General features: G+C 40.1%; 1 protein-coding gene across 2 annotated transcripts; it reads left to right on the top strand.

Moving 5' to 3' along the window:
- The first annotated feature begins 66,898 nt into the window (after positions 1-66,898).
- LOC126095738 (protein ABHD18) lies at positions 66,899-249,744 on the top strand. Of its 2 annotated transcripts, XM_049910506.1 has the most exons (10): positions 66,900-67,595; positions 67,674-67,758; positions 115,102-115,284; positions 115,362-115,474; positions 115,553-115,691; positions 139,357-139,446; positions 163,957-164,058; positions 172,174-172,708; positions 208,816-209,074; positions 248,885-249,744. In XM_049910506.1, the coding sequence occupies exons 1-10, from the start codon at positions 67,501-67,503 to the stop codon at positions 248,934-248,936; spliced, it is 1,653 nt and encodes a 550-aa protein (XP_049766463.1). In that variant the 5' UTR covers positions 66,900-67,500; the 3' UTR covers positions 248,937-249,744. The 2 variants fall into 2 exon arrangements, with proteins under 2 accessions (XP_049766464.1, XP_049766463.1); XM_049910507.1 differs by lacking the exon at positions 139,357-139,446 and having other exon boundaries at positions 66,899-67,595.
- Positions 249,745-288,358: the final 38,614 nt, after the last annotated feature.

The raw sequence follows: 288,358 nt of genomic DNA, 5'->3' as shown, positions 1-288,358 counted from the left end.
TCTCCTAGTTTTTGTTACTTCTCTGTTGTTTATAGTTTCTTCTCATTGTGAGTTTTTCACGAATAAATATTACTTCGTTAACTCATTATACCGGACGGCTATGCAATTATTTGTTGTAGGCAAGTCGCCTACATAATTGGTGACCTCCGATTAAGGAACTTTAAATCTTTCGTTAGCTACGTCGAACATTAACTGCAAAAGCATTGAAAGACGACGGCAAACGATACGGTTCGATAACGGAAGAAATTCATGGCTTCAGAATGAGATAGAAACTTTACAGTTGCATATTTCGAAAGATATGAACTTCAAGGATATACCGGACCAAAGAAATGACATTGGTTCAACAACCATGGCACACACCATCAAGGCAACATCATCGGAAACTGTGACTACTGCAGCACAACCACAGCAAGTAACAGCAATGGAACTACCCGCTGGTTTCAACGCTTCACCAACTCAACGGTTGTAATTACGAGCGCCCCCATTCATGCCTTCTTAGCCACACACATGGTTCGCGGTGATGGAAAATATATTTCTACAACAAAGAATATTCAGTGATCACGAGAAGTTCACCTTGGTGATAAGTAATTTGGACCATCAGACCTCGGCTTTGATATCTGACATTATAGTGAACCCGCCTACAAAAGGAGCATACTGTAGACTGAAAGAAGAATTAATTTCGCGGTGTGTGAAGTCAGTCGACATCAGAGTCAAACAAGTACTGTACCAAGAGAAACGGGGAGATAGGACCCAATCAGAAAACTGGCGTCATTTACGCAGCCTAGTTCGACAGTTTCTGATAGACTGTTACTCCACGTATGGCAACAACAACTACCAACGCAAGTAAGATCTACACTAGCTATATACGACGAAAGATCAGTTGACAAACTGCTGCTCGCTGCAGACAGAATCTGCGAGACGCACGAGCCTACTGCATCAGTCGCAATGACGTCGACAGATACCACGTACGATAACTACCATTACCAGCAAGATCGATAGATACCACGTACGATAACTACCATTACCAGCATGATCGACAGATACCACGTACGATAACTACCATTACCAGCAAGACCAAACTGACTATATAACAGTAAACTGTGCCGCGGCCGCAAGGCGACAAACAACAAAAAGTTCAAACGAAATTAGAGATTTAAAAACTGCAATAGAGGATTTGCGAACGCAGCTACGCACGCTACAGCGACCACAAGTTAGCTTTAAGCGCAAGGGAGACCGGGCTGGGCGTGAAACACGAAGTCAACAAGAGGACGAGCGTAAGGTGTGTTGGTACAATAAACGTTTTGGGAGAGATGCTACAAGATGTACATCACCGTGCGCCTACCCAGACAACCAAGGTATGTACAGAAACAGTGCAGTGTTTTCATGTCAGCGACAGCAATCGTCAATACATATGCCTCCTGCTTCGAAAAGATTGTATGTATCAGACGTACTTACGCGTACAAGGTTTTTGGTGGTTACCGGGTCAGACATTAGTTCGCTTCCTGTCAGCCACGCGCTACACAACGAATAAGACATACAGCCACGTCTGAAGGCAGTGAATAACTCGGTGAGTAACATGTCCGGATGTAAAGTGTGCAAGATTGATGTGGGTTTTTCCAAACAGTTTACCTGGTCCTTTGTGGTAGCTGGTGTATCAGAACCTATTTTGGGCGCTGATTTTCTGGCACATTTCGAGTTGGTGGTCGACTTACAAGGATAACGTTTGTTAAATGTGACAGACAACAGTGCAATATCAAGCACTAAAGGGCATACAACTTGTAAGAAGCTACAGGCGATTGGCAACTCTGTAGCCGAAGAGCTACATGACGAAGAGAAGAATCGGAGATGTTCCGACAGACAGACAAAAGAAGTTAAACATAGTACGGTTCACTATATTCGTACCACGCCAGGACAACCAGTTTCATGACGAGCACGTAGAATCACGCCAGGACAACCAGTTTCATGACGAGCACGTAGAATCGCACCAGAGAGATTGACAGAAACAAAGGCGATATTCGAGGAAATGTTACAGTCGGGAATAATTCGCCGGTCAGACAGTCCGTGGTCTTCACCCCTACACTTAGTACCTAAGAAAGATGGATCATGGAGACCGTGTGGGGATTAACGAGCATTAAACTCAAGAACCATTCCAGATAGATACCCAGTACCTAATATACAGGACTTCACATGTGCTTTGGCCGGCGCGAAAATTTTTAGCGTCCTCGATTGCAATAAAGCATACAACCAGATACCGGTGGCTCCAAGAGATGTTCAAAAGACAGCAGTGATGACACCATTTGGATTATTCGAGTTTTTATTTATGACTTTTGGCCTTAAGAACGCAGCACAGACATGGCAGCGTTTTATCGACGAAGTAATAAAGGGATTAACCTTTTGCTTTGCTTATCTTGATGACGTCTTGGTTTTCTCTCCGGATAGTCAAACACATGAACAGCATCTGTGTCAACTTCGCAAGCGTCTATCTGACTACGGAGTCGTTTCAAACGAAAATAAATGCGTGATGCACAAGAACCAAGACACTTTCCTCGGCCATACTGTGTCATCAGAAGGTATATTGCCTCTGCCAGAGAAGATCGCGGCGATACAGGCCCTTCCGAAACCGACAAACTACCAAGAGCTACGACGATACATGTTGTTATTGTTGTTGTGGTCTTCAGTCCTGAGACTGGTTTGATGCAGCTCTCCATGCTACTCTATCCTGTGGAAGCTTCTTCATCTCCCAGTACCTACTGCGACCTACATCTTTTTGAATCTGCTTAGTGTATTCATCTCTTGGTCTCCCTCTATGATTTTTACCCTCCACGCTGCCATCCAATACTAAATTGGTGATCCCTCGATGTCTCAGAACATGTCCTACCAACCGATCCCTTCTTCTAGTCAAGTTGCGCCACAAGCTCCTCTTCTCCCCAATTCTATTCAATACCTCCTCATTAGTTATGTGATCTACCCATCTAATCTTCAGCATTCTTCTGTAGCACCACATTTCGAAAGCTTCTATTCTCTTCTTGTCTAAGCTATTTATCGTCCACGTTTCACTTCCATACATTGCTACACTCCATACAAATACTTTCAGAAATGACTTCCTGACATTTAAATCTATACTCGATGTTAACAAATTTTTCTTCTTCAGAAACGCTTTCCTTGCCATTGCCAGTCTACATTGTATATCCTCTCTACTTCGACCATCATCAGTTATTTTGCTCCCCAAATAGCAAAACTCCTTTACTACTTTAAGTGTCTCATTTCCTAATCTAATTCCCACAGCATCACCCGATTTAATTCGACTACATTCCATTATCCTCTTTTTGCTTTTGTTGATGTTCATCTTATACCCTCCTTTCAAGACACTGTCCATTCCGCTCAATTGCTCTTCCAAGTCCTTAGCTGTCTCTGACAGAATTACAATGTCATCGGCAAACCTCAAAGTTTTTATTTCTTCTCCATGGATTTTAATTCCAACTCCGAATTTTTCTTTTGTTTCCTTTACTGCTTGCTCAATATACAGATTGAATAACATCGGGGATAGGCTACAACCCTGTCTCACACCCTTCCCAACCACTGCTTCCCTTTCATGCCCCTCAACTCTTATAACTGCCATCTGGTTTCTGTACAAATTGTAAATAGCCTTTCGCTCTCTGTATTTTACCCTTGCCACCTTTAGAATTTGAAAGAGAGTATTCCAATCAACATTGTCAAAAGCTTTCTCTAAGTCTACAAATGCTAGAAACGTAGGTTTGCCTTTCCTTAATCTATCTTCTAAGATAAGTCGTAGGGTCAGTATTGCCTCACGTGTTCCAACATATCTACGGAATCCAAACTGATCTTCCCCGAGGTCGGCTTCTATCAGTTTTTCCATTCGTCTGTAAAGAATTCGCGTTAGTATTTTGCAGCTGTGACTTATTAAACTGATAGTTCGGTAATTTTCACATCTGTCAACACCTGCTTTCTTTGGGATTGGGATTATTATATTCTTTTTGAAGTCTGAGGGTATTTCGGCTGTTTCACACATCTTGCTCACCAGATGGTAGAGTTTTGTCAGGACTGGCTCTCCCAAGGCCGTCAGTAGTTCTAATGGAATGTTGTCTATTCCCGGGGCCTTGTTTCGACTCAGGTCTTGCAGTGCTCTGTCAAACTCTTCACGCAGTATTGTATCTCCCATTTCATCTTTATCTACATCTTCTTCCATTTCCATAATATTGTCCTCAAGTACATCGCCCTTGTATAGACCCTCTATATACTCCTTCCACCTTTCTGCTTTCCCTTCTTTGCTTAGAACTGGGTTTCCATCTGAGCCCTTGATATTCATGCAAGTGGTTCTCTTATCTCCAAAGGTCTCTTTAATTTTCCTGTAGGCAGTATCTATCTTACCCCTAGTGGCGTAAGCCTCTACATCCTTACATTTGTCCTCTAGCCATCCCTGCTTAGCCATTTTGCACTTCCTGTCGATATCATTTTTGAGACGTTTGTATTCCTTTTTGCCTGCTTCATTTACTGCATTTTTATACTTTCTCCTTTCATCAATTAAATTCAATATTTCTTCTGTTACCCAAGGGTTTCTACTAGCCCTCGTCTTTTTACCTACTTGATCCTCTGCTGCCTTCACTATTTCATCCCTCAAAGCTACCCATTCTTCTTCTACTGTATTTCTTTCCCCCATTCCTGTCAATTGTTCCCTTATGCTCTCCCTGAAACTCTGTACAATCTCTGGTTCTTTCAGTTTATCCAGGTCCCATCTCCTTAAATTCCCACCTTTTTGCAGTTTCTTCAGTTTTAATCTACATTTCATAACCCATAGATTGTGGTCAGAGTCCACATCTGCCCCTGGAAATGTCTTACAATTTAAAACCTGGATCCTAAATCTCTGTCTTACCATTATAAAATCTATCTGATACCTTTTAGTATCTCCAGGGTTCTTCCATGTATACAACCTTCTTTCATGATTCTTAAACCAAGTATTAGCTATGATTAAGTTATGCTCTGTGCAAAATTCTACCAGGCGGCTTCCTCTTTCATTTCTTAGCCCCAATCCATATTCACCTACTATGTTTCCTTCTCTCCCTTTTCCCACTGTCGAATTCCAATCACCCATGACAATTAAATTTTCGTCTCCCACCACTACCTGAATAATTTATTTTATCTCATCATACATTTCATCGATTTCTTCGTCATCTGCAGAGCTAGTTGGCATATAAACTTGTACTACTGTAGTAGGCGTGGGCTTCGTGTCTATCTTGGCCACAATAATGCGTTCACTATGCTGTTTGTAGTAGCTTACCCGTACACCTATTTTTTTATTCATTATTAAACCTACTCCTGCACACCCCTATTTGATTTTGTATTTATAACCCTGTATTCACCTGACCAGAAGTCTTGTTCCTCCTGCCACCGAACTTCAGTAATTCCCACTATATCTAACTTTAACCTATCCATTTCCCTTTTTAAATTTTCTAACCTAGCTGCCCGATTAAGGGATCTGACATTCCACGCTCCGATCCGTAGATCGCCAGTTTTCTTTCACCTGATAACAACGTCCTCTTGAGTAGTCTCCGCCCGGAGATCCGAATGGGGGACTATTTTACCTCCGGAATTTTACCCAAGAGGAAGCCATCATCATTTAATCATACAGTAAAGCTGCATGCCCTCGGGAAAAATTACGGCTGTAGTTTCCCCTTGCTTTCAGCCGTTCGCAGTACCAGAACAGCAAGGCCATTTTGGCTAGTGTTGCAAGGCCAGATCAGTCAATCATCCAGACTGTTGCCCCTGCAACTACTGGAAAGGCTGCTGCCCCTCTTCAGGAACTACACGTTTGTCTGGCCTCTCAACAGATACCCCCCCCCCCCCCCCCCCGTTGTGGTTGCACCTACGGTACGGCTATCTGTATCGTTGAGGCACGCAAGCCTCCCCACGGCAAGGTCCATGACGATACATGGGAGTAATAAATTTTTATAGACGTCATCTGCCAGCAACGGCTACGGTGCAAGCACCACTCAATGATGCACTCAAGGGACGCGACGCCAAAGGTCGAATAATTAAGTGGACACAAGAAATGGACAAAGCATTTAATGATCTTCAAGCAAGCCTCAGCAAAGCAGTGTTGCTCGCTCACCCAGTTCACTACGCATAGCTAGCTATTGTTGTAGACGCGAGCCAGTCAGCAATAGGGGCGGCGCTGCACCAGCGTGTAGAAGGGCAATGGCAACCACTACGGTTTTTCTCTAAAAAGTTACAGGCTGCACAACAGAAGTGGAGCGCGTATGACAGAGAATTGTTCGCGATCTACGAAGCAATTCGATACTTCCGCCAACAAATAGAGGCTAGACCAGTGACTGTGTTTACAGACCACAAACCCATAACATCGGCTTTTAAAAACACCAGTGATAAGTGCTCACCAAGACAGTTCCGTTATATTGAGTTCATAAGTCAGTTCACGGCAGATATACGCCATTTAAGAGGCGCAGAAAATTTAGTGGCTGACTATTTTTCACGTATTTGCGGGATTTCAGAAATTGTAGACTATGATAAACTTGCAGTGGAACAGACCAAGGATGCAGAGCTACGACAGCTGTTAAACGACCCGTCTACAGGTCTGAAGTTCGAGTAAATCCAAGCTGAAGATGTGGTGCGACTTTTCTCAAGGCAGACCAAGACCATTCATTTAAGAAATATTGCGCAAGACGGCATTCGACAGTGTCCACACACTATCGCACCCAGGAGCCAATGCTACAATCAAGCTGCTGACAGACCGCTATGTGTGGCCTTCTATGAAAAGAGACGCGCGCCTTTGGGTACGTTCCTGCATTCCTTGTCAACAAAGTAAAGTAGGACGACATGTGCGTGCTGATATTGGAGATTTTCAAGGTACCTCTGCCAGATTCGCACACGTTCACGTGGACCTGGTTGGACCTCTCCCACAGTCAGAGGGTTACAGCTATTTGTTTACGGCCATAGATAGGTGCACAAGATGGGCAGAAGCAACTCCAATAGTCGATATTTCAGCCGAAACTACTGCGAAGACGTTTCTGTGTACGTGGGTTGCCCGTTTTGGATGCCCCCTTCATGTCACAACTGACCAAGGACGTCGGTTCGAATCTACGTTGTTCCTCGAGCTATCCAAAATGTGCGGTTTCCAACGCCACCATACGACTACCTATCACCCTGCCAGTAATGGTATGGTCGAACGATGGCACAGAACACTCAAAGCAGCATTGATGTGTCATCAAGAGAGATGGACGGAAGCATTACCATTAGTGTTGTTAGGCCTGCGGACAACTCACAAACCCGATATTGGTGCATCAGTTGCCGAGATGGTTTACAGCGAGCCGCTACGGATTCCTGCAGATTATTTAGTACCAACCTCACTACTTGGATCAGAGGGCCTCACAAACTGGGTGCAGCAGCTAAAACGTCACTGCACAAATATACGTTGCCCGCCACCTTTTCGCCATGGAAACCGTAAGGTGTTTGTACACAGAGACTTATACGATTGCTCTCACGTAATGTTGCGAACAGACTCAGTCAAATCGCCTTTACAGCCACCATATACGGGCCCATTTCAGGTGCTGAGTAGAAATAAGCATACCGTGGACATAATGTACAATGGTGTTCCGACAAAGGTATTGATTGAACGTGTCAAGCCAGCATGGATTTTACCCTCTCCGACCTCTGACACCACGCCTGTGCATCAACACATGATGGACGCAGAGCATACCGAAACACCACTCAGTACATCGTCTGAGACAGGTGAATCACCACCACAAACAACAACGTCACCGCCCCCGAGACACCCGACGCCCACCAGAGCTGGACGTCGAATAAAATTCAAGTATCAAGACATCCCTGGGGCTCCGCACTTTATGGGAGGGGTGGGGGGGAGGGAGGGAGGGTTGTGTGGCAGTGATATTTTTCATGTCTGGTGCAAAGTGATATCAAAAGTGCGCGAGAGTTTTTTTTTCTGGTCATGTGTTGTTTTTTATCTTTGCCGTAAGACTATAGAGTCTCCTAGTTTTTGTTACTTCTCTGTTGTTTTTTTAGTTTCTTCTCATTGTGAGTTTTTGCGAATAAATATTTTTTCGTTAACACATTATACCGAACGCCTATGCAATTATTTGTTGTAGGCAAGTCGCCTACAACTCTCTGGCCAATTCTGACTTCATTGGTCAAAGCCGACGGATTGTATCCCCTGCTTCACTGGACCCGCCGTTCGCGCTTCGCGGTAGAAAGTTATCAAAAGCGTTGCCATATGTCAGGGATTTGATTTAGTTGACTCGGTTGTAAGAGCTTCTTGATAGTGAAGGTTAAATTTATTAAAACTTTATGCATGATTCGACAATTTTTCACGTATGTCGGTGTATATGACGCCATATCTGGGTCTAGTGCAGCAGGGGATACAACCCGTCGGCTTTGAACAATGACGTCATTCCTTAGTCATAGATAGTAATGTCTTCACTTCGAGGCATAGATAATAAAGCAGTTCTGTGTTCTAATAAGCGCTATCATTAAAATAATTGAATGTGAATCTAAAAGCGATAGCTTGATATTAGATACAGATGCTTCAGTAGCTGATAAATGTTTTTTGGCTTTAAAAAAAAAAATCTCACGAGATAGAATAAACTGATCCTAAGATACAGATGCTTCAGTAGCTGATAAGTGTTTTTTGGCTTTTTAAAAAAAATCTCACGAGATAGAATAAAGTGATCCTACTTTATTAAGCAATCAATAAAAAAACAAAACTAAAACATAACAGCTTTTGCTGTTATGTTTCAGTTTGGTTTTTTTACTGATTGCTTAATAAAGTAGGATCACTTTATTCTATCTCGTGAGATTTTTTTTTTAAAAAAGCCAAAAAACACTTATCAGCTACTGAAGGGATCTACAACACTAAGAAGGATCGCTTCTCGGCTTTTGACAAGATATTGCTTAATAAAGTAGGATCAGTTTATTCTATCTCGTGAGATTTTTTTAAAGCCAAAAAAAACTATTGCTTAATAAAGTAGATCAGTTTATTCTATCTCGTGAGATTTTTAAAAAAAAAAGCCAAAAAACACTTACTAGCTACTGAAGTGAGCTACAACACTAAGAAGAATCGCTTCTCGGCTTTTGACAAGATCAATGTTTATCTCTCTCAACATTCTCCTCAGCTCTTTCATCTTTCTAATACATGGTCTCTGGCGACTTGTGACGTCATTGTTCAAAGCCGACGGGTTGTATCCCCTGCTGCACTAGACCCCCATATCTCATGAACTATATGTCGTACAATGATATACTGTGTAGGTACACTGAGCAGCATAAGTGGATACTATCAGCGAAATATGTGGCGAATAGAGTTAGTAGCAAAGAAGTAATAAACATACGTCAAGCATGCTGCGGCAGTTTTTCACGTATCTGTTTATTACATCATATCTCCTGTTCTAAGTTTCAGGTAATGATACGATTTTGTAGGTACATTCAGCAGCATATGTAGATACTGCCTCCATAATGTGTTGAGAATAGAGTGAGTAGCAAAGAAGCAACAAATTTAACCGTTATGCACAGTGCTGCAGCTTTTCATGCATCTCATTGTTTATGACGTCATACCCCTGAATTATGATAGGTGGATGGTTCTTACCCCCACAGCGATTGGTGTCTGACAGTAAGAGATACATGTGTACCAAGTTTAGTTGAAATCGATCCAATGGTGTAGGACGAGATGTGGAACATATAATACCCACACGTACACACATACATACATTTTTATAGCATGAAAGGATCGCGTGTTTCCTGTTGCATTCTGCTGCTAGAGGCGTAGCGGGTTTGCTATTTTGATGTACCCTCTTGAAAATGCTGACCATGGAATATTTGGTGTTCGTCCTCTTTCTGTGTAACTCATTTCTCAATTCAAATTTTGCTTTGGAAAACAGCGCACACTTGCGATGATGAGTAGCAAAGCCCGATAATAACCACTCAGTGTGCTAGAGAAGGTTGCTGCCTATCGCCAGTCTCATTCGTCCTGTACTCACACATTTGGTAAAACTATGGAAAGCAATATCTCCAGGACATATTCATATTCAGATCTAAAGTATAAAGCTTTTAATACCTTACTTTTCCCTGGTAACGAGGTTGTTGGCGCCTGCTTTGAAGATATATGTTTTGACTACGTTGTGTAACAGATATACTTCTACCTTTGTACTCTACAAAACACTGTGAAGAACATGACAGAGGGTGATTTGAACGCACCATACCACACATCATTTGTTTCCTCCTATTCCTTTCGCGCGTGGAGTATGGGAAAAAAGACTGCTCAAATGTCTATTTGCGTGCTACAGTTAGGCTACTCTTGTCTTTGCGATTCCTACGGGAACTATACGTAAAGGGCTGTAGTATACTCCTAGAATCTTGCTGGTTCATGAAACTTAGTAAGTGCCCTTCGTGGGATGGCTGGCGGCTGTCTTCGAGTGGCAGACACTACACGTTTTTCATTTCTGCCAAGCCCACCCGTGAGTCAAACAAACTTGAATGCATATACGTTTAATCTGCCTTATGTATTACCTACGACTAAGCCTATATGGTGCTTTAGTTTAATATCCCCATAAGCTGCAACACCCAGGTTCCTGCATGAACTGACTGACTCCGCATGCAGCTCATTCACATCGTTGTCATAGAATATCACTTCTCTGCATTTCGTGAGGCGCCCAATTTTAAAATTCTGAATATTTAAAACGCAAGTTGCCAATCTTTGCACAACTATGAAATATTATTTAGATATAACTAATATTTGTTCAGCTTTTTAGGCTTCTGTGCCCCAGTCGGTAAATGGTAACCCCTATAGGACCACTTTGAAGTCCATCTGAGTATTGGGACAGGGCCGGCACCATTCCAAAATACCGAATGTATCCGGCACGTGTTGCCTCTCTAGTCGTTATTACTGTAGCGGGTTGTGACATAGAGAGAGTCTATTCCAAAGCATCGTTAGTAGACAACAACAAGGTCGCACGCAGTGTATCCGGCAAGTGTTGACTCTCTAGTCGTTATTACCGGCGCGGGGTTGTGACATAGAGAGAGAAACCCTTTCTGGAACTCGAACCCTGCTCCTCCTGGGTGGAAAGGCCAAGTGCTCCCACCTAACACAATTAAACCACCAGACACACATGGAATTGATGGGAAATTAAAAATGCCGGAGCCCTTTCTGGGACTCGAACCCTGGTGCTCCTGGACGGAATGCTCAAGTGCACCCCCAACACATGAAACCTGTCTAGATGCGGGAGAGGAAGGTTAGGTTAGTGTACTTTATTTATTTTGGTCGATAAACTGACGCAAAGATCGATCCTAATTGCATAATTAATCACAAAGATAGGTCCTAATTACACAACTATATGCAAAGCACTACAGAAGGACGGCATAAAATCGCAATACGCCACGAAAACTGACGATACCATCCAACTGGTGTTATCCTGCCAAGAAAAAAATTCGCAGAACCACTCGAAACCAGCGACAGAAACATCGAAACTCTACCCTACACCTACAAGCTGCCAGAGTCGATATTAGCTAACTTTGAGACGGGTGTATTTCCTGCTTTTCATGTATGCGTGTTTCTACTGCATTACAGAGAAGTTATTATCAGAGTTTTTTTTTCTTTGTATACGTCTACGGCATTGCATGTTTCGAATTCTTTAAGTTCAATGGGCTCCATGTACAATTAATCTTAAATAGAGTGATGGTAGAACTGCTGTCTGGACGCTTCCATATGAGGTCTACTTTTTTCGTATTTGGTCTTCGTGGTACTTATGCGCAGTTAATGTTAGCTGCAGTAGAGTCGTTTGGTAGTTACCTTGAAATGAGGGTCTCTAAATTTTGTGTTTACAGTTCCTAGGAAAGAACACCGTCCTCCAAGGACTTCTGTTTGAGTTCTGAAAGCAGCTCCATGGCACTTACAGGTAACAAATCTAGAAGCCATTCGCCGAAATTCTTCAACATGACCTGGAACGGATCAATCCCACCAGTGAAGTAAGCAGGACGATAGTAATACTTCACCTGAAAGTTACTGGTTTATTATTCCTACTCATCAGCATTAACTTGCATTTTCCCGCATTTAAGGCTAGCGACCATTCATCACACCAAATGGAAATTTTGTCTAAATCGTCTTGTGTCCTCCTACAGTCACTCAGCTTTGATGACTTATTGTAGACCGCTGCATCGTCGGCAGACTACTGACCCGCCAAATCATTTAAGTATAAAGAGAACAGCAGCTATCCACTTGCACTGGGCTGCATATTGGATATAGCCACTCTCGTATCTCTGAGCCTGTTACATATGCTCGTGCCTTCGTTAACGGGCTGCGATGGGAGATCGTGTCATATACCTTCCTGAAATCTAGAATATGTAATCCACCTGTTACCTTCCTTTATAGTTCTAGATATATCATGTGAAATAAAGGCATGCCGAGTTTTGAACGAATGATGCTTTCTAAAATCAGGCTGATTCATCAACATAAACAGCTTAGCCTCAAGAATGTTTATTATATTCGAACTGAGAATACGTACAATGATTCGGGAGCAGTCCGAAGTTAGGGATATTGGTCTGTAATTTTGCGGTCTGTTCCTTCATCTTTCTTGTATACTGGAGTGACCCGCGCTTTCTTTCTTTCCTTTATACCATTCGTTTCGATCTTCGTGTTGGACGAGAAAGAAAGAGAGAGAGAGAGAGAGAGAGAGAGAGAGAGAGAGAGAGAAAGAGAGAGAGAGGCGGGGTGATGGACCAATTCCCTGGAGTACTCCTTCTAAAATCTAACAGGAATGCCATCCGGACCAGATGATTTGTCTGTTTTTCAAATATTGACGGTGCTTCCTTATGTCAGTTACACATCTTCCATACGGGGGTCCGTCCGAAGGTCAATAGACTGCATGCTTGTACGGTTTTCATGCTTGAACGATGTCTTAAACGTGAAATTTTAAACTTAGGTTTGGCTTTTGCTATCTTCAAATGCCGCACCAGACTGGTCAACAAGGAACTGACTGAAATCCTTAGACTCGCTTACCGATTTTACACACGGCCTGAAAGTTCTCGGCTCCCTGCCAAATCTTTTGCTAAGTTGTGACGGTGGCAGTTACGTGCTTCACGCATTAATATTTCGGCAGCCGGCTAATGGCTTACGAGGCCTCGATTCAATCTATTAAACGTGCTTGATTCGATTATTCTATTCCCTACAGCTTACAGCCATGAAATATCGGTCAAATTATACATCATCTTCGTTTTCCATTAATGTCGATGGTACTTCATTCCTAAATATACGGCTTACAAGTAGTATTGTTTAGTGCTCGTCGCAGTTATGAGTACCGGTAACTACAAGCGAGGTTCATTACAAAAGCGATTCATTACAAAAGCGATACTGTCTGACTCGAAATAGCCAGGTACCTATGACAGGGTATGCTAATACACAGAAAATTCGGTGCATAACTGATTCTTTGTCTATGTGATGCACAAAACTAATTTCATTTTGTTTTGATGTTATTTATTTATTTATTGATTTTAGTTTCAGAAGCTATCCCCGATAGCCCCGCATCGCCGTCACCACTACCATCACTGCCAAGATGGTACTTACTTCCGGAGGAGGGGTATGGAAAAGATGATAATGATGACGATGATGATGATGTAATATTTCTCTGTGAAATAATAAATATCGAGTAAAAACACTACATATTTTGCGATAACGAATTCGATCAGAATAACGGCGTAATGACTCCCTTAGAATACTCAGCAGTTGCTAGAGCGTTTGAGGGGCGAATCTCTTTCACCAGAATTGAGAATCCATGCGGGAGGTATCGCGATCCTGTAAGGTTTTTGGAGGCGTGCCTCCCCGTCTTGGAGACCGAGCTCCTCAAACTCTTAGAAGATTCGGAATTTAACGCCATTAAATGCAGTGCGGTATTATGCAGTGAACTGAGTCATCCCCCTAAACATCAAGGTGACGCGGAGACGGCTACTCTGCATTATACACTCCTGGAAATTGAAATAAGAACACCGTGAATTCATTGTCCCAGGAAGGGGAAACTTTATTGACACATTCCTGGGGTCAGATACATCACATGATCACACTGACAGAACCACAGGCACATAGACACAGGCAACAGAGCATGCACAATGTCGGCACTAGTACAGTGTATATCCACCTTTCGCAGCAATGCAGGCTGCTATTCTCCCATGGAGACGATCGTAGAGATGCTGGATGTAGTCCTGTGGAATGGCTTGCCATGCCATTTCCACCTGGCGCCTCAGTTGGACCAGCGTTCGTGCTGGACGTGCAGACCGCGTGAGACGACGCTTCATCCAGTCCCAAACATGCTCAATGGGGGACAGATCCGGAGATCTTGCTGGCCAGGGTAGTTGACTTACACCTTCTAGAGCACGTTGGGTGGCACGGGATACATGCGGACGTGCATTGTCCTGTTGGAACAGCAAGTTCCCTTGCCGGTCTAGGAATGGTAGAACGATGGGTTTCGATGACGGTTTGGATGTACCGTGCACTATTCAGTGTCCCCTCGACGATCACCAGTGGTGTACGGCCAGTGTAGGATATCGCTCCCCACACCATGATGCCGGGTGTTGGCCCTGTGTGCCTCGGTCGTATGCAGTCCTGATTGTGGCGCTCACCTGCACGGCGCCAAACACGCATACGACCATCATTGGCACCAAGGCAGAAGCGACTCTCATCGCTGAAGACGACACGTCTCCATTCGTCCCTCCATTCACGCCTGTCGCGACACCACTGGATGCGGGCTGCACGATGTTGGGGCGTGAGCGGAAGACGGCCTAACGGTGTGCGGGACCGTAGCCCAGCTTCATGGAGACGGTTGCGAATGGTCCTCGCCGATACCCCAGGAGCAACAGTGTCCCTAATTTGCTGGGAAGTGGCGGTGCGGTCCCCTACGGCACTGCGTAGGATCCTACGGTCTTGGCGTGCATCCGTGTGTCGCTGCGGTCCGGTCCCAGGTCGACGGGCACGTGCACCTTCCGCCGGCCACTGGCGACAACATCGATGTACTGTGGAGACCTCACGCCCCACGTGTTGAGCAATTCGGCGGTACGTCCACCCGGCCTCCCGCATGCCCACTATACGCCCTCGCTCAAAGTCCGTCAACTGCCCATACGGTTCACGTCCACGCTGTCGCGGCATGCTACCAGTGTTAAAGACTGCGATGGAGCTCCGTATGCCACGGCAAACTGGCTGACACTGACGGCGGCGGTGCACAAATGCTGCGCAGCTAGCGCCATTCGACGGCCAACACCGCGGTTCCTGGTGTGTCCGCTGTGCCGTGCGTGTGATCATTGCTTGTACAGCCCTCTCGCAGTGTCCGGAGCAAGTATGGTGGGTCTGACACACCGGTGTCAATGTGTTCTTTTTTCCATTTCCAGGAGTGTATATGGGGTGAAAATGGTGTTATTTCTCGGAGCACATCGATTGCTGAGTTGTACCGAGAATCCACCTTGAGCGCTATTATGGCCCGATTTTCCGAGATGGAAGTACGTGGATCCGCTAAAGCGCTCAGCAGTATACCACAACTCGACATCCATATACATGTCTATGATCCAATGAATGGAGGGTCCAGTTATATTAAACTCCCTATAGATATTGAGAAAAAGCAGGCGTGCATTAATGTTCAAAATAACTATGATAATGCGTGTTTTGCATGGTCAGTCCTGGCTTGCGAGAGAAATTACAATTACAAACATCATCCCGAGCGTCCCAGCAGTTACAAAGTCAAAGATATTAAGAGACAGTACAACTTTGATGGAATAGAGTTCCCTTTAAGAATCCAGGACATACCTAAGTTTTAAGCTCAGAATACCGCAATATCGGTCCACGTTTGTGGCCTGGAGAAGAAAAGCAAGTCAGATGAGCAGAACAAGCATACAGTAGTAGGCCCCCTCCATTTCTCAAAATTTGCATGTGAGCGAGGGTTGCATGTCAACATGCTGCTCTTCTCCGAACGTGATAATTATCACTACGTCTGGATCAAAGACATGTCCCGACTCATTTCCTCCCAGTTAAGTAAAAATGAACATAAACAACATATTTGTATAAGGTGTTGGAATTATTTTTCATCTCAAGAGTTATTAGCGACACATCTATTAGATTGTGCATGCAAGGACCCGGTACGTGTTGTTATGCCCACTGAGGAAAATAACTTCATTAAATTTAAAAATACTCACCACCAGCAGCGTTGTCCTTTTGTTGTGTACGCCGATTTTGATGCTTGCTGGCTCCTATTACTCGTTGTGAAGGGAACCCCTTAGCCTCACACACAACCTTCACACAAAAACACGTACCTTATGCGGCTGCGTTCCAAGTTGTATGCGCATATGATTGTAAACTTAATAGCTATCAGTCTTATGTAGGGGGCGATCCGGCGGTTTGGCTTCTCACTGAGCTTGGAAAACTTTCATGGCAAGTTCACAAGCTCTACAGCATCAATATTCCCATGACCAAATCAAAGGAAAATGATTACTTGTATGAAAAGGCTGTTAATTGTCATATTTGCGGGCTGGCCTTAGATAGAAAAGCTGAGACTCCTCGTAGAGACCATTGTCATCTTACGGGTAAGTTCCGCGGTGCAGCCCACAAAGCATGCAACTTGAAGAAACAATCCACAGTGACGCGATAATAGAGGACAAACATTATCCGCCACAGGAACGTAGGTGGAATCAGGGTAATAATAACTGGAAACCAACCAATAAAAATGGAAGGGATCAACCAGTGCAGAACTGGAGAGCGAGTGAAGACCGCAATCCAGAACCTACACAAATAATCAAAATACGTCCGGCGAACCCTGGCCGTACGCAAATTGCGCAAAACAGACAAGAATGACTAGGGCGGCACACTCGGCAGCGGAAGAACGCGGCCGGGAACAAAGTAGTGTATAATTAGATTAGATTTTTGTGATTTGTTGGCGATGTTTATTTGTATTAGTATAGGCAGTGTTTTATTTGTGTTTTGTGATTATTTGTTTTATGTTGTGTATATTTATTTTCCTATTTTCATGTGATTGTCTTATTTTGGTATGGATTGTGTGTATATTATATGTTTGATGTTAAATTTTGTTGTATGGGGACCACTGGGTCGCTTAGTATAGAAAATTTGCTTCAGCTGTGACACAAACAATATTTAGAAGTATTAGATTAATTATAGAAGGGGTTATCTTATGTAGATAACTTCCTATACAAAATTTTATGGCAAGGCTATTGGACAGGAGAGCTTTCAGGATAAAATCTGGCTCTGTGGTGGATGGATTTGGGGTGTGTTGAGCGTGTTGTGATGTGGTAGGTGGATATTGCGTCCCACCGAATGTGTTGCGTTTCTTGAGACGAGTGCAGGGTATGACGTCCGATGCGGTAGTGTTCAGGACCCACCCGTTGCGTTATCGGCGTATGGCGATTGTGGGTGTTTCGGGTGATAATTATGAGGTGGTCTGTCCGACGCAGTAGTGTTCGAGACGCACCTGTTATCTCAATTGTGTTGATAGTGTGGGTACGGTGATCAAAACGACTATCCGGTGGCCAGTCAATCGAAATTAGGCGATAGGGACGCATCAAACATGGATAATTCGTAATCGGTGCGATGAGGATGTTGTGTGAAAAGACGAGTTTTGAGCCGTCATAGAAAGACGTAAATCAGGTGGCTGGTCGCACGCAATAGCGTGATCGACAGAGCTTATTGATGATTTGGGCCGTAGGAGTGTTGTAGAGACGTATTAGCGACGCTAGCCGAGTCTGGGCTTAACTATTTGAGATAAGCAGAGACGCTAAAACAACACGCCAGTCAGTTTAAAGGATGATAATGAAGGCCACCACAAAAGATAGATGCTCTCAAGTCCAGCCATGAACCTTGACCACTATCACTGATTTTTACTTGTTGTAACGTGTAAAACTAACTCTTGTTTTGTTCAACAGATAAGCATGACGTTGAATTGAGCCTGCCGTTACAGACAGAAGCAGACTAGGAGCGGAAGACCAATGCCATAATCAGTCAAACTAGCGTCGTCTTCAGAATTAGACTAACTGTTCTAAAACATATTAATCTTTAACACCATCAGTGGTTGAATTCGTTGTGTGGTGAGCAGATCGAGCGTCTTCATCACACAAGTTGCTGAGTGGGACGGAGAGCACGTAAGAATGGCGTCATCAGCTGAGCTGTATGGGAGCCAAACGAAATCAAATTGAATGATGGATGAGTCTGCGAAACGTAATCCGAGTGGCCCTATACTTTCGGTTCCTCTGAGAAGGTAAATATGCGGTTAATTTCTTCCTTGATTACAACACCGAACAGTTGGTGAAGAGAGTCTTATTGCACTCCAAGTAATAGTATTACAGGGAGGGAGATATTGCTGCTGTCATGGAGATCAGCCAGTGGCATCAAAGTTATAGTGTAAATTGAGGATATATGGATAGGTACGAGGCTGGACATTACTGAAATAGACTGAACAAGGGTGTGCGATAGACTGATGTAAAAATCGAGGCTGTTGGCAGTTTAAGTACAATACATTCTATCTCTGTATTGGCATCTTTGGCCGCAACAGTGACAGTGTATCATTTACTCACTGTGGATGCTACGATGAATTTAGCAACTGTAGAGGCAACACACTGCGTATTTCTAAAGCATCAAACACACATGCACCTCTGTGGTATACTCTGTTGTAAGGGACTCGTCTTGTAGAAGATGGTGGATACTAGGAGAGAGTTTATATACGAGGATTGTAAATTTAACAGTGGAAACTATTTATTCACAGCTCGTACAAAATAAATATGTCTTTCAAAGTTTTATTGACCTTCAAAGTAGTCTCCAGCATAGTGTATAACCCTTGCCAGTGATGCTCTTAGCAGTGTCACATGTGTCGACAGTTCGAGTGGCGCGGTCTGTTAATCGATGAGTTGCAGCAGTCGTCAAGCAAATGCCGTGAAGTGTTTCCTTCAGTCGGAAATCGAGTTGAACTCACGAGGACTTACGTCAGGGGACCGCAGTAGGTGGTACAGCACTCAGCAGTCCCATCAGTCAAACAAATCAGTAACAGTTTGCACTCTACGTGCTTGAGCATTGTTCTGCAAAATGATGGTCAGGTCCCGCAGAAAGTGTCATCACTCCTGTCTCTAAGCTGCTCGTAGGTTGTGTTCCAAAATATGTAGTGCTTTTACTCGATATTTATTATTTCACAGAGAAATATTACATCATCATCATCGTCATCATTATCATCTTTTCCATACCCCTCCTCCGGAAGTAAGTACCATCTTGGCAGTGATGGTAGTGGTGACGGCGATGCGGGGCTATCGGGGATAGCTTCTGAAACTAAAATCAATAAATAAATAAATAACATCAAAACAAAATGAAATTAGTTTTGTGCATCACATAGACAAAGAATCAGTTATGCACCGAATTTTCTGTGTATTAGCATACCCTGTCATAGGTACCTGGCTATTTCGAGTCAGACAGTATAGCTTTTGTAATGAATCGCTTTTGTAATGAACCTCGCTTGTAGTTACCGGTACTCATAACTGCGACGAGCACTAAACAATACTACTTGTAAGCCGTATATTTAGGAATGAAGTACCATCGACATTAATGGAAAACGAAGATGATGTATAATTTGACCGATATTTCATGGCTGTAAGCTGTAGGGAATAGAATAATCGAATCAAGCACGTTTAATAGATTGAATCGAGGCCTCGTAAGCCATTAGCCGGCTGCCGAAATATTAATGCGTGAAGCACGTAACTGCCACCGTCACAACTTAGCAAAAGATTTGGCAGGGAGCCGAGAACTTTCAGGCCGTGTGTAAAATCGGTAAGCGAGTCTAAGGATTTCAGTCAGTTCCTTGTTGACCAGTCTGGTGCGGCATTTGAAGATAGCAAAAGCCAAACCTAAGTTTAAAATTTCACGTTTAAGACATCGTTCAAGCATGAAAACCGTACAAACATGCAGTCTCTTGACCTTCGGACGGACCCCCGTATGGAAGATGTGTAACTGACATAAGGAAGCACCGTCAATATTTGAAAAACAGACAAATCATCTGGTCCGGATGGCATTCCTGTTAGATTTTAGAAGGAGTACTCCAGGGAATTGGTCCATCACCCCGCCTCTCTCTCTCTTTCTCTCTCTCTCTCTCTCTCTCTCTCTCTCTCTCTCTTTCTTTCTCGTCCAACACGAAGATCGAAACGAATGGTATAAAGGAAAGAAAGAAAGCGCGGGTCACTCCAGTATACAAGAAAGATGAAGGAACAGACCGCAAAATTACAGACCAATATCCCTAACTTCGGACTGCTCCCGAATCATTGTACGTATTCTCAGTTCGAATATAATAAACATTCTTGAGGCTAAGCTGTTTATGTTGATGAATCAGCCTGATTTTAGAAAGCATCATTCGTTCAAAACTCGGCATGCCTTTATTTCACATGATATATCTAGAACTATAAAGGAAGGTAACAGGTGGATTACATATTCTAGATTTCAGGAAGGTATATGACACGATCTCCCATCGCAGCCCGTTAACGAAGGCACGAGCATATGTAACAGGCTCAGAGATACGAGAGTGGCTATATCCAATATGCAGCCCAGTGCAAGTGGATAGCTGCTGTTCTCTTTATACTTAAATGATTTGGCGGGTCAGTAGTCTGCCGACGATGCAGCGGTCTACAATAAGTCATCAAAGCTGAGTGACTGTAGGAGGACACAAGACGATTTAGACAAAATTTCCATTTGGTGTGATGAATGGTCGCTAGCCTTAAATGCGGGAAAATGCAAGTTAATGCTGATGAGTAGGAATAATAAACCAGTAACTTTCAGGTGAAGTATTACTATCGTCCTGCTTACTTCACTGGTGGGATTGATCCGTTCCAGGTCATGTTGAAGAATTTCGGCGAATGGCTTCTAGATTTGTTACCTGTAAGTGCCATGGAGCTGCTTTCAGAACTCAAACAGAAGTCCTTGGAGGACGGTGTTCTTTCCTAGGAACTGTAAACACAAAATTTAGAGACCCTCATTTCAAGGTAACTACCAAACGACTCTACTGCAGCTAACATTAATTGCGCATAAGTACCACGAAGACCAAATACGAAAAAAGTAGACCTCATATGGAAGCGTCCAGACAGAAGTTCTACCATCACTCTATTTAAGATTAATTATACATGGAGCCCATTGAACTTAAAGAATTCGAAACATGCAATGCCGTAGACGTATACAAAGAAAAAAAAACTCTGATAATAAACTTCTCTGTAATGCAGTAGAAACACGCATACATGAAAAGCAGGAAATACACCCGTCTCAAAGTTAGCTAATATCGACTCTGGCAGCTTGTAGGTGTAGGGTAGAGTTTCGATGTTTCTGTCGCTGGTTTCGAGTGGTTCTGCGAATTTTTTTCTTGGCAGGATAACACCAGTTGGATGGTATCGTCAGTTTTCGTGGCGTATTGCGATTTTATGCCGTCCTTCTGTAGTGCTTTGCATATAGTTGTGTAATTAGGACCTATCTTTGTGATTAATTATGCAATTAGGATCGATCTTTGCGTCAGTTTATCGACCAAAATAAATAAAGTACACTAACCTAACCTTCCTCTCCCGCATCTAGACAGGTTTCATGTGTTGGGGGTGCACTTGAGCATTCCATCCAGGAGCACCAGGGTTCGAGTCCCAGAAAGGGCTCCGGCATTTTTAATTTCCCATCAATTCCATGTGTGTCTGGTGGTTTAATTGTGTTAGGTGGGAGCACTTGGCCTTTCCACCCAGGAGGAGCAGGGTTCGAGTTCCAGAAAGGGTTTCTCTCTCTATGTCACAACCCCGCGCCGGTAATAACGACTAGAGAGTCAACACTTGCCGGATACACTGCGTGCGACCTTGTTGTTGTCTACTAACGATGCTTTGGAATAGACTCTCTCTATGTCACAACCCGCTACGGTAATAACGACTAGAGAGGCAACACGTGCCGTATATTTTCGGTATTTTGGAATGGTGCCGGCCCTGTCCCAATACTCATCTGTTGGTCTATCCGACTGTTAATACCTTTTTCTAAGGGACGGATAGAAGCAGAAGGGCAGTCTGAAAAGTTCTAGGCCTTAAAATGAAAACGTCAATTTACCCTTTCAAATAAGTTTTATTTTTCAACATAATCACCTCCATTATCAACAAATTTCATCCAGCAGCTTTCGGATGTCATTATCCCCTCTCAGTAGTGTTCCTCCGAAACTGCTGCAAAGTACCCATTTACAGCTGTAATGGCTTCTTGACTGGACGAAAAACACTGGTCAGCGAGGAAATTCTTCCATTTCGAGAACAGATGGAAGTCCGAGGGAGACAAATCCACGGAATAGTGTGAATGTTCCAGCACCTCATAGTGCAAATTCCTCAATTTCCCATCACCAAAGCTCTTTTGTGGAAGATGGTTTTTTTTTCTTCTATACTCCGAGTCTGTTTTCACGGACGGTTACTTCCAGTTTCGTTAGAAGTTGTTAGTGTGTTTTCCATTTATGGTTTTACCTTTTTCAGGATAGTAGACCAATAAAATTCTTTTCGTATCCCAAACACTGAGGCAGTAACCTTTCCCGCCGATGGCACCATCTTTGCCTTCTTTGGAAGTGAATAACAGGCTTCTGTCCACTGCGAAGACTGCAGTTCGGATTCGGCTTTGTAGAGGTGAATTCATGTTCATCCACTGTCACGTATCGAAGGAAAAATTCACTTCCGTTTTTCTTAACACGCACCAACCATTTTCCGGAAAGTATTGTGCAAATGCGCTTTCCATCAGCAGTGAGAATATGCGGCACCCATGTTGCGCAAAACTTCCTCATGTCAAATTCCTGATTCAAGATGCGACCAACGCGTTCCTTCGATACCGCTAGAGCATTAGCAATTTCACGCGCCTTTATACGCCGATCTTCCAAAATCATATCATGCACTTTGTCCATGATTTCCCGGTGTGCTTGCACTCTTTGGATTCTTTGACGCTTTCATGGCCATATATAAACTCGGCCGCCCATTTCTTAACAGTGGAAATTGAATGTGAAGAGCTGTTATACACAGTTACAAGCCGCAAATGAACTTCAGCCGGTGTTAAACATTCTTTTGTGAAGAATTTAATCACTTTAAGGTATTCGATTTTTTCCCTTTTCAGCACTACTTCTTCGAAAGACTGCCTACAGTCTAGAATGATGTAATTTTACGTGGCATGTACTAACACCTCTACCAAAGGGAAGGGGGAAAAATCATTTGACTATACTCCATTCACCGAAACAAGAGACGTACTGTAAACACGGCAAGGCGCGTGACCACAGCGCTGCCGTCAAGGGGTGTACAAGGCAGGGGCGTCACAAATGAAAAAATGAAAGTCCGGTTTTTGATAATTTGGCACCTGAACGTGATAAAGTGATCCAAGAACTACCTCCTGACACCTTTTTTTCATTACATTAAAATTTATTGTCACTTAAAAAGAGAAATATTTAAGCTTTCAGGAAAAGTTGTTTTTCGCGTTACGCTATATTTATCACGCCGTAACTCCTAAACTGTGTGTCGCACAGCAAAATGATTTTATAATTGCCTTCAGTACTATATGTTGATGACGTCTGCAAATTTTCTACCCAATAGAGTCAGTAATAGTGAAGTAATAAATCAAAATCTCACGTCTGATGCAGAACTTTTACCAAATCATCATCCGAAATAAAGTAAGCGACCAACTTTTCCCCTTTAAATTTTTTTGTGGGGGTGTACACGAGAAAAGTTTCAGAAAGGTTTGAATTTAATTTTGTAGTTTGTTCGAATGCGATGAGTGCAACCGTTTGTCCTTTATGAGGGATGCATTGTGCGGTTCGCAGGCGCGGCGCTCAGTCAGTGTGGCTGTCTCAGTTGCAGGTGTGAGCTCGTTAGCGGGTGTTGTACAACGGAGATTTCATGATATCTTAAGTTAATCTGTAAAGACGCTTGAAAGACTATTTGTTGATTATTAGAGTAAGTATATGTGTTCGTAGTTACGCTGAGCATTCACTGTTTATGTGCGCATCCAATAGCATCGCATGGTTTCTTATTTTATATATTCACTTATTTCATTAGCATCACATACGGCTGTCCTCATTATGTCAGCCACAGATTCAGCGAGCGAGGTCGACGTGTCAGTTCTGAGTCCACCATAGAAGCGAGCACAGAAGAAATCACTAAGTTCTTCTGAGAAGCACATGGTGCTTAATGTGTATAAAACGGAACTGTTACATCCAGAGCAGTCGATGAGTGACATTCTTTCGAAAACAGCTGCAGCTACAGGTGTTGGACGTTGTTCAGTGTATCGTGTGATAAGTGAGTACAAGGCCACACACTTTAGTCTCCCAAGAAAGGATTATTACGACAGAAACTTTCTGAAAGTGTTGATGACTTAGAAATGCGATACGAAGGAAAGTACAGGAATTTTTTTTCGTAACGAATTGCCAACAATTGACAAAGTGCTTACAGTCGTGAACGAAGATGCAGATCTGGCCAATTTTCGGAGAACTACATTTTATAAGTTATTGAGAGAAATGAATTTCATATATGTCCGGCGTGCGCGCGATAGCATGCTAATAGACAGGGATGACATCTTTTTATGGAGGCGGCGTTATCTTCGAACCATTAAACGGTTGAGAGATGAAGGCAGACCCATTTACTATTTGGACGAGACGTCGGTGAACGCAGGACATACCCGAAGTTACGTCTGGGTAGATGACACTATAAATTCCTCAAAACGAACGTTTCTGTCCGGGTTATCCACCGGAAGCAAGGGCCCATCAGGTAAAGGGAAACGTCTGATTATCGCACACATTGGCAGCAAAGCAGGGTTCGTTGAAGGATGTTTGTGGACTTTCGAATCCAAGAAAAGTGGAGATTATCATGAGGAGATGTGCGCCGAAACCTTCGAGAAGTGGTTTCAAGATGTTCTTCCTCGGCTTCATGAAAATGCAGTTATTGTTCTTGATAACGCGCCGTACCATTCTCAGAGAAAAGAAAAAGTTCCCAATGCGAATTCCAATAAGCACGAAATATCAGAGTGGCTAAAATTTAAAAACGTTGATTTCGATGACGGTATGTCGAAGAAAGAACTTTAAGATATAGTTAAAAATCACAGAACAGCGCACAACGAATACGCAATAGATGTAATGGCGAAGAATGCAGGGAAAACTGTTCTCAGAATTCCTCCGTACCACTGTAAATTAAACGCCATCGAGTTAGTGTGGGTCAGAATCAAAGGCTACGTTGCAGCGAAAAACAAAACATACAAAATGCCGGAAGTACTGCTAGAAGAAGCAGTAAGAACAGTGACTGCAGAGGATTGGAACAAGTGCATCCTCCACGTCGTAGAAAAAGTGGAAACTCAAATGTGGAAATTAGACTGCATTATAGAGGAGAGAAAGGAGCGGTTTGTTATAAACCTCAATGAAAACAGTTCAGGTTCGACAGTATGAACCTTGTTTCGTCCTTTATCATTATTATTATTACTGGTATTATTGTTAAAATTAACAATTCATGATGTTTGAATGGAGCGTTTTGTTAGCAACCTGAATGAAAGAAATCTGCTTCGACAGAATGAACTCAGTTTAACATTATTTTAACATTATTGTTAAATTTATTTCGTACATTGTTGCCCAGGTTTCTCACGGTCCGCTGTGACAGCTCGGCAGCCAGCCGAACGCCGCCAGCTGCAAAACGTGCGCCAAGGATTTTCCACACCCCTACGTATCACGTGAACACCGAATGCTTTCTCTGGAAACGAGCGTAGTCGCCCACGTGACATTGTTTATGTTTCGTCCCAGCTCTCGGTGAATAGACTTTAGTGCTGCAATCTCTGGACGAGGCCGAGAACTTCTCAGACAGCCCTCGTATCAACTTGAAATCCACGTCATATACTAAGGTCAAAGATCCCTTGGCAGTGTGAAAGATGTAAGTTTCTAAGTCAATGCAGTCAAAAGATTCATTCATGTCACATATTTCGATACTCGTAAAAATTTAAGCTTCAACTCAACGTAACAAAAAGATACAACCTCATATGTCACATTTTTGATACTCGCAAATTCACTCCTCAAAACCTATAGATGAGCTATCTACATACATGTCGGGCCTGGTGGCCTAGAGGTAAAACTTGTGCCTGGAAACCGAGAGGTCCCTGGATAGAAAAAAAATGGTTCAAATAGCTCTGAGTACTATGGGACTTAACATCTTAGGTCATCAGTCCCCTAGAACTTAGAACTACTTAAAACCAACTAACCTAAGGACATCACACACATCCATGCCCGAGGCAGGATTCGAACCTGCGACTGTAGCAGTCCCGCGGTTCCGGACTGCAGTGCCTAGAACCGCACGGCCACCGCGGCCGGCCCCTGGATAGAATCTCAGTTGGTCCAAGTGTATTTCTGTCTTCGTTTCAACCTAGCTTTCACGTGTCAGTGATGTGAGGAATCTCCAGAAACAACACACGGTTCGCATACTAAACTAAAAACTAAAGTCCACCCCAGCCATCTGATTGTACACTATCGCATCAGTCCTCCTGCTACACTGGACTCAGACAACAAGCAAAATTTCGATATTTGCTAAACTTCCTCGTGTCATGCTTTTAATGACTAGCAGTGTACTTTATAATCTCTCGATTTAACCGTGACGTCTCCAATAGATGACAATCGTTTCAAGACGCCCGGATAGACACTTGCTTTTAAGAGGGGATACAATAAGGGATTAAATTTAAAGCAGGCTGCAAACTTCAATTGTGAAGACTGATACAGGTTCTCACCTTGTTGAACGCCAGCAAGCGGCGCCCAGTGGGCTGACACTCTGAGAGACTACCCCATTAAACATGGGAGTGAACGCAGCGGCCGAAGGCACGAACGCACTGGATTTCCTTGGCTGCCACCGGCCTCCGCGGGAGCAAAATATTACCTCACCACATTGGCGTTTCAGTCAGTAAAGAAAGGTATCGTGACTGTGGTTTCCGCAGATTTTTCTAAGCAACAGTACGTAACTACCAGTGTGGTACATCGGAATACACACGGCCCATTTTTTCCCTGTCCTTAATCAGCCGAACTCATTCGTATCTAATAACCTTGTCGTCGTCGGAACATGAAACACTATTCGGTGATGAGAGATGAGTCAACATTGTAACAATATCTTTTACACAAACAATATCTTTTACACAAACAATCTCCAACAAACTTTACATATTCACATACACCTTTACCTTTAACCCAAATGAATACAGACTCATTAACAGATATTTTTCTCTTACTACGAGTATACAAAGACAATGCTGAGGTAGACATATAAGCTATTTGCCAAAGTCTTTATTTGCAAGTTCTGCCATATGGTAGGTACGATAGTCAATAATGTCTCTATCAACAAAACTTTCAAGTCCTGGAACAGTAGGTACTCCTGTACCTCCACGTACAATGGCTACAGTGAGCCAACCATTACCATGTGAAAATGTATCATTAATGTCAATACTAAAATTAAGTCTGCAACCACAGAAAACACAAGGTCCATCGACAAGAGCAGTAGCAGCAACACTCTTAATCGTAAAATGCGTTTTAGACAGGTACGTGCCGAGTAAAACTGTGAGGGACGGGAAAAACCCACCGTGGTACAACAACAAAGTTAGGAAACTACTGCGAAAGCAAAGAGAGCTTCACTCCAAGTGTAAACGCAGCCAAAACCTCTCAGACAAACAGAAGCTAAACGATGTCAAAGTTAGCGTAAGGAGGGCTATGCGTGAAGCGTTCGGTGAATTCGAAAGTAAAATTCTATGTACCGACTTGACAGAAAATCCTAGGAAGTTCTGGTCTTACGTTAAATCAGTAAGTGGCTCGAAACAGCATATCCAGACACTCCGGGATGATGATGGCATTGAAACAGAGGATGACACGCGTAAAGCTGAAATACTAAACACCTTTTTACAAAGCTGTTTCACAGAGGAAGACCGCACTGCAGTTCCTTCTCTAAATCCTCGCACAAACGAAAAAATGGCTAACATCGAAATAAGTGTCCAAGGAATAGAAAAGCAACTGGAATCACTCAACAGAGGAAAGTCCACTGGACCTGACGGGATACCAATTCGATTCTACACAGAGTACGCGAAAGAACTTGCCCCCCTTCTAACAGCCGTGTACCGCAAGTCTCTAGAGGAACGGAAGGTTCCAAATGACTGGAAAAGAGCACAGGTAGTCCCAGTCTTCAAGAAGGGTCGTCGAGCAAATGCGCAAAACTATAGACCTATATCTCTGACGTCGATCAGTTGTAGAATTTTAGAACATGTTTTTTGCTCAAGTATCATGTCGTTTTTGGAAACCCAGAATCTACTATGTAGGAATCAACATGGATAACGGAAACAGCGATCGTGTGAGACCCAACTCGCTTTATTTGTTCATGAGACCCAGAAAATATTAGATACAGGCTCCCAGGTAGATGCTATTTTCCTTGACTTCCGGAAGGCGTTCGATACAGTTCCGCACTGTCGCCTGATAAACAAAGTAAGAGCCTACGGAATACAGACCAGCTGTGTGGCTGGATTGAAGAGTTTTTAGCAGACAGAACACAGCATGTTGTTATCAATGGAGAGACGTCTACAGACGTTAAAGTAACTTCTGGCGTGCCACAGGGGAGTGTTATGGGACCATTGCTTTTCACAGTATATATAAATGACCTAGTAGATAGTGTCAGAAGTTCCATGCGGCTTTTCGCGGATGATGATGCTGTAGTATACAGAGAAGTTGCAGCATTAGAAAATTGTAGCGAAATGCAGGAAGATCTGCAGCAGATAGGCACTTGGTGCAGGGAGTGGCAACTGACCCTTAACATAGACAAATGTAATGTATTGCGAATACATAGAAAGAAGGATCCATTATTGTATGATTATATGATAGCGGAACAAACACTGATAGCAGTTACTTCTGTAAAATATCTGGGAGTATGCATGCGGAATGATTTGAAGTGGAGCGATCATATAAAATTAATTGTTGGTAAGGCGGGTACCAGGTTGAGATTCATTGGGAGAGTCCTTAGAAAATGTAGTCCATCAACAGAGGAGGTGGCTTACAAAACACTCGTTCGACCTATACTTGAGTATTGCGCATCAGTGTGGGATCCGTACCAGATCGGGTTGACGGAGGAGATAGAGAAGATCCAAAGAAGAGCGGCGCGTTTCGTCACAGGGTTATTTGGTAACCGTGATAGCGTTACGGAGATGTTTAACAAACTCAAGTGGCAGACTCTGCAAGAGAGGCGCTCTGCATCGCGGTGTAGCTTGGTCGCCAGGTTTCGAGAGGGTGCGTTTCTGGATGAGGTATCGAATATATTGCTTCCCCCTACTTATACCTCCCGAGGAGATCACGAATGTAAAATTAGAGAGATTACAGCGCGCACGGAGGCTTTCAGACAGTCGTTCTTCCCGCGAACCATACGCGACTGGAACAGGAAAGGGAGGTAATGACAGTGGCACGTAAAGTGCCCTCCGCCACACACCGTTGGGTGGCTTGCGGAGTATAAATGTAGATGTAGATATAGACTTCTTTGGTAGTATAAGTATTGTAAAAAATTGTAAATTTGTGGTAAGGTCTTATGGGACCAGACTGCTTAGGTCATCGGTCCCAAAGCTTACACACTACTTAATGTAACTTAAACTATGGACAATATATACACACACACACACACACACACACACACCCATGTCCGAGGGAGGATCCGAACCTCCGACGGGGGAAGCCGCGTGGACCGCGACAAGACGCCCAAGACCGCGCGGCTACCCCGCGCGGCCATAAGTATGGTAAGTTTGGGACAAACCGAATGATGTTGCGGTATGTTAAGCGGAATTGTTTTGTAATTGGTAAGATAAAGTCTTAATCTCCATCGTAAATCTTTTTAGTCCATAGTTTCCCTAAAGTAGTTCAAGCAGAAGCCCAGATGTTTCCATCTATATTAGCATAACAGAGATCATATCCCATTATTGACCTGAAACTTCATGAGAGATTAAAAATGGGTGCTAGACCAGTACTCGAAATTGAGACCTTCCCCTATCGCGTCAGGTGTTCTACCGCCTCAGGGATCCAAGCGCGACTGACGGCCCAGACGCACAGCTTCACTTTCACAAGCACCTCATCTCCTACCTTCCAAACTGAAGTGGAACTGTGAGGGTGGATTGTGAGTCATGCTTGGATAGTTCAGTCTCCGGACGGTGACCAGCCTTCAGGGAGTGTCAACGGCAGTACTCGTGTAGCGCATTATTAAGAGAGATCGACTACAGGCCACGTATTCCGCACTACACGCTCACTCTAATTCCATATAATCCTCCGAGCCAGCCGACCAGGTCATCGCCATGGCAGGGCTGTATATCAACGGAAATCGTGAGTCAGTCTCCGAAGCGGGGATGACGACGTCCTACAGTTACCTTCGTCGCAGCTGGACTATAAACCAACGACTGCTGCCTGACGGCTTAACCGTCTGGCCGCCAACACTCTTCCGCCATTCCCGCGGCACTGACTGGCCGCCGTGTCATCCTCACTTCATAGGCATCATCACTGGATGCGGATATGGAGGGGCACACTGCTCTCCCTGCCGTATGCCAGTTTGTCTCACAAGGGCTGAGTGCACCCCGCTTGCCAGCAGCGCTCATTAGACCAGATGGTCACCCATCCAAGGGCTAGCCCAGCGCGACAGCGCTTAACTTCGATGATCTGACGGGAACCGGTGTTACCACTTCGTTAAGGCCGTTAGCACATGGTTCCCACTATGTTAAAATGTAGGTCCCCTTTCCCCGTATGGGTAATTCGCGTAGATTAGGGACATACAAGTCGCCGTTGTGGCGTATGATTTCACCACATCATGGATTCACACGACTTTGTACGGAGCCCTTTATGAAGGTAAAAAAAGAAAGTAAATGGCGCTATAGACTTACGGTGTACGTTATTTTGAAGCCAGATTCGGCGGGGCTGCCGCCATCTGAAATAGCCCGAAACGTTAGCGTACTACTGTTTACGATGGTTTCTCGTTCATTATTTCTGTCTTGTGCACGGAAGAGCTGTATACTCGCAACGTACTAAAGTAACATAGTCCACTGAAGGCAACTTCGAACGTTTTGCTGTTCTTATGCGTATTTACTCTAGTAATATGACCCGTACCAGGAGTAAATCTAATGATTATGTCTAACTAGAAGTCTGTAAATACATGTGTATACGAATTAGCTTATTTTAAATTGGTCTAAACTTGTAATTACTTTGACATGTCCTATATCATTGTAAAAAGAGATCTGCGAATGAATAAAGCTAGTACTATTATTTGGTCTCGTTAATGTAACTCGTCTTCTTGTGAATGCATTTTGCAAAACCAGGAAGAGGAGGACGTGATGTGAAAAGGATGTTTTCGTAGTCCATTCAATTCACTTTTACTGTATTTGTATCGATAACAAATGACGCTGGAACTCCAAAATCAATGCCTCTTTGCTTACAGGTACTGCTTCTTCTTCGTCATATTATCAGTTTCAGATCGTATGGACAACATTTTTAATGTTCACATTGGCAAAAATCTTAACTACGTGTTCTTTGTTAGCCCATAAATGTGTGCATTATGGTAAGGAGCAAGGGGTGCTACCGTATCTTGTCCATGTCACAAAGCGAAATATTATTGAAATGTCAAAGAAACAGAATTGTCTATTGATATACCTCCATGCAGAATAGAGTTCTTGTTTTATTAGATTAGTTCCACTGCAGTTCACATATGTTCTGACTTTGAAATCTTACCTATGATGAGTGTGACCAATAATAGCAATTTACAGGGTAAAAAAGGATAACATTTTTTAAACACGTTCCAGTTTTGTGCAGTACTACAAATGTGATTAAGGGAGTGATCTCAAACGCTTAGGCCCTGTAAAGTGGATATTTTACTTCAACATGTATGAAACTCATTTTTTTAGTAATGGTAGCCTAATCTGTGTAACATATAGGGCTATCCTTTCAACAGTAGCCTATTTGCTTCTTTTCACGGAATATTTTTCGCCAGCAGCTCTGTCAGTTTTTAAGGAATAACCAAACATACCACAACTGGATTGTGTGTCTACTTTGATCATCTGCTTCATTTTACATTTACATTTCATTTTGAGATTTTAGAAGTATATAATCTGTAGCAGCCCTTCTGATAAGCCAACAGTTAGTTAATCCAGGTTCCATGTATCATTTGCACGATAAATCGTAATGTCACGGAGCGAGTTATTTTTTATTAACATAATATTTTCTTTGAAATATGCCTCAATGCTGATAATTATTACATTTCTTTTTCTTTTAAAATCGAAAGCATACAGATGATAGTCTGCAGTTCCTGCCCATCACCATTTACACATTACAATAATAGATAGTCTTCTGTGGAATGCGGGAAGTCCTCAAAGAGAAACTTTTCAGTATAGTTTCAAATTTTACTTTGCTGTCTGTCAGACATTTTATATCAATGGATAAGTGATTCAAATATTTTGGTTGCAACATGCTGAACCCATGTTAGTGCTACAGACAACTTTATAATATGGCGTAATGAATATATTTCTTTTTACTTCTGGTACGGTAACTATGTACATTATTGTTCCTGTTGAAGTGAGGGGATAACTATGCTGTGAAGCGGATAGATTGCTACTGCTAATGACTAGCAATTAGACCTGGACAATAGGATTTCCGCTGGCACCAGTGACTTTTAGGACGTTGTAGCAGCAATGCAGAACGTAGTGAGCCAAGCGTTTCGGCGCACTACGTTTCTGGAGAGCCGTGGAATGTTAGCATGAGCAGAGACGAGCATCGCGCGCTTTCTTTGTGACGGGTCTGATGCGTGCCGGTCGCTTAAGACCTGTGAGCCGACGGCCAGCCTGTAATAGCAGATTCCGCTGCACTTGGGTGCTCCCCCACTGTTATTTAATCATTGTACGCTGTTTAAGAAAAAGTAAATCTGTGGCTTGGTTCTAAAAGAGTCAATGTCAATATCTGTCAAAACTGGTTTTATTGGTGTACGCCATATAGTTTCACATGCTCTGCATAATGTTAAAACGGCCAATGTCTAGGCCACATAGGATGAGAGATACTGGGGTTTTAAGTTGTAAGCCCCAAAGTGTTTTATCAAGTTACAATCGGCATAAAAGGGCCAATCTTGACATTGGCCTTTTTTGATGACAGATGGTTTCAACATTGAAACAGTGCTGTGACATTGGACTTAAATCTGGCGGGAAAACACAATAATAAGAGTTGTTCGTTTAACAATTCCCCTTACCATTCAGCACATTGTTAGAGAGGAGTCTAGACAGTTTTGGTGGACACAAACATGTTTCACAGAGGCGATAAGGAAGAGCTTGAGGAACAAAATGCATCTAAAATATCACTGCTTAAGTCATCACTTTGCCTTGAAGATAAGTTTACTAAAATAAACTGGTATCAGGAGCATTTATCCCTAATTTGTCCAACACAAGACCATAAATTGACTGGTATCTCTATTTAGTGCCAATCTAATATATTATCAACTGCTTTTTAAATTTATTTAATTTTTCTTTTCTTTAAGGTCATCCCAGTGCCTGTACAGAAGGAAATGCATGTTCGTCATTATTGGCAGTCGTGATTTCAAGTTCTGGTGAAGCTGTATTTGAAGATTCTGATGAATATATTCCAAGTGGTGGCGAAAGTAGTGATGAAAGCAATGATAGAGAGAATATAGCTGTACGAAAGACAGTTAAGAAATCTTCAAGGATTGAAGGAATTGATCTAATTCAACAGCACCCTGGCAATGAAATAATAAAGTTCAGTGGAAAGGGTAGGAAGAAATGTGGTCCACAGGGTTCATCCAGCAAAAGAAAGCGAAACGAAAAATTATGGAAGAAAACTTGGAGGAAAGAATTTAAAACTGCTGGAAAGGAATATGTAATGTCGAAAAAAAAGTTATACCTGCTAAAGTTATGAAATCATCGTGCAAGTGCAGTAAAAATTGCGGAGGAAAAGTAAATGACGATGAGAGAGAAAAAATGCTTGTAGAATAGTACAAATTGTCCCCAGAAGCTCAAAATCAGTTCATAGCTAATCATGTGTCTGAGGAAAAGAAACATGTGGAGCATTTAAGGAACAAACCTGAAGGAACTGCAACCAGGCGAAAATATTCCGGGAAGTACTTTCTTTATAGTCCTTCTTTAAAGACTAAGATAGAAGTATGTCAGGATATGTTCCTTAGTACATTTTCTTTAACACAAAAGAAGGTAAGAATAATTATGGAGAAAAGACGGGGCTATGAAGGAGAGGTGTGTTCTGAAGATGGACGTGGTAAACATTCTGATCATCCGAAAGTTCTATCTGACGACATTGATTTAATATAGGAACACATTAACATGTTTCCTTCCAACGAAAGCCACTATTCTTGATCTCATTCTTCTAAAAAATATTTATCTCCAGACTTGAGTATTTCAGCAATGTACGCCCTCTATCAAGAATTTTGCCAAACCAAAGGTATAAAGTCGAGAAGTGAAGCGTGTTACTGAAGAGTTTTTGTGAGCTGTTTCAATCTTAGCTTCCACAAAACGAGGACTGACACTTGCACAAAATGTGACAAATACGTCATGCTGCTCAAGAATTGTACTGATGATGCTGAACGTTGTAAGGTTGAAGTGGAACGACAGCAACCCTTGGATTTAGCCCAGACTGTTTACGGCCAGAAAGATAGTGATAAAAAGAAAGCTGAGCAGAATTACAGTGTAGTAACTCTGGCCTCTGATTTGCAAAAATGTCTTCCCACTCCTTTTCTACGCTGTGGTGTGGCATTTTACGAAAGACAACTTTGGACCTTCGACTTGAACATCTATGTAAAGAGACATAAAGAATGTTCTGCAGTATGTTACATTTGGAATGAAACAGTGGCAGGAAGAGGTGGCCAGGAATTAGCTTCTTGCCTATGTGATTATTTGATGAAACTGGCCGACGGAATTGTTGAGGTACACAGTGATTCGTGTACCGGACAAAACAGAAATATTTTTATTGTCATCGTGTTTCTGAGAGTAGTGGAAGAATTCATGATTCAGGGAATACGTTTGGAAATCAACCCCAAGTTTCTTGAAGTTGGACATACTCACTTCGAAGCTGACTCAGTTCAAGCAGCCATTGAGAAGACAAAGAAAACAACAATTACTGAAGTGCAACTGCCAATACGCATGGTTCCCCAAAAGCCATCCATAACTGCAATAGAGCTGGAACAAAAGAACTTCTACAACTTTAATGACCTGATGAGAAGTCATTATCTGCACAAGAAATTAACACAGAAGGGAATCCTATTGTTTGGAACAAGATAAAATGGATGAAGTATCACTCAGGTATACCAGGAATTGTCCCCTACAAACACAGTTACTCCTCAGAAGAACCATTCAAGATGATAGATGTGAACAGAAATAAAACTCGATGCTTGTCTATGCCAAAACTTGCACCTATTTCTGATGCCACCATACCCATTTCAGAAAAGAAATTAAAGGACTTAAGGGATCTCCTTCTGTACATCAATGTAAGCAGTCATCCATTCTACAAGCAGTTCATCAATCACCTGAGAGCCAATACACAATCAGATGAAAGAGATAAACAGATATCTTACGAAGGGGAGGATGAAAACGAGTGATATATTTTTCTCTCCCCTTTTACGGTATCAACCACAGTGTATGCAAATTATTTGTATGATATTAAGAATTGTGAATAAAGTTTCCCCTTATGATTATGAGACCAAACAGTGTTTCCATGATTTACAGTGATAAAATGTGATTTTTGGAACATGTAACAGTTGCTATCAGTTATTAAATTCTAGAGGAATGAATAAAGTGATTTAATTAATGAGTACAAGGACATATTTATCTTAAAATTACCTGTTCCTGGTTATTCAGTGTACCTGACCCTTATGTCCAACGGGCCAATGTCAAATAATTTAAGAGAGTTCATGATTTTAAAAAGGGCCAATGTCCTCTTAAATCTTTTAATTTTGAAGTTGAAAATTCTAGAATTTTCTTATTTAAAAATAAGCTTTAGTTAAGATGATTTACTATAATGATAGTAACAAATAGCTCAAAATATACTGTTAATAGTTGTCAGAAAATGACTGACAATATTCAGAAGCTTATAACTTAAAACTAAGATTCTTGACAGTGGTTCTTTTAGAACCAAGCTACAGAAATATGAACTATGTGTCCATTTTGAGAGGAATGAGTGTCCTACTAGTAGCCCATAAGAGTACATGTGCAGCTTTTGTGTGTCATGTACAACAATACCTTTGAAGCTAACAAATGACATTGGTGGACACTAATATGGGGTTTGTCCACCCTACGCCTTCAAGATGGCTTGAACTCTGTAGCAGATACATTAAATGAGATGTCCAGATGTCTGTGGAGGAATGACTGTCCATTCTTCCTCAAGAGCCGAAATCAGGGAAGCTATTGAAGTTGTACTCTGGGTTCTGGAGTCAAGTCGACTTCTAAGTCATTCCAAAGGTGTTTCATAGAGTTCAGGTAGGGTCTCTCGGCAGCCCATTTCATTTCAGGAACGTTATTGTCCACAAACCATTGCCTAAAACATGCCACTTTATGACACAGTGCTTTTTCATGCTTTCACAAGCAGTACATAATGCTTCCTTCACCACTTAGCGTTATCTTAAGGGCAATAAGAGGAAAACACCCTACCCACAAAAAACACACCCATACCATAAAACCACCTCCTCCAAACTTTATTAGTGGCCCTACATATAATGGCAAGTAATGTTTTCCATCATTCGCCAAACGCAGATCCTTCCATTGGATTGCCAGGGGGTATAGCATGACTCACTACTCTTTATCACTCGTTTCCAATCTTTACACCAACTCGTGTCTCTTAGCACTGACTGCAGAAATGTGTAGCTTGTGAGGGACTGCTGGACCATTTATCCCATCTTTTTAACTCCCTGTGGACAATCATTGCCAGCTGGACTGTTGCTAGCACTTTAGAACTCACGAGTGGTTCCTTCTTTTGATTTCATGTGATTTTGTACATCGACCCTCCACAATGCTTTACGGTCCCTGTCTGTCAGTTCATGAGGATTGCCTGATCTTGATTTAGCTGTGGTTGTTCACATGTCTGCTTCACAATCATGTCAGAAACAGCCGACTTATTAGATGGTCATGGTGCGATATTTTGAGAGTATTAGTAGACGTACAGCTGTATTTAAGATACCTAAAGCCAGCAATTTATGTATGTTTTAGCGTATATAAGGACTGGCTTTGATAGTTAGCATTATGTGTTGACGGAATTTCTTTCCTGGGTTAACATCTGAAGACAGAGTAACAAGTGATGCTGCAGACACTTTGTAGATTCTCTCTCGCTAAATTGGAGAATGTGAATCACCGATGGATGCTAGGAAACCTAATACTGCAAGCAATAAGGGCACAAATTAAAAATGGAAAATGTGGAGGAAGTATGGAAAAACATGCAACATATGGAAAAATATGGAAAAATCCGGATACGAAAATCGGAATACAGGATAGCTGTACTTATACATAGGGAATAATCGCAATTTGCGGCATAAGTGCTAGATATATAAGAGAGGGATGACACCACACATACGCTTAGAAAAAAAGCGTTATACAGAGAAGGTAATCGCAGTTTGTGGGAGCATCTGTAGGACTTCAGTGTAACCACAACATATATTTGAGCGGTGACGCCAAATATGAGTACTTTAATAATGGGAAGACGGAACATTCTACAGATGAAACTGCTACATGTAGATCATAGACCATACTGCACCAGCAAATGGCATCTTGGAAAAAATTTAGCAGAAAAGCAATGGAACACTGTTTAGAAGATAACCATATGTAATGACGCATAGCTGTGATACGGTCCAGCACCAAGAGAGATGTTCCAATGCTTCTCAGAATAGCACAGGGTGCATTGTTCCTCGCACAACATGAAAGATGCTTCTACCAGTGCTTAACCGACCAGCGTGACTGATACAACGCCCCGAAGTGGGCACACATAGCTACAAACCCTTGCAAGTGCATCTAACAACATTCTCAATCTCATACTGATGTCACATGACTATGTAAAAAATAAGAGCCAAGTCGACCTCGCTGAAATTGTATAGTGTACTAGAAATAGTTAACGCTCGCTTTCTTGATGTCTCAGCTTGGATGCACGGAAATTCTTGCCCTAACAGAACCTGTTTATGAAAACAGCGTGGAGTAACGCTGAATGCAGTCTTCCTCGCAGACTTAATGTCGTACCCAGTCCACGTGTTACCCTTCCTACTTTCAACACACACAAACGTTCCCTCTGCTATGTAGAGGCTCCTATACCCCAGCACAAAGCATGTGAATGAATCGATCATTATGATTGGCTCTTGCCGAATTTATCCGCCGAATTACTGTTGTCGCCAGTACCAAAGCACCATCCGCCTTTTATCCTTTGGCAGACGAGACTTTCAGCGGTTATTTTACACAGGTCACTAAACTGCATTGACAGTTAAACCTGCGAAGTCATTTACAGATCATCAAATACACTCCTGGAAATGGAAAAAAGAACACATTGACACCGGTGTGTCAGACCCACCATACTTGCTCCGGACACTGCGAGAGGGCTGTACAAGCAATGATCACGCGCACGGCACAGCGGACACACCAGGAACCGCGGTGTTGGCCGTCGAATGGCGCTAGCTGCGCAGCATTTGTGCACCGCCGCCGTCAGTGTCAGCCAGTTTGGCGTGGCATACGGAGCTCCATCGCAGTCTTTAACACTGGTAGCATGCCGCGACAGCGTGGACGTGAACCGTATGTGCAGTTGACGGACTTTGAGCGAGGGCGTAATGTGGGCATGCGGGAGGCCGGGTGGACGTACCGCCGAATTGCTCAACACGTGGGGCGTGAGGTCTCCACAGTACATCGATGTTGTCGCCAGTGGTCGGCGGAAGGTGCACGTGCCCGTCGACCTGGGACCGGACCGCAGCGACGCACGGATGCACCCCAAGACCGAAGGATCCTACGCAGTGCCGTAGGGGACCGCACCGCCACTTCCCAGCAAATTAGGGACACTGTTGCTCCTAGGGTATCGGCGAGGACCATTCGCAACCGTCTCCATGAAGCTGGGCTACGGTCCCGCTCACCGTTAGGCCGTCTTCCGCTCACGCCCCAACATCGTGCAGCCCGCCTCCAGTGGTGTCGCGACAGGCGTGAATGGAGGGACGAATGGAGACGTGTCGTCTTCAGCGATGAGAGTCGCTTCTGCCTTGGTGCCAATGATGGTCGTATGCGTGTTTGGCGCCGTGCAGGTGAGCGCCACAATCAGGACTGCATACGACCGAGGCACACAGGGCCAACACCCGGCATCATGGTGTGGGGAGCGATCTCCTACACTGGCCGTACACCACTGGTGATCGTCGAGGGGACACTGAATAGTGCACGGTACATCCAAACCGTCATCGAACCCATCGTTCTACCATTCCTAGACCGGCAAGGGAACTTGCTGTTCCAACAGGACAATGCACGTCCGCATGTATCCCGTGCCACCTAACGTGCTCTAGAAGGTGTAAGTCAACTACCCTGGCCAGCAAGATCTCCGGATCTGTCCCCCATTGAGCATGTTTGGGACTGGATGAAGCGTCGTCTCACGCTGTCTGCACGTCCAGCACGAACGCTGGTCCAACTGAGGCGCCAGGTGGAAATGGCATGGCAAGCCGTTCCACAGGACTACATCCAGCATCTCTACGATCGTCTCCATGGGAGAATGGCAGCCTGCATTGCTGCGAAAGGTGGATATACACTGTACTAGTGCCGACATTGTTCATGCTCTGTTTCCTGTGTCTATGTGCCTGTGGTTCTGTCAGTGTGATCATGTGATGTATCTGACCCCAGGAATGTGTCAATAAAGTTTCCCCTTCCCGGGACAATGAATTCACGGTGTTCTTATTTCAATTTCCAGGAGTGTACATACGAGACTCACAAGAATATTGCAAGCCAGGAAGATATTTACCAGTGTAACTACAATTAAATATAATATTATATATATATATATATATAATTAAAAAATTTAAAAAATTAAATATAATAAAAAAATATAATAAAACTAGTCTGACACTGATTGATGTACAGGTAATGTCTCCTCTTGAAGACTTCTGGAATGAATCTCAGTATCTACAGCACACATAATTTTACACGTAAAAAATCTATCTCATACCCTCGCGGTTATGATGTGCTGAATTATACGTCCCTCATGATAGAACACACACTCATCGTTTCTAGTCATGCCACAACATAACCCATAGTAACTTATCAGTGCAATATATACACATTTACACAATGTAAGGCACAGTAACTTTACAATACAACATATACACATTTTACACAAACAGTGCAGTCATCTTTTATATCTATACAGCAAGCAAAAAAATTATGATTGCCTATACTCACACTGGCTATATGTCACGATGCTCCTCAGTCCTAGGGAATCACCGTCAGCCTCTTCTTTCTTTCTGCAGACGTGACATTTAGCGGCAATAAACTATTTTACACTGATCACCATATTGCACCAACAACTAAACCTCGTAAAGTGCCATACATATCGTCAAATACGGAAAGACTCTTAGTTGCACTGCTCTCCCACTGAGGACAGGGGATTGAATATTAGAGCGTGAAACTGATCTCAAACCCAGCAATATATCACCGCATACTGTGTCCAAGCAGTAAACATACAATTCATATCCTTCGCCATACAAAATCATCCCTTTTACATCAGAGCACCCTCAGCGGACCAAAGTCGCTCTCAGAACTGTTCTACAAATTCGGGATCGTTTCCCCTCAGCACAAACGCGTTACTGTTTCTGCTCTGAACCTGCTTCATGCTTGTGCTTTTTCTAAGCACATCTCCAGACTCGGGGATTACAAGGACACACAAATTTTCGCATGGTGCGCCATAATATTATATCATTTTGGCGGTACTTCTCGATATCAAGCACCATGCAGCATCCTGTCGATCGATAGCGCAACATAATTCCGAAGATGTACACTGGAAAGTATTTCTCTACAAACCCCAAACTTTAGCGAGGTGCAGAGTGCTGTAAAGCACTGAGTAACTAGAAGCAAATAGAGGAAACTCATATTTCCACTCTCGAATACCGATCTCGGTGATGTAACAGATTCCAAATCACGCCTATAATTTACAAGCCAACTAAGGTCTTTCCCATTTCTAGAGAACAGGCAAGCATGTCTTCCACATGCTAGATTCACACACCACAATCGACCTTCTCTCAAGTAAATAAAGGCTCAAAATGTGAAAAAGCAGTCAACCAAAAAATTCACATGGGAGGGAATAACGGTCCAGTGCAAACGCATCTCCATACACAATCTTCTCAAATTTCCGCTTGATCACAGAAGGTGCCCAACACATACTAGGTATTAGTTCACTATTCGGTCGTCTAGAGGACGGCAAAGTTAACTCAGACACATTCCTACACTCCAAAAGGTCTCAGCATTCGGACGGCTGATGCCATTAATGGGAAACATGAATCATTCCCACCACAGGCCATGTATATACGTAATCATTCTAGAAAACCGGTCCCATATACGTTTTATCCCTGTACTTACAACTAAATGTTACGCTTGCACTCTCAATTGAACAGAATTCGACAATGAGCGAAGGCTGAAGGCTGAAGGCTGTGGCTCTGCAAATGGAAATATCTGTACCTTCCTTATGACTAGACATAGTCGTCTCCTTTACACATGTCAGAACACAAACACATACATTATAAGCCTGATGCTCAAATGCGAACATATCACGCACCCCCACTACTACTAAGTATAATACTTGACCAATAAATGATTCCACACGATGCAAAATAATACTGACTGAAAATCAAAGATAGGTGGGCATTTCTCTTGGGTTTTTCTTGTGAGTGCTACCACTGTGTGTTAGAAAGAGAGACGTAATCGGCCAGATGTTAATAAAACTCGATCGCAAGAACTACTGTATGTTACCATCACAAATGGTCTTGGTTCTACAGCTGCACACAAGTATCCATGTTAAAAGCTATACCTGCTTTACAGATTGAGGTACGACATTACCTCTGAATGAGGTAGCTTTTTTCCAGGCAAATACCGTGACGGTGATCATAGGAATGTGTATTATCAGACCAACACACAGCCCATGATGCAACCTCGTGATAAAATTCGGCTAAAGAATGTGGTATGTAAGCGGTATTTGCGACTCCCTAACATCACCCCAGCTAGATAATTCTATAGTATTTGTAGTGCATTCTGTCTCGATGCCATATCAGAGGTTCCGCAATATATCCACTGAGTTCGAGGGAATGACTGATTGAGAAGGAACACAAACAGTAGTAGTAGATGATGTGCTGATTGAGGTCATGAGAAAATGTACACTAGCTTATCAGATCTCTAGTGTTACACTATCCACTAGAAATGATGTCCATGATTTGGAATCAGGTCTTTCCATTCAAGCACATACATGTGTTGGATCCTATTGACAATTCCTTTAATGATTACAACCACTACTCAGTCATATTTTTGGCACTCTCATATCTCGCAATGAGTCACCTTTCTCGAACCAGACTGCTACAGTAAAATTACAACCTAGGTTTTGTCAGTCCCTACACATCTTGCAACTGATCCCATTTCTACAGCTTTACACATGTGATCATTCCATTTTAAGTCGGAACTGAGCAGAAGTCTACATCTACATCTACATCTACATGATTACTCTGCAATTCACATTTAAGTGCTTGGCAGAGGGTTCATCGAACCACAATCATACTATCTCCCTACCATTCCACTCCCGAACAGTGCGCGGGAAAAACGAACACCTAAATCTTTCTGTTCGAGCTCTGATTTCTCTTGTTTTATTTTGATGATCATTCCTACCTATGTAGGTTGGGCTCAACAAAATATTTTCGCATTCGGAAGAGAAAGTTGGTGACTCAAATTTCGTAAATAGATCTCGCCGCGACGAAAAACGTCTTTGCTATAATGACTTCCATCCCAACTCGCGTATCATATCTGCCACACTCTCTCCCCTATTACGTGATAATACAAAACGAACTGCCCTTTTTTGCACCCTTTCGATGTCCTCTGTCAATCCCACCTGGTAAGGATCCCAAACCACGCAGCAATATCCTAACAGAGGCCGAACGTGTGTAGTGTAAGCTGTCTCTTTAGTGGACTTGTTGCATCTTCTAAGTGTCCTGCCAATGAAACGCAACCTTTGGCTCGCCTTCCCCACAATATTTTCTATGTGGTCTTTCCAACCGAAGTTGTTCGTAATTTTAACACCCAGGTACTTAGTTGAATTGACAGCCTTGAGAATTGTACTATTTATCGAGTAATCGAATTCCAACGGATTTCTTTTGGAACTCATGTGGATCACCTCACACTTTTCGTTATTTAGCGTCAACCGCCACCTGCCACACCATACAGCAATCTTTTCTAAATCGCTTTGCAACTGATATTGGTCTTCGGATGACCTTACTAGACGGTAAATTACAGCATCATCTGCGAACAACCTAAGAGAACTGCTCAGATTGTCACCCAGGTCATTTATATAGATCAGGAACAGCAGAGGTCCCAGGACGCTTCCCTGGGGAACAACTGATATCACTTCAGTTTTTCTCGATGATTTGCCGTCTATTACTACGAACTGCGACCTTCCTGACAGGAAATCACGAATCCAGTCGCACAATTGAGACGATACCCCGTAGGCCCACAGCTTGATTAGAAGTCGCTTGTGAGGAATGGTGTCAAAAGCTTTCCAGAAATCTAGAAATACGGAATCAACTTGAGATCCCCTGTCGATAGCGGCCATTACTTCGTGTGAATAAAGAGATAGCTGCTTTGCACAAGAACGATGTTTTCTGAAACCATGCTCATTACATATCAATAGATCGTTCCCTTCGAGGTGATTCATAATGTTTGAATACATTGTATGCTACAGTCAGAGAAAATCATATCCACCACCTCCTGCAGCCCGTGTAGAAACAGAGTGATCTGAGTTAGTGCGACAGTAGCATATTTTGACCATTCGGCGGAAATGAGCATGATGTGGTGCATCCCCAGACTACTGTACACACAAGTACTACAGATCCGTGTCCATTCAACTCAATCAGCCCAACATGCTATCATCGTTATTCTCTACCCCCCCCCCCCCCCCCAACAGAGAAAAATTACAAACTATATAAGCTCTACTATCTTTATCCGATATAACAGTCACCTAGTCACCGATGCTGGAGCAATGACACAAAAGATTTTGCAATGCTCCCCAGAATAGCACAGTGTGCAGCCATCCAAGCAATCCTAACAGTATACCGTGTCCCTCACCGAATTTACACCTCAAATTGCTGCTGCTACTGCCTCCTGTGTGGCACAATCCTATTAAATATACAGACACTGCAGAGGCCACTTTAAAGTTTGATCACCAATACTTTAGACGAATGATCATATCCCACAGATTATACTAAATCACATGAGACGCTCCCTCTGGTCCTGTTTAGTTGTTTGAAACACTGTTTTCTTACACGTTTATGTACATTGCCAAACATTTCGTTTTTTCTGCCACGACTTCAAGGCCTGTTCCAGTTTCTAAACTGACATTAAGAAGTTCTGATCCACGGCCTTTCACAGGAAACTAGACGTTGCATGGTGTAAATCTTGTTCTTACAGCGAATAGCATAACACGCCACACATCGGCTGATTTTAAATAAAAGACAGTTACAACATAAGCAAACTGGAAGAGTTTTATGGCGTTGGCATAGGTTTCCAAACTACAGTTCAAAGGTGATTCACGAGCTCTACATTTAGACTCTTCTCTCACACTGACAGAATAGCTGATGGCTCTATTTCCCTTTCGACTGATTCCTCATATTGCACTCATGTAGGCAATCAGTGTTTCGGTGCTATACACCCCAGAAGGTGCTGTCCATCACCATCCAGCAAAACTCTTTTCCCAACTAAAAGAACCGATATCAGTCAATCATTATGTTGTAACCAACAGCGTGCCATTGCACAGATAGGATGGAAAAGACACCATCGATGTACTCTAATAATAAGCATCACAGCTGATAGCGTGAACACTTTTAGCAATTTTACAGTAACTTCAATACTGGCCAATGATGTGACACCAAGGTTCCCTCAATTTCAGTATCATAGCTAAACTATCTCTTCTCCACTTTGCGAGTATAATTGCGAACGTGGATAGATGGCTGTGCAGTTCGTCCAATCAGTGTTAATTCTCGAACATATAAATCATCAAAGTATACCAGACAGTGCTCCACATATTTCTAACACCTCGAGCATAGTGCTTAATTTACGATCTATCTCTCTGCATATGGGAGTCACAGAAAATTCTCGCTGTCTTAGGGTAAAATTAGAGAGTAAAGACCCTCCTCACAATGTCATTGACCAACCCGCCATGCTGCAACCGACCGGAAGAAGACCGCTACACTCCACGTCTCGTGAATGAATGGAGCTTTCCGAGTCCTCATCCATCTCGAGATGTGTCCATGTCTAGGAGCTTAGCACTCTTTATCAATGTATAGTAACAGATTTCAAAGTGCTGTGATGTAATAGCAGACAGTTAAGAAGAACAAGTAACAAATGATTTTTATGCGCAATAGAGCTCCAGACAGATGGAGTTCGACGCATTTTTACGTAAATCAACCAAGCTATCAACTCTAAAGTATTGTTCTAGAGTCTAGGATCGGTACCTGGAAGGTATTGGTAAGAGAGAACATAAACACACTCACTCCTAAGGCTACAACGTTTTGTACTTAAAAAGGACTATAATGTTAGATCGCTTGCATTTCCGACCTATCAGTCGTATGGAATGTAGCGCTGCTAATACTCCAATGTAAGAAATATATATCAAGCTCCGGACATACATCCTTCTTCCTGGTTTCTCTGCGATAAACTATGTTATCGAACCGTAAAACGAAAAAACTACTTTGCTAAAAGACTTACTGTGCGTGATACGAGCAAAATATAGCTTTCTGGAAACGTATCCACTGTTCACATCCGATCATGGTTCAGAAATCATATGATGCCTGCATCAGGCCTATATAAAATGATCGTTATTAGCAAGGGATACCTCCTACAAGGAAACAGATAAAAGCATAGCAGCAGCGTCTGACATGAAAAAATTACAAGTCATTCCATCACGCCGTGCAGTTCTAGGCTCTGCAGTCTGGAACCGCGAGACCGCTACAGTCGCAGGTTCGAATCCTGCCTCGGGCATGGATGTGTGTGATGTCCTTAGGTTAGTTAGGTTTAACTAGTTCTAAGTTCTAGGGGACTAATGACCTCAGAAGTTGAGTCCCATAGTGCTCAGAGCCATTTGAACCATTCCATCACTAAACCTGTAAACAGCACATCTGTTGGGCAAATGTCTACGTGGGGATTGCAGCGCCTCACAAGCACCTATCACTAACTTAGTTATGACGCTGAAGTGCGAGGCGGAATGGGGAGGGGGCTGGGGGGTGGAGTACATTGCATAAATCAAAGTTCGTTTAGAGGAATGTGTCAAGTTTCATCACATATGAGATGAAAGTCCTCTGATGACCGACAGGTTAACGGTTAACGATTGTCTGGTACCGCGCACTATGGAATTTGAATCTGCGCCAGACATCATGGACATCGAAGACCCCTAGAGCTCTGCACCATCGCGCCTCCTGGCCCACATTAGTGATAATTTACTATTAATAATTGAGTCTGTTATTTCAAATCAGTTCTGAAGAACAGATAAAATGTACCTGTAACAAATAGTTGTAAAAACGCTACACTAGTTGGTTTTTATGGTACATTTTGAACTCCTAATGCCACATCAAATAATAAAAAACTGTATTGAGATAGAGAAACAAATGAAATTTCCATTTTCATTATAGTTTAAAAAGGCAAGAAAAATTTATTCATACAACTAAACCTAGTAAATACATTATAGCAGATCAAATTTTAAATAGAGTTATTATTTATAGTGATTTTAAATTGTGTATGGAAATAAAAGATAGTATCAGAAATGTGTTACGACTTAAAAATCATATTACTTTTGTTAATGAAAAAATTATTGCTAATAATATTCCAAAAATTATACCATTCGAATTAATTTATATTAGTTTTAACTTAGCTGGTGGAAAGCCTGTAAAAGATAATTACTGTTTCCATTGTGAAACTAATATTAGTTCTTCATTTAAGAATAATGTTAAATTTGGTGCACAGACAATTTTTGAACTACATTAACCTTATCTATTCCAGTTCATGACATAATTCAGAATTTAGAAATAAATATTCCTGATAAAAATTATAATTTCATTGATATCAATGGTCCAATTGTAACAGATACCTTAGAAATTAGTTACTAAATTTTTATTAAATGAACAACAGAAAGCTATCAGTATTATTCTTTACCTGTGAATGAGAAAAGTAAATTTTTTTAAATATACTCATAAATATGTAGAAATTAACATTCGTATTGCTGATAGTTGGCTACAACCAAATCATTATAAGAATTTTAAAACTGCTACAGCTAGTGGAACAGATTATCCAACATATGATGGAAAACCTAATAAAAATTAATAGATAACTATATGTTAAGTTATCTTATTCTCTCACCATCCAGAATTGATATAATATTTCGTCTAGAATCGCACATAAATTTTTCTCTGCATCTGTTTTAACACGTTTAACTTCATCTCTTGCTGCTAAAATGTGTATGGTAGGACATATACTTAATAATGGTAAAATAAGAAGCAAAAAGTGAAGTATATATCCACAGGAGGTATTTGATTATTTTTAAAGAAGTAATGTGGGAAGGAGATCTTACTGTAATTTTTACTTGGAGCTTCAGTTCAAATGATGTTATTTTTCGATGGCCTGATTATAATTAGTCAATAAAATTGCAGCAAAATAGCTATATACAGTTACTTTGCTTGACATTTTACATTTATATTTTACATTTTTGGATATTCATTTATAGATTTCACTCTTTTACTACACAGTTCTATGTGATATCGTTCACATGCTTCGTTACCCAGTTCATGCACACATGTAGTGGTTGGGTCATGATAATTTTTGATTTTGCAAATTAGATGATGAAAGCCGCTAGTAGCTAATCTAGTTATGACATGTTGCAGTTCGAAGTTTGGTACTGTTCATGAGCAGTTCATCATTGCTTCGTTGCCATAGAAATCTGGTCATATTTTTTCTCGTTTATCTGCCATGATCTCCAGTTGATTTCTGGAAGCCTTGGCATGTGGCATCATATACCGAAGTTTGATGTCTTCAATTAGGAATGTCTCTCTCGCTAGCAGGTACACTATTCTAGATCTTGTTGTCTTCAAGAGACCTAGAACTCTTTTTAGATAAGTCAATTTTACCTTTTCTAGTATTTCTAGTTTTTTTCTGTCAAGTGGTCCCATACGACCTCTATCCCATAGGCCAGGATTGGCAAGATTTTTGCATTGAATAATTTCATGGCCATTTCTAGACTAAGTAGGTGGATGTTTTTGATGTCTTGTATTGGTATTATTGCTTGTGCTGCACGTTCTGTTGTATGTTTTGTGAAGCAGTTGGCTCTCAGTTGCAATGTCACCCCTAGGTATTTAAAGTGTGATGAGATTTTTATTTTTTTCCTCTGATGTTGATTTCCGCTTTCTTGGGTGATTTGCCTCCTTTTCTGAAAATCACCATTCCGGTGTTTGTTACGTTTATGTGTACTTTGTGTTCACTGTACCATATATCTATTTTCTCAATGATTTCCTGCAGCTTTTGTATATCTGTTGATCCTATGGCTATGTCGTCGTCATATGCATATATCTGTACAACTTTATTTTCTCCAATTCGCAGTACTTCGTCAGCGGCAAGAACGTACAACAAAGGGCTCATTGGATCACCCTGTAAGTCTCTGTTCGATTGCAAAATGAGGTTCAAAAAAGAGAGGTTCTCTGATATTATGATTAAGTTGTAATGGAGGAGTGACTTGATTATTCATGCCCATCAACTATCTTCTTCCATTGTGTTTTCCAGTTTTCGGACCATGAGATCTCTTTCCAGTAGGTCAAAGGCTTTGGTAAAGTCTATGAACACTGTGAAGAACATTTGTCTCTTTTGTATCGCTTTGTCAATGTTATTTACAAAAAGTCTGACTGCCCTAAGTGTTGATCTTCCAGATTTGAAGCCCATTTGTGGTTCTGGTAGGTGAATTTCCACACAGGCTTTGATTTCTTGTGTAATTTTCTTTGAAAACTCTTTTTATTTTCTAGGGCTATGCCTGTGTACTTGTTTGTGTCTATTAGGTCTCCTCTACATTTGTAGAGAACTTTTATTATCGAGTGTGTCCATTGGGCTGGAATTCTTCCAAGTTCCAGGCATTTGTTGAATAGTTTGATCCAAATGTCTTGGAGACTGTCTTTCACATCTTGTATATGTTCATTATATATATATTATCGGTTCCTGCTGCTTTCTTGTTCTTCAGTGTTTTTATTATTTCTTTTGCATCTTATTCATTTAGAGATTCCCATACGTTTGATATTGATTCTCTTTCCTTGGGAGTATTTGGATTCCTCGTTTGCTCAGTATCATAGTGAAGTGGTCTTCCCACTCCTTCATGTCTATATTTGGTGTATGAGCCAGTCTTCTGGGTCATGCTGCTATGTATGAGTCTTTCGCTGCTTCATCCACTTCTCTTTTTGCCTCTCTTTCTGTGTATTCTTTTTTCTTCTCTTCTAGTAGTTTTTTGTAGATTTTCCTCTCTTCTGCATATAGTTCACATGTGTCTTCGTCATGCTGGTTTCTTAACCTGTGGAGTGTTCTTAGAACAGTGTTCCTTTTGGTATAGTATTCAGCACCGAACCACCTTTTTGCTGTCCTTGTTTTTGGGTTTGTTTGTATCACTGAATTTTGTAGGATGTCTTCTATATTGTCTGCTGCTGTTTCAAGGTCTCATTCCTCTCTTAAACTTTCTATTTGTGTTATATGTTCTTGTTGGTTTGTTATTTTTTTCTTTATCTATTTTTCTTTGTGTAATTAGGTGGGTCTTTCTTGCTGGTGGAGAGGTGACGTTATCCATTTTTATCTTCATAGGAATGTACTTTCATGTAGGAGTGATGGAGCCATACCATACTGGTTAAATGTTTCCTTTTACTTCTACTCTTGTAAATGTGATATCAATTGTGCTTTTCCCATTGTGGCTTATATATGGAGGTATTTGTATATTGTCCAGTAAGGTGAAACCATCTTCTTCTATGGTTACAATGACTAGACTTGTTTTATAGTTCTCTGTGTCTATTCTGCAGTTGAGATCGGTTTCAATAATGATTGGTTTGCTGTTGCATTGTTTGCTGAGAGTGACTATTTTGTCAATTATTTCTACCGCATTTGTGTGCGGTTGGAAATAGGCTACAATTATATTTATGTTTGATGCTTCTACTAGCATACTATTTTGTTGTTTTATGATTTTTTTGGTGGGGGTCATCCTGGGTTTCAGTAGGATAGATATTCCTCCCATGAATCGTCCTCTTTCTCCCTTCTTTGCCATTAGGTGAAAACTGTATAAATCTTTATGTTGCCAGTTGTCTATCACAAAGGTTTCTGTTAGATCCGAGTTTTGCAGAATGTCTGTTGGTATTAGATTAAGAGCATTTTTTATTCCCTCTGTATTCCAAAAGTCTGTTTTGTTTTTTGTTCTTCTGGCTTTCTCTTAGTTTAGTTGAGCTCTGCTCCCTCTTCCATTGATCTTCTTGGGAAACGAAATTGACATACTTTTATGTTTTCAGGAAAGAATTCTGGTTCTTACGTGATTTGTAGCTCTTCAAATTGAATGCCTACTTTGAAAGCTTTTTTGTTGCCTAGTGTGAGCAATTCTTTACATTCTAGTTGTCCCAGTATTCCGTTCTTGTTGAGGTGTTTCAATACTGTATCAGTTGTCGTGGTTCTCTTTAAGTTAACAATATATAGCCATGCTGTTGTTTCTGCTGCTTGCATTTCCTCATCTTTTTTACGGTGTCATCTCCTGTACCAGCTCCTCCCTACCAAAGCACACCAAGATGGTTCCTCTATTCATTCACCTGATTTCAGGTTTTATTATGTTGCTCATTTGCACTGATTTGGACTTGTGGCTGATTTTGTTTTTGGAACAGCGAATTTCAGTATATTGTCGTTCCCCCGGGGTTCAACTATGTTGTTATACTTAGTTTGTATGTTGTTTCCATCAGTTTTTGTTTTCTCTGGTTCAAAGTGACTTTCCTTTTCCAGAGTTTTCTTTATTTGCTCCTGTATTAATATCCCTGGTTAGTTTTTTAGGAAATCGGTTATCTCCTCCATTTGATGCCTCAGTTCTCCCATCTCCATCTAAGCTCTTGATATTCATGCAAGTAATTCTCTTTTCTCCAAAGGTCTCTTTAATTTTCCTGTAGGCAGTATCTATCTTACCCCTAGTGATATATGTCTCTACATCCTTACATTTGTCCTCTAGTCATCCCCGCTCAGCCACATTGCACTTCCTGTTGATCTCATTTTTCAGACGTTTGTATTCCTTTTTGCCTATTTCATTTACTGCATTTTTTGTATTTTCTGCTTTCATCAATTAAATTCAATATCTCTTCTGTTACCCAAGGATGTCTATTAGCCCACGTCTTTTTACCTACTTGATCCTCTGCTGTCTTCACTATTTCATTTCTCAAAGGTACCCGTTCTTCTTCTACTGTATTTCTTTCCCCCATTCTTGTCAATCTATCCTTTATGCTCTCCCTGAAACTCTCTACAAGCACTGGTTCTGTCAGTTTATCCAGGTCCAATCTCCTTAAATTCCCACCTTTTTGCAGTTTCTTCAGTTTTAATCTACAGTTCATAACCAATTGGTTGTGGTCAGAGTCCGCATCTGCCCCTGGAAATGTCTTACAATTTAAAACCTGGTACCTAAATCTCTTCCTTATCATTATATAATCTATCTGAAACCTTCCAGTACAACCAGGCTTCTTCCATGTATACAACATTCTTTCATGATACTTGAACCAAGTGTTAGCTATGATTAAGTTATGCTCTGTGAAAAATTCTACCAGGTGGCGTCCTCTTTCATTCTTTACCTCCATTCCATATTAATTTACTGCGTTTCCTTCTCCCCTTTTCCTACTATCAAATTCCAGTCACCCATGACTATTAAATTTTCGTCTCCCTTCACTATCTGAATAATTTCTTTTATCTTTAAGCAAAGAAGGGAAAGCAGAAAGGTGGAAGGAGTATATAGAGGGTCTATACAAGGGTGATGTACTTCAGGACATTATTATGGAAACTGAAGACGATGTTGATGAAGATGAAATGGGAGATATGACACTACGTGAAGAGTCTGACAGAGCACTGAAACACCTAAGCCAAAACAAGGCCCAGGAGTAGGCAACATTCCGTTATAACTACTGATAGCCTTGGGAGAGCCATACCTGACAAAATTCTACCATCTGGTGCTAAAGGTGTATGAGGCAGGCGAAATACCCTTAGACTTCAAGAAGAGTATAATAATTTCAGTCTCAAAGAAAGCAGGCGTTGACAGATGTGAAAATTACCTAACTATCAGTTTAATAAGCCATGGATGCAAAATACTAACACGAATTCTTTACAGACGAATGGAAAATCTGGTAGAAGCTGACCTCAGGGAAGATTAGTTTTGATTCTGTAGAAATGTTGGAACACATGAGCCAATACTGACCCTATGACTTATCTTAGAAAATAGATTAAGGAAAGGCAAACCTACGTTTCTAGCATTTGTAGACTTAGAGAAAGCTTTTGACAATGTTCATTGGAATACTCTCTTTCAAATTATGAAGGTGGCAGCGAGCAAAAGACTATTTACAATTTGTACAGAAACCAGGTGGCAGTTATAAGAGTCAAAGGGCATGAAAGGGTGCAGTGGTTGGGAAGGGAGTGAGACAGGGTTGTAGCCTATCCCTGATGTTATTCAATCTGTATATTGAGCAAGTAGTAAGGGAAACAAAAGAAAAATTCGGAGTATGAATTAAAATCCATGGAGAAGAAATAAAAACTTCGAAGTTCGCCGATGACATTGTAATTCGGTCAGAGACAGCTAAGGACCCAGAAGAGAGCTGACCCGAATGGAAAGTGTATTGAAAGGAGGATATAAGATGAACATCAACAACAGCGAAATGAGGATAATGGAATGTAGTCGAATTTAACTGGGTGATGCTGGGGGAATTAGATTAGGTAATGAGACACTTAAAGTAGTAAATGAGTTTTGCTATTTGGGGAGCAAAATAACTAATGATGGTCGAAGTAGAGAGGATATAAAATGTAGACTGGCAATGGCAAGGAAAGTGTTTCTGAAGAAGAGAAATTTGTTAACATCGAGTATAGATTTAAGAATCAGGATCGTTTCTGAAAGTATTTGTGTGGAGTGTAGCCATGTATGGAAGTGAAATGTGGACGATAAATAGTTTAGACAAAAAGAGAATAGAAGCTTTCGAAATGCGGAGCTACAGAAGAATGCTGAAGATTAGATGGGTAGACCATATAACTAATGAGGAGGTATTGAATATAATTGGGTAGAGGAGAAATTTGTGGCACAACTTGACTAGAAGAAGGGACCGGTTGGTAGGACATATTCTGAGGCATCAAGGGATCGCCAATTTAGTATTGGATGGCAGCGTGGAGGGTAAAGATCGAAGAGGGAGACCAAGAGCTGAATACACTAAACAGATTCAGAAGGATGTAGGTTGCAGTAGATACTGGTAGATGAAGAAGCTTGCACAGGATAGAGAAACATGGACAGCTGCATTAAACCAGTCTCTCAACTGAAGACCACCACAACAACTCCCATCTGTGTGTTACTTTCGTCTTTTTTTGCTTTTTCCAGAGAGCTACAGACTCCGAAGATGTGTCCGTTGAAGTTCTTCTCAGATATTGTAGATGTCGCTAGGTGTCCAGCAGTCCACTGCCGGCTAAGTGCTGTTTCCTGCGTTTCTCCAATAGATGTCGCTATTTGTCCGGCAGTGGAACTGTCTTCTTTCTGGCTCATCTCTTCTTGTTGGATATTCCTAACCTCTCTCGTAGGATTCCTATCATCCTCCTTCTTTGCTTTTGTTTCGTTTTTCAAAGATTCTAAGCATTTTCTTATTTCACTCACCGACTCTAGTAATTTATTCTTCATTTCCTGCTTCATATATCCTCCTTCTTCTGCCACTTTTCCAATCGTAATAAGAGTGTTCTCAATACATTGCACTGCATTGTCCGCCATCTTCCTCCACTGATTATAAGGCTACTGTTGTCTAAATAAAAAATACATCATCAAAATAAGTTAAAATTGTAGTCATAAATATTGAAATTGAGAGACAGTTGTTAAATATGAACCTAATTATGAGTTTGAACAACGAAAAATTATGTGTATATCTTAAAATACTGATTTCTTTTTATGAATTACAGACTACTAAGGTAGCAGGATTAAGTGGTTAGAAAAATTTTGTGATATACCTCACAAGTTCTTTTAACTCAGTAGAGTTTGATCTGCCTTATTTTATTTTTGTTGTTTTTCAAACTATTGATCCATCATTAAATGACCATGAAAACTACATATATTACATTTGAAAAATGGAAGAAATGAAGTGTTTCAACAAGATGTGTGGCATGCAGAGCCATCAGGTATTACTTGATAGCTTATGATTCATTTCATGATATTAAACGAGTTACACAGTTAAAAAGAGATGTTGAAATAAATCTATATAATTTCATAATAAATTATCCTAAATATAACATAAACATGACATGTAGGAAAAATATTGTGGTGACACCAAAAACGACACTGAACGTATGTGCTACTTTTAATGTTAAAGTATCCCTAATTCACCCAAGCACATAATTATATAAGGAAAAAAAGAATTTATCACATGACGCACAACATAGAATATTAGCTGAAAACTTTTACATTTTTCTTAATTTCTTACATTAAAATTAACATCTTTTTAAAATTTTTATTATATTCTTTAACTTTATCATCAAAGAATGAATTTTTATCCTTTTATCTTTAACTGAAGAAAACTGAAGACTATTACAAGCCATGTTTGGCATCACCATACTGTACAATTATGTTTAGACTTTTCATTGTTACTTTTGAATCCCTTTATAACAAAAATTTTCAATCAGGATTTCTTTAATTTTCATAATGAATGAATTTACATTTTTATATTAAATACTTTTTCTGTATTTCGATAATGAATAAATTTAAATCTTTCTAATTAATGAGTTTTCTATATAAATGAAGTCTCTAGTTAAAGAAACTCAACAATCTAAATAATAAATAATTCTCAAAGAAAATTAAAAGAGCTAGATCTATATGTTCTACTCATCATTATGGGATGTGCATACCTAATTACAAAATCCACAAATTATGTAGTATGGAGAAATAATTGTATGGATCTGTGGACTTAATTAAAAATTACCTTGCCAAACAAAAATTTGAATCTAATAAGTGGATAGAATTTTCAGTTTTGTGAAGATGAGTTACAAAGGACAAAAACAACAAGGTAACTATAGTGAATATCGTGATGGAAATGTGATTAAAACAAATGAAAAACGCGTAATATTTTGAAAACCTAAGCTGACCATTTTTTGTTGTGATATTTTGATATACTGGGAAAAACGTGTTTTTCATCATAATTTTGATTATCTTCCGTTATTTGCAGCTGAAATATGATGATTATATTTAATTCTGTGAAAAGTGAGCCAGGACATAAAAAACTACATCTGTTAGCTTCCATTTAGTGCAACTCTGACCTCTAATAGGTATGTTGTTCTGGCAGTTTTACATTAACAGTAATACACAGGTTTATGTATAGGATTACTGGCGTAGAAATGGCTGATATGCAACTCATATATGGGTTCACTGAATGCTGTTGTTCAACAGCAGAATGATACTACACGTAGCTGCTCCTGCAGTGACAGCAAATGTCTGCAGTTTGTTATATTACACTTTGTTGTGCATTGTATGTTCTACATTTTGGTTATTGTATATTACAAGGTTCTTCTCTGTTGTAAAGATATATTCATAGAAACAAAGGTGATAGCCGTAATAAACTGATGGTGACTCCTGTGTGTAAAAAGCGTAAAAGAATGAACCCCCACTCTTGAAGACCAGTATGCTTACCATCAACCTGCTAAACAGTACTTAAATATATTCTAAGTTTCAATGTAACAAATTTCCTTCAGATAGAAAAGCACAAGGCCTATCGATATTCCTAGTTTTCTAGAAAGTCTTTGATACAGCCCTACTGCAGACAGTTAACACTTGAGTGGGTGCACCGGTTTACAAATGTGCCAACCACAAATAACATTGTTTTGTAACGTTTCATTGTCAATTTACAATTACAAGTCCACTTCTATTCCTTCATTATTGCTTCAGCTTGCATGGTGATTAGCTGTGCCGTTGTACATCCAAGTGAACAGCAGCTATATAAAATTATAAACAGTCAGAAAAGTAAGAAAAAATTTACGATCCATGCAAGAAAATATCCCAGATTCCAAACTATCTATGACTATTACATTAATGAGTCACTGTTGGAATCGGCCAACTCATACAAATATGTTGATGTAACACTTTTTAGGGATATGAAATGGATTAATCACATCGGCTCAGTTATGGATAAAGCAGATGGTAGACTTTGCTATACTGGTAGAATACTGAGGAAATGCAATCACTGTAGAAAGCAGGTGGCTCACAAATCACTCATGTGACATTTCTAGACTACTGCTGAAATGTGTGGCCAGGTATCAAATAGGACTAACAGGGAATATTGAACACATACAGAGAAGGGCAGCACAAATAGTTACAGATTTGTTTAACCAATGTGAGAGTGTCACAGGTATACTGAAGCCAGTGAGCTAACAGACTCTGGAAGACAGACGTAAATTACCCAGACAAAGTTTGTTAACAAGTCTTCAAGAACCGGCATTAAAAGATGACTCTAGGAACATACTATAGCCCCCTATGTTTTATTCACATAGGGATCGTGAATATAGGATTAGAATAATTACTGCAAGGACAGAGGCATTCAGACAATCATTCTTTCCATGCTTCATATATGAATGGAAAGCGAGGGAACCCCTAATAACTGATAAAATGGGATGTACCCTCTGACATGAACTTCACAGTGGTTTGCAGAGTATAAGTGTAGAGGCATATGTAGATGTAGCATCACAACCCTCCAATTGGGCAGTTACCTGCGAGATAATTAGTAATCGAATAAGTACTTGGCAGGGATCTAATGCAACTGTGCTGTTTAATTCTCCGAGTGGGATCATTACTGTATGGTAACACTTGAACATGGCAACAGTTATACAATGAATGTTTATTTTTTAATTAAACAGTGCTGTAACTCATTTGGCATAAGTTTATTTCACCGTTGTTTATTTGAACTAAGATTAAACTGATTTTGCTCATACATGTTTACCTTGGTAACGTAAAGACAGCTATTCTTTACATGTGTAGAAAGTTATGAAAATCAGCGAACCTGCTCAAGACTTAGTGAAGGGCATGCATATGGATTAGCGTCCCAGATGTGCGAGTTGCTCAAAGACTTCTTAGTAATAAATCCCAGTCTGTAACCCTCAACAGCAAGTGTTCATCAGATATAAGGTTATCATCAGCAGTGTTCCAGGTCAGTGTGATAGGACCTCTCTTATTCTCTATACACCTGAATGATCTGACAGGCAGGATCAGCAACAATCTGTGACTGCTTGGTGAAGATGAAGTAGTGTACAGGAAAATGTCGTTATTGAGCGACCATAAGAAGATACAATATGACTTAGACAAAATTTCTAATTGGTGTGTCGAATGTCAGCTTGATGTAACTAAGAAGTATTTCAGTTAATGAAGATGATTAGGAAACACAGTCCCACAGTATTTGAATACCGCATTAGCATTATCCTTCTTAGCATGATCACATTGGTTAAATATCTAGGCATAATTTAGCAAAACAAATTAATGAAATGGTAATAGGGAAGATAAATGTTTGACATAGGTTTACTGGGAGAATTTAGGAAAGTGTAGTTAATTTATAAAGCAGACCATGTACAGAACACTAGTGTGCATCATTCTAAAATACTGCACAGGTGTTTGTGGTCCCCGCAAGATCAGATTAAAGGAAGACATCAAAACAATTCATAGGCGAACCACTAGATTTGTTACATCAGTGTTAAAGAGTTGCTTTGTGAACTCAAGTGAGAATCACTTGAAACAGAAAGATATCTTTTTATGAGATTTGTGGCCAAGATAGACACGAAGCCCACGCCTACTGCAGTAGTACAAGTTTATATGCCAACTAGCTTTGCATATGGTGAAAAATTGATGAAATGTTTGATGAGATAAAAGAAATTATTCAGGTAGTGAAGGGAGACGAAAATTTAATAGTCATGGGTGACTGGAATTCGAGAATAGGAAAAGGGAGAGAAGGAAACATAATATGTGAATATGGATTGGGGCTAAGAAATGAAAGAGGAAGCTGTCTGGTAGAATTTTGCACAGAGCATAAATTAATCATAGCTAACACTTGGTTCAAGAATCATAAAAGAAGGTTGTATACATAGAAGAATCCTGGAGATACTAGAAGGTATCAGATAGATTATATAATGGTAAGACAGAGATTTAGGAACCATGTTTTAAATTGTAAGACATTTCCAGGGGCAGATGTGGACTCTGACCACAATCTATTGGTTATGAGTTGTATATTAAAACTGAAGAAACTGCAAAAAGGTGGGAATTTAAGGAGATGGGACCTGCATAAACTGACAGAACCAGAAGTTGTACAGAGTTTCAGGGAGATTATAAGGGAACAATTGACAGGAATGGGGGAAAGAAATACAGTAGAAGAAGAATGGGTAGCTCTGACGGATGAAGCAGTGAAAGCAGCAGAGGATCAAGTAGGTAAAAAGACAAGGGCTAGTAGATATCCTTGGGTAACAGAAGAAATTTAATTGATGAAAGGAGAAAATATAAAAATGCAGTAAATGAAGCAGGCAAAAGGGAATACAAACAACTCAAAAATGAGACCGACAGGAAGTGCAAAATGGCTAAGCAGGTATGGCTAGAGGACAAGTTTAAGAATGTAGAGGCTTATCTCACTTGGGGTAAGATTGATACTGCCTACAGGAAAATTAAAGAGACCTTTGGAGAAAAGGGAAAGCAGAAAGATGGAAGGAGTATATAGAGGGTCTATACAGGGGCGATGTACTTGAGGACAATATTATGGAAATGGAAGAGTATGTAGATGAATATGAAATGGGAGATACAATACTGCGTGAAGAGTTTCACAGAGCACTGAAAGACCTGAGTCGAAACAAGGCCCCGGGAGTAGACAACATTCCATCAAAACTACTGACGGCCTTGGGAGAGCCAGTCCTAATAAAACTCTACCATCTAGTGAGCAAAATGTATGAGACAGGCGAAATACCCTCAGACTTCAAGAAGAATATAATAATTCCAATCCCAAAGAAAGCAGGTGTTGACAGATGTAAAAAAATGCCGAACTATCAAGTTATTAAGTCACAGCTGCAAAATACTAATGAGAATTCTTACAGATGAATGGAAAAACTGGTAGAAGCCGATCTCGGCGAAGATTTAGTTTGGATTCCGTAGAAATGTTGGAACATTTGAGGCAATACTGACCCTACGAAAGATTTAGGAAAGGCAAACCTACGTTTCTTGCATTTGTAGACTTGGAGAAAGCATTTGATAATATTGACTGGAATACTCTCTTTCAAATTCTAAAGGTGGCAGGGGTAAAATACGGTGAGCGAAAGGCTATTTACAACTTGTACAGAAACCAAATAGCAGTTATAAGAGGGGCATGAAAGAGAAGTAGTGGTTGGGAAGGGAGTGAGACAGGGCTGTAGCTTCTCCCTGATGTTATTCAATCTGTATATTGAGCAAGCAGTAAAGTAAACAAAAGAAAAATTCGGAGTAAGTGTTAAAAGCCATGTAGAAGAAATAAAAACTTTGAGGTTCGCCGATGACATTGTAATTCTGTCAGAGACAGCAAAGGACCTGAAAGAGCAGTTGAACGGAATGGACAGTGTCTTGAAAGGAGGATATAAGATGAACATCGACAAAAGCAAAAAGGGGATAATGGAATGTAGTCGAATTAAGTCGTTTGATGCTGAGGGAATTAGATTAGAAAATGAGACACTTAGAGTAGTAAAGGAGTTTTGCTATTTTGGGAGCAAAATAACTGTTGATGGTCGAAGTAGAGAGGATATAAAATGTAGACTGGCAATGGCAAGGAAAGCGTTTCTGAAGAAGAGAAATTTGTTAACATCGAGTATAGATTTAAGTGTCAGGAAGTCGTTGCTGAAAGTATTTGTATGTAGTTTAGCCATGTATGGAAGTGAAACATGGACGATAAATAGTTCGGACAAGGAGAGAATAGAAGCTTCCGAAATGTGGTGCTACAGAAGAATGCTGAAGATTAGATGGGTAGATGGTATCGATTAGAATTGGGGAGAAGAGAGGTTTGTGCCACAACTTGACAAGAAGAAGGGACCAGTTGGTAGGACATGTTCTGAGGCATCAGGGGATCACAAATTTAGCATTGGAGGGCAGTGTGGAGGGTAAAAATCGTAGATGGAGACCAAGAGATGAATACACTAAGCAGATTCAGAAAGATGTAGCTTACAGTGAGTACTGGGAGATGGAAGAAGCTTGCACAGTATAGAGTAGCATGGAGAGCTGCATCAAACCAGTCTCAGGACTGAAGACCACAACAACAACAACAATATTTAACTCCTGTCGCAGTTATAATGCTATAACTTGATTTATAACATTAATATATGCCCATAGGATTTCGGTTGTTGTAATTCTGAAAACTGTGCAACTACATAGAATTTGTTTCATACTTTGTGAGCTATAGCTCACAGTGACGCTACAGAATGCCACAACCTGTGGCATCACTTTAATGCATGTGTGAATCTGGTTTTAAGGTATAGATTTTAAAGCTCTGGGCGTATTTTTCTTGCTTTGGCCTGTAATCTGTAATACCTTGTTTTAAAATATGGAATCCTTTTTTTTATCAGTCTGTATTTTAAGAACAACATGGCTCCAGTATACTCTCCTGAGGTCTACAACACGTTTGTGTCATCCAGTGGTGATTTACTAATCCTTTTAGAAAAAGTTGAGGATTTATGAATTTATTCTCAAAGTTCTCAGTGGAGATTGGTAATTGACGGTGATATAAATGCTGATCATCATGTAACAAAAATATGCACAATGTAAATGAATTTAAAAATCTGTTAAGACAATTTAATTTTAGTTATGCAAATGTAAACCTAGAAGAGAGACTTCTTGTGCTGACAATATACTTACAAATGTTAGTAGAGATTTAATGTATTCAGATGTAGCTGTTTTTTGTTTCTCAGATAATGATTCAGTTTGTGTAGAAGTAAGCAGCCTTAATATGAAATCCAAAGAGCTCAAAGAATCTAAAGTGGCTATCACAATTACAATAACACAAGAAAAAATTTCTCATTTTATGGTTTCAGTCTTAACTTATGATTGAAAAGATTTGTTTAACAATAATAATTATTGTTCTGCTAATGTAGTCTTTGGTAGATGTTTGTGCCTTCCTAAGAATTTTTTGGCATCAACTTTCCAAAGTACAAATGTAAAGTCAATCTCAACACATGTAACATAAATAATCATCGGAATAAGAATGCAAAGCCAATATAAAAAACAGATTGTTAAAGTACATGGATTTTTTACATTACGCAAAACAGATATGACTTAGCATGTGACTAAGTTAAGACACTTAAGAGCCGGAAAGGATTATAAACGTGCAGCAATAAGGCTAAGAAACAAAATAGCTTGTTTAGTATAGCATCATCCAAAAATAAATACAGGAGATCGTGGTGTGTAATAAACACAGTGGACAAAAACAAATAAAAAGAGGCTCTAGTAGTACCAGCATTTAAATTTAATAACTTTTGTGTATGGTCTGTTAATGAAATTTGTGAAAATGTTGTTAGGCTTCATGAAACTATACCTGACCTCATAAAATATCATAATGTAAACTATGTAGAGAAAGATAAATTTTTTCTCAGAGGTAACACCAGATGTATTGTAAATAATTTTTGGTCTCCCAATGATGTAGATATATACGATCTTTCTAGTAATGTTTTAAAAAAGATAAATGTTGTATAGTGTTTCCTCCTGCTTAATGTAGGTATAAATAAATTTTTAAGTGAAGGGGTATTTCCAGAGGTGTTAAAATTAGAGTTGTGATCATTTATAAGAAGGGAGAGTAAAACTGTCCCTCTAGTTGACAAGTATCCCTGACAAAAGTTTTCTCTAAAGTTTTAGTCTCTGTCATCTATTACAAGTCAGTGATTATTTGTAATTTAATTACATTCTTCCTGCTGCACAGTTTGTGTTTCGAAAGGTCAAACCTATCGTTCATCCTACTGACTCTGTGATTAAAAAGGTGTTTATTGCTTATGAGGAGAAAAATTTTGCTGAGATTGCTTTTTGCCCTTCAATTGTGTAGAGCATGATTTTCCTCTCAACATTATGGAATCATTAACAGCAGACTTGGTAACATTTTTGAATAACTTCTTAATCAAGGTAAACAAATTGTGTGTATTAAAAGAAGAGACTGCAGATAGCTGAATTAAGCGTGGTGTGCCACAAATTTCAATTTTGGGAACTTGTTGTTTATGATGATGGTAAATGATTTGCTATTTTATATAAATACTCATTCCATTCTCTGTACTGGTGAGACCATTTCTTTTCAATGACTGTTCAAATTTGATAGTCTTCAAACTATGACTAAAGATACCTTATTGCAAGCTTCACTCCCGTTTTGAGTAAATGAATTTTTGCTCAATGACAGTGAAACTCAACAAACAGTATTTAGTTTAAGAGATTTGTCAGCAGAAGACTGTTTAGGTAGTGTTAAGTTTTTAGATATTGTCACTGGTAGTAACTATCTTAGGATTCACACAGTAAATATGATAGTGCAACATTGTCTAGAGTGGTATACTTGGTAAGAAATTTAATAAATCACGTATCTTTGTCTTATGTAAGGTCAGCCAATTTTGCTTTTTTTTCATAGTACTATATTCTATGGGCTTTTATTTTGGGGCAATAGTACACAAGTCCAGGACATTTTGATACCTCGATACACAGTTATTGGACTGTTAGAAACTCTGAAAAACTTCCCACTGAAGATCTTTGATTACTGTACTAAAAAGGTTAACTACCAGCAATAAACTAGTACATTTACAGTGTTTTCTTATATACAGAGAATAACTCATAAGAATATCAGTTTAGACAGGCTTTACACCCCTGTGGTACTAGAAATAATAGGTATATTGACACGCACACTGTAGACTATCAAAATCAATGAAAATGTTCAACAAAGTGCCTCTAGAATAAGTGGAAGCTCCATTCGACTTATTTAAGCACAGATGTACAGTTGGTCATCCATTAATTCTTTTTACGCAGTTAAAGAGTTCTATGAATGTGTAAATGTGACAGCATAGTGGTAATTGTGTGGAGAGTGTACCTTAATTTCTTTAACACTGTTAATGTGAGAATCCTTGTTCAAATTGTTTTAGCTGAATATTTTACTTTAGTGCAAATTTATTGCCGTTTTAGCTTTCATGAGTTAATCTTTTTTGTGTACTTACTGTATATTTAAATACATTTGTAAGCTGACATTGTGTAACAGATGACTGACATTGTGCATTCCCCTTCACCTGCTTCATTTGGTGCATTTTTCAGTTTTCTCCTTTCGTTAGCTAAATTCAAAACCTCCTGTGATATCCAAGGAGTTCCACAAGGCATTGTGTTTTTACCTATTTGATTCTCTGCTGCCTTCACTATTTTATCTCTCAAAGCTACCTATTCGTTTCCTACAGTATTCCTTTCCCTTGCTGTAGTCAATCGTTGCCTAATGTCCCCTTTGAAACTCACAACAGCATCTGGATCTTTCATCTTACCCATATCCCATCTCCTTAATTTCTACGTTTTTCAGTTTTAATCTATAGTTAATAACGAATAAATTATAGACAGAGTCCACATCTGTCCCTGAAAATCTTTTACAGTTTAAAATCTTGCAAAAATCTCTGTCTGAGCATTATATAATCAGTCTAAAACCTTTCAGCGTCTCCAGGTTTATTCCACATACACAACCTGCTTTCATGATTCTTAAAATCAATGTTAAGGTCAGTTCACATCATCTGTCATGGCACTGCCACATGAAGGTGTATTCACACTGTCTGTCATGATGCAGAATGTCAAGTCAATTCAAGTCACGTGATCTCAATTTGCATGGCTTTCCTCAGCTGCCTTTTTTTTTTCTTTTTCTTTTCATGATAACTGCGATCTTCGCCAGGTGATTTTCATGTGTTTTTAAACATTAAGTGCCTACACACAATGCAGTAGTTATAGACTTGGATGCTGGAGTCCACATTTGTAAGACAATGACATTTATTACACTCAAATAGTTTGCAACTTGTAGAGACAGCTTTGAAGAAGTAAGACAAAAGCAAAACAACACAGAAAAGTGTGCTTCAAAATATGTGGTACAGGAGAGGAATGGCACACATTATACAAAGAGCTTGAGGAAGAGGAATCTGCATTTTATACCTATTTTAGAAAGTCTAAGCTCCGATTTTTTAAAATTTATGACGTCAAATTGCACCCAGAGTTAATAAAAGAAACATGGTGTCATGGAAAACTGGTCTGTTTAATGTTTAGTCGGCAGTCCTGTGCAACTTTTTCTCCAGTAGTCATATCTCTCTCAATAACTTTCCTTTTAAGATTTACCGGTTTTCTTTCACATCGTGCATTTGGCTTTTAATAGTTTAAGTGCCTTATTTGTAGTGAGGTTTGCTAGTGAAACCACATAAATATTGGCCACTGACGCAAAATGTTTCACACATGATGCAGAGAGCTGCTCACCACTATATAACCCTGCAACAAGCACGTATCACGTATTTAAACATACAAGTATAATACATTACTTGCTGTATACTTCACAAAACAGCATTCTGCCGCTGTTGCAGGGTCTGCATGTTTCAGTCCATTTCTTTACGAAACACTACATACCTAACAGTGTACACATTCCATTTACTGCTCAATCTGAATCTACCCACAGTGCTTTTTTCTCTTCAAGTTGTAACGATATTGCAGTCCATTTCATTGTAACATATTAAATACCGTGTCGACATGTATAAAAATCCACTTTATAAATGTGGTTGGTTGGTTGATTGATTTGGAGGAGGGACCCAAACAGCGAGGTCATCGGTCCCATCAGATTAGGGAAGAATGGGGAAGGAAGTCAGCCAAGCCTTTTCAAAGGAACCATCCCAGCATTTGCCACAAAGCGATTTAGGGAAATCAGGATAGCTGGCCGGAGGTTTGAACCTTCATCCTCCCAAATATTAGTTCAGTGTGCTAGCTACTGCTCCACCTCACTCTGCTCGTAAGTGTAGTACATGGCAAGAAATTTAGCAAGCCCTTATTATGAAATTTAGACTGCTGTCTCACTGCATCAATTAATCTTTCATCAATTCCTATAAAATTACAAATAATGAAACGAAACAGTGTATAACAAGTGACTAAAAGTAACGAATAACAACTGATATCAACCACGCAAACCACTACGAAACGAAATATGCAGATGTGTGCATGGCGGTGCATCGGGAGGAAATGAGCTTCAGGGTCACGTGATCAACAATGGGAAGATTAGGTCAGTCACAAATATACATGTATGTCGGTGAGGTCAGCCTTCAAAATTTTCTTCCCGATAAACCTTGACAGTGGCGTGCTGTGATGTGACATGACGAGACAGCCGGTGTGGATACCGCCATTTGAAATGCATCGCAGAATGTTTTGATGTTACGTGACGTGATATGATGGCCAGCTGAATTGTCCTTAAGTTACGCTCTGTGCAAAGTTCTACCAGACGCCTTCCTCTTTCATTTCTTTCCCCAATCAACATTCACCTACTATTTTTCCTTCTCTTCCTTTGCCTGCTATCGAATTCCAGCTTCTCATCACAATTAAATGTTGGTCTCCCTTAACTATCTGAATAATATATTTTTGTATCATTATACGTTTTTTCAGTCCCTTCTTCATCTCATGTATAATTCGTATTGTCGAACGTTGGAATATTTTATTTCTTGTTATTACTAAATGTAGTACATTATTAATCATCTCTAATTATGGCTCTGCCTGACTATACCTGTCTTCATAACCACATCCGTATTTGCAATAACATCGTGTGACATAATCCATAGTAGCGCTATGTCAACTTATTGCCCATCATAACGTACCTGCCGTTCATCAAATGATTTATGTGCTGAAAAAGTACAATATTACAAATGTCAACAAATTGAAAAAATTTATTCCAGCAAAAGAAAAAAAAAAAAGAAACTCACCCTAACAGAATGACTAGTCGGATTATTCATGGGGCAACCATGAGTAGTTAATCCGAATTCGTGAAGGCAAGCTAATCAAAATCGAGTCTAATTTTTGGAATACACCTCTTTTTTTAAAAGGAAATCACATCTTATATCTACGTTGGCGAATCTCCGAAGCCTGAAATCACATTGTCTTTTAACGCATGTACATATAAATATGAAAGGGAACCTTATATATCGCACTACTAGTAGAATGAGTAATAGCGAAGTTTAAACGAATCTCCTACCGTAGTTTATTGGTGTTTCCATAACGGAAGAATTTCATGGCTAAGAAAGGAAAATTCAGTTCATGTAGAGTGAGATGCTACATTTCCTTTTTGTAAAAACATATATATCACTTTACTTATAAAGATATTCATTAAAAGGAATGTGTAAGGTAGACGCCAAACGTGATTGCTCATAATCTGAAGACGTCTTCAGTTTCATTCCAAAGTAGGGAGTTCTTTGAAAAATTACAGCTGCTCAGAACTGTGTGGAGTTCTACTCATTTGCCACGTAAAGAATGATAATATAGCTGTAATTAAATTAGCGGAAAGATCCAGGAAGTCAGTGTTCCAAAATGATTGATTAACGATAGTACCCGCCAGCGCTCTTCTTGGGAAAGAAAAAGAGCTTTAAGTAGAATGAATGGACATTCGTTGACAGTGAGTGGAGAAAGATGTTCGATTTGCGACAAGTTACTGAAGCATAAATGGGAGATTCACTGAAAGATGTGTGGCTGATACACAGGAAAATACTTGGCTGCATTAAAATAGACGACTGATATGTCGCGTGAAGGTACTTTCTTATATTGCTGGAAAGTAGAATTGACAAAAAAGTAAAACCTCTTCGTGTTGACGAGAAAGTGTTAGAGCCGGATGTGCCTCGGGTGTGAACAACAGGCTTAGCGTCTGCTCGAATTGCATGTTTGTAGTTCAGTGCAGTAGCATCTGTTCTGTTATCATAAAGTTAAATGCGATTGTAACATGACATATTGCTGCGATCGGTGCAGGTAACTACGTGTTGTAAATATGTCTGCTAGCAGTCGTTTGGATCGTGTTTACCGAAATATTTTACAGACAAAATTTTTTACGAAAGGTTGGGGGAATACAGAAAATCTGAAAAGGTAAAAACAAGGAAAGTATGTTGTTACCCTTAGATTTTGTTGCGCCTGACAGATATCAAAACTTTTGTTTCGTTCCAGGTTGTTTGAATTTAGAAAAGTGGTTTCAAGGCGAGAATCTTGTTTTAACTTGGTACCCTCGGATTATCCCGTATCTGTGTTCAAAGTAAGTAACGACGTTCCTCAGTGGTTCGTGAATTACAGTTACACTTGCAAAACATGTGCCTTAAAGTAGGCATGCAGTTCTCTGACTTGCAATAGGGATTTTTTTTTTAATGTGCATTGTTGTTTGCTAATGATTGAGACTGTAATGTATACTGAAGCAAAAGGGGGAAAAAAAATTCTCTGCAGAACGGCAGAGGGACTTGCGGTTAATATGAAACTTAGGTTGTGTAACAGGTAATTTTGTGGCGGCCTAAGGAAGTAATGACGAATTTGTAGCCTTTGTTATTTTGTACTAGCACTGCACATTTTTTTGCGAAATGCATCTACAAAATTACAAAGGCCACGAATTAGTCATTACTTCCTTAGGCTGGCATAAAATTGTCTTGTGCACCTCCTAAGTGGTTGCATTGTCTTTCTAAGTCGAAAATATTGGTATACAAAAGATGTAAACACTTCTGCTGCAAACTACTGTATGTGGACTTTAACATAACATGTATGTTAATGTAAATATTTCCTGGCTCATATTGTATTCTTATGTGCGCCAAAAAATGCCATAATAAGAGTGTTATATACAGTTGCTTCATGCATGTTTCATTTTGCACCAACTACCAGTAGTCAAATTCTGCAACACATTATGTTATGAGAAAAATAGTGTGTGAAGTTTCAAAGTCACTGTCAAATCCCCACCATGACCATCTTGAATATCCCTAGGCCTATACCATAGTACAATTAGGTAGAAATAGCCTTCGGTCACCAAGTAGCAAAAACCACGTAAATGCTTCACCTTATGAAGCACTCGTGTGGAAGTCTCCAGTTTCCATCAGAAGAAACTGTTCACTACATAACGCAGACAGTAAAGAGAAACTTGTGGATGTTTAATGTTATTTTATAGAACAGACCTATTGAAATCTTTGAATACAGTAGTTCAGTCACAATTACGTATATATAATTAGTGATCCAGCACACACACACACACACACACACACACACACACACACACACACACACACACACACACACACACACACACAGTTGACTGAATGAATAAAATGAGGCCTTTCAGCATTTAATTTACATATTTGTTCAGTGCCACAAATGCATGCTTGTAATTCAGAAGTTAAAATGTATATTCAGTAAGTAGGAGAAAACAATGAAAATAGGCCAACTGGTAAATTTCTCTACTATGCTGATTTTTCTCCAGCACTGCACTTGGGTAGCTGACAAAGACTGATCTTTGAACGTATTTATGCGCAATTATATTTTCATTACAAAATGGAGCCTTTATAGACCTCTAGAAAGTATATTAATAAAGTGTGCTTTAATAGCATCTTACCCAAGTAAAGCTTAAAAAACATGAATCCATAAGCTTTACATTTTTACATTAAATGATTTTCTGTAAGATATCTATTTATTATTAACTATATTTCAGCATGTTATATCCCATTGTTACATTTACCTATGGATGGAAATATCACATTAAATTTTACTGTATTCCATTATGTTACTGACAATAATTCATATCAGGGCACCTATTAAACACTCCTGGAATTCTTGAGCTTTACTTGAATCCATGTACCCACTGTCTTCTGAACTTCCTTTTTGGACACTGACTAGGCACTTTGGGAGATTTTATTAGAGGAAGTGTGGTTAATATATTTGTAACTATTCTGAACTTTAGGCAGATTAGTATATGGCCCATCGTCTGCTACATGTTGTGGTGATGTATGTGGACAGCCGTAATTAACACTTAATGGGGTTTACTATTACATGAACTAGACTACTATATACACATTGGCTAGGGACAGTCACAGAGCTTGATTTGTAAAAAGAGAGGCCCTGGTACTGTGACTTTCTGGGGGTTGGGGCAACAGGGTGCTTTTCTGACATTTAGATATCTTAAAGTACTATTTTAACACTTTTTTTCCATAAGAGGTACTGGTACAGCATCATGTCGCGTACCATCACAAATGGAGTACTGAGCAGTCATAATATTAAGTTCTTTGAAAAACTGTCTTCATGACTTTAATTTAAAATTCGAGAACTGTTCCAGATACCCTTTTCCTGAAAAAAATTTTAGACCATGAAATTACAGCTTAGAAGCATTCTGACGTTAGTTGGCAATTGAAGAAGGCATGTAGACCTATACTTGCTGTCCTTAAACTTAGCATGTGTTTATGTACATACTTTGCAAACCATTTTACAATCTGTGGGACAGAGTGCTTCTTATCATTCCCTCCCTTTACCTTTCCATTAGCAAAAAATGTGTGAAAAGACACAAGGTTAATGAGCCTCCATATGAGCTCCAGTTTCTCTTACATTTTCGTTGTTGTCATTTCACAAGACATAAGTGAGAGGAAGGAGTAATGGCCTATATTTCATGATTCTCTCCTGTAATATCTATCACAGTAATTTTTTTTTGAGCATGTGTGTAACTGACTAAAGGAACCTGTGACTGAATGCACTATTCTGTGTTTGATCTTACCTATTTCGTGTATTAATCCAGCCTAGCAAGCATTCCAGGCTGATGAGCGGTACTCCAGAATCTGTCAAACAGATGTTTTGTTTGCCACATCTTCCATGGATGAATTAAGTTTTATGACTGTGTAATATGTGCTTTTCCTACAGCTAATTTTATGTGAATATTGCATTTCAGGTTCTGTGGACCATTACACATACTTAATTTACAGTTATTGTTAAATTCATTGATAATCACTAATACTTTTACATCCATTAATTTCATCACATTAACAACATGTTGAGTTCTATCTACTAAAAAGTCCTGAATCATCCCAAATGTCATACAGTAGTTGGAAGCAGGTACTGCAGAAAAGTTCAGGTACCTTATGAAAGTCAAGGAACACATCTGACCCCTTTAGATCTTGTGAACAAGCAATTTGAGTCGAAGTTCACAATATCTCTGTTTGTTGAATGCATGTTGATTTCTGTAGAGTAGCCTTTTGTTCACCAATAAAGTCACAATATACTAGTACAAAATGTTTTCATTAATTCTGCAACAGATTCATGCCAGCAATGTATACTCCTAATTATGTACATCTGACAACCTGTTTTTGAAAATAGGATTGCCTTAGCTGCTCGATATTCTTCGTTGTTCTAATGACATCCAAAATATTGCTGCTAATAGAGCAGCAAATTATTTAACATAATCCATTTAGAATCTTACAGGGGGTCACCCATCCGCTGTGACATGTGATGTAACTATGTTGTGTCGTGTGACATCATAGAGGCATGTTGTTTGTGAAATGGATTGCGTTTGCAAAGGGCATGTTAGAGGATATGGCAGTGCAATCTAGTGGTTGATGTTTCTTTTTCTAATTCATTTGTGAATGATTTTAGTGTGGCATTGGTTTTTTCCTGTGTAGTACACACTGTTTTTGGAGGTGGTAGAATTGATATTTTCAGTAATCCTATTATCTCACTGGATCCGGTCGCAGCAGAGCAATTTTAGTTGATTTTCTATCCTATAGTGACTTACCTCAGTGTATGCCATTTCAGCTTTTCTGTATGACTGAACTTTATTATCATCACATGCAGTGAAACAGTTTTGGAAGACCGAATTCAGTACAGCAGTTGTCTCGGTCGCCATCCGCTTCATTGTGAGGAGTGATGGGACAACCGTCTGGTTTCGTTCCATCAGTTTTTTCAGTAGAATGAAACTATTATTTATGGCCACATCAGCTATACATCTGTGTCTCACTCACTGTCTAGGTTCGAGATGTATCACTTAATGAGAGACAGCCGACTGATTGTTATGTCTATTATGAATGTTTTCACTCAGCCTCTGAGCTTGAGTGATTTCATTCATGTATCCACCCCTTCCAGAAACCTGTACGTGGTACTGCTACCAGCAGCCTACTGCTGCTGCCAGGAGCACAGCTGACTTATGGAGTTGGCCCAGCTGCGAGTGCGTGCAGTGACCAGTGGTACTGGTAATGTGCCGCCATTTCACTCTGACTGCGCTCCTGATGAGAGCAGGAGGCTAACGTATAGGGTGCAGGACACATGCATTTTCAGGGGGCTACATTTAAATGGTTCTTTGAGTGATGGACATGATCACACCTTTCAGTAAACAGGATGCAAACAGTTGCTGAAATTCTGTGTCAGCTTTCTGAAGTGGCCATTGAACTATGGTGGGTCTGCCTGTCCCTCAGAACCGTGCTCGGCACTTACATTTTTAAAATGTAATGTACTATGCTTTCAAATTCTATCCATTTATGTGCAACATTTTTGTCCTCAGAGGTGATTGTTTGAGGTTGACTGCCCAGATACTCTGCAGATTGTTTGCTGTTGTACTTGCTAAACGAAACCATTTCTACCTTCCTTAACATTCCTTGTTGCCTCTGTAGTCATTAATGCTATAGCTGGTCTGTGGTCATGGACTCTCAGCTCATTAAGTGGTTTGAAAGTTTTGAGTCTGTTAGTTACTAGGAGGTCAAGGACATGAGTTGGTTCTGTAACTGGATGAAGTATTTTTCCATAAAAATCTTCGGAATGATATTGCATGAATCCCTATATCTGGCATCAGTTTTAACCAGACGACTCTCATTCTAAGGGTGCCAAATTAAAGCCACTACTTATTACAATAGCACGGTCAGGGAATTTATCTGCAACATTCTCCAAATTTTCTCAGAAATGCTTTGGAACACAGTACAGCAGCAATTCCATGTTCCATTGATTTCACAAGCAATTGGTACATTTTCAGAGGTATATGGACCAGATGACAACACAGAAGTCACGCAGTTCACATAAATTACGTGTTCACTGAGCACTTTATAATGTTGTCTAGTTCCAGTTGATCAATCTGCTTTAGTGTAAGGGAATCCATGTGAGTTTACTATAATGCTCCTCAAACCACTGTAATATCCATGGAGCTATTTTCCAACTGTGTAAATAATTGAAGGCAGTCTGTTTATTGCCATATGCATTTTGCTGCTTTTATTTGTGAAGCATTTTCAGTGGCCAGTAATACATGTTTCTTTTTATACATATAATAAATCTATTATGTGGTAGTTACAGTATGTTACTATGTTTCATTTTGTTGTGTTTTAGCCCATGTGTGTCGTACTGGAGATGTGGTCATGAGTCTCCATGCTCCAGTTGGCCAATTTCTGATGTTCTTTCACCCACATTTGATTCAACACATTGCATACATCACGTGTGTTTTTGATGTGTAGTGTTGCCAACTGTCGTGTTTAACACGTGTGTGTGAGAGCAGGGGGGGGGGGGGGGAAGAAGATTCATTAATTATTTATTATGGTTATATTCTGGATCAAACACATACTCACAGCTTAACAAAAATATCACACAGAAGAACCCAAAAGCACCAACAGTCAAAAGCCAACCCAAGGTCCACAAACCCCCTATTCTGTTGAGAACTGTTAATTTCATGAACAAACCATCGTACCACATGGAAACAAATAGACAAAATCATAATGCCACATTGTGAAATGAAGATGAGCAGAACAGTGAAAAACACAAGTAAAAGACTTACACAACCCACAAACAGGATCACTCGTCTCCTTTGACAGAGAGAACATGTACACCTCAGCACTCACTGCAAACACAATTAAAACAAATTGAAGAAAACTTACTGACATACAACAAACTACCTGAAGACAATATTAATGAAATAACTAAAACCGTCTAAGCAATCACAGCCCAAAATTACTTCCAGTTTGAAAAGGAATTTTACTTACAAGCAGGTGGTCTTCCAGTGGGATCACCAATATCAGGAACATTGACAAACATATTCATCAACCACAAAAAAACACATCGATACAGTTATCATAAAGGAAGGCATTGTTTACTGGTACGGGTATGTGGATGACATAATCTATATGGTAGATGAACCAATGGAGAAAATTGTGATAAACTTCGTACAGAGGTAAACAATACACACAAAAACATTCAGTTCACCATGGAAAAAGAAATGCGAAAGGAAATACATTTCTCGGATATGACAATAAAGAGAAACAACAATAAATACACATTTGACATCTTCAGAAAGTCAACACCCACAAACACAATTATATACACTTCATCCAACTCCAATCACCAAAGAAAACTATGAGAAAGAATTACAAACAATACCTGTCCTTTTTTCCCCCTAAGGTAAGTCTTTCCGCTCCCAGGATTGGAATGACTCCCTACCCTCTCCCTTAAAACCCACACCCTTTCGTCTTTCCCTTTCCTTCCCTCTTTCTTGACGAAGCAACCGTTTGTTGCGATAGCTTGAATTTTGTGTGTATGTTTGTGTTCGTTTGTGTGTCTATCGACCTGCCAGTGCTTTTGTTTGGTAAGTCTCATCATCTTTCTTTTTAGATATATTTTTCCCACGTGGAATGTTTCCCTCTATTATATATATATATATATATATATATATATATATATATATATATATATCTAAAAACAAAGATGATGTGACTTACCAAATGAAAGTGCTGGCAGGTCGACAGACACACAAACGAACACAAACATACACACAAAATTCAAGCTTTCGCAACAAACTGTTGCCTCATCAGGAAAGAGGGAAGGAGAGGGAAAGACGAAAGGATGTGGGTTTTAAGGGAGAGGGTAAGGAGTCATTCCAGTCCCGGGAGCGGAAAGACTTACCTTAGGGGGAAAAAAGGACTGGTATACACTCGCACACACACACATATCCATCCACACATATACAGACACAAGCAGACATCTTTAAATATGTCTGCTTGTGTCTGTATATGTGTGGATGGATATGTGTGTGTGTGCGAGTGTATACCAGTCCTTTTTTCCCCCTAAGGTAAGTCTTTCCGCTCCCGGGACTGGAATGACTCCTTACCCTCTCCCTTAAAACCCACATCCTTTCGTCTTTCCCTCTCCTTCCCTCTTTCCTGATGAGGCAACAGTTTGTTGCGAAAGCTTGAATTTTGTGTGTATGTTTGTGTTCGTTTGTGTGTCTGTCGACCTGCCAGCACTTTCATTTGGTAAGTCACATCATCTTTGTTTTTAGATATATTTTTCCTTCGTGGAATGTTTCCTTCTATTATAACCATATATATATATATATATATATATAAAATAGAGGGAAACATTCCACGTGGGAAAAATATATTTAAAAAGAAAGATGATGAGACTTACCAAACAAAAGCGCTGGCAGGTCGATAGACACACAAACAAACACAAACATACACACAAAATCTAGCTTTCGCAACCAACGGTTGCCTCGTCAGGAAAGAGGGAAGGAGAAGGAAAGACAAAAGCTTCCTGACGAGGCAACCGTTGGTTGCGAAAGCTAGATTTTGTGTGTATGTTTGTGTTTGTTTGTGTGTCTATCGACCTGCCAGCGCTTTTGTTTGGTAAGTCTCATCATCTTTCTTTTTAAATATATATATATATATATATATATATATATATATATATATATATATATATATATATATATATATATATATATATATATATAAAACAAAGATGATGTGACTTACCAAATGAAAGTGCTGGCAGGTCGACAGACACACAAACATACACACAAAATTCAAGCTTTCGCAACAAACTATTGCCTCATCAGGAAAGAGGGAAGGAGAGGGAAAGACGAAAGGATGTGGGTTTTAAGGGAGAGGGTAAGGGGTCATTCCAGTCCCGGGAGCGGAAAGACTTACCTTAGGGGGAAAAAGGGACGGGTATACACTCGCGCACACACACACGTCCATCCACACATATACAGACACAAGCAGACATATTTAAAGACAAAGAGTTTGGGCAGAGATGTCAGTCGAGGCAGAAGTGCAGAGGCAAAGATGTTGTTGAATGCCTCTGCACTTCTGCCTCGACTGACATCTCTGTCCAAACTCTTTGTCTTTAAATATGTCTGCTTGTGTCTGTATATGTGTGGATGGATGTGTGTGTGTGTGTGTGTGTGTGTGTGTGTGTGTGTGTGTGTGTGTGTGTGTGTGTGTGCGCGCGCGCGCGCGAGTGTATACCCATCCCTTTTTCCCCCTAAGGTAAGTCTTTCCGCTCCCGGGACTGGAATGACCCCTTACCCTCTCCCTTAAAACCCACATCCTTTCATCTTTCCCTCTCCTTCCCTCTTTCCTGATGAGGCAACAGTTTGTTGCGAAAGCTTGAATTTTGTGTGTATGTTTGTGTTCGTTTGTGTGTCTGTCGACCTGCCAGCACTTTCATTTGGTAAGTCACATCATCTTTGTTTTTAGGTATATTTTTCCTACGTGGAATGTTTCCTTCTATTATATGGGGGGGGGGGGGGGGCGGGGGCGCGCATGCGCGAGTGTATATCTGTCCCTTTTCCCCTAAGGTAAGTCTTTTCGCTCCCGGGATTGGAATGACTCCTTGCCCTCTCCCTTAAAACCCACATCCTTTCACCTTTCCCTCTCCTTCCCTCTTTCCTCATGAAGCAACCATAGGTTGTGAAAGCTTGAATTTTGTGTGTGTGTTTGTGTTTGTTATTGTCTCTGTCAATGTACCAACGCTTTTGTTTGGTAAGTGACATCATCTTTGTATGTGTGTGTGTATATATATAGATAACACAAACAAATATCCATTAAACACACACACACACACACACACACACACACACACACACACACACACACACACACACACCCCTGCGGGTCCGGGGATTAGACTAGGCCCGAGGTATTCCTGCCTGTCGTAAGAGGCGACTAAAAGGAATCCATCCCCCTCACGGGGGTAGTTAGCGCCTGCGTCCGGAGACGGACGGTTCCACGACCTATAATTGTGGTCTTTTTGGTTTTTCACTTCTCGTTTCTTCCTTCCTTTTGTTGGTTCCTTTCTTTGCTCTTCTCCACCTCACTGTCTTCCTTACTCTTTCCCTTGACTTCTCCTTGCCTTCTCCTTGCCTTCTCATTGCCGCCTTCTCCTTGCCTTCTTCTCCTTGCCTTCTCCTCCTTGCCTTCTCCTCCTTGCCTTCTCCTCCTTGCCTTCTTCTCCTTGCCTTCTCCTCCTTGCCTTCTCATTGCCTTCTCATTGCCTTCTTCTCCTTGCCTTCTCTGGTCTCCGCCTCGGCGTTTGAGACAGTCTGTCCTCTTTCTCCCTCTCTCTCTTCTTTTTCCTCTTCTTCCTTCCTCCCTGTGCATGCCTGAAGGCCGACCCACGCGTTCGCACGCGTAGCCGGTGACGGGGTAACGCGTAAGTCCCCGCCCTGGGTAGACATGTAAGGCACGCGCATACCCCCTGGTAAAGGCCAGGCCCGGGGAGGGGTGATTGCCTGAGCTGATACCTTCTGACCATGCCGATTGGTCCCTCCGTCTGTTTCTCGGGAGGTGTGACCTGAGGTGTAAACATTCACCTAAGGCGGGAGTGCCCTCTGAGAGGGTCCCCACAAGGAAGGAGCACGCCATCGGAGACGCTGGCAATCATGGGGGATTCCTCCGCAATGGATTTCACTCCATCTCTCTCGACTTCTGCCCAAAAACGGAAACGTGACCAGCCACCAGTGACAAAAGTACTGCCGCCTGCCCCACAGTTCCTCGTCGTTTCTCGATCTGAGGACGGAAAGAATTTTTCCTCTGTCAACCCTTTCGTTATCCAGAAGGGCGTAGATGCCATAGCCGGATCTGTCAAGTCTTGTACCAGGTTGCGTAACGGTACCTTATTACTAGAAACTGAGAGCGCCTTTCAGGCACAAAAACTGCTTCGGGCCACACTCCTGTACACGTTCCCTGTCCGGGTGGAGGCCCACCGAACTTTGAATTCGTCTCGTGTGTAGTCTATACTAGCTCCCTAGACGGATTGACTGACGAGGAGATTCAATCTTTCCTCGCTGAGCAGGGCGTGACGGCTGTCCATAGGGTCATGAAAAAGGTCAACAATGACCTTGTACCGACCCGGACACTTTTCTTGACCTTTGATAGTGTTAAGCTGCCATCGCGCATCAAGGCGGGCTACGAGGTTATTTCTGTTCGCCCCTATGTCCCGACACCTACGCACTGCTACCAGTGTCAGCGTTTCAATCACACTCGACAGTCTTGTTCCAATGCGGCTAAATGTGTCACTTGTGGCAGGGATGCCCATGAGGGTGACTGTCCACCTCCGTCTCCTCGTTGTGTGAACTGTCAGGGTGACCATGCCGCATCCTCCCGCGACTGTCCTGTCTATAAGGAAGAACGCTGTATCCAAGAAATTCGGGTCAAAGAAAAAGTGTCCACCTCGGCTGCTCGCAAGCTATTGGCTAGTAGGAAGCCCACGCTGCTCCCAGCGGGGAAATACAGTACTGTCCTCGCCTCTCCTCGGACTACCAGGGAGGTAGCAACCCAGACATGCGATCTGACCTTCAGCACCATGGTCGTCCGTTCGGCCAGTGCTAAGATCGCGCGGTCGACGTCTCCTCTTCCTCCCATCACCCCACAGACACCAGCCCCTTCATCAGCTTCTGCTAAGACGAAGACCCCGAAGTCAGATGCACGGGCCTTCAAGAAGGAACCATCCCGTGCAGACTTCCTACGTACCTCGACCTCCCAGCCTTCGACCGGTACTTCCACCAAACGTCCTTCCAAGAAGGCTCATAGGAAGCACAGTTCTCCTTCTCCGCCACGGCGCATTTCTTCTCCTGCGCCACCCAGCGGTTGCCGCCCCAGGCCGTCATCCGTTTCGCCTGGCCGCACCGCTGGTAGCCGTACATCTGGCCGTTCACCGGCGGAGGAAGCTCCCCCTCCCGGCCATCCTCCCGAGATGGCCGATGAACCTATAGACCCAATGGACGATGACTGTCCGCCTACTGATAGCGGCGGCAGTGCTCGCTCGAAGCCAGGCCCTCAGCGGCCTTCGAGGTGACCCCTTCTCTCATCTTCCTTTTCTTACGATGGCACTTATTCACTGGAATATTCGCAGCATTCGCTCCAACCGAGAGGACTTGAAGTTGCTGCTCCGCTTGCATCGTCCGCTCGTCGTAGCCCTCCAAGAAACGAAGCTACGCCCATGCGATCAAATTGCCTTGGCACACTACACCTCTGTGCGTTTTGACCTACCCCCTGTGGTAGGTATCCCAGCTCATGGAGGGGTTATGTTGCTGGTCCGGGATGATATTTACTACGATCCCATCACGTTGCACACCGGCCTGCAGGCAGTTGCCATCCGCAGTGCTCTCCCCACTTTTACGTTTTCCTTTTGTACCGTTTACGCTCCATCATCATCTGCCGTTACCAGGGCAGACATGATGCAACTTGTTGCTCAGCTACCTGCACCATTTTTGTTAACTGGAGACTTCAATGCCCACCATCCCCTTTGGGGCTCTCCAGCATCCTGCCCGAGGGGCTCCTTGTTAGCAGACCTTTTCAACCAGCTCAATCTTGTCTGCCTCAACACTGGCGCCCCTACTTTTCTTTCGGACACATCTCACACCTATTCCCATTTAGACCTCTCTATATGTACTCCCCAACTTGCACGCCGGTTTGAGTGGTATGCACTTTCTGATACATATTCGAGCGACCACTTCCCGTGTGTTATCCATCTCCTGCAGCATACCCCCTCTCCGTGCTCCTCTAGTTGGACCATCTCCATGGCAGACTGGGGGCTCTTCTCTTCAAGGGCAACCTTTCAGGATCAAACCTTCACAAGCTGCGATCGTCAGGTCGCACACCTCATGGAAGTCATTCTCGCTGCTGCTGAATATTCCATCCCTCACCCTACTTCTTCTCCACGTCGCGTACCGGTTCCCTGGTGGACCGCAGCATGTAGAGACGCTCTACGTGCTCGTCGACGTGCTTTACGCACATTTAAACGCCACCCTACAGTGGCGAATTGTATAAATTATAAACGATTACGTGCTCAGTGTCGTCGTATTATCAAAGAAAGCAAGAAAGCCAGCTGGGCTGCTTTCACAAGCACCTTCAACAGTTTTACTCCTTCTGTTGTTTGGGGTAGCCTGCGCCGGCTATCTGGCACTAAGGTCCACTCACCAGTTTCTGGCTTGAAGGTCGCGAATGACGTCCTTGTGGCCCCTGAGGCTGTCTCCAATGCCTTTGGCCGCTTTTTCGCAGAGGTTTCGAGCTCCGCTCATTACCACCCTGCCTTCCTCCCCCGCAAACAGGCAGAGGAGGCTAGGCCACCTAACTTCCGCTCCTCGAATTGTGAAAGTTATAATGCCCCATTCACCATGCGGGAACTCGAAAACGCACTTGGCCGATCATGGTCCTCTGCTCCAGGGCCTGATTCTATTCATATTCAGATGCTGAAGAACCTTTCTCCTGCGGGTAAAGGTTTTCTTCTTTGTACATACAATTGCATCTGGATTGAGGGACATGTTCCCGCATGCTGGCGCGAGTCTATTGTTGTCCTGATTCCTAAGCCGGGGAAGGACAAGCACTTGCCTTCCAGTTATCGACCTATCTCGCTTACCAGCTGTGTCTGTAAAGTGATGGAGCGAATGGTTAACTCTCGATTGGTTTGGCTGCTCGAGTCTCGACGCCTACTTACCAATGTACAATGTGGATTTCGTAGGCGCCGCTCTTCTGTTGACCATCTGGTTACCTTGTCGACTTTCATTATGAATAACTTCTTGCGGAAGCGCCCGACCGCGGCTGTGTTCTTTGATTTGGAGAAGGCTTACGACACCTGTTGGAGGGCGGGCATTCTCCGCACCATGCATACATGGGGCCTTCGTGGTCGCCTCCCTCTTTTTATTCGTTCCTTTTTAATGGATCGACAGTTCAGGGTACGTGTGGGTTCTGTCCTGTCCGACACCTTTCGCCAGGAGAATGGGGTGCCACAGGGCTCAGTTTTGAGCGTCGCTCTCTTCGCCATCGCGATCAATCCAATAATGGATTGCCTCCCAGCTGATGTATCAGGCTCCCTTTTCGTGGACGATTTTATCATCTATTGCAGCGCGCAGTGTACACGTGTCCTGGAGCGCTGTCTTCAGCGTTCTCTTGACCGTCTTTACTCCTGGAGTGTTGCCAATGGCTTCCGTTTTTCTGCCGAGAAGACGGTCTGTATTAACTTCTGGCGCTGCAAAGAGTTTCTCCCACCGTCCTTACGACTCGGTCCCGTTGCTCTCCCAATCGTGGAGACAACCAAATTTTTAGGCCTTACATTTGACAGGAAACTTAGCTGGTCTCCACATGTGTCATATTTGGCCGCCCGTTGTACCCGTTCTTTAAATGTCCTCCGTGTTCTCAGTGGTATGTCATGGGGAGCGGATCGAACCGTCCTACTTCGTCTATATCGGTCGATCGTCCGCTCCAAGCTGGATTATGGGAGCTTCGTATACTCCTCTGCACGGCCATCCATCTTACGCCGCCTCAACTCCATACAACATCGGGGTTTACGACTTGCGATCGGAGCATTTTATACTAGTCCCGTAGAGAGTCTTCATGCTGACGCTGGCGAATTGCCACTCACCTACCGGCGCGATATACTGCTTTGTCGGTATGCCTGTGGGCTACTGTCAATGCCCGACCATTCGTCTTATCGTTCCTTTTTTGACGACTCTCTCGACCGTCAATACGGGTTGTATGTCTCTGCCCTGCTACCCCCTGGAGTTCGCTTTCGTCGCCTCCTTCAACACCTTAATTTTTCACTCCCTGCAACCTTTTGAGTGGGCGAGAGCCACACGCCACCTTGGCTCCAGGCTCAGGTCCGCGTTCACCTTGACCTCAGCTCGCTCCCAAAAGAGGTTACCCCCGGTTCGGTCTACCACTCCCGTTTTTTGGAACTTCGTTCGAAGTTCATCAACATGACTTTCATTTATACAGATGGCTCTAAGACCAATGACGGGGTCGGGTGTTCCTTTATTGTCGGGGCACAAAGTTTCAAATACCGGCTCCATGGCCATTGTTCGGTCTTCACAGCTGAGCTCTTTGCCCTCTACCAGGCTGTTCTTTACATCTGCCGCCACCGACATTCTGCTTATGTCATCTGCTCCGACTCCCTGAGCGCCATCCAGAGCCTCAGTGATCCGTACCCGGTTCACCCTTTCGTACACCGTATCCAATGCTCTCTTCAGCAGCTGGTGGACGTCGGTTCTCCGGTTAGCTTTATGTGGGTTCCTGGCCATGTCGGTATCCCTGGGAACGAAGCTGCAGATGCCGCGGCCAAGGCTGCGGTCCTCCAGCCTCGGACAGCTTCTTGTTGTGTCCCTTCGTCCGATTTTAGCAGGGTCATTTGTCGGCGCATTTTATCGCTGTGGCATGCCGATTGGGCTGCACTTACAGACAACAAGCTTCGGGCTTTAAAACCTCTTCCCGTGGCTTGGACGTCCTCCTCACGCCCTTCTCGGCGGGAGGAGGTAGTTTTGGCCCGGTTAAGAATTGGACACTGCCGGTTCAGCCATCGCCATCTGCTGACGGCTGCGCCGGCGCCGTTCTGCCCATGTGGGCACTTGCTGACGGTTCGACACATTTTAATGTCCTGTCAAGATTTTAACACACTGCGTCTAGATCTTAACCTGCCAAGTACTTTCGATGCCATTTTAGCGGATGACCCACGAGCAGCTGCTCGTGTTCTTCGTTTTATCAATTTGACAAACCTCTCTAAGGACATTTGATGATGCTGTTTTTTAATCCTATGCCTGTCAGTCTGTCTTTTATCGTGTTTTCCCTTTTAGTTGTTGTTTTAAACTTGTGCCTCGCGGTGCATTCTTAGAGTAGTCAGGGCGCTAATGACCATTGAAGTTGTGCGCCCTAAAAACCACAAAAAAAAAAAAAACATGCACGCACACGATAAACGAAAATGTCAAACCACACACACAAAACAAACTAAGGATGAATTATGAACGCTCAGCGACAGTTGACAATACAACTTGCAGGTGATGTATGCAATGTGTTGAATCAAATGTGGGTGGAAGAATGTCGGAAATTGGCCAACTGGAGCATGGAGACTCATGAACATATCTCCAGGACCATGCACATGGGCTAACAGTGCTGGAAATCATAAGTAATACTGAAAGACATTGTTGTATCACAAAATTTATGCTACAAAAGTAGATTCCAGCCTAAAAAACAGGAAAAACATGTAAGAATGTAACATAGCAACATATTGCAACCACCGCATAATAAGTTTATTATATGTATAAAAAGAAGCATGTATTACTGGCCACTGAAGATGCTTCACAAATAAAAGAAACAAAATGTGTATGGCAATAAACAAACTGTCTTAAATCATTTGCTTGGACGGAAAATACCTCCACGAATTTTGAACCAACTAAGGAACGGTGGAAAATAGAAAAAATGACTGTACTATCATTCTGGCCTTGACATGGACAGTTATCTTGCTGGAAGATGCCACTGCTGCTGGGGAAGTTGTCAAGCACAAAGCAATCCAGGTGTTGTACAATAATTTTCATGTAGTTCATAGCTGTCATGGTGCCTTCAATTACTATCACAAATATAATGGAAACCCAGGTGAATGTCCCCGATACCATGCTACTGCCACCACCAACTTGTGCCATCCAATGCGTGGTGCATATTTAGAGCATTCACCAGAATGAACTCCCGTGTCCAATCAAAAATGGTCTATAGGCGTCTCGTTTACTCATCTGCATCTATACAATCCCCCATTGAGGTATACGTTTGGCCTCTGGAGCTTTCTACAGTAGCCCAGTTATGAATCTCTATGTAGATGCTGCCAAATTACATCTTTCATAATGATGTGATGTTCTCATCAGCAGATATGCATGCTGTCTCCTCCATGTCCTCCATGTCCAACCATCCATCCCATGCATCCTTTTTTTATGACTCTTGTGAACACCAATATGGGATTAGTGCAACTTCTTTGTTGCCTCCCAGAGTTTGCTTTTGTATACTGCTTTGGAGTCTCAACCTTACATTACTTGCCGTGTTCCCGATGGGTGAGAGACTTTCACCACCTTGGCTTTGCGCAGAAAACTCCATTCATGTTGGCCTTAGTTCGCTTCCCAAGGACATTACTCTAGATTTGACCTACCGCTGTAAGTTTCTCAAACTTTGCATTCAACTTCGAGACAGCACCTTCATCTACGGTAATGGCTGCAAGACCAACTGTGGTGTCAGTTGCGCCCTTGTCATTGGCAACAAACATTTTAGATACCATCTTCTGGACCAGAGCTCGTGGTTTTTTTTTTTTTTTTTTTTTTTTTTTTTTTTTTTTTTTTTTTTTTTTTAATGCAGAGCTTTTTGCCCTCCATCAAGCCACCCAGTACATCCGATAACACACTTCTTGATTGTGTATTATGTTCAGATTCACTTAGTGCCCTTCAGAGCCTCTGTGTGCCATGCACATACCACCCCTTAGTACAAAAAAATCTAAGTATGCCTCCACTTGCTCTCTGATGTAGCCACTGTGATGTCCATGTTGGTCCCTGGTCACATCAGAGCATCAGGAAATGAAGCTGCCAAGGCTGCAGTTCAATTACCTAGGACTTTGAGCTGTTCTGTCGCTTCAGATGATCTCTGTGTTGCTGCACCTAGTAAAATTGTCACTCCAGCATAAATATATGGGAACAAACTTGAGGAAATTAAACACTTCCCAACAGCTTGGACAACTTCCTCTTGCCCCTCTCATCGTGAGGAGATACTTTCAGCTGGGCTGTGTATTGGGTACTGTCATTTCATTCACAGTCATTTGTTAAGTGGTGAACCCGTAGCATTCTGTACTTACTGCAACCAACCATTGACAGTATGCCATTTTCTGATCCAGTCCCATTTTTAGAACTGTTTATATTAATGTACGTTTGCCATTTGAAGTATCAGATATTTTAGCAGATACAGCACAAACTGTAGATCTTATTTTACTTTTTATTCATCGTAGTAATATGCAATAGGATATTTGTCAACCATTTGAGCAACCTCCTCAGAGGGGACGTGATCATTGCAATTCCTCTGCTCCAGTCGATTATGCTGATTATATTATCAACTTCAAATTGATTCAGTAATTGACCATTTTAAGCTATGACATGGGCACTTATGACCTCAGCTGTCTTGCACCCTAAAGAAACATCAGTCAATTAAACAAACTGACCAAAATGATGGGCTATCCAGACACAACTGTAAAGCTGGTGTAACATGAGGTGTGATTCATCTGATCAGATGACACATTTGCATTGATCCTCAGTCCAGTCTCAATGGTCCTGTCAATATTGGGTTAACATAGGAACCCGTGTGGGTTGCCTGCTGTGGAGCCCCATGTTCAACACTGTGTCCTGGACAGTGTGCTCCAAAACACTTGTGGCTGCACCAGCATTCTTCTCTGTCATTAGATCTGCCACAAACCGCCACCAATCCTGCTTGACAATGCAGCAATCCTCCAGCCTCTACGTAATGTAGTGAGATGTGGACATCAAATATCTTGCCAACTGCTCATGGTTTCACCATCCTTCAGTCACTTTCCACAGATGCTTACAGCAGTAACCGACCAGCTTTGTTGTTCCAAAGACAACTCATTCCCAGGTGCTGGGCCATAGTGATCTAGCCTTTGTCAAAGTCACTTATGTAATTGGATTTCCCCATTTAAGTGCTGTATCATCATTAGAATGTTTCCACTGTTGCTTCTGTTAACTACATTCCTTACCACATCGCGTGCACATAAAGCCACCAAGCCGCATTCAATCTCGTAGAGGGCAGTGGTTATAATTTTTTGGCTCATCAGTGTATGCCTGCTTTGATTTACAGGCCTGAGCTGCAACTGTATTTAAATAGTGACAGAGTGTTTCTTGACATTAAAAAAGGGATATAACAATGATTCTCTTAAAATGTAAAAAAAAGTTATTGCTGTAAAATTTGATTCATTCTTAGCTATGATAATAGTTCTTTTAAAATATAAGAAGTTGTTGTAAAATGTTATTGACTGTTGGCTAATTTCTAAGAGTGGATACATTATTCGTTTTGTAGCCTCTATGCTGAGGGTTTGATACATATTGATTGTGAACATGTTGGAAAAAATAATCGTGCGAATATTATTTTTTCTCCTTAGTTGAAGTTGGAGTTATGTAACTTATTATCCTACACTAAATGTGATTATATTAAATCTCATATACAGAATAAAAATATAAAAAAATTGAATGAACTTTGATGGGCATTGATTCACAGAAAAGAATATGGTTATCGATTTTCGGATTAGATATTTTAGAATAAGAAATATGTGCAGTGGGTGTCATCATGAATGTCTGTAATTTGGTTCAGTTGTGGAGAAGAAATTGCAGAACATAAAGTGATAATGACTGAAAAAATTGTAAATCAGTTTTTAGAATAACTAAAAACACAAGATTTTTGCCCAGCAGAATCTTGGAAATGTAATGAATTACAGTTCATATATGATATATGAGCTTATGATATTGCTTTTTCCCAATTCTAAATATAGTTGGGAAAAATAGTTGTGTTTTATGTGATACATATAATCACTTTGTTTGAGAGTAGATGCATTAAGTTATATTCGTGCAGGTGATCCCAACTGTTAACATTAAACATGGAAAAAAATGGTCTTCTTGCCCAACAAAGACGATTGTAGCCACACTTGTCACCAAAGGCGTTTGGAAATGATTTACATTTGTCTTTTACAAATTACACTGAAACTGTAGATACATCCTCTTGTAAGACAATGAACTAATTCTAGTAGGTACACCACGCAGACACTAGATGACAGTTGTGAACACTGTGTATAGTGAAAGGACGGCACTTGTTTGTTGTTAAATAGAAAAAGCTATGAACAAGATGGAAGTTGACTATCATGGACAAAGATGAACCATATGGTTTTTGTGGAAGGAAGTAGTGAAAAACAACAAATATTTGTAAATATTTAATGGTGGCATGTGGTCAAGAAGTACCTGCTAAGAGACGGTTTACAACTGGATTGCTGAGTTTGCTAGTAGAAGGGAAACTGCAAGTAAGAGTGTAAATTGTCTTCAAAAAACCGCAGTCTGCAGGAACATTGCGGTTATGTCAACAGCAGGTTATACCGTGACACCCTTACGTGATTTAGATGTAGGATTCAGCAAAGGCAACAGAGACATTTGTGAAAGGAACGCCCTTTAGCACGATAGGGCATGGCCCAATACCAGCAATTCCACAACTACAAAGTCAACATCGCTGGGATTCATTGCTGTGCTACACCTACCATATTCACTGAGTGTCACTCCAACAGAAACATGTGAAGGATGTGCTATCAGGTAAGGGTATCAGCAGCAACAAAGAATTGCAGGCAGCTGTCCACCAGTGGGTGCATAATACCCCAAAACAGTGGTTCTGTGATGCAATAATGAAGTTGCAAGAAAGGTGGCAGCAGTATGTCGTCATTGGGAGTGTATTGAGAGATCCCATGTACATTGACACTTGCTCATTAATAAATAAGGTACAAAAAGCTGCTGTTGTAAATCATTTCCGAATGCCCCTCATAATAAGAAATATCATTTACTTAGTAATAATGTATTGATTACCCTTCAATTCACATTTATGAAATGGGTAACATTTCTGTTTCAGTTGCAAGGAGAATTCAAAAAGTAAGTTACACTTGTCGCCCAAAATATATGACAACTGTGGAGCAACAGTGGTTCATGCGCAGAACACATTTAATATCCTGACCTTCAAGAGGGAAACCAGTGTTCTCAGAATAAGGATTCTATTACAGAATGGAGACAAGAGCTGAGCATCAGTTGGAAACATCCCACGTAACTGAAGTATGAGACACTGTATGATGCATGTGGCCAAAATCCCTTTCACATTCAGATGAATAACGAAGCATTGGTTGTAAATGCACCTTTAGATGAAATAAGGGGGATACACCCTGAGCTTGTGTTAGAAATTGACAGATTTGCACAATACATAGAGAACTTTATTATTGTATTTCTATTTGAGAGTTATGACAAGAGATACAATTAATGTGCAGATTCTTATTGCTAGACAAGTTGTCTTGAATGGCAAGTTATTGGCAGATTTAGAAGCAACTTGGTGTGCCCCAGGAGGGAAGTGTTGAGTCCCCTGCTGTTCATTTTGTATATTAATGACCTTGCAGTCAATGTTAATAGCAACAATAGATTGTATGCAGTTATCTATAATGAAGTATTGTCTGAAAGAAGCTGCATAAATATTCAATCAGATCTTCATAAAATTTCAAAGTTGTGCAAAATTGGCAACTTGCTTTCAATTTTCAGAAATGTAAAATTGTGCACTTTACTAAACAAGATGATGTAGTTCCCTAGGACTATAATATTAGTGAGTCCCAGTTGGAATCATTTAACTCATACAACTACCTGGGTGTAAAACTTTGTAGTGATATGAAATGGAATGATCTTGTAGGCTCAGTTGTGGGCAGACTTCAGTTTATTGGTAGAATAGTGGAGAAATGTAATCAGTGTACAAAGTAGATTGTTTACAAATAACTCTTGCAACCCATCCTAGAATATTGCTCAAGAGTGTGGGATCCATATCATTTAGGACTTACAGGATATTGAGTGTGTACAGAGAAGTGCAGCACGAATGGTCACAGATTTTTTTGACCCATGGGAGAGTGCCACAGAGATGCTGAAGAAACTTAATTGACATAAACTATTCCAAGAACCCTTACACAGTTTCATAGCGATTGTGAGGACAAGATTCAATTAATTACAGCACACAAGGAGATATGTACACAATTATTCTTCCTTCTGATGATACGTGAACGGGATGGAAAAAAAACATAATACTTGATAAAATGGGATGTACCCTGTGCTAAGCACTTCACTGTGGGTTACAGTGTGTAGATGTTGATGTTGTTTTTGGGCAGAGCTTTGAAAACCAGGTGTTGGTTATAAGTTGAGAAGATTCATTGTTCAACTTCGATATTGCGAAACGTCTTTTGACAGGCAAAATGCATTATAGGTGCAACATAACGTTTTTCCACAGAGCTCTCACTGATATATGCAGCAGCATGTGGCACTTTAACAGTGCAAGTATGCACCTGTCAGTGCAGTAATGTTCCTGAGGTTGATAATTTACCTTCAGATGCAAATGATGCTCCTCCAGTGGCCTTGCATTTGGAGTGGATTCATGTTGTCAAGCACTTAAAAGACTGCAATATATGAGGAGTAAATTTATTGCAAAAAACAATGTTTTAGTGACAATATATTTTGTTGTACTGCTGTAATCAATAAAATTTTTGCGTTGGAATAATCAAGTGTAACTTACTTTTTGAGCCCATTTCCTCTCACCTGTGTTCTACTCCTCCACCTTCTAGGTTGTAATCTACTTTATTGATACAGCGATACTGAATGTTTGTGTAGCTGTATCTGTATTTAGAAAAGTTATTTTAATTTTAGTATGACAGATAATTAAATGCATACTTGCAAATTAAAAATATTGTAAGTAACATTATTTAAGACTGGTGTTGCCTTACTGATTGCCAATACAAGAACTCCTAGTGCCAGCTGACGACATGTCCATCTGTATTACAAAAGTGGATGTATGTTCCACATCTCCTAAACCACTGGATTAAGTTCAACCAACCTTTGTAAACATATCATTTGCTCTCTGGAAAGAAGCACTGTGGGAGCAAGATCCACTACCTCATAGAGGGGTGAAGGTTAAAAAGGAGACTATTTTCATCCAGTATTTGAAAATGACAGCAGACAGCATTTAGTTAGTTGCAACTAACTTTACACCTAGTTTTAAACTTCTACAACACTTTTTCTTGCTGTCACTCCTCCTTCCCCCCTACCCCTTTCCTCTTCCCCCCCCCCCCCCTCCCGCAGACAGAAAGAAACAAAGTTTCAAGCAAAGTCAAACGATAGAATGTCCAAGAGGGAATAAAAACAATATAGAAAGTATAGGTTGCTTCTCGTCATATACAGGGGACAGTGAGTCACATAGTCGCAATGAAAAGAATGCTGTTCCGCTTGCAGACTATGTCCTTTATCAGAAGTAGAAAACAAACACACAGGCATGACTTGCACAGATATCACCACTGTCATCTGCAGGTGCTAAGGCTCAACTAAATTGGCCTTAGGGCCCAGAGAAGACTGTGGCAGAGTGTGTGTGTGTGTGTGTGTGTGTGTGTTTTTTGTGCTTCTGATGAAGGATTTAGTCGAAAAGCTGAATATTTCTAGTGCTTTTTTTCATTGTGCGTGTCTGCTTCATAACACCTCTGAACATTTCTAGCATTCTTTTTCATTATGTCTGTCTGTGACATAACACCTACTCTAGCAGTCTATCCTTTCCTTAATGTTAAAGTTTAAAGAGAAGTGAAGATTAAAATAAACCTTCAGTTTGAGGAAAGAGAGAATCAATTCTGGCACACTGCATCAGTACAAACAGCTATTGATTGAAAAATTTTCAACAATCATCAAAAATGTCGTTTCTACCCAATTATATCTGTCATTGTGATATAGCAGCTATCTTTATCGCATCACAGTATTCAAGGGGTGAGAAGTAAAATTAATGAACTGTCATACTTTTCTTCATCAATGAATTAGTCATTAGTTGATATAATCTACTTCTCCGAGTATCTGAACTTCGTGATCACTGGTGCAGGGGTATTAAGTGTAACATGATTTAAGTTGGCATCTAACTTCTGTAGAACAGAAATGAAGACTGGATCAGTTGCCATATTCATCAGGAATTGTCATAAATTTAAGAACAGTCATTCGTAAATTTTGTTTAGAACAGCATATGGAAGCATGTGTTACAGAAGTAGAATTTCATAATAAATTCTTTATAGTACTCAGTGTATGCTGTGCATCTGCAGGTAATTTTAGTCTGCTGAAAAATGGCCTCCGTACTTTGTTGGCCTGTTTAACAGTAAAAAAATTAAAAAACTACAGAAAATAGTGGTTGCTGGAGATCTTAATGTAGATTTTCTTAAAAAAAATCTTCCAGTAAGAATTTATTATATTTAATAACATTATCATTCAACTATTTCCTACTTTAAGGTTCCCAGCCAAGATAGCTAATGTCTCAAAGTCATTCATAGTGTTACATTACAAAACCTCTAGTCAATGTCTTCTATGATTGTGACATGCAGTTCCTTTCGTTAAATGTTAATACCAATCAGGATATAAAAGTTACTAAACCTGAGTACATGAGGATAATCAATAAGCCAAAAATGATTATTTTAGGAAACTTCTGAAACACATGAGATGAGATGAGATGGTGGACTGGAGTGATGTATACAGTCTTCATGGTATGAATGAAAAATATGATTCTAAGTTGTTATCACATTTGAAAGCTTTTTCCTCCCAAAAAGTAACCCAAATGTACAAAGATTGTGCAAGGAGCAAAGGTATCTTGTAAAACAAAAAGGAAACTGTATCTGTCTGTCAGAAGCAGCTCTGATGCTGATTCTGTCTCTCATTACAAGACATAATGCAAAGTGTTAAAGACAGTAATGAGGACAGTAAGGCAAATGCATTATGAGGAAAAGATTATCACATCAGATAACAAAATAAAGACAATGTGGGGTGTGGTGAAAGAGGAGACTGGTAGAACCACGTGTGAAGAGTGGTACACAGCATTAAGAATAAATGATACACGGTGAAGTATGTGTGCAGGGTTGCAAAACTTTTTAATAAGCATTTCATAAATGTTACTGAATAGATGGGATTGTCAGGTTCAGTAGATGCTGCCATGGAATGTATCAGACTAGCAATTAACAAATAAATCAGTAATATGAATATGACCCTCAGTGCACCAGTAAAAGTAATGTACACTATAAAATTTTTAAAATCTAAACAAAATATGAACAAAGCTGATTGAAGAGTGTGCTTGTGAGTTTGGTAACATATTAAGTTATATGTATAACCAGTTATTTACCAGTGGAACATTTCCCAAATGGTTGAAATATGCAGAAGTTAAGCCTTTGTCTGAGACAGAAGATACAGTTATACTGTCAAATTTCAATTTTGCCAGCATTCTCAGAAATTTTGCTAAAGGTAATACAAAATCGGCTTCTTAACAATCTGACTGCAAATAATATAACGTCAAAGTCACGTTTCAGATTTGTAAAGGGAACCGATGTTGAAAAGGCTGTTTACTCTTACCTTGAAAATGTAGTTAACTCTTAAGACGATAAATTACAACCTACTATTATATTTCGTAATCTCTCAAAGGCAATTTACTGTGTAAATCCCAATATCTTTTAAGTAAATTGGAATATTACAGTTTAACAGGAAGTGCGGAAAACTGGATTGGATTGGATTGATTTGGGGGAAGAGACCGAACAGCGAAGTCATCGGTCTCGTCGGATTAGGGAAGGAAGTCGGCCGTGCCCTGTGAAAAGAACCATCCCGGCATTTGCCTAAAGCGATTTAGGGAAATCACAGAAAACCTAAATTAGGATGGCCGGACGCGGGATTGAACCGTCGCCCTCCCAAATGCGAGTCCAGTGTGCTAACTACTGCGCCACCTCGCTCGGTCAGAAAACTGGTTCAAATTGTATCTCACTGGCAGGAGGTGAAGGGTGTCACTAGGGAAGAGTCCTGTATTAATCTATCAGATATCATCCAACTGGAAACTAATTACATGTGTGCCCCAGGAGGCTCCATCTTAGGGCCCTTGCTTTTTCTTGTATATACCAGTGACATTTCACCAGGAATGTTACCAGAAGCCAAATTGGTTTCGTTTGCAGATGATACAAACATTGCAAGAAATACCAAAACAAATATAGTTTTAGAAAAATCGGCTAATGAAATTTTCAAGGACACTAATAAATGGCTTCTATCCAATTCTTTGTCATTAAACTTTGAAACAGCACAGCATATGCTGTTCGAAACTTCTAAGAAGTTGCCTTTCGCTTTATATGCCTGAAATATGAGGAGAAGCAGATAGAAGAGGCTCACAATGTTAAATTCTTCGGATTACAGCTTGGTAATTAATTCAATTAGGAGGAGCATACTACAGAATTTCTGAAGCTCCTAAAAACATTTTCATTTACAGCGTGGTGGTTTTGGTGACATAAAAATAAAAGTTATCACACTTTACGTACTTTTAATCCATAGTGTCATATGGGACCTTTTTGGGGTAGCTCATCAAGCCAAGCTAGAGTTTGCAAGTCCAAAAAAAGTGTAATTCAAACTATTTGTGGTGTTAATGCAAGAACATCCTGCACAAGCCTGTTCATGGAGCTGGGGTTACTAACTACTGCTTCCCAACAGATTTAGTCCTTAATGAAATTGATCATAAAATTATTGAAAAACAGTTTGGATTGCAGCCGATGTTAACTTCTAACCGGTTTTGGCCTCTTAATTACGGGCCATCATCAGAGTCTGCACCCTCTGGATGACGACGATGGCACCTGATGTGCTGCGGAGGCCTTCAGTCCCTGTAACGGTAGTCACCACAGCGGGTCAGGCGCCATCGCCGTCATCCAGATGGTGCAAACCCTGATGATGGATCATAGTTAAAAGGCCAAAACCAGTCAGAAGTTAACATTGGCTGCAGTCAAGACAGTTTTTAAGTAATGTTGTATAAAATTCGGAAATTTGATCATAAATAATATCTCTCTTTTCTAAAGTAACAGCTTACTTCATGGAATCAGTACTAGAAATAAGAATAATCTTCAGAAAGATTATAAAGGTCACTTTGGTCCAGAAAGGCGTCCATTAGTCAGGAATACACATTTTTAGTGATTTGTCAGCAGCTGTAAAAAATTTAACAGCTACTAAAGTTCATTTATGATGAGCCTAAAGGATTTATTGGCGGCAGACTCCTAGTCTACTTATGAATTTGTTAGTAGAACCGACTGATGTGTATATACTAAAATAATATCAAATAATGAGTTTACTTAAAAATCTGACTTGTACATCTTCAGTGCAATAATGTGATCAAAGTAAATAAATGTTTTAAAATCTTTAACATGGCTGAAGGCAGCAATAGTAGAATGCAGTCTATGTGAGGAAGAGCTGAAAAACAGCTAAATCAGTTGCAATAGTAAAAAGATTTATTAAAACATGTTGACGTAGGTTTTGATACCTGTAAAAAGTCACACTTTTTTTAAAGATAGCAAAACCTATGTCAAGAGGTTTTAACAAACCATTTTACTCTTACAACTGATTTGCTGTTGTTCACTTCTTCCTTAAGAAGACTGCATTCTACAGTAGTTCCAACCGTGTTAAAGATTTTAAAGTTTATGCCTGTCCAAAGTTCACAGGATGTCGCCAAAAAAATGGAAATTTCTTTTAAAATTCCCAAACAGCTATCAGTCATTGATTCGTCTGAAGAAGACGTTTTCAAATACCTCAGAACCTAGGTTAAAGGGTTTAAATAAATCTTTTTACTATTGCAACTGATTTGGCTGTTTTTCACTTCTTCCTCACAAAGATTAAATAAATGCTGTAACATATTTTGCTCTTTGATGTTGATGGCTACAATATCCTGAGAATTATTATATGGATTTCAGTGTATTACACATTTATGTGTTTTGTTCTTACCTAATAAATGATGAGATATTCAAGTTTTTTCTTTTACTTATTCCACATCCATGAGAACCATTTCACTTGGGATCTGTGGAAGATACATCAGTATATTTTCTTTATCTGTGTAAATATGTATTGTTTTCTTGCTTTCTTTCATGTCCTACATTCTTGAGAACCTCCTCACTATGGATCTATGGTATGAAAAGTACATTTAACCTAATGTTGTTGAAGCTTCACTCTTAAAACTCAGGGAGTGTGCTCCCTGCCGCCGTTGGATAAGCAGCTGCAGCAGCAACTCGTATACTCCTAGCTCACTCATTTGTTACATAGTTTAATTCTTAATTTCTTTGCGTGTTTTTGGTACTTGCATTGTTTAATTCATAAATTTCTGGCGTATTATAGTATGTGACAGTTGTAGCATCGCGTTTTAGTACCCAAATAGTGTAAAATCGCGTAGTCTCCTTCCGCCGCTGAGCAGTGTGTCAGCAATGCGCAAGTAGCAGCATTACTGCATTTACTAGGCAATCTTGTATTTTAATAACCATTTAAATTTTGTGTCGATTTGTTTGCGCTCTCTGTAGATTAGTTCAGATGTTCCTTGCACAACAGTTTTTAGCATATATAGGGACTGCAACTGGTGTGTTCGGATGCAGGCTGAGTTGGCATCCCTTCGCTCCCACCTTCAGGCAGTGTTGGCTTCGGTCACACAGCTTGAGGCTGTTGCCAATGGGCATCACTGTGGGGGTCCGGATGGGGTTTGTCGGAGACGGCCAGCTCGTCCCACGCATCCCCCGATCGGACTACGACTGTGGTTGCTCGGGATACTGCCCGCATTGAGGCTGATCCCTCACCTGTGGTAGAGTGAGAGGTCGTCTCAAGGTGTGGCAGGGGGCGAAAGACATTCCGGAGGGCTGAACGGAAGGCCTCTCCAGTTTGTCTGACGACCAGTTTCAGGCTCTGTCTCAGGCTGATACTGATCTTCGGCCTGACATGGCTGCTTGTCCTGTTCCAGAGGTTGCCCCTCAGTCTGCAAGATCCGGGCGGTCGCAGAGGGTGGGCTTACTGGTAGTTGGGAGCTCCAACGTCAGGCGCGTAATGGGGCCCCTTAGGGATATGGCAGCAAGAGAGGGAAAGAAATCCAATGTGCACTCCATGTGCATACCGGGGGGAGTCATTCCAGATGTGGAAAGGGTCCTTCCGGGTGCCATGAAGGGTACAGGGTGCACCCATCTGCAGGTGGTCGCTCATGTCGGCACCAATGATGTGTGTCGCTATGGATCGGAGGAAATCCTCTCTGGCTTCCGGCAGCTATCTGATTTGGTGAAGACTGCCAGTCTCGCTAGCGGGATGAAAGCAGAGCTCACCATCTGCAGCATCGTCGACAGGACTGACTGCGGACCTTTGGTACAGAGCCGAGTGGAGGTTCTGAATCAGAGGCTGAGACGGTTCTGCGACCGTGTGGGCTGCAGATTCCTTGACTTGCGCCATAGGGTGGTGGGGTTTCGGGTTCCGCTGGATAGGTCAGGAGTCCACTACACGCAACAAGCAGCTACACGGGTAGCAAGGGTTGTGTGGCGTGGGCTGGGCGGTTTTTTAGGTTAGATGGCCTTGGGCAAGTACAGAAAGGGCAACAGCCTCAACGGGTGCGGGGCAAAGTCAGGACATGCGGGGACCAAGCAGCAATCGGTATTGTAATTGTAAACTGTCGAAGCTGCATTGGTAAAGTACTGGAACTTCAAGCGCTGATAGAAAGCACCGAAGCTGAAATCGTTATAGGTACAGAAAGCTGGTTGAAGCCAGAGATAAATTCTGCCAAAATTTTTACAAAGGTACAGACGGTGTTTAGCAAGGATAGATTGCATGCAACCCGTGGTGGAGTATTCGTCGCTGTTAGTAGTAGTTTATCCTGTAGTGAAGTAGAAGTGGATAGTTCCTGTGAATTATTATGGGTGGAGGTTACACTCAACAGCCGAGCTAGGTTAATAATTGGCTCCTTTTACCGACCTCCCGTCTCAGCAGCATTAGTGGCAGAACAACTGAGAGAAAATTTGGAATACATTTCACATAAATTTTCTCAGCATGTTATAGTCTTAGGTGGAGATTTCAATTTACCAGATATAGACTGGGACACTCAGATGTTTAGGACGGGTGGTAGGGACAGAGCATCGAGTGACATTATACTGAGTGCACTATCCGAAAATTACCTCGAACAATTAAACAGAGAACCGACTCGTGGAGATAACATCTTGGACCTACTGATAACAAACAGACCCGAACTTTTCGACTCTGTACGTGTAGAACAGGGAATCAGTGATCATAAGGCCATTGCAGCATCCCTGAATATGGAAGTAAATAGGAATATAAAAAAAGGGAGGAAGCTTTATCCGTTTAGCAGGAGTAATAGAAGGCAGATTTCAGACTACCTAACAGATCAAAACGAAAATTTCTGTTCTGACACTGACAATGTTGAGTGTTTATGCAAAAAGTTCAAGGCAATCGTAAAATGCGTTTTAGACAGGTACGTGCCGAGTAAAACTGTGAGGGACGGGAAAAACCCACGTGGTACAACAACAAAGTTAGGAAACTACTACGAAAGCAAAGAGAGCTTCACTGCAACTTTAAACGCAGCCAAAACCTCTCAGACAAACAGAAGCTAAACGATGTCAAAGTTAGCAAAAGGAGGGCTATGCGTGAAGCGTTCAGTGAATTCGAAAGTAAAATTCTATGTACCGACTTGACAGGAAATCCTAGGAAGTTCTGGTCTTACGTTAAATCAGTAAGTGGATCGAAACAGCATATCCAGACACTTCGGGATGATGAAGGCATTGAAACAGAGGATGACACGCGTAAAGCTGAAATACTAAACACCTTTTTCCAAAGCTGTTTCACAGAGGAAGACCGCACTGCAGTTCCTTCTCTAAATCCTCGCACAAACGAAAAAATGGCTAACATCAAAATAAGTGTCCAAGGAATAGAAAAGCAACTGGAATCACTCAACAGAGGAAAGTCCACTGGACCTGACGGGATACCAATTCGATTCTACACAGAGTACGCGAAAGAACTTGCCCCCCTTCTAACAGCCGTGTACCGCAAGTCTCTAGAGGAACGGAAGGTTCCAAATGATTGGAAAAGAGCACAGGTAGTCCCAGTCTTCAAGAAGGGTCGTCGAGCAGATGCACAAAACTATAGACCTATATCTCTGATGTCGATCTGTTGTAGAATTTTAGAACATGTTTTTTGCTCAAGTATCATGTCGTTTTTGGAAACCCAGAATCTACTATGTAGGAATCAACATGGATTCCGGAAACAGCAATCGTGTGAGACCCAACTCGCTTTGTTTGTTCATGAGACCCAGAAAATATTAGATACAGGCTCCCAGGTAGATGCTATTTTCCTTGACTTCCGGAAGGCGTTCGATACAGTTCCGCACTGTCGCCTGATAAACACAGTAAGAGCCTATGGAATATCAGACCAGCTGTGTGGCTGGATTAAAGAGTTTTTAGCAAACAGAACACAGCATGTTGTTATCAATGGAGAGACGTCTACAGACGTTAAAGTAACCTCTGGCGTGCCACAGGGGAGTGTTATGGGACCATTGCTTTCCACAATATATATAAATGACCTAGTAGATAGTCTCGGAAATTCCATGCGACTTTTCGCGGATGATGCTGTAATATACAGAGAATTGTAGCGAAATGCAGGAAGCTCTGCAGCGGATAGTCACTTGGTGCAGAGAGTGGCAACTGACCCTTAACATAGACAAATGTAATGTATTGCTAATACATAGAAAGAAGGGTCCATTATTGTATGATTATATGATAGCAGAACAAACACTGGTAGCAATTACTTCTGTAAAATATCTGGGAGTATGCGTGCGGAACGATTTGAAGTGGAATGATCATATAAAATTAATTGTTGGTAAGGCGGGTACCAGGTTGAGATTCATTGGGAGAGTCCTTAGAAAATGTAGTCCATCAACAAAGGAGGTGGCTTACAAAACACTCGTTCGACCTATACTTGAGTATTGCGCATCAGTGTGGGATCCGTACCAGATCGGGTTGACGGAGGAGATAGAGAAGATCCAAAGAAGAGCGGCGCGTTTCGCCACAGGGTTATTTGGTAACCGTGATAGCGTTACGGAGATGTTTAACAAACTCAAAGTGGCAGACTCTGCAAGAGAGGCGCTCTGCATCGCGGTGTAGCTTGGTCGCCAGGTTTCGGAGGGTGCGTTTCTGGATGAGGTATCGAATATATTGCTTCCCCCTACTTATACCTCCCGAGGAGATCACGAATGTAAAATTAGAGAGATTAGAGCGCACACGGAGGCTTTCAGACAGTCGTTCTTCCCGCGAACCATATGCGACTGGAACAGGAAAGGGAGGTAATGACAGTGGCACGTAAAGTGCCCTCCGCCACACACCGTTGGGTGGCTTGCGGAGTATAAATGTAGATGTAGATGTAGATGTTTGGGTGCAACTGTAGAACATGTTGTCTTGGAATATGATTCAGCTAGTTATCGTTTGGAGTTATTTATAAGGAATTGTGGAATATAAAGGAAAAAGCTGTACTTTAAAACTGTTACTGTAAAATTGACTGCCATTGTAGTAACAAGGGCTGTTCAAAAAGTAAGGTGACTTTTCAAATTGCGGGGGTAATGTACATTTGATTATCGAACTTTTTTTTTTCCTTATGTTGGTACACTTGTCCCAAACATATCTTCACAGTTTCAAGTGTACAGCATATGTCATTTGTTTACGACAGGTAGAAAGGATACACGTGTTTTAGTGTGCTCGTCGATTTTTTTTTTTTTTTAATTATAAAAAATGGCATAAGGAATTTGCATCAAATTTTGTGTGAAAAATGGAATCAAGTGCTCTAAAACACTTGAAATGTTGACAATGGCATACAGTGAGTCTGCTCAAAGTAAAAAAAAAAAGTTTAAAAGTGGTACAAGCTCTTCCAAGATGGCCGAGAAGATGCCAATGATGAACTTCGCTCTGGATGCTACAGCACAACAACCACAGGTGATAACGTGGAAGCTGTGAAGAAAATTGGTTTGGAAAATCATCAAATTGCTGTAAGAGAAGTTGCTGAGAATGTTGGCATATTGGTCAGCTCATGTCATACAATTTTTCAGATGTTTTGGGTATTAGATGTGTGTCAGCGAAGTCTGTTCCAAAACTTCTGTCTTGATCAGAAGCACCATCACATGAGCATCACTCAGGAACTCTTGAACGACGTCAATGATGATCCAGATTTGCTCAAAAGGGTCATAACTGGTGACGAAACATGGGATTATGGTTATGACGTCGAAACCAAAACCCAATCGTCCCAATGGAAGCATCCCCAAGAGCCAAGACCAAAAAAGCATGCCTAGTTCAATCAAATGTCAAAATTTTGCTTACTTTTTTTTTTTAATTACTGTGACCTGGTGCATCATGAATTTTTGTCTCAAGGTTGTACGATCAATAACGAGTATTACCTTGATGTTATGTGCCGTTTGCAAGAAGCAATACGCAAAAAATGTCCGGTATTACGGAAATACAATTCATGGCTTTTGCATCACGACAGTGCACCTGCTCATTCGTTGTTGCGTGGGAGACATTTTTTTGGCCAAAAACAACACAACAATCGTGCCTCAGCCACCATATTCACCGGATCGGGCCCCCTGCGACTTTTTCGTGTTCCCAAAACTGAAGAGACCTATGAAAGGATAAAGATTTTCAATCATTTAGGAAATGAAAACTGCATCGCTGGAAGTACTCAAAGCTGTACCAAAAAGTGCTTGTGACAAGTGCTTTGAGGATTGGAGGAAGTGTTGGCATGAGTGTATTTTATCTGAAGGGGACAACGTGAATATTGATGAATAAATAAATATTTTTTCATAAAAATATGAAGCCACCCTACTTTTTGAAAACACCTCGTGTATCCCTAGAGGATTTGTCAGTATTCAGTGACAAACACAGAAGTCCTGTAAAAATGGGCTCTGAAATGCATACCTTAAGAACTATGAGCACTTCTCAATCTTTGATACTGTGAAACAAATCACCACTACTGCAATCTCTTTGCTTTCCATATTTTCAGAGGAGAGAAAAGTTGTCCAGTAAACATGTGCTCTAAAATGCGCACCTTAAGAGCTGCTTGGTCAGTAAAAGAGATAAGTTTCGCAATAGTGAAGGTGAACAAATGCTCATAGCTCTTAAGGTATGCACTGTAGAGCCCATGTTTACTGGGCATTTTTCCTTGTTTTAGTCGATATTACCATCTCTCAAAATGTGGAAAGGAAAGAGGTTGCAAAGGTTGTTTCAAAGTACTGAAGGTGAAGTAGTGCTCATAGCTCCTAAGGTATGCTGTTTAAAACCCATGCGTACTAGACTTAGAAAATCATTACACAGAACAAGGAAGCAAAAGTGAAATGGTTACAGAAAAAATGTGAAGAATTCAAAAAGGGCATTATTGTCAAAAGGATTGATTCAGTATATAGGAAAATTAAAATAACAATCAGAAAATTTAAAACCGAAGTTGTCTATGTTAAGAGTGCTAAAAATATGCTAATGTCTTATGCAAAGGAGAGATAGGTATATGGAGATAGGACACTGAAGGTCTCTAGAAGGGGAAGGAATTGTTCATGAACATGGTAGGAGAAGAAATTGGTTTCAGTTTGGATCCAGTATTAGTCAGTTCAGTAGAATTTTGGAAGACTTGCAGTGAAACAAGGCAGATGGATAAACAATGTTCCTTTGGAGTTTCTGAAATGATTGACAGCAGTGACAGCCAAATGATTGCTCAAATTAGTATTAAGAATCTACAAGAATTGAGTTGTACTATTGGACTTAGAAAGAATATCATTTATACAATCTTGAAGATAATGAGGAGTAGATAAATGCAATAATTGCTGCACAATAAGCTTTACAGCTCATGCATATGAGTTGCTGACCATAATAGGCAGAAGAATGGAAAAGAAAATTGTGGATCTGTTAAGTGAATCAGTTTGGCTTTAGGAAAGATAATGATGTTTTACTTGATAATGGATGCAAGAAAAATCAAAACACAAGAATTTGTCAACCTAGATAAAGCATTCCACACACAAGGAGGTGCAATATGTTTGAAATCCTCATAAAACTAGATGTATGCTATAGGGAAGGACAGGTAATATACAAGATGCGCAAGAACAAAGAGGGGAAAAAGAAGGATGGCAGACCAAGAGAGAGGTGCTCAGATTAAAATGGACATAATGAAGGGATGCACTTTTTCTTTTCTGCTGCCCAAACTGTATGAAGGAAATAACAAAAAGTTGGATTAAAATTCAGCGTGAAAGGATGGTAACGAAAGATTTTATGATGACATTAATATCCTCTCTGAAAATGAGAAAGTGTTACAGGATCCATTGAATGGACTGAACAGGTTACTGAACACAGAAATGGACAGAAGTAATGGGAAATATCAGTTATGAGGTTAGTGACAAACTTAGCATCAAAACTGAAGACCATAGAGTGCATGAAGTGAAGGAATTCTGCTTCCTTGTAAAGAAAATAACACAAGATGTATGAAGTGAGGAGGCCACAACACATGAATTAGCACAGATGAAAAAATACGACATTATCTGCGAGACAAAAATCTGAGAACGTACATTTTGAACAAAACATCTTGTAGAAGTGAATCACGGACTGCAGGTGAACCAAAACGAAGAGAATCAAAGTATTGGAGATGTGCTGTTGCAGAATGTTGAAAACTGAGTGGATGAATAAGATAAGAAATCAAGAGTTTTTTTAATACAAAATTGATGATGAAAGGAATATTTGGGAAACATTGACTTGCAGAAGGGTCAGATGATAGGATATGTGTTAAGATAACAAGGAATAACTTTCATGGTACTGATGGAAGACATAGAGGACAAACATTGTAATGGAATACAGAGATTAGAATATATACAACAAATAATTGGAAATATAGGGTGTAAGTGCTACTGTGAGGTGAAGGTATTGGCACAGAAGAGAAAGTAATGATCAGCCACATCAAGCCAGCCAGAAGACTGGCTAAAATCCCCTGATCACCACCAATGGGGAAAAAAATACACATCTCTGGCATTTGCCACAATTTAACTTATGTGCTCAGCAGCCTCATGTTTCTCAGTATTATATTGTGTGATTGATTCCAAGGATCATTAAGTGATGGTGTACTTAATCATATTTGGGCCTTTTTGGATAAAACTGATTATCATTTAACGTGTTGGAGATCAGCAGCCAGTCTTGACTCCAGTGGTTAACCATCTGTACATCTTTCTACTTTTCACAGCTGTTTCCTGATGAAACCACCTTCTGTGCAGGATTGTCACCCAATAACAGTCATATTTAGGTATCATTGTTACCTTTCAATTCTGTTATTATTGCAGTAAATAATAACTGTCATACCTTACATGGAAGACAGCAGATGCCAATAAGAATACTGTAGCTAAGCCAGTGAAAGCACGGGAATGGTATTGTTAATGATTGTCAGAAATAATGCCCTCCAACTGTTATTCAGTGGAAAAGACATGTTAAATATAATTGCGTAGACTTCCACAGCCAGAGTCAGTTGACATAAAAGTTTTCTGGGTGTGGTAACGCGTCATAATGTATAAAACTCTCCAGCAGTAGTTTTATACATTATGACGTGGTACCACACCCAGAAAACTTTTATGTCGACAGACATGTTAAACTTCAAGTTATCACTTCTAACAGAATCGGTAACATTTTTACTATTTGAGATAAGTGGGAGCATCAAATCTACGGCAATCAGCTCCATCCAGCTTAAAAAAATGGTAGTGTACTGGAAGCGAAGGTGGTCCAACTTCCAAGGATTCAATTCATACATTTATTCATTTCGGAAATAGCATTTGGTGAGAGAAGGCACAATGTGCATGGCTTTGAATTACATCAGTGATGGGATCTGAGTGTCTTGACTGCTGGCACCATGAAAGGCAGCTGCGAGATGATCCCAGCTACCACAGACAGTTTGGTGATTGGACAAGTCACTCAGTTGTGATGGCAGTGCTCGATGATTCTGTCAGGATGGACTGTGCTCTGGCGTAGCTCCAGGGGCAGTGAGGTGGTGATGTTTGGTAGGTGGTATTTCTGGCATTGTCGGCACTTCAGCTCTTTACACTAACTCCAAGGATTATGCAGTATTCAACACACTGTCAAGAGTAGCGTCATGTAAACTGAGAGTGATAGGCACAGCCATCTAACACAAAGGCATTTTGTACCAGGTTAGCCTGTATGATGATGATAGTGTATCATTTAGCTCACCCAAAGCTAATGTAGACATGCCATCAGTATTGACTTAGGCTTTATAATGTGCTGGGTGTCCAGGTGATTGGTGAACTGGGAAAGAAAAAGAAAAATACACAATTGCTTGGACACAATATGTACATGCCAGTCATTGTAGGGGAAAGCATGTTGATGGGTTCCTCAAGAGTGAAAATTGAGGGCTCATGCTTGCAGGCAGTACCTGATAAAGACTGAACGCCCATCCTTTTAAATAGCAGGCATGACCTGCTGTGAGTTATGAAGGTGTGAGGCATACTACTTTACTGCTGTCAAATATTGAAAAACGGATAAGTGCTGGTTAAGCTGGTGATGAAGTCTGAGATCGTACATTGCAGCAGATTTTTCCATGCTTTAATATTTTGATGCAATAGCAGCTCTTGCTACTACTGTTTCTAGAATGGAAACCACAAGGGTGAAACTCATATAGAGACTGCCAGTAACATGATCTTGGTTTGCTGCCAGGCCACTTGGAGTGTTGCGGGCTTACCAAATCTATCATCTCGATTTCTTATTGGGTGATTTTAGTCTTTAATATTTGTTTTGATTTAATTTGAAACAGATGATGTTTTCACAACATTGTGTTCCTTATTAAAACCTTTGTATGTGTATTGCACTCTTATGAATTGCGCGATAAATTGCTCATATTGTGCTTGATTTTTGCTCGCATTGGTAATATTGGGTGGAGTAAATGATTCCAAATTTGGTTTTGAGACAGAAGATGGTTTCATCACATAGTGTTCTGGGAATATTTGTTCCTGCCTATGAATCCATGTGAACTGCTCTATTTAAATCTGTTGTAAGCATATTTCATCCGTTTTTCATACTTTCTCACATTTAATGGAGAACTCTTTGTTAACAGCTTTTGACAGAATTGGTATTCAACTTTTGAAATCTTGCCACAGATTGAGTATGTACTTATGCTTTGAAAGGTGTTGCTCCTTGTATGCATTTTAGTCTTAGTATGTTGCTATTGTGCCAAGTACTATAATGAAGCAAAAATATTCTACATCAAAGTGCATATTTGTATGTGATATAGTGTGAACATGCTTCTACCATACTGAATGATACGACATTTAGTAAGCTTTAGTAGATCCAGTGATGAAAATGTGAGTGTGTATACTACATGCTTTTAAATTTTCATTGGAGGGGGAGGATGATTGTTGTACATTGCTTTCTGCTAAAATGTAGTACCTGTTAACAATGTGTGAACACATTTGCGTGGCTACTGTTGCGTCTTTAGCACTTGCAAAGAAGAATGCCTTAGTCACTAAGACTACAAAGCATACTCAGCTGCAAGAAGCAACACCATTCAGAGCAGAAATACAAATTCATTTTGTGACAAGATGTCATAAAGATGAATACCAGTTGTGTCAAAAGCTGCTAACATGGAGTTCTTCAGTAAATGGGAGTAGCTTCAAGAAAGGGTGCAAATGTCCACAGAACACTATGTGACTTCTGTTTTATGTGAAGCAAAAACAAATATGAAATCATTTACTCCACCCAGTATTATGTATGCATACAAAAATAAAGTAGAATACAAGCAACATATTCATAATGCAATTCAAAGTGTGCATTCCAAACAAGAAGTTGTAGTGAGGAACACAATGTGATGGAAGCAGCTTCTGTGTCATGTCGTGTCCATATGATGTTTAGGTTTTGACATGTGCTGAGGCACAGTTATTTTACACTTGATTGTGGCTATATGGTCAAAATTGCAATATTTTGTTTTATAAGTAAATAATTATACATTTAAAAAGCAATCACAACACCATTTACAAAATTTTACACGACTTACCCAGCTACGAGTATTTACTCTTAATTATCAAGTGAGATTTCTCAAAAATATTACTTTGCATGGTCACCTAAAACACTTCATTTTTAAGGTGTGCACCTTATACTTAATGTCTGAGCCTCATAGTCTAGAAGCAAATGAAAAAGATTGTTATCTAAATTGTGTATTTCGAATTAAAAGTACAGATTTTCGTTCCATATTTTCTCATATTCAGAGTTCACTGCCAGGCCAGTTGGAACACCGCTGTCGTTCTCTGTTTCTGTGTTTTAACATGAGCCTTGCACTTCTGATATTTCAGTGTTCTGTGATGGCAACATCTTTTGCTCATGCTACTTTTTGAGCAGCACTGTTTGTTTTTTAAACTGGCATTGCTACTGCAGTGTCTCTAAAATTTGCAGTGTGAACAGTTCCACTAGGTCACCAAGCATCTCACTGTCCGTCGACTGTAGGAACTAACAGGCTAATCTATGCTATGTTTGACAATTCTCATACCCAATTTTGTCTGTCCCCCACTTACCTACATTGGACACAAAACTTGTCCTACAACAAAAACTACTGCATTTGCTGATAATTGTTAGTTTTAAAGGACACAAACACTGATGCTCTTGGTTGGAACAATTACAATCTACGTAGTGTTCCTCAATCGCTATGAGTTAACTTGGCTGTCAAAGTTTAAAGTCCTGTGAAGTTACAAAAGGTGAGTTGCTGGCAGTGAGAAGAGACAGAGTTCCATCTGGAAACCTCGGCTTCTATTTTTGTTTACTTCTGATAGGCTTCGGATGTGTCATAGGACTCCTCCATCAGAACTGCCTGAAAATTTCCACAGTAATTAGTCGTAAAGAGTTCAAACAACTTGCGTAGCTGCCGCAGGATGTTTCTTGTGACACAATCTCATATTTAACACCACCTGACATAGTTGCTGATTACACTTCCGTGGCAGGCAGAGAAACAAGACATATGTGGGCTCTTCTTCTGTAAGCCCATATTTTGTTTACAGGGTAACACTCCAAAACTGTATTAAAGGCTTTTCAGAAGTAGAGAAAAAAACATCAACTGTAGGCACATGTTCCATACTCTATATTTTTAAAGAGAGTATCATAGTCCAGCTATCTTTCTTGATTGTGCATTTATATTCTTTGAATGATTCTTACCTAGTTGTCCTTACATTGGTTTTTACTTTATTCATTTTTTTTTTTTTTTTTTTTTTGGGTTCAATAAAACTTTAGCTTTGTTTGAATGTGAAGCTCACTTTACATTTCTGGCACCATCCTAACATTATCATTGAATCATTGTGCCACAGTACCACACACAGCAGAAACTAATCTAGTATGTACTTTAGAACATTGTATGTAGTTTCCACACCCTCCAGATTTTGCTTTCAGTGTTTACCACCAGTTTCTTGATAATCAGCTACTTTACAACTTATTTTCCTCCTTCCTTAACAATTCTTCCAAAATCAGTAATTGTTGATGGTTTAGCAGCCTTCTGGTCACGACTTATTTCCATTTGTTCACTTAACTCAAAACTTCGAACATGTTTGTTATGAGGAGATGTAGGATGTCATCATTGCAAGTTTTTTTTCTCAACATACCACTCAAGGTGATACGTGAGGATCATGTTTTATACAATATCCCACACGTATCTTGGTGGTACATTGAAGCTGATTCCTGTTACTGCAGTGTAGTTGAGAAATTTGAATTTTGCAGACTCTTGGAAGTGTTCAGCCACTTTGGTATTCTCTGAAGATGGTTACCTTTTATGCCTGTCTTCACCAAATTATCTTTCATTCTGAACTGGTATTTATTTCACTGCTCAATACTTTTTTTTTTCCTTTTTTTCAGCAATAAATACACCAGCACTATTGCCATTCCGTTATTTTTCCAGTGTTTATTCCATTAAGAATTAAAGATTTTGCTATTTCTTATTTCTTTCTTTGATCAAATATCCATTCCAAGAACTATGAGGCCATTCCTAATGTTAACAAATGAGTGTAATTGCAGATTTTCACTCAGAATTTTCCTCCAGTCAACTAAAATCAGGTTTACATTTTCTTTTTCTCATCTGCAAAGACATAAATTTCCCGCTGTAATGAATGACTTTGTTACACGAGGTTTATCTTATATAAAGCCCTCCACGTGTGAACGTCACACATACTCCTATTGCCTGGATAGCAGCTTCTTGTGTATACTGTGTGCTTAACCAGTATTTTATAACGTGAAAGTGAACATAAGATCTTATCAGTACAGTAATGGGCTAAAGGATAGCAAATGTACTATTCTGCGTGGTAAGCCAGTTTCATAGTGTGCATAAAACAGTTTAAGAAGCATGTAATAATTCATAAACTTATCCAAATACAGAAACAGACAAAATAGAGAAAGGAAATTTCCAGTAATTATGCTGCATTGGCATCTAGAAACACACATCTAAATGGAAGTGGGGTAACATAAAATGAAAGTAGCCCAAATCTGAGCAGGGTTGGAGGAATCAAAATGAAAGTAATGAACATCTGCTTTTCAATAAGTGTATCTCCACCCCACCCCACCCCCCTACCTCTGCGTAATACATCTTCTAGTTTCTCCTGTTTCTGCATCTTCACTTTTAAACATTTGTAATAGCCAGCTTCAAATTAGTCTTGATTTGTTGATTTATTACTCTTCTGTTATTTGATTTGATTAACTGCCACTCTTTTCAGATAACAATGAACTTTTATTACATATATGTATGGTGTAAATCAAACAATGGAAAATTCATGATGAAATGTAACAATATTATGAAAAGGAAAGTTGCTACTCACCATATAGTGAAGATGCGAGTCACATATAGGCACAACAAATAGACTGTCACAAATAAAGCTTTCGGCCAGTAAGGCCTTTGTCGAAAATAGAATTAGCATCTCCTACTAACACTTTTCACTCCGTGCGGACAGTTTCCCTACATTTGTTAAATTTTAAATGAAAGTTTGGACATTTTTGCCTGGTGTACACAAGAAGGGGAAACCACCAAAACAATTACATCATAAATTACAAGCCTGGACAAACTGCCTGTGGGAACCCTGGAAATGGGGAAGTGAAGCTAACTACAGGCAAGTCCTGCTTTGCGGCATCACATTCAGTAATGCCTTATTAAGGCATTGCAGATCTTCAGTCTCTACCAGGATTTGCCCGAGCATTCCTTGCAGCTTGTAGGCACCCCTTTAAACGGAACACATCTAAAGGAACAAAAGTCTTCATTGGTAATTTTCTACACACCACGAGGGGTGTAGTCATAATTGTAAATTGGTATTAATAAATGGTACTCAGTTTAGAAAAAAGAACTATATCAGTTTGCTCATGGGGATTACATGGTGAGAATTGCTGGGCCGACGAGAGAAGACAACTTCATACTGTTGACACTTTCACATTGTGTTCATCATTCACTTTATAGGTTTGACTTACAAATTGTGTGTTTGTAGAAGGATGGAAGTTTAGAGGTTGACATCCTGCTGACAATGAATTGATTAGAGGCAGAGTACAAGTTCAAATTGTGGAAGGCTGAGAAATAAATGAACTGTGCACTTTCAAAGAAACCATCCCAGTATTCATCTTAAGTGATTTACAAAAACTGCATTAGGATGACCAGATGTGGACTGGAATGACATCCTCTCAAATATGATTCCATTGTCTACCCACTTAGTGGTAAATTTCAGAATCCTACAACAAAACACTCTTTTAATGGAGTGAGCATCGTATTTCTCAAGTAATATTTAAACTCATCTTTCTGGTGTACATAACACTAACATCTTTGTTCTGTTAATGGGTCTCAGTAGTTGGAAGCATGTGAACTCATGTGGTTATCGCATAGCTACAACATAAATTTTAGACGTAAATTTGTGCAACAGGCAAAGTACCGAGCTTCTGTGTTTCATTGTAGAGAACAACGCAGAGTATTCTAATGGTGAAGCCAGTAGCACGCAGTTTCTTCATAAGATCCTGAATGTAAAACTTCCAAGAAATCATTCCATTGAGATATGAATCCATCTAGACATTAAAATTGGCCTTATGTAGTAATTTTTTAATATTAGGATGTTACAGAAGACAGAAGTTATCTTTTTCAGGCACATAGCGCCACATGGATCGGGCCAACCATGGACCAAGCCGACACTCAGCTTCCCCTCCCCCAGAATTATTATGAGCTCCATTTATTCTTAGGAATTTGGAACTTTAACTGGCATCATCTGCCACAAGCAGTAGACTTACAAGCACCCCTCACCGACGTGCTGGTGGGACCTAACAATGAAGGGAGAAGGAAGACACATTCGAACTTGCTAAGGATTTCTTTGCACACACAATCTCATTGGCCCACCTCATTCCAGATGCACAACTCTCACTCACCACTGATGCAAGTGACACCACGATTGGTGCTGCACTGCAACAGCTAATTGCCAGAGGGGTACACTCCCTTCATTTCTTCTCACGGAAACTTGCATCCCATCTGTCCAAATGGTCAGCCTTTGACTGAGAAATTCTCACTATTTTTGAGGTATTGAGATAATTTCGTTAAGATGTCGAGGGCAACATGTTATGATTTTTACAGACCATGAACCACTTGTTGATGCTTCACAGCATCCGTTGAAGGATGTCATCCCTCCACGGTACTGACAAATGGACCTTATCCCACAGTACATTGTGGATATCTACCAGCTACATGGGGCCGACAGTGTCATTGCCAACTACGTATCACGAATCAATATCATTTCCCTCCAACTTGAGATTATGAGGAACTAGCCACCAACCAGTGTAATGATGAGAGCATCGCAGAATTGATGTGCAATGATGCTACTGGCTTACAAATTGCACAGCGCACTGTTCCGGGGACAAACACTAAACCTCTCTTAATAGGATCTGTCTGTTGATGCCACAAACCATGTGTCATGCAATTTTAAACCATCTCCACAGGAAGCCTCACCCGGGTGTCAAATGCGCAGTCTGGCCCATTACAGAATGCTTCGTGTGGCCCAACATCAAGTAAGACTGCCACACCTGGACACAGGAATGTGTACTGTGCCAATACAATAAAGTTGGAAGACATGCTCAACCACAGTTGGTCATTTTGAAATTTCAATTGCCATGTATACATTGATTTTTGTTGGCCCTCTCTTGAACTCAGAGGGATTCAAGTATCTACCATCAGTGGTAGACAGAGAGTCCCGGTGGGTGGAAATGGTCCCCCTTAAAGACATCATGGCAGAGTCTACCAGCTACTCCTTTATAGAAACATCGGCAGCACATTTCAGCACACCAAACACGATAACTACAAACCAAGGGCACCAGTTCAAGTCAACACTGTTCAGCACGCTGTGTAACCTCTGTGGAATGAAATGCAACTGCACTACAGCCTATCAGTCAAAGAGTAATGGGTTAGTTGAAAGATGATATGGCACAGGTCTCTCAAAGCCATCCTTATGTGACATGGCAGATTGTGGACCAAAGCTTTAATTAAGTTACTACTTGATGTCTGAACTGTCTTCAAAGAGGGCCTACAAATGTCTCAGGCCGGAATGCAGTATGGGAAATCACTGGTGCATTCTGGCAGTTTTGTTATACCCTGAGCATATGGACCTTCCAACACTAGTTCAACACATTAAATGTCCTGAATGAAATTTTCACTCTGCATTAGAGTATGCACTTACATGAAACTTTATGGAAGATTAAAACTGTGTGCTAGGCTGAGATTCAAACTTTGGACCTTTGCCTTTCGCAGACAAGTGCTCTATAGACTGACCTACCCAAGCACAACTCATGACCTGTCACAGCTTTACTTCCACCAGTACCTAGTCACTTACCTTCCAAACTTCACAGAAACTGTCAATCGACTAATATCGATTAGGACATGCATAACTGGCGAGCAAGGAGAGGAACATCTATACTTTGGTGTCTTTGACTTGTTCACATTCTGAGCAATGATATCTAGTGGATTAGCTACTGTGTCAAGTTTCATGAATAAAATATGTGTGCAGTTAACCACTTTAACTCTGTTTCTGGGACATTCCCTGTCACCTGGTAGGGCATACTTCCACAAACTTAAACAATCAAATTATTTCATAAAATGAAACTAACAACGTGGAAAAGATAGATTGCTACTTACCATAACGAAGACACGTCATGTTGCAGATAGGCACGATTAAAAGACACTCACATGTAGCTTTTGGCTACAGCCTTTGTCAGTAAGGAGAGACACCCATACAACATTCACATACACACCCAAGCAAGCATACCTCATGCACACGTGACTGCCAACTCCAGCATCTCAGGCCTGAATGCAACATCACGTGGTGGGGAAGGGGTAGGAGAAGGGGAAGAGCAAAGGATAGTAGTGTATTGCTGGGGAGAGAGATGAATGCTGTCTGGTGGAGTGTGCAGGGACTGGACTACAACAGCTGCAATGCCAGGAGATTTTGGGGCAGGGAGGTGGGGTAAAAAGGAGTGAGAAGTTATAAGAGCAGGGAAAGATGGCTGGATGCATTGGCAGAGGGCTGCAAATAAACAGAGTGTGAGACAATAATGGGGAGGAAATGATAGGACATAGAGGGTGGAAACTATTGGGTGGAGGGTGTGGGGACAGTATGTTACCATAGGTTGAGGCCAGGATAAGTATGGGAATGGAGAATGCATTGTAAGGATAATTCCCAACTCCCTGCCACAAAGGATCATATCCCTGTGGTAGACTTGTGCAAAACCTGCCCAATCGACCCACCCAGCACTCCTTTTCCAGTCGTGTCACAGGTTCATCCTACCCCATAAGGGGCTGAGCCACCTGTGAAAGCAGCCATGTCATGGCCTATGGTTTTAGACTGAGTTTTTAATATGTTTCTCAGTGGTTGGCTTTTCCTTTTGTTTTCTCTATGGTCGGCCAACCACTGTCACACACTGTGTGATTTTAATTTGTTTTGTCTGATCTCTGTCTGAGTCTCTCTTGTCCTGTGTCGTCTGCCGTCTTTTCTGTTGTTCGTTTTTTATTCTCTGTGGGTGATTTTCGTTTTTTGGAAAAAGGGACCGATGACCGTCGCAGTCTGGTCCCTTTAACCCCCACAAACCAACCAACCATTTTCCAGCTCTGCTGCAGCCATTGCACGGCTTTTTATATTGGTATGACTACCAACCAGTTGTCCACCAGGTTCATTGGCCACTGCCAAACTGTGGCCTCGAGCAAACTGACCACCCTGTGGCACAACATGCAGCTGAACAAAACACACTTGATTTCAATGGCTGCTTCACAACCCGGGTCATCTGGATCCTTCTCTCCACTCTCCGCTTTTCTGAACTGCACAGATGGGAGTTATCCTTACAACACTTTCTTTGCTCCCTTAATTACCCTGGCCTCAACCTACAGTAACATACTTTCTCCATACCCTCCACCCAACAGTTTCCATCCCCTATGTCCTATCATCTCCTCCCATTCTCGTCTCCCACCCTGTTTATTTGCAGCCGTCTGCCAACTCATCTGCCCATCTTTCTCCACTCCTCTCATTTTCTGTTCCTTTTTTCCTCAACTCCCTGCCCCACAACCTCTTGACGCTGCACCTGTTGGAGTCTAGTATCTGCATGCTCCACCAGACAGCACTCGTCTCTCTTCCCACCTGTACACCCCTCCTATGCCTCCCCTTCCCCTTCCCATCCCATTTCCCCTTACCCTACCCTACCCTCCCCTTCCCATCCCATTTCCCCTCCCCCTTCCCCAACCCATCCAGATCACTGCTTACATTCTATGTGGTGTTGCATTCTGGCCTGAGATGCTGAAGTTGGCACTCGTGTGTGAATGAGGTGTGCTTGCTTTTGCGTGTACGTGAATGTCTTTACTGGTGAAGGCTGTGGCTGAAAGGTACATGTGAGTGTCTTTTAATCGTGCCTGTCTACAGCTTGACGTGTCTTCTGTATAGTAAGTATCAATCTATCTTTTCCACATTGTTGATATTCCTACCTGGAGTTTCCATTGTTTGATAAAACTAAATTAGATACTTACTGTTGTCAGCATTTCATTTGGTGCTGCAGTTACGTCACACAAAATGAGTGAATGATATTTTTGTTGAATACTTTCCTGAAACCAAACTGTGAGTTTGAATGAAAATAATTTGCGCTGATGGTCTCAAAAATCTCAGGAAGCACTAATAACAAAAGGTCAGTCTATAATGGACTGTTTATCTCTCACTCCCTTTTCATGAAGATAATATTGCTAATGACTGTTTTAACCTGTCTGAAAACTGACCACATCTCAATGTGAGTTTGTAGTGGTAACTGAGTACAAAAATTACACTTGGCACACAGATGTTCTTGAGTTAGCAACTGATTCTGACTTCTTGCCTCCACCTCACCCTTTTTTTCTGCAACTTGCACAGCTTTTTGGTGACACAAACATTCTGTCACAAATAAACTGTTATAATGCATGACATTTCATTGTGAGAAGTATTTCAACTGTACATATTTTAAGAAAAGTTTGTTTTTATAGGCTCAGTTCCATGACACAAATTCTGATGACTAGCTTTGATTGTAGTTAATGATCGATCATCTTCAGATCTGAGTATTCAGAGTTTGCGATTGGTCAATATCTTCAGGGTGAAAGTTATCAGCAAGGAATTACAGAGTAAAGAAATTCTAACATACCAGCATCAGACACTTGATAAATGTTTATATTGCTATGTAACATATTCAGCAATCCTTTATTGTACATTAACTTCAGGCTGAAAACTTTTGCCTAAATTATTTTGGTTGATGACTAGTAGCGAACACTCAGATTTGAAGATGGCCATTATATATGACTGAAACTAGTTGTCAGTCATTTATGTCTTGAAACTGAGGCTGTAAGAATAAACTTTTCTTACACTAAACTTTGATTCATGGCAGATCTTATAGTTGCAGTATTTAGCTAATAGCTTCCATTTTGTTTACTGTAGAAAGACTACATTGGTATGTTAACAAGCAAACTAAGTTCAGCTATATTTGATCTCTAAAACATTAAACCTCTGGTAACAGATGATCTTATGGAAATGGTGTATTTATCATATTCTAATGCTATTATGAGCTATGGAATGGAAATATGTGTCAGCTGAGTCAATACAAAAAAGATGTTTCAATCTGCAGAAAGTTACCGTCAAAATAATGGCTAATCTAAGAAGACCAGATAGCTGCAGGCCACTATTCAAAAAACCTAAAATTTTAACTTTCTACTGTTTGTACATGTATAAAATACTATTGTTCACATGGGCACATGAAAACAAATTCAGTAAAAATGAAGCTATACATATCCATGCTGCCAGTTAATAGTTCCACAACACAACACAGCATAACTTGAAAGAAGTGCTGCTTATATGGCAATAAAAACTGTATAACTGTTTACCATTTCAAATTTCAAATTTTAACTTGAAAGAGAAATTTAGGCTAACAATAAAACTATTGCTTATGGAAAATCATTTCTATTCAGACAGTGAAGAGATACTAAGTTCAAAGAATTGGAAATAGACATACAACTTAACAGAATTAAAATGTGCATGGATGGATAGCAAACTCAAGATATGTTCTTATGTGTGGTAGAATAGAAATAAAATCGTATAGGTTGACTGTACAGTAGATGTGAATTTTGTGTGATACTGTTGTATTTAAAAATTATATACACTGGTAATTACATAGTGTATGTGATAATTATTGTGTTAAACTGACAATGCAAATATGTACTTGGATCTGATCCATACATATACATCGCAAGCTGTTCGTGACTGTAATGCAAGTTTCTGGCAATTCAGTAGTATATTAAAAGAAGGAGTATAAGCTGTTGGTATGATGTCTCCTTATAACACACAACACAACCGACAATTCTTGATAATCAAATAAAATACTGATTTTAGTATTGGTAAAACACAATTCTGATGCAATTGTTTCCTAATAATTATTTCAGGATGAAACTGTGGGAGACTATAGGATCCTTGAAGGAAAATTTTTGTCACCATTTGTGAAGCACCTGCCCAACATTTTGCCTAAAGAAGCAGAAACTGCCTATTTTCAGGCTGTTCTCCCAGCTGAATGGCAATCAAAGCAATACAGACCAGTATGCATACATTTGGCTGGTACAGGTGACCATGTAAGTTGCAGAACAGATGTCATTTTAAACAATATAATGAATACTGGTAATTATAAATTAAAATGACTATTCCTCAGGGATACTGGAGGAGAAGACAAATAATGGCTAAACCACTTATAAAGGAATCTGGTATTGGTGCTGTATTGCTGGAGAATCCATTTTATGGCCAGCGAAAGCCTAAGGATCAAGTGTAAGTTATCTAGTATTTTAGCCCACATTAGAAATTATTTCATCACCATGACCTAAATGTTCATATTTCCTGTTTCAGTCGTTCCAGTCTCCATAATGTTTCTGACATATTTGTTATGGGTGGTTGCCTGATACTAGAATCTCTGGCAATTCTTCACTGGTGTGAGAAGTCTGGGTTTGGACCCCTTGGTTTAACTGGAATATCAATGGGAGGACATGTAAGTATACTGGCTACATCATGTATTCTGAAGCTTAATAAATGTGTAATGAAAAAGAAACAATAAAAAATGAAACTTCAATGATAAATGAAAATACAGAAAAATTACTTACATGCGTGAAAGACAGTGCAAATCAACGTCCATGCATTAAATATATTGCTTGCACATTAATTGATGAATAAACCATTCTGTGGCATCAAGTCATACTGTCATAATCTTATATGTAAACCGAAAGTGGAGGAGAGAAAAAGGAAAGGAAAGGAAAGGAAAGGGAAGGGATTACTGATGTCAGTTGCATCAGAACAATTAAATGGAATCAGTGGTGATGAGTGAAAATGTGTGCCAGGCTAGTATTTGAACCCGGGATCTTCGGCTTACTAGGCAGATGCGTTAGCCCCTGCACCATCCAGTGAAGTTGTTAATCCCCACCCCGATTTTTGAAGCTTTCCCATTGCATCCAAATGTCTCATGTTGGTGGTTACATGCAAATGTCGCACATGATGTAATGATCACAGTTCATCACATTTGCCAGTTGTCAAGTACATTGACATGAATCATTCTGGATTAATGCATTTAAACAATCTTCATAAAACCCCAAAGTTCTTCCTGAATGTGGACAGTCACTAATGTCAAAATGATCCTCCTTAAAAAAAGAGAACCATTTTCTTGTCGTGCTCTGTCCAGTGGCATTATCCCCATACATGGCACAAATGTCTCTGGATGCCTATGCTGCTGTCACCCCTTTATAGAATGCAGACAGAATAACATGTAGGAAATGTTTCTGTTTTCTCCACTTGGCGCTCCATTTTCTAGCACCTACAGTTCCACTCACTATATCCAAATGAGAATGTATAAACTCAAATAAAAAAAGTGAACTACAAATATAAAATTATAATCAATAAATAAACCCATAGCAACCATAATACTAACATGCAAAACAAAAATGCTACAAACTTATGTACCAACCTATTAAAAGTGTAAGAGGAGAGCTTCTGTAAAGTTTGGAAGGTAGGAGACTAGATACTGGCAGAAGTAAAGCTGTGAGGACCGGGCGTGAGTCGTGCTTTGGTAGCTCAGATGGTAGAGCACTTGCCCGCGAAAGGCAAAGGTCCCGAGTTCAAGTCTCGGTCGGGCACACAGTTTTTCTCTTCTACTGAACAAGTGCCCATATCTCTTGTGGTATACATTTTATATCCCATGTTTACAAGGCTTCTTTACTTCCGATGATCATTTCTGTCATATCTCTGAGTTTTGACCATTCCTCTGTGGATATCCTGTGTCTTATTAATACTGTTGCATCAGACAGATAATATAAAATTAGTAAAAACTTAACATAAATTATATTTGTATTGCATCTACTGAATATTTGTTGGTGCCAAGTATTGTTGTGATGTTGTTGTTGTTGTTGTTGTGGTCTTCAGTCCAAAGACTGGTTTGACGCAGCTCTCCATCTGACTCTATCCTGTGTGAGCCTCTTCATCTCCCAATAACTACTGAAACCCACATCTTTCTGAATCTGCTTAATGTATTCATGGGCCTCTTACATGACTTCCAGTTGGAGGCATTTGGGAACCATGATTCTTGGCCCGAGACTAGTTGTTGAACACAGGACCCCATCCTCTAAACAAAACTGCCACTGTGTCACATACCTCTTGTAATCTGCATCTGAAGCCTGTGCTTTTCACCATTCTGCTGCATTGCAACCTACTGCTTCTAATACCGCTACCTTTCTGCTAAGACAATCTGCATTGGGGTGTTTCTTCCCCAGTTTATGAATGACTTCAAAGTCCATTTCAGAGAGACATAGGGATCAATGCGACAAATGACTTGATGTGTGTCTTTTATCCCAAATAACCATTTGAGAGCAGCATGGTCCGTGGTTATCTGGAATTTATTCCCATACAGATAGCACCTGAAATATTTTAAACCATAGATGATACTCAATAACTCCTTTTCTGTTGTTGAGTAATTCTTTTCTGCCATATTTAATTATCTGAATTCTGGTCTGGATGTGTAGGCTACTGGATGTTCTGCACTGTTAATGTTTTGACCAAAAACTGCACTGATAGCATGTCCAGATGCATCGCATGACAGGATGAATTCTTTGCTGAAATCTGTGTAGATTAATACAGGACTGTGTGTTAATTTGTATTTCTGTGTTTCCAGTGCTGTGTCACATTCTGTTGTCCAGTGAAATTTAGTACCTTTTTTCAATAACTGCATGAGAGGTCATGCTATTTCTGCATAGTCTTTTACAAACTTTCGATAATAATTTGAGAGACCTAGAAACTGCTGTACTTCTTTGGTAGACTGTGGTGTTCGAAAATCTTTAACTGCAGCTATTAGCCATGGATCAGTTTGGATACCGTGTTCACTGATAAGATGGCCTAAATATGTTACTTTCTTTAATGTGAACTGACACTTTTCCAAATTTAATGTTAATTTAGCATCTCTGAGATGTTGGAAAACTTCTTGTAAGCAAATCGCATGCTCTTTGATGTCTTTTAAAAATACGAATATGTCATCGAGGTGTATCATACATTGTCAGTTTTTAATCCATGTAACACACCGTCTAGCAATCTTTGGAATGTTGCAGGGGCAGTCTTTATTGTGAAAGGTATTCTTAAGAATTGCCAACAACCTGAAGGTGTGGAGAAAGCAGTTTTATGTCTGTCCTCTAGTGCAACTTCTATTTGATGGTACGTGCTCCTCAAGTTGGCTGTAGAGAAATATTTACTGTTGCTGAGATGGCAGTGGTATCTGTGATATTCGGTACTGGATACATGTCTGAAATTGTTTTGCTATTTAAATGCCTGTAATCATGGCAGAATCTATAATGTTTTGCACTGTCAGCAGTTTTTTTTAGCACAATTATGTTTGCACTGTATGACGAATCTGAAGGCTCTATTATACCATCCTTTAACTGCTGATCTGTGAATTCATCAAGTATTGGTTGTAACTGGTGAGGAACTCTGTATGGTCTCCTATAAACTGGGGCGTTATCTCTTGTTGGAATCCTGTGTTGTGGGACGTTTGTTGCTGGTAGTTGTCCCTCTGAACTAAACAGGTCGTGAAACTCGCCCAACACTGCTTCTATCATATCCTGTTCATTTCCTTTTAAGTGTGATATCTTCTGGCACAATGCAGTTTTGTAGGCAGCTGATTTGTCACTATTGTCTACATCTGACCGATCAGAATCTCCCTCCTCTAAGGCACTTATGTTAGCTAATAACATTCCCTTTCATAACTCCTTGTCTTCTGCCCCAAAACTATCTACAGGGTGTTACAAAAAGATACGGCCACACTTTCAGGAAACATTCCTCACACACAAATAAAGAAAAGATGTTATGTGGACATGTGTCCGGAAACGCTTAATTTCCATGTTAGAGCTCATTTTAGTTTCGTCAGTATGTACTGTAATTCCTCGATTCATCGCCATGATTTCATACGGGATACTCTACCTGTGCTGCTAGAACATGTGCCTTTACAAGTACAACACAACATGTGGTTCATGCACGATGGAGCTCCTGCACATTTCAGTTGAAGTGTTCGTAAGCTTCTCAACAACAGATTCGGTGACCGATGGATTGGTAGAGGCAGAGCAATTCCATGGCCTCCACGCTCTCCTGACCTCAACTCTCTTGACTTTCATTTATGGGGGCATTTGAAAGCTCTTGTCTATGCAACCCCGGTATCAAATGTAGAGACTCTTCGTGCTCGTATTGTGGACGGCTGTGATACAATACTCCATTCTCCAGGGCTGCATCAGTGCATCAGGGATTCCATGCGACGGAGGATGCATGTATCCTCGCTAACGGAGGACATTTTGAACATTTCCTGTAACAAAGTGTTTGAAGTCACGCTGGTACATTCTGTTGCTGTGTGTTTCCATTCCATGATTAATGTGATTTGAAGAGAAGTAATAAAATGAGCTCTAACATGGAAAGTAAGCATTTCTGGACACATGTCCACATAACATATTTTCTTTCTTTGTGTGTGAGGAATGTTTCCTGAAAGTTTGGCTGTACCTTTTTGTAACACCCTGTATATGCACTGGTATTTTCTGTATTCCATCAATTGTTGCAGCACGATCTATACTCCTGCACACAAAACAATGTGCTGTATCTAATTCATCATTTTCCTCTAATAGTTCCACTAGGCATAGTTTTTTTGCAGGTAAAGCAGCATTAATGTCCATCCAAAGTAGCTTTCCTGTACCAAATGGTATTTTATCCCATGAATCTATCTTCAAGAACATTGCTCGCAGTTAAGTTGATTCCTCTTTCCGGGGAGAGGGATCTTATGGCTGAGCGTCCTTGGCACCTGTGTCACCCAATCGAAACAATGTTCCGCTAAGCTCCACTGTTTGCTGCCCAAAGTTGATTATGACATGATGTTTATTTAGGAAATCTAACCCAAGAATAGCATCATATTTGTCACTGCCTTTGATGCAACTTCCAAAACTCCTGCAATTTTAAACACCCTCAATGTGAAATGTCAGTGACATACAGCCTACTGAATGTATATCACCTCCACCTACACCACTTAACTTATATCTTGGAGGGTCATATCTCCTCACCTCAGTGCACTGTTTACTTATGACTGACATGTGAGCCCCAGTTTCGACTAATAGTCTATGTGTTTTACCATTAATAGTGCCTGGAAACCAGCACTCCACCTTCGCATGCATTCTAACAGTGTGGAATTTTAAAGAGAACGCCTGGTGGTAGTTCCGGGGTTCCCATTCCTGTTTAACGGACCCCTGTTTGCAATTTTCCCAGTACTGCTACACTCAAGATATGTATGGCCCATCCTTAGACAATTTGTACACTGTGGTTGGTGACAGCTTTTTGCTATGTGTCCCTGCCGATCACATCTGAAGCAATAGACCCCGGGGAAAATACATTTTTTCTTTCTTTGCACCTCATCGCGGCTTCCGTTTCCTCTAAAGCTGTAGCAAATTCACTGCATCAGTTAAATTCTTCGGAAATTCTGCGCTAACATGGCACAATGTTTCGGGTGGCAATCCTCTCAAAAAAGTATCTAAGGCTCTATTCTCTGCTTGTTGTAGAGTATACATATTGGCTTCATCACTGCCTGAGAATTGGCAAGTGTTACTATTAACCTTTCGTATTCTATCCACAAAGCTTTCTATTGTTTTTTTGTGCCTTCGGGACTTTGTGTTCAACTGCACCGTATAAAAACAGCAACTGTTCTGCTTTTTAAACCCTTTGAGCAAACCTTGTTTCAATTGTTCAAAAGTTAATGCATTTTGTAACTCCTCATGATATAGTACATCCACCTTAGCTTCCCCTATTAACCCTAACTTTGACATTTGCAACATCTGTTCATCTGACCAAGAACCAAGTTTAGCGGCTTTTAACAAATAAGCAAAAAATGCTTCTGTATCCTCGCTTGGCTTGCCAGAAAAGGGAGTCACGAGGGTGGCTGCTGATAAATCTAGTATGGGAGAGGTTGCACTAGATGTCGAACTATTGACTCAACAATTCATTATTTTCAGACCGCAGTTGGGCTACTTGATTAAGTAGACTCTGAATAATGTCGTGGGTGGGAACTCCTTGTGTCTTACTGTCATTGTAATCCTTTCGTGTTTAACAAATGGTTATTCCCACAAATATACTTCCTATGGCAACAAGAACATAGAAACAGCTATATAACAAGTAACATTAGAAATTTAATTACAATTTTGATCAAAAGAAACATCTAACACCCCCTGAAAAGAAATTCGCTAGTGTCAAATTTGTTTGAAAAAATGAGAGCTTTACATCATTTGTTTTTTACACCGCAAAAGCATTACTTGCAAAGGAAAAAGTCTGGAACCAATTTGCACTCACAAGTGTACTGAAATACTGTCTGCTGTTCACGGGCTGTCACTGATGATGGCATTATGAATTTCTTGTACCACAAATTCCCTATCACTTACCCCTCAAAATAGAGCCAAGGTTATCTGACACCAAAAGTAGCAGATCAGGGTTTAGTGACTAGATATTGAGCATCAGTGCCAGAGGGTAGCAAAGGTCATTATTTTGTCAGTGATGGTGGGAAGAAAGTGACACTTTGAGGACGGTGGAGTGGCCTCTTTCCTCAGCTCAGTGGGTGAGGTGTGAGTGAAACATTGGTGGTTCCACTAACAGTCATTTATTGAGACATAAGACTCTTAAAACAAACAGACTAATACATTATCTTTTGACTCGCTCAGCTCCTTGTGGCTGCAGAATGGCAGAGTCACAGTGTGTACATTCCAGTAAGAGCTGATATGGCAAAAGTTCGTATTGCAGCGGCACGCCAACAGCATATTCTTCCCTCAGCACCACGCCCGTAACTCTCTGCAGTGGTTGTGCATCCTCCTTCTTGTGAATTCGCTTGTTGCGTATTAACAAGCAGCTACGGCACGATGTGGAGTGCTCCATTCTGAAATCGAACTAGTGACCCTCAGGTGTGATGTCTTCTGGTGGAGTTCATCAACCTCTAAGTTGACAGGTGGCCTATTTGGTGACGCCACAGTCCTTTCATCCTCGCCAGTCACCTTGGTAAGTACCACACGAACTTCTTTCTGGTGACATCTGGGATGGCATCCTCTGCGTTGGCCTAGTGGCCCGGTACTGACATCTTCTGTTGAGCAGCATAGCAGCTAAATCGTCGTAGCGGATTATGTCGTCCACTGACTAACCATCGGGCCATCCATCCAGCCGACATTTCATCATATCTTCTCTCTCCCCTCAAAGGACCTTCCAAAGAACCACCTCACACCCATTTGTCGGAGGTATTTATTCATTGTTTTTTACAACATCGCTAAGTTTCTTGGGTGGCGACTGACTCTGCAGTTGTTGATCTATGCTGCTCACATTGGGCAGAAACGTGACCAATGTTGACACACTTGCCAGCTTTCCAGTGTTTTACCTCCATTCTGGTGTGGTCGTCTCCCCTGCATCGCCATATGTGTCACACACCTGAGTTCAGTAAATTGACAGTTCCAGGAGCATTGACCACTGATGTGCAAAGAGTGCTGGCCGTTGTTCTACTTGGAAGCATTGCCCATCTGCTCAGTCATTGATCTGTCGAATTACTGACTGCTGCTGCACAAACTCTGCTGATCATTGGCCTTCTCAAGTTGGTCAGAAACATGACCAGTGTCACACATGTGTCGACCTTCTTTGTTTGACTGCAGCCACTTCCGAATGTTGTGGCTTAGTGTGTCAAAGTCTCTAAAATTTTCACTTAACCTCTAATAAGTCTTCCTGCTTTGAACAACCATAAATAACATGTAATTATTATAAACAATTATTATACACTCTACGTTTCTAACGGAATGCCGTCTACTCCTTAGGCCTTGTTTCAACTTAGGACTTTCAGTGCTCTGTCAAATTCTTCACACAGTATCATATCTCTCATCTCATCATCATCATCTACATTCTCTTCCCTTTTATAATATTGCCCTCAAGTACATCTCCTTTGTATAGATCCTCTATATACTCCTTCCACCTTTCAACTCTCCCTTCTTCCCTTAGGACTGTATCTCCATCTGAGCTCTTGATATTGATAGAGGCAGTTCTCTTTTCTTCAGAGATCTCTTTTTAATTTTACTTTATGTGATACCTATCTTTCCCCTAGCGATATACACTTTTAAGTCCTTACATTTGTCCTCTAGCCACCCCTGCTTAGTCGTTTTGCACTTTCTGTCAGTCTCATTTTTTACTTGTTTGTTTTCCCTTTTGCCTGTTTCATTTACCACATTTTTGTATTTTCTCCATTCATCAATTAAATTCAATAACTCTTGTGTTACCCAAGTACTTCTAGTAGCCCTTATCTTGTTACCTACTTGATCCTTTGGTGCCTTCATTATTTCTTCTCTCAAAGCTACCCATTCTTTTTCTACTGTATTCCTTCCCCCTGTTCTTGTCAATCGTTCCCTAATGCTCCTCCTGAAACTCTCAGCTACCTGGTTCTTTCAGTTTATCTAGGTACCATCTCCTTAATCTGTGACCTTTTTGCAAATCTCTTCAGTTTCAATCTACAGTTCATAACCAATAAATTGTGGTCAGAGTCCACATCTGCCCCTAGAAATGTCTTACAGTTTAAAATATGGTTCGGAAATCTCTGTCTTACCACTATATAATCAATCTGAAACGTGCCGGTTTCTCCAGGTCTCTTCCACATATACAGCCTTCTTTCATGATTATTAAACCAAGTGTTAGTGATGATTAGGCTCTGTGCAAAATTCTACTAGGCATTTTCCTTTTTCATTCCTTCCCAACAGTGCATATTCACCTACTATTTTTCCTTCTCTTCCTTTTCCTACTATCTAATTACAGTTCCCCATGACTATTAAATTTTTGTCTCCCATAACTATCTGAATAATTTCTTTTATCTGATCATGCATTTCTTCAATCTCTTCATCATCTGCAGAGCTAGTTGACATATAAACTTGTGATGTTGTACTGGGTGTTTATTGGCTTTGTGTCTGTCTTGGTTACAGTAATGCATTCACTATGCTATTTGTAGTAGCTTATCTGCGTTCTGATTTTCTTATTCATTATTAAACCTACTCCTGTATTACCCCTTTTAGATTTTGTGTTTGTAACCCTGTATTCACCTGACCAGAAGACCTGTTCCTTCTGCCACCGAACTTCACTAACTTGTGATATTTATCAGAATTAAATAACTATCTTTTTTGTAAATAGTGATATTAACAATTCAGCTTCTAAGTAATTAATATAGTTATAATTAATATAGTTACCTTAGAAAGCATTTAAAAACTAATAATCTTTCCAGTATTAGTGCTTCCTTTTATCACGTTAGTTTACAAGACAGTACCACTATGGAGTGCAAAACAGAACAAATAGCTCATGATACTCTACACCTCCCTTGAACGCCTGTTGTTTGGCATTAATCATTCTCATGAGGTTAACAGATGGTTTTAAAGGTGTGACACTACACAGTTTCTAAAAAGATTTGTAGAATATACTATTATCAGTCTTCCCCCATATTATGTTTTTGTAAACTCCGCAGAATCAGCAATGAAAGGAATATATGGAAAAAAAAGTCTGTAAGAAGGGACAGGATGATAGGTCATGTATTTTGATCTCAAGGAATAACTTCCATGGTATTAGCATGAGCTCTGGAGGGCAAAAACTGTTCAAGACAATATGTATTTGAATATAGGACATGTATTATGATGTCAAGGAATAACTTCCATGGTATTAACATGAGCTCTGGAGGGCAAAAACTATTCGAGACCATATGTATTTGAATATATACAACAAATAATTGAGGATATTGGGTATTTGTGGTACTCTGAGGTGCAGAGATTGGCACAGGAAATGAAGTCATGGCTGGCTGTGTAAAATCAACTCCACAACATTTCCTCGGCACAGTTGCATGACATCTTCATTGAAGTAGCTGAGCAATTGCTTTTTAGGAAACATTGCAGAATCTACATAATGCCATCTAATGGCAAACCCTAGAGCCAGTTTCAAGGGCCTCAGCTATCCTGGTGTAGCATCCAGAGTAACATAATTCACTGTCTTTGCCTTAATGAGATTGTTTTACTCATAGTGTGATGGCAGTTGGTGAATAATAGGATCTGTTTCTTCATGAAGTATACAGAACATAAGTAGATCTTATCTACATCTGTATCTATATCTAGAACATATCCAGAACATGTCTACATATGCGTATGGGATCTGTACTTTTTATAAATTGTTTTTTTAACTTGTACTTCCCCCTTCATTTTGTGTGTATAACATGGATAAAACAAGCTGCTTCAGATCTTTTTCATGAATTTAACAGAAGATATTTATTTTCTGAATGTATTTAAAGCTTAATTCCACTCCAATAGTTGATTGTTAAATATACTTTATTGTTGCCAAAATATGTAAAATGAGGGAAAGGCAACCACCTACCTATAGAGAACTGGCGCGTGGTGCACAGAAATGCGTAACACAAAATAGTTAACTCTAGCGCTCAAGCTCTTGCTCTTTTTCTAGTGAGAGTACACATATTTACATACACAACCATGCACACACACACATGTACGTGCTGGCAGTAGCAAGAGTCTTGCTGCTACTGTGGGCATGTACATTATGGTGCGTCTATCTCTGTAGTTGTATATGGGAACGTGTGTATTTTTGCTAAAAAAAAGGGCAAGAGCTCAATGCTGAATGCTGTTTCCTGTTATATGTCTTTGTGCTCACCACATCGGTCTGCTATAAGTGACTGATTGCCTTTACTTGACTTTATTTTATGTATTGCTCCATTCAGTAGTGACTTTTTTATCTTTAATCAAAATAAATTTTTTTCACGAGTGATTGTTTTATGATGTACCACCATGCTGAATAGTCTTAATAAGGGAGGCTGTGTTTAAATTGTGCTTTAGTCTGCTCATTACTCCTTCCCTCCTTCCAAAACCTATTGACCATCACCATCATCAGTATTTTCCAAGTAATGAGCCAAATAGATGACCTTAAGAATATTGTGAGGCATTCCCAGACCCATTCCACATAACAATAAACTTGTGTAGGAATAGGCTCCATGGAGCTAAACTTTGAATTTGCATTGTGCTTTTGCTTATTTCCAAGTAACTGAGAGGTTTAATGACTCAAATGTTGTTACTCTTAATTTTTATAAATGAGCAATCCTTATTTGACATCGATGACTTCCAGTGAGACAGACTTAATCACAGATACTTGGTAATAGTGTGGGTAAGTCAAAGGGTATAGATCCCATCATATGTTAGTGATATGCATGTCATATAACTATTTTCTGTTCATTTATAAAATAGGTTATCTGACAGCTAATTATGCAATTTTGTTCCAAAAATTATACGTGGCTTCGTTGATCAAAGTGAGATAATTTACAAGTGGCATAGTTGATAAAAAAAAAGGTTGATTCTGAAAGATTCTAAGAACATTCACTTCCTGTATGTTCCAGTTTCTGCTAACCTGTGCCTTGGAATGTCAAAACAAGCTTTAGTTATGGTGTCATAGTGAAGGATTTCTTTCCCTGAAACTCATTCTGTATTGTTGTTCCTAACATAAGAGTATAGAGACATGAATACATGAATGTAGATGTTTAAAACTGTTGTTACACTAAGCTTTATTAAAAGGGGACAGCAGGGGACAGCGTTGCTCTATAGAACATTACTTACACAACAAACTAGTAAAATAAAATTTTGAAACTCTCTCTTCTCAACATGTTCCTTAATACTACAACAGCAAATGGTTCCACTTAATTTCTCATGCTCAGCATTCCTCTTATTTATCAGATGGTTTTAAAGCACTGCTTTGGTACATCATTTGGAAATTTGTCTTTGCAACAAAAGTTTCCCCTACAGCTTCTCAGGAACACATTGTTAAAACTATGCTTATACAAAAACCACATATGGCACTACCAGACACAAGATATTTGTTAATGGTTTCACTTATTCCCTTTACTTCAAAGCTGATTAAAGATAGACTTCTTGCAATGCTATGCTTCCTTGTACCTCTTCTCAACCAAAACAGCTTCCCTTGCCTTGTGGCACTTTATAATGTGAATTTAATCTTTATGATTTCTTACACAGTTTGGCTGGTTTTAGCAGTCACTCTCAGCTGAAACAGTCTCCCTAATTTCAAGGATGTGCTGCCAAAGAACAATTACATGACATTTCCTCTTTCCTTCAGTGCCTTTAACATTGCCAGTATAATCAAATTTAAAAACCTCCTAATCCTCAGGCACACATTCCCAGTAGCATTCTTACTTGTTGGCCCAACTGTTAGCCTTACAAGCGTGTTTCCCCTTTCTTCTCTTTCTCCCTCCCCCTTCTGAGGAGGTAGTGCAATCACAGGTGGCAACAAATCTGTGTCCTTAAGAAATAAATGTATCCCTGTTGTGTCATTATCTACGACTTTTACAACACAATTAACATTATCAATAGCTTTCTGTGTATCCTTGCAGTATCTAAAACAAAATTACCATCTGTAGTTCCAATCTGCATGGCACAGAAATAATTGGAACATGCAATTCCTTGTAGATATGGCCCAACTCCACAGCCTCTCCACAACACCTATTATTACCCAACAGGGTAGATACTACCACGCCTAAACTATTACCATCCATGTTGCTATTCAAACACTCATTTGTTTCAGTACAGCTCACATTCTCTGTGTCTGGCCCTATAGATAATTCATATTCTGCATTATCACAAGGTATTGCAGTTAGTAATTTGATATTACTCACTATTGAAGTACACCATTAACTTCTTTCTCATTACTACCTACATCCGCACATTTAACGTATTAAGATTTTGCACAAATTTATTGTCAGACAACCATGCCGGTCCCTGTTTTTAATCCACTTATCATCCCATTGTTGCTGCCTCTTCTCTACATACATTGGAGTAACTCGCCATGCAAAGCCCACTTCTTTCCCTTCTTGACCATTTGCGTTTCCTGCTCCCAAAGCAATGTTTTTTTCCTTCTCAACCTTTATTTTCTCTGCTATATCTGCCAGCTCTGCTCTCACACAAGCTATCTGAGCTGCTAAAATTCACAATGTTTCTCCCCCTCCCCTCTGTGGTGCCAATAATGACATGTTTAATCCTCCATCAGTCACTCCCCCCCCCCCCCCCCCAAAAAAAAAAAAAAAAAAAAAAAAGGGAGAGAGAGAGAGAGAGAGAGAGAGAGAGAGAGAGAGAGAGAGAACGAAATGCAATGACGCGAAGAACCATTAAGTATATTTCTAACATAACAGTTTTTCTGAATGGCTGACCATGCCTGCTACTTTACATGTTTCACAACAATGAGCCGTGCTGCTTGGTATAGCAAGATACAACCATGAGCATCAGCATGCCAACTGAAAATGGTATGTGCCCACTCCTGGCAATGGCCAGTAATGTTGTAGGCCTGCACAAGCTGGATGACAGTGACACTGTAGCTGGGCAGCAAGCTGGCTCAGGTTCAAACTCACAGCCCATCAGGAAGTTCGACGACAACAGTAGGTATTCACCTAACAGGACAGAAGTGATGTCTTCCCCCGAACAGAGTGGAAGCTACAAGTTGACTGCCTGCATATTTCAGCTCAGGTGAGACCCTGCAACCACAGTGGCAAAGTCCATTTATGGTGGATGGTTGTGTCATTTGTGCTGCAAGTTGTTATCATCAGCTGGCATAGAATGTGCTGCATGCCATACTGTATGTCCTTGTATGTTGCTGGATACAACAAATATCTAAGAATAAGGGTCTGATTTGGGGGAGATATAAGTGAGCCGGCCGCTTGTAATGACTCATTTGCCCTGGTTTGCTTGTTTAGTCAGCACCTCCAGAAGCCATGCGTGAGCTGTAAGAAATTGCAAGTTTGGCTTTGGAGGATGTTGGCTACCATCTTTCATGGCATTGGCTTACTGAATGAGTGTTCTTTCTCTCTTGCTGAATGATGCCTGGTCTTCTGTCTGACAACCGCTTCTCCATCTATGATGTCATTCTGCTGATCAATGCTTGAACATTTCATGACCTCCACCAAATCCATGATTCAACAAAAAGAAACATGCTATAGAACAGCAAATGATTTACACATTACGTGTTCTCCCAGTTATGTTAAGGCTCAGTATGAATTCCTAAAACTTTATTACTTTACTTTTCTACAAGTTCTGGTAAAAAGGAAGTAAATGGTTTGCATTATCAAGGTACTATTTATTGTGACAGATCAATGTGTGACTGATTTTTCAACCTTGAACTGTATCCTTAAGCTATGACAAATTTCACACAGTAGCAGTGCTAGATAACTTAGCAGTGTAATACATCATAAAAAAATAGTTTCATAGTAATGCAAGCACACATGTTCCATTTCCATCAATTTCATCTGTTCTTAAACTAACCTAACAGAAGGTGTTGGAATTTTGTTTGGTTTACAAAGGGGTTTATAACTGAGCCCAGTGGTTTGTGCATCACATTATCAGGAACTGAAATTTTATCACACAATGTAAATAAAGTTGTATCATCTGTACGGCTGATGACAGACTAATACACTCCAGACACAAAAAAAAAATGAAGCATCTAGAAGGGAAGAAGGAAATGAAATGAATCTTCACAGGTGGATTATCGAATTGAGTAAAATTACAAAAAACGATCTTATCAGTATGAAGTTGGAACCCTTTGGCCTGGATGCATGAACTGATTTCATTGGGAATGATATCATAAACCTGTTGTATCCTCTCCTGAAGCAAATTGGCCCACAGCTGTTGCAATTGGTCCTCGATGTGTCCCCCATACTGGCACGGGGACGAAGTTGACTCTGAGTTGGTTCGAGACAAGTTCTATCAGGGATAGATCTGTGGATCTTTCTGGCAATTGCAATACCTCAACATCATGCAGATGTTTCATAGAGACAAGTGCCATGTATGTACAAGCATTTTCCTGTTGAAAAATGTCACCAAGATACTGTCAAATGATGGGTTACTCATGAGGGAGCAAGAAGTCGTATTGTAGCATCAGTGTCCTCAGACACTACCAGTGTGTGACCTTAAAGTTACACCTCATACCTCCCCATACCATGATGCCAAGTGTAACACTGCTGTGTCTCTCCCTATCAGTGAAAGAAGAGGTTACCACCATACTTGCAAATGATTATTATCTAGTATAGTTAAAAACTACAATTCATAGCTGAACACAGTGTGATGGTATTCATCAGTGGTCCATCCTTCCTGATCACAGTACCATTCCAAATGCAGCTTTTTGTATTGTGGTGTTAATGGCACCCTACGCAGAGGACAGTAATTCTCTGCTTCTAGTCTCTGACCAATGGTTCAGGATAATACGGGATGTTGCAAGGAGTCCATTACTTGTTCTGATATTACAGGCACAGATGCAAAGCAGTTAAGTTATACTTGGCGTACAACAGGGCTGGTGCACAGTAAGGGAAATCTTCTCTTGTGATGGTCAGACATGCTGAACTGGAAGCTTGATGACGAAAATGCTTCCCGTCACATTCCCATTCAGTCCAATATTGAGCCACCGTTACACCCTAATCTTGATATCACACAATTCAACCAGCTGGCCAAGTGATGACACTTTCAAACTCTTTTCAGATGCTAATAGCGATGTCTCACACTAGTTTGTGGCATCTCTGTGTCCTTCACAGTGGTTACTTAACATTTGTTGCTGTTCAAACTTTTCGTACACCCTACCAGGTCTGGTAACAACACTAAACACAAACAGCACTAATGCACTCCGGTGGCTATTCTACTTGACAGAGTTGCAACTTGAATCAACTACATACTCACCAATGGTACCTACATGCATGATGTTATATTGACATCTGTCCAAGTCTTTTAGGTGCTTCATTTTCTTGGTCAAGCACTGCATTTCATGGAATAACTCATTTATGTTGTTGTTGTTGTTGTCATCTTCAATACAAACTCTGGTTTCATGCAACTCTCCATGTTACTATATTGTGTGCAAGCCTCTTCATCACCAAATAACTACTTCAACACACAAGAGTGGTTCAGTAAGAACTCCCTGTATTTTACCCCTGCTACCTTCTGAATTTCAGAGAGAGCATTCCAGTGAACTTTGTCAAAAACTTTATCTAAGTCTACAAATGCTGTAAACATAGATTTGTCTTTCCTTAGCCTTTCTTCTGAGATAACTTGTAGAGTCAATATTGCCTCATGTATTCCTTCATTTCTCTGGAATCCAAACTGATCTTCCCCGAGGTTGGCTTCTACCAGTTTTTCAGTTCCCCTATAAAGAATTAATGTTAGTATTTTGCAACCATGACATATTAAATTGATAGTTTGGTAATACTGTCAGTGCTTGCTTTCCTTGGGATTGGACTTATTATATTCTTCTCAAAGTCAAGCCAGGTGGAAGAGCTCTGACTATCAGTAGTTCTGACAGACTGTCAGTAGTTCTGATAGAATGTTATCTACTCCCAGAGCCTTATTTCGACATAGGTCTTTCAGTACGCTGTCAAATTCTTCATGCAGTGTCATATCTCCCACCTCCTCTTCATCTACATCCTCTCCTTTTTCTATAACATTGTGCTGAAGTACATTTCCTTGTATGAAGACCCCCTGTGTACCCCTTCTACCTTTCAGCTATCCGTTCTTTGTTTAGGCAGGTTTTCCATCTGAGCTCTTGATATTCATACAGCTGCTTCTCTTTTCTCCAAAGCCATTTTTAATTTTCTTGTAGGTGGTATATATCTTTTCCCTAGCAATGTGTGTGTGGATGTGTGATCTTCAGTCCAGAGACTTGTTTGATGCAGCTCTCCATTCTACTCTATCCTGTGCAAGCTTCTTCATCTCCCAGTACCTAATGCAACCTACATCCTTCTGAATCTGTTTAGTGTATTCATCTCTTGGTCTCCCTCTATGATTTTTACCCTCCACGCTGCCCTCCAATACTAAAGTGGTGATCCCTTGATGCCTCAGAAATGCCCTACCAACTGATCCCTTATTCTAGTCAGGTTGTGCCACAAATTTCTCTTCTCTCCAATTCTATTCAATACCTCCTCATTAGTTATGTGATCTACCCATCAAATCTTCAGCATTCTTCTGTAGCACCACATTTCAAAAGCTTCTATTCTCTTCTTGTCTACAGTATTTATCATCCACGTTTCACTTCCATACATGGCTACACTCCATACAAATACTTTCAGAAACGACTTCCTGGCACTTAAATCTATACTCGATGTTAACAAATTTCTCTTCTTCAGAAATGCTTTCCTTGCCATTGCCAGTCTACATTTTATATCGTCTCTACTTCAACCATCATCAGATATTTTGCTCCCCAAATAGCAAAACTCATTTACTACTTTAAGCGTCTCATTTGCTAATCTAATTCCTGCAACATCACCCGATTTAATTTGACTACATTCCATTATCCTCGTTTTGCTTTTGTTGATGTTCATCTTATATCCTCCTTTCTCAGTATTGCCTCATGTGTTCCAACATTTCTGCGAAATCCGAACTGATCTTTCCTGAGGTCGAACTCTACCAGTTTTTCCATTCGTCTGTAAAGAATCCGTGTTAGTATTTAGCAGCTGTGGCTTATTAAACTGATAGTTCGGTAATTTTCACATCTGTCAACACCTGCTTTCTTTGGAATTGGAATTATTATATTCTTCTAGAAGTCTGAGGGTATTTTGCCTGTTTCATACATCTTGCTGACTAGGTGGTAGAGTTTTGTTAGGCCTGGCTCTCCCAAGTCTGTCAGTAGTTCTAATGGAATGTTGTCTACTCCCGGGGCCTTGTTTCGACTTAGGTCTTTCAGTGCTCTGTCAAACTCTTCACGCAGTATCATATCTCATATTTCGTCTTCATCTACAGTCTCTTCCATTTCTGCAATATTATTCTCATGAACATCACACTTGTATAGACCCTCTATATACTCCTTCCACCTTTCTGCTTTCCTGTCTTTGCTTAGAACTGGGTTTCTATCTGAGCTCTTGATATTCTTGCAAGTGGTTCTCTTTTCTCCAAAGGTCTCTTTAATTTTCCTGTAGGCAGTATCTATTTTACCGCTAGTGATATTCGCCTCTACATTCTTACATTTGTCCTCTAGCCATCCCTGCTTAGCCATTTTGCACTTCCTGTTGATCTCATTTTTGAGACATTTGTATTCCTTTTTGCCTGCTTCATTTACTGCATTTTTATATTTTCTCCTTTCATCAATTAAATTCAATATCTCTTCTGTTACCCAAGGATTTCTATTAGCAGTGATATACACTTCTAAACCCTTACACTTATCCTCTAGCCGTTACTGCTTAGTCGTTTTGTGCTTCCTGTCAATCTAGTTTTTTAGATGTTTGTATTCTCTTTTGCCTGTTTCATCAGTTAAATTCAATATCTCCTGTGTTATCCAAGGTTTTCTACTAGGCCTTGTCTTTTTACGTATTTGACCTTCTGCTGCCTTCGTTTATCATCCCTCAAAGCTACCCAACTGTATTCTGCTGTATTCCTTTCCCCGGTTCTTGTCAATCTTTGCCTAATGCTCCCTCTGAAACTCTCAACAACCTCTTTTTCTTTCATCTCATCCAGCTGCTATCTCCTTAATTTCCAAATATTATTGTTGTTATTATTATTATTATTATTATTATTATTATTATTATTATTTGCAGTTTCTTAAGTTTAATAAACTGTGACCATAGTTCACAACAGCCCCTGGAAATGTCTTACAATTTAAAATCTTATTCCATAATCTCTGTCTTACCATTATATAATTAGACTGAAACATCCCGTTGTCTCCAGGTCTTTTCCAGTTGTACAACCTACTTTCCTGGTTCTTAAACCAATTGTTAGTGATGATTAAATTATGCTCTGTGCAAAATTCTACCAGGCTGCTTCCTCTTCCATTCCTTTCCCCCAGTCCATCTTCACCTGCTACTTTTCACTTCTGTTCCCTTTCCTTCTATTGATTTCCAGCTTCCCATCACTATTAAATTTTCATCACTGTTAACCATCTGAATAGTGTCTTTTATCTCTTCATCATTTCTTCAATCTCTTCATCATCAGCAGAGCTTGTTGACATATAAACGTGTACTACACACATAGATTACTTAGCAAATAAACTGAACAACTTAGCATTTGCAATGTGTATTTTGTCAGGTGCCACAAACATGGATACCAGAAAGATAGTTTATCACTGCTACTTTGAGTCAGTTATTCGTTATGGCATAATCTTCTGGGGAAATTCAGCAAATGTCACTAGGCTCCTAGTATTACAAAAGAAAGTAATTAGAAACATGTGTGTTGCAAAAAAACGGGAATCCTGTCGACCACTGTTAAAAAATTTAAAAGTACTATCTATCCCCTCACTTTACATATATGAGATGGTGGTGTTCCTATATAGAAATCAACATACACTAGACAATTTCCGTTTTGACGACAACTACAGCACTCGCCACTGAGATAACTTCAAACTTCCAACACATCGTTTAAAACTTTATGCCCAAACGCCAGAGTATATGGGGTTAAAAATTTTCAATAAAATAAAAGGCAGTAATATATTTAAAATGGAGATTGGTTCACTGAAAAGATTGCTCTTTACTGGTGGAAAAGTGTTATTATTCTGTCGATGAATTCATTGAGGACAGCTTCACAATCTGAACACAGGGATTGTAATACATTTATTATTTTATGTACATGTGTAGCTGAAACTTAGAAATGTAAAATATAATGTAAACTTTTGTATTTCTCTTTAAAAAGTGAAAAAAGTTTCTTTTGTAAACCTTGACATGTCTCCTGTACATCAAATCAAATGATTTGAAAATTGTATGTAATGAGATGAATAAACCACATAACATAACATAACTACTGTGCTATGTGTGGACTTTGGCTACTATAATGCATTCTCTATACTGTTGATAGTAGCTTGCCAACATGCCTCTTTTCATATTTGTTATTAAACCTGATCCTGCAGTAGAGCTGTTTCATTTTGTATTTAGAACCCTGTATACAGCTGACCAAAAGCCCTCTTCCTTCTGCCACCGAACTTCACTAAGTCCCACTATATCTAACTTCAACCTACCTATTTCCCTTTTAAAATTTTCTAACCTACCTGCCCAATTATGGAATCTAACACTCCACAATCCAACCTGTAAAATGCCAGTTTTGTCTCCTGGGGATGACATACTCCTAAGTAGTTCCTGCCTGGAGATCCAAATGGGGACTGTTTTACCTCCAGAATATTTTACCCAAGAGGATGCCATCATCATTTAACCATACAGTAGAGCTGCATGCCCTTTAGAAAAATTACAGCTGTAGTTTGCTCTTGCTTTCAGCTGTTTGCAGTACCAGCAAAACATGGCTGTTTTGGTTTATTTTACAAGGCCAGATCAGTCAATCATCCAGACTGTTGTTCCTGCACCTACTGAAAAGGCTGCTGCCCCTCTTCATGAAGTAGACCTTTGTCTGGTCTCTCAACAGATACCCCTCCATTGTGGTTGCACCTATGTTACAGCTTTCAGTATTGCTGAGGCATGCAAGCCTCCCCACCAATGACAAGATCCATGGTTATTTATAAACATATTGAAAAACAACAGCTCAAGAATAGAACTCTGTGGATCACCGATACTAATTTCAGCCAATAGAGAGTGTGTATATTTCTGATATTTGGTGTATGGACATAAAGCTGTGGCCCTAGGCATAATTCTCTGCCTGAAATTTCATCTTCCCCTGCTGGAGACTTCATCAGAGGCTTTAATGTCTCAGAAAGCTGTTTCAGACTCAAGCAAGCTGAACTGTTTATATGTATCTACCCAACGATTGACTCATGACATTAACAGACCACTGCCTAATATCATGGAGCCCTGCAGGTACATGCTGTGGAGCTTGTAGTGGGGAAGAGCTTACACTGTTTGTTTTATTTAGCACCAGATCCCTCAACTCATCAAATTTTCACATATTTTTTTACAATATTCTTTAGTGGCTTGTAGAGCTCAATGTCCAAAACTTTTAACATCTAAGATTAAACTTGTAAACTGTATATTTCTGCTGAGTCTTTCAGTTATAATCATGCCTATGTATGTGACACAATAAGTACATTTCCTCTAATTTGTGCTGTTTCATCTGCATATCTGTTTTTAATTTTTAAACACATGGAGGTAATATTTATTGTTGGTGAACAAGAGTATCTCTGAACTTCCTTTTTCTTTTATGTTCAATTCCAGCTTTTCTCAAGCGTCAAACTTATACAGTGGAATTAGGTGTTTCATGTATGTGCATAGTTATTAGCATCTGTGTTTAGATGTTACACATGGAGCTCCTGCTGAATCAGAGAGCAAGAAGAACTGAAAGGAAGAGAGCCTGCTGGGTTGATACACTACTGAGAAAAGTTTATTCCAAAAGTTGAGAAAAGTTACTGTGTCAAGGACCCTTCTGCAAAGAGAAGAAACTGTGCTTGTCCTTCTTTAATTAAAATGTTACCTTTGGCTTCTGGCCATGCACTTCATTGCCTTAAATTTGAAAGCAACACCAATGTAACTGCAGTAATAATTCTTTTCTGACACAGGTACAACACTTTAACTGCTGACCATAATTTACTGTGCTGAGAGGATTTCTGAGGTATCATTGCATATTTAAAACCATAGAGATTTACTCCTTATTGACTTTTACATGCTTCCAGTTAACCAGCATTGATTGTGTACTTAATAAAAAAAAAATGTATAACTTCTGAACACCTTGCTTAGTCATTATTTGCTGTGTGCCCACTATCTTTTGTAACAGTTTGCTTATAATATTGACACTTTTTAGCACAATACTAATACCTTTGATGCTTCTATTTTTATACTTCTCCGTTAATAATTCTTGTAATTCAATAAGAAAATACTGCTCTAATACATTAACGATGTAGGAAAAGACAGATCGCTACTTACCGTGAAGAAGACACATCAAGTTGCAGACAGGCACAATTAAAAGACATTCGCATAAAGCTTTTGGCCACAGTCTGAATCAGTAAAAGAGATACACACACCACTCACTCACTCACACACAAGCAAGCACACCTCACACACACACGACCGCTAGCTCCAGCATGTCACGTCGGAATGCAACTATCATGTGGGATGCAAGCAGCAATCTGGAGGGGGCAGGGTAGGGGAAGGGATAGTAGTGTATGGGTGGGGAGAGAGACGAATGCTGTCTGCTGGAATGTGCAGGGACTAGACTCCAAAAGGCACAGTGTCAGGAGGTTGTTGGGCTGGGAGGTGGAATAAAAAGGAACAAAAAATGAGAAGAGTGGGGAAAGAGGGTGGATGAGTTGGCAAAGGGCTGCAAATAAATGGGGTGGGAGGTGAGAATAGGGAGGAGATGATAGGACAGAAGGGGTGGAAACTGTTGGGTGGAGGGTGCAGGGACAGTATGTTACCATAGTTTGAGGCTAGGATAATTACGGGAAAAGAGAATGCATTATAAAGATAACTCCCATCTGCACTGTTCAGAAAAGCTGTTGGTGGGGTAGTGAAGCAGCCATTGAAATCAAGTGTGTTACATTCAGCTGCATGTTGTTGTACAGGGTGGTCTTTGCTCTTGGCCACAGTTTGACGACGGGAGTTCACCTTGGTGTACAGCTGATTGGTAATCATATCAATATAAAAAGCTGTGCAATGATTTCAGCAGAGCTGGTAAATGACATGGCTGCTTTCATGGGTGACTCTGCCCCTGATGAGGTAGGTTAAACCTGTGACAGAACAAGAGCAGGAAGTGCTGGGTGGATGGATTGGGCATATTTGCACCTGGGTCTGCCGCAGGAATATGATCCTCGTGGTAAGGGGTTTGGATTGGGAGTGGCATAGGGGTGAAATAGAATGTTGTGGAGATTGGGTGGGTGACAGAACACCACTTTTTTCTCCATCTCCCTGCCCCACAGCCTCCTGACAATGCACCTATTGGCAGTCTGGTCCCTGCACACTCCACCAGACAGCATTCATCTCTCTCTCTCTCTCTCTCTCTCTCTCTCTCTCTCTCTCTCCCCCTCTCCCCCCTCCCCCCACCACCACCTCCACCTCCATACACAACTATCCTTTACCCTTTTCTGCCTCCTTCAGGTTGCTGCTTACATCCCACGCGATAGTTGCATTCCGGCCCGAGATGGTGGAGATGACGGTTGTGTGTGGATGCGGTGTGCTTGCTTGTCTGTGTGAATTGTATGTGTCTCATTTTTACTGATGAAGACTGTGGCCAAAAGCTTCATGTGAGTGTATTTTAATTGTGCCTGTCTTTTTTCTTCACGCTAAATAACATTCTGTCTTTTTCCACCTTGTTAATATCCCTACCTGGAGTTTCCATTGTTTTCTTTAATACATTGATGGACTTAGAAACACTCCTAAGCATATACCAGAAACCTTTTATAGAACCAGGCAATAATGCAGTTTCCCGTTGTTTTTGAAAAATTGGATTCTGATGCTTGTAAACCATTTTTGTCATTAGTACCTAAAAATAATTTGTTTTCTGTAGAGAAGTGGTTTCTGTAACAGAATACCCTCTCTTTAAACAATGTTTTACTGTGTTATAACAAACTCAGTAAACTATTGTTTTCTTATCCTTAGTTTGTGAGAATTTTCTGCAAAAACTTAATTAACTTCAAACAGTAGTGTTCTTATGCAGCATTCACAATATTCCTGAATGTTTCCTTCTTGTGGTTTTCTTTCTGTGCTCTTTCTGGGTCATACAGTCATTAATAACATTCTTCCTTGCCTGCCTTGTTGTGTTGTAAATTGATCTGCTGCTCTCTTGTCTCTGAGACCAAGTGCTGTCTCTTGTATTATCTTTTTGCTTGTACCCACTGATGACTTACACATAGTGTGGAATGGAATATTTTACCCTGAAGTCAGCCAATTCTTAGGAGTAAATCAGATTAGATTTGTTTGAATATGATAGTTATTCCATCAGTTGATAAGCAAGAGACCCCATGGGCATCGTTTGTGATTATACCTGCTTGATTTGCTATGAAATATCAGTTTTTTACATTTATAATTACCATGGGTCTATATGCAGGTAAGTTCATAACCTTGTAAAGTATTCTAAAGTAAAATACAGTTGAGTCTGCCTTTCAGCAGCTTTTGTTAGTGCTTCCAGTAGTCATATGTCATCTTGCTAGAAAATTTATATGTTTGAACCTGTTTAATCAAATTCCAATAAATATTTAAAATGCTTTTGCATTGAAATCAGATGGCATCACTGGCAGCTACAAATTGGCCAAAGCCTATTGTACTAGTTCCTTGTCTGTCTTGGTCTACAGCATCATCTGTTTTTACTGAGGTATGTATCAACTGTGTTAATTCATGATATTTTAAAGAAGGTAACTTGTTTGAGTGTACTAAATTGATAGTATTGTTTGTCAGTATTTTGATTAATGTGTCAGTAATTATGTTGCGGCAGATAATTTCTTTGGGAACTTGTTTGTAACTGTCATATTTTTAAAAAATAAGATATTGCTCTTTACACGTAGATGTGAGCAAGAAACTGCTATTGCTAGCACAGAATTAGTGCTATGGAAAATGATTATCTAGAAAATATGTGTGTGTGTGTGGGGGGGGGGGGGGTTGTTTGTGTGTATTTTATAAGCAGTCACATGATTTTGGAATGTGTAGCCTAACATGAAGAAATGGGCAGTGAGACAAAAAATAGATTTCAGTCTACACTCCAAAACTGTTATTTAGTAATCATAGCACAGTGTGACCATGCCCATTGCATATTCACTGTTGAGACATATTTCAAATAGATTATTCAGATCCAGCCTACTTTCTGGTATTATTTCACCTGTAAGCTGTGGTAGGATACCAGACATAAGATATTAAGTCTGCTCACCAAGCAGTGGCAGGAGGACATACATATAAAGGAAGGTTTTACATATGCAAGCTTTCAGAGCCAGTGGACTCTTCTTCTGTCAGAAGGGTCGAAGGGGAAAGAGGAGGGGCGAAGGGAAAGACCTGGACAGGCTTAGGAAAAGGGGTAGAGTTCGGAAAAGTCACCCACAACCTCGGGTCAGGGGAGACATATCAGATGGTATGAAGAGGACCACCAATTAGTCTTTTTCTTATCATCCTGTCCGGTAAGTCTCCCTTGATCTAAGATTCTGGGTGACTTTTGCGAACTCTACCTGTTTTCCTAAACATCTCCAGTCCTTTATCTTCACCCCTCCTCCTTCCCCTTCAACTCTTCTGCCAGAATAAGGAGGCCTTGGCCCCAAAATCTTGCATACGTAAAACTTTTTTTAATATGTGTGTTCTCTTTCTGCTTTGTGGTGATTAGATTTTTTTTTCCATCCAATTACATTATATTGTCAAAAATGGATTATTTTTCATTGTTAGACATAAGATATTGATTTAGATGCAGTAGTTCAAGAATGGGATGTCTACCAACTGAAAGTCACCTAATATTCTGGTTCTAAAGGACATTTCAGTGTGTGGAGTTGGTCAGACAAGCAGTATGCAAAAGTCATATCAGTGAATGTGGAAATAGGCTTTGGTCTGTGAATGGTGAAAATATGTCTTTACTGGATTTTGTAACTTCATTTGAAATTCCACCCACGTAATATTGCAGCAAAAATGTGTAGAGAATGTTTCCTAATACAAAGAAGAAGAAATAATAAAAAGCCTAAAATAGGATGACCAGACAGGGATTGAATTCAATTCCACCTAAATTCTGTATGAAATCTCAGATGCTGCTCCATCTCAAAAAAGTTTTGTTCTATTTCTAATCATTTTTGCTGATTGTTCTGTAGACTAGAAATCATTATCAGTTCGTTTGCTTTCCAGTCTCTTTGTATTGAACCAACAGCCTGGTGTTGGCAGCATCCCCCTATATTTGGTTATCTCTATTACATACTGGTAAACAGGAGTCCAGATTTATGTAATGTTTGTGTGACAAATATTAACCAAAGGAAGGGTTGTTTTATCAAATACATTTTGTTAACTTTCAGATCTTTGCAAGCAAAAGTATTTTCAAGTTATTGCATTGTGCAAAATGTTACACACACACACAAATGGGAAAGCAGATTCAGCTTCAACTTTTTTTTATCTTGATGTTTCTTTGTTCAAGTCACTAGCATCAGCAGATTGTAACAGACCAGATTCAAATTCAGTAATGCAAGAGAGCATGTTGCAGTCATGTGACAAGTCAAGCATGAGAACTTCTCACCAGAATGCATTAAAATTAAAAAGTCTGACAAATAAAATAAAAGAAATAAGCTGAGAAAAAGAATTATGTTTCAAATGATTATCAAGATAATGGAGGGACCGGACAGAGAGAAAGGAAATAGAAAACTTCCTGGAAGATTAAAACTGTGTGCCCGACCGAGACACGAACTCGGGACCTTCGCCTTTCGCAGGCAAGTGCTCTACCATCTGAGCTACCGAAGCACGACTCACGCCCGGTACTCACAGCTTTACTTCTGCCAGTATCTCGTCTCCTACCTTCCAAACTTTACAGAAGCTCTCCTGCGAAACTTGCAGAACTAGCACTCCTAGGGGACTTATGACCTAAGATGTTGAGTCCCATAGTGCCCAGAGCCAGCCACTAGCACTCCTGAAAGAAAGGATATTGCGGAGACATGGCTTAGCCACAGCCTGGGGGATGGTTCCAGAATGCAAGTTTCGCAGGAGAGCTTCTGTAAAGTTTGGAAGGTAGGAGACGAGATACTGGCAGAAGTAAAGCTGTGAGTACTGGGCGTGAGTCGTGCTTCGGTAGCTCAGATGGTAGAGCACTTGCCCGCGAAAGGCAAAGGTCCTGAGTTCGAGTCTCGGTCGGGCACACAGTTTTAATCTGCCAGGAAGTTTCATATCATTCTGGAAAGGAAATAGAAAATTATTTACAAGGAACACTTTTGGTGAGGGCTAGCAACTATACATGGAGGAGAGGGAACAGAGGAGAAGGGTGAGGGGGGAGAAGGGGTGGAGGGAGGAGAAGGGGTGGAGGGAGGAGGTATGGGAAGGGGAGTTACTGTGTCATTTAGTTAAAAGCTATGAAAGTACTGAAGAAATTATTTGAAATATTGTATAGGAAAGAGAAATGATTTTGTGTGAACTGCCCTTCATATAGAGTCAGAGATTGACCTGAGGGATGTTAGGATGATTGGTGAAGACCTGTCATTTTTATAGTGAAAGCAGGAATGAGGACAGCAAATAACAAAGTGAGTTCACAAATTGAAAATGGATCAAATCGATAAAATGCTGAAAGGAGTATTGCAGGACATAAAGAAGAAAAATTATGAAATTTAAAGTAAAAAGTGAATCATATGGAAATCTGAATGTCAGAACTAGATTACTCAAGGATTATATTAGAAGATAAAATAAATAAAGAAGCAGAAGTTGCATTTACAGATAGGATGCTGCGTAATTTTGCCATAGCCGTGAAATAGATAAATGCGGTTGTGTTCCAGACCAGCTTCAGATTTCTGAATTCCTCTGTATTAATGATTTTAACTGAGTTTGGCTTAGCTATGGAATTAATGGTTACTGTGGGAGTATGGTTTTTATGTTGAAGGAAGATTCTGTTTAGCAAATGTAAAATCAAGTATCTGTGGTAGTGTAGTAAGGGAAGGTGGACAGTTTGTCAATTTCTTTAAGTATAAAGGTATGTTACAGTGCTTTGTGTTGTGTCTAGACAAGACAGTCTAGACACAAGGCGAGGAAACCGAAAGGGCACGCGTCAACTCACGCCGACTGGCGTGAAGTCTGGAACAGGATACATAATGAATGCTATAAAGAAAAGTACGTAGCTCCAGGAATACTTAACTTTAATCCATCATTTGTATACAGCATTCTTGATGATACAAGTGAGACTCTCAGATATGGTTAATGGCGCCTTGCTAGGTCGTAGCCATGGACTTAGCTGAAGGCTATTCTAACTATCTCTCGGCAAATGAGAGAAAGGCTTCGTCGGTGTAGTCGCTAGCAAAGTCGTCGTACAACTGGGACGAGTGCTAGTACGTCTCTCTACACCTGCCGTGTGGTGGCGCTCGGTCTGCAATTACTGACTGTGGCGACACGCGGGTCCGACATGTACTAATGGACCGCGGCCGATTTAAAGCTACCACCTAGCAAGTGTGGTGTCTGGCAGTGACACCACACTTTGTTACTCCCAGACTCAAAGAGAATATTGTAAACTGCACAATCAAATGTTTTTCGTCAAGTCACAGAAAATACCAGATAGTAATACTTTCTCATTTAAATTATGTAGAACCTGATTAATGAATTGACAAATGGCATTTGTGTTGAAAACTTAGAATTCAAACTGAGAAGAAGTATTTCACTTTGGGAGAGTTGTGTTACTGTTCTTGCCATAATAATCTTTAATAAGCAGGTAATCTGTGAAACTGGTTGGTAATTATTATTGTCTGTCTTACTATCTTTCCTGTAAAGGAATATGACAGTAGCATATTTCAGCTTGTTCAGACATATATCCCATGTCAGTGATGTACTGTATATGTCACTGAATTTATTGCATTACAAAGAACACATTTTTAGTAATTTGCTTGAGAAATTATCAAGGCTTGATATTTTATGCTATTGAAACAGTTAATTATGCTCTTAATTTCTTTGGTGGGGAATGGATTGAATGGATTTGGCTGCATGTATTTATTTTCATGTATGTTCTATTACTTTATCTCTTGAACTGTCTATGCGTATCTGCGGAGCTACTTCCAGGAAGTATTTATTAAATATGTTTACTTTATTTTCCTGAAGAGGCTTGAGGAAATGTTGTCCACAGGGGTCAAGTGAAAGTTGTTTCAACTATGTTGCAGAAGTTTTGTTGGGAAGCCCTTACACACCATCTGCATAGGCTCAGTCTCTCCCCATATTATTTCCATACTTCTGGAGCTCTGAAGAAAGATATTTGTGGCCATTGATGTGCTTTGGGCGAAGGAGTGAATGTGTGGGTATGATCAAAGTTCCACAGCCAATAACAAACATTTTTCTATGAAGGCTTTGACCCTATTGTCTCAGTGGGATAAATATATTACCAGTTATGATGATTTCTCTTGAAATAATAAAAAACTACTTACTTTTTTGCCATCTGTCTCATATCACTTTGACTGCTCCCCTGTACATTGGTTATGTCAGTAATCTTAATGCTTAATGTTCAGATTTAGCACTCAAGTTTGACTTTGATTACTCTCAGCACACAGAAAGAAAATATTGTATCTGAATAACCTCATACAAGTATGCGGTGTGATCAAAAAGTAACAAAATTTTTTAAATTTCATCAGCTTTATACATCCAATTATCAAAATATTTTTTATTTTGTTGGTACACATGTTTCTGACCTATATTTGCATTTTCAGTTGTTTTGAATATTTAGTTTATTGTTGACAGTCAAAAAGGTTACTTGTGTTTTTGAGTGCATGGCAAACATTTAATTTTGAAAAAAATTTATCAAAGAATCCGCATTAAATTTTACTTGAAAAATGGAATAAGGTGGAGCACTGCATTTGATATGTTGACTGTAGCTTGTGGTAAATGTACTACGAGTAAGACAAGAGTTTACAAAATGAATAAACATTTCAAAGAGGACTGAGAAGACATTGAAGACAACGACTGTCCTTTACGCCCTAACACATCAATTACTGACGACGATAAGGAAGAAATAAGGAAAATTTTTCTGGAAAATCACTGAATCACCATCAGAGAGGTTGCTTGCTGATGATGTCAGCATATCCTCTGGCTCATGCCAGACCATTCTTTTGGATGACGTGGTAATGAAATTTGTAGTGCTAAACTTTGTTCCAAACTTGTTGAATTTTGACCAAAAATGACATCACTCAGGAATTGCTGAATTAGGTTGACACTGATCCAGAACTTCTAAAGATGATTATAATAGGTGATGAAACATGGGTATAAGGGTATGACATCAAAACCAAGGCCCCATTGCCCCAACGGAAACTGCCTGAAGAGCCAAGCCCAGAAAAATTTCAACAAGTTTGATCACATGTAAGGTGTTTCTCACTGTTTTCTTCGATTATAATGGACTAGTGCATCATGAGTTCCTGCCTTATGCTCTTATGCTCAATAAGGAATACTACTTTGAAGTTATGTGCCATTTGCGTGAAGAAATCTGAAGAAAATGACCAGAATAGTGGCAATACTACTCATGGAAATTGCATCATGACAATGCTCCCACTCACACCTCAAAGCTTGTTCATGATTTTTTGGCAAAAAACTAATTGTTATGTTGCCTCATCCACTGTATTCACCAGACATGGCCCCTGTCACTTCTTTCTATTCCTGAGACTGAAGTGAACCACGAAAGGATGTTGTTTTGCCACCACTGATAAGATAGAAACAGAATCACTGAAGCAGCTGAACACCACAACATAAAGTGAGTTCTAGAAATACTTGCAAGGTTGGAAAAAGTGTGGGCACAAGTGTATTATATCTGCGGGGAATTACTTTCGGGGCAAAGTTGATGCTGACAAATAAATAAAGATTCTTTAAGAAAAACAAAAATTCCATTTACTTTTTGACCACACCTCAACAAGCCAGTTTAGACCTTGGCCAAAGGCTTTTGTTAAACATTATTTCTCATAAAATCAATCTATGTGGATACTGATAATCTCAGTATGGAGCTCATAGTTGCAACTTCAAAATTTTCTACTACTAAAGATGAATTTTAAAAAAAATCTGTAGAAGCTATTTGTTTAATTCTCAAAATATTTTCCTTAGTTTTGAAAGTCGCTTCAGGTTTGCTGCCTGATGCTAAAATCAACCCAATTCAATATTTCGGTGATCCAACTATTCACCAGGCTCAGGAGAATGCTGCTACTGCTGATGAGTCCCATTGAGAACTGACACCAGGCTGCAAATCGACGTCCTATAGAGGCCACCATACCGTACATGACGTATGCACCTCCTATCATGGTTGCTGCCCTCCAAGACTGGGTAGGTGCACTGCCCTTAGTAGAACACCAGCGGCAACGATATATCACACTCAGGGATCATTTTTGAACACTTGGACTGGCCACACCAAAGAATGTTCTGTTTTGATATGGGATAGTACAGGATTCCACGTCCCACTGTGAGGAAACCCATTATCTCTATTAATTAAATTATCTGCCAACCTAATTTCAATTGCCTGTTTATAGACACTGTTCCAAAAACCGAAAGTGTTGGTAATTAACACAGTTTTGTCAAATTTCATACCATGTCCCTCATTTAAGCAGTGTTCTGACACTGTTGATTTTTCAGGCTGTTATAGCCACATATGAAGGCAGTGTCCTAATCTTGGAAGGTCGATGGAATACACTCTTAATGTTAAAATTCCTTAAAATTCTTTCAGTCTTAAATGATATGCCCCCAACATAAGGAATAAAGGCAACCGATCTATGTTCCTCTTCATGCACCTCCGGTGATGGTCCAAACTCCATAGCCCGATGGATCCGCTTCTCAGAGTATCCATTTTCCTTAAAAACAGCCATAAAATGTGCATTTCTTGGGTTAAACTGTCCACATCGGAAATGGCATATGCTCTGAGTACCAAAGTCTTAAGGATGCCACTACATTGGTGTCGTGGATGACAACTCTTAGAATGCAGATACCGATCTGTGTACGTCAGCTTTTGGTGAACACTGTGTCCCAAATTACCATCTGTTTTTTTGTATATCATAGTGTCCAAAAATGGAAGCATCCCATCACGTTCAACCTCCATGGTAAATTTAATGCAGGGATCAATAAATTTACCATGGAGGTAAATTGAAAATCTGAGAGCTTAAAGTTGGAAGATAGGATAATTAGCAGAACAGATATTACTGACAAAATATCATGCAAGAGTTAATAAGAACGGAAAGCTAAGTGCATTATACATGGTAGACATGTGAGGTGGGGCGACAAAGAAATACAAAGGACTGATGACTGTAGCGGTCTGGTCCCTTTAATACCACAAACCAACCAACCAAAAATACAAGGTGTAGACAACTAGAAGGGAGCAAAGAAGGGAAGTGTCACTGAAAAGAAATGCTGAAACTGAAGAAATTTATGTAAATTTAAGGCCAGATGGATGGTGAGAATGAAGGACATGTAATGCTCGTTCCCAGTAATCTCTGTCTTTCTTACTACCCTTCATTCCAACTTTAAGCTCTCAGGTTTTCAAATCTCATCAGGTGAAGTCCCTAACAGTCAGTCCTTCTTTCTCATCCCTTCTAGCAAGTCTCCCCAACCAAGGGTTGTGGGTGACTTTCCCATAATTCCAGGGATATGCAGTAAATGCTGCAAAGAAGCAAACACGTTTCTGCCATTATGCACTTGACATAAGAGAGAAGCACTTCACACACATATTTGTATGTAGGAGTCTGTGTGATTTCTTGAGTGATGTCATTTTTGCTTTGTTACTTTTGTGTAATGAATGATTCGCAAGTGAAAGTATGTGTGGTGCAGGCAATGCCGGGTTATGCTGTTGTTGGCTGTAGTCCTCAGAGTTGCAACACTAAATATACTGAAGTAGGTGCTCTTTGCTTTCCTTCATGTTCCAAGTTGTAGTAGCCACCAGAAAGATCGCGGGAGGCGCACATTGGCACGGCGCGTCACAGACGGTAGTTGCCGCCAGTAGAGTCCCATCCACCAGAAGGCACGTGAGAATTCGGACGCGACCTCTGCTGGCGTAACAACAAGAACAACAACAACAACTCCGGCAGGACAGGCCGTGCGCAGTCAGTCAACATCGGGCATGCCTAGGACACAGTCCCGGTCTACGCTAAGTGAAGGTCGACGTAACGTGAACAGTGTTACTACACAATTGGCGACGAGGATGGGATCTTCTTTCGCGTGTTGCGTCGTTGTTCCGGTTTCGCAGTTTCTCCGCCGCATGGAGGATTTGGTGCGGGTTTTGGTCGCGCAGCAGACGGAGCTCATGGCCACCGTGAAACAAGTGCTTCCGGCGTTGCTCTCCACGCCGTCTGCTCCGGCGCAGTTCCCTCCTCCCTTTCCCCCGTATGACGAGACGGCGGAGGACTGGGACGCATATGAACATCGCCTTCGGCAGCATTTCCAGGCGTTTCATGTTGCCGATGCGGAGGTATGTCGTGCTCTCTTCTTGTCTTGGATATCTCCCTCGCTGTATCAAGTTTTGCGGCAGCTAGCGCCATTGCAGGAACCCTCGTCCTTGTCGTTTGACGCATTGTGTTCATTGCTGTCTTCATATTATCGCCGCCGCACGCATGTTGTGGCGGCTAGGGTCGAGTTCTATCAATGCAAGAAACAGCCCCATCAGTCTTACCGGGCGTGGGCTGCTACCCTGCACGGTCTTAGTCGCAAGTGTCATTTTGTCACAGAGCAGTCGCGGGAGTCGTATGCCCATGTTATGGTTCGCGACGTCATTGTTCGTTCGGCCCCTGATCGGGAGGTCCGGCAACGGGCCCTGCAGTTAGAAGACCCTTCCCTCGAGGAAGTCCTGTCCATTGCTCAATCGTATGAAGTCTCTCACGCAGCAGGTCAACAGCTGGAGGCGTGGTGCGACGTCGCGGAGGTTCAGGGCGGTGCGGCCGCGTCCACTGTGTCCGGGGTGGACGACGTGCGAGCGGTACAATCTGGCCGTTACGGCCGCTCCCGCGCGGCGCGTAAACAGAATTCCGGCCGCCGGCCCCTGTTGCCGTCCTGTGCGTCGTGCTATATACATCACGATCGGTCGAAGTGCCCCCAGCGTTGGGCCGTTTGTCGCAAATGTAATAAAAACGGTCACATTGCTAAAGTTTGCCGCTCAGCCTCAAAAGAATCGAAGGAAGCAAGTACAGAGGACGTGGACGTTGACATTCAGGAAGTTTCATCGGGCCAGGCTCCCGACGCATCGACACGCAAACTCTTTATCGAGGTGTCAGTTCGGTCGCGCCGGTTACAACTGCAAGTAGATACGGGCGCGGCACTTTCGTTGTTGAATGCACAAACGTATTCCGACCTTGGATCGCCCCCGTTGGCGCTAGTTTACCGGCGTCTACGCGGTTATGGTAAACAGTTCATTCCCCTACTGGGTCAATTCACTACCGACGTGACTTACAAATCAGTCACTCGGCCTATTACTTTTATTGTTGTCAGTGATGCGAGTTCCGCTAACCTTTTTGGCCTGGATGCCTTTCAAGCTTTCGGTTTTTCTATCGCTGACACCATACAGTTGGTCTCCGAAGACGTTCCCTATCACTCATTGGAATCTTTGATCTCAGACTTTCCAGATATTTTTGAGGAGGGCCTGGGGCGTGTTTCAGATTTTGAAGCTCACTTAATGTTGAAGGCGTCGGCTCGCCCGCGTTTTCTACGCGCGAGGCAGATCCCCTTGGCTCTCCGCCCTCAGGTAAAGGAAGAGCTAGACCGGCTGACAGCCCTAGGGGTCGTTCTTCCCATTTCTTCCAGTGAGTGGGCTTCGCCTCTCGTTATTGTCAAGAAGCCCTCGGGAAAATTATGTCTTTGTGGCGATTTTAAGGCCACCATTAATTCCCAATTGGTGGTGGACACCTATCCTTTGCCTCGTGCTGATGAATTGTTCTCCGCCGTGGCGGGAGGCCACTATTTTTCGAAAATCGATCTGTCAGAGGCTTATCATCAGATACCACTTGATGAGGAGTCCAAACGGCTGGCAGTCGTCAACACCCCGTTTGGCCTTTACCAATACCAGCGGTTGGCTTTTGGAATATCCAGTGCCCCTGCGATATTCCAGCGTTATCTTGAGCATGTCACGTCGACAATCCCTCATTGTATTAATTACCTGGATGACATAATTGTCACGGGCCGCAGCACGACGGACCACTTGCACAACCTTCGCACCCTCTTTCTCAAATTCAGGTCTGTGGGCTTGCGTTGCAACCTGCATAAGTCAACCTTCTTCCAACCGTCCATTGAGTATGTGGGCTACACCATCTCTCGGCATGGCATCCAGCCACTAGGAAGTTTGGTCCAAGGTATCGTCAACCTTCCTCGGCCCACATCACTGAAGGAGTTACAAGCTTTTTTAGGCAAGATAGCCTATTACCACCGGTTCATTCCCAGGGCTTCCACTATAGCCCACCCCCTGTACTGCCTTCTGCACAAGGGTGTACCTTTTGATTGGTCGCCTGCATGCGAGCGAGCGTTCACCTCGTTGAAGGGCCTCCTCACGTCAGCCCCTTGTTTGGCTACTTTTGATCCCCATAAGCCGTTGGTCCTGGCTACGGATGCTTCGCAGTATGGGGTGGGGGCGGTCCTGGCCCATCGCAACGCAGATGGTTCCGAGCAACCACTGGCGTTTGCGTCGAAAACGCTTAGTCCCGCGCAGGCCCATTACTCCCAGGTGGAAAAAGAGGCTTTGGCCATTGTCTACGCTGTTACCAAGTTTCACCCTTTCTTGTATGGCACGAAGTTTCAGTTAATCACTGATCATAAGCCGTTAATATCGTTATTTGGCCCCGCCTCTCAGATTCCGGATAGGGCAGCCCACAGACTACAGCGCTGGGCCTTGTTCCTCTCTAAGTACCATTATGACATTCGTTTTCGCCCTACAGGCCAGCATGCCAACGCCGACGCTCTTTCCCGTCTTCCGGTGGGCCCGGACCCTACATTTGATCGAGAGGAGATTATGTGTTTTCATTTGGATGTGGCGTCCCGCCAAGCGGTTGATGGCTTCCCGATCACTAGTTCTCGAGTCGCCAGGGAAACGGCGGCTGACCCGGTTCTCCGGCACGTAGTTCGCCTCATTCAGCAGGGGTGGTCGTCCCGCCCTCCGGGCCGGGCCTCGGACCCTCTTCGTAATTATTTTCTTCTACGAGACCGTCTCTCGGTCTTGGAAGGAGTTCTCCTTCTGGCTACCGATGATACAGCTCCTCGCGTGGTTGTTCCTGCAAGTTTACGAAGGGAGGTCCTCAAGTTATTACATGCGGGGCACTGGGGTGTTTCCCGTACTAAAACCTTGGCTCGCAGACATGTGTACTGGCCCGGTATTGACAGAGAAATTGAGCACTTGGTGGCCGCCTGTTCCCAGTGTGCGAGCCAACAAGCATCTCCCAGGGCAGCGTTCTCTTCATGGCCGCCGGCAACCCAGGCGTGGGAACGTGTTCACATAGATTTTGCGGGCCCGTTTCTCAATGGCTTTTGGCTCATTGTCATTGATGCTTATTCCCGATTCCCATATGTGGTTCGCTGCACCTCAACCACTTCAGAAGTTGCAATCCAGGCACTAGCAAAAATCTTTTCTGTGGAAGGTCTGCCAATCACCCTGGTCTCGGACAATGGACCGCAGTTTCTTTCGCGGACCTTCCAGGATTTTTGTAGGCGCTTCGGTATTCGGCACGTTTGCTCTCCCCCCTTCCATCCACAATCGAATGGGGAAGCTGAGCGCATGGTGCGCACCTTTAAGACGCAGATGAAAAAGTATGTGCACGAATTTCCTGCAGAGGAAGCATTGACGTTTTTCTTGACGGCATACCGGACCACACCAATGGGAGACCGCAGCCCCGCAGAGCTCCTCCATGGGTGTCAACCTAGGACTCTGCTGCACCTCCTCCAGCCTGGTCCTCGCCAGTCTTCACAAAACGGAGTACCTGGCTTTCCACTGGGTATGTCAGTCTGGGCCCGTGGGTTTGGTCGCAATCCACATTGGATACCGGCGGTGGTCCTGCACCGCCATGGCCGCCGGCTCTATACCTTGCAGGCGGGGGACCGGGTGGTACGCCGTCACCAAAATCAGCTCCGTCCACGTTCGGGCACCCACCCTCCGACCTCTCGGACACCGGCTTCCCCATTGCCGGCACCTGTATTGGTTTCACAGGGGACGTTACCTCCTCTCCCCGCTGTGCCTCTGCCACACTGCGATGGTTCTCAGCCTTGGCAGCCTCCAGTGGCTCCAGCACCGGCATCGCCGTCATTCGAGATGCACCAGCGAGAGCCGGCCCCCCTAGCCGGCCCGGTTTCGCAGGGGGCTAGTTCCCCTGTGGTCGTCCCTTCCCCTTCATCCCCGCCACTGGGTCTTGCCCCTCCTGCGGTGGAACAGGATCCAGACTTCGACAGCTTGTCGCCCGTGCTGTCCCGGGCTCCGGTTGTGGGACGACGGGGGCCTCTTCGTGTGGGTCACTTCCAGCCGTATTCGAAGGTTCCAGCTCGAGGGTTGGCAGATCCCCTCGACTCCGGCCATCCAATGGATGTGGAGGTCATCGCTCCTGCCCGACGCTCCACCTTCCGACGCAGTGGATCACAGTGGCTTCACCCCCCGAAGGAGGAGGAGTGTAGTAGCCACCAGAAAGATCGCGGGAGGCGCACATTGGCACGGCGCGTCACAGACGGTAGTTGCCGCCAGTAGAGTCCCGTCCACCAGAAGGCACGCGAGAATTCGGACGCGACCTCTGCTGGCGTAACAACAAGAACAACAACAACAACTCCGGCAGGACAGGCCGTGCGCAGTCAGTCAACATCGGGCATGCCTAGGACACAGTCCCGGTCTACTCTAAGTGAAGGGCGACGTAACGTGAACAGTGTTACTACACAAGTATTCAAGAGATTTGGCTGTCGAAATGCTGTAGAAAAGACACTGAGAATGTTGCAAATGCTAGAATTTGTTCTCGTCACTTCAAATATACTGATTACATTAGAGGCTTTATTTTGAAACTGCTAAATTTACAGTGGAAATGAGTGCATATGAACAATGTATTTCCATTGTCTAATTTCTCTTGTAGTAGTACCACCAGTGTAACAGAAGGAACGTTTCAGCAAACATGAAATATGTTGGAAAAGCACAGAGAACAGAATGACCTCCTCCATGCCAACCATCATTAATTCCAAAAATACAGATCATGTGAAACTCAATTTGCTCCTTTCTCACATGACATATTGAAGATGAAAGTTATATATCAAGGCAATGAGGTAGCTGCAGTATTTTCCATTTTCAGAAAAGCATTTGACTCAGTACCTCACCTATGCTTATTATCAAAAGTGTGATAGTATGGTGTATCAAGTGAAATTCATGACAGGATTGAATATTTTTTTAATAGGGAGGAAGCAGCAAGTTACCTTGGATGGAGAGTCATTGGCATATGTAGAACCCCTATTTATGGATTCTTCCAGCGTTTCTTAGTAGAAAAGTTCCATATTTAAGGTTGAATAACAAGTAAACTGTTTTTGTTCTAATGATCTTCAGGAAACAACAGAATAGCATCTGCAAGGGACATTAATTCTTAGGTAACCAAACATTATAGGCAAAGATACAATCCACTTTCACAGAATGTTGTGCACCAAACTTCTTGGTTTATTTTTAATTTTTTAAATTACATTTTACACTGTGGACAATATTAAACACAATAAATAATTAAAATACACAGCATTACGGTATTGCAAGTTATATGGTTATGATGATATAGTTTGGGACTCATGGGAGTTGTGACATTGGTTGACAACTGTCTAACTGAGCACTGTTCACTCATGTTGTGCAACAAACATTTTTTAAATTGTAAATTACAGTTAATGCAATAGACAATATTAAACACAGTACATGATTGAAATACAGAATATTACATTATTACAAGGTATACTGTTGTAATGTTGATTACAGCAAAGCATTCGATACTCTCGAACACACAAACATACTTCAAGCACTAAGAAACCAAGGAGTAGAAGCAAAATACATCAAATTACTAAGAAACATTCAAAACCACAGCTTTGCTAGAGCTGAAACCGATAAGACAGGTGAACCTTTCCGCGTGGAAAGAGGAGTTAGACAAGGGGATCCAATCTTCCCAAAACTATTTACCTGCATGCTGGAGGACATATTCAGGAAACTAAAATGGAATAAGAAAGACTGGATATGCCTCAACAGCAAGAGACTAACAAATTTGAGGTTTGCTGACGACATAGTCCTCTTTGCCAAAACTGCAGTGGAACTGCAATCAATGCTCCAGGAGCTTAACACACAAAGCAAGATGGCATTACTCATAATGAACAAATCTAAAATGTGAGTAATGACAAATGGATTAGAAACCCCAATATACCTTGAAGGAACAGAACTAATGTATGCATCACAATACACATACCTAGGCCAAATAATTTCCTTTAACAACAAAATGGAAAAAGAAATAAAACGAAGAGTTTCCTTAGCTTGGAAAGCTAGACAGAACTCTGAATAGTAGGCTCAAAATGGAGGCACTCGAAAGTTGCATTTTTCCAGTGTTATTATATGGATGTCAGACATGGGCTCTCAAAGCCAAAGAGAGAAACACTCTACAGGTGTGCCAAAGGAAAATGTATTTCTCTGAAAGGCAGTATATCGAACACCTCAGTACACAAGATGTCAGCAACAATAGACATAGCGCAACAGACTACTAAGTCCAAATGGAAATGGGGCAGCCATGTGGTGAGGCTGCAAGATGACAGATGGATGGCACGAGCTACCACATGGGACTCCTACAATGGTGAGAGACTCTTAGGAAGACCAAGAAGCAAATGGTTGGACTTATTCAGAAAACAAGCAGGAAGACAGTGGACCAGTGTAGCCAGAAAACAGAAAGGAGTGGAAACATCTAGAACTACAACTAAGTGATCAAGTGTAATTCAATGTGTAGTGTGTATTAAGTGTGGTACCATCTTATGCGGACTAGCCCACTGTGTTGAATCTTTAAAAACAGCCACCCCTACTTGTTGGAGGCCTTTGCCCTCAATGGGACAGCATAGGATATTTTCATTCATTCATTTTCACTCAGTCGTTTCATTCATTCATTCATTCATTCAATATTAAAGTTTGTAAGGTAAGCAAGGTAAGGAATATGGAATTCTATTGTGTTTTAATTTTGGGTAGAAGTATGTGCATTACGTGAAGCTTGAAACTGGGGGTGTTCTCCGCTGTAACTGATCATTTAGAACCAACTAGGGATTTTAAACTAAATGTTTGTTTATGTCAAGTGGTTCTAACAGAGTTGGATTTCTTCCTTTTTTGGCTATATGTAGCACTTCTGTGTGGACTGGTATCTGTATCCAGCCTTCAGTATATGTTTGGTAAGTGTAGAGACTGACTTATGTAATCTTCAGCTGCATTCATGTTCGATCAGCCTAGTTTCTATAGCCTTGCCTGTTTGACCAATATACAGTTTGTCGAAATCATTGCAAGTGATTTTATAAACACCACTGTTACTTAATAAATCTGCGCTGTCCTTGCTGTTGAATAACATGAAGTTTTACAAGTTTTAAGAGTTTGGTTAATTTGTTGGAAAGCTTTCCTAAATATGAGATAGTACACCAGTTGGTTTTAAATATGACTGTTACTGCAAGGCAGCATTCACATAGGGCAGCATTTTTCTTCTTTTTGTATGTCCATCCTGGTCTTGGGGACCACGGCTGTTCACTATTGTAAGAAAATGAAACATCTACAGCCATCCTTATGGCCTTATTTATTGTGTAGGTTTCTTCTTTGTTTCTTATGTACATGTTGTCAGTTAACTGAGGGTTACAGCCATTGTTAGATACAATACATTGAACGGTATCTATTCTATTTTTAAATTGTGTTTTTACCATGGTATGCATGTAAGACATCGTGAAATAGAAGGCAGTGTGTTTGTGTGCTATTAGGTTTTGTGGACAAGAGCATATTACAGTGTCTGTGGTTGTGGTTTTTTTTGTAAATTTTGAAACTGTGTGTATTTTTACATTGAGGCCTATGAAGTTGATGGATTTTTCACCACTCTCCATGTTGAACTGTATGTCTTTGTGTTGTGAGTTTAGGTGTTCTAGGAATGTGTTCAGATGTCTTTTGGTACCAGTCCACAGACATGAGTTTAGGTGTTCTAGGAATATGTTCAGATGTCTTTTGGTACCAGTCCACAGACAGTGTACATCATCTACCAATTTATTTATTTATTATTTAGCGTATGGCTAATACAGACATATCATGAAATTACATATACATATGTACATATTGACACACAAGAAACTTCAGTTTGTCTTTACAACTGAATATCCAGTCCTTCAATCCAGCGCACTGCATCTGGAGTTGTTAGCAGGAAGTCCTCTTTGGCGCTGTGATAGGCTAGAATCCTGCATTCACTGACATTGTGGTGAACAGTCTGGTATGGAGCCCCGCAGTCACAAGATGTCACAAGCAGTCATAAGCTTCTTCCACTTAAAGAGAGCATCCCTGCATTGCCCATGGCTGGTACGAATTATGTTGAGAGTAGACCAGGTCTTGCGTGGTAAGTCAAATCCACTTGGAAGTTTAGCACCTGAGAAGATGTTATGCAGGTGCACATCTGTCACTGCTTCCCACCAACCTTTCCATTCTTCAAGAGGTTTGAAATTCTTAGCAACCATGTCAGCAGCACCGCACAGAGTTGGATGACGTGATTTCAGTCTCTTGCAATTTAAAAGTGGCAGGTCACTATGCACGGGTAGGTTAGAATTCCTGGAGATCTTGTGGAATTCTCTCATAAGGGCAGTACATCTGCGTAGATCAGGAGGCATTATACCGGTTCACAGTGGAAGCCGATAAACTGGAGTAGATCTGATTGTGCCAGATATTATGTGCATTGTTGTATTCAGCTGGGTATCAACAAGCCTTGTATGATGACTATTCATCCAAACAGGTGCACAATACTCAGCACTTGAGTATACCAAGCCCAGAGCTGAAGTTCGCAGGGTGGTTGCTGAAGATCCCCAGGTAGTTCCGCATAGCTTATGGAGGATGTTGTTTCGAGTCCTCAGCTTTTGAGCTAAGTTAAGAAGGTGTTGTTTGAAGCATAGTGTATGATCCAGGACGTTGCTCACGTCCGTAGGTTTAACCTTAAAATACCCTACACGTGCCTCCTGGGTGGTGCTAATTGAGCAACAGTGATTACAGGCAGCCAGACTATCCATCAGACTCCTTCAACTGAATATCGAAAGCATTAGCAGAGCAAAGTGTGACTACCTGTCAAAATTTTTGCTGGACAACAATATCGATGTCGTCGCCATTCAAGAAACTCGTGTTTCCAGCGAAGAAATATTCCGAAGCCGAGGTCGAATTCCTGGATATTCTGCACTTGGTGTAACTTACCACGAGATGAATGGAATTGCTACATATGTCCGTAACAACATAAACGAAGCTTCACTGATTTCATCTACCAATATTTGATATTATCACTAAGAATTTAATTTTAGGAACTGTTTTTCAAAATGGTCCACAAAAATTTCAGCTAGAAGAGGACTGAGGGGAGACTCTATTGCCAAGCCATCTAGCTGTGTGTATAGAGCATCTTCAATGAAAATAATTTTGTAATAACAACAAAATTATTTTCAGTTTGAAGATACTCTATACAATATATAATTTCGTAATAACGAACTGGACTAAGGGGTTGCAAAGAAGGGCAGCACAAATAGTCACAGGGTTGTTCAACGCATGGGAGGGTGTCATGAAGATGCTGAAAGAAATAAACCGGCAGTCACTTGAAAACAGATGCAAACTACCCTGTGAAAACCTACTCAGAAAGTTTCTAGAACCAACTTGAAATGACGGATCTAGGAACATATTATGAGCCCCTATTTATTTTTCCCATGGGGATCATGAAGACAAGATTGGATTAATTATAGTATGCAAAGATGCATTTAAGCAGTCACTCTTCCCACAATTCATTATGTGAATGGAATGGGAAAAAGCCCTAACAATTGGTACAGTGAGACATGCCCACAACCATGCATTTCAGTGGTTCACAGAGAATAGATTTAGACATAGATGTAAATGTATGGAAAGCTTTCACCACAGAAGAAGGCTGCTGCTAAATGTACAGTACAGGAGAAGCTATTTGTAATAATTCAGACAAAGCCAGTTTACAGAATTCCATAGTGGCTTTATACCAAAGAAATGCTCACCTTAAAAATGTGGATGAAACTGCAAGTATGTAATAAAGATCTTTGTAGTCAGTCGTCATGAAGAAAGTAATAAAAATGCACTTGTATCTCACGAAATTAATTGAATACTGGTCAAAATATTTTCACTCTGTCAAATCGGATATTTGTTATAGAGACAAAATGAGCTTGATGGGTCAAAGAGTACATATCCAAGTTTAGTACTTAATGCATCACTGCACAAAAAAATTACAATTTTCTCAGTGAAAAAACTTGGATAACCTGTACCTGCAGTGTCAGTCTTGTGTTCTTGGATGAATCGTAGTTTCAGTTGCCAGTTAGGGATTTTGAATCATGTTTTAACTGTTGTTGTTGTTCTTGTTGTTGTTGTTACCTTGAGTCCAAAGATTGGTTTGATGCAGCTCTCCATATTACTATATCCTGTTCAAGCTCTTTATCTCCGAGTATCTACTGCAACCTACATTCCTCTGAATCTGCTTACTGTCTTCATCTCTTGGTCTCCTTCTATGATTTTTACCCCCCACATTTCCCTCCAGTACTAAATCGGTGATCTCTTGATGCCTCAGAATGTGTCCTACCAACTGATCCCTTCTTTTAGTCAGGTTGTACCACGAATTTCTCTTCTCCCCAATTCTGTTCAGTATCTACTCAGTAGTTACATGATCTGCCCACCTAATCTTCAGTATTCTTCTGTAACAGCACATTTCAAATGCTTGTATTCTCTTCTTGTCTAAACTGTTTATTGTCCATGTTTCACTTCCATGCATGACTACACTCCATAGAAATATTTTCAAAAAGGACTTCCTCGCACTTAAAACTGTACTCAGTTTTAACAAATTCCTATTCATCAGAAATACTTTTCTTACTGTTGTCAGTCTACATTTTATATACTCCCTACTTTGCCAACATCAATTATTTTGCTCCCCAAATAACTTTAAGTGTCTCATTTCCTAATCTAATTCCTTCAGTGTCACCTGATTTAATTTGACTACATTCCATTATCCTCATTTTGCTTCTGTTGTTGATCATCTTATCTCCTACTTTCAAGATACTGTCCATTCTGTTCAACTGCTCTTCCAAGTCCTTTGCTGCCTCTGACAGAATTACAATGTCATTGGCAAACTTCAAAGTTTGTATTTCTTCTCCCTGGATTTTAATTCCTATTCCACATTTTTCTTTTGTTTCTTTTACTGCTTGCTCACTATACAGACTGAATGACATTGATAAGCTACAATCCTGTCTCACTCCCTTCTCAACCACTGCTTCCCCATCAATTCTTATAACTGCCATATGGTTTCTGTACAAATTGTAAATAGCCTTTCACTCCCTGTATTTTATCCCTGCCACCTTCAGGATTTGAAAGAGAGTATTCCAGTAAACATTGTCAAAAGCTTCCTGTAGGTCCACAAATGCTATATATGGAGGTTTTTCTTTCCTTAACCTATCTTCTATGAGAAGTCGTAGGGTAAGTATTGCCTCGTGTGTTCCTACATTTCTCTGAAATCCAAACTGATCTTCCCCGAAGTCGGCTTCTACCATTTTTTCCTTTCTTCTGTGAAGGATTTTTGTTAGTATTTTGTAGCCCTGACATTAAACTGATAGTTTGGTAATTTTCACACCTGTCAGCAGGATTCTTTGGATTTGGGGATGTTGTAAATAGATTAGCTAATTAAAATTGTTTCTACAAAGAAGGCATTTCTATAATTTTTTGAATTAAAGTGACTGTGTCCCTTATTAGTTGAAGTTCTTTTAAACTTGTGTTGCATACAAAATAAAAATAAGCATTATACAGAGCTTTTTTACATGGTAAAATTTTTCTTCATTTCGGCCATTTACTTTGACAGAAAATTGCAAAAACAGATTATACTTTGCATTTTTTTTCTTTTTGCATGTTTCAATTCGATAGGTAAGAAAGAAAGAAAAGAAAAGAAAAGAATCTGCAGTGCATGTTGAAAAGCTGGACAAGTTACAGAATGTAGCAGTAACATTCTAGTAGTAGCAGAATAGCAACTTACAATTAAGTATTTCAGTAGAAACTAAAACATGCTACAAGTACACTGTATAAATGAGCGGCCTCGATGTTATAGCACTGTTCACAAGGCAGTCAACAGCAACACAGAATGCTTATGCCCAACCTTATCTTTCTATGGACCTTGACATAACTCTCCGCTTTTCTTAAACCTCACCAGTCCTCTTCCTTCATATCTCTACCTTCCCATTCAATCCTTCTGCCAGGAGGAGAAGCCACTGGCTCCAAAAGCCTGTAAATATCCTTAACTTATATACATTTTCCCCTGCTGCCACTTGGTGAGTAGGTTTTTTTTATGTATCCATTTATATTATGTTTTCAAAAATTGTTTATTTTTGCTGATGTGAAATAATTGAGAGTGTTACATCTAGAAATAGAAGGCATGCACAGAACAAAACAGCATCTTCATAATAATCATTATAGGTGCACCAAAGGCTTCAATACTGGGTCTAATCTTGTTCTTCTTACATGAAAATGAGCTGCCATCATATATCCAAAGAAACAGTAATAGTTCACTTTGCTGATGGTGTAGGTATTATAATCAGACCTAGTTGAGAATGATCAAAACTTAAAAATATAAATACATTTTCTTGAATATTATAAACTGGCTCTTTGTAAGTGGACTGTCACTGCACCTAGATAAAAACATGCAATTCTGTACAGCACAAATCCTGTCCTCACCATTAGAAATTATGCTTGAAGGAAAATCAGTAAATGGAACAGAATATTCTGAATTCTTCAGTGTTTATAGCGAGCCCACAAATGCTTTTACAAAATTTCAAGAACATTATTGAATGAGTAATTATTCACTCCTGTAGGGATCGCAATTGCTAATTATGGTCCACTAAGAGCCATTTAAGCTGTAATTCTTCCTGTGCTTTACCTGCAAATCAAGTGGGAAGAAGCCGTAATGTGTGGTACAATGGGTAATATCCTCTGCCATACATTTCACAGTGGTTTGCAGACTATCTACATCTACATATATACTGTTTGAATCATTTTGGAGTGTAAGGCAGAAGGTACATGCCACTGTACCCGTTATTAGAGATTTTCCCATTCCATTCTCATATGGAGTGTGGGAAAAATGATTGTTTAAATGCCTCTGTGCATGCTGTAATTGATCTAAACTCACCCTCATGACCCCAGTGGGACCAATATGTGGGGATTGTAATATATTCCTTAGTCATCATTTAAAGCCAGTTCCTGGTACAATGTCAGTAGACTTTGTTGGGATAGTTTCCGTCTATCATCAAGAGTCTGCGAATTCTTTTCTTTCAACATGCCAGTGACAGTATCCCTTGGGTCAAATAAACTTGTGAGCACTCATGCTGCTCTTCTCTGTGTACTTTCAATATCCCCTTCAGTCCTGTTTGGTATGGGTCCCACACATATGAGCGTTATCCTAGGAAAGATCACATGTGATTTGTAAGCAATTTCCTTTGAAGACTGATTGCACTTGTCTAGTATTTTACCAACAAACCAAAGTCTGCTACCTACTTTACCCAGGACTGAGCCCACGTGATCGTTCCACTTCGTGTCCCTATTAAGTGTTACACCCAAGTATTTGTGTGAGTTTACAGATTCCAATTGTCACTCAGTTGTATTGTATTCATAGGATACTATTTTTGTGAAGTGCGCAATTTTACATTTTTGAACATTTAATGCAATTTGCCAGTCATTGCACCACTTTGAAATATTATCCAGGTCTAACTGAATATTTGTACAACTTCATTGAGACTGTACTTTACTGTAGATAACTACATCATCTGCAAAAAGTCTGAGGTTACTATTAATATTGTCCGCAAGATCATTAATACATAACATAAACAGTGAGGAACCCAACACACTTCAGTGGGTTACACCTGAAGTTACTTCTGCATCTGTCAATCCAAGATAAGATGCTGCATCCTCCCTACCAATATGGATGATTATGTAGGTAAAAATCTGCTCTGGAAGTCACATTTTATAGATCTTCTTAAACTACTAAGTTCTGTGACAATTGCATAACACAAGATAGCAAACTCTGGAGATGAAAATGTCAAGAACATTGACCAGCTTTTCCTACTTTCTTCCATTGAAGTTTTCTAACATCATATTATGGAACAACTCTGCATTGAGGAAGAAAGTGTTTCAAGTACAAAAGTGTGTATTAGGGTTAATATATGGTGTCCACTCTAGACCCTTTTATAGACAGCTCTTTAAACAGTTGCACATGCTGACAATAACATCACATTACATTTACCCCTTTAGGAATTTTGCTGTCAATAATTAATCACAGTTTGAACACATTAGTAATATTCATGAACATGGTACTAGAAGGAGAAATGATTCACACTGTCCAATACTTATTCTTAGTGTGGCACAGACAGGAGTGAAGCATACAGCTACAAAATTCTTTGGATACTTACCCAGTGATGTGAAGAATCTTGTAGACAGTAAAATAAACTCCAAACATATATTGAAATTATTTCTGCTGTATAACTCGATCTGCTTTTAGAAAACGTAACTCTATAGTTTGTGTGTGTGTGTGTGTGTGTGTGTGTCCAAACATATATTGAAATTATTTCTGCTGTATAACTCGGTCTGCTTTTAGAAAACGTAACTCTATAGTTTGTGTGTGTGTGTGTGTGTGTGTGTATGTGTGTGTGTGTGTGTGTGTGTGTGTGTGTATACGAAAGAGATAGATAGATAGATAGAGAGAAAGGGGGGGGGGGGGGGGAGGGGGAGTGAGAGAGAAAGGAGTGTAAATAACAATATGTAAGAATATATCAAATAAAACAAATTAAAGGTACCTTAAGATTAATGTTAAAAGAACCATTTAAGAACCGTATTAATCCATATAAGTGTGTATCTATCATGAGTCAAAACTGGTAATAAAACACTGATTGTAAGTTTTGCTTTTCAGACACATTGGAAGCTTAAGTGTGAAAGTCTGTTTCATTTACCAAAAGCACTCAAAGGAATTTTTATATTCTTCTGTTTATCTTCTTTCTTGTCTGTCCACTCATTGTCTTCAACTGCACTAAATACAAAAACTCATCAACTGGTTCTCTGACTTCATTGTTAACATCTACAGTTTTCTTTTGAATGTGTTTTTTGTACATTATTTAAGTCTTATTACAGTTGATTTTCAGGCCTATTTTCAAACTTGCTCTATAAAGTTCTTAAATTTATTGCTGAGCCGCGCAGGATTAGCTGAGCGGTCTAAGGCGCTGCAGTCATGGACTGTGCGGCTGGTCCCAGCGGAGGTTCGAGTCCTCCCTCGGGCATGTGTGTGTGTGTGTGTTTGTCCTTAGGGTAATTTAGGTTAAGTAGTGTGTAAGCTTAGGGACTGATGATCTTAGCAGTTATGTCCCGTAAGATTTCACACACATTTTTATTGCTGATGTTTACCTGCACTAGAAGTTAAAAGTACAATGTCATCATCAAAGAAACATGGGCCCTGTATGTTACATTAACAAATATTCCTTCTTTGTTGTCCTAGTATGATTGGAAAACTTCCTCTAATAATCACAAGAATGTTTTTGATGGGATGGAATCCCCATTTAATGACTTCTCTTTCAATTTTGAATTTCTTACTATCCTGATGAAGCCTAAAGAAACCTGTAGCATTAACTTATATATTCATCTGTATAATTATTTAAAAAGAAAGCACACAATGTTTCTGTTGGTCTGTTAGTATTCATTTCATTGAAACTAAGTGAAAAACTTTCTAAAAGTCTATAATCTACAGAAAAAATGCTAATTCATACTCGTTTCATTTTATAATTTTATTTACAATTTTCAAGTGGTTAGTTCTAAAGTCAATATGTTTCTTTGAAATTAAATTCAAATAGTTTTCCGTTATTGCTGATAGCTTTAGTGAATATCTTATACATTACTAAATGCACATGTGCATTACATCATATACAGCCATAACAAATGTTATTATAAGTCATATTCCATCAAAAATGTCTTAATATGTAATTTTTCTAGGGAGTTATGAGTGAGTCCATCAACTGGGATTTGCTTGCATCACAGTACTTTTCTGATGACACCTATAGAGAAGAAATTCGTAAAATGGTGAATGTGAAAGAGGTAATTTCTATTTCATTTCTCTGTACACATTCTGTAATATATATAATGGGTTTTCCACAGATACACCACAAACAAAAAGCCTAAATCTGCGAACTTTGCCCAGTAGTTACATATGTTGGTACTGGTACATAACTCATGGTGAATGACCTTGAATCTGATAAACACAGTTGAGGGAGAGATTATTTTTAGTATTTTATATTGTACTTTAGTGATATTGGTACATGTTTTATTGTTAGATAATTTGAAGCTATTTGGAATTATATTATGCCACATAATCACATATTTTAATGCACTCAAACATCAGATAGAGTTGTAGTTTATAGTTCAGTAAAAAATTAAGTTTTAAATATCATGTTTCTATAAACAATAGTCAGTATGTAATTATTGCCACATGAACACTTAAAAATACTGTGCAATGTTGGATAGTTGGCAAGAATTCCTTAAATATCAATATGGATTGCTCCCCGAGGAATATGTTTAAGTTACAGAAGCAGAGGTCATTGCATTTACCTTCAATCTGACTTTAAAACTTGACATACTGTCAAAGAGATTAAATTTCTTGTGTATTCCAAATTTTTTTACCGAAATGTAATGTTGCTCCCTGACTTGACTAGTTTTCAGTTTTTACTTGTTCAGAGTGGAATTTATTTTTTGCTGTTTGTTACAACAACTGGTACCTCTCCCTTTTGAAATTAAGGCTGCAGTAGTGCTTGTAACACAGTGCAGTAGTGCTTGTAACACAGTGAACAGGATAAGATTTCATGTGCTCTGCAGCTATAAAAACTCTAAAAATTTCTACTACTTTGTGTGTAGAGGAAAGGGGATTAGTCAGATAGTTTTCTGTTTCCCATACCTCCATCTACTTTTAATAACTTGGAAGGTATCTGCGTGTGACATGAATGAACTCAGATTAGTCAGTGCTCAGTACTGCATTACCTACCTCATATGTCCAAGTCGTGGTCTTCTCATTCCCTCATACAAAAGATAGGTTTCCTACTTTACCCAGACATTTTACATATTCCTAACCTTACTTCCACTTCCCATCTACACTTTGTGGTGTAACACCTATGTTTCATAGTCTGACACGAGCTAGGCAGGTCACTGAAGCGAACCATATACACTTTGTGATTAAAAGTGCCTGGACACCTGGCTGAAAATGACGTACAAGTTCATGGCACCCTCCATCAGTAATGCTGGAATTCAATATGGTGTCTGCCCACCCTTAGCCTTGATGACTGCTTCCACTCTTACAGTCATATGTTCAGTCAGGTGCTGGAAGGTTTCTTGGGGAATGGCAGCCCATTCTTCACTTAGTGCTGCACTGACAGAGGTATCAACGTCGTTCAGTGAGGCCTGGCATGAAGTTGGCATTCCAAAACATCCCAAAGATATTCTATAGGATTCAAGTCAGGACTCTGTGCAGGCCAGTCCATTACAGGTATGTCATTGTTGGTAACCACTCCACCACAGGCCATGCACTACGAACAGGTGCTCGATCATGTTGAAAGATGCTATCACTATCCCCAAATTGCTCTTCAACAATGGGAAGCAAGAAGGTGCTTAAAACATCAATATAGGCCTGTGCTGTGATAGTGCCACTCAAAACAACAAGGAGTGCAAGCCTCCTCCATGAAAAACACGACCACACCATAACACCACTGCCTCTGAATTTTACTGTTGGCACTACACATGCTGGCAGATGATATTCCCCAGGCATTTGCCAACCCACACCCTGCCATTGGATCGCCACATTGTGTACCGTGATTCATCACTCCACACAATGTTTTTCCACTTTTCAATCATCCGATGTTTACGCTCCTTACACCAAGCGAGGTGTCGTTTGGCATTTACCGGCGTGATGTGCGGCTTATGAGCAGCCGCTCAACCATGAAATCCAAGTTTTCTCACCTCCCACCTTACTGTCATAGTACTTGCAGTGGATCCTCATGCAGTATGGAATTCCTGTGTGATGGCCAGGATAGATGTCTGCCTGTTACACATTATGACCCTCTTCAGCTGCCAGCGGTCTCTGTCAGTCAACTCACAAGGTAGGCCTGTACGCTTTTGTGCTGTATGTGTCCCTTCATGTTTCCACTTCACTGTCACATAAGAAACAGTGGACCCAGGGATGTTTAGGAATGTGGAAATCTTGTGTACAGACGTATGACACAAGTGACACTCAATCACCTGACCAAATCAAAGTCCGTGATTTCCGCAGAGCACCCCCCATTCTGCTCTCTCATGATGTCTAATGACTGCTGAAGTTGCTGATGTGGAGTATGTGGCAGTAGGTGGCTGCACAATGCACCTGATATGAAAAACGTATGTTTTTGGTGGTGGCCAGAAACGTTTGATCACATAGTGTAGCATGTGGAAACTGAGATCAGTACTAAGTTGTTAGCTGAAAAGTCATGTTATTACTACAAGTATCATAAGCTTAAATCAGTACCGGTGAGCAAAACCAGAAGATTCATAAATTACAACAGAATCAGAGTTCCAAAGTCAAAGTGAAGTTCCAGAAAGAGAAGTAAAATTGTTTTATTTTATGATTGGCGTATAAAGACTTCATCACTAAGATTATCCAGTCACTGAGGTAGGAATTTATTTGTTGTAGCACACCATCAGCTGCCCCCATGTAATGCATTTGCCACTGCTTCTGGAGTCATGACTGCTTCTTGCAGAACTATCTGGTGCACAGATACTATTGCCACTGTACTCAGTTGGTTTACATATCTCTGAATGATGGAATATTAGATCCCTCTCCATTTTAACCAGCCCATAGGTGCAGCAGTGCCTACAGTGAAACTGGGACCAGCAACGTAGGTAGCCAGGAGACATATGTATCCCTGTCATTGACAGAGTGAAAATTGGGAGCAGGGCCTCGGGGATTTATTTCTCTTGTGACAATTGTACTTTCAGAGCCAAGTGCAGTAGTTCAACCTCCATAACCTTCCAATAGTCAGTTACTATGGTGGTCCTGGCATAGTAAATCAACAGGAGGGGCACAACATCAATGCCCTGGTAGGTGTGGAGCCAAGCAACATCTATGATCAGTGTGTGGAAGTCTGGGAAGTGGTGGTCTGAAACTATGCCAACTGGGAAGCATCGCCTCTATTGTGGCAGTCACAGGTGCTTATTTGAGACTAGACAAGCTTGTATTAGGGGCATAACTTCATTTAGTTGCCATAGCCACAATTGATTATGATGACACACAAAGTGCTTTTGTCCAGCCATGCCTTCAAACAATTGATGCCTCCTATGACCAGTAATGACTCCTTGAGTCCATCCTTGCATATGGCCGGCTGGAGTGGCCGTGCGGTTCTAGGCGCTACAGTCTGGAACCGCGAGACCGCTACGGTCGCAGGTTCGAATCCTGCCTTGGGCATGGATGTGTGTGATGTCCTTAGGTTAGTTAGGTTTAATTAGTTCTAAGTTCTAGGCGACTAATGACCTTAGAAGTTAAGTCGCATAGTGCTCAGAGCCATTTGAATCCTGCATATGGCCATAAGTGCTAGTCAGACTAAAGGGTCCATATAATAGTACAGAAATGGAAGGAAGAACTGGGCTTGGTGGGTTGGTTGTGGGAGATCCAAAAGGACATAGTGCTTGTGCTTTAGCAGCATTTCAGCTAGACTACATCTGTGTACTGGTGTGGCTCAATGTATAGCGTGGAAGCATGTCAGGGCTTCTTCAGAAGTTGCCAATAGTATCACCACATTCATATGGCCCTTGAACATTCTGATCAACTGTTCCACTACCAGTCTGATATAGGTTGAAAAGGATTTTCAGATTGTAACTGCTGCTGTTACCTAGGCAACACATGGGAAGTTAGAGAGAGCGTCTACCACAAGTACCATATGGCCCACTTGAACAGGCCTACAAAATTGATATTTACAGGATCCTGTGGCTGATTGAGTGTCAGCAGCCATAGTGAAAAATATTGCACCAGATGCCAGATCTGACTGGTTTTGCACACACATTTGGCAGGTCTGGACCTCATGATTGATGTAGGTTCCATTGCCCACCCAATATATGTGATACCTTGCCACTGCCTTCATCATTGACATCATCTAATGTGCCTGATGTTGTAACTTGAGAATATGGGGTTGTAGTGTAATGGGGACCACAAAACCAGCTCTCAGACTACTCTGTATGTAGCAGACGTATCCCCTGATTAACATTAATTTTTTTGTGCACTGAAAAATAGATCCACAATGCAGGTTCAGTAGTTTTGAGCAGGTGTTCCAGTCAACAGAAACCTGTCTATCATACTACTTTGCGAAGTGTCAGGTCCTGACTTGTGAGTCTAGTTACCTCTCAGGCTATTACAACTCACCATATAGCAGAGATGCTGAGTCACGATAGGCTCAACAAAAAGATTCACACAATTATAACTTTCGGCCATTAAGGCCTGTGACAGCAATAGACAACACATATATACACACTCGCGCACACACACACTCACGCAAATGCAACTTGCACAGTGGTTAGACACTGGACTCGCATTCGGGAGGACGCCGGTTCAATCCCGCGTCCGGCCATCCTGATTTAGGTTTTCCGTGATTTCCCTAAATCACTCCAGGCAAATGCCGGGATGGTTCCTCTGAAAGGGCATGGCTGACTTCCTTCCCAATCCTTCCCTAATCCGATGAGACCGATGACCACGCTGTCTGGTCTCCTTCCCCAAACCAACCAACCAACCAACTTGCACATGTCTGCTGTCTCAAACAACTGAAACCACACTGCGAGCAGCAGCACCAGTTCATGATGGGAGTGGCGACTGGGTGGGGGTAAGGAGGAGGCTGGGGCAAGGGAGGGGGAAGGATAGTATGGTGGGGGTGGTGGTGGGTTTCCTCTAGATGACTGATAAACAAGTTAGCGTATCAGGGTATTATATGGTAACCTGTGAACATGCTGTGAATTTGTTTGTATGCATTACCCCTGTAAAGAAAAGTAGTTAAGCATAAGGGTGCAGTTTGCCAGGTGTATAAGGAATGAGGTGGTGGGTTTGGAGTTGGTTGGAGACTGGGATTGGTAATATTTTATAGAGCCAAGGCTATGAGCATGGGGTATGTTTGTGTATAGGGGGATGGCACTAACAGTGATGAGTAGGGATCCAGATGGCAGTGATATAGACTTGGTTGAGAGATGGTGTAGGAACTGGTATGTGTCTTTGGAATGACAAACTAGACTGTGGGCAATGAGTTGGAAGTGTCTGTCAAGAAGAGCTGAGATTCTTCCAAAGGGAACTAGCTACAATGGGGTGTCCAGGATGTTTAGACTTCTAGATTTTGGGAAGCATGTAAAAAATGGGTGTGCAGGAGATAGTTGGGGGTGAGGAGTAAGACGAATTTGGGGTGGGGATTCTGGAATGAACCTAAAGCTTTGAGTGGGGATTGGAGGCTTTGCTGGACTTCTGGATTGGGATCACTGTAGCAGGTCTTGTCGATGAAAGAGTCATAAAGTTGGTGGATGCTCTGTCAGGTGATCACTGTAGTTCATCACAACAGTAGTGAAGCATTTGTCCATGGAGAGGATGATTAAATTAGATTCTATCTTCTGGTTATGAATAGCTGTTTGTCCCCCGTCAAAAGATTTTTGTTGTTGGGAAGAAACCTAGGAAGAGAGGCTGAAGCGAAGTTGGAAATAAGGAATTCGTGGAAGGTACAAGGGAATGATAAGTTGGGAATGCAGGAGAGTCATTGTTGGACAGAGGTATGAACTGAGAGAGGCAATGTTTGGTGTTTGATTTTGGTTAGCTTTGGTTTGAAGGACTGGTGGACAGAAATATCTCCACTGTTGTAGGGACTGTGAGATGGAAAGTAGATTTTTGAGGAATTCAGCATCACTGTGATGAAATGCAGTGAGACCTAAGAAGCACTGATGACTGGTCCAGGAACTGGCAGTTGACCCTGAACAGAAAAAAACAGAGATGGTTCAGGGATATGGGTGCCACAGAGAGTTGTTTCTCTAGTAATAAGTTAAGAGAGTGGCAAAATCTAAGAATTTGAAGTTCACTGTGAAGAGATGTTTAATATCCAGAGAGGGGAATTTTTACAGTTAGGCCATTGGGAAAAATTCCATTGGTTAGGCAACATTTAAGGAAGGTTATATGGGACTGGGTATTACCTAGGGATATGAATACTTTTTTGAATAGACATAGATAGATGGGACCAGAATCCATTTGAGACAGGCTATTGCTGTTGGGGGAGGAGGAGAAATGTATGTGGCCTTATGAATGGTAAGTATGAGTAGACACTGTAGAGGAATGTTGCAAATATTACTGGGTAGTGAACACTAGAGATAAGAAAGGAAAAACTGAAAGTAAACACATGAAATAAACATGGCAAATACAGAAATAAACACATGGGACAGCTGTAAAGGGGTCCTCAGACAACAATTTAAGGGTTTGGGAAGTGAATCCACCCAAAGCCCAAACTTCTTGTCTCTACGTTTGCATTGAATATATCTTCGCCATGTGGACCCAGGGTCAAGACACACTGTCTTCAGTCCTCTTAAGCCTCAAAACTTCTCTCCCATCCCTTCATCTGGCCCTACTCAGCTGACCGTGCCATCTTCCAGGAAATTGATCTCCACCTCCCCACTGGCTTCGTCCAAATCTCTATTCTTATTGAGGCTACTAACCATCAACAATATCTGCATTTTTATAGCTGCTATCTCTCCCACATGAAAGAAAATCTCTCACGTAGTCTGCACTGATAAGCACTCCCTCCCTCAATATGTTAAAGGTCTCTTCACAGGTGAGCATTACTCCCTCCCCCCACCCCCTCCCCAACTTCAAACCTATTCTGCAAACAGATTTCCCATGTCCTATCCATACACACTCCTGATCCTCCAACTATGCCTAGGAACCAGCTGCAAAGGAGCACGCCATCAGTATCAGCCTGGACCATGACAACTGAACATTATCATTTTCCCCTGCTTTGACCACTTATCATTGGGTCAAGAGATGAGGAAGAACCCATATCAACCTGTGCCCCATGACCCTAACTTCACACATCCTGCCCTCACACCCTTCTCTCCACTTTCTCCTTCTCCTCTATACTACCTCCCTTCCAAATCCACTCCTCCATTCTGCATTGTGCACAACCCCCTTTCCTGTGGGCAGAAGGAGCTCGCCAGTGTAATATCCCCTCCATGTGCCTACTGCCTCTGTCTCCCTACTGTCAGCCAGTCTTCATCAGTCCTCTGTCCCAGTCCTTTCTCTCCTCACTCACTCCCCCCAACAAAACCCTCGCCAGCCGGAGTGGCCGTGCGGTTCTAGGCGCTACAGTCTGGAACTGCGTGACCCCTACGGTCGCAGGTTCGAATCCTGCCTCGGGCATGGATGTGTGTGTTGTCCTTAGGTTAGTTAGGTTTAAGTAGTTCTAAGTTCTAGGGGACTTATGACCTCAGCAGTTGAGTCCCATAGTGCTCAGAGCCATTTGAACCATTTGAACAAAACCCCCACTTCAGTCAAGCTGCTGTGCTGGCACATAGTAGTCATATAGGACTATGCGGATATGCAGGTGTGTTTATGTATATAGCTCTCAAGGAGGATTCATCCAAAAGCCAGCAACATTTTCAGTCTTGTTTTTGTGCCTGTCAATAGGTCAATGAGTTGTTACCTTTATGCGTTACATTCTCCCAGTGACTCTCCATTACCATAATTCTCCATAATATCTTTTTACACTTCCTCCTGGTTTCATTGCTAAATCACCTATATTGCTGGCTTCATACTTTCCCTTAAATTCTTCTAATGTTTGATTCTATCATTTCTAAGCATGGAAGACTGATGAATTAGCTGTGGCTTTTTTATCTCAAGACTTTTCTGTAGCTATAGTGACAGTTCCAGCCTAACAATTTTCTGCTTTGTTAGTCCTTCTGGTCTTTTTCTGAATTATCACTGCTGTTCTTACTTTTACAGTAGCTACAGTCTTCAAGAATTTCTACATTGTTCGTACTTTCTCAATTTATCATTAATATCACTGTAGACAATCATTGATAATATGCCAATATTTGTAACTATAAACAATTTATTCTTATGTTTGAATAAATAGTGTTACTTAAAAAATTTACCTGTTTGAGATTAAAATTATCTATTATTTTCATTAGGATGCATTCCGAGCTGGACAGCATTTTGCGAAGCATTACCCTCAGAGTTTGGATCGTGTCAATGAACTTAGAAGAGAGTCACAGGTCACAGATGCAGGTGATAACAGTAAGGAGGTAAACAGTTCAGAACCAGTTAAAACCAGTGCAGGCTCTTTAAATGTAACTTTAATGTGTAAAGACAAAGGAGTGTTCACGTTTCAAAAACAAAACGGAAATTCAGGTGCCTCCTCTAACCAGAATTCATCACTTGATGTGTCAACACCATCTGTAAATAAACAGGAAACAGTTAATGTTGGAGAAGTGTCACATGTGCAGAATAACATTCAGGAGTGCTGTAGAACTGTTAGTGGAAACATAAATAAGTTAGACAATGGTATTCCATATACTCATAGTGTGGTATCAAAATTAAGTAGCAACATATTATCAGTGAACATTGTTAACCAGAACCTGCCAACAACCAAAATAAAGGAATTACTGAGGGATCTGAAACTCCTAGAATCTTGGAGGAAGAATAATGAAGACCAGAAAAAGAAAGGTGAGAATAATATATAAGTGTCCTAAAAAGAAATAACTGTATTTGATTCACAAGCATGTGGCACAAAATTGGTATTGTAGCATGAGCAACTTTCCTATGTTTATTGCCTTATGTCAAAGATGCTTTTGTCAGTGTTCTTATTCAGGGCTTTGATCTCTGTCTTTATATAGCAACAGAGCAGTATTAGTTTTTCTGCAGGACACTTAGATGACTCACCTAGTTGTGTTTGCCATAGACTTTGAGCAGTGCTACCTGACAGAGTTCTGAATTTAAGATCACTGCTTGTAGCACCTGATGCAAATGACTAGGTAAATCAGCACAGTGTTGTACAGAGAAATTGAGCTGTCATGCTAGGATAACCTCAGAATATGAAATTATCTGGTGCTGTTGGTGATGTTTTAAAAGCTATTATGGAATTTATGTACTGTTGAAATATTCATATTCAAAGTATGTAAGCCACTACTTCATTCTGACATTTTGAAATAACCACAGAATGAAAATGTTTTTTTGTTTATTTTGTCCATGGATCATATTTTATAATGATATTAGCAGGCAAACTCAGCATTGCCCAAGTATTCATTTTTCCAATTTTCTATAGAAACAAAACCTATTATTGTACTGTAATATCAAAAGAATTGTTTCCAAGTGTTTGTGGAAACACTTTTGAAATTATGAAACAGTCATACAAATAAATTTGTATAAATAATGTACAAATGTTTAAGTACAGTATATCTGTATGCTCGACACAGCTGCTTCGCATGTCTAAAGTGCAATTTTGCAAACATCTCTACAGCAATGCTTCTTCATAGTTCTGTGAATGGTTGCTGTTGTCACCTACAGCTATAACACCACCCATGATGCAGCATTTTTTCATACATCTCAGTGTTTATGACATCATATCTTTTGAACAATATGTTGTACAGTGATATATTTGTATAGGTACATTAAGCAGCATATGTGGATCCTGTCTGTGAAATATTTTGCAAATAGAGTTGCTTGCAAAGAAGTACTGAATTTAAATGTCATGCGTGATGCTGTAGTTTTACACGCATCTCAGTGTTTATGACATCATATCTCTTGAACTATGGTAGGTATATGGTTTTTATCCCCACAGTGATTATTGCCTGACAGTAAGGGATATGCGTAGCACGTTTGGTTGAAGGAGGAGATGTAGAACATACATACATAAATACATTTTTATAATATGTATGCCTTAGACACATCACAGTGTTTTCTTTTCAAGATAAAACTGCATGATTTGTTTGCAAAATAAGATGATTACTTACTTTCAGGAATACCTTTTTAAATATAATTCAAATCAAATATTGACCGAGTCAAGTGTCATTTATTCATGTTTGCCAAAGAGACTTTGTTGCATTCCTGTCTTCTTCAGACATGTTCAGTCTTGAAATAACTTCTGATTCTTACTGGTATTGCTGTATTCTGTTCCGTTATGTATTGCCTGTGCTGTGCTGATCATTTGTGCTGTCCTTGTGCTATTTTTAGTTTGTTACTGATGACATTCATGCAGTCCATGTATTCCAGAATTATTTAAGCCATTACCTCTGCTGTCATTCTTTTGATGTGCCCATAGAATGCCAGTTTTATCTTCTGAAAGGATATTGTGAATTTTTCAGTTTTATTATCTAATTCCTTATTTGACTGTGAGTTTTGCCAAATACAGATTTATTAAACCTAAACCATGGTTTTGACAGTTTTAAACTGTCTTCTTCAGAAAGTACTGTTAACAAATATTGTGACATTGTGTATGGAAGAGATATAGTATCATTACAGTAAGCAAAATTACAGGAGATGTTTACAAATAATTTTAGTGAAGCATATGCATAGAATCACATATTATGTATATCCGATGTTGGAGTCATTGACTCTGTTTAGTATGTGTGCTTGTCATCCACTCAGTCACCATTTTAAAATACATGATTTAAAAGTAGTAGCTTTCTGTTGTTTGGCTTTGTCTTAAAACTTTTTAAAACACCACATATTTGGCAATGGATCCAACAACATGTAGTATGCCACTTGATAGATTTGTATATATATGTCATTTTAATATAAAACATGGCATCTGTTGGGAAAGAAAGGTGGTAATGTACAGAGTTCCACCCGTGCAGAACATTTATTTATTACTGATCATACTCAGATGATTTAGAGGATACCATAATCATACACAAGGAAGTAGAAGCGCATAGATTAGATTTATGAGAAGGGCTCAAAATTTTCAAACACTTAGGGAAAAATGATGGCTGCATTTTAAGTGATCAGCTTCAACTTGGAAGTAGACATTTCCTGAAATGCTTTAAGCCTCTGCTTCCAGCCAAGTACCAGGTTACTCCTCGGTGCTTGCCTCTGCACAGTGTTTATTTTCCTCAAAATTCTATCTTTGGTAAGAATATATCTTGTATTTTGTTATTTTACAGTGTATATTTTATCATCCACAGTTAAGTTGCTGTTCAGCATTTTAGTAATAGGACCACCTTAGACCCAACCCCACCCTTGCACCCCTTTTTTATTTTTAGTTTGTTTTAGTCTGCCTATAACTTCGTGTTTTCTAGGCATATATACAATACTTAAGGAGGCTTTGTTTATTCATTATCTTACTGAGTATTTTATAACCGCCTCCCTCCTTCTAGCATATTTGTTCATATAGCAAGCTCTACCAGCAGTCACTTCTCATAGCAAGATGCTTCACAAGTGATGATCTACTCCCTACCTTTCCCTTACCCCTTCTCTTTCCCAAATTTGAATTTGTCTTTTAATACTTGCATTTTCTCCATCATTGTGTGTGCTATCACAGTATACCTTCATGTCAGGGTCAACTTAATACATCAGGTATTGGGCCTCTTATACATTGAAAATATTTTCTTGAAGTGATTTTGCTGTGACACTCATACTTGGTACAGTTGTGTATTCATGCGCAAATGCTTCTCCTGTGTTTTTAAAGTGTATTTTTGCACATATTTTAAAGATTTTGCTGTGTTTTCCTGAGCTTGCAGGCTCTATATAAGCCATATGATTTTAATGGCACATTTTTTTACCCCCTTCACTCTCCCTCTTTTCAACTTTTTGGTTAATTTGTTACTTCTAGTAATGAATATGTACTTGTGAAATCACACATACTGCTCACTGCAACAACACACATACAGAATGCCCAGGCCTTTCACCTACCTGAGGCAACCTAAGGCTACTACATATACTCTTCAGCTAGTCGGCACATGTCACTAGCTTTGTATGTAGAATACTCATAAAGCCCTATAGTAGAGTGCTACTACTTGTAATCCATGTATTTTAAATGGTGATTAAGTGGATGACATGGCCATATACTAGGCAAATCAAGGACTCCTTCATTGATATAAATAATATGTGATTCTATGTAAATATACTTCACTTAAAGTATTTGTAAACATTTCCTGTAATTTTGGTTATTGTTCTAATGCCCATCTCTGCTCCACTACACAATGTTTTAATATTTGTTAATAGGTATAATATCATCTGAAGAAGACACTTTTAAAACTGTTGGAACCATGGTCAAGGTTTAATAACCCTGTATTTCGCAACTGGCTGGTCACTGTTTCCATTCCATTGAAGCATATATTGCAATACTCACACACTCACTCATCAAAACCTATAGGGTTCTTCCCATTGACTTAGATTCTTGAAATTTGACAAGAAGCAAGCTTTCACAGTAAAAGTAAAGAAGAAAAATCTGGAAATTGTTTATTTCTAATTATGTCACATAAAAAATAATTCCTTGCCATTTGTTGTCTGTATGTTATGACACCTTTTTCCTGAGAACTGGTAGAGGTACCAAGATGAAATTTGTGGCAGGTACTTAGGTCTACTGATCTTGGGCTGTGCAAAACAATTTAAGCTGATAAGTCAATGCAGTCAAGAGATATGGCCATTCATGTCACACATTTTGATAGTTGCAAACTCTCTCATCAAAACCTATAGGATACCTCCTGTTGACACCCCGCCCCCTCCCCCTGGGGCTCAGCATTCGTTTGCTGGGTACAGGCTTGGCAACCCCGGGTTCCTGAGCTGGGGACTGGTAAGTGCCACCAGTCCTCTTTTACCATAAGCTCTGGGCATGCTTCAGTGACCAATGTGTGGCCCAGTGGTGGAATGTTGTGTGTTTTGGGGAATGGGGGCCTTGGCTTCACTATCTGGACCACGAAGCATGTACACACACACATATATATATGTTTGCGGAGGGAATGTAAATACATGCAGTTTTTTTGAAATTTTCCCGAATTTCTCCACTCTTTAACGTGTTTTGGAGGCAACACAACCACCTAACCTTTGTGCACATCGTTGTTTACCAACCCAAGTTCACCACAGGATCAACATAGCTCAGCTTTCACCAACACTTTTTCGACTTTTTTCACACCAGATCTCCAGTTGCTTTCTAGTTCACCTTTATCTCTCCCCATATATTTTTATTTTCATTTTCATTTTCATTTCAGCCTCATGTTACCCTTTCCACCTTCTAATACCACGTCACCCTCACAACATCCCCACAACGACCCCATTAAGTTTTATTTACATTCTCTCTGCAAACATGCCTTCACCCTAGCCAGATTACGCTCCCATATTTTATTTACTCAGGCTTGTCTGACATTTGGCATTACCCCCAAAGGCCTCACACTTAAAGTTCCCATCTCTGGCTGTAACCCTTCTTTCCATCAGTCCCTATACCAGTTCCAAACGGAACAATCCATAGCCCTCACCCACCTAATCCTTCACCTACACATCAACTCAGCCAATGAACACACCCGTCAACTCCTATCCTTAATAAAAGTCCTCAATCTTTCCTCTCTACATCCACACCGGCTGTTCAGAGCATCCTCCTATGGCCAACCGCAAATTAGAACAGCATGCCACCTTCCACCTCACAAAACTATCAAATCTCCGGGTTTCCCACCTCCGGAAAGGCAACTCACTCACCCTCCACAACCTTTCCAGCAAACCTCAACCTCCTCTCATTGCATACAGACCCAGTCTCTCCCATCTACTCAATCTCCCACTTCCAGCTCCACTCCCCCCAAAACCTCAAAAACCTCAAAATTCTAATCAACACAATATGGAACCACAACACCCTAATTCAGTAGTTAACCTTTCCTCCAAACCTCTCTCCCAATTTGAAACCTCTGTCCTATCCACAGGCCTCACCTTCAGCCCTGCTCCCAGATTCAACCAAACAGCCCTCGTCAAAGATTTACTGTCCTACACTCGTACTCTCTGCTGGAAATATCACTTTGCCACGAAGAAAAATAATCCTAATCCTACTCCTAATGATCCAACTCCCCAAGACACTATCCAAATTGAACCCTGCCTGGAACAGTTCTGTCCTCCGTCACAGCGGGACCCACCTCCTCTCCCTCAAAATCACCCTCTCCAAACCTTCCAGGAATTTCTCACTTCCAGCCTTGCCTCTCAATCCTTCTTGAAAAACCTTAATCCTACTCCCAACATCACCACAGCTGAAGCCCAGGCTATCCGTGATCTGAAGGCTGACCGATCCATTGTCATTCTTCCGGCGGACAAGAGTTCCACGAGCGTGATACTTGATCATCGGGAGTATGTGGCTGAGGGACTGCGTCAGCTTTCAGACAACACTACATACAAAGTTTGCCAAGGTAATCCCATTCCTGATGTCCAGGCAGAGCTTCAAGGAATCCTCAGAACCTTAAGCCCCCTACAAAACCTTTCACCTGACTCCATCAACCTACTGACTCCACCGACACCCCGCACCCCTACCTTCTACCTACTTCCTAAAATTCACAAACCCAATCATCCCGGCCGCCCCATTGTAGCTGGTTACCAAGCCCCCACAGAACATACCTCTGCCTACGTAGATCAACACCTTCAACCCATTACATGCAGTCTCCCATCCTTCATCAAAGACACCAACCACTTTCTCGAACGCCTGGAATCCTTACCCAGTCTGTTACCCCCAGTGGTGGTGGTGGTTGCTGGGATGTTTAAGGGGGACTAAACAGCGAAGGTCATCAATCCCCCATGTTACCCCCGGAAACCATCCTTGTAACCATTGATGCCACTTCCTTTTACACAAATATTCTGCACATCCAGGGCCATGCTGCAATGGAGAACTTCCTTTCACACCGATCACCTGCCACCCTACCTAAAACCTCTTTCCTCATTACCTTAGCCAGCTTCATCCTGACTCACAACTTCTTCACTTTCGAAGGCCAGACATACCAACAATTAAAGGGAACAGCCATGGGTACCAGGATGGCCCCCTCGTACACCAACCTGTTTATTGGTCACTTAGAGGAAGCCTTCTTGGTTACCCAGGCCTGCCAACCCAAAGTTTGGTATAGATTTATTGATGACATCTTCATGATCTGGACTCACAGTGGAGAAGAACTCCAGAGTTTCCTCTCCAACCTCAACTCCTTTGGTTCCATCAGATTCACCTGGTCCTACTCCAAATCCCATGCCACTTTCCTTGACGTTGACCTCCATCTGTCCAATGGCCAGCTTCATACATCCGTCCACATCAAACCCACCAACAAGCAACAGTACCTCCATTATGACAGCTGCCACCCATTCCATATCAAACAGTCCCTTCCCTACAGCCTACGTCTTCGTAGCAAACGAATCTGCTCCAGTCCTGAATCCCTGAACCATTACACCAACAACCTGAAAACAGCTTTCGCATCCCGCAACTACCCTCCCGACCTGGTACAGAAGCAAATAACCAGAGCCACTTCCTCATCCCCTCAAACCCAGAACCTCCCACAGAAGAACCCCAAAAGTGCCCCACTTGTGACAGGATACTTTCCAGGACTGGATCAGACTCTGAATGTGGCTCTCCAGCAGGGATACGACTTCCTCAAATCCTGCCCTGAAATGAGATCCATCCTTCATGAAATCCTCCCCACTCCACCAAGAGTGCCTTTCCGCTGTCCACCTAACCTTTGTAACCTCTTGGTTCATCCCTATGAAATCCCCAAACCACCTTCCCTACCCTCTTGCTCCTACCCTTGTAACCGCCCCCCGGTGTAACACCTGTCCCATGCTCCCTCTAGTCCTGTGACCCGGAAGGTGTACACGATCAAAGGCAGAGCCACGTGTGAAAGCACCCATGTGATTTACCAACTGACCTGCCCGCACTGTGAAGCCTTCTATGTGGGAATGACCAGCAACAAACTGTCCACTCGCATGAACGGACACAGGCAGACAGTGTTTGTTGGTAATGAGGATCACCCTGTGGCTAAACATGCCTTGGCACAGTGTTACACCATCCGGGTTATCTGGATACTTCCCACTAACACCAACCTATCAGAACTCCGGAGATGGGAACTTGCCCTTCAATATATCCTCTCTTCCCGTTATCCACCAGGCCTCAACCTCCGCTAATTTCAAGTTGCCGCCGCTCATACCTCACCTGTCATTCAACAACATCTTTGCGTTTGTACTTCCGCCTCGACTGACATCTCTGCTGAAACTCTTTGCCTTTAGATATGTCTGCTTGTGTCTGTATATGTGTGGACGGATATGTGTGTGTGTGCGAGTGTATACCTGTCCCTTTTTTCCCCCTAAGGTAAGTCTTTCCGCTCCTGGGATTGGAATGACTCCTTAGCCTTTCCCTTAAAACCCACATCCTTTCGTCTTTCCCTCTCCTTCCCTCTTTACTGATGAAGCAACTGTTGGTTGCGAAAGCTTGAATTTTGTGTGTGTGTTTGTGTTTGTTCGTGTCTCTATCAACATACCAATGCTTTCGTTTGGTAAGTTACATCATCGTTGTTTTTATATATATATATAATAGAGGGAAACATTCCACGTGGAAAAAATATATCTAAAAACAAAGATGATGTAACTTACCAAACGAAAGCGCTGGCATGTTGATAGACACACAAACAAACACAAACATACACACAAAATTCAAGCTTTCGCAACCAACGGTTGCTTCATCAGGAAAGAGGGAAGGAGAGGTAAAGACGAAAGGATGTGGGTTTTAAGGGAGAGGGTAACGAGTCATTCCAATCCCGGGAGCGGAAAGACTTACCTTAGGGGGAAAAAAGGACAGGTATACACTCGCACACAGCGGACATTTGTAAAGGCAAAGAGTTTGGGCAGAGATGTCAGTCGAGGCGGAACAAACAAAAACAAAAACAAACAAACTAAAAAAACTTTCAAGGTTTCTCTTCAACATTACGTATGTATGATATCTGTACAATGTTTGGTTCTTGTGCAACAAATAATTGAAATTTATGACTGTGACCTTATCAGTAAAAAATACTTTCTCCATAAAATTATTGTCCTACTGGAGAACCCATTGGCAGTATTCAATATGACATTGTAAATCACTGCCATTTGGCCGCTAATGTAGATAAATAAAGAGCAAGTGGCATTTGAAGATGACGCAAAATGCTTCAGTGGCTGATACCAACCTCTTTTTTTATTTGACTAGAACTGGCATGCATATTTATGACAGCAACTGTATGAACCACTATTTCTGCAGCTTTGTTGGTGGCACTCTTCCTTATTTTGGCAAATCTCCCAGTCTCTCAAGTCTTTTGATGATATTAATGAAGGTGGGACGAATTAGACAGTGTCTAGCCAGGAACCGTTCTGTGTACTGTTCTACTGCTTTTGGTGCACTTCGTTGACCTTTGCCATTAGAGCATCTCATCCAGTTCTTCGGTAGTAAATGACATTGCAGCCCAGAACGTGATTAATGCTTTACAAACAGTTCAGCTATCTGAATGTTTTACAAGTCACACACTGTAAATGGATTGCAGCATTCCTCATAACAAACTTGATCTTTGTAGACAGTGATTCCAATGCACTTTAATAAACTCCTCGGAAGGGCAACACACAACTGACAAAATGTTTCTTCTTGATGATACAGGTTTCCTTGAGAATAGCCAAATGTCATGTTGTTAATGCCTTCATGGTGCAAGTTTACTTGGAGAGTGCCGTAAAATTCTGGTTAGTGAGCCATTCGTTGGCCACAACACCACTCAAAAATCCATATATACAATGTATTTTTGCTCCATGATTTCTTGTTTGATCAAGAAAAGAGTCATGTTACTGAAACAGTTTTTTGAGGCCTGCTTTATAATAAGGGAGAAAGGGATAATGTAGACAATTTTAGATGTATTGCTATGCCATCAGTGTTTGCTAAAGTTATTGAAAAGGCTGTGTATGTAAGGATAATTGAGGAGCAAATCTCCAAGGTCATGGAACATGTCAGTACATGAAATTACAACATAAAAGTAATAACCGATAAAAATAAATCCCCCATTTAAATCTTAACAGAAAACCAAAAGCTATCTGAAAAAATGTGAGACCAATAAATAAAGAAACAATGGAGACATACAGGCAGAAGCTACAGTTAGTAGACTGGTCTCAAGTATTCAACTCAGCATATGTTTAGTGAAATTATTCAAATAGTAAACTTGCAGTATTTGAACAAGTTCCTGAACGTGGGCTTTCTATGACAGCTTACTGTCTATCTGGATACCTAGAAATTTGAACTGTTCAGTTTCACTAAACATATGCCCATCCTGTGAAATTAAAACATCAGATTTTGTTGAATTGTTTGTTGGAAACTATAAAAACTGAGTCTCACTGTGATTTAGCTTAACTTATTTTCTACAAGCCATGAACTTAGGTCATGAACTGCACTATTTGAAACCAGGCCAATGTTGCACATAACATCCTTTACTACCAAGCTAGTGTCATCAGCAAACAAATATATTTTAGAGTTACCCGTAATACTAGAAGGCATATCATTTATATAAATAAGGAACAGGAGTGGTCCCAACACTGATCCCTGGGGCACCGCCCACTTGACTGTACCCCATTCAGACCTCACATCACAGCTGTTCTCAACATTGTGAATAATGACCTTTTGCTGTCTGTTGCTAAAGTAAGAGGTGAACCAATTGTGAACTACTCCCCGTATGGTCCAACTTCTGGAGCAATAATTTGTGATCAACACAATCAAATGCCTTAGTTAAACCAAAAAATATGCCTAGCATTCGAAACCTTTTGTTTAACCCACCAGTACCTCACAGAGAAAAGAGAATATAGCATTTTCTTTTGTTAAATGACTTCTAAAGCTGAAGTGTACATTTGATAGCAAATCGTGTGATATATAATGATCAATTATCCTTACATACACAGCCTTTTCAATAACTTTAGCAAACACTGATGGCATAGCAATACGTCTAAAATTATCTATATTATCCCTTACCCCCTTTTTATAAAGTGGCTTTACTACTGAGTACTTTAATTGCTCACGAAACTGGGCATTCCTAAAGGAAAAATTACAAATATGTCTAAATACAGGGCAAACATGTGCAGCACAGTACTTTAATATTATGCTAGACACTCCATCATATCCAAGAGAGTCTAGTCTTCAGTGATTTAATTATTGACTCAATCTCCCCCTTGTCTGTATCACAGAGGAGTATTTCAGACATCAATCTTGGAAAGGCATTTGCCAAGAAAGTTATATGATTCCCTGTAGAAAGTAAATTTTTATTTAATTCACCAGCAATGCTCAGAAAATGATTGTTAAATACTGTACATATATCTTATTTATCAGTAACAGAAATATTTTTACTACGTTGACCTTGTGCTGCTGACTAGACACTTCATTCAAAACTGACCATAAGGTTTCGATTTTATCCTATGAATTAACTATACTATTTGCATACCACATACTGTTTGCCTTCCTAATAACATTTTTAAGCACCTTACAATGCTGTTTGTAATGGGGTACTGTAGCTTGATTGTGACTACTTCTAACATTTTCATATAATTCTCGTTTTGTTTTACATGATATCCTTATCCCATTAGTCAGCCATCCGGGCTGCCTATTACTGCTAGTACCCCATTTAGAACATTCTAATGGAAAACAACTCTCAAAGAGTATGAGAAATGTGTTAAGGAAAGCATTATATTTATCATCTACGCTATTGGCACTACAAACATCCTGTCATTCTTGTTCCTTGACAAGGGTCTAAAAAACTCCTTATTGCTGTTGGATTAACTTTCCTGTATAGTTTGTAAATATATGTGTCATTTGTTTGAGTACAAAAGCCTTTTAGTGCTAAAATTTGTGCATCATGGTCTGAAAGGCCATTTAACCTTTTACTAACAGAATGCCCATCTAGTAATGAAGAATGAATAAAAAAACAGTCTGCATTAGATCATATAAATTTAGGATATCTACCAACATCCTTTTTCTTGCACCATCATATACAAAATTTATATTGAAGTCACAACATATAACTAATTTCTGGTACTTCCTAACAAGTGCATCAAGAACCCCCTCTAGCTTGAGCAGAAATGCTCTGAAGTGAGAGTTAGGGGACCTATAAACAACAACAATTAGAAGTTTAGTTTCACTAAATTCAACTGCCCCTGCACAACATTCAAATATCTGTTCAGTGTAGTGCCGTGATACGTCTGTGGACTCAAATGGAATACTGTTTTTTACGCACATAGCCACTTCCCCACCCCGCAAGGAATTCCTTGAAATAAACCCAGCTAATCTGTATCTTGGTGAAGGAAGCCTTTGAATTGTCAAATTATTTAAGTGGTGCTCTGATATACCAATAATTTCAGAGTCAACATCTATAAGCAGTTCACGAACTTTATCTCTAATACCTCTCATATTTTGATGAAATAGTCTAATTCCTTCTCTACTTGGAAACATGACGTGCTATGAAGGTGAGTCCTTAGTTAGAGCGACTTCCTTTAAGCAGGTATACCTATCAGCTGACTTCAATCTAAAAAGGTGCACCTCTAACACCAACTTCTACAGGAATTTTTCCATGTGTGATCCCACTACCACCCACTACACTTTCACGTATAATCTTTGCCAGCCTCCCCTTCCCATACCTATTGAGGTGCAGGCCATGCGTAGTGAAACCCGATCTACTGATTAGACCCACACCACTGAAATGTGACCCATGCCCTCCGCCATCAGCGCCCTCTCCAGCCCCATGTTAATGAACCAAACAGCCGCATTAAGATGAGGCTGATCATGATGCTGAAACAGTTGCACAAAATTCACATTAGTTCCACCAGTTTGAGTAGCTATCTTTACCAGGTCACCATCTACAAGATATTCCCTGTCCCTATCCAGACTGTTTCCTGCTCCACCCCCTATCACTACCTGATCCTCCTTTGTAAAATTCCTACATAACGCCCTTATGATGTCAGTCACATGAGCCAACCCTACACTAGGCTTCACAATGCTGGTGACCTGGTACTCACTCCCAAACACTTTCTGCAACTGCTGGCTTACACCTCTTCCGTGCAAACTACCTAGCAGCAGAACCTTCTTTCTGTTAGACTTTACAGCTGACGTAGGCCTCCTAATTGCTGAGGACTGCTGCATGTTCCCTACATCTACAGCTACAAGAGGTTCCTATCCACTCAACTCTGACAGTTGGTCAAATCTATTGCATATACGAGGGTGTATACGAACTGGGACAACCAGGAAGAACCCGGGAATTTTTCATTGTTTTAGTTTTCTGTTAAATTTTTGTTATTTTAACTGGTAAGAATCGATACTCTAACAAAGGATATTACTGTGTCCTGCTACTGCAGAATAATACTTCAACAATAAAACATAAACAAGAGAAAAAAATGGAAATAACTCAAATTACAAAGGAAATGTGCGGTATACAACAACGACACACAGTGCTTATGCAAGCATCTGCCAACAGCAAAATGTCTCAAAGGCTTTAGGAAGACTATGCAATGCTTCAAAACAACAAATTGGCTCCAATGAGCGTGAAATCACAACTGTTTACATTAGATTCGTTTTAGCAGTTATGAGCAGGCTCATGTGCATGCACAGTTGAGTTGTGTTTGAGTAGTAGATTCTCCCACTTCTGGCTACCGGTAAAAGGGGGCACCAAATTCATATTTTTGAGGAAAAAAAAAACTTGTTTCACAAAGCGCCTAGGATCCAGCACACCTTGGTCTATCGATTGTTCATATGATTTTGAAACGCATCCCAGTTGCTTTTTGCACATTTTTGAACACATTTTAATTTGATTTCTGAATGAATCATAAGTTGATTTTTGAATGCGTGGATAGTGTACGTGATGTCTCTGTCAGGAGAATCCTCGTCGCATCTAGAAATAAACTTTCTGCAGACAAAAGGAGACAGGGCTATATGAGCTGAGCGGAGAAAAGCCAAACAGATGAATGAATGCCAATCGCTGTCTGATTATGTGGTTGATTGTGTTTGTGAATGATCAGCGTTGTTATAATTACTAGAGAAATCCATAGATTCAGACTACCAGAATGGAAATAAACGACTAACAGGAATAACAGGTGAGAAAGATTACGTATTATCTTCTCAGTGTGTCCAAGAAAATGAAATTTTGACAAAAAATTTTAGGCCAGATCGCTACACTACTAAGGACCGGTTGTACAGTCCCCGGCTAGCAGCCGCTTAAGTTCTATTTTGGAAGTAACATAGAAAACATGTTCTACGACATGTAACAACGTCTAACTGGAGAATAATCATGGGATAACTAAACCTGTGATTCTGGCAAGTTTGTGAAGTTAATCGACAAACAGATTTTGACAATGGCAGGAATAGCTACAGAATTAGTGAAGACACGATTGTTTGTTAGAACGAGGAAAGAGAAGTAACGGGGACATCACACAAATTATGGAAAAGTAAGATGATTCCAAATTTATATAAAAATTTCATAATACTACTTTTTGATGTCATGCTTGAGAAACTGGTGCGTATGAATGAAATGTGAAACTACTTCCTAACATAAACATTTTTGCTTGTAGTAGGCCTTATAGGCATTTGATATTGGTACTTTGTGGATTATATTCTGTCATGTTATAAAAATTACCATTTGTGTTAAAACAGTCTCGTTTATTTGTTGTGTGTTAGAAAATTGCTGCAATATTAGAAAGGTCTATTTTGTTTTATCTAGCAGACAATGACAAGATAGACGTAATCAGATCAAGAAACCACACCAATCTTGAGTATTATTTGTATTAACAGCTTTTTTCAGTATGAGATAACGACATTTTGATTTTACATGTAGCAAAACGTTTGACAAACTTTGATGAGGTAATAGATTCTTTCGCAGAAAGGAAAGCACGCCATGTAAAGCTGTAGCAAGATTAGAGAGAAAAAAATGCTAGGAGCTAAGGATTGAATAAATGTGTACTTTCTTGTTTGTCTCTTGTCTTTATTGGTTTTATGTATCCTATATTTAATTTTATGTCACTCAAAACAGCAAGTTATTAGCAAATAGGCAATAAAGAGTGCAAATTTTCTGAAGAGTTCTTGTTCTGATACAAATAATCCCATCCACTATTAATTGTAAGATTATTTTTTAAGTGGGGCAGCCTGTCATACCGGCCGACTGGGGGCAGGAGAGGCACCACAGGACATTTCAATTTCCACTGTCCTGAATATAGTTTGATGGCATCCATTACAAAATATACACGTTTCAATTCCACAAAGCGAAATACAGTGACGTGTGATAGAAAAATGCTGTATGAAGAGGCGTAACACTGCACTTCAGCACACTTAAGACCAAATAACATGTCTTACATTTCCTTGAACACATGTGTTATGTTTCAGAAAGACATGCACCACAAGATGAACATATTTTTGAAAATTCGATTTTTTTTAGTTTTGACCCGATTAGCAAATTCATAGATCTGGGGCTGATGCGCAGAGTAGTCTTGTGTTATAGTGGGTAGTCTCTATGTGACCCGTGTTTACATTTAGTGATTTTGCTGTTTCCCCTTTGTTTACTCTCACATCAAATGAAAACAAAACGGATATCTGTGGAAAACAAAATGGAGATCTGTGGCCGGGAGCTATCAAGTGAATTAAAATACATTCACATAATTACGGAAGGCAAAAATATGTTATTAGTTTCAGATTTTATTTTATTTCCACCTTTCTGACAGTCGAGCATTAGTCGCCTTGCAGAACAACGAAGTTATTTTTGTCTGTTTGCTAAAGAAATTTGTCTTTTATTAACCTTTTCCACAGAGGTAGTCAATGTATTTGAAATGAAATTTTTCGCTGCATTTCAGGTGCATGTTTTTATCTTCTAGGACGTATGGTATAATGCCATAAGAGAGAACCAAACATGATATAATATAGTACTGGTGCTCCAAGAAAATTTACATCCCGAAAACCACACTGAAAAGCTTAATATCAGGTCAAGATCTACTTCATTGGGAATCTGGACATACGAATAAACACTTTAAATGTGCACATTTTAGTATGGTTCATGAAATTCCGATGCTCTTGGAGCATCCTCTGATGTCTAGATAATGTATGATCTTTCAATGTTTTACATGTACGTACATATGGGCTTGTCCACAACTCGTGGTCTTGCGGTAACATTCTTCCTTCCCGCGCACCGGGTCCTGTGTTCGATCCCCGGTGGGGTCAGGGATTTTCCCTGCCTTGAGATGACTGGGTGTTGTTGTGTCGTCTTCATCATCACCTATAGTTTGGTCTAAACTTATACTTTCTGATCGTATATTAATTGCTGTTGTAATAAAGTTTACTGCACCAGTTCACCGCATTATGTTCGGAGGAAGGCAATGGCAAACCACCTCTGCTAGGACCTTGCCTGGTCAGCGGTGCGGGTCTTCCACATCGTCCCCTATGCTCCTCGGAGTATGGGATATCACCATCATCATCACACATGGGCTTCCTACATCATGGTAGCTGCGCAAGCACGGTGTTGCCTGTTATCTGCGCTCTCTGGGAACTGCTGAAATGAACCTATTTCTACAAGTTGCGGGAAAATATTGTGAATGGTAGTTTGAAAAGCGTTACTTTCAAAGTAAATATCCTTTTATGTAAGTTGGACTGTGTGTGGAAATGTTCCATGAATTTCTTATATCACCGAGCGTTTGACTCTTATTTAAAAATCAACTCTTTGATGATGTGCCATTTAGAAGAATTTCGAACCCTGAAGATCAGACATTTATGTCATTATTAAAAATTTTAAAGTGTAACACGTGCAGAAAAGGTCAACATTATATGCGAAAGCTTAGCTTCTCTTGCAGCTTATTAACCTTAGAGACCAATATTATATGTGAAAAACATTATATGCGAAAGCTTAGCTTCTCTTGCAGCTTATTAACCTTAGAGACCAATATTATATGTGAAAGCTTTGCTTTTCTTGCAGCAACACTATGTATATTAATTTAAACTATTAACTTTCCCTGTTTGTGTTGCTGTTTCTGTTGGCTGACTACATCACGTGTCCTATGCTCTAAATATCCGCTGTCATCGGCTGGTGAGATCACGTGACATGAGCTATGACTGGCTTACAAAAGCACATTGCAATTTCGATTTTAATGATTCAGAAAGTAACATGCGATGTTTGGTGGAATTCCAATGTGTACTTTCATAATACAAAAATACGCAGCGTACATGTCACTGCACATCAAAGATATTTCCAAAACGTGTCTTTTTCCCTGAGTTTCGTTTTCTAAAGTGCCGGGAAATTCTATGCCCATGTATAAAACCGTAATCATTCAAAGGATTGATAAGTTTTGCAGGTCCGAGGGAAAATATACTGTCACTTAACATGGAAAATGTGTGTTTTCACCAAGGAGAAAGTGTATTTTTAACTGGGAAATCCGGGAAAAATCCAGGAATTTTTTTTCCTTGTCCACATATACACCCTGATATTTGCAGAGCGTAACTGTCTGAATAACTCCTCCTCCTAACTGCCTTCTTGCCAACTGCCAGTTCCCAGTCCCGACCACCCTTCACCCTCCTCAACCTATCTAGTTTGTCCTTTGCGCATTGTAACTGCACCTGAAGGGCACAGATCTTACGCTCCTGCTCATCTATCAACTTATTTCTGCTACAGAGTCATGCACGCAAAAATGGATTGAAATGTCTGTAATGGTTTAAGATGAATTTGAGATGAAAAAGTTAATTGCCTTGTTTTGTGTGTGTGTGTGTGTGTGTGTGTGTGTGTCAGGGGAAGGGTCATATACATGTACATCTATACACATATACAGTATTGCTCACAATTTGTTCTACCCAGTATCTAAATAGACAGAAATAGTTTGTTGAAGTCAGTAGCTACTTCATCTGTTGCAAGTGTATCTGCTCCACCACCCCTCAACACAAACACCAAACATTTTTCCCAGGTATTCCTCTCCCGCAGCTACCCACTAGATCTTACTCACAGACAGATCTCCCAGGGAGGATCCTCCTCTTGAATTCTGATTAATATAGTTCTCAATTTCAAAAAAAAACTCAGAAGTAAACACCAGACACACACACACACACACACACACACACACACACACACATACCTCCCCTGTCACCCAATACAGCTGGGACTTGACTCCTGATATCCTCCTCAACCATCCGCTGTCCTCTTCTGTTGATTTGCAAACTTCATTACATCTTAGTCAAATCTTATGACATTCCCAAACCATTATTCCTACCCAAGGTTCCCATCCCTGAAGAGTTCCTTATATGAAACCTGCCACATGCACATGAAGACTACCACCTACTCCAGCACAATCATTGGTAAATCCTACAATATCAAAGGGAAAAGCAACTTGCAAACTCACACAAGTTGTTTATCAACTTACTTGTATCCACTGCATATCATTTTATATTGCAATGACCATCACTAAACATCCTGAGTGCATGAATGTATGTAAAAGAACTATCCACCTGTTGTTTCACATGCTTTTCAACCTGACACAAAATACCTGAATGCTTGCCACATCACACAGGCTATTTGAATTCTCCCATCTGATGCTAGTTTCCCTGAACTCTGGAAACTGGAACTTCCTTCTGACACATTCTTGCAACCCAATATCCTCCTGAACTTAACTTCCATTAATACATTCCTTCCTTTCATTTATTATCATCATCAGCTTTTCATTATATTGGTGGCGAGGTCTCAACACATCCTTTTGCAACAGTTTGAGAATACGCACATGTGTTTGTCCACTGTCATTTTGAACTAGGAGCACACCCTGTTGAACTGAAAGGTTATGCCAATGTGCAAAATATCGGCACACAACTGAGTTCTGGATACTGTTCAATGAACAAGTCCAAGACATGCGAAGGTAATGCAACAAAATCTTGAGATCAGGGTCTGCTTTTGTGGCCTGTGCAATTTTTCTGTAGTGCAAGGGAAAAGATTCCGGCAGTTTAGAGTCCTGTGCATTGATTTGCTTTGCCATAGGTCTGTACACAATTTTACACTGATACTGCAAAAATGACAAAGCCCATCATTGCAATTTTTGAGCAGTGCCTGTAGGAACTGGCTTTGATGGATGAAAAAAGGACTGCTTGTGATCTGTCATGAAAAAGACATTACAACCATACAAATAGTGATGGGTTTATGTCACACCATATGCAATAGTGAGAGCCCCTTTTTCGATCTGTGATTAATTGCAGTGAGTTAATGTTAACAACTTTGAGGTAAAAGCAATAGGCCTGTCTTGTACACCAATTCTCTGTGAAAGCACAGCGCCGATTCCATAGGAAGAAGAAGTGTCGACTTGCAAAGCTACTGGCTTGGCAAGGTCAAAATGCATTAAACATCTGTCACTACAAAAAGCATTTTTAAGTTCCTTAAATGCGTCTCGACGGTCTTTAGTCCACGCAAAAGGTACATTCTTGCAACTCAGACAATGCAATGGAGCCGTGATCTGAGCAGTATTTCGTATAACCAAATGTAGTATGTCACCTTGCCTAGTACTGACTTCAATTCAGACACATTATGAGCAACAGGCAGATCACAGATTGCAACTAAATGAGATTGGGGGTGCTACACACCCTGACTGTTTATCCCATGACCTAAGTACTGTAGTTCATTTTGAAAAACGTCACACTTTATGAGACGACACTTGAGTTCTTGTGATGAAGCAAGCTGGGATCTCTTTACTTCTCTTGTTTTGCCATCTGCCTCCTTAAATTCATTTTTTCATTCTTGACTAATTACCATTAACATACATGACTATAATCTGCATTTTCATAAAAGAGAAAGGTTGGCTCTCAGTCTGAAAGATTATAGCACCAGATCTAATTTTGTGCTTAGTTTTGTTTATGCAATCAATTTCCTAATTTATATCAACTATTCCTAGTTAATACTTTTGTTATAGGATGAAGTCAGTAATTGTTTCGTGACTTAGATTCTATTGTTGACTTATAAATAAATATAAATTCTGTACTAATTATAAACATTTGGTAGAAAACCTACTGCCATTCTTAAAGTATGTATTTGGCTTATTTAAAAAGATGTTAGCAAAGCCAGCCCTTATTTAATTCCAAAATATTTACCAGGTTTGTCAAAAGCATTGTTTGCATAACTATATCTGTTAATCGCATTATTAAAACAAATAATTCGGCCGAACCTTTGTGATAAAAGGAACTGTGAAAAAAGAGAAATTTCTCAATGTAATCGGTTAATTGAATTAGTTATGTTTTAATTGTAATTTCTGTAACATAAATATCAAACAATGTAAAATTTCAGTACCTATTATTGTGAGGATGTATAAAGGCCCGATTTTTGGCCCCGAGACAGTCAGTCCACGGCTGAGTTTCAGACGGGAAATCTGTATCAGTTAGAGTAACAATAATGCAGTGGAATTAGTGTAACACAAATATGCCATGTGTTAAAACTATGACAGTGTGTTCAATTTATTTGAGAAAAAGTGAACTGTGTGGTTAGGTATTTACCGCTCATACATGTTCAACAGCAAACAATTGTAGCAGTATGCCGATGTTTGCCTGCAAATTATTAATGAGGCTTATCAAAAGTTAACCAGTAATGAACTAGCCATATAACTGTGTAATATTGGGGGTTGTGAACTGAAAGTAAAGAACTGCGAAACACAACTGTGCAATTGTCAGCTACATTATTATAGTAGTCAGTGTTGGACTTCCTCCCCCCATTTTTCAGCCAGTATAACAATGTAGTACACTGACACCAAGGACTACCAACAAAGAAATAAAGCAGGCGAACATCACATCCTGCTTCTGACAACACTCATAAGAGAGTACGCAAATTGGCAATGTGTTCCTCAGGCGTATGACCTGAGACGACAGTATCATCAAGATAGTTTGAACGAAATGGCACTTTTGCAGGCAGCTGTTCCAAGTAACGTTGAAAATTGGTGGGGGAGGAAGCGCTGTCATAGGGCAAACACAAACGCTTGAACAGTCATAAGTGTGTATTAACAACAAACACTTTCTGTGATTCTTCATCCAATGGAATTTGCAAGTAGGCATCACACAAATCTATCTTAGAAAAGAAATGTCCCGCGCCAAGCCTGTTCATGAGTTCATCAGGGTGAGGTTATGGATAAGTATCAACTACTATCTGTGGGATGACTGTAGAATTTAAGTCATCATAAATGTGAATGCAACCAGTAGGCTTAGGCAACAAAATGAGAGGACTTGCCCATTGATTAGCTTGAATGAAAGCAATTACACCTTTATCTTGCAATTACTTCAATTCACTGGCTGCTTTATCTCGTAAAGCAATTGGAACAAGGTGGGCCCAGAAAAACTTAGGCTGTGCTTTGTCTTTCAGTGTAAAATTCACTACAAAATTTTTAGCTTTTCCAATTTCTTCTGAAAATAGGTCAGGAAATTCTTCAAGCAAGCTAGCTACACTGTCTTTTGGATTAACAGCAATTACTGAAGGCACATTGTCTTGGATTCTAAGTCCAAACAAATCAAAGGCATCTAAACCAAATATGTTCTCGCTGCCTCTCGACTTCGGCACAGCAAAATTCACTGTCCTGCTTTGAGATTTGTGAGTGGCAGGCAAACTACACTGTCCGAGGCCTGGAATTCTGTGTACATTGAGAGCAGTGAAATGCTGGCTGGATTTAGAACGGCGTGGTGAGCCTAACTTTTTGTATGTGGCACGGTTAAGTAAAGTACAGAGGCACCTGTGTTTAACTGAAAGTTCACACGATGGTCAGCAAATATTTCGTTACAACATCGTTGCGCAGCACTAGGATGAAAAGGAGGCACAACCTTAATCAGACTTGTCTCAGAACCTGTTGTAGATTTTGAAAACACAGCATTCACTGTGTGTGCATGGGTCTGTTTTTTCTGGGAATTGGCAAAATAGGTGTTTTTGTGCCTTTGCAAACAAACTGCTTCGACATAGCCTTTTTTACCCCACACGTGTAACACATTGCGTTACATGATAGGTAATCCTGCCTTTTGTGGCGAGCAAAACATCTATGGCAAGATTTCATTAAATTCACAGGCCTGTTTACAGGTCTTCATGGCTGTCTGCTTGGCTTTGAACATGATCGTTGTTGTGGCTGCTTGGGGTGGTTGCGAGCAAGGGGTGACTCGACCAGACAAATCGGGGCCTGGTCAAACTTATCAGCCACTACGGCACCCGAATCATATTGCTCTAAGATTTTCAGTACTTAAGGAAGTGATGGATCAGAGTACTTTAAGATCTGTTCCCATATTCTGCTATCTTGGACACTGAATGTTATTGCACCCTGAGTCATTAAATCACTGTAAAAGTTAACACAACTACACTTAAATTTACACTTCCTAGTTATGCCCATTAATTCTGTGTACCACTGATGGTATATCTGTTCCCGCTTTTTCTGCAAGCGAAAGAACTGATACCTAGCTGCAGCTACTTGGACTTGTTGGTCGTAACATTGGTTTAATGCAGCGATTACTTGATTGTAGCTGTGTTCATCAGGAGATGCAGCTGGGAATAGTTTTTATATTAACCTGTATGCTGGGGACCCCACAATCAAAAGGAAGTATTGTAGCTTTACAGTAACTTGAACATGATCAACTTGAAAATGTGCTTGGAGCTGAGTCAGGTATTCAAGACATTCCTCTTCTGTGTCCTTAAATTGCTGGAACAGTGGTATACTGGTCGACAGCACTTATTGGACTGGTTGTGGTTGTGTGTCCGACGTAGCTTGTATAGTCAGCAGTTGTACCATTGTCAGCAGGACAGTCATTTCTTGGTTCTGAAACTGAAAACTTGTGTGAGATCCATAACATTGGCCATCTGCAGCTGAGGCGTGGGGGCGGGGGGTGGAAGGGGCAGATAATTCATGGTTTACACAAATATGTTATATCAAAATACAAGCAAATCCTCTGAAAAGAGAAATTTGACTAGTTCTGCTACTCTCCTCCTGGAATACATGCAGAACGCAGCAACAAATTAGCAAATAAAAGAATATGGTCCACCTGCAAGCTAAAACACAAGAGAAGCAAGCAAAATCTTCAGCCAAGTTGATTATCTTTGCTCAACACTGAATTATTCTTGTGCATTTGCAGTATGCTTGTCGCCACTGTAGATCTTGTACCATAGGAAGCAAGGGAGAGAATGTTGTTATGGGTGGCTGGTATCCTTTTTGTAGAACACAAATGCACACATAGATTAATATGGTTCTTTATTTACTAGAACTGACACATTTACTTATCTTGAAAAGAGTCCATGAGTTGTGGTACAAGCTCATCAGCAATAGACCTCTTGCAGACACTATCAGCATTCTTGCTATCACAAACTTTAGTTTCGTTGCTAGTCTTGATCTGGTCGCTATGCAAGGTCGTAGCCTGAGTGAGTCAGTGAGTGAGTGACTGACTGACTGACTGAGCTGGTGACTGAGACCCTCTGGTCTGCGGCAACGGTCTAAAACTTTTGGTTGAGAGGGCGTTGGCGGCGTGTTGCTTGCGAGTCTGTCTTTGGCCTCTCTCGTGATAGGCGTGCTTGATCAAGCACCTGCTATCGATCTTCGCTCTACATCTTTGCCGACCAGTGCGCTGGTGACAGCTCATGTCATGCATCACTACACTCTTGTAGTCTTCACCGCTGATATCACAGTTCATCACATGTAAGATTTTCTCATTGAAGTAGCAAAATCTTGGTCCTCCAAGAGATCATTTTCCTTGAGCGTGTTCTATAACTACTCGATAGATATTTATTTCTTTTGGCGCTCAAAGTGCATGTCCAATACAATTAAATCTCCCAGCCTTAATTTTGGATACACTGTCTGGTTTTCTATATAGATGATATACTTCATAGATAATATTCTCTGTTCTGGAATCTGTCAAATATCTACCTCAGAATTGTCATTTCAAAAATTCTTAATTTTGCTACTTCTGATATATGGGGTGTCCCAGGAGGAGAGGACAGTATTCAGGAATATGATAGTAATGATTATCTGAAGAAAAACAAATGGGTTCTAAAATGCAAACCTTAAGAGCTGTGAGCCCCTTTTCATCTTTGATACTGTGAAACAAATCTCTTCTACTGCAAGCTCTCTGCTTTCCATGTTTTGAGAAGTTGTATAACGGACCAAAACATGAAAATAAGTCCAATAAACACAGGCTCAAAATTGTACACCTTAAGAGGTACAAGCCCGTGGTCATCATCGTTATTGTGAAACACCTATCGTCTACTGAACAGCTTTTAAGGTATGCACTTTAGAGCCCATGTGTATTAGACTTTTGTGCTTCAAATGATCATTCCTGTAGTACCTGAATATTAACCATTCCTCTTAGGACACCCTGTATATATCATCATCATCATCATCATCATCATCATCATCATGTACATTAACAGTTTAGATATCTTTGCCTGTTCTGAAAGCAATCTTTGTGGTCATTCTATCTTTTTTCTGCCATTGGGACTGTAGTCACAGGTTTGCCTTGATATCCATCTTTGATGATCATTCCATTCCTTTGTAGACTTTTTTTGGGAGAATTAATGCCCTATGCTTTTCTGATTTCTATATTATAGACAAAATGCAATCAACACATGATCCGTCCAGTTTAAAACCGTTTTGTTCTTCTATCAGAAGAGTCTCTGTTAAACCATTTAATCTTTTGGAGAGTACCTTGGCATATATTGTTATACCCACAGTGCTTATTGTGAGGTTTTCTGACCATCTTGTGCCTTCAGTGGAGCAAATATTGGGATGACTCTCAACAAAATTCTTTTTTTGCTGTATCACACTACTCTACTAAAGTAGTAGTGCCATTCATCAAATACAAAATAACAGTTTATTATTTCTTCATAAACATAGACAAATACAGACAAGCAGGACTGATCAATCTCATTCTCACACCAGAAACAATTTATTTTCCCACTGACATTCTTGTCAGCTCTACGTTCTGGTCTTCGGTATTCCTAGGGAGCTAGCTGCACAAGGCCTGGGGTCTCTTTGCTGCTACTTACGATGATGTCACGGGCAGCCCATTTGTTCTCAGTACCGCATGTAGCTCAAAAGCAAAACCTCAGACAAGAATACAACAGCAGACTACGGAAACAAAACAGTTCTAAAAATTAAATAAAGATAATTATCTTCTAAATCTCAACTCGTTCTTCTTGTTCATTTATTTGAAGTTACTCAACATGGCTATAAAATCAACATATGTAAGGGAGACTTTGTACCCTTACCTCTACAGTTATTGCAGTCATTTTAGTCTTTTTCTTTAAGTACAAGCAAGACTACTGAGCTCTGCCAGTCTTCTGGAACATGACCATTCTTCCACCATAGATTTATGAAGTTTAGAAGCCTAATCTTAAGATTTTCATGGGCATCTTTAATAAGCTCAGTATTTATTTTGTTTTCCCCTACACGCTTTCTGTTTCTCATGGTTCCATTGCATCTTCCTGTTCTTTCAAGGAGATTGGATCTATATTCACATCTGACTGAGCTGCTACAATATTTTCTTCTTTCCCTGTCTATAGGTTTTGGCAGAAGTCTAGCCATGTTTCATAGGAGATATTATTCCAGTGTAAGGTATCTTTCTCTTTTTAACTGAGAGCCTCTATCATTGTGTAAGCTCTTACGAATGCTGTTCACTAAAGACCTCATTGTCATGCACCCAAGAAACTTTATCATCATCATCATCATCATCATCATCACCACCACCACCACCACCACCACCACCACCACCACTACCATGATCATCATCATCATCATCCGAGGAATGCCCCCCTCCCCCAATCTTCCTATTCACTCTTCTCATTTCTCTTTTAACTAATGCTATTTGTCTATTATATTCATTGTGATCTTGTATTGAGATATTTAAAATAAGCATATTTTTTCCCCTAATCATCGCTGCTAGGTTTTCATTCCATACAGGGAGCCTTCTTTTGTTTGTTTATTTCTTTCTCTTTCCTATAGCTTCTTTTATTATTACATCACTAATTTCTTTCTATTCTTCATTTATGTTTACATGTATTTTTTAATCTTTTTAACATTTCATCCATTCTCCATTGATATAAATGTTTCACATTGTATCTTGCAGAAGATGTATTTTGAGGACTTTCTCTCCTGATGGGTATAATTTTAAAAGTCTTGTGTTCTAGTATCTTGTAGTAAAGATGTGCTTTTGTAATTTGTGAGGATATAATAAATGATTGACATGCTCCCTCTTGTACACAAGGGAAATCTGTGGATATTTTGTTACAAAACCCATTCTTATCTTCAGATTATTAAGTGTTGTGAAGTCTCGTAGCTATTCACCATTCCAATTCTTATTATTGTCTCCATTAGTTCCAACTATCCTTTTTGAAGGTATATGTAGGATGATTCTTATTACATTTAAAAGTACAACAAACACCTTCCACATTGCTTGACAAATAATTAAGTATAAGCTTCTGAACTGCATCACTACCAGTAAATGACCTACTTGTTCTTTACTGAATAAAATCTGTAAACAAAAAAAGAAAGGACAAAATAGTAAAAGGTTTTTCTTGGTTACAGCACGGACAATAATTTTTAAGTTCCACATTTACAACAGATCACATTTAAAAAAGGTGTTTGAAAACAGAGTAGCCTAGCTGAGCAACATGTAGCACTGCCTGCTACGGGTGAGGCTAGGATCGACAAGCCTAGTCGTTGCACATGCGGTGAGGTACGTCGTCTGGTGGTGTCACAAGTTCAGCATTTGCCATCTCTTTTTGGGATATTTCCCAACATTTGTGGCTCCATGAGCCTTATGGTAAATTACTTTTCTCAGTGTCATCTGCATCACTACTGTGGTTTTTAAACATTGATAAGAGTCTAGAAACATATAATGGTTGTGTGTGTGTGTGTGTGTGTGTGTGTGTGTGTGTGTGTGTGTGTGTGTGTGTGTGTGTGTGTGAAAGAGAGAGAGAGAGAGAGAGAGAGAGAGAGAGAGAGAGAGAGAGAGAGGTTAGGTCTGAAGAAAGACATTTTTGGAGTTTGGCAACACTGCGCCGACGCGGACTCTTCGAGTATTTGCTGCATTAAATAAACGTTGTTATTAAGCTGTTTTTAAATGTTTACAGTTGTTATAAATATAATCTAAGTGTTGTTAAATTAGTAGGGGTGTTAATGAAGTATAAACTAAGATTAAATGGGGTAAGAAGCGTATTTTTCTTCTCACGCCTGTAGCACGAATCCTAGGCCTAATTTCATGCGTGCGAATCGTAAGTAAGCAGTGAATTAAACTTATAGGTAAACGTTTCCTGAGGGTATAAATATAATATAAGTGTTGTTACATTAGTGGAAGTGTTAGTGAAGTGTTAAGGAAGATTAAACGGGGTAAGAAGTTTATTTTCCTTCTCGCGCGTATAGCACGGATTTTAGGCTTAATTTCAAGCGCGCGTATCGTAAGTAAACAGTGACTTTAACTTATATGTAATCACCAGTTGTTTTATTCAGTTATCTTTCAATTTATTTATATCTGCTTGAATAGTTTCTAGGGTCCTTTGTTCACGTTTTAGTCAGTACTTAAATCAGTTTATACGATTTCTGTTTTTACCATGAGTGAGAAGTGTGTGACATGCCGTAGGATCGTTAGTTCCAGGGTGTGGTGTGATGGGTGCTGTAGTTTCTTTCATTGGGGCAAATGTAGTAGCGTGGGAAATGGGGTCATAAATGAGGCTCACCAGTGGTATTGTAGGATCTGCAGTAGAGACAGGAAAATACTGGAACAGGAAGGGGAAATTGCAGCTCTTCAAGCTGACTTAGACAAGGCAAGGGAGAAACTGGACAAGTTAAAGAGGGAGAAGGGTGAACAGAGGTGGGAAGTGGCAACAGGTAATAGGGGGAACAGGCAAAGGAGAGCCTCAGACAGCTTTGTCATAAATCTTGAAAATAGATTTGACCTGTTGCTTCAGTCAGAATCGGATGAGCCTCATGTAGCTGAAGCTGTAGAAAGGGCACAACAAGCTTTCAAGGACTTGAAAAAGGTAGGGAAATTTTAGGTAGCTCCCATGGTAGAGGTGTTGGCCAACTACTGCAGGAAAATCTAAGTCCAGAATACCAGGTCACAAACTTTTTCAAGCCTAGTGCAGATCTGGGTCAGGTAACAGAGGATGTAGGTTCTTTATGCAAGGATTTCACGAAGGAGGATGCCGTGGTTATAGTGGGTGGTCCGGGAAATAGCATTGACAGAGACTCTGAATATTCCATAGAGAGTGACCCGGTGAAGATAGCATCAGCAACGAAGCATACGAGTGTGGGATTTGTGTCTGTGTTGAGACGCCATGATCGACCTCATTTGAACTCTTCCGTCAGGAGGGTGAACTTGGAGTTGGAGTGGCTGCTTAGGACGGATATAGGGTCCCATATTGGTTTGATTCCTGTGGATGCTATTGGTAGGTGGGACTACACTAGGCATGGCCTTCACCTCAATAGTAAAGGGAAGGGAAAACTGTCTGTGTTGATTGCAGAAAACATAAGGGGGGGGGGGGGGGGGGGGGCACTGTCACAAGTGGTAAAATACCAGTGGTCACAGGTGTCAGAGGAATGCCTTTTTTAGGATAGGGAAGGGGGAAAGAAAACGAGTTTTAAGAGAGATTGGCAGACACACTCAGTTTGAGAAAACAGATGAACAAAAGTCAGATTTTAGCATATTCCATTTAAACAATGTTTAACAGAAAGTAATCAGAAACTGCCAGTTCATCTTCACAGTTATAATCCCATTAGTATGCAGTATCAGTTATCTTTATTACACCACAACATTCTGGGACTCAGAAATAAAATTGATGAACTACTCATTTGTATTGGTGAAATGAATTCATCTAACCAAATTGACATAATCTGCCTCTCTGAACATCGAGGACCACTGGCATAGATATGTTAGACATTTCAGGATTTAAGCTAGCTTCCTACTTCTGCAGAGTAGATAAGGATGGAGGAGGAGTTGCCACATTTATTAAAAACTGCCATAAATTCAAGAACATTAACATTAATAAATTCTGTTTAGACCAGCATCTAGAAGAATGTGCAACAGAAGTATAGTTCCATAACAGATCCTATATAATAGTAACTATTTACTGAGCACCTGCAGGAAATTATAATCTATTCATAAATCATCTAGAAGCTCTTTTGGGTTATTTAACAGGAAGAAACAAAGAAATTTTGATTGCTGGTGACTTTAATACAGATTTTCTAATGCAATCTTCCAGTAAACGTTTACTGCAGTTAGTAATGTTGTCTTTCAATCTAACTCACTCTGTAAACTTTCCAACTAGGATCACTAAATCCTCAAGGACAGCCATTGATAACATTTTTATAGACAAATCAAAGGAACAAAATCATATCATAAAACCTGTAATAAATGGACTATCAGATCATGACAGCAGCTCCTTGTTTTAGATGTAAATTCTGAGCAGATTATCAAGACTGCTAAGTCTGCGTACAGGAGAGTAGTCAGTCAACCAAAAATTGTTTTAGAAAACTGCTCAAAGATATGAACTGGAAAGATGTTTATAGTGCCCATGACATGAATGAAAAATATATTACATTCATGAACAATGTCAGTACCATGTTTAAAAACTGCTTTCCTCTAAAAGATACTCAAATTAAACAGAAGTCTATAATAAAACCATGGATTACACAAGGAATAAAGATTTCCTGTAAGACAAAAAGGAAAATGTATCTGTCGACCAAGAATAGCTCCAATACTGATGATTTATCTAAATACAAGGACTACTGTAAAATATTAAAAAAAGTAAATATATCTAAAAACAAAGATGAAGTGACTTACCAAACGAAAGTGCTGGCAGGTTGATAGACACACAAACAAACAAAAACATACACACAAAATTCAAGCTTTCGCAACCAACGGTTGAGGGAAGGAAAGGGAAAGACGAAAGGATGTGGGATTTAAGGGAGAGGGTAAGGAGTCATTCCAATCCCGGGAGCGGAAAGACTTACCTTAGGGGGAAAAAAGGACAGGTATACACTCGCACACACACACATATCCATCCGCACATACACAGTCACAAGCAAACATTTGTAAACGCAAAGAGTTTGGGCAGAGAAAGTAATTCAGACATCTAAACAAATGCACTACGAGAAGGAGATAGCAATGTCAGGGGACAAAATAAAAACAATATGGGATATAGTGAAAGAGGAGACTGGTAGAATCAGAAAGGAACAGGAGCAAATAGCATTAAGGGTAGATGACACATTAGTAACCAATGGACATAGTGTGGCAAATCTATTTAACAAGTACTTTATATCCGTTACTGATAGAATGGGATTGTCAGGATCAGTAAATAATGCCCTTGAATATCTGAAAGTAGCCTTTACAAATAGCTTCAGCTACATGAATATGTCACTCGCTTCACCAAAAGAAATAACTTCCATAATAAAATCTTTGAAAACAAAGCATTCTAGTGGTTACGATGAAATATCAACAAAGTTAATTAAGGCATGTTCTTATGAGTTTAGTACAATTCTAAGTTACTTGTGTAACTAGTCAATTATAACTGGGACATTTCCTGACTGGCTAAAATATGCAGATGTTAAGCCTCTATTCAAGAAATGGAATAAAGAGAAACTATCAAACTACAGACCGATTTCACTTTTGCCAGCATTCTCAAAAATTTTAGAAAAAGTAATGTACAGGCAGCTTCTCAACCATTTGACCACAAATAACATATTACCAAGAACACTGTTTGGATTTCTGAAGGGTTCTGATATCGAGAAGGCTATTTTCACCTACAGTGAAAATGTACTTAATTAATTAAATAACAAATTACAAGCAGCAGGTATTTTCTGTGATTTTTCAAAGACATTTGATTGTGTGAACTACATCATCCTTTTAAATAAATTAGAATTCTATGGTCTCACGGGCAGTGCTGCAAAATGGTTCAAGTCATACCTAGCTAACAGGAAACAAAGGGTGCCCGTACAAGGGACTAGTGAATTAAGTCATCAGTCATCATCAGAATGGGAAGAAATTACATGTGGTGTCCCACAAGGATCCACCTTAGGGCCATTGCTTTTTCTTGTGTACATTAATGATCTCTCATCAGTTACACTGCCAGAAGGAGAGTTCGTTTTGTTCGCAGATGACACAAGTATTGCAATAAATAGTATGTCGAATGTAGTTCTAGAAAGATCTGCTGATGATATTTTCTTGGATATTAATAAATGGTTTAAAGCCAACTCATTGACATTAAACTTTGAAAAGACTCACTACAAACAATTCAGAACCTGTAAGAGGTTTCCACCCAGCATATGCGTAAAGTATGAAGAAGAGCAGATAGAAGAGGTTGACAGTCTTAAATTCCTGGGATTACAACTTGATAATAAATTCAGTTGGGAGGAGCACACCACAGAACTACAGAAATGCCTTAACAAATCTGTATTTGCAATTCGAGTATTAGCAGACATAGGCGACATAAAAATGAAAAAGCTTGCATACTTTGCCTACTTTCATTCCATAATGTCATATGGTATAATATTTTGGGGTAACTCTTCAAGTCAAACGAAAGTTTTCAGAGTCCAAAAGCGTGTAATACGTATTATTTGTGGAGTAAATTCACGGACGTCATGTAGAAACCTCTTCAAAGAACTGGGTATACTAACCACTGCCTCTCAGTATATTTACTCCTTAATGAAATTTGTCCTAAATAATATATCTCTTTTTCCAACAAACAGCTCAGTTCATACATACAATACCAGGAACAAAAATGATCTGCACAAAGACTTAAAAGCACTTACTTTAGTTCAAAAAGGGGTCCACTACTCAGGAACACTCATCTTCAATAATTTGCCAGCAAACATAAAAAATTTAGTTACAAATAAAGATCAATTTAAAAGGAGCCTGAAAGACTTACTAGTGGCTAACTCCTTCTACTCCATTGACGAATTTTTTAATAGAAACAAATGATGTATTGTATATATTCATATTATTAGTATTGTTATTTCAGCTTAAAAAAAAAAAGAAGAAGAAGAAGAAGAAGAAGAAGTTGACGTGTTCCACATCCACGAGGATCTCCTCGGCATGGATCTATTGAACGAAAAACTAATCTAATCTAATCTATCTAATCTAATTGGCTGAAAGGTCATCAAAGATTTCAATCTTGTTTTTGTCCTTGTTGACCACCCATGGCCTCACATATAACCTTTACTCATCCTGTTTTTTTAATTCCACCCAGAACTTTCCAGTATTGCATAAATACAGGATAATATGTATGTCAGTAGAGTAGCCTTCGTGCTACATCAACAATAGTTATTTCTGTCTTTATCTGAATTTCTGAAACTGTTGTAATATCTAAAGGAAATTAGATGAATGTAATAAACTTGTAACCATTACATATGTTTGTAATCTATGTGACCATCTGCTCAAATTCTCTGCTGGAATCAGTATGTGCTATCTTTCCTGTTGTTAATTCAGCACTGCCAACTCTGTTACTTTCCACTTAAACTTAGTTCTCAATTTTGTGATGAACTCAAACTGTGTAATTAATAGCTTCACGCTCACAGTCTCACCATTGCATGAACAGGTGTAATGTATTAAACATAAGTTGGGAATATTCATATAATATTTCTGCTTCATCACAATGATCAGTAACTATAGATATATAATTTACCATTCTGACATATAATTTAGCATTCCTGTTTTCAACAATGCAAAGAACTTGAGCTCAGCAGTTGTTTGGATACTCGTAAAGTCAAGACTCCACTTTAACATTTGCTTTTATGTGAAAATTACTCTTCATGTTTTATATATTGTTTCAGTGTTTTAGAATAGAATATTTTTATTAGCCTTTCAGTATTTTTCATACAATTGGCTTCGTCAAAGTTTATAGAAGGTTTTAGTTTCAGTACGATATTCAAATAGTTACAGAAAGGGGAGGAAAGGAACTAAAGACCTCTTCTTCAGCATTATGTAAAACAGTGTTTTATACAGTAATTAAATACACACATAAGAAAAGAATCACAGTAAATAACTAGCTTATATAATATCAAAACATTTTCTTCATAACTTAGGTAAAACATATATTTTGATGATTAGTTTCTAAGAATTCTTCAGTTGTATAGAATTCGTTGTTTTTTAGCCAGGATTGCAATGTAATCTTATATTTATTTAGTGGTACTGTACGAGCTGAGCATGGTAACATATTGAAAAATTTTATGCTCAAATACTTATAGTTATTATGGACTACAGCAAGTCTTGTGGAAGGCAAGTCCAGCAGGTGACTGTTTCTTGTACTGTGTGCATGCACATCACATCTCATGTTCAATTTTTTCAGATTTTCTCTGGCATATATTAGACAGTTATATATGTACATGCTTGGCACTGTCATTACGCCAAGAGATTTAAAATAATTTCTGCAGGACTCTCCGGGTGCTAACCCCTCCATGCACCTGATTGCTTTCTTCTGCATCTGAAAATACAATCAGCCCCTGGGGAGTTTCCCCAAAGCAATATTCCATATTGCAGTTGGGAATAAAAAAAAAAGCATAGTATGAGTGGAGTAGCAATTGCTTTCTCACACTGTTTCTTAATTTGTACAATAAGAAAAGTACTCATGCTAGTTTACTACATAGATAATTGGTGTGTCCTTCCCATGAGAGCTTTTGGTCTATGATTAGTCCAAGTAATTTCACTGTTTTGTTTTTATTTTTAGTTACTTTCAGATTAAATATTATTTCTTCTGTTTTTGTTTGATTTATGCACAGTTGGTTAGCCTGACACCAGTAATTAGCCATTTGCATCATTTCTCTATTTTTGTCCAGTACACTCTGTAAGTTCTCTCCTGTACTTATTAATGTCATATCGTCAGCATATAGTATGTTCTTACACGGTATGTAATTCGAGAAGTCATTAACATAGACAATGAACAGAAAAGGTCCAAGAACAGAGCCTTGGGGTATTCCTCTTTCTATAGGGAGTATTTCTGACCTCTGCTTATTTGCATATACAAGTTGTAACCTACTGCTTAGATAAGATCTGAATAGTCGGAGTGTGCCATCTTCAATGCCATAGTATTTTAACTTTTTGATGGGTATTTCATGTGACACCGAGTTAAAAGCTTTACTTAGGTCAATAAGTGTTCCAGACATTGATACCCTTTTTTCATACCCTTCATAAACATTGCTTACCAAAGCTTCTACTGCTTTTACAGTTGATAGGTGTGACCTGAAGCCAAACTGTTGTTCAATTAAAATTTTGTTGGTTTCAAAATACCTGTATATCTGTTTATGCACACAATTTTCTACTAACTTGGATATGATTGGTACTATTGAAATGGGTCTGTAGTTATTTGGAAGGTTTCTTTCACCTTTTTTATACACAGGCAATGTAACTGTGAGCTTAAGACAGTCGGGGAATATTCCTTCATCAAGTACTCTGTTTGATAGTGAGAGAAGTTGCATTTCAATTTCTTTTGCTATACATTTAATGATGAGATTACTGAGTCCATAATAATCTTCTGTTTTGGAATTACTTAATTTGTTTATTGACTTATGAATATCATTTAATGTGATTCGGGTCCAAGTGAACTTCTCACTTCTTGTCTGTTTTGCACAAGTGAGCAATGCTTCTGCATCAGAGGCAGAATTTATGGGTGGGGTGGTGACGCTATTTACAAAATATTCATTGAGAATATTGCAGTCAATAGGGATACTCCTTTCTTTATTGGTATTATTAATTTCCCTTTTAATGACAGTCCAGGCAGCCTTACATTTATTTTTAGAATTTAAAATATATTAATCATTAGCCCAGCACTTAGCATTTTTTGTTTCTAATCTGTAAAGGTTTCTCATTTTAGTGTAATTTTCCTTGTCCCTATCACTGTTATGAGATTTGTCTTTCATAATCATCAGTAGTATTCCGAGTTTGTTAAGTTGTGGGGTGTACCACTTGTTAGTATTTTGTTGCTTATGAGTAATATTACTCTGGTACCTTTTGGTTACCAAGGGGCATGTCATTTCTACTATATGCTTTATTTCTGTCAGGAAAATGGAAAAACATTTATTATTCATTTTCTTGTTATCCATTACATGAGTCCAATACATTTCTTTAACTGGTTTATCATTTTGTTTACATTGGATTCACCTAGAATTCTATATGTCACTTCTCTCTCTGTAGAACTGAAGGCTGACTTTTCTATTTGAAGCCATAGCCCTGCATGATCTGATATACCTAATTCTATTACATCACATTGTATGGAGTCTCTTTGTACATTGCTAATTATGTTATCAAGGCATGCGTTCAGTCTAGTGGGTTTTTCATTGAGACAGTAATAGTTTAATGACTTCAGAGTGTTAATCATATGAATTACATTTTTTCTCTTTGCCCTTATATCTATGTTAATATCACCTACAATTACAATTCTATGCTGTTTATATTTTGACAACAACAATATTTAAGTATTAATTTTTCTATAAATACTATCTCATCAGAGCCTTGGATTCGATAGATTGAGACAGTTACAGTTTTCTGTTCGTGCATTACCACACTGGCTACTTCTATTGTAGCTTCAAGGCATGTTCTAGTAAGGTCTATAACTGAGTAATACAATTCGAGGTTACTTTGACATATATGGAGACCCCACCATGTGTAATACTTTTTCTGCAGTAGCTCGTAACTAACAAATATGTATAAGCAGGATATTAGTGTCAATGTTTGTGAGAATTAAGTGTGTTCTAGAATTTTGATTTGAGATGTGATTTGCATGTTTAATATTTAGATTTTGACCCGACAAAATAGTTTTGACATGATTTAAAGTGAATTGTGTATAGTCCACCCTCTGAGCTTTCTAATTAACTATGAATTATCAAAAGGTAATGATTTTTAGAGTTCTGTACCTCAGTTAGTAAAACTGGAACCCTTATAGGATCACTTTGTAGTCTGTCGGTTTGTCCGTTTGTTTAGACCTATTTCTCTCAGAAACAGGTCAGGGTATCAAATTGAAATTAATGTCAAAGTACTAAGGTCTGTTGTCCTTTGGGAGTGTGAGAGATTTAATCTTCAAATCAATACAGTTGAAAGACACAGCCACATATTCACCTACTTTGATACTAGCAAACTCACTCATCAAGCCCTACAGATGAACTTTTATCATGTTACATACTAAGTTGCATACTAAATAATTTTGGATGGCTTTTCAGTTTCTTACACAAGCTGCAGTCATTATCAAAGTAAGCCTTACATGTCACAAACATGGTTGTAATTACAGTTTGCCAGAAAATTTTCTTTCCTTTATTAACTCATGAGGCATAAACTTAACAATAATTATATGAGTATAAATGCAAAATATAGTATGCTGATATTTATTTCTTTGTCAAATGATATTTGGGTACACAAACTTCTATTGAAGAACTGAATAAGTGAAAAACAGTATTTTAGTATGCAGTGCATGACCTTATTCAGTAGTGTAGTACCTGATACATAGTGTAGAACAATTTAAGTTTAGGTAATGGAGTCACTCATAAGTAAGCGTTAATCCTACTATTCCTGGAAATCAAAGGCTTTACCTCAGAATTAGATAAAGAAATAACAAAATAAAAAGGGGCTTGCAAGAGAGACCGTAGATAAGTTGCTTATGGGAACATACTGTCAGCAGAGAAATGTCAGGCAGCAAGTAATGTTGGTATGTTACATGATTTCCTTATTTCCTTTTATGTCTCATTTGCTTATTTCATATTTATAGCCTGCAATCAAATTTTTTGGCAATTTAAAACTCAGGGAAGAATTAATAAAGAGAAAGAAAATGAAACAGTACCTAGCAATTGAAGTATAGTAGTTATATTTTGTTGTGACAGGAAAGTGTTTACTTTTTGTATCATGAAAACAATTGTCTTATTGTTTACAGGTAGTACTCAGCATCTCAAGAGGAAGCGTGAATATGAAGTTCTCCAGTTTATGCGCGGCATTATGGATGAGTGCACACATTTGCAAAACTTTGATGTTCCCGTGGATACCTCATTAATTATAGCTATTTGTGCACGTAATGATGCCTATGTACCTCGTGACAGTTGTACTCACCTTAGTGAAATATGGCCTGGTGCAGAAATACGTTACATTGATGCTGGTCATGTGACTGCATATGTGCTTCATCAGAGTATTTTCAGGTAATTTCTGTCTTATTTAATTTCATTTTTAGTTTTTAAATTTTTTTCCTGTTCAGTAACTGGTTGATACTTAACACAGGGAATATGTTGTTGGAAAAAGTTACTGGACAAGGTAGTAGTGTAATTTGCATATAGCTTCTGCATCATTCACTGTGATTAATAACATTTTAAAAAGTTTTCATAATTATTATATTAATGAGTTACACTTATTTACAAAGAAACAAACTTTCCACCTGTAAACAAGCATTTTAATTCTTTGTTGAAATATCTGCCTCTTCTGTACCCTCATCACTCACCCCAAGAGATTGCTGCTCGTATCAGATGCAGTTGCAGTTAGACCTTAGTGCTTGGAGATAGTAGCCATGTGTGAGTTGAGTTGTCATTGTGTGAATATGTGTGAACTGTCCTTCTGAGAAAGGACTTTGTTTGAAAGTTTAAATATTTCTAATACTCTTTTGCTTTGTGCCTGTCTGTGACCTAGTACCTCCTCTGTGTAGTGAGTAGCAACCCACATTTCTGTATTGTTGTTATTCAGTCTCATTTGTACACTGATTGCATTTTACTAGTATCCTACCAATGAACTGAAGTCTGCCACATGTCTTACGTCTTATGTATGACTGAGCCTATGTGATCATTCCATTTCTTATCACTACAAATTGTAACACCCAATTATTTATATGAGTTGACTGATTCCAAGTGTGATTTGTTGATATTGTAGTAATTGGATAATACATTTTGGTTTTTACTATTCTGATTATTTAAATCAGGGGTCTCCAAACTTTTTAGTCCGTGGGCCACATTGACTCCTCCATGAAGTCATAAGGGCCAAGATCTACCTAGTGGGATTAAAGCACCCTAGCACTCCATGATCACCATAATGTAAGGCTAAAGGAAAGATGAAATCGCAAAAATCTAAGGTTGTGGGAATAGCTAGCACTGAAACGAACTATGATTTTTATTTAATTACATAATTTTAATTGCTGGACGTACCTGCTCGAAATTCTGGCGTATTTTATTCTGGCGAATTTCACCGACAAAAAAGTATGTCACTGCACATTCTTCATGAAAGCGTCCTGCAAAGTTAATGAAATCTAAAAATTATTGTTAGCAACACTATTACTGCAAGACATAACAGAGGTAGAGTATGTCAACGCATTGTTATTTCAAGCGGTGCAACAATAAGTTTAGTTATGTAGTCTTGTAGCGAGTAGCAGAGCCAATTTCGCAGTGTATCGTGCTTTGAAGGCAATTGATATTGACCTGGCTGGTCAATTTAACAAGCAACAATTAATTGGCGGTCCAAATGTGTTTCAAGGACTCCGCCTGAACTTCACATGTGATGTACAAACTCTGTTTGGAGGTAGTACATGGTTGACATTAGCTGTAGTGTGGGGTAATCATTGTGATTATGGTGGCCTTGAAGCATTTCCAGATGCTAACATTTTGGCTTGGAAAACATGGAGTATAGCTGAGACAACAGGACTCTTAGCTAAAGTTCCATATGGTACACTTGTTCCCACTATGCCATTTGTGTTGAGTGCTAGAAAGAAGAAGAAATTAAACGCCGACGAGTACCTCTTTATATGGGCCAAAGTGGTGAATGGAAATTGTAAAATAAAGATTAATGGTGACTGTATGTTATATTACAGACAAGGCCTTGAAACTCAATTGTTGGCAGTGTAGGTACCACCTCAAATATTTGGCGGGCCAGATACCGGGAATGTCCGGCCAGCTAACGCGGGCCGTAGTATGGAGACCCCTAATTTAAAGTATGTTGGCAGTTTTTTCATTACTTTGGAATCTTATCAAGCTCTGGCAGTATTTGTGCAGATTTTCTCAGACAATAGCTCATTATAGATAGCTGCAGCATTTGCAAAAAGTCTGGTGAAAATACTTTCAAATATACCATTGATATACAACTTGAAGAGTACAGGTCTCAAAATACTTCCCTCGGGCACACTTGAAGCCTGTCCATGACTCATCCCAGATAATGAGCTGCACCCTCCCTACCAAGAAACCCTCAATCTAGTTACAAATTTAGGCAATGGAAACTCCCAGTAAGAATATCAAAAGTGTAGGAAAAGGTAGATTGCTACTTACTCTATACATTATGTTACAGGGAGGTACACTTATAAGACACTTACATAAAGCTTTTGGCCACAGCCTTCATCAGCAAAAGAGAAACACACACTGTACATATACACAAGCAAGCACACCCCATGCATACATGACTGCCACTTCTAGCTGCCGGAATGAGTATGAATGGTGTGTATTTCTCTTTTGCTGATGAAGGTGGTGACCAAAAGCTTTATGTAAGTGTCTTCTAATTGTGCCTGTCTGCAACTTAACATGTCTTCTTTACAGAAAGTAGCAGTCAGTTACAAATTTCACTTGGTCCCCTGTACGACTGTGTTTTAGTAATTAAGCATCAGTGTGGTAATGAGTCAAATGCTTTACTGAAGTCAAGAAATGGTCTACCTACTGGATTACCTCATTCCATGATTTCCAGGATATTTTGTATGAAAAACATAAGGTGGGTTTTGCTTGACCCGTCATTTTTGGAATCCTTGCTGACTGTTTGAGATACATCCTTACAAAATTTTTGTTGTAGTGGAACAAAATTCTCATATCACACACGTTATATTTATTAAGAGAAAAACTGTATAAACCATCAAAGCAGTAACAGAGCAACACTTTGATCATCTTTTTTAAATAATGTCAAAGATAATCCAAACATGCCACAGAAATGGAATGAATAGATTGTTTATCTCGTAAGACTCCCCTCTCCCTCGAAATGGTATCTAAAATTAATACATCATTTCAAATGTAGCATTTTTTGATCCAGTGGCTTTGTTAACAAGTCTGCTTGATTTTTGCATGTCGAAACGTATCAAATGGCAATCTCTTTCTCTATGATGAAATGATCTTTCATGGGAGTATGTTTTGTTCTTGTTTCTTGCGGGGTATAATTTCTGCATGCCACTGCATAGGTATTGATTCTCCAATCAGTTCTGCAGTAATTCCCTCATCCATACCACCTCTCTTACACAGGCTACCACTGACACGTATTCTGCTTCCTTTATGCTCAGGACAACAGCAGTTTGTTTCGTACTCTTACAGAATATTGGAAATCATGACAGTAATATTACATACCCCATAATACTTTTATGATTATCTATACAAGTAACCTAATCAGCATCAGCAAATGCTTCAAGTATTTGACCAGTGGTGTAATAAGTGAGTTTGTAATCCACTGTTTCCCTCATGTATCTTAGTACCCTGTTTGCTGCATTGCAATGATACATATTAAATTTTTAACATTATTGTGATAGCTTTACCATCAAGAAAACTACATAGAGTCAAGTCCTAGGTGAAAGGTAAAAGAGTCCACCAATAAGCTCACGATATGAAAGATTTTTAACTTCCTCATCACTTTTCCCAAGGAAATTCAGTTTCATTTCCATTTGAGTCTTGGCTCATACTGATCAATGTACTCCTTCTGAGAAAGAATAATTGTTCCATCTTTGTTGTTGTCAAATGTCACTCCTAACATGTGACATCATGGGCATGTGATGTCAAAGCAGCTTTTTAAAAGAGTTTTTACCTTACCCAATCTTTTCATGTTGTGCGAATGTAAGCATGTCAAACTTCCTGGCAGATTAAAACTGTGTGCCGGACCGAGACTTGAACTCGGGACCTTTGCCTTTCGTGGGCAAGTGCTCTACCATCTGAGCTATCCAAGCACAACTCACGACCCATCCTAACAACTTCTGTTCTGCCCGTACTTCGCCTCCTACCTTCCGAACTTCACAGAAACTCACACAGTTTTAATATGCCAGGAAGTTTCATATCAGCACACACTCCGCTGCAGAGTGAAAATCTCATTCTGTAAGCATATCATCCACATATACAGGCAGAATAGTTTTTCCCTCCTTTGCACTTAGCTTGTACATACATGGATCTATATCATTTCAAATAAATCCCAGTTTTTCTAGTGAGTTATTTAAATGATCATTCCAGCATCTGCCACTTTGTTTTAGTCAGTTTATTGATTTGTTTAATGTGCAAACCAAACTTTCTTGGCCCTTCTTGATGAAACCTTCTAGCCGGGACATATATACATTCTCCTTTGATTTGCTATCACTCTTCACATCATACTGATCAATATGCCAATTTTTCTCAGTACTGGCTGCTATCAGTATATGAATCATTTTGAAGTATGAAATAGGGGCATAAATCTCATTAGTCTACACCTTCTATGTGACTAAATCTCTTTGTGACTAAATGAGCTTTAACAATTTGTATGTCACTGTTATAACTTCCTTTGAACACTTTGTAGTTCTGTAGTGGATACTGGAGTGAGGAACAGATGCAGTTTGTGGACAGAGAATTCAGGATACTTGTCACAGAGTTGTTGAATTGTGGCGGGGGAAACTTTTGTGTCTATGGCATGTATGTTGTCCTCTATGTCTAGGCCGAAAGAATCAAATGCATCCATGTTGGAAATATTTGGACTCATGTATGAGCGAACTACAGCACTTGAGATGTACTTCCTTAGTCATGTTTTTGTATTTTGCAGTTAAGTGGCACATTCCAAGCACTGAAATGCTGTCACCATTGTAGGCACTGAAATTCAAACTTAATGTTTGCAAAGGAGGTGGATCAAGTTTTTCATATGTATCTAGGTTCAGCGACATGACGGAGACTCTGGTATCTAGTTGAAAAGGCACTGGCTGGTCATAAATTTGCAATGTAATCCACAGTTTGTGGTGTGGCCTCAGAATACAATTGTCCATTCTGTGTTGTGTAAACCTGTTCTCTGTTTCCACATGCATACTATAGCACTTCCATTAATTTTGAGATTGGAGAGCCTGTTTGAAGTGTGTGCATTTACCATGAAGAGATATGTGTGCATTTTCTGTGTCTTCGCTTGTCTGATTTTTTAGCAGTAGGATGTGCAGTATCTGAACATGAAATGACAGTTATTTCCATCTATTCCTGCTTTTCACTATCCCACGTGAAACAGAGGAGGGCTTTCTAGTCTTTTACAGGCAGACCGGTTTAGCATATCCATGCAATGACAAAAATTGCATTCAGCTTGTCTGAAGAAGCAATTCTTTCGATCATGAGGTGACATAGCATTTCGTACATGACTTTGCTCTTTGTGCAGAGCTGAAGCACTGGAATTAGCGTTGCGCTGGTGCAGCAAATGCTGTATATAGTGTATGTGTCACCCCTCTTCTTTTTTTAAAGTAATCAGTCTTACCTCTTCATCTCAGAATAGCACTTGCAGCCTATGTCCTCAATTACATGCTGGATGTACTCCAATCTCGGTCTTCCTCTACAGTTTTTGCCCTCTACAGCTTCCTCTAGTACCACGGAAGTCAGTCCTTGTCAGTGTTTCCCACATATTCCTTTCCTCTCTGATTCTGCGCAGAACCTTCTCATTCCTTACCTTATCAGTCCACCTAATTTTCAACATTCTTCTGTAGCACCACATCTCAGATAATTTGATTTTCTTCTGTTCCGGTTTGCCCACAGTCCATATTTCATTATCATACAATGCTGTTCTCCAAATGTATAGTCTCAGAAATTTGTTCCTCAAATGAAGGCCTATGTTTGATGATAGTAAACCTCTCTTGGCCAGGAATTCCCTTTTTGCTAGTGTTAGTCCACTTTTGATGTCCTCCTTGCTCCGTCCGTCATGGGTTATTTTGCTGCCTAGGTAGCAGAATTCCTTAACCTCAACTACTTCGTGACAATCAATAATGATGTCAAGTTTCTCGCTGTTCTCATTTCTGCTACTTCTAATTACTTTCGTCTTTCTTCGATTTTCTCTCAATCCATATTCTGTACTCATTAGACGGTTCATTCCATTCAGCAGATCATGTAATTCTTCTTCACTTTCACTCAGGATAGCAATGTCATCAGCGAATTGTATCATTGATACACTTTCACCATGAATTTTAATTCCACTCCTGAACCTTTCTTTTATTTCCATCATTGCTTCTTCAATATACAGATTGAACAGTAGGAGGGAAAGACTACATCACTGTCTTACACCCTTTTTAATCCGAGCATTTTGTCATTGGTTGTCCACTCTTATTATTCCCTCTTGGTTCTTGTACATATTGTATATTACCTGTCTCTCCCTATAGCTTATCCCTATTTTTCTGAGAATTTCAGACCATTTGCACCATTTTACATGGTTAAACGCTTTTTCCAGGTCGACAGATCCTAAGAATGTGTGTTGATTTTTTCCTTAGTCTTGCCGTCATTATCCAACTGCATTGTCAGAATTGCCTCTCTGGTGTCTTTGCTTTTCCTAAAGTCAAACTGATCATCATTTAACACATCATCTATTTTCTGTTCCATCCTTCTGTATATTATTCTTGTCAGTAACTTGGATACTTGCACTATTAAGCTAATTGTGCAATAGTTCTCGCACTTGTCAGCTCTTGCACTCTTAGGAATTGTGTGGATGATATTTTTCCAAAAGTCAGACGGTATATTGCCAGACTCGTACATTCTACACACCAACGTGAATAGCCATTTTGTTGCCCCTTCCCCACAACTATTTTAGAAATTCTGATGGAATGTTATTGATCCCTTCTGCCTTATTTGATCTTAAGTCCTCCAAAGCTCTTTTAAATTCTGATTCTAATACTGGTTCACCTATCTCTTCTACATTGACTCCTGTTTCTTCTTCTATCACATAAACCTTTCCCCTCATAGAGGCTTTCAGTATACTCTTTCCACCTATCTGCTCTCTCCTCTGCATTTAACAGTGGAATTCCGGTTGCACTCTTAATGTTACCAACCTTGCTTTTAATGTCACCGAAGATTGTTTTGACTTTCCTACATTCTGAGTCAGTCCTTCAAATTATCATTTCTTCACGTTTTTCATGCAGCCATTTCGTCATAGCTTCCCAGCACTTCCTATTACATTCCTCATCTACTTGTATTTTTGTATTCCTGAATTTCTCTGAACATTTTTGTACTTCGTTCTTCCATCGATCAGCTGAAATATTTCTTCTGTTACCCATGGTTTCTTTACAGTTATCTTCTTTGTACCTATGATTTTTTTTCCAGCTTCTGTGATTGCCCTCTTTAGAGATGTCCATTCATCATCAACTGTACTGCCTACTGGACTATTCTTTATTGCTGTATCTACAGCCATAGAGAACTTAAAGCATATCTCGTCATTTCGTAGTACTTTCGTATGTCACTTTTTTGTGTGTATATTCTTCCTGACTAATCTCTTGAACATCAGCCTACTCTTCATCACTACTACATTGTGATCTGAGTCTATATCTGCTCCTGGGTATGCCTTAAAATCCAGAATCTGATCTCGAAATCTCTGTCTGACCATGATGTAATCTAACTGAAATCTTCCCATATGATCTGGCCTTTTCCAAGTATACCTCTTCCTCTTGTGATTCTTGAACAGAGTATTCGCTATTACTAGTTGAAATTTATTACGTAACTCAATTAGTCTTTCTCCTCTCCTATTCCTTGTCCCAAGCCCGTATTCTCCTGTAAGATTTTCCTCTACTCCTTCCCCTACAACTTCCCCCATGAATATTAGATTTTCATCTTCATTTATGTATTGTATCATCCTTTCAATATCCTCATATACTTTCTCTATCTCTTCATCTGCAGCTTGCACCATCGACATGTATACCTGTACTATCGTTGTCTGTGTTGGTTTGCTGTTGATTATGATAACAATAACCCTATCACTGAACTGTTCACAGTAACACACTCTCTGCCCTACCTTCCTATTCATAATGAATCCTACTCCTGTTATACCATTTTCTGCTGCTGTTGATATCACTCTATACTCATCTGACTATATCTAGTAGATATGAATATAATAGAAAGAAACATTCCACATGGGAAAAATATATTTAAAAAACAAAGATGCTGTGACTTAGCAAACGAGAAAGCGCTGGTAGATAGACACAATAACAAACACACACACAAATCTCAAGCTTTTGCAACCCACGGCTGCTTCATCAGGAAAGAGGGAAGGAGAGGGAAAGACGAAAGGATGTGGGTTAAGGGAGAGTGTAAGGAGTCATTCCAGTCCCGGGAGCGGAAAGATTTACCTTAAGGGGAAAAAGGGACAGGTATACACTTGCGCGCGTGCGCGCGCGCGCGCACACACACACACACACACACACACACACACACACACACACACACACACACGCACACACGCACGCACGCATATACAGACACAAGCAGACATATGTAAAGGCAAACAGTTTGGGCAGATGTCAGTCGAGGCGGAAGTACAGAGGCAAACATGTTGTTGAGTGACAAGTGATGTACGAGGGGCCCACCAGGCCTCAACCTCTGCTAATTTCAAGTTGCCTCGACTGACATCTCTGCCCAAACTCTTTGCCTTTACATATGTCTGCTTGTGTCTGTATATGTGTGTGTGTGTGTGTGTGTGTGTGTGTGTGTGTGTGTGTGTGTGAGTGTATACCTGTCCCTTTTTCCCCCTAAGGTAAGTCTTTCCGCTCCCGGGATTGGAATGACTCCTTACCCTCTCCCTTAAAACCCACATTCTTTCGTCTTTCCCTCTCCTTCCCTCTTTCCTGATGAAGCAACCGTGGATTGCGAAAGATTGAAATTTGTGTGTGTGTTTGTTATTGTGTCTGTCTACCAGCGCTTTCTCATTTGGTAAGTCACAGCATCTTTGTTTTTTAATATATCTAGTAGATACTACTATATCTAGATTGAGCCTTTGCATTTACCTTATCAGATTTTCTAGATTCCCTACTGTATTCAAGATTCTGACATTCCACACCCTGACTCATAGAATGTTATCCTTTCGTTGATTATTCATGCTTTTTCTCATGGTCACCTCCCCCTTGGCAATTCCCTCCCAGAGATCTGAATGGAGGACTAATCCGGAATCTTTTGCCAATGGAGAGATCATCATGACACGTTTTCAATTACAGGCCACATGTCCTGTGCATACACATTATTTGTCTTTAATGGAGTAGTTTCCATTGCCTTCTGCATCCTCATGGCATTGATCATTGCTGATTCTTCTGCCATTACAGGCAGTTTCCCACCCCAAGTGCAAGAGAGTGCCCTGAGCCTCTGTCCACTCCTCTGCCCTTTTTGACAAGGCCATTGGCAGAATGATAGTGACTTCTTATGCCAGAAGTCTTCGGCGGTCCTGATTATTAATCAAAATTTAAATGGTAGCAGGTTTCAAACCCTGGACCGAGGGCGTTTTGATTATGAATGAAAGATGCTACTCCTAGACCACTGGTCCCTGCCTTGTTTAAGCAGTGCTGATTTGCAAGTGCTGGTCTGTGGATGTGGCTGTGTTTGGGATGCAGGTTATTTGTATTGTGAAGCGATAACTGGTAGACATAAATCTTGCTCAGCTAAATCTTGAACTTCATGTGCATCTATAACTTTAAGCACTTCACTGAGGCTATGTTTGTGATGGTTTAGAATTTCAGCCCTCAACCTCTGATCTGGTAGATTCTGAATAATCATGATGCATTTCATCCTGATAAGTCTGTTGCAGATGCAACGTAATTTTTAGTCTAAAGTCATGAACTACAATTCCGCAATGCATTCTGTAAAGGATTGATCACTACGATGTTGTGTGCAGAAAAATTTATACCATGCAGCATCAACGTGTATTTGACTCCAAAACAAGTCATAGAGCAGGGTTTGGGGTCCACTGAGAGAAAATAATTTCACTGGCAGCTGGTATGTTTAAACTTCTGCACATGAAAAGAAAAATGCACATCACAATTTATCTGTGATTTTGTAGGCATTGATGTGTAGTGTACTCTTCCCATGTTTCCTTCTTCTCATTGGATTGTTGGAAAGGCAGAGGTGGCAGCTGGGCTCTGTCTTAAGCATCTGGCACCTCTTGCTGCTGGGCTAATTGTGCTTTTACAAGGCAAGAGACTGCTGACAGCAGTTATGTTATTTGTTGACTCTAAAACTGAGCAAGAGCTATTAGACACTTCTCAGCACTTAGAACTTGCTGTCTCTGGCTTGCCATGATAATTATCTCAATTTAAATATTTCAGCTTATATATTTGACCTCAATATATGCACACACACACACACACACACACACACACACACAAAAGAATTCAATAGGGAAAAAAGTTCTGTTCTGGTGTCCAAAACTCTTTGTTCCACTTATCCCTTCATCATCACCAATATGTCGTAACTTCCTTTGCATACTTTGTGGTTCTTTAGTAGATGCAGCAGTAAGGAACAGATGTGGTTTGCAGACACAGGATTCAGATATTAATTTTCCTAAATCTAATGTCAAATAGCAGTAGTAATCAATAACTTTGTTTGCTGCTGCTGCAGCATGAGTTGGTGAGTTGCTAATTGTGGATTTGAATGTTGAAATATATACAGTTACAAAGGATTACAATTCAGTCAGTCTTCAATACAATGACTGCACAGTCTGTAAATGTTACTAAATGGTAAACATCCAAAATGGGCTCTGTGCATCGATGTTTGAACTTAAATAAACCCACTGCTGGAGCTCTGCTGAGGGGATGCTTGCATATAATTGGCAGTGGCATACTGCACCCCTCCCTGCCCAAAGTTGAAGTTTCGGGGGGGGGGGGGTCTTATTATAATAATAATAATAATAATAATAATAATTGATAGTGATCAAGCTGGTTGTTTGGCTGTGGCCAGAGCAAACCAACCCGTGTCCTGACATTGCGTTTTGTGAGCACCAGGGAAACTGTCCTGGGAAACCAGAAGCAGGATGCATCCGAGGGCACAGGTAGGAGTACTGAGGGTGCTGCATAGGGTGCTGGTGACAAGCTGATGTCCAGGGGAGAGGTGACATGCAATGGTGACGGCACAGATGGGCAGGTGCTGTCTTCCATAGGTTAGATGGCTGTGGGTGGAGGCACCCACAAGTTAAGCTGCTTGCAGTGGCCAGACGTGGCTATATATCACAGTGGTTGGATGTTATGCAGTGAATAAATCTGGAAGAGTTTGATCTACAGCAGGGTCACTGAATTTACAGAGCTATAGCTGATTTTTGTGGTGCTGGTACTTGCTTGTGCTGCTGCAAATAGTGTACTGCACTCTGCCTTCTCCTGAGAACAGCATCAGATTCCCATAAATGTGGCTTGCTGAACATTTGATATTGAACTCTGACATTCAGGTGAAACTTCATGGTGAAGTCTGAAGCTGGAACAGAAAGGGAAGGGTGAAGAAAATGCAGCAAGGTCCATTGGCATCTCCCATGCAAATATTCTGCCAGTGAAATGTCAGGAGCAACCTAAGTACAGTATAAATATGAAAACATCAGGAAGGCATCTTTACATTCATATGAAGATCCAAGTTTGACATTTGCATTGATGATATGACGTAAGTATTCAGTAGTTGTGTTGAAAAAAGACCATTTCTGCAAATTTCATTTGAGGCCTGCCGCCATGAGACCTTGAAAGACAGTCTAGATTTTTAAGGTGCTGTTGCAGTGTTTGTCTGGAGATAATTATGTTGTCAAGAAAATGAAAACAAGAAGGCATCATACATGTTATTTGTTCAAGTAATTTTTGAAACAATACAGGCATAGAAGCACTTTCGTAAGGTAGGTACCAATATTCAAACAAGCCGATATGAGTATTCACGAACAAAAATTTTCTTTGTCTCTTCGTTCAATGATGATTGAAAATAGATGTCTGCAATATCAACTTTTGAGAACAACTGTCCTCCCCCTAGACAATCCAAAATATCTTCAAGATGTGGGAACAGGTAGGAATCAATGACTGTCTATGAATGTATCATGCATTTGAAATCAGCACAAAAACAAATCTTCCCATTTGGTTTATGAATGATGATGCCCACTGACTTGCTGAAATAATTTTGAAGACAACAACGGATTCTAGTCTTGAATCTGTAGCGACATCACTGCGTAATGCATGCAGCACAGGGCGTACACGGAAAAATTTTGGTATAATGTGAGCATGAAAATCTTCCGCTGCTGGAGTGTGGGAGAGGGGATGCATGCATATTATTTGCAGCAGTGTAAGTGTTCATGGCAGTGCCCTCATGCTATGGTGGCGGCTATAGGAAAGTGTAATCTACCCCTCCCTCACATCATTTGTTGATTTTCTCTGACTTCATAATTAATTCTTGTAATAAGCTTCGAGAGGAGTAAGATTTGCAATAAATTTCTTACCTATCTTTTTTTCTCATACATGGCTCCAGTTCTTCATGTCTATGGGCTGATTCTTGAAGCTGAAATTTTTGACATTGTAGGTTCTCATGGTTCCAATTGACGAAAATAATGCTGAAGTATTGCCTGAGCAGTTAAATTTATTCTCTCACATTTTTCTATATTACACTGTCTTCACAACTTCCATTTCAAAACTGAAAATTACATTGTTATTGCCAAAAATAAACACACATCTGATCACACCAGAGGCATGCCCGCTACTCATCCGTTCTGTAGTACTAACAATATTCCAAAGAGTTTACAAATTTTCTTGACAAATGAATCTAAAAGAAAAGTAATTTTAACTGTACATTCAAAGCTAGGACATATTGATTGTAACAACGAAAATAAAGTAATTTCTTTTTATACATTTTTGCCTGAAATATAATACATTGTATACAAAATCATATGCAGTTCTTATAGAAAAAACAGTTGAGATAATATTAACCTGTTTTAAAAGTTGTAATATTTTGTGGTATCGACTATTTCTGTTGAGGAAAAGTAATGCTAGAGAAAGGTGTCCCTTTACTAAACATGGCAGCATGACTGTTGGTTTGTATATTTTAAAGTGCAGCTGACCAGATGGTGGCTAATACCCCTCTCACCAAGTGTCTTCTTTCTAATAACCATCTGTTCTTTACAGGAATTACATCAGATGGTAGCTCAACCAATTTTCAAGTATCATGATTCTTCAAGGAGTTAATTCCACTTCCTCATCCGAATTAACTACTTCATGATACAAGAATGGTTCGTCATTGTTCCATCCTCACACGATATTTATTTGGTCTTTTTTGAGCATAAGTCTTCTCTTTGGAATGGAGTGTCATTGGATGAAATTTGCGTAAACTATTTTTTCCTTTTGTTGTTTCCTTTCTTGGCCTGTATCTACTTCATGAAATTTCAGCAAGTTCCGAAAGTTCGTGATTACCTTCAGTTTCTTCCAAATTTCCCCCTTGATGTGAGAAACTATAAATACCTCTTCACTATTAGAATCTTCCCTTTCATTTTGTATTTTGTCTTCAATACTTGGAAATGATAATGCTCCTTCATCATAGAGTTCAATAAATTCTTTCTGTTTCTTATTTTCAGTTGAGCATTTGACATTAAAAAATTCTTTGAATATACAGTCCCTCACTTCCACAACTGGTTTCATTTCTGGCATCCAGATCTCATACCCGTGGCTGCATAGAGAATATCCTATAAGAATGCCTGTTCCCGCTCTTGTGGGTAATTTAGAATGTCTGAAGATGGCCTTGTAAGCCGAAAACCGGTTAGCAATAAAAGTAATATTGTAGAACAAAAGCAAACTGGTGCTTTTCATTTATTATTAATTTAGAATGATGTATTTGTTTGGATACGTGAACAAAAACTTAGCATCCTATCACAGGAAAATCTCTCACATTAGATTTTATATCTGCCCAAAATTCATAAGGCATTTTCTCATTGTTGTGGCTATTTGTAACACTATTTCTCATCTATGCTACAGTGCACATCAGCTAAGTCAAGAACTCATTGGTAAACTACTTCCTAGCAACTGTAACCTTACCATATCCATTAACATTCTGTTGAGGTATTCAGCTATACCATTTTGCTCCAGTGTGTGTCTCATTGTTATTTCATACCAAATTCCTTCAGACTCGCAGGACTGTGACCATTTGCACAAACGAGATTCTAGGTCATTGTGCGTGCAAATTCTCTTTAAGTGTTTTCTAGTGTGTTTTTCCGTTTGAATCTTCTACTTCTTAAATTCTTCAAATACTTCATCCTTATTTTTTAAGAAATGTACAAATATGTATCTGCTTGCATCATCTACATTTACATTTACATTTACATTTATACTCCGCAAGCCACCCAACGGTGTGTGGCGGAGGGCACTTTACGTGCCACTGTCACTATGTCCCTTTCCTGTTCCAGTCGCGTATGGTTCGCGGGAAGAACGACTGTCTGAAAGCCTCTGTGCGCGCTCTAATCTCTCTAATTTTACATTCGTGATCTCCTCGGGAGGTATAAGTAGGGGGAAGCAATATATTCGATACCTCATCCAGAAACGCACCCTCTCGAAACCTGGCGAGCAAGCTACACCGCGATGCAGAGCGCCTCTCTTGCAGAGTCTGCCACTTGAGTTTGTTAAACATCTCCGTAACGCTATCACGGTTACCAAATAACCCTGTGACGAAACGCGCCGCTCTTCTTTGGATCTTCTCTATCTCCTCCGTCAACCCGATCTGGTACGGATCCCACACTGATGAGCAATACTCAAGTATAGGTCGAACAAGTGTTTTGTAAGCCACCTCCTTTGTTGATGGACTACATTTTCTAAGGACTCTCCCAATGAATCTCAACCTGGTACCCGCCTTACCAACAATTAATTTTATATGATCATTCCACTTCAAATCGTTCCACACGCATACTCCCAGATATTTTACAGAAGTAACTGCTACCAGTGTTTGTTCCGCTATCATATAATCATACAATAAAGGATCCTTCTTTCTATGTATTCGCAATACATTACATTTGTCTATGTTAAGGGTCAGTTGCCACTCCCTGCACCAAGTGCCTATCCGCTGCAGATCTTCCTGCATTTCGCTACAATTTTCTAATGCTGCAACTTCTCTGTATACTACAGCATCATCCGCGAAAAGCCGCATGGAACTTCCGACACTATCTACTAGGTCATTTATATATATTGTGAAAAGCAATGGTCCGATAACACTCCCCTGTGGCACGCCAGAGGTTACTTTAACGTCTGTAGATGTCTCTCCATTGAGAACAACATGCTGTGTTCTGTTTGCTAAAAACTCTTCAATCCAGCCACACAGCTGGTCTGATATTCCGTAGGCTCTTACTTTGTTTATCAGGCGACAGTGCGGAACTGTATCGAACGCCTTCCGGAAGTCAAGGAAAATGGCATCTACCTGGGAGCCTGTATCTAATATTTTCTGGGTCTCATGAACAAATAAAGCGAGTTGGGTCTCACACGATCGCTGTTTCCGGAATCCATGTTGATTCCTACATAGTAGATTCTGAGTTTCCAAAAACGACATGATACTCGAGCAAAAGACATGTTCTAAAATTCTACAACAGATCGACGTCAGAGAGATAGGTCTATAGTTTTGCGCATCTGCTCGACGACCCTTCTTGAAGACTGGGACTACCTGTGCTCTTTTCCAATCATTTGGAACCTTCCGTTCCTCTAGAGACTTGCGGTACACGGCTGTTAGAAGGGGGGCAAGTTCTTTCGCGTACTCTGTGTAGAATCGAATTGGTATCCCGTCAGGTCCAGTGGACTTTCCTCTGTTGAGTGATTCCAGTTGCTTTTCTATTCCTTGGACACTTATTTCAATGTCAGCCATTTTTTCGTTGGTGCGAGGATTTAGAGAAGGAACTGCAGTGCGGTCTTCCTCTGTGAAACAGCTTTGGAAAAAGGTGTTTAGTATTTCAGCTTTACGCTTGTCATCCTCTGTTTCAATGCCATCATCATCCCGGAGTGTCTGGACATGATGTTTCGAGCCACTTACTGATTTAACGTAAGACCAGAACTTCCTAGGATTTTCTGTCAAGTCGGTACCTAGTATTTTACTTTCGAATTCACTGAAGGCTTCACGCATAGCCCTCCTTACGCTAACTTTGACATCGTTTAGCTTCTGTTTGTCTGAGAGGTTTTGGCTGCGTTTAAACTTGGAGTGAAGCTCTCTTTGCTTTTGCAGTAGTTTCCTAACTTTGTTGTTGTACCACGGTGGGTTTTTCCCGTCCCTCACAGTTTTGCTCGGCACGTACCTGTCTAAAACGCATTTTACGATTGCCTTGAACTTTTTCCATAAACACTCAACATTGTCAGTGTCTGAACAGAAATTTTCGTTTTGATCTGTTAGGTAGTCTGAAATCTGCCTTCTATTACTCTTGCTATACAGATAAACCTTCCTCCCTTTTTTTATATTCCTATTAACTTCCATATTCAGGGATGCTGCAACGGCCTTATGATCACTGATTCCCTGTTCTGCTCTTACAGAGTCGAAAAGTTCGGGTCTGTTTGTTATCAGTAGGTCCAAGATGTTATCTCCACGAGTCGGTTCTCTGTTTAATTGCTCGAGGTAATTTTCGGATAGTGCACTCAGTATAATGTCACTCGATGCTCTGTCCCTACCACCCGTCCTAAACATCTGAGTGTCCCAGTCTATATATATCCACAATACTTATTAAAATTTGATGAGTATTTAATAACTTTTGACTCCTACACTTGGACCATCAATAGGAGACATGAGATCACGGTGAACAAGCACCAAAGTGGTTGTTTGTTTCTTCAAATCTTGTGATACAGTTTTCAGAAACAGTCTTCATGATGACTGACCTGCCAAATACCCATCACAAGGGTTTATTTAACCTTTTTCACAGTCTAATTCCAGGACTGCTTCCTTTCTTATTATGTTATTCACTGAATGCTTACTGTGATGATTTTCCAGTGCCACAAGTCTAGTGATTTTGTGTTACATTCATTATTTATCAATATGTTTATTGATCTGTCAGATGCACGTTGCTTTAATTTTTGTATAATATAAATAACCTTTCTGCTGAGTTGTAATGAGCAGTCTTCCAAATCCATCATAGATCTTGCAACCCTCTTTACCAGAAATAATCTTCCAATCATTTTTAGTGAGCTGCCTCACAGACGAGATTGCATGGTCAATCTCAAGCACTAGTAGTGTATTGGTGTATTGTTAGCTATGAATTCTTTAGCTAAACCTTCATTGTCAATTATCTTCACCCTTACTGTACCTTTCCCCATGGCTTCTGTTTTTCTGCCATCAGCTAAGGTTATGATCTCAGTTAAGATATTTTTATCAACAGATGAAAAATAATTTTCATTTGGAGCTATGTGATGAGTTGCCCTGGAATCTACCTTGCAGTTATCACCATTCAATTTAACTGTGCCGCTATCAGCACTGATACTAACAGCACCATTCAATTTAACTGTGCCACAAGCAGCATTCATACTAACAGTGCCCAGTTTCTTTTGTTCCTTTTTAAGTATCCCCTTTTAGGACAGTTTCTGAATTTGTGATCGACTTTGTGACAAATAAAACTACTTTACTGTGTTGCTTCTTTTCTTGTTTGTTCCTGTCCTCTGTCGTGTTCCATAGATGCCATTTTTCGGTGTTTTTGATTATTCAAGAACATTGCAGAATGTTTATCTCCATTATATTCATAATGTCTAGCATCTTCTGCAAGTAGACCCTTTTTAATTGTAGCACACTTAAAATCATCATCTGGTAAATTGTACAAAGCTGTAACTACTGCTTCCAATTTGTACAGAAATCCACACAGGATAGTCATTGCTAAACCTCCAGCTTCACTTTTGTCACCAGTGTTTTACTAGATCTGTTAAAGTTTTGTTTATCAGTCCTACATAATTTTCCATAGATTCACAATTCTTCATTTTTAGTGAATATAACTTCCATCTCAGTTTCACAGTGTGAAATTTGGTATCCCTTGGGGTGTATGATTTTTAAAGTTCTTCCCATACTATTTTTGGATTTTACAAATTTCATATATGCATTTACTGCTCAGCGCATTTGGGAAATGCAACTCTTGCTAGAACCTCACCGTGACATGATATATATGCCTTTTTATCAACGACTGATGCATCTTCACCAGATTCCATCTCACCTGTGGCTCAAGTATCGTCCACAAATCAAAATCTGTTAGAGTCATTTTCATTTGACTAGACCAGGAAGTGTAATTCACTCCATTTAGTTTCTCAAGAGTATGTCTGTTTTCCATCATCTCTGTATATTTCACTACTGATTTTACCGATGTTTTCATTTCTGTGAGAGTCACAAAAACAACTCGGCATTGCTTAACCTTTTCCAAACACATCACACGAAAAATGGTCAGCCAGTATCAGCAGATATTTCATATTTGTCATACAAATGAATTTAAGATCAGCTAATCCACACTAACATGGTTTTCTAATTTCCTTGTTAGCAGGATTGAGCCTGTAACCATTGTTATAGTAGAATAAAACTTTCCTATTGCACACATTATATTTATTAAAAGAAAAACTGCATTCACCATCAAAGCAGTAACAGGGCAACTTTGTAACATTTATTTGATTGTCTTTCTAAATAATGTTAAAGATAATCCAGTCATGTCACAGAAATGGAATGACTAGAATAAATAAAGGAGCTCTTTTCCACTTGTTCATCTCTTAAAACAACATATTTATTATAATAGTCTCAGTTGTACATCTTCATAAGTTATTATTAGTTGCAGTCACTTACTGATCATCAGTGTCAGATAGCATTGAATGGTATTACAAATCTGGCATAAGATTATTGATCTTATTTTACAGCTTATGACTGACTTCTTTTACAAAAAAATGTTACTGTTCACAGCTTGTGATCAACCAGATCTGGAGATAATTATGAAGTAATTGAAACTAGTAATTATTTATGATAATTTGCAACTGAGACTGTAAAAACAAATACATTTTTTAAAAAAATACACAGTTGTGGCGTCTCTCATGACACTATGTTACCTATTACACATCATTATGTACAGTGTAGGAGAAGATATATTGCTACTTACCGGAAAGGTAACACACTTACACATAAGCTTCTGGCCACAGGTTTCATCAGAAAAAGTTAAACACACACTGTTCATTCACACAAGCAAGCACACCTCACACACCTGATGACCAACTCCGACAGCTTGGGCCAGAATGCAACTATCACATAGGATGGAAGCAACAATCTGGAGGGGGTGTGGATGAGGAAGGGGAAGGGGGAGGTATAGCAGGGGTAAGGGTGAGGGAAGAAAGGAGTTCTGTCTGTCAGAGTGTGCAGGAGCTAGAATGCCAACTGGTGTGGTGTCAGGAGGTTCTGGGACGGGCTACACATTCTCCACTCCTGTAATTATCCTTGCCTTAACCTGTGGTAACGTATTGCCCCACACCCTGCACCCAACAGTTTCCACCCCCCTCCCCCATCTGACTCCTCCTCCCCATTCAGCCTCCTACACTCTTTATGCCACCCTTTGCCAACGAACCCACCCATCTTTTCCTGCTCCTCTCCTTTTTCTCTCTGTTTTCCCCATCTCCCTGCCATACAACCTTGTGACGCTGTGCCTGTTAGCATTCTAGTCCCTGCACACTCTGGCAGACAGTGCTCCTCTCTTCCCGCATTCAATACTTCTCCTTCCCCTTCCCAGTGCTTCCATCCCACATGATAGTTGCATTCTGGCCTGAACTACTGGAGCTGGTAGTCATGTATGCAGTAACAGTAGGTCATGTCAACTAAGAGAATATGCAAAAAAGGAAATGCCTAAAGTAGAGTTTAAAATATGCTACCTCAATATTCAGGGCATGACAGATAAAAACTTAATTGTCAACGAATTTTCAAATGAAAATGTGATAGATATTCTGTGTTTAAGTGAACATTGGTGTAAAGAGAATGAGCTTGGGTACAAAGTATTGGATGATTACACACTACTTAGTTGCTATTGCAGAAAACAGCACTTACATGGCGGGGTAGCAATATATGCAAAATCACCTCTTGCACCAAACTGTGGCAGGATAGATCTCAATACCCTTTGTGATGAAATGCATTTTGAAATGTCAGGTCCAGTAACTGAGAGCCTTAAGCTAATGGTAGTAGTAGTAGTAGTAGTAGTAGTAGTAGTGTACAGGTCACCTAGTGGTTACCCCCATATCTTTCTGGAGAAACTTGAGGAATTCTTAATGTACATATGTATACCGAAATGGGAAAATTACAATGTTGTCATTGGCGGGGATATCAATTCAAGTTTTGATGTCTTGCAGGACAGAAAAACTGTGACAGAGCTCAAAAATGTGCTTCGACAATTTAACCTGTGCTATGTTAACTGCAAACCTACCAGAGGCTCATCCTGTCTAGACAACATACACTCCTGGAAATGGAAAAAAGAACACATTGACACCGGTGTGTCAGACCCACCATACTTGCTCCGGACACTGCGAGAGGGCTGTACAAGCAATGATCACACGCACGGCACAGCGGACACACCAGGAACCGCGGTGTTGGCCGTCGAATGGCGCTAGCTGCGCAGCATTTGTGCACCGCCGCTGTCAGTGTCAGCCAGTTTGCCGTGGCATACGGAGCTCCATCGCAGTCTTTAACACTGGTAGCATGCCGCGACAGCGTGGACGTGAACCGTATGTGCAGTTGACGGACTTTGAGCGAGGGCGTATAGTGGGCATGCGGGAGGCCGGGTGGACGTACCGCCGAATTGCTCAACACGTGGGGCGTGAGGTCTCCACAGTACATCAATGTTGTCGCCAGTGGTCGGCGGAAGGTGCACGTGCCCGTCGACCTGGGACCGGACCGCAGCGATGCACGGATGCACGCCAAGACCGTAGGATCCTACGCAGTGCCGTAGGGGACTGCACTGCCACTTCCCAGCAAATTAGGGACACTGTTGCTCCTGGGGTATCGGCGAGGACCATTCGCAACCGTCTCCATGAAGCTGGGCTATGGTCCCGAACACCGTTAGGCCGTCTTCCGCTCACGCCCCAACATCGTGCAGCCCGCCTCCAGTGGTGTCGCGACAGGCGTGAATGGAGGGACAAATGGAGACGTGTCGTCTTCAGCGATGAGAGTCGCTTCTGCCTTGGTGCCAATGATGGTCGTATGCATGTTTGGCGCTGTGCAGGTGAGCGCCACAATCAGGACTGCATACGACCGAGGCACACAGGGCCAACACCCGGCATCATGGTGTGGGGAGCGATCTCCTACACTGGCCGTACACCACTGGTGATCGTCGAGGGGACACTGAATAGTGCACGGTACATCCAAACCGTCATCGAACCCATCGTTCTACCATTCCTAGACCGGCAAGGGAACTTGCTGTTCCAACAGGACAATGCACGTCCGCATGTATCCCATGCCACCCAACGTGCTCTAGAAGGTGTAAGTCAACTACCCTGGCCAGCAAGATCTCCGGATCTGTCCCCCATTGAGCATGTTTGGGACTGGATGAAGCGTCGTCTCACGCGGTCTGCACATCCAGCACGAACGCTGGTCCAACTGAGGCGCCAGGTGGAAATGGCATGGCAAGCCGTTCCACAGGACTACATCCAGCATCTCTACGATTGTCTCCATGGGAGAATAGCAGCCTGCATTGCTGCGAAAGGTGGATATACACTGTACTATTGCCGACATTGTGCATGCTCTGTTGCCTGTGTCTATGTGCCTGTGGTTCTGTCAGTGTGATCATGTGATGTATCTGACCCCAGGAATGTGTCAATAAAGTTTCCCTTTCCTGGGACAATGAATTCACGGTGTTCTTATTTCAATTTCCAGGAGTGTATTTACAAATATTAAGAGAACTTGAATGTCCACTGATGTAATTAGTTTCCCTTTCTCAGACCATGATGCAGTATATCTTACTCTTAATAATGTAACTTCAGACTGCACCAAACCAGAATCTAAAACTGTGATTACTAGACCAGTGAGCAGAGAGAGGATGGATAGGATTAGACATGCCCTCACTTATTTTAGTTGAGACACATGTTTTATTAGGCTTCAACACTGTTCAGCTGATATTGTTTTCACAAAGTTTTTCTTCGTCTTTTTAAATGTATTTGAAAATAACATCCCTCTGAAAAAATGTACAGTGAATATTAGTAGTAATTACAAGAAAAGGAAAACGAAGGAATGGTATACTCCACAGTTAGGGCAACTGAAAAATACTGTTATGCTGTATTCTAGTCTGTACAAAACCAGTAAATCAGAACTGTATAAAGACCTGTATGCTAAAGCTAAATGCAAGTATAGGAAGGCAATAAATGAAGCAAAGAAACTGCATAACGTAGTAAACATTGAAAAATCTAATAATAAATGCAAGAAGGCCTGGAGTGTAATAAACTCCATTGCACACACTAAACACAAAGAGGAAATTGCCATTACCCCAGAAGAATTTAATAAATATTGCATTCAGTCCATTGAAGAAATTAGTAGTTCAATAATCAAACCACCTGAAAATGCACTTAGTATTATGGACAGCTGCTTTGAAAAGCTTCCCCCAAGCACCTTCACTTTCACAGAAGTGAGCCCAAATAATATCCTAAAAATAGTGAAAAATTTCAAACCTTCAGTTACTGTTGATTACTATGATATGTCATGTAATTTGTTGAAAGATGTTATTGATTGTGTGATTTATCCTTTAACCTTTTGTGTTAACAAATGCCTAGTTGAAAGTAAGTTCCCCGACATACTAAAAATTTCTCGAGTTGTGCCCATATACAAAAAAGGGGAAAAGAACTGTCCTGCTAGTTACAGACCTATATCCATAACCCCAGTTTTTTCAAAAATTTTAGAAATGATTATGTATGAGCAAGTTAGTGCCTACTTGGGTAAACTAAATATAATTTGTGATAAACAGTTTGAATTTAGGAAAGGTAAATCCACAACGGATGCAATGGACTCCCTTGTAAAATTAGTCCTAGATGTGTTCGAGGCTAGGGACTATGCCCAGGCTACATTTTGTGACCTGAGCAGAGCCTTTGTCTGTGTAGAGCATGACACTGTGCTGAATAAGCTAGTTTACTATGGTTTTGATGACAACAGTATAAATATGTTCAGGTCTTTTCTAGAGAACCGTCAACAAGTTGTGTGCATTGGTAGGGAGAAATCAAATTTGGTTAATGTTAGGTACGAAGTGCCTCAAGGGTCGGTGCTTGGACCTTAACTGTTTATACTAATGATTATTGACCTGCCCTTATTCATAAATTCTGATACAATATTGTATGCTGATGACACAACTTTTCTACATAAAAGCTCTGATCTAGGTACACTGAAAACACTGACCGAAAATACCCTTGCTCAGTCCTCATTATGGATCAAAGCTAATGGCTTCTTGCTAAATGAAAACAAAACCCAGACACTTTACCTTAGCCTCAAAGAGATTCCTAACTACCAGGAATTAGAAAATGTTAAATTTTTAGGTGTTACTATTGACAATAAATTGACGTGGGAACCACACATTAAAAATACACTCCTGGAAATTGAAATAAGAACACCGTGAATTCATTGTCCCAGGAAGGGGAAACTTTATTGACACATTCCTGGGGTCAGATACATCACATGATCACACTGACAGAACCACAGGCACATAGACACAGGCAACAGAGCATGCACAATGTCGGCACTAGTACAGTGTATATCCACCTTTCGCAGCAATGCAGGCTGCTATTCTCCCATGGAGACGATCGTAGAGATGCTGGATGTAGTCCTGTGGAACGGCTTGCCATGCCATTTCCACCTGGCGCCTCAGTTGGACCAGCGTTCGTGCTGGACGTGCAGACCGCGTGAGACGACGCTTCATCCAGTCCCAAACATGCTCAATGGGGGACAGATCCGGAGATCTTGCTGGCCAGGGTAGTTGACTTACACCTTCTAGAGCACGTTGGGTGGCACGGGATACATGCGGACGTGCATTGTCCTGTTGGAACAGCAAGTTCCCTTGCCGGTCTAGGAATGGTAGAACGATGGGTTCGATGACGGTTTGGATGTACCGTGCACTATTCAGTGTCCCCTCGACGATCACCAGTGGTGTACGGCCAGTGTAGGAGATCGCTCCCCACACCATGATGCCGGGTGTTGGCCTTGTGTGCCTCGGTCATATGCAGTCCTGATTGTGGCGCTCACCTGCACGGCGCCAAACACGCATACGACCATCATTGGCACCAAGGCCGAAGCGACTCTCATCGCTGAAGACGACACGTCTCCATTCGTCCCTCCATTCACGCCTGTCGCGACACCACTGGAGGCGAGCTGCACGATGTTGGGGCGTGAGCGGAAGACGGCCTAACGGTGTGCGGGACCGTAGCCCAGCTTCATGGAGACGGTTGCGAATGGTCCTCGCCGATACCCCAGGAGCAACAGTGTCCCTAATTTGCTGGGAAATGGCGGTGCGGTCCCCTACGGCACTGCTAGGATCCTACGGTCTTGGCGTGCATCCGTGCGTCGCTGCGGTCCGGTCCCAGGTCGACGGGCACGTGCACCTTCCGCCGACCACTGGCGACAACATCGATGTACTGTGGAGACCTCACGCCCCACGTGTTGAGCAATTCGGCGGTACGTCCACCCGGCCTCCCGCATGCCCACTATACGCCCTCGCTCAAAGTCCGTCAACTGCACATACGGTTCACGTCCACGCTGTCGCGGCATGCTACCAGTGTTAAAGACTGCGATGGAGCTCCGTATGCCACTGCAAACTGGCTGACACTGACGGCGGCGGTGCACAAATGCTGCGCAGCTAGCGCCATTCGACGGCCAACACCGTGGTTCCTGGTGTGTCCGCTGTGCCGTGCGTGTGATCATTGCTTGAACAGCCCTCTCGCAGTGTCCGGAGCAAGTATGGTGGGTCTGACACACCGGTGTCAATGTGTTCTTTTTTCCATTTCCAGGAGTGTATATTGGCTAGGCTTTCAAGAGTTATTTATCTAATTAGAAATTTAATAAGACATGTTCCCAATGACTATGTGAGATCAGCATATTTTGCCTTCTTCTAAAGCATCATCTCTTATGGAATTTTACTGTGGGGTAGTAGCTGTCATGTAAATGACATTTTACTTTTACAGAAGAAAGTAATAAGAATAATAACGGATTCTGATAAAACAGAACATTGTAAACCTCTGTTTATTAAATTGCAGTGTTGTACAGTAGTAAACTTATTCATCTACAATGTTTTAATGTACATTAGAAACAATGTGTCTAATTTTGTGTTGAGAAGTGATATTCATAGCCATAATACTAGAAACAGAACATCTGTAGATGTACCATATCATAGATTATCAAAATCGCATAACTCTTACCTAGTTCTTGGACTAAGGATGTTTAATAGACTAAGTGCTGACTTTAAAGAACTGCCTGTAAATATCTTTAAAGCTAAACTATACAAGCTACTAGTGAACAATCCGTTTTACACCATTGATGAATTCTTTGAAGATGAAAATACTGTAGTCTAACGTGTACCTATTTTATGTAAACCAATTTACATCGATATAGTAGTTTATGTAGAAATATATGCTCTTGACTTTGTCTATTGCTGTAATCAGCTGAACGACAATAACATTATTATTATTATTATTATTATTATTATGCATGAGGTGTGCTCGCTCATGTGAATGAATGATGTGTGTATGTTTTTCTGACAAAGGCTGTGGCTGAAGGTTTATGTGTAAGTGTCTTTTAATTGAGCCTGTTTGCAACTTCACAATTGATAAAATATTCCAGGTTATTATGCCGTAGTTGAAGGGAATTCAGTTTAAAACCTGACATTTCATCCCCATCTGCAGAGGACATTTTCAAGAGGGATCATAGCTTTGTTGAATGTCTGATTCACACCCTGGTTCGCTGCTGACTACAGCAAAATTCCACTTCCACAAGCTCCCGCGCAGTGGTGTGACATCACATGTTTTGAATACACAATCGCAATTGGCTGTTGTCGACTGCTGCCGTCTGCTGTTACTATCATCCTATGGTGGAAGACTGGTACACATTTCTTCAGCACCGGAATCCAAATTTCATTCCAGCGTGTACAAGTCTTCCACCATGGGATGATAGTAACACCGGATGGCAACAGTCGACAACGGCCAATTGCGATCGCATATTCAAAACATGTGACGTCACACCACTGTGTGGGAGCTCACGGAAACAGAATTTTGCTGTAGTCAGTGGTGAGCCCGTGTGTGAATTGGACGTTCAAAAAAAGCTACAATCCCCCTCGAAAATGTCTTCCGCGAATGGGTACGAAACTTCGAGTTTTAAAGTGAATTATTTTTTACCATAGCGTAGTAGCCCATAATATTCTATTAATTGTGATAATTCCGTCTTTGAAAGTTCACATTATACAATTGTTTGCAACTTTCGTGTTATCTTTACAGTAAGTAGCAATCTATCATTTCATACATTGTTGATATTCCTACCTGGAGTTTCCATTGTTTGATTCCTCATTATGTTTGAGCTCAGAATACGTTATACAATCTTACAATGGGTGAACGTTATAGATATTGGGTGGTAGTTTTCTGAATCACTTCTGTTACCCTTCTTGTAGACTGGTGTGAGCTGTATTTTCTTCCAGTTACTGGGAAAAGTTTTTTGTTTGAGGCATATTCAGTATTTTATGGCTAAAAGAGGGGCTAAATCAACCAAAAATTCGTAGCAGAATCTGATTGTGATTCCACTTAGCGAGCTTTCTTCCATTTTAGCGATTTCAACTGTTCTCAATGCTGCTGACACTAATATTTATTTCACTCACCTTTCAATGGTGAGTGAATTAAAGTAAGGCAATACTCCTGGATTTTCCTTTTTAAAGGAACATTTGACAATGGAGTTCATCATTTCTGCTTTTGCTTTACTAGTCTCAATTTCAGTTCCTATGTCATCCATGAGTGTCGGGAACGCTAACTTTAGTATTACTGACTGCCTTTATATGTGTTCAGAATTTCTGTATGGTTTATGAGAGGTCTGTTGATTGGTAAATAAATAAATAAATAATAAATGGTTTATCTGTCCATAATAACTTAACAGTCATGGACATAGTTTAAAAACACAAGAACATTAAAAAAGTTTAGAAGTAAAGATAAATTATACCCAATAACATTAAAAATCCTTGATGGAGTACAAACATTTATCAATTAACAGTTGCTTTAATTTTGTCTTAAATATGTTTCCTTTTAACAATTTTATATTATTTGGCATTCTATTATAAAGATGTCTTCCAGCAGAAAATGGACTATGACCTGTTGCTCTTTTATTACTAAATTTTATGTTTTAATCCTCTCTTTTCCTTTATTATAATTATAGATTTCACTATTGATTCTGTTTTATCAGCTCAGTTGGCAATGTGAATCCAGATGGATAGGATTTGCTTACCTCTTGAGAGCCTGTGTGTATATGTAACAGGGCCCACAGGTGTAAGTAACTTACACACTTTGTTTTAGATGGTGACAGCCAATCCAGCTTCATCAGCAGATCATTGATCGACAGTTTAAAACTTGAAGTTGTTTTGAGTCAACCACTGGCAAGCAATGCCTTTGAGTCGTCATTCACTATGTTGCACTCACATCAGTTGGTTCTCCTACATTGAGGAGTACATAGAACAATGCCATGTTACAATCACCACATTCAAGAGTTTTCATTCCTTTTCAAGACATATGCCATTACATCAAGGGTTCAAAAGGCAACACATTAGTAATTTACAACTGCCTAACTCCACAAAATGATGCAATGATCTCCCCACCAAGCTATTAATTGGAGAAGATCACTACTGGAAAATTGTTAAAGACACTGCACCGAAACATGCACCTCACTGGCTTTACTGCCTTCAAAATTCAGCTGAATCCAAAGCAAAAAGGAAGCCTCCCAAGGGTTTCAAGTAAATAATGCTGTTTTTACCCTCATCACCATGTGATTCAATCAATGATTTGACAATGTATTCTGGATTTACAGTTAATAGTAATATCTGATGATCAGGATCAGTCAGGGAATGTGAAGGATTCAGCACTTCATCCTATCAAGGATCAGTGAAGAGTTGTCCATCTCCCAAAAAATTCGGCAGTTGTTTTTCCAAATAATATCTTGTAATGCTGATAAACACTTTGTTATTTTGCAGAGGCACCTTGGAGATATGAATGTCAAATTGCATCCAATATGTCAAACTAACTCACACACCCCTCCCCCCTCCCCTCCAAAAAAAAGAAAAATCCTCATAAAATAGTGATAAAAAGAGACATGGAAGCAAGTCATATTCAGTACATCTTTGTACTAAAAGGGCTCTCCCTCACTTAATGATGTCTTTGAAATTGGGCCCAAAATTCTTCCTAACGTAACTGCAGTTCTTGTGTCTTTTCAAATGCAATATTTTGCCATTGGTGCCAATATTACCCAGGCCTTTTGGCAGTTACATCTCCATCCAGATGACAGAGACTTCATGAGGTTTTTCTGATGATGACATGATCATAGATCATATAAAGCTATCAGAATACAAAGAACAACTACTTACTGATTCAAAAGACTCACCTTTGGGCTTAAATGTAGTTTGTTCTGACTTTGAGCAGCACTGAGGGAACTGGCAGTCATGTACCATGTGCTGTTTTCCACAACAATTGCCTTATTAGACTATAACACATGTATGACTTTGCAGTGGGCGCTGCAGTAGTAAATGGAGTGACAACCCTTTACTACGAACTGATCTCACTCATGAGTCAAATTCAGCTGTCTACATTAAAATGGGCAATGAACTCTCACCATCTGATTGGAATATGGAAATTGGACGGCTGAGGGAGATCACAAAAACTTTGCACATGTTGAGAGCTCAGTGGAATAAAGTAGATGATACGTTTTGTATGGATCAAAAGAAAACCGTTTGCATTTTGTGTGGATCAGCATGAAACCATTTATAAAATATCATAGATAGTAACCACGAAGAGTAGCTTGTTACAGGCAATTGCTAGTTTTTATGAAACCTTGTATGAATGTACGAATAAGGGAAAGACAACAGGTTATCTATAGAGAATTAGGCGTGGGGCATGGAAAAGTGTAATAGGAAACACTTAATACTAGGTTTTGAGTTTTTGCTCTTTTTCTGGTAAGAGTACGTACACACATTCACACACACAACTAAGTATATGGGCTGGCATAATTGTAGCAGCCAGTGGGAAGCGACACACTGAAGGCAACATGGGGGTGTGAATTGAGAGGAGGTGGCAGGGCAGAGGAAGGGGAAACTGTTGGGTAGAGGGTGCTATGACGGTGGGTTACCTGAAATTGAGGCCAGGACGATTTGTGGGAACGGAAGATGTGTTGTAAAGAGGGTGCTGAGATGGTAGATTACATGAAATTGAGGCACTATGGGAGCAGAGGATGTGTTGTAAGGATAATTTCCTCTGCATAGTTCAGAAAAGCTGATGGTGGAGGGAAGGATCCCCAGGTAACTCCAGTTATGAAACAGCCATTGAAATTGAGCTGTTGAGCTCAGCTGCATGTTGTGCCACTGGGTGGTACACTTTGTTCTTGACAACAGTGTGTCACTGGCCATTCATCCCCGTAGATGGCTGGTTGGTACTCATACCAATATAAAAGGCTGTGAAGTGTTTCCACAGAGTTGGTATATGACATGGCTGCTTACTCATGTGGCCCGGCCTGTGATAGGGTAAGATAAGCCTGTGATGTACCTGGAGTAGGAAGTTCTGGGTGGGTGGACTGGGCTGGTCATGCTCCTTGGTCTGCGACAGAGATATGATCCCTGTGGAAAAAAGGGATTGGAAGTGGCATAGGGATGGACTAAGATTTTATATAGGTTGAGTGGGTGGTGGAACACCACTTCAGGAGGGATGTGAAGGATCTCCGGTAGAGTGGCCTCATTTCAGGGCAGGAAAAGAAATAATCAAAGCTCCAGCTTGTCAAAGGATAATTCAGAAAACTAGCAAGTTTCCTTTTTTGTGCATATGCCTATCAACAACTCGATGCTTCTTCTTTTTGGTGAGTAGTCTCCTTTAATCAAAAATGGTTCAAATGGCTCTGAGCACTATGGGACTTAACATATGTGGTCATCAGTCCCCTAGAACTTAGAGCTACTTAAACCTAACTAACCTAAGGACATCACACACATCCATGCCCGAGGCAGGATTCGAACCTGTGACCGTAGCGGTCACGCAGTTTCAGACTGAAGCGCCTAGAACCGCACAGCCACACTGGCTGGCTCCTTTAATCCTAAAGTATTTACAGACTACGAAGCACCATAACTAAATGCTGTATTGTACTGTTCACCATGTTGTGTCTAGCACCATTCACATAGAGCTAATTCATAACACAACAACAGATTGATTTTTGTTGGCATTACAAAGATTTATTGTCAGGTTTGGCATTCCACGCATCATCTACAGTAACAGTGCCCACACATTCCACCAAGCCAACATAGTGATATAATGCATCTGTGGACAGTCACCTCTGCTGATAAGAACCACCAATATTGTACACAACAAGGCATAATGTAGTATTTTATAGCTTAGTGTCCAGCTTGGCTGAGGATAGTGGGAGAGAATGGTTGGTTCAACCGAAAGATGTCTACAAAAAGTGCTCAGACATTCAAGTAAGGATAAGAAAGGGCTAGAGACTGTGCTCGTGAATACTGAAACTGCTGTCAACTTGAGGCTGATCTCCCAAAATGAAAGTGAATCGCACTCTCCAGCAATGTTCCTCATGGGAGACAGACTCATAACATTGCCAACAGGACACAAGTGACCATTGTAACTGAGTTGATAAAGAGTGTTGACTCTGTCAGAACATGACAGAAGATTCCTGGAAGTGCTGAAGCAAAGAATTTTCATGGTCTTGTGAAGTTTCCCCCCATTCAAATGCTCAAATGTAAGATTAGTGGGGAGCCATGTCAGTGACATTGTCCTTCTGCAAGAAGACGCTGTTCCATGGCTCTCGTTGCAGAAGGCAAGGGCTGAAAGAAAGCAGAGATGAGGTCCCACACTCAGTCATTCTTTTTCATGCCAATGGAAGATGCCTCACCATGCCTGTCCATCTGGTCATATGCTGGAGGTAAACGAGGGTGGGGTTTCCATGATATGTAAGGTCTGTGTAAATATAGTTGTATGTTGACTGACATTAAATCACATTCTAATTGTTCCCATACATTTTCTGGTGGTAAAACCCAGGAAAAGTGTCAGGGATGGGAACTCGTGGAATCTCTGACACATTTATGATAATCCAGGAGGACTTATCATTGATTTTGAGCGACTTAAATGGCAGAATTCCTTCTTGTATACCGTATAGCACATGCTCTCAGTGAAGACATTTAAGCATTGCAACTCTGAGCTTACTTGCATTGATCATTGACTGATGACCTCCAATGTTAAGTCCCGTAGTGCCTAGAGTCATTTGAACCATTTTTTTGCATTGATCATTATAATGTGCAGTAGCCACCAGAAAGATCGCGGGAGGCGCACATTGGCACGGCGCATCACGGACGGTAGTTGCCGCAAGTAGAGTCCCGTCCACCAGAGGGCACGCGAGAATTCGGACGCGACCTCTGCCAGCATAACAACAACAACAACAACAACAACAACAACAACTCCGGCAGCACGGGCTGTGCCCAGTCAGTTAACATTGGACATGCCTAGGACACAGCCCCGGTCTACGCTAAGTGAAGTGCGACGTAAACATGAACAGTGTTACTACATAATGTATCAGATTATTGCACGTTGGAGTAATACACTGGTGTCTAAAATTAAAGCAACAAACCGCTATTTCCCCGTGTTCAGATGTCCGTACAATTATGTTATGCCCCACCTCTCAGATTCCGGATAGGGTGGCCCACAGACTATAGCGCTGGGCCTTGTTCCTCTCTAAGTACCATTATGACATTCATTTTCACCCTACAGGACAGCATGCCAACGCCGACACTCTTTCCCGTCTTCCGGTGGGCCCGGATCCTACGTTCGATCGAGAGGAGATTATGTGTTTTCATTTGGAAGTGGCGTCCCGCCAAGCGGTTGATGGCCAGGGAAATGGCAGCTGACCCGGTTCTCCGGCAAGTAGTTCGCCTCATTCAGCAGGGGTGGTCATCCCGCCCTCCGGGCCGCGCCTCATACCCTCTTCGTAATTATTTTCTTCTACGAGACCGCCTCTCGGTCTTGGAAGGAGTTCTCCTTCTGGCTACCGATGATACAGCTCCTCGCGTGGTTGTTCCTGCAAGTTTACGAAGGGAGGTCCTCACGTTATTACATGCGGGGCACTGGGGTGTTTCCCGTACTAAAACCTTGGCTCGCAGACATGTGTACTGGCCCGGTATTGACAGAGAAATTGAGCACTTGGTGGCCGCCTGTTCCCAGTGTGCGAGCCAACAGGCATCTCCCAGAGCAGCGTTCTCTCCATGGCCGCCGGCAACCCAAGCATGGGAACGTGTTCACATCGATTTTGCGGGCCCGTTTCTCAATGGCTTTTGGCTCATTGTCATTGATGCTTATTCCAGATTCCCATATGTGGTTCGCTGCTCCTCAACCACTTCAGAAGTTGCAATCCAGGCACTAGCAAAAATCTTTTCTGTGGAAGATCTGCCAATCACCCTGGTCTCGGACAATGGACCGCAGTTTATTTCGCAGACCTTCCAGGATTTTTGTAGGCGCTTCGGTATTCGGCACGTTAGCTCTCCCCCCTTCCATTCACAATCGAATGGGGAAGCCGAGCGCATGGTGTGCACATTTAAGACGCAGATGAAAAAGTATCTGCACGAATTTCCTGCGGAGGAAGCATTGACATTTTTCTTGACGGCATACCGGACCACACCAATGGGAGAACGCAGCCCCGCAGAGCTCCTCCATGGGCGCCAACCTAGGACTCTGCTGCACCTCCTCCAACCTGGTCCTCGCCAGTCTTTGCAAAACGGAGTACCTGGCTTTCCACTGGGTATGTCGGTCTGGGCCCGTGGGTTTGGTCGCAATCCACGTTGGGTACTGGCGGTGGTCCTGCGCCGAAATGGCCACCGGCTCTATACCTTGCAGGCGGGGGACCGGGTGGTATGTCGTCACCAAAATCAGCTACGTCTACGTTCGGGCACCCACCCTCCGACCTCACGGACACCAGCTTCCCCATTGCCGGCACCTATGTTGGTTTCGCAGGGGACGTTACCTCCTCTCCCCGCTGTGACTCTGCCGCACTGCGATGGTTCTCAGCCTTGGCAGCCTCCAGTAGCTCCAGCACCGGCATCGCCATCGTTCGAGATGCCCCAGTGAGAGCCGGCCCCCCTAGCAGGCCCGGTTTCTCAGGAGGCTGGTTCACCTGTGGTCGTCCCTTCCCCATCGTCCCCGCCACTGGGTCTTGCCCCTCCTGAGGTGGAACAGGATCCGGAGTTCGACAGCTTGTCGCCCATTCTGTCCCGGACTCCGGTTGTGGGACAACGGGGGCCTCTTCGTGTGGGTCACTTCCAGCCGTATTCGAAGGTTCTGGCTCGAGGGTTGGCAGATCCCCTCGACTCCGGCCTTCCAGTGGATGTGGAGGTCATCGCTCCTGCCCGACGCTCCACCTTCCGACGCAGTGGATCACAGTGGCTTCACCCCCCAAAGGAGGAGGAGTGCAGTAGCCACCAGAAAGATCGCGGGAGGCGCACATTGACACGGCGTGTCACGGACAGTAGTTGCCGCAAGTAGAGTCCCGTCCACCAGAGGGCATGCGAGAATTCAGACGCGACCTCTGCTGGCATAACAACAACGACAACAACTCCGGCAGCACGGGCCGTGCCCAGTCAGTTAACGTCGGGCATGCCTAGGACACAGCCCCGGTCTACGCTAAGTGAAGTGCGACGTAAACATGAACAGTGTTACTACATAATGTATCAGATTATTGCATGTTGGAGTAATACACTGGTGTCTAAAATTAAAGCAACAAACCGCTATTTCCCCGTGTTCAGATGTCCGTACAATTATGTTATGCACAGAAGACAGCATTCCCGTCAATGGACAACCACGTCAATGATAACGTCATGGTGCCTATCAAACAGGGTATTGTTTACCACGTAGTCTCACATCCACAATCACTGTGTATATAGTCACAGATGGTGCAGTATGACACAAAGAAGCCACCCACCAGGGTCTATGTGATGGAGAGCCATAAGAAGAATGGAAGCAGGACAGTCGCAAACTGATGTGACCCAGAGGCTTAATGTGAAAAGAAAAAAAAAATTGTCTACCATTGCACATGTTGCAGTTGTTTACATTCTGTGTTCTTTATATTGTTTTTACTTTACTATCATCTGTTTACATTGTTTTGTGACGAAATAAACACAACCTTGTAAAATTTCCGTTTGTTGCTTTAATTTCAGACACCAGTGTCTTTCAGTAGAGGATAGAATAATAATATTGTTAAATTACATAACAAGTGCATAGCTGAGCTCTAGTGAGGAAGCTTAACATTAAGACTGATAGATATTTGTCACCTGTCAGTGACACTACAATTCAAACTAAACATGAGCAAAGTTGTTGAAATAAGCAACTGTCTCTCTAAACTGAAACATAAACGAGAAATGCAGTGTTCCAGTACTATACACTTTGCTAATCAAATAAATTCATTGGACAATTTCCCACCCCATAAATGAGACAGAATGCATTAGCAGTCAATTGCAGGATACTTTGGCTAGTTTAATGAATTTAGGCAACACTAGCATGGATTTCTTGATGACGCAGGATATGGGGCTGATGTCTTAGTACATAAATACTATACAAACTCTGTGAAACTGACAGTCCCAAAGGAAAAATACAGTATTGAGAGAATGCCTTCTGAAGTTTGATTGCCACTGATAAAGTTTCTCCGGGGACATTGAGCACTGGAATCTTTTCTGAGAACAGTTCAAATCTTCTGTCAATGCAGACCCGGACTTGTCAGTGGGCATGTTATGGAAGTAACTTCTGAAATTTCCCGTGTGTATTTCTTCTTCTAATAATTTTCGGGTGTGCAGCTGAATCCCATCGACATTCTGCCATGATATTTTGGGCCAGAGACATCCAGCCATCTTCGGGTGAGTAGACAACTATTGAAGAATGCAGGTGCATTCACGGTATTTATGCCAAAACTCATGCATGCAAAATGTGCTGGAATTTTTCAATGCAGTGTGTGCTGCCCTTGGTGGTGGAACTGAAAGATGAACTAATCACTGAGTATCGAATGACCCCATCAATTCCACTGTGACTGGATAATTTTAATTATAGGATTCCAATTTTTTCCAGTTGAAAGCCATTGTCATGATTTATAAGATTATTGGCAAGATGTATTTCCACCAATTCTTTGATTACTGAATCCCAAAAACTGGAAAGTGGAGCTAAAATTTTTGTTCTATTGTATTCCATTGAGTATCTCACAGAAATAGTGTTCGGCTGTTGCTGATTTCACAGTTGCCAAAGATGGTTTTATCTTTAGTGTTCTGTACAAAGCTCCTAGGCAGTTCATGTCATCTGGCCTATATATATGCAGCATCATGTTTACAAGAAATGTTGTAAACGCCCACTTTTTTCAGTTGTAAGTTATCTGTAATGGATACAGCCAGGGCCAAGCTCTTCACTAGTAGACAGAAGATAACGTTGATTTTATCTGCCTATTTTAGAAGACAGATTCCCAGTATGCAGAAGAATCGTAGCTGATTCATAGTCATCATAGTGTCGTCAGTGCATTGCTTCTTGTTATTATAGCTGTCCATGGCCTTCCTTATTTGGCGTGAAGCGTAGCCATTCTCTTAAAAAAAACCTTCTCCAAGTGTTCTAATTCTGTGTGGAGGTTTTCATCATTCAATATTAAGTGCACCAGGTGTATTAAGGTACTAAGAACACCGACAGTTTGTGAGGGGTGATGGCAGCTAGACGCATGGAGATATGGATCTGTATACGTGAATTTTCTGTGCACAGAATGTCCCAATGACCCATCATTATGACTGCATACTAGGATGTCTAGAAAGGGTGAAGTCCTATCTTTCTCAGTCTCCATCATGTTTTCATGTAATGAGTTTAAATGACAAAGAAACTTTGTCCAATTCTTTCTGCCATGGGACCGTACAACAAAAGTATCATCTACACAATGCCAGAAAACTGTGGGCTTTCAAACAGCAGACTCAAGTGCTTTCTCCTCAAAGTCCTCCATAAAAAGATTAGCCACCACAGGGAACAAAGGGCTCCCCATGGTGACGCTATCCATTTGTTTAAAGAATTTGTTGCTAAATAAAAAGTAAGTTGAGGAGAGAGTATGTTCAAACAAGCCCGTCAGGTCAGCACTGAATAAGATATTAATAAGATGTACTAGCACTCTGATAAAAAGTGAGACCATATCAAAGCTAACTAATAAATCCAGGCTGCTAAGCTTAACTGTCTCCAAGTGATTGACAAAATCCACTGAATTATGTATGTGGCAAAAACACACACATATGGCTTCAGTAGAGAGGCCAGATGTTTTGCAGTACAATAGGTCAAGGTGCCTATATTACTCACTATTAATCATAGTGGGATACCATCCTTGTGAATCTTAGGAAGACCATATAGTCATGGTGGTACTCCATTGTGCTGTCTCAGTCTCTTAATAACTTGTTTAAGTAGAGAACTATCATTCAGAAGAGTAAAAGTTTTTCTTGATATAAAGCTTGTTGGGTCCTTTTCAGTTATGCGGTACATAGGATAACTTAGCTTCCCTTGTCAAAAGACCCATGGCATTACCGTTATGAGCAAGGAGTACAACTATGCTAGTATCTTCTCGAAGGCCGCAGAGAGCAGCTCTTTCAGTTGGTGTGATATTACTCCATTCTGGAGCAAATTTCAACAGCATTTGGCAAGATTCTCATTGAACTTCATCTGCAGAATCCACAGAGAGAGGCTTAATGGCTTCCGCAATAGAACTGATGAAATCCATTAAAGGAGGTGAGTGAATTGGAGTCAGAGCAAAGTTTAAACCTTTTATAAACACTGATATTGTTGCATCATCAAAAGATTACCCCATGGGATTCACCATGCATCGTCCAGAAATAGGTTCTTGTGGCTTTCATGTTGTGAGTCGGCTAAACTTTGCACTTTGTCTATTTGTACTGTCCCTGTGGGTCCAGTGGGCCCTGGCCCAGGATACATTATCAATCGAGTCTCAGTTGAGGGAAGAACATCTTGCTGCAATCTTCAGATTTAAATAAAGTAAATCCCTGCAAACATCTTCTAGCTCGTGATGTATAAAACAGATTCATTCTCTGGCTAAGGCCAGACTCACTTTGTATTTTATACTGTTAGCATCCACACTGTTAATAAAATGAACAGCTCTGTGGAAAGTTGGAATCAAATTATTGTCTCTACATTTCATTAAAAAAAATTAAGTGAACACAGTAACCTGGCTTCTCATGTAATTTATCCAGTCTGTGTTTATCCTGAATCTCTCCTCCCCATAGAGGTATTTCATCTAACTTCTGAAATTTTCCTGGCATATTTCTTCTTCTAATAATTTTTGGGTGTGCTGCTGGATCCCATAAATATTCTTCCAGAATATTTTGGTCCAGAGATGCCCAGCCATCTTCAGGTGAGTTGATAACTGCTGAAGGGCCCTGGTGCATTCTTGGTATTTATGCCCAATCTTATGCATGCAAAATGTACTGGGGTCTTTTGGCGCATGCATCAAGCAATGACAGGCGTGGGACAGCCGTGCTGTGTGTGCTGTCCCCGGTGGAGGAAGTGAGAGATGATCTGATAATTGAGCATTGAATGACCCTCTTGAGGGCAGCATACACAACTCAACTGTCCTGTGCAAGTCATCACTTGACACATGCACCAAAAGGCCTCAGCACATTTCGCATGCACAAGATTGGGCATAAATATCAAGAATGCATTAGGGCTCTTCAGTAGTTGTCTACTCACCCGAAGACGGCTGGCCATCTCTGGACCAAAATATTGTGGAAGAATGTTGATGGGATCCAGCAGCACACCTGAAAATTATTAGGAAATGTTATAGAAGCCTTGCATGCACTTAGGGGAGGTCATAGATTCTTATGGTTGAGTCTTAATTTTAAAGATACTTTTTACTTTAACGATTGGTAGAAGGAAACATCCTGAAACTGATGGAATTCTTGTTGGAAGAAGTAGATGAGGCCTTGATGGTGCAAAAGATTCATAGGGAAACTTGCAAACCAACTAATAATGTACTGTAAACAGCAGCACTCAATGTTTGATCTAAGTCAGGATGTACAGAACACAGGTACTTACAGAAATACGGCTGTGCATGGGACTTCATCCCCGCCTTTTTTCAGCTCCTGCACTTCTTTCCTTTTTTTTCTTCAAAAGATACTTTTTGCTTCAAATCTTTGAGTCCTCTTTTGCTCTTTTCTAAGTGAGACTGAATTCTCTTATTGAGTCCATTACAACTGGTGGGGCTCAGGTCTTGTTGACATTTCATTTCTCCCCCCACAAGGAAAAGTCTTTGTTTTAGGTGACTGGTCCCAATTTGAAGGTGGCTCCATCATTCATGAGCACAGTCTGTAGCATTGTCTTGGAAGGGTCTGTGCGATGTTACCTGGTTGGCTGGCAGTGCAGCTCCTATTTCTAGACTGACAATGTCATGTGCTATTTTACATGGGAGGTGGAAATGAACAGTCTTCTGTATGGTGGGATGGGCACATAGTGTCCAGGAGGAGGAACGAAGCTCTGAAAGCACAGATCTAACCCTAAGATGATGTAAATGGGTGCGAAGGTGGAGGATTAAATGTCTCGTGAAGTGATAATTTCCATTCAAGATAGTTGGATTTCATTCTTCAGTGATTAATTTTGTAACTCAGATGACCATCTAAATGCAACAGGTCTCATCCAAAAAAGGATTAAGACTATTTTCGGTCCATTAGTAGTGGTAAGTTTTCCTCTGTAGTCTTGATTTCATGAAAAAAGGATTATTTTTATACACCTTTGATCTAATAATAAATTGACCAGCCACTTTTTCCACATTGGTTGTCTTACAGCATTGCACTTGAAGACAAGCTGACGTTCTCCACACTGATTTCTGTTTCTTATGGAATCTAACATAGTTTCAATATTTGTCCATTCTGATAGTAAATACTTGCATGATTTAGCGTTACTTATACTGTTGTTTTAAGATATCAATTTTTCTTGTAAATGTGAATTATGTAGTTTGGAACAGATTACATTTTGTGGTAATATAGATATACTGAACCTAAAGATCAAAGCAATGCAATGTGAATTTTGCCTCAAGTATGCCAAAGAACTGAAGACCTTGGTGCAAGAAGGAGATAACTGCATTTTTTTCCCGTAAATCAATTTTTTAGTGCTGTATAAAGGAAAAAAGATTTTCTTCTTGCTTTTTTGCCTACAAAGTAACCTTTAGACCCTTACTCACCTTGTATAAATGGTAGCATGAAGTATAATATCTAGATTTTTTAAAATTAGTTTTTTGTGCCTCCTGAAAATGTGAGTTATCCTCTTCTTGCACCAACGGCTTCAATTTCTGTAAATTGATAAGCAGCACCATATCTGTGGTAAAAGTGAATATAAATCACTATGATATGCTAACTGAATAAAATAAATATCTGAGAGACAAGTATTTACGTAGAAGATATGTCTAGAATGTTAGATCCCCATGCTGTGTGACTGAAATTTCAGATTCTGAATTTGACAAACAGCAGAATTTTGCCTTTACTAAAAGTAAAAGATACATTGACTTGATGTTTTCATGAGCTCATCAAGTTTGACAATTCCATTTTGATGTACGAAGTGGAATTGTTAACCTGGGTCAACATTCAAAAATACAATGTCTACTAATCATGTCAGAAAAAATCTCATAAATAACAAATGTGGCATTATGGACCTGGGCCATCCAGCCATGTATAATGCCTGGATGCACTATATTTACAAAAATAAAATCTCAGTTGTTCTCAACAACTTCATCATTGATGGGGCATTACACTGTGATCTACTTTTGTTCATAATTCAACACATATTTTTTATATTTCATTTAGTAAGAAATGTACATATTACTTCTTTTCTAAATAAAATTTATTATTATTTTCAGAGCAGCAATTGTGGAATCTTTTGAACGTCTCAGAAAGAAGTACTATTTGTGATCAGAAGCTGGTAACTGTCATAGTGAAACAATTAAATGTTGTTGTGGAAGGTGGCTTTTAAATTGTATTAATTTATATTTTTTATTGTAAATAATGGTGCAAATTATTTTCATCAGTAAACTTAATAGATTTAGACAAAAATAAATATTAAAGAATTCTGTACTGTGGTTTAAAAATGACAGAAAAAGATAGAGAGCAGTGGTGATGTACAAACAATGCACAAGAAGTATCATGTTGATGTTAAAAAGTGGATATCATTGTTGAATTGTAGTATTAATATCATTATTACAATTCCTTGTTTTAGCACATGAACATCTGGGGTCCAAAAATGACTGACTGGCAATTTATCAATCACTCATTTTACATCAGTCTTTTTACATCAGTCTTGTAAAACTGCAAAGTGTTCATGCCATTTAAGTATTTTGTAAGATTGTAACAAAATTGCATCAAATTATTTTTTAAAGATTTTTCAAGGACAGTCACAAGATGTAAATGAATAAATTACTGCCATTTACTAAAGATTTCAGAAACTATTTAGTAGCATAGCAGTTCATTTTGAACAGGGGGCATTCTACTTGATTTATACAGAAATTTTGTAAACTTAACTTTGTAACTGAAGACTGCAATTTTGGATCTTGATTGAACATAATATTGTTGGGAATCATATTTCAGCATCACTTGTGTGAGTGGGCAAACATGAGTATTTTGAAATCAGATTATTATTATTAATACTTTTTTACATTATGACTGCTAAAATTGAAATATAACTGTTTGTAACTAAAATAACAATAAATGTGTTCAACAAATACTTTTCACATATCTTATTGCAGTAAAAATATTCAGATTAACATGTTATTAGTAATAACATTAGTACAGACAAATCCCATATCATACTCTCAGTCAACTGTCACCAGTTTCAGCCCATTCTGGGAGGAAAAAGAAGAGCTACTGGCATGACATCTGCACGCATGCCTGTTGGTTACATGAAGAAAATTCACATAAGGTTAACTTAAAATGAGGTGCTTTTGACCTATTTAACTGCAAGTTCTCATTTATATGTTGGAATTATCAGGGATAAAATGAGGTGAAATGTTATTTAAAACTTGTGCAGATACACCACCACAGTTATAAGAACCAAAGGATGCGAAAGGGAGGCTGTAGTTGAGGAAGAAGTGAGGCAGGATGGTAGTCTATATCCCATGTTATTCAATATGCACATTGCACAAGTAGTAACAGAAATCAAGGTGAAATTTGGAAGAGAAATTAAGATACAGGGAGAAGAAATAAAAACTTTCAGTTTTGCAAGTGACACTGTAATTCTGTCAGAGGTGACAAAGAATTTTGAAAATCAGTTGAACAGAATGCATATTATCTTGAGGGGCATATATAGGTGAATGTGAATATATGTAAAACAAGTGCAATAGAGTAAAGTCAAATTAAATCAGACAATCCTGAGGGAAATCAATGAATAAATGTGACACAAAATAGTAGACAATGATTTCTATTAGTACAGCAGAAATAATTATCACAGAAGAAAGGGGAGTATAAAACACAGACTGGCAGTGGCAAGAGAAACTTTCCTGAAAAATAAAAATATATTCATGTCTAATATAAATTTATATTTAAAAAGAAAGATGATGAGACTTACCAAACAAAAGCGCTGGCAGGTCGATAGACACATAAACAAACACAAACATACACACAAAATTCTAGCTTTCGCAACCAACGGTTGCCTCATCAGGAAAGAGGGAAGGAGAGGGAAAGACAAAAGGATATGGGTTTTAAGGGAGGGGGTAAGGAGTCATTCCAATCCCGTTTGTGTTTGTTCATGTGTCTATCGACCTGCCAGCGCTTTTGTTTGGTAAGTTTCATCATCTTTCTTTTTAAATATATTTTTCCCACGTGGAATGTTTCCCTCTATTATATTCATAATATAAATTTAAGTTTACAAAGTAATTTAAGAAAGGATTTGCACTGTTGTCTTATATGGCAATGAAATTTAGATCAAAAACATTACAGATATGAGTAGGATAGAACAGAATACAAGCTTTTGAAATCTGGTACTGCAAAAGAATGCTGAATTTGAGATGAGTAGACTGAATAACTAATGGAGAAACATTGAATTGAACTAGGGGAAAGAGCTTTATCGCAGAACTTGGCTAAAAGAAGGAATAGATTAATAGAAGATGTCCTGGGGCATCCAGGAATAGTTATTTTGGTAATAGAGGAAAGTAGGTAGCGGAGGGAGAGCAAAACTGTAGAGGGAGATTAAGGTAACCAAGTTCAAATGGATGTAGGTTTCAGTAATTATGCAAAGATGAAGAGATTTTCGCAAGTTAGGCTATCGTGAACAGGTGCAATACATCAGTCTTCAGACTGAAGAGCACAACAGCAACACTACCCACTGATAGTCTTAGATAATCAGTCACTTGCATCATGTGTTAGGAGATTTTGGAGAGGGCAATCAAATATTTGATCAGAGCACATCTTTCTCCAGGTACCTCGCCCATGCAATTGCTTTTCAAGTGTCATGGTTTCTTTAAACTGACACTCTAAGTGACTTGCATGTGTGTGGGGACCATTTAGAAGCAACTAGATACCAAATTGTGCATAAACACCATACACCATTCAGTCAATAGACTTTAGTAAACACACAAAACATGTCAGTTTGCACAGTTGTGTCCTACAATAGACAACTGGCAACTGATGATGCTGTACCACTGTGGCACCAAAACTCTAATTATTGTACCTCAGCCACTGAATTGGGCTTCTTGATGAGGGCACACATTGAAGCATACCTTCTGACATTGTTGCACAACTGAAAATAATTCATATATAAGGAATAATCATACAGTTTTCATTATCATATTGAAGAAAATAATGCTACTTTTTATCCAGTCCTGGTACACTTTGAAATTCCCACATCATAGTTCTGTAGTATTATATTGTTAAGAGTCATGGTACAGCCTTTTGATAAAGTGCAGTATCATGTGGTACTTTGTATTCTACAGAGAAACAAAGCTGCAACAATCCATGCTAAATTGATGGAAATGTAAAACAGTGTACCATTGTATGGCATCATGTTTAGATGGTGCAGACACCTTCAGTGTGGTGAAACAAATCTGAAGGATGAATAATGAAGTGGCAGTCTCCTCTGTGAAGAACCAGATTTGACAAGAGGAATGGGGTCCGCAGTGCTCAAAGGTGTATCAAAATTGAGGTGATAGCACAAAAAACAAAAGCCACTCATGGATCCATTTTCAACATGAACAGTCAACATTGAACAGTCAAACGAAGACTTCTATGACCAAAGCCTTCATCATATTTCTCGTTGGGAAATATATATTGCATTGAAGGCTGAATATGTCGAGAAGGGTTAACACCATTACCAAGTTTTATGGTCCAGCTTGAGTTTCTCTAGGTGATAATTAAAATCTTGTGAATACACCTTATAAATGATGTTGCTTTGTTGCAATGTGACATAAATCTAAGGTAAAATTATTGATACAGACTGCTTTTGATCTACTTTAAAATAACCAAATGAATGATTGCTACTCATCCAAAGTGTAAAAGCAAAGACAATTGTACAAATTGATAATTTTACAGGAATTCAGTTTAATTCAACAATCTTATGCTTTCAGCCACATCTTATGTTTAAACTGGAACTTAAATAACACCTGAGGTTCAATCATCAACTTTGAAATATCTGCTTGATAAAAAGTAAGACAACAGTGTCTACATTATTAGTCAAGATTAAGATCACAAAGATGACCTAAAATAATGGGTATATTGCTTCAAAGATGACCTGAAAATAATGGGTATATTGCTTGTATATTAAACTAAGTCAGTGCCATATATCACACTAGGGCTTTCTCTTAGCAAACTCAAAACTATTCAGAAAAATTGAAAACAAATTATACCATATTGGCCTGAAAATAAGCTGTACTTTTTGTCCAAGTTTTGCCATCAAAAAGGTTAGAGTGCTTGTTATCATTTGCTACAATAGATCTAGTGTCTGTAACCGAAACAGACAGCATGGCATTTTATTATGCAACAATGCAAACCTTTATCAGTATTTTATTGGCATTAACCATTGAGCGGGTGCACACACGTATAAAGTGCACCAAATGTATAAAGTGCACCAACCACAAAGGACATTGTCTTGTACCACTCCATTGTTGTTTCACAATTACAGGCCCATACCTATTCCTTCATTACTGCTTCAGCTAACACAATGATAAATTGTGTTGTCATTCGTCCAAGTGAGCAGCAATAATATAAGGTAAACAGCAAGCTAAATGAGAAAAATATAGATCAATGCAAGAAGATGACCCAGATTCCGAGCTAGCAGCGAAACCCCACAGTTGTCCATGAAATAATTAGTAATTGAATAAGAGTTTGGCTGGCTGGGATCCAATGTGACTGCAATTTTTAATGCTCCAAGTGGTTTATTACTGTGGGGTAACACATGTACGTGGCAACAGAGTGCTATGAAAGTTTGTTTTGCTATTGTTTCGCTAAACAGTGATTTAGCTCATATAATACGTTCATTTTTTCGTTGCTTAATTATGCTGAGATTAAACTGTGATTTCACTCAAATATGTTTACCTTGGTAACATAAAGACAGATTTTCCTTACATGTGTACAAGTACGCCACATGCCCGCTCATGCTACCAAAATCAGCACGCCCCCTCAAGGGTTAACATTGTATAGGTCTACCAATATTGTTTCGCTAGCTTATAACTCAGTTTCAGTTGTATTGTATTTATTGGTCCTGTTGTCTACAAAGCAACTTATGTATAAGACATTGGACAAGTGAAGTTATAAGTATACAGCTGAAATTCATTTCTAGGCATACTTATGTAATGTTACAATAATACACTTTATACTTCAGTATTTGCATAACACACTTCATAAATTTAAATATTCTTCAATGGAGTAAAAGCAGTGATGGTGTAAATATGACTTTAAGAGGTTTTCCACAGGTATTGACCTCAATAATAGCTTTTACATTTTCAGGAAGTTTGTTGTAAACCTTAACTCTCATGTGAAAAGTACCTTTTTGGCACAGAGCTGTGCTGATTTGGGTTATACGTAAGTTTCTGTTTTGTCTGGCAAAGTGATCATGTACATCACAGTCTTTTTGCAGCCTGTAGTCCTTACCTATTACATTTATTTTAAAGAATAAAAGGGTTTCCATAATGTATACACATGGTAATGGAGGTAAACAGAGGTTTACAAGAGTCTCTAGGCTTGTACCCAAACAAGATTCTAGTGGCCCTTTTTTATTTTAAAAGTGCTATTAGCTGTTTTAGTGTTTCCCCAGAAAGTGATCCCATATATAAGATGAGAATCAAAGTAGGCATGACAAGCTTTCATTACTGTTTTCTCACTACAGCATGATTATAGTGAGCAAAGAAGGTAACAATCTGCCAGGTACTGTTAACAACTAGTTCGTCATTGATAGAGACCAATGGAATAAATGTGTCCTTGTTAGGAGCATTGTGGAATTCTAGTGCAATGAGTTTTTTACTGTTTACTACAAGCTGATAATTCTGTGCCCAGTTGCTAAGTTGTTTTGTTGCCATGTTTTCTGACTGGTGAGAAAGCCTGATTTATGCTAATATGAACAACCATTTAGAGCAAAAAGCATCATCAAGACCAGGAATTCAGCACAGTTATGATGCAAGCTTCAGACCAGCAGTTGTGCATTATAACCAAACCACAACCAACAAAAAGGCCAGAAGAGTATGGACAAGACAAATCTAATGTACCACATTGAATTGCTTCAGAAGAAAAATGAAAGAAGGCCGTATCAATGAGAAAATCATCCAGGAGACTGAAATGTGGAAAATATTTGAAACTTGAAGCTAAAGTTTATTCATATGTACAAGGTAAGGGGAAAGATGGGATGCCTGTCTCACAAGAAATAATTCAACTGAAGACCTTGGAAACTGCAAGAGTCTTAAATGTGCCACAAGAAGAATTCTGTGTGAGTAATGGTTGGTGTTTGTTGGTTTGCGCAGAAAAATGGCCTTGCTCTCCGACGAAGTACTATACTAGTACAGAGAATGCCAGCAGATTTTTAAGGAGAAACTAGTTAACTTCCACTGGTGTGTCATCCAATTTCATAAGTGTAATCATACCCTTTTCATCAGACTGTTAGTGCTGATGAAATGCCAGTGTTTTTGACATGTTGAGCAATATGACAGTAGATTGAAAGGGGCAAAAAGTATCTCGTTAAAAGGAACTGGGAATGAAAAAATAGAATAACTATGATGTTTGCTGTTACAGCTAATGCTAGACTCTTACCCTCTTATATCATTCTGAAGAGAAAAACTAGATCCGAAGAAAACTTGCCTAATGACTTACAGATTTGCTGCCAAGAAAAGAGCTGGATGACAATGCAACTAATTGTTGACTGGCTGTCTGCTATTTGAAATTTGAGACCTTGGGCTCTGGTTGCTAAGAGAGTCATGCTAGTTTTGGGTGCTTTTAAGGGGCATCCAACTGCTGAAGTAAAAGATAAACTTGCTGCACAAAAGACAATCCTTGCCATAAAACCGGAGGAATGACTTCAAAACTAAAGGTTCTAAATGTGGCTGTAATCAAGCCGTTCAAAGACAACCTCTAAAAATGTGTTCAGATTGGCTCCTGGAAGAACACAATAGCCTTACATTGTCTGGTAAAAGTAAGAAGCCATCAGTTGCCCTTCTCTACAAGTGGGTTCTTGCTTCATGGTCCTCCATTTCAATAGAGTCCACTATCAAGGGGTTCATGAAATGCCACATATGAAATGTGCTGGATGGCAGTGAGGATGATGTACTGTGGGAAGAGGATGAAGAATATGATGGGAATGAAAGTGAGAGTGATGAAGTGAATACCAATACTGATAGTGATGAGAGTGAATAAGACAAAATATGGTGCAAGTGTGTTACATGCCAGTGTGTTGTGTCAAATGTTAGAACAAATATTTGCAGTACTTAACTATGTCTTCCGTGTAAGTACAAGTAAAGTTCTGGTCATTTTTTTCTCAGTGTTTGGCTTATTTTAGTGCAATTTTTTTTAGTCTCTTCCTTCTTCGGGATGCTGCTTGTATGCAGCAGCAGCTTATTATTGGGCCAATATGCTATGGTCAATTGTGAAAGAAGCAGCAGGGGCAAAGAAGAGTGCTGAACATTGGGATGAATCAAAATATTAGTAAGGTAGCAAACATGCAGAAACTTAATAATTTTCTGTTAACAGTTGGCACGCTAAATCAAAACTTTTTTGCTACAGGGAAGTGTACAAGACTCTTTGAAAGTCAGTGTTCCATGGCAGTTACATATAATTCAGCTACAAGAAACAAATATTATTATATCACTGAAGAGCAAAGATTTGAATGCGCAAATAGAAATATATCACATAGACAGGTAATGCCAGTTTCATCACTAACATCATTTTGGAGGTTTTTGAGGTCATCTACAAAACACATGCATTGCACAAGATCTTTTGTATGACAGAATTTGGCCTCATCAAGTGGCTATCAACAAAGAACTCAATTTTTCCTTTCTGTGTAACACATTGCCAGCAGTAGGTATCTTCTCTGATTTAATAAAACAATTTGATTTTGTGTACTACACTGCCCAAAAATAAAATTGAGCTAAGCAAAAAACCAACAATAGTTAATTTTGTTTCTAGATGGAAAGCTGACTAGAAAGTGTCAGATTCAGAATCCTATTTAGAAACTGGCTGCTACTCATTTTACTGTCAGAAAATTCCATTTTCCCTGGCACCAAAATGCAAAAACATTTGAAATCTATGGGTTTTCATCATATTAAAAACATACCCAGAAACAATGTTGTGTTTGCAAATTACATTGAAGGGACATGCATGCCAGCTAGCAGGTCCCAAGAGTAGGACAGGCATGTCACTGTTGCAGGACAAAAAGCAAGTGTTTGATGGTAGTTTCCAGTAAAAGGCAATATATAAAGGAATAGTAATAGATCTCAGTTTTTGTAATTTGTTGGTGGATTGAAAAGTGGTCAACACTGAAGCATCAACAGATTTTGCATTTAATATACAGGGTTATTACAAATGATTGAAGCGATTTCACAGCTCTACAATAACTTTATTATTTGAGATATTTTCACAATGCTTTGCACACACATACAAAAACTCAAAAAGTTTTTTTAGGCATTCACAAATGTTCAATATGTGCCCCTTTAGTGATTCGGCAGACATCAAGCCGATAATCAAGTTCCTCCCACACTCGGCGCAGCATGTCCCCATCAATGAGTTTGAAAGCATCGTTGATGCGAGCTCGCAGTTCTGGCATGTTTCTTGGTAGAGGAGGTTTAAACACTGAATCTTTCACATAACCCCACAGAAAGAAATCGCATGGGGTTAAGTTGGGAGAACGTGGAGGCCATGACATGAATTGCTGATCATGATCTCCACCACGACCGATCCATTGGTTTTCCAATCTCCTGTTTAAGAAATGCCGAACATCATGATGGAAGTGCGGTGGAGCACCATCCTGTTGAAAGATGAAGTCGGCACTGTCGGTCTCCAGTTGTGGCATGAGCCAATTTTCCAGCATGTCCAGATACACATGTCCTGTAACGTTTTTTTTCACAGAAGAAAAAGGGGCCGTAAACTTTAAACCGTGAGATTGCACAAAACACGTTAACTTTTGGTGAATTGCGAATTTGCTGCACGAATGCATGAGGATTCTCTACCGCCCAGATTCGCACATTGTGTCTGTTCACTTCACCATTCAGAAAAAATGTTGCTTCATCACTGAAAACAAGTTTCGCACTGAACGCATCCTCTTCCATGAGCTGTTGCAACCGCGCCGAAAATTCAAAGCGTTTGACTTTGTCATCGGGTGTCAGGGCTTGTAGCAATTGTAAATGGTAAGGCTTCTGCCTTAGCCTTTTCCGTAAGATTTTCCAAACCGTCGGCTGTGGTACGTTTAGCTCCCTGCTTGCTCTACTCGTCGACTTCCGCGGGCTACGCGTGAAACTTGCCCACACGCGTTCAACCGTTTCTTCACTCACTGCAGGCCGACCCGTTGATTTCCCCTTACAGAGACATCCAGAAGCTTTAAACTGCGCATACCATCGCCGAATGGAATTAGCAGTTGGTGGATCTTTGTTGAACTTCGTCCTGAAGTGTCGTTGCACTGTTATGACTGACTGATGTGAGTGCATTTCAAGCACGACATACGCTTTCTTGGCTCCTGTCGCCATTTTGTCTCACTGCGCTCTCGAGCACTCTGGTGGCAGAAACCTGAAGTGCGGCTCCAGCTGAACAAAACTTTATGAGTTTTTCTACGTATCTGTAGTGTGTCGTGACCATATGTCAATGAATGGAGCTACAATGAATTTATGAAATCGCTTAAATCATTTGTAATAGCCCTGTATTGTTTTTTAGGCACATGCATGACAGATAAGTGGTTGTGGAAAGTATGAATTTTCTTTGGTTTAGTGGTTGCAGTTGATTATGTGAACTATGTTCTATTTTTCATTAATTCATTCACTTACACATTGTGATCAGAAAATCGGATTCTGAAGGGGAGCCTTCATGGATAGGGAACGAGAAAGACAGAAGAGTCACTACTGGCAATTTATGTAATGTGTATTAAGAATAAATTATGTCATGTGCTATTCTACTCATACAGGCAATTATGGAATAAAGATGTAACTACTTTGAGAAAAACCACTGCTCTTCCTCTTACAGTATTCAGCTTCTGTTTCTATCTATTGCTTTGTACTAAGCATTTATGTGTCTTTATTGGTTTCAGAAACTAATATCAACAGCATATGTACCAGAAAAGTTTAAAACATACACTCCTGGAAATTGAAATAAGAACACCGTGAATTCATTGTCCCAGGAAGGGGAAACTTTATTGACACATTCCTGGGGTCAGATACATCACATGATCACACTGACAGAACCACAGGCACATAGACACAGGCAACAGAGCATGCACAATGTCGGCACTAGTACAGTGTATATCCACCTTTCGCAGCAATGCAGGCTGCTATTCTCCCATGGAGACGATCGTAGAGATGCTGGATGTAATCCTGTGGAACGGCTTGCCATGCCATTTCCACCTGGCGCCTCAGTTGGACCAGCGTTCGTGCTGGACGTGCAGACCGCGTGAGACGACGCTTCATCCAGTCCCAAACATGCTCAATGGGGGACAGATCCGGAGATCTTGCTGGCCAGGGTAGTTGACTTACACCTTCTAGAGCACGTTGGGTGGCACGGGATACATGCGGACGTGCATTGTCCTGTTGGAACAGCAAGTTCCCTTGCCGGTCTAGGAATGGTAGAACGATGGGTTCGATGACGGTTTGGATGTACCGTGCACTATTCAGTGTCCCCTCGACGATCACCAGTGGTGTACGGCCAGTGTAGGAGATCGCTCCCCACAATATGATGCCGGGTGTTGGCCCTGTGTGCCTCGGTCGTATGCAGTCCTGATTGTGGCACTCACCTGCACGGCGCCAAACACGCATACGACCATCATTGGCACCAAGGCAGAAGCGACTCTCATCGCTGAAGACGACACGTCTCCATTCGTCCCTCCATTCACGCCTGTCGCGACACCACTGGAGGCGGGCTGCACGATGTTGGGGCGTGAGCGGAAGACGGCCTAACGGTGTGCGGGACCGTAGCCCAGCTTCATGGAGACGGTTGCGAATGGTCCTCGCCGATACCCCAGGAGCAACAGTGTCCCTAATTTGCTGGGAAGTGGCAGTGCGGTCCCCTACGGCACTGCTAGGATCCTACGGTCTTGGCGTGCATCCGTGCGTCGCTGCGGTCCGGTCCCAGGTCGACAGGCACGTGCAACTTCCGCCGACCACTGGCGACAACATTGATGTACTGTGGAGACCTCACGCCCCACGTGTTGAGCAATTCGGCGGTACGTCTACCCGGCCTCCCGCATGCCCACTATACGCCCTCGCTCAAAGTCCGTCAACTGCACATACGGTTCACGTCCATGCTGTCGCGGCATGCTACCAGTGTTAAAGACTGCGATGGAGATCCGTATGCCACGGCAAACTGGCTGACACTGACGGCGGCGGTGCACAAATGCTGCGCAGCTAGCGCCATTCGACGGCCAACACCGCGGTTCCTGGTGTGTCCGCTGTGCCGTGCGTGTGATCATTGCTTGTACAGCCCTCTCGCAGTGTCCGGAGCAAGTATGGTGGGTCTGACACACCGGTGTCAATGTGTTCTTTTTTCCATTTCCAGGAGTGTATTTAATATGGATACTAGTGTTAACCAGAATTTACACCCATGAGTCTAAATATTTGATAAATTACAGGAGGAGTGGTGTTATCTCTCAGGTTTTCTTGATGTGGTTGATAATGGTGTTCTTCCAGGTATTCAGCCGAGTTGTTGTTTCCAGTTGGTGCATAATATGTAGATGACTGGCACCTCTTTCATAAGCTATGAGTTTCACTGCTATGTGTGCTCACTGCCTGAATGCCAACCAACAGTAAAACTGGTTGCAGCTGTAGAAGAGAACTGGGTCATTCGTGGAAATACTGTGCACAAAAGTGAAAAAATAATACAGTTGAATAACCAGAAAACTGCCTTTATAGGAGGAGTGGCTGATAAGGTATTCATTTACACTGTTCCCTCCCCTCACAAGCCATGGATCTTGCCATTTGGGGGAGGAGGGGAGGAGCCATGTGTGCCTCAAGGATACAGATAGCTGTACCACAGGTGCAACCAAAATGGAGGGGTATCTGTTGAGAGGTCAAACAAACACATGGTTCCTGAAGAGCAGCAGCAGCCTTGTCAGTAGTTGCTGCTAGGGCAACACTCTGGATGATTGGCTGATCTGGCCTTGTAACATCAACCAAAACGGCCTTACTGTGCTGCTACTGCAAACGGCTGAAAGCAAGGGGAAACTACTCGTACAGCCATAGTTTTCCCCGAGGGCATGCAGCTCTACTGTATGGTTGATGACATTCTCTTGGGTAAAATATTCCAGAGGTAAAATAGTTCCCCATTTGGATCTCCAGGTGGGGCTACCCAGCAGTATGTTGTCGTCAGGAGAAACAGAACTGGAGTCAGAGAATGAAATAATAGCTCTCCTAACTGGGCAGGTAGGGTAGAAAATTTAAAAAGGGAAATGGATCAGTTTAAGTGAAATATAATGGGAATTAGTGAAGTTCGGTGGCAGCAGGAACAGGACTTCTGGTCAGGTGAATACAAGATTATAAATACTGAATCAAATGGAGTTAGTGTGGAAACAGGTTTAATAATGAATAAGAAAATAGGAATGCGGGTAAGTTACTATGAACAGCTTAGTGAATGCATTATTGTAGCCATGAAAGACACAAAGTCCACATCCACCACAGTAGTACAAGTTTATATGCCAACTAGCTCCGCAGATGAAGAAGAAATTGAAGAAAAATATAAGACGAGGTGAAACAAATTGTGTTTCTTGAAGTTTTCCCGGCATACTGAATATTCTATATGGTTTTCTGATTGATGCCATATCATGTTGACTTCTTGCCACAATATTTTAGCTGGCAATCATCCAGCCATCTTCAGGTAAGTGTCTGCTACTGGAGACTGTCAGTACATGATCTCAGGTTTATGCAAAAATTGGTACAGTGATGCATGCATATTGGCAGCCATCACAGGAGCGTCCTCTATCGAAAGCCACACCCTCTGCAAATACTGTTCCATCTGTGGCATGCAGGTGCATGTGTAAAGGTGAAACTACATGCCCTCCCTCTGTCAGAATTGTGCTCGCAATGCTAAAAGCAAATGTCAGGTGTCACCTGACATGACATTATGAATAAAATGTTTTCTTTCAGAAGATATTAAAGAGATCGCCCGGTCCCAAGTCTTGTCCAGTTGAAAGCCGCCATCAAAATTTATAAGATTTGTGCTAGAAATACTTCAACAGGTTCTTTAATTATTGAATCCCAATAGGATCTCACTGAGGCCAAGATTTTTGTGGCAGAATAATCCATAGAGTGTCTTGTGGTAATACAATGCTCAGCAAGTCCAACTTACTGGGCTACAAAAGCTGAATGTGGTGCTCATGTTCACACACCTTTCATGTACTTTGCCACACTGGCAAGGAATTTTGTAAATCCTGGCCTTCCTCAAACTCAGATCATCCTTTACAGAACCAAAAAGGGCACTAATCTTCACCAGTGGCCAGATGACCACTTTAACTCAATGTTTCCCTACGTTCCTGCCTATTTTAGACAAAAGATTGCCGACATAGGGAAGGAGCACCCTGGACTTGAACAGCTCCTATCTTCTTGGTGTTGTGGGTGGTCACATTTCTTCCTTGTTATCAGTGTACTAATCTGATGTGGAGAGTAATTATCATCTTTGAACACTGATTGTAGGTGTTCTAGTTCCTTTGTGAGGCTGTCTCCATCAGAAACAACATAAGCCAGATGCACCAAGTTCCAAAGATGCCAGTAGTCTGTGTAAGGTGATGGCTGCTTGAACCTTGCAGATAAAGGTCCATATGTGTGGGCTTATGGTAGATGGAATGCCTGATGACCCATCCACTCTCCTAGTAACCATGACATCCAAAAACAGTAAGCAGCCATCCTTCTTTCTTTCCATCATAAACTGGATGTTCTTGTGGATTGAATTCAGATGTTGCAAGAAGTGTGACTGTTCTTCTTCACCATGGGGCCACATTGCAAAAGTGTCATCTACATGTCACCTGAAGACTCTCGGTAAGGTCTACTGAATCACACACCCTTTCCTCAAGATCTTCCACAAAAAAGTTTGCTACCAGAGGGGAGAGAGGACTTGCCCATGGGAACACCATCAGTCTGTTCAAAATATTCATGGTTAAATAAAAAGTAGATTGAGGAAAGGACATGATGAAAAAGTGCTGTTATATCAGCTGTGAACTTCGTGCTGATGAGTGACGAAGAGTCTATAAGAGAAACCTTAGTGGAAAGTGAGATAACATCAAAGTAAGAAAGTAGTAAGAAAGTTTCACCGAGTTAAAGTGGCTTCAGTCTACTGATCAAGTCAACAGAGTTGCGCAAACATGATGCACGCACTTCCCCACAAAAGGTCTCAGTAGGGAGGCAAGATTTATTGCCAAATCATACGTGAGGGCATCAATATTACTGATGATCAGCTGTAACGGAACCTCTTTTTAATGAATCTTCTGAAGACCATATAACTTTGGTGCCACAGAACTATGAGATCTTAATCTTTTGGCCACTTCTTGCAGAATGGAAGAAGAATTCAGCCTTTCCACTTTCCCTTTGGGGTCTTTCTCAGTCTTCCGATACAATGGTTCACTCAGCAAGTTATAAATCTTCTCTTCAGAAACCATACATGGCAACAGCATGGTGGCATTTCCCTTATCCACTGGTAATACCACCATGTGAGGCTCTTCTCATAACTTTCATAGTGCATCCCTTTCCATAGCAGAAACATTGCTCTTCTGAGGTGGAGCTTTTATGAATTTATGATGTGTTTCATGTCTTATTTCTTCTGCAGCATAACTCGAAAGAGGTCTAACAGCTTCCTCAATGCCACTAATAAAATCAGACAGAGACAGCGTTCTCAGCTTAGGGATAAAGTTCAGGTCTTTCCCAAGAACAGACAGTGTTACGATGTCACAAAACCTCATCAATTAAATTGACCATGGAGTGCTGAAAAGTATCTTTTGTAGTAACGTTGCTGACAGCCGGGCGAACTTTGAAACTGTCTTGAAGTAGACTCCTTATTGACCCTGTCCAACTTTGCCCATGTCACATCATCGACCCATTCCCAGGAAAGTGATGGCAGCCTGGATGCAGTCTCCATATGCTAATGAAACAGTTGTTTTGATACGGCATCCAATTCATGGTGAGTAAAACGGATCCTCTCCTTCACTAGCACTAGGCTCACCTTTCATACAATGAATTTTGCAGCGGTGGTTTGGATAAAATGTCTCACTCTGGCAAACTTCTGAATAAGGCCATTGCACTGACACATGAGTAAAAAACGCAGAGAACTTAACAATCTTCCTTGTTTATTGCATAGCTTGTCCAACCTTTGGATTTGTAATACCATCGCCTCACTGAAGAAGTATCTGATGTGATTTTTGAAGTCTTCCTGGCGTACTGAATATTCTATGAGGTTTTGGGGTTGCAGCCAGATCATGTTGCCACAATATTTCTGGTGGCATCCGTCGAGCCATCTTCAGGTGAGTGTCCACCACTGGAGACTGCTAGTTCGAATTTTCAACTTTATAGCAAAAATTGGCACAGAAATGCATGCACATTGGCAGTTGTCACAGGAGCATCCTCTATCATCATGTCCTTTCCTCATCCTACTTTTTATTTAACAACAAATATTTTGAACAGACTGACGGTGTCACCATGGGCAGTCCTCTCACACCTCTGGTAGCAAACTTTTTATGGAAGAATTTGAGGAAAGAGTGCTTTATTCAGCAGGACGTATACTGAGAGTCTTCTGGTGATCTGTAGATGACATTTTTGTACTGTGGCCCCATGGTGAAGAAGAACAGTCACACTTCTTGCAATATCTCAGTTCATTCCAGAAGAACATTCAGTTTACGATGGAAAAAGAGGATGGTTGCTTACCGTTTTTGGACATTTTGGTTACTAGGAGAATGGATGGGTCATTATGGCATTCTGTCTACTGTAACCCCACACATATAGACCTTTACCTGCAAGCATCAAACTGCCATCATTCTTCACAAACTACTGGTGTCCTTAGAACTTTGGTGATCCGGGCTCAATTGTTTTTGATGGAGACAGCCTTACAAAGGAGCTAGAACACCTACAGTCATTGTTCAAAGATAATGGTTACTCTCCATATCAGATTAGTACAGCGGTAATGAGGAACAAACGTGACCACCCACAGCATCAAGAAGATAAGGACATGTTCAGGTTCAGAGTGTTACTCCCCTATGTCAGCAACCTTTTTTCTAAAGTAGGCAAGTACCTAGGGAAACATTGAGTTAAAGTGGATTTCTGGCCACCGGTGAAGATTAGAGCCCTTTTTGGTTCTGTAAAGGATGATCTGAGTCTGCGGAAGGCAGGGATTTACAAAATTCCTTGCCAGTGTGGCAAAGCGTACATAGGTCAGACAACATGCAAAGTACATGAAAGGTGTGTGAACGTGAGCACCACATTTACCTTTTGTAGCCCAGTAAGTTGGTCATAGCTGAGCATTGTATTACCACAGGACACTCTATGGATTATTCTGCCACAAAAATCTTGGCCCCGGTGAGATCCTTTCGGGATAAGTAATTAAAGAATCTGTTGAAGTATGTCTAGCACAAAATCTTATAAATTGTGATGGCGGCTTTCAACTGAACAAGGCTTGCGACAGGTGATCTCTTTAATTTATTCTGAGAGGAAACACTTCATTCAAACGAGATGTCTGGCAACATCTGACATTTGCTTTTAGCATCGTGAGTACACATACAACAGAGGGTGGACATGTAGTTTCATCTTTAAGCATGCACAAGCATGCCAGAGATGGAACAGTATTTGCAGAGGGTGTGGATTTTGATAGGGGATGCCCCTGTGAAACCTGCCAATGCGCATGCATTTACACACAAGTTTTTGCTATAAAGCCGTCAACATGAACCATCAGTCTCCAGTGGCGGACACTCACCTGAAGATGGCTGGACAGTTGACAGCCATAATATTGTGGCAAGAAGCCAACATGATCTGGCTGCAATCCCAACACCTCATAGAATGAAATAAATTATTGAGATATATCTGTTAATGGAGAGGAAGATTTGTGATGGGGGACTGGAATTCAGTTATAGGAAAATAGTGGGTTAATATGGACTGGGGGAAAAGGAATGAAAGAGGAAGCCACTTGACAGAGTTTTACACAGAAAATAATTTAATCATTGCCAATACTTGGTTTACGAAGCATCGAAGAAGGATGTACACATGGAAGAGACCTGGAGACACCAGAAGTTTTGCAGACTGATTATGTAATGGCAAGACACAGTTTTCAGAACCAGACTTTAAATTGTAAGACATTTGCAGCGGCAGATGTGGACTCTGACTACAATTTATTGGTTATGAGCTGTAAATTAAAACTGAAGAAATTGCAAAAATGTAGAAAATTAAGGAGATAGGATCTGGATAAGTTGAAAGAACCAGAGATTGTTATAAGAGTTTCAGAGTGAGCATTAGGCAACAATTGACAAGACCAGGGGAAAAGACTGCAATAGATGACAATTGGGTAGCTTTGAGAAGTGAAATAGTGAAAGGGACAGAGGATCAAACAGGTAAAAAGACAAGGCCTAGTATAAACCTTTGGATAACACCGGAGATATTGAATTTAACTGATGAAAGGAGGAAATAAAAAAATGCCATAAATGAAGCAGTCAAAGGGGAATATAAATGTCTAAAAATCAAGATTTACAGGAAGTGCAAAATGGCTAAGCAAAAATGGCTAGAGGACAAATATAAAGATTTAGAAACATATATCACAAGGGGAAAGATAGATATCACCAACAGAAAAAGGAGAGAGGCCTTTGGAGGCAAGAGATACAACTATATGGAAACCATGAGCTCAGGGGGAGAAAAAAAAAAAAAGGAAGAGAAATGGAAGAGGACATAGATGAAGATGAGGTGGGAGATACAATACTGCAGGAAGAATCTGACAGAGCACTGAAAGGCCTAAATTAAAACAAGGTTCCAGAAGTAGATGACATTCCATCAGAACAACTGATAGCCCTGGGAGTGCCAACAACAAGGTGTATGAGACAGGCAAAATACCCTCAGATTTCACGAAGAATATAATAATTCCAATTCCAAAGAAAGTGGGTGCTGATAGTAAACTATCAGTTTAATAAGCCATGCTTGCAAAATACTACCGCAAATTCCTCAAAGAAGAATGGAAAAACTAGTAGAAGCGGACCTCAGGGAAGATCAGTTTGGATTCCAGAGAAATATAGGAACACACAAGGTAATGCTGAATGCTGACCCTACAACTTCTTTTAGACGATAGTAAATGGAAAGATAAAAAAATCACTCACCAAGCAGTGTCACCAAGTAAGCAAGGATCCCTGCCCAAACTCTTTGCCTTTACAAATGTCTGCTTGTGCCTGTATATGTGTGGATGGATATGTGTGTGTGTGTGCGAGTGTATACCTGTCCTTTTTTCCCCCTAAGGTAAGTCTTTCCGCTCCCGGGATTGGAATGACTCCTTACCCTCTCCCTTAAAACCCAAATCCTTTCATCTTTCCTTCTCCTTCCCTCTTTCCTGACGAGGCAACCGTTGGTTGCGAAAGCTAGAATTTTGTGTGTATGTTTGTGTTTGTTTGTGTGTCTATCGACCAGCCAGCGCTTTTGTTTGGTAAGTCTCATCATCTTTCTTTTTAGATATATTTTTCCCACGTGGAATGTTTCCCTCTATTATATTCATATCATTTAAGAACTCAAATACTTATAGAAAAATGTAAACTTTCATGTCTGGGAACATCACAATTTGAAACTTTCTGACAGATTAAACTTTCTAATAGGTGGGACTCAATACCGGGATCTTTGTCTCTTGCAGAGAAATGCTCTGCTGTCTGAGCTATGCATGGCCAATTCATGAGCTGTCCTTACAGCTTTACTTCTGCCAGTACCTCTCTGACCTTCAAAATTTCACAGCAGCTCTCCTGCATACCACACGGGACTAGCTAGCACTCCTGAAAGAACATATACTTCTGCAAAATGGCTTATGCACAGTCTACATGCTTCCAGGATGAATTTTAACTCTGCAGCAGAGTGTGTAATGGCATGAAAGTTCCTGGCAGATTAAAACTATGTGCCAAACTGGGTCTTGAATCCAGAAACTCCGCCTTTCACAGACAAATGCACTACTGACTGAGCTATCTGGGCACAACTCATGATCTACCCTCACATCTATGTAGTAGGAAAGATGTACTGGCAGTCCCTGTCCAGCATATAGTTTTAACCTGCCAGGAAGTTAAAAGTCAATGCACACTGTGCTGAAGAGTGAAAATTTATTTCCCAACCATCTCCTAGGTAACAGTAAAGCCATTTCTGTGCAATATCTTTTCTTTCAGACTGCTAGTCCAGCAAAGGACCCAAGAGAAATGCTGTGAGACTTGAAAATTAGGAGATATGTGCTGATGGGAGTAAAGCTGTGAGGGCGGGCTATAAGTTGGGTCTCAATAAAATGCAAAGATCCCAGGTTTGAGTACTGGTCTGGCAGACAGTTTTAATCTGCTAGGAAATTTGTAATCAGTGTGCACAGCATTGCAGTGTGAAAATTCATGCTGGATTGTCACACTTCATTAATATATTCCAGGCTACTGTACTGTGGTTGAATGAATTTCTTGCATAAACCCAATGTTTTACGCAGAGTAAATCTTCAAGGATAGTTGTAGATGCTATGAAATTCAGATTCACAGCCCAGCTTGCTACTGACTGAAGTAAAATTTCAACTCCATGTACTCCTGGGCACAGGTGCTGATGTCACATGTTTTAAAAACTTGATCACAAGTGGCCATTGTTGGATGCTGTCACATGGCATTGCTACTGCTTCAAAGTAAAAGACTAGAACACATCTTCTTCAGCATCTGGATCGAGATACCATTGAGTTTCACCCCCTTCTCCTTCTGATTAAAATTACTTATGTGTTAAGTAAACAGTACTGCCTCTCTGTATAGCTAATTGCAGTGTGCGATTTGTGGGGGGATTTCCCCCTCTCTGCATCAGACCATACCCTCCTCTGGTTTTAGTTTATGCATCCCAACCTGGGATGTTTATTTCCCACGCACTGGAGTAAAACTTTACATATAATTTAAATTTGTGGAGCTGAATACTGAAAGTTTTTAATATGTCTTACTATTAATATGTTTCAGTTTTCTATCATCAGTATAAGTATAGCTTTTCACAAATGTGCCTCTACTTTTTGAATTCCCCTCGCATACCTGTATGTAGATGATTTTGTAGATAAGCTTTACCTATAATATACTTTTAAAGATATAACAAGGGATGGCTTTTCTGATAGTGCATACGCGTGAATAGTGAGTTTCGGCATTAACATCTATTTATAAATAGCTGTTTAACCATGTGTAACGCCACTGTCCAAGCTAGTAACATATATAATTCTACTAACCCCCTAAGACATCCCCCCCACTGGTAAAAGCACAAATCGTACCCTGGCTAATTGTAATATGTGCTAGTCCCCTGGCTGCAAGGCAATATCTGATCTTTCTATTTATCCCCTTCTACAGTTTCCCTTGTGTTCTTCTAGTCATTTTTCTGCATTCTTTCTGCAGTACACACATACATATCTCCACAAACACTTGATACCCTGCAAATTCTTGATTTTTCTAGAAATTTGTAAGTGTCCATGACCAGCCCGTATATTTCAGTCGTTGATAGACCATGGCAAGTCAGATGCATCTCTAATGAATGGTAGGGAAGCTGTTTGTTTCACAGATGGCTTGCTGCATCTCACTATAATCTTTAGTGGCAATTGTAACACAATTTTTATGTCAGCTGGTGAATATCTATTCTCAGCAACAAATCAATGAGAAATCCCAATTGTTTGTTGAGCAGCTGTGATTCACAGAAGTTCCTCCTCTTACTGACAAATATTTTTATAATACTATATGTTTTCTGTGGATGGTGCTTTGCTTCTTACTGTAGGTAACGGTCTGTGCCTGTAGGCCCAAGCTACCATACTCCTTTCTTTAACACCAGCACATCCAGAAAATATAATCTTCAATGTTTATTTCTTCCTCCAAGGCAAACTGAATTTGCATTAATCACATTCATTGGTTCAAGGAAATGATCTAGAACCTGTTTGCCACATTGCCACAACAGAAACATATCATTCACACAATGGAACAAGATGTTTGGTATTTTGGTGACAGTTCCCAGAGTTTGTTCTTTAAATTTTACCGTAAAGAAAATTTCCACCACTGAGCTTCAGGGGCTTTCCAGCAACACACTACCTGTCTGTAAAATTGATTGTTCCAGTCAAAGTACATAGTTGTGAGACAGATTTAAAAAGCTTTATAATACTCACAGGAAAAATCCGGTTCAGCTATTTGAACATCGCAGTAAGTAGAACCATTGTAAACATTGACACTACAGCAAAGCTGACTGCACATCCTCCACAGATGGGGACAAAATGTAGGGTTTCTCTAAGAAATTCTACGGTATGAATCTCTAGGTCATTGAGGAGTGTTCTCAAAGATGTTCAGTTACTTGCTTTCCTTCTTTGCATAATAATGTTAGTGCGCGCTTAAGTAGAACAGGTACCTGTTTTACCTTCACTGCATGGCCCCAGAAGATCATACGGCATGACAGGATTGGGTAATATGTTAGCAGCGTATGGACCAATACAGTGAGAGATTTTTGTGAATACAATTGGTTCACCTCATACTTTTATGACAGTAAAAGGTCATTATTCATAGTGTTGAGAATGGTTGTGGCATGGGGTCTGAGTGGGGCACAGTGAAATGGGCGATGCCCCAGGTATCAGTGCTGGAATCATTCCTGTTCCTTAGTTATATAAATAATATGCCCTCTAATATTAAGGTAATTCTAAAGTATTTCTGTTTGGTAATGACACTAGCTTGGTAGTAAAGGATGTTGTGTGCAACATCAGCTCTATTTCAAACAGTGCAGTTCATGACATAGGCTTGTAAAAAATAAACTAATGCTAAGTCACAATAAGACTAAGTTTTTCAGTTTCTAACACACAATTCAACAAAACTCAACATTTTAATATCACAGAATGGGCATATGATTAGTGAAACTGAACAGTTCAAATTTCTAGGTGTTCAGGTAGATAGTAAACAGTCGTGGAAAGTCTGCATTCAAGACCTTGTTCAGAGGCTTAATGATGCAATTTTTACTATTTGAATGGTATCTGAAGTAAGAGATTGTTTGACATTAAAATTAATCTACTTTGCTTATTTTCATTTGCTTATGTTGTATGGGCAGTTGGGCAGTAGGCAGTGTAAGTTCGCGAACCTTTTGTTGACCCCTGTTCACTAGTTTGGGTATTCTGACGTTGGCCTCTCAATACATATATTCTTTACTGTCATTTCTTGTTAAAAATATCAGCTTATTCCCAAGAATTAGCAGCTTTCACTCAGTTAATACTAGGCAGAAATCCAATCTGCATTTGCATTGCACTTCCTCGACTCTTCTGCAGAAAGGTGTGAAACATACTGCTGCATCCACTTTCAATAAGCTACCATAAACCTCAGTAAAACAAATTACATGCAGTTCCAATCCAGTTACATAAGCCCAGAAGAGATTAACATTGCACATGAGAGCCAACAGTTAGAGAGTGTTCAGTGCACAAAGTTCCTAGGCATTCACATAGATAACCAGCTCAACTGGGAATTCCACTTACAGCAAACAATAAAAAGCTTAGCTCAGCAACATTTGCCATCCAAATAATCTCCAAAATTGGAGACATCAACGTATCAAGGTCTGCATATTTTGGCTACTTTCATTCAGTGATGTGCTATGGAATAATCTTTTGGGGCAACTCACCACTTTCAAAAACAATTTTTGTAAGCCAGAAAAAAGTAGTCCGAATTATATGTAATGTCCCTCCAAGAACCTCATGTCGAAATCTTTTTAAACAGGTAGGTATATTAACCAAAACCTCACAATATCTCCTCTCACTCATGGCTTTCACTCTTCTCAATTCCTCTGAATACGAAACAAATGAGGCATACCATCATTATAACACAAGATGGAAAGGTGATATGCACTGTGAATGGAAAAATCTCTCTCTGGTACAAAAAGGGGTAAAGCACACAAGTACAAAAATCTTTAACACACTCCTGAGTAATAAAAAGTTTCTAAAAGAAAATAGAATGCTATTCCAAAAAAAAAAAAAAAACCTAAAGGAATTCCTACTGGGAAAATGTTTCTACTCTTTAGATGAATTCTTCAACAGAGATAAATAATTTGAGTAGTAATTCAGATTATTTCCTTTGTAATTCTTACCTGTATTGTTTTTTATCACTATTGTATTTTTGTATTGTATTGTTTATTATCTTGATTATATTATTGTATTGTACCAGTTTTGAATCATTCATCTACCATGTGTAATATACCAGTATGTACTGTATTGTATGATATCTATATTGTATCTACTTTGACTCGTTCCACATCCATGCGTAATCATGCATTACAGGATCTATGGAATATGAATCTCAAATAAAATAAATAAATAAAATAAACCATAAGAATTCAAAAATCTTACCAGTAAACCACGCACTTTTAAATTGAAACTGAAGAGTTTCCTCATGGGTCAATCCTTCTGTTAGGAGTTCCTTGAAAAATTAAGCTGATTCCTATGTTATATTGTTGATTGCATTTCCTTAAACTGATGTCATCTTTTTATGGGCTTATAAATATTTTATTTTATCTGTTGTTACTTTTATGTTGTAATTTCATGTACTGACAAGTTCCATGACCTTGGAGATGTGCTCCTCAATTTAGTCCTATTGAACTAGATGTGTAAATAAAAAAAAATAAAAAATAAATTTATATTTATATAAATGTAAATGTCATGTGACTAGGGCCTCCCATCAGGTAGACCATTTGCCAGGCACAAGTGTTTCGATTTGACGTCACTTCGGCGACTTGGGCGTCGATGGGGATGAAATGATGATGATTAAAATGGTTCAAATGGCTCTGAGCACTATGGGACTCAACTTCTGAGGTCATTTGTCCCCTAGAACTTAGAACTAGTTAAACCTAACTAACCTAAGGACATCACACACATCCATGCCCGAGGCAGGATTCGAACCTGCGACCGTAGCGGTCTCGCAGTTCCAGACTGCAGCGCCTACAACCACACGGCCACTTCGGCCGGCGATGATGATTAGGACGACACAACATCCAGTCCCTGAGCAGAGGAAATCTCTGACCCAGCCAGGAATCAAACCCGGGCCCTTAGGATTGACATTCTGTCATGCTGACCACCTTTTTTTCCGACAAAAACAGTAACAAAAATGGCTAGTTTACAATGAAATGACATAAATAAGGTGACAGATGATTGCAGTCATAAATTACAGCATTCAAAGAATGAGGAATGATATGCAGTCTTTAGCAGTAGCATACATTTATCACCTCCACTGTCACCTACAACTGGTGGCAGTTCATCATGCACATTTTCTTCTTCTACAGCCTGAGGTTCCTCATTGTCATTTCCCACAGCTACTGGGGGTGGACAATCTATATATATTAATAGATAGATAAATTTAAGAAAGTCAATGGAGCACAAATTAAAGAAGGAAGGATACAGTGCTGACCAGAGAAGGAAAAGCAAATTTCTGATAAAATATTAAACTGGTGATATGAATAAATGTGTTATTCAGCAGCAATTTTTTGCAACACAAAGAAATAATACATAGAAACACAAACTTCATGCAAACAATTTATAGTACAGAACTGGAGCTCAAGAGAAGCCTGAGATATATTTTTCTGTTTTATGCAATTTGATTTGAAAAGATTAAATGCGATGGCATAATGTGTAAATGAGATGACATAGTGCTGGATTTTTACAAAATGTCAAGCATAAGAATTAAAGCAGCCATTTGTTTATTCAGACACATTAGGCTGTGAATAAATGTTGTCGCAGTGATAGTGTATGAGGCATATTCTCAAACAAAAGTATCCATTAGCATTTAAATGATGTTTAATTAGGCATAGGCATAGAGACATGCAGTACAAGATAGAGCTCCACTTGTAACTATTTGAGTGTATACTGTTACTACTCCCCTACCTGTGTCTCAGGGGTAAAACATTATGGTGCAGTTACTGTGTCTTTAGTTCACTTGGCTGGGTAGTAACAATTTTATTTGCAAATATCAATGTAATCAAATAAATATTAAGCTGCCAATAGGAGATACACAGCAGCTATTTAATTTAACTGGGGAAAAACAGCTTTTTTCAAAGTAGCAGCCTTCTTTGTAATTTACTGGTTAAATTTAACTGACATACTCATGCACAGCATTAAACACTGTAGTAGTAGTTTAATGTTAACACAGTGTATATATTAAGTTTCTGAGATTTGCTTGTTTTTGTTCTTATATCTACATCTACATTTATACTCTGCAAGCCACCCAACGGTGTGTGGCGGAGGGCACTTTACGTGCCACTGTCATTACTTCCCTTTCCTGTTCCAGTCGCGTATGGTTCGCGGGAAGAACGACTGTCTGAAAGCCTCAGTGCGTGCTCTAATCTCTCTAATTTTACATTCGTGATCTCCTCGGGAGGTATAAGTAGGGGGAAGCAATATATTCGATACCTCATCCAGAAACGCACCCTCTCGAAACCTGACGAGCAAGCTACACCCCGATGCTGAGCGTCTCTCTTGCAGAGTCTGCCACTTGAGTTTGTTAAACATCTCTGTAACGCTATCACGGTTACCAAATAACCCTGTGATGAAACGCGCCGCTCTTCTTTGGATCTTCTCTATCTCCTCCGTCAACCCGATCTGGTACGGATCCCACACTGATGAGCAATACTCAAGTATAGGTCGAACGAGTGTTTTGTAAGCCACCTCCTTTGTTGATGGACTACATTTTCTAAGGACTCTCCCAATGAATCTCAACCTGGTACCCGCCTTACCAACAATTAATTTTATATGATCATTCCACTTCAAATCGTTCCGCACACATACTCCCAGATATTTTACAGAAGTAACTGCTACCAGTGTTTGTTCCGCTATCACATAATCATACAATAAAGGATCCTTCTTTCTATATATTCACAATACATTACATTTGTCTATGTTAGGGGTCAGTTGCCACTCCCTGCACCAAGTGCCTATCCGCTGCAGATCTTCCTGCATTTCGCTACAATTTTCTAATGCTGCAACTTCTCTGTATACTACAGCATCATCCGCGAAAAGCCGCATGGAACTTCCGACACTATCTACTAGGTCATTTATATATATCGTGAGAAGCATATCACTGATTGTTCTTATTCTTCTGGGAATTACAGTACATGACAAATTTATATTGTAAGGTATGTATATTGTGCTGTGTGGAGATCTCTATGGAAATGGTGGAAATGAAGAACAAGCTTCACATACTGGAATCACAGTATAGAAACTTTTCTTGTTCCAAAAGGACTGGTTTCAGCAGTCTTATGCTACATCATCAGGTCTTATGGAACTTATTATAAAAGTGCCAAGTTACATTACATGATGTAATAGCACAAATGGAACTCCATGCAACTTCATATCTTGATAAAAGAACAAACTGTTGATAAAATGCACACAGCAGACAATATCCTTGTACTATCCTTGCCTACCGGCATTGAAAATGACTCTCCCAAGCTTGGCGCACAGCACTATGCCTGCACCATAAAGCTATTAAAACTAGTCATCTTCGCACAATAAAAGTTTCTATACTGTGATCGTGGCGTATGACCTGTGTTCTTAATTTCCTTGATGAATTTATTTATTCATTCTTTGATCGATGTTTAGAGCAATACTGGATATGTCAGTATACATTTACAATTACAGATACAGGGTAAATTTGATCCCATATATTATTTTACAGTAGACTTTCTTATACAGAGTAGTAAGAAACAGTCTGAAAAGCTTGTCAGGGTATTGCAGAGTAGGTTTGCTGAGAAATAATTGTTAAGAAAAAATTCAATATGTTGTGTCATTTCATTTTTATTACTTACTGTTCTAACTGAAGCATAAATCTGAGTATGAGAAACAGAACAATATGCACATTCTCAAATTTTATTCCATCCTTCTTCCTGTATATGAGCCATCACATTGTATTAAATTTTAGAATAATTTCTGTAATCAATTTTTATTTTTTGGACAGTTTTTAAATTCTGAACAGTTTTAAACTATCAGAAGGTAAATGTTTTTTTTTTTCATATGTTTAAAGGCTTTTCAAAAAAATATTGCTTTCTTATATACAACTGAAAATATTTTAAAGATCTGTACTTTTAAATGATTTCCTTTTAATTACTTTGTATAATTATTCATATGGTATGTGTGCATCAATGATCTTTAGGATCACTTTGCTTCCTATATGTAACTGGCTGAAGCATGCGTGGCAGTTTTGACTCATGTTATTTTACATCTTATGATTTGTTGCAGTGCAGCAGAATGAGAAGTATATCGTGTATTGTATAACTGCCGTCATTTGTTTTTAATCTCTAAATTTAATAGCTAATAATGTACTTTGTTTTACTTTCATGGTAGATTCTGAAGATGGCTGCTGCATAGCCAAAACTAATAATTTTATTCAAAACACTTAGTGGACAAGACAAATAAAAAAAAGTATGTTCATCATTATCACTCTCCAGAATGTCATTTTATATCAAATTCTGTTCAATTTATGTAGCTTTTTCAGACAGTACTTAATTATAGATAACTACTTCAACTGCAAAAACAAGGTCATTAACATACAACATGAAGAGTGAGGGACCCAACACACTTCCCTGGGGCAGATTTGAATGTCTTTCTATGTCTCTCAGTGTCTTTAGTCAAGATAATAGCATGCTGGGCCCTCTCTACCAAGAACTTCTTAATTCAGTCACAGATTGCACTTGATATGTCATACGATCATGCTTCCAATAAAAAGCATAGTTGTGGTACTGAGCCAAATGCTTTTCAAAAATCAAGAAATACTGCACTACTTGACTGCCTGGATCCATGGTGTTCCGTATGTCATATGAGAAAAGTGGAAGTTGGATTTCACATCATCATCATGATCACAAGGAGAATTTTTCCCAGCAGAGGAGATGAAATATCTTTCTAACTCAGTACTAGACCTGCCACCAGTGCAGACCAACCTGACATTATCTTCGGAGGCTAGTATCATGTCTCAGCCACCACCATCGCTGCTACCAATAGCGGCACTTCCTCATCCCCTACGAAAATGACAGGGATTGTTTCAGCCTACCTGGCACCTATGTGGATGAAGTTTCTTACATATCTGCCAGATATGGATACCTACAACATTGATAATGTGTATTCCACAGTTCCATGGTAAAATTGTATCACTATTGCCAGCCATGCCAACCAGACACAGGGCAAGCAAAGGAAGGACTATGTTACTATCCACAGAATAGTGCTAAGACAGTTCACAATGGGCATGAGTCAGCTACCACTAGAAATACCTTTGCTATATTACACTGGACTTGACCAATGCACCTCACTCTGCTGCATCTCTATGGACTGTGACTTCATCTGCAGTGTTCACTGGGAAATGATTAAATCTGGAATGTTTCTTGGATTCAGTTAAAGAAGCCTGATAAAGTTGATAAACTCTAAACACTCAGCAGTGATGCTAATGTTAATAGTGATTAGTGATAATCTTGATTATTCACTAAAATCTCCTAAAGAATATTTCTAACCTGGAACTACAACCGGTGAAAAATTTAATACTTAATGTGGGGTTTTCCTGGATAGGAAGATCCAGTTTTTGATTTGTGTGTATAACTAAGTTGTAAATAAACTAAGTGTACCCAGACTGGCATTTATTATTTGCTACAGGTTTCAGCAGAAGTATGTCAGCATCTGAAATCTATTGTTTACTATCCAGTGTCATTTGGATTGACTGAAACGTGAAAACTCGTTTATGTTGCTTATTTTCATTCCACTATCTCCTATGGGTAGCAAATTTTGTGACACCTCTGTGCATTCAAAAGGAATATTCTTAGCCCAGAAAAGCATTGACAGAATGATCTACATTGTCAGTTGGTGAACTTCCTGCTGGTCATTAATGAAGCATTCTGCAATGTCAATGCTGTCATCCCTGTTCACAAGCTGGAATTTGGGATTCGTGGATGTTTCATTGAAAAGGAACTGGTACATTCACTCAACGAGCACTACACACAAATACTATTTGCCCTTCACTAACACTTTTGTAATCACTGTTCAGAAAGATGTAACCTACACTGTTCTTTGGGTTCCGTTTTCAATAAGCTTTCAGCACAACTGAAAAATGTGAGAGGTAACTCACCTTTTTAAATATAAGTTAAAGCCTTTCTTGTGACATGCTTAAGTTATTCTGTACAGCAGTTGCTTATAATAGTTTAGTGACTTTCTCTGCAATATGTTACATATTTGTATAAAATGTCACAAATCCCTTGGTTTTCATTGGTAGTTGGTTACAAAACAGCTGAACTACAATGATCAGACAGATAACAATGGCTGTGTTAGAAGAAGATGAAATTTCTTGCCCACTGCTTGTAGTTGTTATATTGGTACATGTTTCTAGAAAGCATAGCAACACACCTCTCTCTCGTTTTACTGGACTGATGAAAGATGTGTGCATGAAAAATGTGACTTTAATTAGTACTAGAGTAAAGAGAATCTACTGTGCCTGGGTTTGTTGGAATTTATGTGCAGATATGAGAAAGGAAAATGCTGGCACAGCACAGAAAGAAATGATAGATGTGTAACACAGTAATGAGATTCACAACTGTGAACGTGTTTTCCAATGTGACTTTCATCCTATTTTAATAATTCTGTGCCTTCTCAATTCTTTATCATGCCATTAAGGTGTGGTCACTTATTACTGGACTGTTTTTAGCAAAAATATCTTAATTTTTCTGTCTCATTAATCTCATAACTCTAAATTTTATTTATCTCATTTGTGCCTTTTCCACAGGTACCATTATTTTGAATTACTTTCTTTGGCAAAGAGTAGACTCATTTCACATTTTTTAAAATGTTATTTCAGACCTGAGCTTTTTACTTTAGTTAGAGAGATGCATTCATTTCTTGAATGTTGCCCTTTGGTGATCATTCTATGCTTCACAGAAATGCTAGAAATGCTTTTGATCTTAGCTGCAGGTTTCCTGCTTTTCGAGTCACTAACTGTTTGTTTCTGTCCTCTGCATAAAACACTATCTATGTACCAATTTTCAAATCTATACAATTTTTTTTTTTTTTTTCCTTTTCATCTGAAATGCATTCGGTCATAATGTTTTTCCTTCTGCATTTCTAGCATGCCATAGTTGAGAGAGCCACTTTCTTACAACAGAAATATGTCCCCTCACCCTCCCCACAACACTTAGTGAACAGATTTGATAATTAAATTAAATATGCTCTTCCTTCTTTGTAATTATACCTTAGGTATGAGTCATTCTATACTTACAAAGATGAGCTTCCCTATGAAGTGCACAAAAGTAGCTCTCTCTCTCTCTCTCTCTCTCTCTCTCTCTGTGTGTGTGTGTGTGTGTGTGTGTGTGTGTGTGTGTGTGTGTGTGTGTATGTGTCTGTGTGTGTGTGAGAGAGAGAGAGAGAGAGAGAGAGAGAGAGAGAGAGAGAGAGAGAGAGTGGGAGTGTAAGTGGGTGCAAAAATAGCCAGATGATGAAATATAATAGTGACTTTTTATAAAAATATTCATAAATCACTTTGCACGGCTTCTTTCACAAACTTTTCTGCAGAACACTCTAACATGTACGACAGATAGTCTTGTCAGAGTGCTTGTAATGTCCTATATGTATTTACCAAAACTGTAATCTCTACATTTCAAATTTATATATTGGAATAGCTTTTTACTTATTGAATGGGTGAGGCATTGAGCAATAGACAGGCATGTACCTGTAGCCTGTAAACTGACTCTTTCCCATACAATTTTTTTATGTATTGTATAACCAATCTGTGAGCCATGGAATAAACTATCTACTTATTTAATATAAATAAGGAAATAGCAGTTTTTGAAAGTACTGTCATTCCTGTTAATTTTAATGTGTCACGTTTAACTTGACAAGAAATAAAAAAGTTATAGCAGTCTAACAATGTTTAATAATTAGTATAGATTCTGATACCAGCTTCCCTTAATTAATGTACAACATGACTTATTCAGTGTCTCCGAACATTCTCCTTTGTTATGTTAAAGGATGTCAGGCAAAGGCTGCCATTTTAAGAAGCAGATCTGGTAGTATAATATCTCTCACATATATTGGCAAATGCCAAAGTCCAGTTGTACAGCAGCATTACAATGTAATTACTCTGGAACAAGGCATCCATCAACTCAATCAAAGATCTCCTTTCCACATGCTCAAAATGTGTCTAGTGCCTTAAAGAATATCTCATAGCACGCATGATCACTGGAGCACTGATTAAAGATAATGACCATCTGCTAAAAGAAATCTGGGACAGTATTTGTAACTTATCTAAGCAATTTGGTTCTACTTTAACTACAAGGTATCGGGCAGGCCCTGAAAACTTTCAGTACTGCCAACTCTATTAATTCACTGTGGCAGAAAAAATTTGAAGCCTTTCCCAGATCTGGAGAAAACGAAGGAGCATACTGAAGACACAGATAATCTATACTGAACACGGGGCAGCATTATAAATTGCTTAGAGTGAGAATTAGAAAGAAAGCCCAAATGCTGCATACATGAGGCCAAAAATATTTCCCACTGAGGGTGCTGCCACTACAAAAAAGGAAGGGTTATGGTTACTTACCTACACATTAATTCCAGACCCACCTGGACCAGTATCAGATTTTCGTAATGAGCATATGCCCACAGGTTGGCTCTTAACAGACGTTTAGGATGGAGATACCACTCGGATAAACGAAGAATGATTAATTATGGAGACGGAGGCCCCTGTATCAAAAAGGCATTATGCTGGGATCCTGTCTATTTTGTTGAGAGGTTACAGTAGCGTGGTTTTATTGTTGACCTGTGACGCAGTTTATTTGCATTGGCGCACCTGACTGTGGTGACTCAATTGGCTCTGACAAACAGCTATTATATGACCCCAGCAAAACATATAAACACTGTTGACAGACATCATTATAATATGGAAAATTACATCTAGCATGTAAAGAAAACCAGTTAGGAGAACTGAGCAGTCTATGAAAATTTCACGGAAACCGAGGCGAAAAATAGCACTGGTGCAGGGTTTGATCCTGAATGGTTGATTCGGGAACACTCCACTTCAACCTAGACTGCACAACGTTTTTGTAATTTCACCATCAGAAGGGCCAGGATTTGCCACACTGTTCGACAATCAAGATGGCAGTTCTGATATATCACATTCTCCAGAAAAGGTGGTATAAGCTGCTTGTGAAGTAGTGACAGGCCTGGCAATATACAAAACTTCAGCTAAAAAAAGGATCTGGCTGTCAAATAATGTTTAGGTATGCACTTCACTGTTCAGTGTCAATCTAATCAGTGTCAATCTAATCACCACACCACATATTAATAATTCTGCGTATATTTTCCACAAGAAGACATGAATTTTCGTTTTCTACTCAGGCCCTGCAACTGCAATCCACAATGCATAACATCCTGATCCTGCCTTATGATGTTGGAGGAACTCTAAATGAGTGGCTATCCCAAACTTCTTTGTTACAAAATATTCACTTAAAAGTGAGTTAACAGTGGTGAGAGGCAGCACTGGTGATTCAGACAAAGAGGCCACTTTTTACACAAGATGATAAAGCTGTGGGATTGTAGATAATAAAAATTCTTGTTTCCCACAGGACACCTGCCTGGAAATGAAGTGCTAGATGCTTCTGGTATACTTTCCAGTCTTTCTGAGCTTCATTAAACAGCTGAAAAACCAGGACTGCCACTAGCAATTGCACCTGTGCCAGATACATCACTTTCTGTACAAGTGCATGCTGGTGATCAAGCAGTTGTTTCCAGAGCTCAAAAAACTGATTGTCCAACACTCAGCAAAGCAGCTTGATAAGTAATATTTCAGCACGAAGATGGGCTGTAGTTCCAAACAACCTTCTTCCCCATTATTGTAAGTGCACTTGTTCAACAATACAAGTTTTTCTGAGCACCAATTACTTCAAATAAATCACAGAATACAATAGACCCTGACTCTCCTTGAACTAAACAGAAACAAAAGCTTCTTAGTCATTAAAGTACTCTGTTAATTCACTGAACATCTATCAGTGCTGGAGAGCAGTATACAAGATGTGTGCAATTAGTAATGCAACAATTTTTTTTTCTGAAACAGGTTGGTTTTATTCAGGATTCCAATACGCCATGTCACTGCTCACTCTTTTGGCTACAAAACTCTATTTTTCAATATAACTTCCATTCAATGCAATGACCTTACGCCACCATACTGGGAGGGCTTGATGCCCAGTTGGTACCACTCTACTGGCCAACATCAGGGTCAACGTATTGCTGCATCAATAACCCACCCATCATCCATGTATTGCTTCCTGTTGAGTGTGTCCTTCATTAGAAGATGGAAGTCAGAAGGTACGAGATCTGGGCTGTATGGTGGATGAGATCAGACAGGTTTGAGCGACCTTGCTGTGATGATGACAGGTGCCTTGCCCAGCAACTTGCTGTGCTTTTGTTCACCACCAGGTGTTTCAATGGAGAATGGAAACAGCATAGCGTTAGGGAAATGAGTCGATGACAGGAAATAACAAAGTCAACATCAATATCCAGAAAAATGCCAAATTTTGCAAGGTCATCACAGATAACTTCACTGGAGAGCTTGTAGTACACATCATCGAGCTGAGATAAATAAGGCTGGGATGGTCTGCAGCAGTCCTTAAATCAGCCATTGTTGTTCACCCTGTTAACCCATCAAAACATCCAGTGGGATTACAAGATTTTTCATCAAAATGGAAGAAGCTTCCTCAATTAGGAAAACGTGTTTCTCACCCCAATACAGGTCACTGAAAAATCTATTGTTATTTCTACAGACATGCTATATCTAACACATCATCATCATCTGAAAGTCACAGAAATTCAAATATGCAGCTAGATGGATAAAAGTTAGTATTACTGTACGCATAATATGAAAAAAGGGAGAGTGGCTACCATATACATAAAAAATCCTTCACTATAGATCACAGTGAATACTACATTGAACAGCTGTTTGAGTACTGTACTTCTGCAATAGAATTAGAAGCATACAAGAGAGCAATTCTGACAGTCTGTATAGGCCCCAATTGGAATTTTTTTTAAAGTTTATCGGGCAATTAGATGGATTACTTACTAAATTTTAATAGAAACAACTGGGAAGTGATTGTATATACAAATTTCAATACAGATTGCCTCTCGGATAGTTCTGATTGAGGGCTCTGATAGTTAATGATGCCAAGCTTTAGTATGACTGCCACAGTAACTTGCAGAACATGCATAGAAACACAAAGTGCAACAGCAGTTGGTAATTTATTTCTAAATCCAATAGTATTTAGGAAATAGATGCAAGCCCTGTAATAAATGGTTTACCTAACTATGCCAGTCAAATGGCAATAACACACCCCTATCAATTGAGTTTAACTAAGAAAAGAAAAAGAAAATCTCACACAAGTGTAAAAGTCTACTCAGCTACATTGTTCAGAGAGGATTTACAACATTTTTCCCTAAAAATATTCTTGCAGCATTATGAACCCAGTTATTCTTTACTACAGGTTAGTGACATTTTAGTGGAAGCCAAGAAAAAGGGTGACTAATATCTTGAATCAAAATCCCTTGTACAGCCTAGTTATAAGTACACTTTCACTACTTGAACCAATGTAGACAGAAAATATTTACCACGTGGATACCAAGCTATATAATAATGATGCTCAGACTGTGTGTTACAAGATTTGCATTGTTAGGCATGTTAGTGTCATGAATTGCCAATAGGTGGCAATTTTGGTATGGCAAAGTAGGGCTGAAACACAAGCATCAGTATGCATTATAGTTGCAGATAATCAACGTGGATGTGGGCAATGTGAGTAGGGCTACTCATAAAGCTGTTTTATCAAAACAACAGCAATGGTGCTGCTGCACCTCATGAGTATGGACACTTTAAAGGAATACAGAGTAGTCCTCTTCTGCACCTGGTTGAAGAACATAATTTGGATGTTCAATTTGGAAATTGCTCCTGGGAGAGGCAAACAGCCAACTGTGCCATAAACTGTTGAAGAAGTTACTGTTGTTGCAGCTGAGGATGCTGGATTCAATGTGCAATCTTCAAGCTGTGTCATGGCACCTGAATAATCCGCAACCCACCATTCGAAAAGTGCTGTGAACAATTTTATCTCTATTGCTGGTCCATGATGTCATGGATGTAGATGGTCATCACAATGAGAAACATTTGTAGCTTGAAACAAAGTACACAATTAACAAATTTATCCTCTCATGTGAAAATTAAATTTACTTATTATTTCTCTTCCGTGTGTCCTCACAAATCTTTCCACAAGGTTTCATTGTCTTATGATCACTCATTTCATTGGGGCACTCTCGAGTAGTGGAAGTTTAATTATAGCCATCCTGTACCAGGAAGAGAGAGCTTCATATAATGCAAAGGACTAACTCTAATCCAGGCTTTAAAATGCACTACAAGCAGTATTCCAAATTCTTCAGTGCGCCATCAAAAATTTAAAAAAAAAGCATGTGCTGTACACAAAAAAATAAAAAATGCAAGAAGAAGGGAAGCACAATTTGGAACATTATTTGGCATGATATAAATAAACATGGCAGAACCAATCATACTGACAATAACAACAATTTGGAGCATTATTAGTCATGGAATAAAAAAAAAATTCAGCAGAGCAAATGATACTGAAATTCCAGCAACATTATCAGTGAGACATCCGATGCTTTGAAATTCAGACCATTAGCTACTATGTTAATGAAACTGTCCTTAGCAGTAGCTGAAAACAAGTGGGCGTGCACACACGCGCCCACACACACACACACACACACACACACAAATCCATCGAAAGCAGATTCAATAAATTTACCTAGACGGGTGATACATACTCTACCATCAACCATCAGTTTTGCCAATTCTGTTAGAGAGATCATGTCATGTTATCTCAGCTGAAGTACTAAAATCCTGTGCTGACTTTGTAGTGCCACCCTTGAGTTACCTTTGTAACCAATCTATGAACTGAGGTTTATTTCCTGAAAGACTTACAGGTTTGTGAATTTCCTGGGCATACGGTTGATAATCAAATAAAGTTATACTGGAATGTGGATAAATCAACTAAAAAATTCGGTTCTGCTTGCTTGCACTCGAAAATCTCTCTTGCAGGATTGCTAGCATACTTTGCTTACTTTTTCTCTGTTCTGCTGCATTGCAAGATCTTCTAGGACATTGCAACTAAGGTGAAAAATGTATTCATTCTACAGAAGAGTGCAATCACATTTTCTGTAAGGTTGATCACCGAACATCTAGCAGAAGCCTTTCTAGGACCCAGAATTTAGGACGAATGGAGCAACTGACAACCACAATTCTAGAAGTAGAAATAGTTTCCATATATACTATGCATCCCTCTCTAGGTCTCAGGATGGAGTTTCATTTTCTAATACAAGTTAACATCTAGCGAGTAACTCAGCACCCCCAAATATTTAAAAATAAAGTCAAAGAATATCTTATTAGCCACTCATTCAACAATTTTTCAGAATACTTGGACTCATGAATGTAAATTGTGCGTAACTCTACTATTTGTATGAGATAAACCCGACTTTGCCAGTATATGGACAGTTGATAGTGGCTGTGAAAAGTTACATAAATGCTGTGTATGAAGTTTTGGATATAACTTCCAGCTGAGTGATACACGAGGAGAAACAGCAGTGGATTTTTACAAGTAGCTGCTCTTTTTCTAACATGGACATATAAAGTGATCTGGATGTAATTACTACAATTATTGGCACGAGTAGACAAGTGCTGGTCATAATTTATTATAGTTGGAGTCACAAATAATGGTGATCCAGTTTAGGCTTGTTCTACGTACCTATGCCACATGTTCTCCAACAGCCAATGAGGATTCAGCAGTGTTCCGAGTGCTCTCCTACGAATGTTGTATGCAGTGCAAGCACTATATGTGATCATAGTGAGTTATTCGGTGAATTATTATTCCATTTGTTGCAACATGTGATGCCTGGTGGCGATGTCAAGTGACAAATTCTACATAAGGAAGCCAGAGACATAATTTGTGGGATACACGCTTTCATCAAGCACAAAGCATGTGATTGCGCATACTGCACTGTCACTTGGAACCAGCAGCAATGCAATCATCATCCCTATCTCAACCTACACAAACCGCCATTGTTCATGGATTGGACTACTGTACACTTTAAAGAAGTAGCCAACAGGGTAGCTTTTGCCTGTTAATATATAACTTGACTTGTTCCACATCTATTAAGGCTGTCCTTCAAGAGAGTATTTAAGGAACAAATTGCACAAATGAATGAAAGAATTAATTAATTAATTAATTTGAAAGTTCATCAAGGTTAAATGAACACACATTCCACAACTGAACTGTGTGAAGCACTGTCAATTTCAAACACAGGTGTTCATCTCTGGACATTTCAGGTGAAGAAAGGGGTGGTGATTCAGTAATTCCAGTACATAATCTAACAACAGTTTCCTTTATTAAGAAAACACAATTTAAACAAAAATTCATTTGAGAGTATTATGAGGAGACAAAATGTCTGGCCATTACTTAATTTCAATTGTTAAAATTCTAAAAACTATCAATAAATACATAGAAAAGAAGAAAAAAATATTCTAGCTTTCAGAACTGGTTAGTTGTATCACTAGGGAGGAAAAAAAAATAACTGCCTCTCAACCTGCAATCCTAATGACTTAACACTGCTTATTAATTTTCTTGAGCCACCTCTTTTTCCTTATTGAGGAAGCAACTAACAGTTCGGAAAGATAAGACATTTATGTATACTTCTCTATGACCCTGTTGGCAGTATTTACGATTTCACCTCCTAAAGGCAATTACCAGCCACCCATTTTGTAACCATAAAAGTAAAAAATATGACTTTTAAAAATTTTATGTGGTTCACCATAACTTCCTCTCCAATCCATGTCTTCCTGTACAGGTTTTGTCCTCTACGGCTCCCTCTAATAGCATGGAAGTCATTTTATTCCTTGATGTATTACTATACTTCCTCTAATCCTGTCCCTTTTTTAGTCAGTGTTCGCACATATTTCTTTCCATGTTGATTCTCTGTAGAGCCTCCACATTTCTCATTTTACATGTCCACTTATTTTTCGCTACTAAACGCTTTATTAATTTCTTAAACACTGACAGACATTCTTAATCACTGTAGTGCAGATGCACTGAAATGGCCAAACAAATTTTTCACCAGTTCATTTGTCCATCATGTCCTGCATAGTCCATCATGAAGGAAAGATCATTGATGTGGAATATTAACTCATCTCCATCTAGGTGTACATCTTGTATTACACATTATTTTCTGTTACACGTGAAACAGTTGGCAACTTTCTACTTCCTCTTTCATTTTTGATGGTAACACATGATCCTTTCTATTTATGAAGTAATGGAAAATCCAGGACGGAATAATTACAGTGTTATGAAAAGGAACATTGCTACTCACCATATAGTGGAGATACTAAGTCACAGATGGACAGTGGTGCCTATCTGCCACTCAAGTGTCTCCACTGTATGGTGGGGCAGCTGTACTTTCATGATACTGTCGTTCTATTTTTGATAGAAAATATTTAATGAGTTTCCTTTCATAACCATGATTTTTAAGATCCTGCAGTGTTTGAAATGTGAGTAGCTACTAGCTACCAATAAATCCCTTTGGCTTCTCCTAACTCTCTTCTTTCTAGTCTAGTTTGTGCATTCTCTCAAAATACATTTTGTCCAAAGCCTTCAAACTATTGCAGGGATGATTTTAATTTAACATGCCATCAGCTCATCTGACACGGAGTGAACCTTTAAGTAAACGAAGATGATAACGGAGGTTGGCCTAACCTTTTTCAAAGGAATCATTTGCGATTTATGACCGAATGGGCATTTGAACCACTCTCCTTTCGAATGCCAGTCCAATATCTGATCCTCAACGCCTCCTCGCTCGTTTGAAGTTATTGGAGGTCTCTAGACTGGGACTACTGTTTCTTTTGAACCTTTTAGCTGATAACAAATACTCTTCGAAAGTTTGCCCCCACGTATTTCTGGTAATATTTATATATTTATTACCTCTGTCATTATATGCACGAATACTGCTTATGTGCACAAGTGTTTATTATCATTGTAATACAAACGACGTACAGTGTCTCTTCCTAGTTGTTGTGAACTTGGTGATGTAAACAACGAAAAACGTTTCCTATGTTATTATTATTATTATTATTATTATTATATTGGTACAATTGTTCCGTGTACTGATAAACAATTAGTCAGTGTGCAGTAAAATACATTTCTTATACTTCATTTGCAACGACGATCAAATATTTACTGAAAAAACCGCCGTTCACTTATCACAAAATACTGTGAATGAAACAGGAAACGAACTAAATGGCTTTTAATTCCGTTGTGTCTTGTGATAATTCAGTGTCGGTGTTGACATTTTTGATATGGTGGCAGTACTGCGATACCAAAAAAATTATTTCACTGTGATATATTCTAAACAATAAATGGCAACAATAAATGTAATCCTGTGGTTAAATCACAAGGAAAGTTCAATTCGAAATGAAAGAAGATGATACA

This window comes from Schistocerca cancellata, chromosome 8 (assembly GCF_023864275.1).
Source record: "Schistocerca cancellata isolate TAMUIC-IGC-003103 chromosome 8, iqSchCanc2.1, whole genome shotgun sequence".
In the NCBI taxonomy this organism is placed as follows: Eukaryota; Metazoa; Arthropoda; class Insecta; order Orthoptera; family Acrididae; genus Schistocerca; species Schistocerca cancellata.
This window is presented reverse-complemented; position numbering and strand designations above follow the sequence as displayed.

Excerpts from the sequence above, each read along its gene's own strand:
- LOC126095738 (XM_049910506.1), top strand. The coding sequence starts at position 67,501 with ATGTCTGCTAGCAGTCGTTTGGATCGTGTTTACCGAAATATTTTACAG. Across the intron at positions 115,475-115,552 it reads CGAAAGCCTAAGGATCAAGT|TCGTTCCAGTCTCCATAATG; the intron begins GTAAGTTATCTA and ends TTCCTGTTTCAG. Across the intron at positions 164,059-172,173 it reads AAATGGTGAATGTGAAAGAG|GATGCATTCCGAGCTGGACA; the intron begins GTAATTTCTATT and ends TATTTTCATTAG.